The 288,358-nt window shown below is 41.3% G+C and overlaps 8 protein-coding genes and 1 long non-coding RNA gene across 13 annotated transcripts in view; 3 read left to right on the top strand and 6 right to left on the bottom strand.

Annotated features, from left to right (window-relative positions):
- Positions 1–9,633, top strand: part of nr1d4b (nuclear receptor subfamily 1, group D, member 4b) — a 9,700-nt gene extending 67 nt beyond the window's left edge. Inside the window, exons 1-8 of the mRNA XM_034083173.1 lie at positions 1–651; positions 5,105–5,413; positions 5,516–5,604; positions 5,725–5,869; positions 7,185–7,720; positions 7,829–8,014; positions 8,120–8,330; positions 8,425–9,633. The exon at positions 1–651 is cut by the window's left edge and continues 67 nt beyond it. Of these exons, the coding sequence (XP_033939064.1) occupies positions 633–651; positions 5,105–5,413; positions 5,516–5,604; positions 5,725–5,869; positions 7,185–7,720; positions 7,829–8,014; positions 8,120–8,330; positions 8,425–8,621 (1,692 nt within the window). The 5' untranslated portion in view covers positions 1–632 and the 3' untranslated portion in view covers positions 8,622–9,633. The remainder of the gene's footprint in view (positions 652–5,104; positions 5,414–5,515; positions 5,605–5,724; positions 5,870–7,184; positions 7,721–7,828; positions 8,015–8,119; positions 8,331–8,424) is intronic.
- Positions 9,634–21,748: 12,115 nt separating this feature from the next.
- On the bottom strand, positions 21,749–24,013 carry LOC117446113 (uncharacterized). Its single transcript, XM_034082112.2, has 6 exons — positions 23,932–24,013; positions 23,737–23,851; positions 23,515–23,604; positions 22,757–22,918; positions 22,034–22,213; positions 21,749–21,933 (listed from the first exon to the last, which is right to left on the bottom strand). The coding sequence occupies exons 1-6, from the start codon at positions 24,010–24,012 to the stop codon at positions 21,749–21,751; spliced, it is 813 nt and encodes a 270-aa protein (XP_033938003.1). The 5' UTR covers position 24,013.
- Positions 24,014–68,040: 44,027 nt separating this feature from the next.
- LOC117446344 (protein lifeguard 2-like) lies at positions 68,041–70,593 on the top strand. The gene is made up of 8 exons (XM_071203302.1): positions 68,041–69,113; positions 69,197–69,250; positions 69,349–69,399; positions 69,512–69,551; positions 69,737–69,862; positions 69,946–70,041; positions 70,228–70,281; positions 70,382–70,593. The coding sequence occupies exons 1-8, from the start codon at positions 69,064–69,066 to the stop codon at positions 70,529–70,531; spliced, it is 621 nt and encodes a 206-aa protein (XP_071059403.1). The 5' UTR covers positions 68,041–69,063; the 3' UTR covers positions 70,532–70,593.
- Positions 70,594–73,185: 2,592 nt separating this feature from the next.
- rbms2a (RNA binding motif, single stranded interacting protein 2a) lies at positions 73,186–98,965 on the bottom strand. Of its 2 annotated transcripts, none has more exons than XM_034082275.2 (14): positions 98,825–98,965; positions 90,180–90,331; positions 86,176–86,234; positions 84,510–84,601; positions 81,548–81,705; positions 81,350–81,429; positions 81,122–81,231; positions 80,897–80,940; positions 80,603–80,693; positions 80,022–80,072; positions 79,276–79,386; positions 79,085–79,165; positions 77,661–77,748; positions 73,186–76,900 (listed from the first exon to the last, which is right to left on the bottom strand). In XM_034082275.2, exons 1-13 carry the CDS (start codon positions 98,894–98,896, stop codon positions 77,668–77,670), a joined length of 1,182 nt encoding a protein of 393 aa, XP_033938166.1. In that variant the 5' UTR covers positions 98,897–98,965; the 3' UTR covers positions 73,186–76,900; positions 77,661–77,667. The 2 variants fall into 2 exon arrangements, with proteins under 2 accessions (XP_033938166.1, XP_033938164.1); XM_034082273.1 differs by having other exon boundaries at positions 90,180–90,334; positions 98,825–98,964.
- A 27,715-nt stretch (positions 98,966–126,680) lies between these two features.
- On the top strand, positions 126,681–246,263 carry LOC117446331 (low-density lipoprotein receptor-related protein 1-like). 2 transcript variants are annotated; one of them, XM_071203148.1, is made up of 90 exons: positions 126,681–127,257; positions 142,454–142,576; positions 165,200–165,337; positions 171,735–171,854; positions 172,383–172,511; positions 172,622–172,885; positions 179,852–180,014; positions 181,055–181,277; positions 184,674–184,863; positions 185,104–185,247; positions 192,715–192,951; positions 193,798–193,978; positions 196,286–196,508; positions 197,070–197,259; positions 197,391–197,516; positions 198,057–198,197; positions 199,564–199,689; positions 199,776–199,892; positions 199,997–200,077; positions 201,047–201,214; positions 202,366–202,548; positions 202,629–202,826; positions 202,950–203,195; positions 204,042–204,239; positions 213,638–213,842; positions 214,041–214,205; positions 214,321–214,565; positions 215,201–215,332; positions 216,222–216,449; positions 217,397–217,571; positions 219,586–219,680; positions 219,781–219,930; positions 220,112–220,252; positions 220,470–220,595; positions 220,702–220,833; positions 221,133–221,267; positions 221,541–221,670; positions 221,790–221,916; positions 222,166–222,317; positions 222,420–222,544; positions 222,731–223,105; positions 227,044–227,233; positions 227,349–227,553; positions 227,722–227,914; positions 229,173–229,298; positions 229,740–229,868; positions 229,959–230,078; positions 230,168–230,281; positions 230,389–230,538; positions 230,783–230,905; positions 231,002–231,118; positions 231,456–231,584; positions 231,713–231,835; positions 231,956–232,096; positions 232,433–232,620; positions 232,713–232,896; positions 232,980–233,065; positions 233,162–233,281; positions 233,396–233,583; positions 233,891–234,096; positions 234,189–234,377; positions 234,464–234,612; positions 234,939–235,032; positions 235,127–235,243; positions 235,341–235,460; positions 236,100–236,222; positions 236,556–236,681; positions 236,762–236,878; positions 237,561–237,667; positions 237,757–237,889; positions 237,992–238,114; positions 238,226–238,348; positions 238,496–238,636; positions 238,730–238,867; positions 238,994–239,113; positions 239,273–239,538; positions 239,628–239,809; positions 239,895–240,001; positions 240,993–241,112; positions 241,267–241,443; positions 241,561–241,701; positions 241,791–241,964; positions 242,118–242,279; positions 242,423–242,606; positions 242,721–242,828; positions 242,938–243,011; positions 243,109–243,202; positions 243,342–243,380; positions 244,143–244,287; positions 244,379–246,263. In XM_071203148.1, exons 1-90 carry the CDS (start codon positions 127,161–127,163, stop codon positions 244,517–244,519), a joined length of 13,710 nt encoding a protein of 4,569 aa, XP_071059249.1. In that variant the 5' UTR covers positions 126,681–127,160; the 3' UTR covers positions 244,520–246,263. The 2 variants fall into 2 exon arrangements, with proteins under 2 accessions (XP_071059249.1, XP_033938382.1); XM_034082491.2 differs by lacking the exon at positions 243,342–243,380.
- Positions 223,834–225,048, bottom strand: LOC117446332 (galanin receptor type 3-like). Its single transcript, XM_034082493.1, has one exon. It carries the CDS (start codon positions 224,894–224,896, stop codon positions 223,880–223,882), a length of 1,017 nt encoding a protein of 338 aa, XP_033938384.1. The 5' UTR covers positions 224,897–225,048; the 3' UTR covers positions 223,834–223,879.
- Positions 246,264–246,272: 9 nt separating the features above from the next.
- Positions 246,273–250,813, bottom strand: LOC117447065 (uncharacterized). Its single transcript, XR_004552190.2, has 4 exons — positions 250,706–250,813; positions 250,088–250,171; positions 249,406–249,613; positions 246,273–249,311 (listed from the first exon to the last, which is right to left on the bottom strand). It is a non-coding gene; the product is annotated as an uncharacterized lncRNA (long non-coding RNA).
- A 25,754-nt stretch (positions 250,814–276,567) lies between these two features.
- Positions 276,568–278,583, bottom strand: LOC117447230 (uncharacterized). The gene is made up of 2 exons (XM_034083910.1): positions 278,545–278,583; positions 276,568–278,002 (listed from the first exon to the last, which is right to left on the bottom strand). Exon 2 carries the CDS (start codon positions 277,994–277,996, stop codon positions 276,959–276,961), a length of 1,038 nt encoding a protein of 345 aa, XP_033939801.1. The 5' UTR covers positions 277,997–278,002; positions 278,545–278,583; the 3' UTR covers positions 276,568–276,958.
- Positions 278,584–283,710: 5,127 nt separating this feature from the next.
- The window catches only part of LOC117446714 (E3 ubiquitin-protein ligase DTX3L-like), a 4,795-nt gene continuing 147 nt past the window's right edge, over positions 283,711–288,358 (bottom strand). Inside the window, exons 1-9 of one of the 3 annotated variants that reach the window (XM_034083064.2) lie at positions 288,338–288,358; positions 287,981–288,043; positions 287,744–287,803; positions 287,344–287,412; positions 286,686–286,893; positions 286,434–286,588; positions 285,182–286,351; positions 284,866–285,083; positions 283,711–284,755 (exon numbers count right to left, since the gene is read on the bottom strand). The exon at positions 288,338–288,358 is cut by the window's right edge and continues 147 nt beyond it. In XM_034083064.2, coding sequence (XP_033938955.1) covers positions 284,686–284,755; positions 284,866–285,083; positions 285,182–286,351; positions 286,434–286,588; positions 286,686–286,893; positions 287,344–287,412; positions 287,744–287,803; positions 287,981–288,010 — 1,980 coding nt within the window. In that variant the 5' untranslated portion in view covers positions 288,011–288,043; positions 288,338–288,358 and the 3' untranslated portion in view covers positions 283,711–284,685. The other 2 variants (XM_034083063.2, XM_071203147.1) reach the window with 2 other exon arrangements.

Genomic DNA, 288,358 nt, shown 5'->3' with positions numbered 1-288,358 from the left:
CCCAATGTGCCGTGTCCACGCGGGGCTCTCGGCCAATGAAAAAGTGAGAAAGAGTAAAAAGGAGTGGGGGCACGAGGAGAGGAAGGGCGGGGGTGAGATGTTTTTAGAGAGCGTGACACACAGAGGGAGAGGGAGGGGAGAGACATCCCTGATACACACCGATTTACAGGCGGTTAGCGGGACACACAAAAAGAGAACAGGGAAAAAAGCTGGTCACATTTCTCAGGCACCTGAAAACGTGCGGGTTATTTTAGGTCTCGTGTTGCTTATTGATGAGTGGGGAGTGTTTAAACTACTTCCACTCTCTGTTCATGTTTTGGTGGTGACTGTACATGGCAAGCAGCTGAACGCGTTTGGATCTCTCATTTAGAAAAACACTTTACAGTAATATCTTAGCACAGCATCAAGGGGTGCACACAGAAAGCCTATCCGAGTGCTGTCTTTTGACCTCGGAAATCATTTGTAACAATTAGAGATTTGCTCTAATTTCTCTGAGCATTTGGATACATTCTTTATGAATTGGGCTCTTTTTACTCTTTCCTCTTTATCAACGAAAATTCCTCGGTAGCAACCAGAGGCATTAGACGACCACATTTAGCAGCACGGAATTGAACAACACCGACATAGGAAACATGGAACACAGTCCTGGTGGTAAGTAGCCTTGGCTCTTTTTTTTTTAAATATAATGTATCGTCTCTGTCTCCTGCATTACATGGAGAGATTATTCTAGACAAGCAGGCAATGGTGCATAATGGGAGCAGGTGCCTGTGCTCTTGTCTACATCCCATATTGGCTATTCCTAGATATCACATGTATTGGTTGATTCTAAAGATAATTTATAAACATGTTCAATGTTATATAATTATAAGACTACTTTGCTTTTTACCCTGTTCCACTGCATTTCATTTTTAAAACACTGTCTAATTAAGTTACTACAATTCATTAGTATATGATTTTTATTTTTGCAATGTATTTTTTGAACACAGCTGAAGCAGATTCGTTTTTTGTGCAGCTTTTGGGAATCTTGTTACAGTACAAGAATTGTATATGATTTGGTAAATATGGCAGGGTTTAAACTGTGTATTCTAACATAGGCTATGGCACGTTGCCAAGTGCTCCTGGGCTGCAGACAGTTGAGGGTTTTTTGAGTGCATGAGTTGAGCTCGGAGAGGGAAGTCCTCTCTCATCAATCTCTGGGACGGACTTCCGATTCCCTGCATGTAAACACACTCACGTGAACCGCGACCTAAATCGCCTTCTGACCGAGAACATGTTCTGCTCAGCCCATTTCCTCTGAACACGTTCATTCTCACGTTATTGGTTACACACTCACTTGGGGCCATTTCATTTAGACGGATTTTAAAGTATTGCATTTATGGGAAGTTTTTGAGTGAATCGATACTTTGTAGCAGTGTGTGACTCATTGCACTTGGCTGTTTATTATGTATTTGGCTGAACCTCAACTTCTTCCATAACACATTCAGTGGACTATGTAAAGGAGCAGTAACGCCCACTGAGTCAAACACTCGGTGCCTAATGTTTCACCCATGTACTGGCCCCTATTCGAAAACAGTTCCCAGTCAACATCAAGTCCTGCCAGGAACTGAATCATGATCTAAATGTAGCGCATGATGGAAACAAGCCCACGGATTTTAATACTTTCCCGTTAACTATGTGAATGCAGGCACACATCATTAAATACCCTATTAGAGCCTATGCAATGGGCATAACAACGGGAGATTAACGTATGTGCTAAATCCACTGCACTCCTGTTACATAACGGATGAAGACTGAACTAGAAATAACATGTCAAAATAATCTTTTAACGTTTTTAGGTCGACACCATTTGTACATTGTCAGAGTAAGCTATAACATGGCATGGGCTGCGAAAGAAAAAAGAAAACAAATATATAAATTATATAATAAGGTATGTATCTATGGTAACCAACATATTTACATTATAACGTCCTTGAACAGAGGCAGAGACTGGCTTGTCTTTACATCACTTCGCCCAGTGCACGCTGGGTAAAAACAGTCGTGACAATGATGGGAATCATGCGCCTGATTTTTTTTTTTTTAATACGCAGTTACCCCGCCTAGAGCTGACAGCACGTGCACACAGCCTCAGAATCCACGTGCTGCGCTCAGTTCCCAAGCACCCCCTCCCATCTCCTCCACGCGCATTGTGCTCGCGCTCAGTCTTCACGGGGATTCCTCTTCAATTGCTGATAGCTTGGTCAGTGGGTCAGAGGTTTAGCAGCTTTTTCTCTCGTCCTGGAGACTGCAACTAGTTTACAATGTTAACTAGTAATTATAGCGGACCATATTCAACTTGCTGTTTGGTACCTGAAAAGGGCATAACCATAGTTTTTCTAGAATTCTAACTTGGTTTTGGTTGACAACGCTAACTGTTCTTACAGTGTACACAACCTTAGATTTCAGTTATGTACATTTGCAACAGTAACACTTTTAATGCTTAATGCAGGGCATTAAAGTGTTAGTGTTAATCATTATGACCCCACTTTATTGTATTACGTGACATTCTGAAAAAAGCTATCACCATAGTCTTTCTATTTAACTGGTTGAAATTAAAGCATAGCCGGACCATTACGGTCTTTAATGATCAAACACAATGTTTTCATTATGCCAGAAATTCAATGGCTGGTAGCCTACCTATTTTTATATATATATATATATATATATATATATATAGTTATAACATCCCAATATTTAGAAGCATATGAATGCCATGGTGTCATTTATGCCAACCAGCACAATAAGCTTAATGTTGAGCACTGATACCAGCCCTGAAATCAGACTCCTTCGGGTTGTCAGCCTGACAGACGATCACACAGCTCGCTAATTCACATTAAAAGCCAAGCTTGATATGGGTGACGGATAGTATTTCTATCCAAGGATTGAATTTAACCCACTTCTTCTGGTCCATTATATGTTTGTTTACTATATCTACACGTGAAACTCTTCAAACTTTTGCCCCACATAACTCCTTAAAATTTAAACTAGAACAACATACAAGATAATTTGAGGTTCATGTGATAAAAGGAAATGTTGCCCTCTGTGCCAGAGAACCATCCTTCTTGAAAGTGTTTCATAAATGGACACATGACATGAGGCCAGTAGTTTCACGTGGAGTGGGGCTTACTGTCCATGTACATTTACAACTGTTCTCATGAAAGAGGACGGACTAGTTGGAAGTTAAGAGAGGGCATGTCCCCAAATAACATGATGTGTGCGTGCTGCCTTTACATTTAGCCTGCCATGGATGCATGCCTGCGGGGGTGGGAACACATGTGGAGTGAAAGGTCGGGCAGAAGGGAGGGGCGGTTTGTTTATTCTGTACTTCTCATGGCTCTGTGTATCCACAGGTCACATGTTGTAGCTTATGCCCGAGTACAGCAGGGAGGGTATTCCCAGAGCTTGTTAGGGCACTCAGCCGATTCTCAGAACTGCAGGTGATTCACACCACACGTCCATCAAGCTTAATCTTACTTACACAAACACACAAGAAAATGCATGTAACAGTCAGTCTAGTATTGCCACCACCCCACAGGAACTGGGGCTTAGAGTACCTTTCAGTCAGGGTTGACACGTGTGAGCATGCAGTGTAATTAAGGAGGCCAGACAGAAATGCAACACGTGTTTCTCAAGAAAACACATTAGACGTGGGAGGCTTTTTTCCCTATAAGGTTCAGTGTCCTTGAGACAAAATGTTCACAGAATGTCGCAGAAGCATTGATAAAAGCTATTACAAGCTGTGGTGTTTAGTGGCATAGTCCTTGACACACCAATGTGGAGCATGCCATTTCATCACCTTGAAACCCATTATGGTTAGCATACTTGTATGCTAAGATGTGTAGATAACTGACATAGTGATCTAATTGTGAATCAAAAGGTCAAACTCTGAAATAAACCCAAAGGAGGCCACCAAAATAAGCAGAAGTATACCACTTCTTTAAATCAGGATTATTATTTTTTTGCCATAAAATGGAGTCTGTCCTTTTTAGTTTTAAAAGTATTTTAAAATACTTATGTAAGCTTTTAAGCATCAGTGGGTTTTGCACTTTGCCCATCTTTTAACACCTTGGATATAAATGCAAAATATAACTCCCATCATAAATGAGTAAAGCCCTTAAGCAAATCATTTAATGGGTTAAAAGCAAAAACGTGACAGCATGTTCCTAGTGCCTCTGTGGAATGCAGTGTCTAAGGTAGCAGTGCTCTGCTCTGCTCCCCCCTGCGTCTAAAGCCACAGCACTGAAGTCCTTTCTCTTCCAAACGTGATCTGCGCTTGTTATTGTACTTCTGCTGCTGTTGTCTACACGGGACTGCGCAAAGAGCCTTGTGAGCCGGGCGGGAACTGTGTCAAGAGTCCATGTGAGCTCCCGGTCAGGTGGCTGGCGGATAGATGTGTCTGCATGCCCACAGCCATAGCGGGGAGGGGGGGAGGGAGGAGGAGGAGGCAGAAGGGGAGGAGGCTGGAAAATAAGGGAGGGATTGGAGGAGAGATTCGATGCTGTAAGCAAGCAGGCAGGGAGCTGGCTGGCTCGGGCTGCACGTGAGGGGCAGGCTCTCATCTTGCAGGGAAGAACATTCTGCACAACATGAGGGGGTGGGGGGCTGTCGAGGGGAATAGGGCATTTCTGACTCAATGTGACATCCCTGCACAAAGGCCTGTGTATGGCCTGTCTATGGCTCTCATTGTTAATGAATAGTGACTCAATTTCATATAATAATGCGCATTTATGGAGTTTCTTTTTCCAGATAGATTGATTACATTTGGTTTCCTGAAATATGTTTGGATAGGATAAAGGGTATTTTATGGCAAAAATGTAACTTCTGTAGAAAACAGATATTATCAGGCCATTCTGTTATGCATGGCTTAATAATCCATGAGTGGATGAATGTATTTATCTTGCCTAGTCATTTTTAGACATTCTCCAATGGGCTTCTAATTTGTCTGGATTACAGTTACACTGGATCAAAGTGTAGCATTGCTCTTCTCCCCAGCACTCCCTCTTCATTGTACATGTGAGCCAGATAAAGATCAGAGAACTGAATGTCCCCCCCCTCTCTGCTCCTCCAGGTGTTATCTTGTACGCTGGCTCCTCCGGCAGTGCCAGCCCGAGTCCTGGCAGCCCCTCCAGTGGATACCAGACCCAGTCGCCCTCATCCCACTCGCAGCCTTCCTCCCCAGAGACGGTCTCTTTCCAGGAGATTGGGCCCCTTAAGCAGCGAGAGGAACGAAGGGGAGGGACCCCTTCCCCGAAATTGGTCTTCCAGTTTCCAGAAGTAAACAACGCTCCAGTGGCCCAAGTATCAACAGTGTCGTCGGCAACCTTCAGCCATCCCACAGTGGCCAAAAGACCTTGTGGTTTCACTGGAACATTCACCAGTAAGTACCCACTCACGCCTGCCTCTTCTTGTTATGTCTACCTGCCTAGAATGTTTTTTAATTGTATTCCTTTCTCTGATGATAAATGTTTGCTTCTTTCAGAGACTGGAGGTATGGTGCTTCTGTGTAAGGTGTGTGGAGACATCGCATCTGGGTTCCATTATGGTGTGCATGCCTGTGAAGGCTGCAAGGTGAGACCGAAAAAAACGATACTATTATGTCATGTCTTTCCGTTCATTAAGTGTACATGGTGACATGTTGCCACACAATACTCTCTTCTAAAGCCTTGATTGTTTTTGTGCCTTCCCCAGGGTTTCTTCAGACGCAGCATTCAGCAGAATATCCACTACAAGATGTGTGTGAAGAATGAAAACTGTCTCATCATGCGCATGAACAGAAACCGGTGCCAGCACTGCCGCTTTAAGAAGTGTCTCTCCGTGGGCATGTCCAGAGATGGTGAGAGACGTGTTCATGTCCCTTTTTAAAGATTATATTAAGACATATGGCAACTGAAAATGAAATCATTTTGTATTTACTTAGTGCAGAGGGTTGCATGTATCTATGTTTGCAGTGTGACATGGAAAATCAGATATAGATAATTCGACTGTTAAAATAGTTTGTAAGGAAGTGTCACTCCCCATCATAGAATGTATTTTTTCCTTTCTCTCCTTTTGTCTTTTGTTCCCTCTGCCATCCTCTCTCCTTGCCCTGCTGTCTGATTTATGGCAGGAGGAGCGCTAGAGTCCCAGTAGTCATCTGTCATGCGGAAACTGTGACAAATATAGTTTATTTTGGGAAATGGGGACACAAAGTTACCGACATGTCACCAAAATGTACCGACTTCCTTTTCGTCAACACTGACGTTAACAAACAGTCATCTGGGACCTGATGTTATTCTGTCCTGTTAATCCTGAAAACCTGCAGCAATTGACTTTCAATTAAATAATATTACTTCAGTAAATTTGCTCTACTGCATAATTTCACCGCAGGACTCTGATCTCAGGGGGAATGGCTAAACTAGGAGATAATAAATCATGTTCTTTCTGGAGCAAACATTTTTAGCTGACCTAAAAAAGTGAGTGGAAAATCACCTGTATTATAACCGAAGGCAAACTTTATTTTTAAGAATCAGCATTTACATGTTTTAATTATCTACCGAAGCCCAAAATGAGAATGTTATAGACCTTCAAAGACATTTTTATGTAACACTTTTGATTTGGCAGCATAACTGTTTTTGAAAATACAATTTAGTGATCATCCGATTCTTTCCACCTCCAACCATTGGTCTCTTCACCTCTCATACCTGCAGCCCTTGTCTCTTTGACCTTTCCACTGTCATTTCTCTAATGACCCAATGACCTACTTTTACAGAAAAAGATAGAACAAATGCACAACTGGAAGATATAAACACAGAGAAAGAGAGAGGGGTGCTGGGGGATTTGGTGCAGCATGCAGCGCTCTATAAATAGGGATGTTAGTGTAGGTGAAGTATTGAAAAAGGGGGGAAGGGAGGATTGAAAAGGCTGGAGAGGAGGATGAGGCAGTCGGATGAGAGGACGGCTTAAGTATTCGTATTATGGTGAAACTGCTGTGACGGTTTCAGAATAATCGGAGACAGTAGAGAGGTTTTGGGATTATTAATCCACACAGAGATGGCCGCTTGAGGGTCATAAGTAGGATCCATATTTGAATTAAAAGTGGCTGTTTCTCTACATAGTTATAATTGTAATTGCCTGAGTATTAATATGTGCTTTCCTTCTATTCTCTTCAGCTGTGCGTTTTGGGCGTATTCCCAAGCGGGAGAAGCAGAGACTGTTGGATGAGATGCAGAGCTACATGAACAGCCTCAACGAATCCGCTTCCATGGAGATGGAGGTATCGCCTCCAACCGACGCCCCCTGCAGTCCCCAGACCCAGACGAGTGAAGAAGCGGCCTCCATATCTTACCTCAGAGATGAGAAACCAATCAAGATAGCTGCTGGCAACATTGGCACTTCCTCATTCCGAAACAATTCAGCGCAGAAGCCTTCCCTGTCGAACTCGGGGACTCAGACCCACCACACGGTCCACGGGGAGCAGGCCAGCTACCTCGTCCCAACAAGCTGCCCAGTCTCCTCCACCAACAGCGAAAACTCCACTATAGTCGACAACGCCAAGTACAACTTCTCTTCCAATCAGAATCAGTGCCCGGTCAGTGGTCGCCTATCATCTCAATCCTACTCAGCCAATCAGAACAGTTACTCAGCCGGTGATTTCCAGAAGCAAAGTGCCTGCCCCTGGAAACTAAGCGGAGGAGCCAAAGTGCTGGTGAGAATACTTTTTTCATCTGTTTATGTGAATATCATAGGTCACTTTAATGTCAATAGAAAGTCCATATTACTTATTTGTCCTCTCTTCTCTTTGTCTCTCCTGCAGGCATGTCCCCTTAATTCCTGTCCCGTGGCTCCGGCCAGTCGCTCCAGTCAGGAGGTGTGGGAGTCTTTCTCCCAGTGCTTCACCCCTGCTGTTAAAGAAGTGGTGGAGTTTGCAAAGAGCATCCCAGGCTTCCAGTCCCTCAGCCAGCATGATCAGGTCATGCTGCTCAAATCCGGCACTTTCCAGGTACATACAGCTAAATATAATGTTTTGTTTAGAGAATTTGTTTATTTTATTTTGCTATCCTTTGGAGTCTTTTTTTCGACTGACATTGTCTGGTTCCTCTCACAGGTTCTGATGGTGAGATTCAGCTCACTGTTTGACCCCAAGCAGAGGACGGTGACCTTCCTCAACGGGCAGACATACTCACTGGCTTCACTGAGGGCTCTGGGCATGGGCCCATTACTGGAAGCCATGTTTGATTTCAGCGAGAAGCTTGCATCTTTGGGTCTGGAGCCGGACGAGATGGCTCTTTTCATGGCTGTCGTGCTGGTTTCTGCCGGTAAGCTGGCACACTAATACTTGTAAACAAAGCACATACTGTAAGCACCTATTTCCTCGTGTCCAACCCCAATGCCCTCCCTCTCTTTCTGCAGATCGATCCGGCATAGTGGAGGTTGGAGCTCTGGAGCTGTTGCAGGAGAACCTAATAAAAGCTCTGCGCTCTCTCATCACCAGTCGCCGTCCAGATGATAGCACCCTCTTCCAAAAGTTGCTGCTGCGTCTGCCAGACCTGCGCACCCTGAACAACCACCACTCCGACAAGCTTCTAGCTTTCCGCATTGATCCTTGAACAAAAACAAACCGCTCAAACTTCCTGAGGTATCAGCTTTGGGGGGCCTCCCTGCTCCCCATGCCAGCCTGGCCTGCCACATACAGTACACTGGACTCTGCATGATGGCCAGTTGCTGTGCCAAGTCTCTCAACATAAGAGAGTGAAAATATCAGTGATGGATGAAGGCACGGCAGGAAGTGAAGGCTCCTGAACTCAAACTGATCCTTCCTCCTACCCAGGATTGCTAAAAAAAAAAATCTTACAACATGGCTTTATTCTTCCTTGGGTTCAACATCCAACCACAAAGTCATCACCTCTCCCTCGGGGGGGTTTGTGCTGAAGACCAAAAAGAAGAGAGTACTTGGTGTTCCCCACTCAACTTTGTCCTCCTATTCCAGCTCACAAAGCTACACGAGGGAAGCACAAACTCTTGCCAAGAGAAAAACTCCCATGTACATTCACTAACAATGATTTATTTCTGTACATTCATGCTACAATGTGTAAAGGGCACTTTACATACAGACCTCGTAGATCAATATATAACAATATATAGCAATAGAAAAGTTTAATACACAGGTGGGAGGAAGATTTGTGTCTGCCCTGTTGAAATGATATAAGCTATTTTCACAACATTTCACCATGTAAGGAATCTTTATAAAATCACCCATTTGTGATTGAGAATTGTATAACATTTTTAAGAAATGAGAATAAATTGCATTGTATTTGTATGCAGGTAATCATGGAGGGCTTATAGGTCATTTTATAGACCATGTCTGGTGGAATATACAGTATGTTTTCTTGTACATCTTGTATATAACCTTTATTCCTGTTCCATGTAGGTTTGCAAATATGTAAATGAAGTTAGCATTGGATTATTGTATGTATATCACACATAATAGATTGGAGTATAAACTTTTTATTTGAAGATATATATATCATTGAAATAAATGTATTATCAAGTGACTGCATCTCTTTGTGAATGTTTTACACCATACAGCAAAGTACCATTATTAAATATGATATAGCATTTTTTTCTTGTAGCTTGTCTTTTTTCCCTTACCTCTTTAATGTGAAGCTAACATCAGTATTACCACCGCGTACCTTAGAGCCGTAGCTTGGCAACAGAGGCAATCAGCCAATCACGCTCAAGGTCTGAGAGCCATTAGGGCTTTTTACAAACAAGAAACACCCCTTGAGCTTCCTGTGTGTGATAAGAGGTATGTAAGTGTTGCACTTCAACAAATAAAAGGTGATGTTCTTTGCCCTGAACACACTGTGACTTTTTTCAAAGCACACAAAGGCTACATTATTGTGTTGGAACATTTCATACACTGGGGGGACTCAATGTTCTGCAAAGTAATGAAAATACAGCAAAGATTAAACTTTTAAAAAGTGTTCAATTACAGGCAACTTATACAAGAGATACAAATAAAAATAACAAGGGAAGCTAGTAAGAATTAAAAGATAAAACAAGTAGCCATTGGAAAGGAGACTATATTTAAACCGATGTATTCTGTACAGTAATGTTTTGCTGAGGGTGATATGAGATGTTGGTATGCAAATGCTCAGGGTGCCAGACAGCTAATGGAGACGTCACCTCTTATATCACTAGTCCACTTCAAGGGCGGTGTGCACTGACGTAGACAGAGACAGCATGTTCCTGTTTGTGATTTATATAACCTTAAATCACTGATATTATAAAACAAATGCATGTACATGTTGTATGAAGGCAATTTAACTAAGATTAGTATTCCCCTTGACTATCATTCAGGAGTTCATGTGACTACTCATGAGACACATATCCAGCAGTACATTTATTTTAATTCAGGATCATAATATTAAATCTTCTCAGCATCAGGTGATTCGCTGGCAGTACAATTGTCTCTAAGCCTGTATCTCTCTCTGGGAGCCAAGAAATAAAAAATGAGCATCAGTCAGAAGCTGCCCTCGGCCATCTGCCCTACATTTATCCAACACAGCCAAACTTTTATCCCCAACGCTGCATCAGAGGGAGACAAAGCCCACAGTTACAGTCGCTGCTGGAGCTGTGACTCAACCAGTGGTCATATAATTTCTAAGAATCGTGCTTTAGGTCTTCATATGCCACCCAGTGGACAGGATGATAACAACAAGAGCACGTTTTTGTTATTTTATGACGAGACCCAGGGACCAGGAATAATGCTGGAACCAAAAGTCCCTTCTGTCAAAAATCAATTATATCACATATCATCACACAACCACTAAAGAGTCAGCATCTCTGTTATGTATCAAAGTGAAAGACTCAACGTTTCAAAGTTCATTCCAAGTTGTGGTAACATCTCCCATGATCCGGTTGGTTGCTGGTCTTGAGATTTTGATCATATCACGTGAGCAGATAGAGTTTTTCTGGAAATCATGGAATTGTAGATCTTCAAATTTCCATTTCTAAAGGAGCTCTATTGTCCGATTGCATAACCAATATAATCTGGACGAAATAAGTGAGGCTTCTGCGTTGTCACCAATCATCCTCTTTCTCTACTACCAGAATAAAAAGAGACATACAGTGTTCTGTATAGAGGTCTTATCCCAAAGAAGAAGTGTTTCAGTTATTATGCTGCATACTGTTGTGACTCTGGTTCCTTCCCGCAGCATACATTTGATTCTTGTCTGCTGGTGCCATCAAGTGGCTAAAAGAAGGAAGTGCATACAGATTTTGTTTTATTTAACATGTTGAATATACTGATGATGGGAACTGAAAAAGAATTTACCTATGCAATACAATTCATGTCATTCCAATTTTAAGTTTTGTTTTAATTCATCTTGTCGTCTTATTTTTAAGCAACAGTTTCATATAAAATGTTTTTATGTTGTCCTCTTTGTTTTCTCCTGCTTCTTAAAGGTGGGGTAGGTAAATGTCAGAAACCGGCTCGAGTGCACTACAATTTGAAAGTACACAGCCGAAAAGAATCCGCCCCTTCCTTCAGACTTCCTAAGAGAGCACCTCCTCCAACACACATGAACGCGCACATGACGTCAGCAGACTGGTGAAAGTAGCCGCCTGTTGCTGGCGAGCATGGATGTCTAAAGGCCCTGACACACCAAGCAGTCACCAGAGGACTAGCCGACGCTGAAGTCGGCTGTTGCCTGGCCGTGTTCTCCTGCGTTTTGGCCATGTGTCGCACGGGAACACACCGCACCGACTTCAGTGCATGAGTGGCAATAACTCTCCTTACCAGCAGGCGGCGGTAGTGTGTATTCGTCATTCAAAAGAGGCAACAACCGGAAGACAGAGAAGAAGAAGAGTATCTTTTCTCCGTAATATCATACAGAGCTGGCCTCTCCTGGATCAAGGTGATGAGCAGGTCTTCGTTTGCATCATTCCAGATCGCCATGATGAGATGAAAATGAATAGCAGTCTGTGTGTGCCTTCTTAAATCGTTTGTTTACGTCCCTCACTTCCGCTTCGCTTCTCATGCACTGATTTGCTAGCTGAACAGCCAATCAGAGTGATTATTTGGTCCGACTGCCAGACCCGATGCATGGCCGATTCAACATCGGGTCTGGCAGTCCAAATAAGGCGTGTCACGGTCGACGGTGCGGGACACACCAACCTGACTACGGCGCCGCGAATGCCCGACAGCCTCTGACGGCCTCTGAATCCCAAAATCGGGTTGGTGTGTCCAACCCAGTCTCACAAAAAAACGTATAATAGCTACGTTGGTCCACAACGTAGGACGTAGTAGTTCTACGAAAACGCCTCTGAAATCGTAAGATGCCTACGTTTTTTTTCACCATTCATTCCAATGGCTGGCTTCTATGTCACGTGATCTTCAAATTTCTCTCTGCAGAAAAAGAAACATGGCCGACCTCCGTTTTATTCTTGGTGTAAAATGCCTATTTTAAGGTTAGTTAGGTCATTAAAATGCGTTTTGATGTCATTTCATGCGAGAAATACGAGTTGTTATTTAAGATTATGTGTGTAGTGGGTGTACATGATCTTTAGTTTGCTAGTTATTACCAAGATTACTTCAGGAAATCGTGTCCATTCAACGTTTGCATTGTTACCAAGGTGGTTGCTAGTGACGCTGCTATCAGTGTATGCTCTGAAATTGTAATATTATAACGTCTTTGCCCTCATTTATTTATATTGCTGTTAGCGCACAACTCGAACGTAGCAGTTTAACAAAAATGCCTCAGGAAATTGTGTACATTTAACGTATTTTAAGTGTGGCCCGAGCGAGACCTTACGTGTATTGTTAGTGTTAGCATCTGGTGCTGGCTAGCTACGCTAACAGATAACGGATAAGGAACTGTACATCCATGTTCGTAATGCGCAGGTATTTGTTGTGTACTTAATGGCAACGCTACAGGCCTGGCATTTCCTGTGAACCCGGAAGTCATAATAGTGTAATATTCCACAATAGGAGTCGAAAACAGGCCTCAAGTTCTTAGGTTTAATAGCTACTTTGGTAGCATACAGGTTCAGAGGTCACAGGTTACAGGTCGCAGGTTTAACGTCACACAACAGGGTCAACGTCACACACTCTCCAGCCCTCCCCCCTCTGCTCCCCCCCAACCACAGGCCCGCACATCTATGCGGCCAGCATTACTGTGCAGCTCTGTGATTGGCAGAGAGACGGGCAGCGTCTATCGGTAGAAAACGGACCTTTGGAGTGCAAAGTGTGTGTATATATATATATATATATATATATATATATATATATATATAACAGTATCATTAAATAATGCTGTGTGTGTATAAATGAATGAATACATCTGTGTATATTTATGAATAAATACATGTGTGAGTACATGTACTCACACTTATATGTATATAAGTGTGTGTGTATATGAATAAATGTATATATAAAATAGTATCATTAAATAAATATATATATTATATATATATATAATAAATAATGCTGTCAGATAAATGAAGTAGCCTACACAGTAATAGTCAAGGTTATATTCAATATTTTGCACTTACACCAGCTGATAAGATATTTAAAACGTCTTTTGTTTGTCCTGAAAACGACATTTGAGAATACACACAGGCTAGTTATAGATGATAAAACACACGATGGACACTTGACACAGTGGCTTTTAGCAAAGCTCAAAAATAAAACGAGAGAGAGATGAGTTATTGTTATTACAATGTGACTTCACTATTATTTAACAACTCTTTGTATTGGGTTATTTTATTTGGGGTTAAGTACATTGTCAGAATAAGTGAGGAATGAATTTAACTTCTGTTAGACAGCCATATGCCATACATTTGTGCATACATTCACAGTAAATATGTATTCAGTATGATAGCTGTCTAACAGAAGTTAAATTCAATTCAAGTACATTGTCTCCCATTAATTAAATAATAAAGGGCACGTTAGCCCATCCCATGCAGTTTAAACATGGTATTTGCTTCTTCTTTTTTCTGCAACTGTTTGATGATGTTCCTTTAATAAAAAAAATACTATTTACCCATTTCAAGTTGTTTATTTATATATTTTGTTGATGTCCATCAAGTGGTTTTAAATTATTATTTCATTTTTATTTGAAGAAGAAATTATACAAGTATGAAAATGAAAAAACAATTTTACAATAAAAACAAAAGGCTTTGAGGTTTTTCAGTTGAATAACATAATTTTTTATTACAAAGTAACATTCAGCAAGTATATACAATAACGGTAGCAAAGGAAGGCATATAACCCAAAAAAACAATCAAAACAGATAAAATAGGGTCAAGCAGCACAACGGTTTTGACAACACGTGCAATTATCAGTCCTGCTGTTCCTCTGTTGTGGTATTGTCCTTCTCCACCCACTGTAGGGGCCACTTCTTCCCACTGTAATACATTGTAAAGATATCAGCCATGAACATAATTCAAAATATGGCAATATATGTTACACCTCTGTCAGATAAAAATGGTAATCAAATGCTTAGACTAATTAGTTATTGGTACATTTGCAGTGCAATTTAAAATACTACATACCACGTGGAACAAGGTTCCCACTCCACCAATTGCATTTGCTTCCCCTAAAAAATGATCGAAAATATTTGTACCATTTCAAGCAAAAATATGTAAGTTATGTTGCATTCAAATCCCAAAAGTGTGTCTGTAGCATGCTTTAGATGTACATTATATTAACTGACACAGTGACCTCTATTTATGATGAACAAACCTTTTGCCTTTTGGTTTTTACTAGTCTTCACTGGGTAGTACTGCTCTCCTCCCACGATCTTATGGCTGCATTCTGAAAGAGCAAAATAATGTATACTCGTTTTTTGACCTTATAGATGTTAATGTTACTTTTGCACAATTTGATCTGTAATTTATAAAATCACTTTCAGTTTGCTTTTATTCTCATAAATTATATTTCCACAATTATTTGAACATGTCAACTGTTTATATAAAACTGCAAAAACTTTACACAAAAGGACAATCATAACATATATTGTTTAAAATATATATATATTTGACTGTGGTGAGTCGTTCGTCCACCACCGTGAAACAAATGATGATTTAAAAAAAAAAATTGTTTCTTTATTGATAAATAGTTGTAAAACAAAAATGCCCTCAAAAGTATTTGTTTAGAAAAGACAACAGTTGACATTTTTAACACTTCTCTATACAGAGAAAATATACTAGAGCTAGTGTCTTTACTGTCTAATCCCAATTATAATTGAAGCTAAATAACCTTCAAAGTGTTGGGGGTTCTTCTTCTTGAGCTTCTTCCTTGGAGACACGTCTGTTGAGATGAAAGAAAAGCTTTTGTGAAGAGCTGTTATTATACTGTACACTTGATGTTACTGTTTAAAATATATCATTTAGTTTAAAACAGCACTGTTCATTTGGCTAATTGTCAAGACTTACCAGAAATGTTTCTTATTTTTAATATTCATATCATAACAGCAGTAAAAAGTCATCAATAATTCATTTCACCTGGCTCCAAAACAGCTAGTGTGCTACGCATGCTTGGCACCCCGATTTAAAGAGATACCGCTCATAGTTTTGCTTATTGTTGTTGGTGTAGATGGCCCTTAAGGGTTTATTTTTAACCTTTAGTAATGTTCACTTAGTTGTACAACTCCTTAGAAGTAGCTTCACTGTTATCATCAGGGTTAGGAAGTTACTAGAGAAAGATATATATATATAGGAACTAGTCATTTGTAACCTGTTACCTTTTAAAAGTGTCCAACACTGGTCATCATCTAACATCAACATGTTTAGAGCGCAGAGAAAATCTTGTTTCGCCCAAAATATAATAATAATATAATAGAGATTGAAGCTGAATATTTGCTTGGATAAAACATGTTGTGAAATGTTTTCTTGACTTCTGGGCTTTACAACACTGGAGTTAAAAGTGAATGGTTGAAACGAGTCAAAAAACGATACTACGCGGCCAACAGTGGAATTTTATTGTTTTAAAAGTATAATACTAATAATATTAGTGAAGCATCATTCTTATCTGATATTATGCAAAATAAACAAAAAAAGATATAAAAGCTGCATAGTATTCATATGATTTAGTATTGAAGTAACAACATTAAGAATGGGGTTTCAAAGCTTTCCTCTATTCTGTACAGGCCTAGTTATATTTTTAACCCCGCAGGGTTGCAGCTGAAAGACTAAGACTAGAACTGCCATAAAAGCCATGCTTTCTCAAATGGGGATATATAAATTATTTTATATTTATTTATTTAAATATATTAACATATCATATATCAACTTACATGTTACCAACACATTAAATTATCCAAATACACAAATGTTATTAGGTTATATCTACTTGTGCCCTTCATAGAGCAGTCCTATTAATTTAAACATTCACACAGTAAGGTTTTTTTTGTCAGCAGCAACTGTGCTGCTTTTAGTCTGGATTATGAGTTTAAATTCTTCATATTAACAATATTACAGTCTGATTTTCGGTTGTAAAATATGCCTCTCTGCTTACAGTTGACCTAGTATACCTGTCCATGTTTACCATATCATATGGGGCAAACACTTCCCCTTTATGTGAACCTGCTCATGGTGGGAAAAACCCTGGGTTATGTGACAATTTAGCTTGATTGCGGCTATTAAGGTTAGTGAAGTAAGGTAACGCAAAAATACCTAAAGTATGTGCATTTGCTTTGGAGTATTGTCCTCTGGATGTATTGCTATTTAAAATTGCCACTAAAACCTACCCTGTTTCTTTTTTGCTGCTGCAGTCCTTTTTGTTTGTGCTGCTGGAGTTGCAGGACCTGTAGAGGGTTGTATGGCAGGACTAGTAGGGAGCAGGACTGCATAAGTACTGCTGGAGGGTCGGTCTTCTGGACTGGATGAGGGAATGGTGGTAGGAGCACTTGTGGAGTGTTCCGCGTCCAGACTGGGTGAGGGGATGGTGGTAGGAGCACTTGTGGAGTGTTCCGCGTCCAGACTCGGTGAGGGTTGTGGGTTAGTCCAACCTCAATGACACAAAAAGACAAAACTATCAGAGTAATGTTGATTTGTTTTGCATTCAGCAGCTCAATTTCTACTTTGAATATATATGTATACAACATAGTAACACAATTGTTTCTGATGTCAGCTTCTTCTTAACTACACATTTATTTTACCTAGACTGTATAAACTATAATTAAATGAATTGTTGAATCATTAAGAATTGTTTGGCCATAAATTGTTCATGAGCATTTTAGAATAGACTGAGCTATATGGTAACATTTGAAATGACCACAAATATAATTGCTTACCATCTACTAACACCTCATATAAAGCCTTCATCCGGTGAAGGCATTTTGCAGCCTGGTCCGACAGATGCCATCTCGGATGTGCAACATTTGTCTTCCAGGTGGAAGGCTTTTTCCCTGGCTTTGAGAGAAACACCATGGCCCTATACCCAAGGGTGTTCAGTTTCTCAACCTAAAAAAAAAGATTTAAATGTAATACAGAAATATTATCAGACTTAATTTTGTAAACTACAATTACAGACATAAACACACACCAAAACAGATGCCTCATCAAGAACATGTGAGATGGTTTTGTTCTTTTTTGGTTTTTTAACCAATCGTCTTTTTTGGCCTCAAATTTTTGCAGTTTCTTGGCCAGTCGTTGCTTTCTCGGCTGCAGTGTTTTGCAGTACTTGCAGGTCTTGGTTGACACAGCAATGACTGCTTTGCAGCTGACGCAGGTTGTGTTTGTTGACCCTCTTGGCATCTTGAACCTGCAATAAAAACAAGCAAAAATATAAACAGCAAATTGACAAAGGAACTAAATAACTTTAATATGATCAAATTATCAATTTGTCATGTAGGCCTACCCTACTTCAATGTTTCAGTGACATTTCTGCCAGAATACTGGTGGTGGATTACAGGTGACTCTTTCATGGCTTCTGTTACCCACCTCTATAGTACACAATACCAGTATTAACCTGGTTAACCATGCAAAGTAGTATCGGAGAGAACCATCTTGCACCAAGTCTGTACAGGCAGGTCTAGAAGATCCATTCTTCTAGACCTGAATATGTACAGACAGGGGGTGGTTGTTTTGTTTTGTAGTGAAAGTTTACACTTATTTTGTTAAAATACCTATGACATATATATATAGTATGTATTTTTACTATTTCAAATGTTCACTGTAGATGTTCTTATGACTGACAAAAGAGGAATTAAGTATGGACAGTGTTCTTGGACAGACATCAATCGGTACCACATTAGTGTCAGCGCATACATCTTGTGCATGAGATGCAGACTAAATTAAAGACATTGCTTATACTCTGTTCTATTTGTATTGGCCTACTAGTAGGCCTACTAATCAACCGGTTTTCAAATATTGCTCAACTGTTTTCAAGTAATAATATATTTCAGCAATACATCAATACATAGTATCAATACTGACATCATTGTCTTTGGGGATTTAACCTTATCATTAGTAAAACAACAATCTATCTAAAAAATCTCTGGCCCTGTCACCCATATTTAATGCAGTTGTTAAATGCGCCGCTAACTAAAAATAAAATAAAACCCATACAAAAATAGTTTGATTAGCTGAGGGTATGTTTGAGAGTGACTGCTAGCTGCAACTGCCAAAATTAGGTACAATGGATGCTGCCACTTTCATTTTGAGCTATAAAATACAAAATAGCTCCGTAAACAAGTTTAAGGTAGGCCTATTACCGCACGTCCGCACCCTATAGCTTACAGTTTAAGATGCATGTTAATAAATAAGTGGCTGTTTTGCATAAACATCTTTGCGTTGTTTAACATAACGTTACCCGTTATAGGCAAACTAAAAAGTTGGTATATTTAGCTTTTTAATGCATAGAAATGTGTGCTCATTACCTACCGTTCAAACTGTCCAGCTTAATAATTGGTACCTCGGAAGCGCGCTAATTTCGCCCGCGCAGCATCGATGTTGACACCTCCCCCCTCTCAGAGGTCCAGCGGCTGAACTCTGTGTGACCCCGGGCAATTGACAGACAGACAGAATTGTATATGTTGTGTAACTATTTAATGGTGTTATCTTTATTGCTACCCCCTTCCCCATCAATGTATAGTGTTGGTCCATAGCGCAAATGCTCCAGAGATCTCGGAAATATGTTGGCACTAAACAATTAGTAAATAAACAAGTAAAGAATTGATGAATATTTCATATTCTCAGACACACACTCACAAGCGCACACACACACACACACACACACACACACACACACACACACACACACACACACACACACACACACACACACACACACACACACACACACACACACACACACACACACACACACACACACACACACACACACACACACACACACACACACACACACACACACACACACACACACACACACACACACACACACACACACACAGTGTTAGGCACTTGCCACCAACACTGAATACGTGACGTGGATCATAAATATATCAGCCATTAAACAATATCTTACATTTATTTTCACACAATACGTCTCATTACATTACATTTCATTTAGCTGACGCTTTTATCCAAAGCGACTTACAATTACCAATTACAGGGACATTCTCCCTGGAGTAACTGAGGGCTAAGTGCCTTACTCAAGGCTAATAGTTAATTAAAGACTGTATATAATGACTATTTTGCACATCCCATATATCCCACATATCATATAGGCCTACACAACTGTGGTGTAGTTCTGCACTGAATGAAAAACTTGGGACGCAGGTTCCTCAATAGTGCATTGCAAGACATCTATCAATATGTGTGCATACCTCCAGCAATGTTAACTATGTTGAAGCACTTATTTTAACTGATATTATACATAATGTATTGTACTCTTATAAGATGTATGTAGATATTTAATCTCCAGCCTTGTCAGGTATTGAACAATCAATAAATAAAGAACACAGAATTATTAAATATAAAACACAGAATTTGTGTGATTATACTAAATGATTTACAAATAAACACCACTGCATATTTAACTGTTACACATGCTGATGTAACGCAAATGTTTCCAACTTGGGATCAATAAAGTATATCTTATCTTAAGCTGATCGATGGCTACTGCCATATTTGCACAATGTGCCTCTGAACCTTGACAAGTGCATGTTTCAGGCTTATCAATTAATGTAATGTAATCAATTAACAACAGGGGTTACAGACATAAGACCAGGGCACAAGCAATTTTCACCCATGTATTAATTATATGTTTTAAATGTGAGTGTTTCCTTTCCCCTAAACCTCCAGGGATGTACACAGTTTAATACTGGCAACTTCTTATTATGGGAAATACGAAAACGTCTTTTAAAACTACAACTCCCAGTAGAGACGTGCCATATAGAGAACATGTTGCGAAACAGAATAGCCAGCATGTGTAGTTCTGGGGACGGGGTGGGGGAGGGGGGGACGCGGTGGACCCGTTCAAATCCAGTTTTGGACAGTCTGCCGTGGTTCCATCCCATTTCAAGTGCTGTTCGACGCTCGGCGTAACCCTCGGAGCACACTCTCCAATCACAGAGCTTGAGGACTATCACAGGGTTTGTCAAGCGAAGCGGAGAGAATACTTACTTCCCGGTGTAATATTCTCAAAAGCAAATGAGCTGCTCCGACCCTCGGTCCTGACGGACTCCAACTTGTGTTTATTAATCAAACAAATAAATAAACACAAGGATAATTATGTGTTGTTGAGTAAATGGAGAATTGCACAGGGGAAAATAACGTGTCGGCTATGCCACAATTTTAGATGCGGATTTTGTTAAACTAATACGTTTGCACTGTGGACCAACACTATACATTGACGGGGAAGGGGGTAGCAATAAAGAGAACACTATTTTACACAACAGAAATAATATCGATAGCAGCGTCCCTAGCAACCACCTTGGTAACAATGACAACGTTGTATAGAAGTAATCTTCGTAATAACTAGCAAACTAAAGATCATGTACATCCACTGCACACATAATCTGAAATAACAACTCATATTTCAAGGCGTTTTTGTAGATAATCACCACTCTGAAATGCACTAACTCTTCCCAAATACTGTGCAATTAACTGATGGACTACACAATATATTTACACTGACATGAATGTACTGGTATGTATGCTGTGTGTCTCTGTCATTGTCTCTCCCTGTGGGTGCCTGCATCTGTGTTATTGCACTTAAGGAACAGTTCTCAGTCATTTCATTACATTTTTGTATAAAGAGAAAGTCAATTCTTATTCCGTTTTTATTAAAATAAAAAATCTGTACAAAAGCAACCAATGACAGGTATGCACATTCTTGCAGCAATGACAACTGTATTCAAGTTTCACCAAGGCATTGTGAGACAGGTTCTTAGGGATTTTTATGATAGCAGATATGTAATTTTACAATGATGGCAAAAGCTTAACCGCTGATGTGAAATCAGTACAGAAACACATACCCTGATTGGTCTAAGGCAATGCATATATAATTTGGTAACCATCACAATACATATGGACGTGAACTGATAATTGTCAGTCACTGGAATTAGATTTACCAATTGGAGCTTCTGATGATGCAGGATGACAATCATTAGTTTATTTAGTCAGTCTGTAGAGGTGTAATTTATCTTGGTTAGTTTGTGAAAGGTCAGTGTGAACAGGACCAGAACTTTAACAAATGCATTTATCTTCCTTTGTTCCAAGGTGTTAAAGCAGCCTTATAGCTTGAAGTCATTCACTGCTGTCAAAGTTCTTCATCAGTAGAGGGCTGCTCTTCAGAGGAGTCATCCAAAGACACCGTTTGCTGTCCCAAAATGCATTGGTATGCAATACGTGCCATGGCCTGCTGCGCTTTCACTTTGTGGAGTTGTTTCTTTAGAACACAAAGTAGCCCCTCACGTCCTCTCTCCGTCAACGCCTCGGTACTGCCTGAGAATGTATGACATCAAATAAATAAATCATCAAATAAGCTAAATGTTATTGCCAGACCAAAACACGACCAACAACAATAATCATTTATTGTACTAACTTTGTCCAGTGATGCCTTCAGAAAGCTGGGAGGACAGGTGATCAATCTTTCCTGCCACGCTCCTCATGTACTCCCAGTGCTGTTTGACTTCATGAACCAGAATAACAGCTTCTTCTTTCAGTCTGGTCAGCAGCATTACCTTGTCGTAAACCTTTTTTTTCTGTACCATATCACCATGACCTGCAAAGTACGTCAAAGCATTATCAATTATCTTACATTGGAAATATTACAATTACAACTCCTGGTCCTCACTTTCAAAGCCCTCCACCATCTGCCCCCCGCCCCCCCCTACCTCTCTGACCCACTATAGAAAATAAATGTATTATTATTATTTAACATAAGCACAGAAATACATCATGCATATGTGCCAGATTTAGCCTGGCAGGTTTATGGCATTAAATATATATGCACAGACAAAAGCATTTTAAAAGATATAAAGTCTGCACATTTAATCATGAATTTCTAATATTTAGTTGTTACAATGATAATATGAATTATACCATAACCACTGTTTGCAATTTTGTTTTATTTTGTTGTCGTCCTACACACCAGTTTCCAATATTATAATTTGACTAATTGATTGATACTGGTTCAATCAACAGCTTAAGGCAAGTTTGAAGAACAACTTGAAAACATTGAAAAATGAAACTACCTAAATTATCTTGCAGAGTTTTCAAATGCACAAAATACACCAAATAAATGTATACACATGGTTTTGCTTACATTCCCATTTCCAGGAGTAGTTGTCCTCAGCCAAGAGCTCGTTAGGAGGAGGGAGTTTGTCCGCTTCCCCGGCAACAGCATTGTGTTCAGTGATGGCATCTTCCAAGGCTTTCTTCTCTTCGACAATCTTTTTTCGGAGTTTGTGTCTCCGCTTATTGCCACCTGCCAGAATTTGAACCAACATTTTGTTTTACTTTAATCTTAATTACACACCAACATGTTTCAATAGATCAGCTATTGTTTACCATCTATGAAATATTAGTGAATACATTTGTTTCCATATCTAGGCGTGCGTATACTTAGAACAGAGGGACAGAATTTATCATTTATTTATTCATTTTTATGGCATTTTACGCCTTTATCTGACAGTAAGAGAAAGGATATTTGGGAGGGAAAAATAGGGCAAGGGTTGCCAGCAAATGGTCCAGCCGGCTGAGAAATGATTGGAGATTCGCTCCTCAATGCATTTGCATAGAAGTGGTAACAGATGACCCCAATTAATCTATACCTTAGTTGTTTTTAAGCAGCAACTCCATTGTTTATAACATCAACGGGACTATACAAATTCACTATAGTCACTGGACATTTCTTTTTTATATGACAATAAAATAAACAATATTCCCATTGCTGTAGATCAGTCATTCATCCTATTCTCTGGAGACCTCCTTCCAATGATGGGTGTTACTAGCATCGAGGTACCCCTGATAGAAGAGGAGGGGCTGGTTTGCCTTAGGAGGCATAAGGCAATCAATTCTCACCAGACTGGCGATACAGCTGATATTTTCGCTGCTTGATGCTCAGATACAGTCCTTCAATGGTCTTCTGCAGGTCATTTTGAATGGGTGTTCCTTGTGAAGAGAAGTATAACAATTATTTCACATAAAACTCGAGTTAAACCCTTTCACGGCCATATAGCCTACAACAGAATAGAGAAAAATATGCTTTTTTTTATTGTGCAAGAAATTATTTTTTCACAGTACCTGTAGTCCACTGCTGAACATCAGATACCCACTGCTGTACTTGGTCGTCCTGTAGTGACAATTCAGCGGTGAGTTTCTCCAGATCCTCTGTTGCTTCTGTAATCTTTTGCACCGTCTGTCAAAACAAAGCAACAAAATGTTGACCAACATTTAAAAAAAAAAAGTTTTAAATTAACATATTTGTGTAGTCAGTACCTTCATGTATCTTTTAGCCAATGTTTGCTCAAGGTTTGCTGCCTTTCGCTTGTTCCAGCCACTTGCTTGGATTGTAAGCATATCCGTGCGAACTGAAGACAGAATTTATGTTAGGCCAGGAAACCAAAAATACAATAATTGAGTTTGCATGAAAAATACTTACCAGCTTTTGACATGTACTTCGAACATATGGCTACTCGAGAGAGGAAGCTGTTCACCTGTTCAACCTCCTCCCCTATTGTATTCCCTGCTCCTTTTTGATTCCGTCCTCCCCATCGCAACTGTAAACACATTTAGACGACGGTTACCATTTGGATAACAGAAAAATTAAGAAAATGAGTAATGTTGTCTTCTGCCAATTATTGTATTTACCTCACACAACCATGAATGTGCTTTGGCATGCATGATGGACAGAAATGGACGCATGTTCAAAAGGTTTTGCAGCTCTGGACAGTGGCTCGCAACCCTCTGCAGATATGGCCAGTATTTGCAGACCACATCAGAGCAAAAAAACTGTACATTCCGTGAAGAAAGCTGTTTCTGCAGATATAAAGGATATGCAAAAATGTCTCCACGGAACATATTCAATCCCTTAAGCAAGAATCCATGACGGCAGACAGCAACCTCCACGCCTTCCTCATCTAGTTTGCTGGCAGACTTGTTGGCAGTCTCTCGGGCAGCCGACCACTGACCGGAACCACATCTTCCTTTTGCAGGATTCTAAAACAGATGAAAGAATATAGAGACATATAGACAGGAGACTGGAAGTATGCTGAAGACATTGCCTACACAATGGGGACATCATATTAATACACAACAAAGGCGAGAAGCATGCTACAAGTGTTCATTACACTTACAAATGCATGTCTTAAAATATGGGGAATGTAAAATAACTTTACGTGTCTTGTTGTCCCATGGATGTAATCGACAAAGGATGACACTTCAGCATCCTTGGCTAAAAACACTCCGTCGAAAAATCCACAAGGTCTTAAAGAAGAAATGTTTTATTATTGTACAAAAGTACCATAAAAGGCACTCTAAAATTTCAAATCGAGAACATTCTACACACCCTGGTTGGCTCTTAAAGCGGTAGAGTTTACGGTTCCCATCGACTGCGACAGCCAACATAGAGGGTGTGCATGAAGGGCACTGAAAATGCTGCACCTGAGACAGCCTTTCGACCTCAAATTTGGCATAGGTCCATTCCAGAAAGGACTTCTGCAGTGTGTCGCCACATATCTTACCACTCTAAAAGCAAATAGAAAGGATTTTTTTTATTTTTATTAAAATCATACAAATATATTTTGAACTTACGCAACTACAATTTAAATTGTACAGTTACTTCCATCTTGTACTCACCCGACCGAAGAGCTTTGTACGATGTTCGAGCATGCTGACAAAAGCTTGCCGTGACATTCCAGGAGCAGTGATCTTGAGATCTTCGTAGGTAGTGAACAAATCCACTGCGTACAAGGTCTCAAAATTGACAGTGGCTGGCCAATAGCCACTTTCAACCAGATCACCCATGCCTATCGACCAAGTCTTTCCACAGGTGCAGTTTATTTGTGGAAGGAACAGATTGTATCGCCCTGAAATGTAAAGAGACAAATCATTACTATGATACAGTATCAACTACAAACATTTTTTGTTTCATACATTTCTTTGATTTAATTGGTGAGTTTAAATTAAGTGTGACAAAGAGCTAAAATGCATTTGAATCCCTGGCTCAAAAGCGGAATACATAACAGCAAAAAAAACAAATAGAAAAGTCTTGAAATGTTCTTACCATTAATTCCAATCAAAATGATTTCCTTTCCTGCGGAAACACTTGTTTGCCCAGTAGCACAATCGCAGCAGGGATGCATTATAGGTATGAAGCATTCTAGGAAAAAACAATTGAAATAGTCAATTAGATTCATAGGTCATTTATTATTAGCGTCTTTTGATCAAATACATCTTCCCCAGGAAGTTTTTTTGAACCTAATTTACTAATTGTAGTATATCATATAATATAATCGATATCATATAAAAGTTGTGTGTGATTTGTAGTTTAAAAAGTACCTCTTTCATGATATGAGAACTTTCCTCCCTCATCTTCCGTGATGTAGAGATGGCAAATCCGGATCATTTTATGGACTCGGAGTCTTCTGAGTCAATCATTGAAGAGATCCGGATCATACGAGTCATTCGAGTCATTTGAGTCATATGAGTCAGCATGACCAAGACCGTAGAAATCCTACCGGTGAAACCGAAAAGTTGTTGCATTTAACCAGCATATTAAACTAACGTTACATTAACCTCCGCTACACAGTGTCTTTTGCTTTAATAAAACATGTGTGTGTGTGTGCATTTTAAAAAATAAGTGTTTTGCATTATATGTATATAGTTATTTTAATATGTTCCTGTACTTAAGCTAATTTTGCACAATTGTGTTTTCATTTAATAATAATAATAATAATAATAATAATAATAATAATAATAATAATAATAGTATAATTACATTTTATATATTCTAACTGTTTTGCAATTTTCTATTATTTGTTTCTTTTTGTGTGCCATGTTCAAAATAAACGAGTTTCCAAGTAAGATCCTTATTGGAAATGCAGATATTATTACAGGAGACTGTTGCACAACATGACCATTTTGTTAGAAGTCTACACTGAAACTTAATTTAGAGCCGGAAAAATCGCGGGATCCGTGAATCCAGGTCAATGATCGAGAGAGACCAGTAGCCTACGAGGACTCAGAGCCGTAACATATAGCAGGCAGCAGATCCAGAGATCCAGCAGACTCGTCCCCATGCACGAATCTACAGCAGACTCAGCCCCTCCTCCGAGTCCCACGGCTCCCGCGAGTCCCACGGCTCCCGCGAGTCCCACGGCTCCCTCGACGAGTCGCAGCAGACTCAGAGATTTGCGGACTCACGGCTCACTCACGGCTCCCGCGAGTCCAACGACTCACGGCTCACGGGACTCTCGCGGGAGCCGGAGGAGGGGCTGAATTTGCTGTTGATTCGTGCATGGCGACGAGTCTGCTGGATCTCTGGATACAACAACGTTGTAATGTGATTGTACACGTTATAAAGAGAGTAAAGAGTGACGCAATTTATAGTTTTAATTGTTACGTCACATCAGGTGTAGGACTCAAAGGACTCGGGTTAATCGAGAGGGAGACTCGTCACGACCGGCTCATTACTAGGATCCGGGTTAATGATCCGGATGAATCATGACTCGCCCATCTCTACCGTGATGTGAGTGGATGGTGACAGTGGCCTTAAGAACCCTTCTACCATAGAAGATCTGTTGTGGAGTACACTCGATTGGTGTATGGCAACATCACAGGCAGTGCAGGAAAGAGGTCTTGGCAAACAATCTTGACATGTGACGACTGCAACCTTTTGTCGACAGCGTTGGCAAACCCCCTCTTTAGGTTTCTCAGAAGATAACATCTGATTAACCATAAAAGGCCTTAACAACGTCCACTTTTCCAAGGAGGATGCTTGTCGTTTCTTCCACTGTGAGGAGAGAGGTTCTTCACTCGGAAGTCCTAGAAGTTCTTGTACCTCTTGTATGAGGGAGTCTTAAAAATGAAGTAGAAAAAGTACATATATAAAGCAAGGGTCAATCTAGCTAACCACTACATGATAAGTGGGGAAACAATCATCATTAAGTGTAGGAAAAACATACCTAAGCTTTGGATGGTCCCAGTCTCGCTCTCTTGACCACTAGTAGACGGAGTACATACAAGATCTACACTTCTTGAAGCACCTGCAAAATTGTGATGATGCATTTAATAACTTCCTTGAAGAATATGTGATTGTATTGATCTACAATTAATTGATGTAAACAACAAACAAAACACAAACCAGTGGCCGAACTCCGCTTCCGTTTCATCATCATCATCATCATCATCATCATCATCATCACCATCATCATCATCACCATCATCATCATCATCATCATCATCATCATCATCATCATCATCATCATCATCATCATCATCATCATCATCATCATCATCATCATCATCATCATCTTTATTTAAAGAGACTCTTGGTCCATTATTACAAAACATACAACACTCAAATACAAACTAAAAAAAGGCAGCCATACCAATGTTTCCACAGAGGTGACTGGTATCGTACAGCACTGAGACACGGATTTGAAAGCAGCATAATGACAGAGTTATGAGAAACATTCAATCGACAGATGAATTTGTACATCAGACCTCTCAAAAGAGCATGGAACGTGTTGACTCGTGCATTACAGAACATTTCACTTGCACTGCACCACCTTGGTTTTCTAAGCAGTATACGCAAACAGTCATTATATGCAACCTGGAGCTTCCGGAGGCTCGCCTTCTTATACTTGACCCACAAGGGGGCAGTATAGAGAGGAGTGCAATACGCTCTAAAGAGGTTCACCTTAACCTCATCTGAACACCAAGAGAATTTTCTAGCCAACATGTTGGCTTGTATATATAAGTTTCTCTCCAGTTCGCCTCCTTTTTGGCATTGGTTGACCGTCATGGTCCTCTTCAAGCCAAACCATTGTCCTTGTTTGCGACCCTCCTGCTGATGGTTTACTTTGATCCTCCTTTAAAATCATTATCAGGACACAGAACATATTTCCTTAAAATGTCAATCACCACCTACACATTATGATAATCTGATAAAACTTCACTATCATTGCATCATACTGTAACGTTCCACAATAGGAGTCGGAAACAGGGCTCAACTTATTAGTTTTAATAACTCCTTTGATAGCATACATATATAGGTTCATCTGTCACAGGTTCTACATCACACAGTACTCCACTCCCTCACTCACACACCAGTAGGGTCAACGTCATTCACTCTCCAGCCCTCCCCCCTCTGCTCCCCCAACTACCACACCGGCCAGCATTACTGTGCAGCTCTGTGATTGGCAGATAGACGGGGGATGCTTGAGTGACACACACAGCACCCTATACCGTGGCCGTTTCTCAATATTGAGTAAACCTGCTGCAGAGCAACTATTTCAAGTATACTACGTCATCGAGTGGCGCCGAAGGACTGTTTAAATGCCCAGCATTCTGCGCCACTCTATGACGTAGTATACTTGAAATAGTGGCTCTGCAGTATAAACGGCCCGGGTCGCTACACTACCTTCAGTCAAAAAATATATAGAACTGTGCTTACATTATAGGCCATGCTATTTATAGCTAAAGAGTACGAACAATTATGGAAGAATGTCGAACGAAGCTAATGTTATCAGTGTTTCACACGTGCTAACCAATGCTAACGTTAGCTCTTCACTCGAGCGTTCACATTTCGGCGATACCTTGAAAATAAACTTACCACACAGTCATCCAAGAGCACATCAGCAAGAAATATGGCGTCATTTTCTTCCAGTGGATTCATTGTGCAAATCAGAATGTATATGACGACTTTCCAATTGAACTGCTAATGTCGCTTCTGAGACTTTCTGCCTATTTAAAGAACTTCCTAAAACAGGCTGAAACCGGTATTGTAGCATGCCCGTCTCTCTGCCAATCACAGAGCTGCACAGTAATGCTGGCCGCATAGATGTGCGGGCCTGTGGTTGGGGGGGAGCAGAGGGGGGAGGGCTGGAGAGTGTGTGACGTTGACCCTGTTGTGTGACGTTAAACCTGCGACCTGTAACCTGTGACCTCTGAACCTGTATGCTACCAAAGTAGCTATTAAACCTAAGAACTTGAGGCCTGTTTTCGACTCCTATTGTGGAATATTACACTATTATGACTTCCGGGTTCACAGGAAATGCCAGGCCTGTAGCGTTGCCATTAAGTACACAACAAATACCTGCGCATTACGAACATGGATGTACAGTTCCTTATCCGTTATTTGTTAGCGTAGCTAGCCAGCACCAGATGCTAACACTAACAATACACGTAAGGTCTCGCTCGGGCCACACTTAAAATACGTTAAATGTACACAATTTCCTGAGGCATTTTTGTTAAACTGCTACGTTCGAGTTGTGCGCTAACAGCAATATAAATAAATGAGGGCAAAGACGTTATAATATTACAATTTCAGAGCATACACTGATAGCAGCGTCACTAGCAACCACCTTGGTAACAATGCAAACGTTGAATGGACACGATTTCCTGAAGTAATCTTGGTAATAACTAGCAAACTAAAGATCATGTACACCCACTACACACATAATCTTAAATAACAACTCATATTTCTCGCATGAAATGACATCAAAACGCATTTTAATGACCTAACTAACCTTAAAATAGGCATTTTACACCAAGAATAAAACGGAGGTCGGCCATGTTTCTTTTTCTGCAGAGAGAAATTTGAAGATCACGTGACATAGAAGCCAGCCATTGGAATGAATGGTGAAAAAAAACGTAGGCATCTTACGATTTCAGAGGCGTTTTCGTAGAACTACTACGTCCTACGTTGTGGACCAACGTAGCTATTATACGTTTTTTTGTGAGACTGGGTTGGTGTGTCAGGGCCTTAATAAGAACTGGATACAGCGTGGGAGGCGGAGCCTCATTCATTCCTATGAGAGTTGCTCATTAGCGCATGATGATAAAATGGCCCAATTTTTGAGAGATTGGGTCCTTCTCACTTCGGTTAAATGGATTCCTTGCGTCCCTCACTTGCGTTGTTTCCCTGCGACTATTCCCTCCCACCAAGGAAGTATGGAGAGACGCAAGGAAACCACGAGAAGCAGGGAAATGAGTTTTAAGAGCAATGGGACGTCCTTTCCTCCGGGGCGTCACGTGAAGCGACGTCCGTTTGTGATGACGCCGCACAGCTGATCGTCTGACAGCAGCTCTGTCCCCGTTGTGTTCCCCGCCTCTGTTAGTACACATTTACTGACACAGACATTTGTATCATCTGTTGTAGACCCAAATACATTAAATCAAATAAGAACTCATTCTCAAAAAAGATAAACGCCATTCTTAAAATGTATAAACGAACAATAGTTAGATTAATATTGATTCAAGTGCACAATAGAAATAAAATAATTGAGAGAAGAAAAAGAGATATGTTATCAAAACCCAGTTAGATTAACATTCATTGGATTGCACACTTTGTTTGTTTGGATATGTAGCACATTAACATTTGAATAGCACTTAATGACTGACTGAATGGAAATGACAATAAATGAAAATGTAAAACGAAAAAAGCGATCATGAAAATGTTTCCAAAAAGTGAATAAAATGATTTTTGACCACTTTGTTGTTCAGATATATCCAGTACTCAAGTTGTAAAAAAAAATCAGGGGGGATGGTGGATTTTATCATATGGGGACATAATTTGTGCTGATAACCCGCCGAGGGTGGGAGACCAACCAGCATAAAGATAATTATTATACTCCTAAAACAACATGCATGTTATGGATGTTCAGATACTTCTTTCATTGCTCTTGACCAAGGCACCTCAGAATTAGAGTCGGTCCCCGGGCTGCCATGGCACCACTAACATTTAGGGTCAAATGCAGAGGACAATTAGTGCAAAATCTTTTTTTCACTTTAATTTAAAGGGGGGGAGGGGATACACAAATGTGGTTATAATGGAAGTCTATGGTACACATCTTGTAGGTTAACAGTCCCTCATTTATTATTCAGATGGACCAACTGATTATACTAATAATAAAGTCAAAATAGTTTTTAGAATATTGAATTATAGTGTATTTTTTCAAAAAAGCAGTTACTGGTATACGATCAAAACTGGTATCTAAAGGGTTACATTTGTAACGTAATTAATTAAATCATTATATAAATTAAACACTTCATGACAAATTAGAGGAAAAAAATTAGAAAAATATTGATCCGTCATCATTTTATTGCAGTTCAAATACAAATATTTTATGTTAACATTCCCAATGTTACTTTTTTTAACAGGGCATTAAGTGCAAATTGAAATTGTTTACAAAATATGAAAATATTAAAAGATAATACAAAATAGGACCAATGTTGTCAATGGCTGCCTAATCCACTCTCCCCCATCTCATAGAAGTTTCCAAAGATTTTCATAATCATGCTTTTTGGTCTCAATTTTTCTGGCTCTTGCTTTCGGATTGTTAGCTAAGCAATGGCTTTGAAGCCAAGTCTTGACATATACCTCTGGTCTGAAGTTCTGAACTTGTTCAGTGGAGGGCCAACACACTTGATGAAAAGCAAGGCTGACATGCTTTTTACCTCTAGGGAGCTTCTAGTTGTGGTTAAAATGTTCATCTGATGAAACCCACGTTCACACTCAGCTGTGGAGATGACCAGAGTGTTCACTGCTTGAAGGAGGGGTTTCAGCTCTTCTGGTGCTGGTGGTATCATTTCATCAACAGTTTTGAGTCTTACCAGCTAGCAAACACGAGAGAAAAACGTAGCTAAACTCCAAACTAAGTTGTTATTGCTGCTTAAGTCCATAGATTCCACCTTTGGTGACTAAAGTAATGAGTAATGATTAAGATTACTGACTCTTGACTTACCTGAAATGTTATTTTTAGTATTTTTAAATATGAAGTCCCTCAGATCGCGATGTCCTCCTGGTCGCTTGGCCATTGTGATGACTTTTACCTGCGCTTCTGGCATCGATCAAACAGGCGCATCACGGCGCTATGGCGCCCTCTAGGGCACTCGCATAGTATAGCGTCAGTGACTTGGTAAACATGTCATTGCTCCCTCGCCCACAGTATTTTACTCAAAATGCGCTAAATTAATGTTGAAATAGCAGTAATACCAGTGCCACGTTCATTGATAAAATTACATAAGGGATGGAAAGGGGGAATGGCAGTTTTAGAAGGGGGATGATTTTGACCGTTTTTATTTCAGGGGGGATGCCATCCCCCCTCATCCCCCCTCAACTCGAGTACTGGATATATCACATATTTGTAACTAAATGATACATTAATTGAAGCAAAACACGGTATAAACTGAGGCAACACACTCTCACTCCCTAAGCAACACACTCTCACTCCCTAAGCGTCCAATAGCGACGTTTGGTCAGTGTCCGTGGCGTCCAATTGTGACGCTCCTAGGCTCCTTCAGCGTCATAAAGGGACGCAAATAGCTTTCAACTGATTGCAATGTATTCCCATCTGCGTCGGGATTTGACGCTCATGGAAGCACGGCATTCGTTTATGTCGGCTGCCCTTAAAGGTAATGTGAGCGTCCATTCCCAGGAGTAAAGGATGGCAGAAGACACTACACTACCCAGAATCCCCAGCTATCGTTTGGACTACGCCATGTGCTCTGTTTGACAAACCCCGTGATAGTCCTCAAGCTCTGTGATTGGAGAGTGTGCTCCGAGGGTTAAACCGATTCTCGAACAGCACTTGAAATGGGATGGAACCACGGCAGACTGTCCAAAACTGGATTTGAACGGGTCCACCGCGTGCCCCCACCCCCACCCCGTCCCCAGAACTACACATGCTGGCTATTCTGTTTCGCAACATGTTCTCTATGGCACGTCTCTACTGGGAGTTGTAGTTTTAAAAGACGTTTTCGTATTTCCCATAATAAGAAGTTGCCAGTATTAAACTGTGTACATCCCTGGAGGTTTAGGGGACAGGAAACACTCACATTTAAAACATATAATTAATAAATGGGTGAAAATTGTTTGTGCCCATTATGGGCAGTATTAATATATATACCCACATGCCAGCTAAGGTCAGAAGAGCTTTATTTAACAGCTGGTCTTATGTTTGTGACCCCTGTGATAACATTACATTACATTAATTGATAAGCCTGAAACATGCACTTGTCAAGGTTCAGAGGCACATTTTGCAAATATGGCAGTAGCCATCGATCAGCTAAAGATATTTATTGATCCCAAGTTGGAACATTTGAATTTGAACAGTTAAATATGCAGTTGTGTTTATTTGAAAATCATTTAGTATAATCACACAAATTCTGTGTTTTATATTCAACAATTCTGTGTTCTTTATTTATTGATTGTTCAATACCTGACAAGGCCGGAGATGAAATATCTACATAGATCTTATAAGAGTATAATACATTATGTATAATATCAGTTAAAATAAGTGCTTCAACATAGTTAACATTGCTGGAGGTATGCACAAATATTGATAGATGTCTTGTAATGCACTGTTGAGGAACCTGCGACCCAAGTTTTTCATTCAGTGCAGAACTACACCACAGTTGTGTAGGCCTATATGATATGTCAATAAACCTTAGAAAATCTTGAAATCTTGAAATCTTGAAAGGGATGTGCAAAATAGTCATTACATACAGTCTTTAATTAACTATTAGTAGAGAATAACTAGTAATGAATATACTTTATAGGGATCCTATTAATATCTAATAATAAAAATAATGAAATTCAATAACATGCTTTAACCACTAGGTGTCCCTTTATATCAGCTGTGCACCTTTATGGTGTAAATACAGCCTATCTACTAATTGGATCAAATATAAAAGTCAGCCGAATTAGTGGTGATACTGCAAGGAGACGTATTGTGTGAAAAGAAATGTAAGATGTTGTTTAATGGCTGATATATTTATGATCCACGTCACGTTTTCAGTTCCTCATGTTTGTCTTCTCATCAGGGCTCTATAAATACAGAACTACGGCAGATATGTAATATGTAATGCAGCCGAACCGTGTATTACAATGCCGTTATGTGATGACTTTCAAAGAGAAAAGCAAGCACACTCGGAATAAAGTATTATTATTATTTTTAAAAAAATGTTTTCGGTCTGTTTCCGGTATTTGTTAATAACGATGTGCTGTGAGATGTGAGACTGGAATTGCACAGGGGGGAAATAACGTAGGCTATCTTTAGATGCGGATTTTGTTAAACTAATATGTTTAGGCTGTGGACCAACACTATACATTGACGGGGAAGGGGGTAGCAATAAAGATAACACCATTAAACAGTTACACAACATAACAGAAATAATATCGATAGCAGCGTCCCTAGCAACCACCTTGGTAACAATGAAAACGTCGCGATTTCCTGAAGTAATCTTCGTAATAACTAGCAAACTAAAGATCATGTACATCCACTGCACACATAATCTGAAATAACAACTCATATTTCTCGCATCAAATGACATCAAAACCCATTTTAATGGCCAAACTAACTTTAAAATAGGCATATTCCACCTAGAATAAAACGAAGTTCGGCCATGTTTTCTTTTTCTGCAGGGAGAAATTTGAAGATCATGTGACATAGATGCCAGCCATCGGAATGAATGGTGAAAAAAACGGGGTTTGTCAAACAGAGCACATGGTGTAGTCCAAACAATAGCTGGGGATTCTGGGTAGTGTAGTGTCTTCTGCCATCCTTTACTCAGAAAAAATATTTGTTTCTCCGAATCGAAGGGGAAAAATACAAAAGCATTGCACACAATTTAAACCAATCAATGTTGTGTAATTAACAAGGATAATCTGGTGTTTTTTAGTCGATGAGTAGTGCAGATATCACTGTAAAATCAATCGACAGTAAGAGGAATACTTACTTCCGGGTGTACAATTCTCCGTTATCCAATGGGAATGGACGCTCACATTGCCTTTAAGGGCAGCCGACATAAACGAATGCCGTGCTTCCATGAGCGTCAAATCCCGACGCAGATGGGAATACATTGCAATAAGTTGAAAGCTATTTGCGTCCCTTTATGACGCTGAAGGAGCCTAGGAGCGTCACAATTGGACGCCACGGACACTGACCAAACGTCGCTATTGGACGCTTAGGGAGTGAGAGTGTGTTGACTGAGGAGGGACTCCCGTGAGGTTCATGTGTTTTCTTCACTCCGCTGGGAAACTGCTCTCATGTCAAGAAGCATCAGATCAGTGCATGCGCTGCATCGTCCAATCAGTGAGCGATACACAGTAAGGGGGCGGGGCGAGTGTCTGAGGATTTCATCGAAGGATGGTCTGGTGGTTCCTCGATTATAGCTCCTCCATTATCGCTCCTCGCTCCTTGTTCCTCGCTCCTCTGGCAGAAATAAGGCCATTGGGACGCTACTCAAGATGGCGCAGACAAATCAACTTCCGGTGATACAGAGACCGAGGAGCGAGGAAATGAAAAATAAGAGAAGTGAGAAGGGCCCAGTGAAACGTCACAGATTACCCGGCATGCCTAAGAAGTACCCGTATATGCACTCATAGCGCATGCGCAACTTTAACCAAAATGCTCGTTCACATCAAGCACGTCAATTTGCGTACACGTAACAGCACCGCACGTTCGTGACAGCATGGTAATGATTTGTTATTATGATGGATTTGATATTAACGAGGCGGCAGTTAGCAGCTAGCGGCTAGCTAGTCATTATGATAATGTACACATCAATCGTTATGTACTTATATTACGCTGTAACAGGATTGATATCCAAGCAACAGAGCTTCATTTAGCATCAAAGACTTATTGCACTATATATACATATATACATATATATATATATATATATATATATATACAGTGCAATAAGCTTCTTAGTGCAATAATAAGCTACAGGGACGTTAACAGACCATCCAGGATTTGGGCCCGCCCATCCAGGATTTGGGCCCGCTGTTTTAATCAGGGCTGAATACAACATTTTAATTGTTTTATTATTATGTTCAGTGGCAGCGCCAGGGTATACTGGGGTAGGCTACAGCCATACCAAGAAATGGCTTAGCCCCACCATGAAAAATTATTTTAAAGTAAGCAAAATAAAGTCCGCCAACAACTCGCGCGGAGTAAATTGCACAGACAGCAGTAAATACCAAAGACTAGAAACGGTTTGAAAACTTTTGTCACGTAGTGATCATCTTTTCAATAGAACATCTTTGATAATGTCTTCTGGCCAATCAGAATCACGATAACGACGTGGTGTTGTTGCAGGAAGTCCCGACGGAGAATACTTTTGCTGTAGTACATCTCTATATACATCGATACAGCAGGGGTTGGGTTTTCAGCATGTCAACTATTTCACCTGTGGAGAAATTGCAGGATTGGCTCCAGGTCGCCCTTTTTATTTACTACAAGACAAATGTGCCTTTTTATTTCATACAGTTCAATTTGGATTGAGACAAGGAAATAATCTAAACCTCATGCGTTTCACTGTCAAGGGGAGCGTGTATGTAATTACATTGCAAATACTGACTTGAGCCCCACCACTGTATGGGTTAGCCCTACCATAGATTACCCAACAAAAATACTCTGGAGCCGCCACTGATTATGTGTATTGTTGTTATTTGTAGGGCTTTGTCCTAATATTTATTTTTGTTTTAAACTATGTTGAAAGATTAGTTTAATAGCATTTTTTTAAATTTTGCTATGAAATTCTGAATGAAATTCTGAATGAAAGGCTGCGCGCGAGACTGGTTTTTCGCTGGGTTGAGTCGTGTGGGTTTTTGAGTGAGATGCGTCACAGCAGCCTGTCAGTTTACTCTTGCAAGGTTAGTTTGGCTATTATCATTTATATTTATCTGCAACAATGGATATCAGGAAGTGGTTCATGAAAGGAATATGGCAACTCAGCGCCAGATGCAGGCACATTAGAGATCAGTTACATTACCAACGAGCTAGCAAGCCAGCCAGGGACAAGGGAGGCTGGCAATTATATTTTGAAGATAAATTGACTCTCAAGCCGGCTCTCTCACAAACTCCTGCTCTGTGCGCAAGCAGACCGCTGCACATGCTCTCTGCCTCGCTCAATCTCTCTCTCTCTCCATCCCTCAACCTCACTCCACCTCTCCACCCTGTGTGCGCTCAGGTTTGCCTGTGTGCTGCCCAAGTTGGCACAGCGTTACAAATGTGCCACAAAACCAACCAATGGATGTAGCCTTTAATAAGACCGTCAACAGCCTTATGGCAACCTAAACCCCCCCCCCCCCCCCCCTTGACAAATCTCGAGATTTCCCGGGAAATGTAAGTTTCGTGGTGGGCCCGCCCTGGTAAATCAAATGACCGCCCAGAGACGTATGTCTGCCGCCGGGTCTGGACGTTAATCTAAAGTTGGTAATATTAACTTTATTTAATACAACATTTACGGTACAAGATTTAATCATACAGCCCATGTAGTATAATATTTTACAAATGATGAATTACAGCAAACATATGCAATATATCCATTATTACAGCTCCGTGGGATGGCAGTAAGGCGATATGTATGAAGGTAGATATGGTGCAAAATGCGAGAGCGTGTAAAACCTGATGTGAGCACTTGCAGAAGAAAAATCTGAGTTTGTGTGCATACATTTACACTTGTATAAAATATCCACGTAACTGTGAACCAAATGTACACTTGTATAAAATATCCATGTAACTGTGAACCAAATTTACACTTGTAAAAAATATCCACGTAACTGTGAACCAAATGTACACTTGTAAAAAATATCCACGTAACTGTGAACCAAATTTGAAGTCACAGAAGAAAAAAAAGTGTTGTAGCTTGTAGAAAAAAATGAACTTAGTGATGAAATGTTCACTTGCAGAAAAATACATATTTTTAAAATATATTTTCCATTACAACTGCAACTTGGTTATTACAACCTCTCAAATCAGTCATTACAACTTGACGAATCTGCTCTGTGGCAGTATAAATCGACGAATCTGCGGTCTTGACTTTTGCTACACTTCTTGCGATAAATGTGTCGCAAAAGTAATTTTCACCTGTAGGTGTGGGGGGAGGGAGGGGGATTGGAGCGAAGGGGCGGAGCTATCAGAACGACGAGGCTTGGGTCAGTCACAGCCACAGTCAGGTCGAACCCGGATGACTGCGGGGCTAACGGTTCGCTAACGGTTCGTGTCTCTCCTTCTCTTAGCGACTGTAACTCCACAGTTGCCTACACTCTTTTCGGGTTTGCTAACGGTAGCTACTTTAGCTTGATAGCTAGCCATGGCTCTTTCCCCACCCTCGGGTGTTATTTCCTGCTCTTCCTGTCTCATGTTTGGTTACTTCCCGGCCTCCTTTACTGGTAAGGATACATGTGTTAAATGTAGTATAGTTGTTAGGTTGGAGGCGGGAATCATAGCCATAGAAGCCCGGCTCTGCATCTTAGAAAGTAACTCAGCTACAGTAAAGCCCATGTTAGCCAGTGCGGACCGGCCAAAGGTAGCTCCTATTAGCCGTCCCCCAGCAACTCCCGAGCAGCAGGGAGACTGGGTGACTGTTCAGAAGGGGCATAACGCGAAACCCGCAGGTCCCCACCAACCCGTTCACGTATCTAACAGATATTCCCCACTCAGCGAGACACCCGCTGAGAAGCCAACTCTGGTTATTGGTAGCTCTATTATGAGACACGTGAATTTAGAGACCGAAGCCTCCACAGTCACATGCATTCCGGGGGCCAGAGCGGGCGACGTTGAGGCGCATCTTAAACTGCTGGCTAAAAATAAACGTAAATACAGTAGGATTGTTATTCACGTCGGTGGTAATGATGTTTGTTTACGCCAATCAGAATGCACCAAACTTAATGTGGAGTCGGTGTGTAGTTATGCTAAAACAATGTCGGACACCGTAATCTTCTCCGGTCCCCTCCCCAATCTGATCAATGATGACATGTATCGCCGCATGTCATCATTTCAGCGCTGGTTGTCTTGGTGGTGCCCAGCAAACAATGTGGGCTTCGTAAATAATTGGACAGCCTTCTGGGGAAAACCTGGTCTGATTAAGAGAGACGGCATTCATCCTACTTTGGAAGGTGCAGATCTCATTTCGGCAAACATTTCAGGGCTTTGTGGACTTAATCCATGACAAACTGGAGTTGAGACCAGGAGGCGGAGTCGCAGTCTTACACGCTTCTCTGCGCTCTCTCCTAGGCAGTCATCCATAGGAATCCCGAACCCAATAAAATACCCAATATTAGCGGTGTGTGTGTCTGCCCAAGGACAATTTAAGGTAAAACCTAATAGAGGTGTCATACATAATAACCTAATAAAAGTAAATGTAACAACTACTACAGTGCAACAAAACAGGAAGATTAAATGTGGTCTCTTAAACATAAGATCTCTAGCATCTAAAGCAATATTGGTAAATGATTTAATATCAGATTATAATATTGATATATGCTGTCTCACTGAAACTTGGTTGAGACATGAAGAATATGTCAGCATAAATGAGGCCACTCCACTCAGCCATATCAACACTCATATTGCTCGAGGCACGGGCCGAGGAGGTGGAGTTGCAGCAATCTTTGAATCAAGTTTACTTATCAATACTAAACCAAAATTAAATTATACCTCCTTTGAAAGCCTCGTTTTTAGTCTTACGCATCCGATCTGGAAAACTTTGCAGCCAATCTTATTTGTTACAGTGTATCGTGCACCAGGTCCTTATTCAGAATTCTTATCAGAATTCTCTGAGTTTTTATCAACTTTGGTTCTTAAAACAGACAAAGTAATTATCGTAGGTGACCTTAATATTCATGTTGACGATGATAAAAATAGCCTTACTGTTGCATTTAACTCTATATTAGATTCTGTTGGTTTCTGTCAGAGTGTAAATAAACCAACCCACTGCTATAATCACACTCTCGACCTTGTTCTGACTTATGGTATTGAAATTGAGCAACTATTAGTCGAACCGCATAATCCTGCTTTATCCGACCATTTCTTAGTAACTTTTGATGTACTGTTACTAGATTACAAATCATTAGTCAAAAGCTCCTGCAGCAGAAACCTATCTGTTAGTGCTATAGCCACATTTAAGGAAGAGATTCCACCAATACTTAACTCGATAGCATGTCTGCATGTAGGGGAGGAAACTTATACAAAATGTACACCACCCCAAATTGATCATGTTGTTGATAGTGCTATAGATGCGCTGCGAATAAAATTAGACTCTGTTGCTCCTTTGAAAAAGAAGAAAATAAAACAACATAGATTAGCTCCATGGCATAATGCCGAAACCCGCAAAATAAAGCAAAAGTCGAGACAACTTGAAAGGATATGGCGTTCCCCTAAACTTGAAGAATCTCGTTTAATTTGGCATATTACTCTCAATGAATATAAGAAAGCACTGCGTAAAGCGAGTGCAGCCTACTACTCTTCATTAATAGATGAGAATAAGAATAATGCAAGATTTCTTTTCAGCACTGTAGCCAGGCTGACAGAGAGCCACAGCTCGATTGAGCCTTCTATTCCCATAGCACTCAGTAGTAATGATTGTATGTGCTTTTTTAACGATAAAATTGTTACTCTTAGAAACAAAATTAATGACCTCTTGCCTTTGACCAGTATAGTGTTATCAACAGCTCCCGGAAACGTAAGTTCTAATATTACACTAGATAGTAAACTAGAATGCTTTTCAGCCATAAACCTTGAACAATTAAATTCAATGATTCTCTCTTCTAAACCATCAACGTGCATGTTAGACCCAATTCCAACTAAGCTGTTGAAGGAAGTTTTTCCATTAATTAGCACTTCTTTATTAAATATTATGAATATGTCTTTATTATCAGGCTATGTTCCACAATCATTCAAAGTAGCAGTGATAAAACCGCTTCTTAAAAATCACAACCTCGATCCAGAGGTTTTAGCCAACTATAGACCTATTTCTAATCTTCTGTTCCTCTCAAAAATTCTTGAGAAAGCGGTCGCAAAACAGCTGTGTGATTACTTAAAAAACAATGATTTATCTGAAGATTTTCAGTCTGGCTTTAGAACACATCATTGCACAGAGACAGCTCTGGTTAAAGTCACAAATGACATTCTAATAGCCTCAGACATGGGACTTGTCTCTATTCTTGTTTTGCTCGATCTCAGTGCTGCATTTGATACTATCGACCATGATATCCTATTGCAAAGACTAGAGCACTTAGTTGGCATACAGGGAACTGCTTTAGGCTGGTTTAGGTCCTATCTATCTGAACGCTCTCAGTTTGTACGTGTTAACGATGAATCTTCCATGCAAACCAAAGTTAGCCATGGAGTGCCACAGGGCTCAGTGCTCGGACCTATTTTGTTCACATTATATATGCTTCCGTTAGGCAATATTATAAGGAATCATTCTGTAAACTTTCATTGTTATGCGGATGATACTCAACTATATTTATCAATCAAGCCTGATGAAATTAATCATCTAAATAAAATTCAAGACTGCCTTAAGGACTTAAAAACGTGGATGACCTTACATTTTTTGATGTTAAACACGACCAAAACTGAAGTTATTGTACTTGGCCCGAAGAATCTACGAAACAAATTGTCTAAAGATATACTAACTATGGATGGCATTCATTTGGCCTCCAGTGAGACTGTAAGGAATCTTGGTGTTATATTTGATCAGGATTTATCCTTTAACGCCCACATAAAATCAATTTCAAGGACCGCCTACTTCCATCTACGTAACATTGCAAAAATCAGGCATATCTTGCCTCAAAACGATGCAGAGAAACTAGTCCATGCATTTGTTACTTCTAGGCTGGATTATTGTGACTCTTTATTATCAGGGTGTACCAAGAAGTCAGTCAAGTCGCTTCAGCTGATTCAAAATGCTGCAGCTTGTGTACTAACTAGAGTTAGGAAAAGGGACCACATTACTCCTGTTCTGGCTGCCTTACACTGGCTCCCTATAGAACACAGGATAGAATTTAAAATTCTTCTTCTCGCCTACAAAGCTCTTAATGGGCAGGCGCCATCTTACCTTAAAGAACTCATTATACCCTACTGTCCTACTAGGGCATTGTCTTCCAAGAATGCAGGGTTGTTGGTTGTTCCTAGAATTTCTAAAAGTACAATGGGAGCCAGAGCCTTTTCTTATCAAGCTCCACATTTGTGGAATCAGCTTCCAGTTTGTGTTCGGGCGGCAGACACCCTATCCGTTTTTAAGAGTGCGCTTAAGACCTTCTTTTTTGATAAAGCTTATAGTTAGGGCTGATTAGATTCAGCCCCTAGTTTTGCTGATATAGGCTTAGTTTGTCGGGGGACATCTTACTTCTTCCTTCTCTATGTCTATACCTGTGTACTCTCATGTTCCGATTAACCCAGCTTCCCCAAATTTCTTTCTTTTTGGTGGCTATATACGCCGGGATCCGGAGTCATGGATGATCCTGCGGTCCTCTGTCCTGGATCGCGAGTCGTGGCTGTGGTCCTGGATCATCGGTCCTGGATGGATATCCTCGTGGATTCATCTTCCTATTATACACAAATGCATTTCCAAACATTTGGACTACCTATGTTGCAAATGTATTATCTTTTCAATTTACACACGGCATCTATTGCACGTCTGTCCGTCCTGGGAGAGGGATCCCTCCTCTGTTGCTCTCCCTGAGGTTTCTCCCATTTTTCCCTTTAAACTGTGGGTTTTCTTCGGAAGTTTTTCCTTGTACGATGTGAGGGTCTAAGGACAGAGGGTGTCGTATTGTCATACTGATATTCTGTACACACTGTGAAGACCACTGAGACAAATGTAACATTTGTGATATTGGGCTATATAAATAAACATTGATTGATTGATTGATGTCGCTACCGCTGACATGGCGCGTCAATCAACGGTAAGTTTTGCCCATTACTTGCCCAGTATTACTTTGAATATTATTATTGTGATTGAGGATTAAATCCGCTTTGAAGACCACCCTTTTATATCGTGCAGTTTAGCGGCAAAATAACGTCAGTTAGCCAGCTAACGCTAGCTTTGTTGAGTTTATGCTAGCTAAACAAGTAGTGGTTGTAGTCTACTGCAGTAATTCATATATTATAGCCTACTGCTTTGGCACTAACGGTTGATAACCGTTTATGAAAATAAAACCAATTGAACTGTACTGAAATAATGACAAGTTTTATAATTGTCTTGGGCTCCTGCTGTGTTTTCAAAGCCTTTGTAAATTATCCATGCTATTTTCTATTTAGCTAACGTCGAAGTAGTGTATGTGAAATCAACCTCACAATAAGATGTGTGTATATTACAATTATTAATGTCATATTTCAAGATGATTACTTAGATATTACAATATGGTTGGTTGAGCTGGAGTTCATTATTGAGCTTACACTTTAACGTCACAGTCATCTGAAGAACGAACCCAAACCTTGTTGTTTTTATTAATTGCATTACCAAATGGGTATCAAATAAACAGTAAGCATTGGTAACACAACTTCCAAAGTTACAGTAAAATAAAAAGGACCCTGACTCGGACAATACACAATCCAACATGTTCAATAAAAGAGAATCAGTTATATTGTTTGTACACATGGTACTTTACACATATATCTGTTTGTTTAAGGTGTCCAGGTGATGCAGACAGGCTGGACCAGAGAGTGAGAGACAGAACTGGACTCCTCACAGCAGTGAACTTCAGCACAGGTACAAATACTCTTTTTTTCATACTGTACAAAGAATCAAGAACAAATATTGGTTTAAATAAACGAAGTATTGACTTTAATACACTGATATACATTCCATTAAACAATACTAAATACTAGATCACCTACACATCAGTGAAGTTGAGGGTTTTTTCCATGCAAAAGGTTACATTTAGATGTTAACAAGCAATATGACTTTTTCAGCTTTCTAATTTAATGTATTGAAGGCAAAGCTATTTAACACATAGTGAGAACTGCTACTATTTATCTCTCGATATTGTCTGTAAAAAACGTGGTAAAAGTTATTCTTTCAGTGAGACAACAGAGCAAGCTTCTACAGTTCCACTACGTTTTGATAACAGTTCAATATTATTTTGATAATAACATATATTTCAATGTTGATGAATTTCATACTGTTCATTCATAATCTGATTACAATTTAAAAATAATTATATCAACAGCCCCTAAACACACCTCTTTCATAAATAACACACTTGTTCTGCAATAATGTTTTATGTTTCCTGTCATTTTTGTTAGGAAAGGACATGCCTGAAAGACACGACTCAGCATCTCCTCTTTCTCTGAGGGTCAAGAAGAACATCCAAGAGGAACATTAAAGGCTGATGTTATGAGATTTTAAGACCAGTACAGGACATTCACTAAGGAACTACTTTTATTGTGAAAACAAAGATCTGCACAACGAATATTTTTGTAGTCTAACAAATTCAATTTATTGAAATGTGAACCAAAAGTTAATCAAACATGTTTTAAATAAAAATCACATATGGACAGAAGGTGTAAACCTATTAAACAGAGGTTTCTCCCTGAAGTCTCTGCAGCTCTCTGGACACCAGGCTGTCTCAATCCGTCCACACTGAATATGAGAGGGGGGAAATGAAAATAATAAATGCTTTAGACAATAAGAAATATAAAGTTAACTGTTGAGTTACTCAGTTTTTTTAGATTATCAATACTATTACTGTATAACTAATATCTCAGGTTAAGAGGCACATTCAAATAAAGATTGGTCTTTAAATACATTTTGTCTTTTGAATTGTTTGTCTAAAGTCAAGGATCTAGAACTGGTACTCAGTTTTAATGATACAGTCTGGTTATTATGCTGTTTGGAGGAGGCCTCACAGGTAAGAGCACTAACTAGCTACCATCACATGTACCTTAGCTTGACTTAAATGTATTAAACGTATAATTAAGTGATATCAAAATATAAATAACTAATGTCATGCAAACATATTAATATTTGCTTGATTCCAGAGTTGAATTTAGCACAATTGCATACAAACGTGAAGGGATTTTAAGATTCTGAAGTCTTCGTTCTAAATAGAAAATAGCATGGATAATTTACAAAGGCTTTAAAAACACAGCAGGAGCCCAAGACAATTATAAAACTTGTCATTATTTCAGTACAGTTCAATTGGTTTTATTTTTCATAAACGGTTATCAACCGTTAGTGCCAAACCAGTAGGCTATACTATATTAATTACTTGTTTAGCTAGCATAAACCGCATAAACTCAACAAAGCTAGCGTTAGCTGGCTAACTGACGTTATTTTGCCGCTAAACTGCACGAAATAAAAAGGTTGTCTTCAAAGCGGATTTAATCCTCAATCACAATAATAATATTCAAAGTAATACTGGGCAAGTAATGGGCAACATTTACCGTTGATTGACGAGCCATGTCAGCTGTAGCGGCACGAACCGTTAGCGAACCATTAGCCCCGCAGTCATCCGGTTCGACCTGACTGTGGCTGTGACTGACCCAGAGCCATATAATAGAAGAGTTATGACATCTCCGTTCACTCCAATGGACCACTTTTTTACAGCAATGGCGGATCGTGGAGCCTCTCAATCGTTCCCCGGAAGTTAGTGCCAAGGCTAGCAGAGCAGTAGAGTTGCAGCATAATAGACCGTTCGTGACGGACTTTTAAAGGTAAGAAGAAGTTTAAAGATTTATATTGCGGATATTATCAGTACATCTGATTCAAATGAACATGTGTATTAAAGGATGTCAGTGGATTATCCCTAAATTAGTAGATTTAGGGAACGTTTACAGATAACAGATCAAGCTAGGATACCGAAGCAAATTAGCAACACACGTTGAACAGCCTTTCAATTGTAAATTCCGTTCTCTTAATGTCATTTCATCCAACGTTGTTGAATTATAGAAGAGGGTTTTCTAAACTGGATTGTATCCGGGGGTGGAGGGAGTTAAATATTAGATACATAAATATAACTTTGGTACGTGTAAGAGTGAGTGTTTTTAGCAGAACCATATTGTGTCCTTGTGATTATGTTGATTATTACCTGTCTGTATAATGTTGCAGCTCAGCTGATTTTGGATTGATGGCAAAGGGAGAGGGACTTAAGTGAGAGTGAAAACACAAGGTAAGTTTAATACTACTGTTTTATATAAGTAAGCATACTAAACATGTATTCTATCACTGTATTATATAAGTAATCTTGTTAGTAACCTACTGTATGGCAGGTGGAGGGGCAGTGATGTTACAGGTGGAGGAGCAAAACTGCAAGACTGCAAACTCACAAGACAGAGAAATCGAAGTTTGTTCTCCAGAGAAGAGGTTGATTTCACTTCAATTTTTTATTTCATATTTTCTAAAGATGTGGAAATGGCACAAAAAAAAAATTGAGAGCTGTAACCAAGACAACTGTAACACCATGAGTAGAGAGCCACCAAGGTTTTTCAAGTCCCTCTCTCGAGGCTTCTCAATACTCAAATTTCCCCTCCTCAACTCCTCGACTCCTCGGTCCTCCGGTAGTGACCCGGAAATTTCATTTCCGGGAACGGTGGAGGCGTGACGCACGGCCGGACTTATCTCAGCCAATGACAGCTCTGCATGCAACCCCTGGATATTATTTTAGAACCTGCTCTCATCGCAACGCGATGTTTACAGTGAGAACAGCTGTGAGGCCCGTGCAGAAAGCAGAGCAGTGTGTAAAATGTATATCACTCAGTATAACAGACCTACTCTCTTTATTTGCTTTAGTTTAGTAGATATCTACAAACAAAGAGTCGATATTTTTCTAAGAACATTTAGTGCTTCACATAATAAAATACACAACGGCTGTAGCCTGATTATGCTTTAGGAGCTGTAGGTGTGTGTGGTACAGTGTCGGTGCGTGTTGTACAGTGCGCAGATGCGGCGGACAGACAGGTCTCAGTTGGTTTGGTGTCCTCTGCTTACTTTTAATACTTGCAAACAGGGCCGGACTGGGACAATAAGTCAGGCCGGGAATTATACAGCCAGGCCACTAACAGTTTTTTGTGCCATTTTGCTGGATTTATTTGTCAATATTTACAGCGCTGCTGCCCGTAGTGATAGCCCTCTAAATCTACTTCCAAAAAATAAACATGGAGATGGGTTACTATTTAAACAAATGTGCAAATCTATTTAGGAACCTATTCATGTGAACATATTTTAAGTGGGAGTGGACCTCAAATCCTATAGGGGAGTCCGGGGGCATTTTCCCCCGGTAATTTTTTTTTTTAAATGTTGGACTTAAAGTTGGGGTAGGTCATTTTGGAGAAACCAGCTGGAGTGCATTAGAATTTGAAAATACACAACCGGAACAAATCTGCCACTTCCTCACAGAGCCCCTCCTCCAACACACACGAACGCTCACATGACCAATGAGGGCATGAGATAAGTGTGTGCACAGATGGAAGGCTGACAGGCAGGTAGGCCATCCAGTTACTTTAGCCGGGCCGGCTCAGATGATTGGTCGTGCTTTTTACAGCGCCACGGCTTCCACAGATGATATGTTTTAATGGATTTTTTGTCAAAGCACTTCAGATATTCATTGCTATCGAGATGTTAAGAGCATTCCATGGAATATAACAAAAAGTGTATCTTGAGCCGGTTTCTCAAACTTACCTACCCCACCTTTAAATGCATCAATCTGGTTTACTTTGAGGGGGAAATAAAGAGAGAGACTACACCCACATGAAACAGAACTGTATACATTTAAATAATCATAAAATCATAATAACATGGCCATAACCAATAACATACCATATCCAATATGATAAAACATTGAAACTTGTTTATTTATTTGTTTTTGGTTCATTTATAGTTGTGAGTGTGTCTGGGCTCCTGAACCAGCCTCACCTGTCTCCCTCCTCTCCCCCCTGCTCCTCTTTGAGGCAGCAGCAAAGACTAGTTTTAGCTCTCAACAAGTTTTTAAAGTTTATCTTACATTTTTTCACCTAGTTAACGTTTTTTTATTATTATTCATGCATATTTTACTAATCACTCTCCCTTCAAATGGAAATATGTGTTTACATGAATGGTGACCAAACCGTGAGACCCACTGAGAACTTAGTTAACTATCTAAACACTCAGCAGAGTCCTTTACCTCACCTGAGCTGTAGTTATCAGCCTCTCAGTCTGACAGGAGAGGACTCTCCTCCACCCTGTTGTTGAAACAGCTCCTTATATCCGTTAGCGCAGCTAGCTAGCACCAGATGCTAACAACAACAATAGCCTACACGTAACCGATGTGCGCGCTTTCTCTCTCTTGCTCACTTGCGCCACACATACACACCCTCCCGAGCTTGAATGACACACAGAGACCAATCGAGGGCATTAGTGTATGGTCTGTATGAAAGTGGCCATGTCGGCAGGCCACATCATGTAGACAGCCAGTCACCCTCTGTGAGGCAGAGTCAGACCCACATTTGCGCAGCGTTGCGTTCACAATACATACATAGCAAAAATCCTCAGGCCAGCAGGCCACAGGCCAGGCCATCGGGAAACCTCCCGGTGCTCCCGATGGCCAGTCCGGGCCTGCTTGCAAATACAACTTTTGGCCCGTAATTTCAATTCCCCATTTCAGCGACCAGAGAGAGGGGGGGATATATCCAGTCTCTGATTGAGTTACGTTATTATGAGAGTGCTCTCATACTTTAAATTGCATATATTTATATAAATATATTTGTGTGTGTGTGTCCGCATCTGTAGCCTGTTATTGTCTCATTATACCGCACTCTCAATGAATTCAAAGTAAATATGTGGGGGAACAATGTTCAGCTGATCTAACAGAGATTATAAAATATGACAAAACACTCGACAGCTGATGCAGCTGTTGCCACGTAATAATGAATGGACGTCGCTTTAATATGACCGCTCAGAGTCCCTCAGTGGCAGCCATGATAAGTGCCGTTCGAATTCTCTAGAATGATGACAATGATAGGAAAGGAGGTTTCAAACTTCCTTTATAACCTCCTTTAGCTTAGGAACCACTGGACCTCCCTACTGACAGGAGAGGAGAAAATGCTGCCCCACAATGCCTTGCAGCCGCAGCATTTGCCGTCACTCAACAGTCGGCCGTTCACGGAAAAAAACGATTATGACGGAGAAATTATATCATGAAAGTTACGGTGCTTATTAAGCATTTTAAAACATAGGTGGTAAGTTGCCAAAGTGCTTTGTTTTGAACGTTCATCAGTATTATAATCAAAGAGAGAAATATGAACGTTAGTTTTTACTGAAATGATCAAATAAAGTCAACATTTCAGTCTTTACTGAGCTGTGTGGAGTTTGTTCAACTTTTAAAAGATGTTTGAATGGTGATATACACAGTGATAGATGTTAAGAACTAACGTTTATAATAAATACATCTGTATTGATTTTAAGATCTTTAGTTCATACAATCATACGTATTGGGATCATTGGTATTAATGTGGACCGGAGGGAGAGGGTGACGAGCATAAGTTTCACTTTCCTTTTTTATTTCAATTCCAACTTTGGTCATGAAGAATATGTTTGTCTGTTGTCCACGTTCATAAAGCAAAGCAGCAGCATCAGAGCACGGTGCAGAGTCTCTAGATGAGTTTACAGTAGTCCCTCGTTCTTATTAAACATCCATGTTGTAGTCCGCTGTATAGAAAACTGTGGTTTCCATAGTTTCCCCACAGCAGCAGACGCACACAATGACGTCCGCTGGCGCATCATAAACACGTCGGATAGTGAAAGTGCATTCGGATTCTCTAACGGAGCGTCCACACTACAGCTCCAAAAATAGCTTGGAGCTGGGCGTGTCTGGAGCTTGGGGATTTTATTCAAGCAACACGACCAACAACCAATCACATGAATCTCCCGCCCCCGACATACAAAGCAAAAACCCCCAGGGATTTTATGCGAGCAATATATATATAAACTCCCCAAACAGGCGAAAACCTACCAGTTTCCCCCACTGTCTCTGCCACCTCCCTCCATGCCTGGCTCCTCCGGTTTGTATCCCGGTAGGTGAAGAGGGTCTGGTCATACAAAACCGGGTGATTCGCTACGGCGATAGTTAGTTTCTCCTCCGACTTTTTTTGAAATATAGAAATGAACGGCGGGATATCTCTCCCAGCTTAGACGCGGTTTGATTGACTACGAGTAGTAGTAACCATGTTCCTTTCCTCAAAAAAGTGACAGGTGGTGTGACAGGTCATACCTCTCCCTACTTATGCAAATGAGCTAAGTCCTTTGATGTCAGATTGGCGTGAAAGACCCCCCGGAGTGATTCATTTATTGCAGCAATTAAGATAGTTATAGGTATTTGACCCCTGACCCCAGAGTGGAGTAATTGCCCCAATTAGATTAGCCCCTGGCACCCCCTTTGTGTATAGGCTTTTTATTGTATCAATTAAGATAGCTAAAGTATTCGACCCCTGACCCTGAGAGTGGAGTAATTGCTCCGCAATTATATTACCCCCAGGCACCCCCCTTTTGTGTACAGGCCATTTTTTGCATCAATTAAGATAGCTAAGGTATTTGACCCCTGACCCTGAGAGTGGAGTAATTGCCAGCAATTATATTAGCCCCAGACACCCCCTCTGTTGTATAGGTATTTTTGATGTATTGAATAGATAGTCTCTTTGACCCCTCCCCCTCAGAGCCCTTTGTTGTCTAATCTAATTAGCTTTTGATGCCTGCCCTTGATGTGCAATTTCACAATGATGAAAGCATCTGTATAAATGACTGGGATAAGACCATATAGAGATATACTCAAAATAAATTTAAAAAAAGACAGACAATTCAACTTACCGAGTCAACCGTCTGAAGCGCCAGTCAAGAAGCAAATGCGGGCATAGGGGTGGGTGGGTTCAGAGTACAGCCTCTTTTCTGGTCATGTGTGTTGGAGGAGGGGCTCTGTAAGGAAGGTTGAAGGAACGAGCAGGATTTCTCCCCCGGTTTGACTGCAAAAGACTCTGACTTTTTCTCCAAGGGGATCCGCTTGAGTGTCAGTAAGTTTTCTTTAAGGTGTCATAAAGAGTGAGCTTTTGATTATCTATTCATGCGACGTTCACTGTTAGAATATAATGTAATACATGCCATAAAGAAGCCCGTAAGAAGAGCCTGAATGTTTTACTTTTCCCATAAAATGCAAAAACAGCAATAGTTAAGACTGTGGTCTAAACTTAAATACATCAGCAACATTTGGATGGATTGCCGTGACATTGTACAGACATTCATGGTTCTTCTATAAAAAGCCTTTGCGTGTTGTTATTTGGCTGAGGTCTAGTTTGGAAACCTATGTCTAATTTAGTGGTACGGTGCCCAGTATCATTATTATATATATATATATATATATATATATTCTTTATTTAACCATGTAAAAAAACTCATTGAGATTAAAATATCTTTTCCAAGAGTGACCTGGCCAAGAAGGGACAGCATGCACAAAGTTACAACATATAAAACACAGACATGAAAGGCAGACAAATACAGCTGTAAAACACAAATAAAATGGCACATTAGCCAGTCAATATGCGAAGTAAAACAAACTATTACAATCATTCAAAAACTGGCAACATTCAAAACGATTTCAGGATATACGAGCACTCACATCGACCAAAACTAAAAAAGTTGTACGCAGTGACTGACATTCTGTATGGGAGTTCACACCCGAGCTGCTGTGGGGGAACTGAGTATATTATGGCTCTCGGGGGATGGTGGGTTAAGAGACAGATGCTTAGTTTTTGGACTGCCTCAGGGGGTTAACGACATCTACTAAAAACAAAGTACTTCATTATCTACTTTTTTTCAGCTTTTATACACAAAAGTGCAGGAAAATTCAGAGGATGAAGAAGCAGAAAACAGCCATTATTCTTCACTCTTCTGTAAAACGGACAGTTTCAAGAAAGATGACACCGTGTTTATGCATGACATGCAAAATATATTGAAGCCCTATTTAAAAAAACAAGTTACAAGTATATTGTGTGAAAATATCTTTACACATAATCTGCCGAATGTCTGTAAAAAAAAGTCTTTAAATAAAAAAACTTGCCTTTTTAGAGTCAGAATCCTAACGAAATCTCATCAAACAGAGTACTTTATGTTAGTGGTCCTCTTTTATACACAAAAGTGTATCTTTTCAGTAACTTTACCAGAGAATTTAAGCATAAATCTGGCAAATGTTCAAAACAGCCTTGTTTTTCACTGAAATAGCCTCAAAATCACAAACAGCCATTAAGAGTCAGGGGGTTAACTTCATTATCTACTTTTTGCAGCTTTTATACACAAAAGTGCAGGGAAGGTAGGCAGATTTAGAACACTGGGATAATACCCATAAAGAATGTGTGTTTCTGCTCCATTTTCACTCCATGAAGCCTCCAGCTTGTACAGGGGCTCCGCCTCCACTCAACATAACATGTCCCGCCCTCCTCACCAGAACATTTAAAAGTAAGGGGGTGGAAATAGACGAAAATAAATACGCTCAAACTAGATAACAGGCCAGTCATTTCCAATCACCAAGGCACTTTTCAAAAAAGAAAAATGGCAAAGAGAAGCTTAGATATGGGTTTAATCAGCGAGACGCCTGTGACAACGTACAGCCATCAGTCCGGAGCGCCAATCAAGAAACGAATGCAATATATGTGCCGGGTTCAGACGCCTCCAGCCGAAGAACTTTATGAAGAATGGAATCTGAAAAATGGCGATGTTTGGGGTTATGTATTCAACTATATGGCGAATGAACTGCATTTCTACAATCTGAAGAATGGAGAAACGTACGGACCCCGCAGTGTTAAAGCGACACTGACCTCGACAGATTGGGCTGTGTTAACTCTGGTGTCTTCCAGAGATCTCCACGCAACCACGGTACCGGAAGAAGTAGTGCATCAAGAAACCATCGTGGAACCAGAGGTGTACAAGATATTTGCAAAGAAAAGCAAAGAAACACAGACAGCATGCGAGATCAAAGAAGAGATTTCACCGCCGCCCCTCAATGTGGAGGAAGAAAGAGTTATTTCCCCGCTGCCAGAAGTGAGAAGAGTCCTGACAAGCGCCGTCTGGGAAACTAAAAGCGGACCATCGGGGCGATGGTATTACCGTGCAAGTCATTTGGAGACGCTGGGGAAGGATCCCTCTGATGATTTTGTTTTGGAGATTTTTAATTCTACCTGCGGAGTATTTCAGACAGCAGTGCGGGTACCACTGACTGCTTGGCTGAAAATGATTGATGGAAAAGCTACAAAGCTTAAAGAACTTTTTAAACAGAGTCAGACATCGATGGACATTATACTGGTGAAAAAGAATCTCACCTTTACAGAGGACTCTGCCTCCCACTCAGCATAACAAGTCACACCCTCCTCATCAGATCATTTTAAACTAAGGACCCCTCAAGAAAGACATTGTGTATTCTACCTATGTAAAAAAGAATGTCGGGGTTGTCTCTGTATCAAGAAGATGTGTTTAAAAATGAATTTTGTGAAAAATACCAACTGTGTGAGAGACGTCATAAAGACACTCATTTTAACCACAGTGTTTGCTCTCTACAAATGTTTTAAGATTGTTACAAAATGTAAAAAATAAAAATAAAAGGTATGGAGACTAAATTAATTCAGGTGACTCTGGCTTTTATTAGGAAAACAAACATATAATACAAAGGGGTTAGGGGTTAAATGTAACCATCGTGGACTTAATAGTCTAACAAAATACTTTTATCTGAATACATTTGTTCTTTTTAAGCGCACTTTTTGAAATTATTTATTTATTATTTCAGTGGAACAATCCAGTTTTTGTTAACATCAACGCTTTCTTCTCTTTTTCTTGTGTTACTAAGATACTTTTAGACACACTTTGGCGTATGCAACACTTGTTCAGATAAACAAGGTTTTTTCTTTTCTGATAAACTTACATTTTTAGTTATTTTATGTTACCAAGATACTTTGAGATACACCCTGATGTACGCAACTATACTTTTCTGACTTTTTTCTGTAGAATCGTGACAAAACTATTACTTGTTCTTAAATGATGACCTATTGCTGGAGATGAGATGAAAAAGCTACAACGCTTAAAGAACTTTTTTCTAAAAACTCTCAATTCTATAATTGACTACCCCCACTCAACGCAATAAGCCCTACCCTCCACTCAGCAAATCATCTAAAATGAAGGACCTCGCTAAGACGACCGTTGTAAACTAGCCATGGAGCAGAGAAAAGACTCCCCCCGCGAGTTGCAGCCAGGAACAGAGTCCACCAGCAACACCACCATGGGGGAAACCCGAATCTTGCAATACTACTGCTGCTGATTTTGCTCCTTGGGCCAAAACGTCTCTGTTTATGGACACAGTGAAAGCGGTGTTGGTTGATATTGTGGAGAGGGTGATACATCGGTACAGAGAAGAAATATGCAACGGGTGCCGAGTCAGTCACCCCGGCCAGAGGCAACACGATTTTCTGAATGACATGTCCGATTTTTACTTCAGAAACAATTACAACGCGTTAATGAAAAGACTCTGGCTCACCTACTTCATTACTGAGATCGACCAGACTCTTAATGATAAAGACATTTTCACGGATGATTGGAGGATCCAAGGCGCTTCGGAGGCTTTTCTTCACAATCTCAAAAATTGCAGACGCCTCAAGGAGAGACTTGAAAAGATCCATGCCGAGTTGGATGGAGAAGAAGAAGACTAACAACCAGCAGTTGGATGGAGAAGCCAGGGACTTGTTCGATACAGTGACTTTTTTCTTTAAGTAAAATAAAAATGGGAAACTACTTTGCAAAACGCTCTGTATATATTGATCATAATGTAGTCCTTACCCGTTTAATAAGTGTGATGATGGGGACGATTGAAAACAGAAAGAGTAGTGACCCCTGTGTAAAAAGAATGGCTGAAGTTTGTAAACTAGAAGACATTTTGGATATCGTTCGTTCTGGCAGTACTATTCCGGGTCATTGGGAAACGATTGTAAACGAAACATTTAAAGTGGTCCTGGAATCTTCATTTTCCGAAACATTCTGTAACATTATCTCAGAAATGAAACAAACATCAAAAGTGTATCATGTGCTCTCATTGTATGCTCTGTTTGTAGATGTAATGCATCTTTGCGTCGAAAACAGCATACACGTGAATATTTTGACTGAAGTGAAAAAACTCCATCACGATATCTCCAGTAATATGGGGAATTCTATGCTGGAGACTGTCCTGGGGATGCTACAATCAGTATAACTATTGATTTTGTGTGTGAAAAAAATAAAAAAAGTGTTTTTTTTACATCTAAAAACTGTTGTCATCATTATAGCAAGGGGAGCGTGTCTGATACATGTGTATTACAGTCCTTCTTGTTGTGTTTTTCAGTGTTTTCTGTGTGTCTGTACACACAAAGCACACTTCATTATCTACTTTTCAGCTTTTTTAAAAAGAAAAGTGTATCTTTCGGTAACTTTACCAGAGAATGTAAGCATAAATCTGTCAAATGTTCAAAACAGCCTTGTTTCAATGAAATACCCTCAAAATGACAAACTGCCATTAAGAGTCAGAATCTTAACGAAATCTCCTCAAACAGAGTACTTTCTACAGATGAAGCCTCCCACTCAACGCAATATGTCCCACCCACTCAGCAAATCATATAAAACTAAGGACGACCGTTAAAAACTAGCCATGGATCTGAGAAAAACCAAGTCTGATGTAGCCTGCCCTTATTATCACCAGGATAATGGATACGGGCTTAATGACTGGATGTTACAAAGTAGGGGAGAGGATGTCCCCGAAGAAGAGCTCTCCTCTATATATTATCCATGTAAGGTCTTTAGGACAAAAGAGGACCATGATAACATGACATATGAAGAATATCTTTCTTTAAAAGATGGTATTATAGATAACCTTTATAGAAACAGTATATCTCATACCACTCGCCAAGATCGCAAACGACAATTAGCAGAAAAGAATAGAAAAAGTAAAGAAAAACGAAGAAAAAGAAAAAGCAACATGAAAAGGAGAAGAAAAATTAAAAGCAAACGCAGAATGCGAATGAAAAGAAAAGGGACCATAGGACGGAAAACTAAAAAGACAAAAAGAAGGAAGGTGAAAAGAAAAAGAAACAAAGTGAAGACATTTAAACTAGAGGATGGTGTTGTAGAGCCATTACCGGATCATAATAATCTTATAGATCATCTCCCGCTAACCGACTGCTGCGAATGTGTTGAACAAATACCAAAAGCAATGTCAAAAAACAGAGCATACAATGAAAGCACATGATACACTATAAATGTTTAGTTTACAATACTATTACTATATATGAAAGCAAAAAAATAAAACACATTTTCATTGTGTAATGGTTGTTTAATTGAAAAAACACATTTTCATAGAAAACATATTACATTTTACCAAGTTAATGTCGTAGTGCCTACAAGGTAATAGACTTAACGATTTGCACTGCTGCTTCTCTCCGCGTTTCATTGACAGTGATCGGTTTGTCGTTCAATTCACACAGCCCAAGTAGATATTTAGGGGTCTCTTGGAAGTATACGAAAGCATCTTTTATATCAGATAAATGCATTAACATCACATGCAAATTCTCTATCCTTTCACCCGCAACGATTATAATCTGCTTTGCTTCTTCTTCGGTTTCTCCATTATTAGCTCTGAATGTAATCCTTTCTGGGACTTATTGTGCTTCTTGTGGTCTGTTGAATACCTGGCGTAGGATTTGTTTAGCTGTAAGGACAGGTACCATATAATTGTCTTCAAAAGCTTTGTCTATGTCGTCACACGTTTTGGCGTGTGCTTCGCTGTAATGACAACCGACACTAGAATAGAGATCCTCCAACAGTCTTTTAATACATATTCTGGCACTGTCGCCAATTTGGGCAATTCCACAGTATCGCGCTTTTTCTCTCATTATACTGAAGCAAAGTTCTGCCATTGCTTTTGGTATTTGTTCAACACATTCGCAGCAGTCGGTTAGCGGGAGATGATCTATAAGATTATTATGATCCGGTAATGGCTCTACAACACCTTCCTCTAGTTTAAATTTGTTCACTTTGTTTCTTTTTCTTTTCACCTTCCTTCTTTTTGTCTTTTTAGTTTTCCGTCCTATGGTCCCTTTTCTTTTCATTCGCATTCTGCGTTTGCTTTTAATTTTTCTTCTCCTTTTCATGTTGCTTTTTCTTTTTCTTCGTTTTTCTTTACTTTTTCTATTCTTTTCTGCTAATTGTCGTTTGCGATCTTGGCGAGTGGTATGAGATATACTGTTTCTATAAAGGTTATCTATAATACCATCTTTTAAAGAAAGATATTCTTCATATGTCATGTTATCATGGTCCTCTTTTGTCCTAAAGACCTTACATGGATAATATATAGAGGAGAGCTCTTCTTCGGGGACATCCTCTCCCCTACTTTGTAACATCCAGTCATTAAGCCCGTATCCATTATCCTGGTGATAATAAGGGCAGGCTACATCAGACTTGGTTTTTCTCAGATCCATGGCTAGTTTTTAACGGTCGTCCTTAGTTTTATATGATTTGCTGAGTGGGTGGGACATATTGCGTTGAGTGGGAGGCTTCATCTGTAGAAAGTACTCTGTTTGAGGAGATTTCGTTAAGATTCTGACTCTTAATGGCAGTTTGTCATTTTGAGGGTATTTCATTGAAACAAGGCTGTTTTGAACATTTGACAGATTTATGCTTAAATTCTCTGGTAAAATTACCGAAAGATACACTTTTCTTTTTAAAAAAGCTGAAAAGTAGATAATGAAGTGTGCTTTGTGTGTACAGACACACAAAAAACACTGAAAAACACAACAAGAAGGACTGTAATACACATGTATCAGACACGCTCCCCTTGCTATAATGATGACAACAGTTTTTAGATGTAAAAAACACTTTTTTTTATTTTTTTCACACACAAAATCAATAGTTATACTGATTGTAGCATCCCCAGGACAGTCTCCAGCATAGAATTGCCCATATTACTGGAGATGTCGTGATGGAGTTTTTTCACTTCAGTCAAAATATTCACGTGTATGCTGTTTTCGACACACAGATGCATTACATCTACAAACAGAGCATACAATGAGAGCACATGATACACTTTTGATGTTTGTTTCATTTCTGAGATAATGTTACAGAATGTTTCGGAAAATGAAGATTCCAGGACCACTTTAAATGTTTCGTTTACAATCGTTTCCCAATGACCCGGAATAGTACTGCCAGAACGAACGATATCCAAAATGTCTTCTAGTTTACAAACTTCAGCCATTCTTTTTACACAGGGGTCACTACTCTTTCTGTTTTCAATCATCCCCATCATCACACTTATTAAACGGGTAAGGACTACATTATGATCAATATATACGTTTTGGCCCAAGGAGCAAAATCAGCAGCAGTAGTATTGCAAGATTCGGGTTTCCCCCATGGTGGTGTTGCTGGTGGACTCTGTTCCTGGCTGCAACTCGCGGGGGGAGTCTTGGCTTTTCTCTGCTCCATGGCTAGTTTACAACGGTCGTCTTAGCGAGGTCCTTCATTTTAGATGATTTGCTGAGTGGAGGGTAGGGCTTATTGCGTTGAGTGGGGGTAGTCAATTATAGAATTGAGAGTTTTTAGAAAAAAGTTCTTTAAGCGTTGTAGCTTTTTCATCTCATCTCCAGCAATAGGTCATCATTTAAGAACAAGTAATAGTTTTGTCACGATTCTACAGAAAAAAGTCAGAAAAGTATAGTTGCGTACATCAGGGTGTATCTCAAAGTATCTTGGTAACATAAAATAACTAAAAATGTAAGTTTATCAGAAAAGAAAAAACCTTGTTTATCTGAACAAGTGTTGCATACGCCAAAGTGTGTCTAAAAGTATCTTAGTAACACAAGAAAAAGAGAAGAAAGCGTTGATGTTAACAAAAACTGGATTGTTCCACTGAAATAATAAATAAATAATTTCAAAAAGTGCGCTTAAAAAGAACAAATGTATTCAGATAAAAGTATTTTGTTAGACTATTAAGTCCACGATGGTTACATTTAACCCCTAACCCCTTTGTATTATATGTTTGTTTTCCTAATAAAAGCCAGAGTCACCTGAATTAATTTAGTCTCCATACCTTTTATTTTTATTTTTTACATTTTGTAACAATCTTAAAACATTTGTAGAGAGCAAACACTGTGGTTAAAATGAGTGTCTTTATGACGTCTCTCACACAGTTGGTATTCTTCACAAAATTCATTTTTAAACACATCTTCTTGATACAGAGACAACCCCGACATTCTTTTTTACATAGGTAGAATACACAATGTCTTTCTTGAGGGGTCCTTAGTTTAAAATGATCTGATGAGGAGGGTGTGACTTGTTATGTTGAGTGGGAGGCAGAGTCCTCTGTAAAGGTGAGATTCTTTTTCACCAGTATAATGTCCATCGATGTCTGACTCTGTTTAAAAAGTTCTTTAAGCTTTGTAGCTTTTCCATCAATCATTTTCAGCCAAGCAGTCAGTGGTACCCGCACTGCTGTCTGAAATACTCCGCAGGTAGAATTAAAAATCTCCAAAACAAAATCATCAGAGGGATCCTTCCCCAGCGTCTCCAAATGACTTGCACGGTAATACCATCGCCCCGATGGTCCGCTTTTAGTTTCCCAGACGGCGCTTGTCAGGACTCTTCTCACTTCTGGCAGCGGGGAAATAACTCTTTCTTCCTCCACATTGAGGGGCGGCGGTGAAATCTCTTCTTTGATCTCGCATGCTGTCTGTGTTTCTTTGCTTTTCTTTGCAAATATCTTGTACACCTCTGGTTCCACGATGGTTTCTTGATGCACTACTTCTTCCGGTACCGTGGTTGCGTGGAGATCTCTGGAAGACACCAGAGTTAACACAGCCCAATCTGTCGAGGTCAGTGTCGCTTTAACACTGCGGGGTCCGTACGTTTCTCCATTCTTCAGATTGTAGAAATGCAGTTCATTCGCCATATAGTTGAATACATAACCCCAAACATCGCCATTTTTCAGATTCCATTCTTCATAAAGTTCTTCGCCTGGAGGCGTCTGAACCCGGCACATATATTGCATTCGTTTCTTGATTGGCGCTCCGGACTGATGGCTGTACGTTGTCACAGGCGTCTCGCTGATTAAACCCATATCTAAGCTTCTCTTTGCCATTTTTCTTTTTTGAAAAGTGCCTTGGTGATTGGAAATGACTGGCCTGTTATCTAGTTTGAGCATATTTATTTTCGTCTATTTCCACCCCCTTACTTTTAAATGTTCTGGTGAGGAGGGCGGGACATGTTATGTTGAGTGGAGGCGGAGCCCCTGTACAAGCTGGAGGCTTCATGGAGTGAAAATGGAGCAGAAACACACATTCTTTATGGGTATTATCCCAGTGTTCTAAATCTGCCTACCTTCCCTGCACTTTTGTGTATAAAAGCTGCAAAAAGTAGATAATGAAGTTAACCCCCTGACTCTTAATGGCTGTTTGTGATTTTGAGGCTATTTCAGTGAAAAACAAGGCTGTTTTGAACATTTGCCAGATTTATGCTTAAATTCTCTGGTAAAGTTACTGAAAAGATACACTTTTGTGTATAAAAGAGGACCACTAACATAAAGTACTCTGTTTGATGAGATTTCGTTAGGATTCTGACTCTAAAAAGGCAAGTTTTTTTATTTAAAGACTTTTTTTTACAGACATTCGGCAGATTATGTGTAAAGATATTTTCACACAATATACTTGTAACTTGTTTTTTTAAATAGGGCTTCAATATATTTTGCATGTCATGCATAAACACGGTGTCATCTTTCTTGAAACTGTCCGTTTTACAGAAGAGTGAAGAATAATGGCTGTTTTCTGCTTCTTCATCCTCTGAATTTTCCTGCACTTTTGTGTATAAAAGCTGAAAAAAAGTAGATAATGAAGTACTTTGTTTTTAGTAGATGTCGTTAACCCCCCGAGGCAGTCCAAAAACTAAGCGTCTGTCTCTTAACCCACCATCCCCCGAGAGCCATAATATACTCAGTTCCCCCACAGCAGCTCGGGTGTGAACTCCCATACAGAATACAACTTTTTTAGTTTTGGTCGATGTGAGTGCTCGTATATCCTGAAATTGTTTTAAATGTTGCCAGTTTTTGAATGATTGTAATAGTTTGTTTTACTTCGCATATTGACTGGCTAATGTGCCATTTTATTTGTGTTTTACAGCTGTATTTGTCATGTCTGTGTTTTATATGTTGTAACTTTGTGCATGCTGTCCCTTCTTGGCCAGGTCACTCTTGGAAAAGATATTTTAATCTCAATGAGTTTTTTTACCTGGTTAAATAAAGAATATATATATATATATATATATAATAATGATACTGGGCACCGTACCACTAAATTAGACATAGGTTTCCAAACTAGACCTCGGCCAAATAACAACACGCAAAGGCTTTTTATAGAAGAACCATGAATGTCTGTACAATGTCACGGCAATCCATCCAAATGTTGCTGATGTATTTAAGTTTAGACCACAGTCTTAACTATTGCTGTTTTTGCATTTTATGGGAAAAGTAAAACATTCAGGCTCTTCTTACGGGCTTCTTTATGGCATGTATTACATTATATTCTAACAGTGAACGTCGCATGAATAGATAATCAAAAGCTCACTCTTTATGACACCTTAAGGAAAACTTACTGACACTCAAGCGGATCCCCTTGGAGAAAAAGTCAGAGTCTTTTGCAGTCAAACCGGGGGAGAAATCCTGCTCGTTCCTTCAACCTTCCTTACAGAGCCCCTCCTCCAACACACGTGACCAGAAAAGAGGCTGTACTCTGAACCCACCCACCCCTATGCCCGCATTCGCTTCTTGACTGGCGCTTCAGACGGTTGACTCGGTAAGTTGAATTGTCTGTCTTTTTTTTTATTTATTTTGAGTATATCTCTATATGGTCTTATCCCAGTCATTTATACAGATGCTTTCATCATTTTGAAATTGCACATCAAGGGCAGGCATCAAAAGCTAATTAGATTAGACAACAAAGGGCTCTGAGGGGGAGGGGTCAAAGAGACTATCTATTCAATACATCAAAAATACCTATACAACAGAGGGGGTGTCTGGGGCTAATATAATTGCTGGCAATTACTCCACTCTCAGGGTCAGGGGTCAAATACCTTAGCTATCTTAATTGATGCAATAAATGGCCTGTAAACAAAAGGGGGGTGCCTGGGGGTAATATAATTGAGGGGCAATTACTCCACTCTCAGGGTCAGGGGTCAAATACCTTAGCTATCTTAATTGATGCAATAAAATGGCCTGTACACAAAAGGGGGGTGCCTGGGGGTAATATAATTGAGGGGCAATTACTCCACTCTCAGGGTCAGGGGTCAAATACCTTAGCTATCTTAATTGATGCAATAAATGGCCTGTACACAAAAGGGGGGTGCCTGGGGGTAATATAATTGCGGGGCAATTACTCCACTCTCAGGGTCAGGGGTCAAATACCTTAGCTATCTTAATTGATGCAATCAATGGCCTGTACACAAAAGGGGGGTGCCTGGGGGTAATATAATTGCGGGGCAATTACTCCACTCTCAGGGTCAGGGGTCGAATACCTTAGCTATCTTAATTGATACAATAAAAAGCCTATACACAAAGGGGGTGCCAGGGGCTAATCTAATTGGGGCAATTACTCCACTCTGGGGTCAGGGGTCAAATACCTATAACTATCTTAATTGCTGCAATAAATGAATCACTCCGGGGGGTCTTTCACGCCAATCTGACATCAAAGGACTTAGCTCATTTGCATAAGTAGGGAGAGGTATGACCTGTCACACCACCTGTCACTTTTTTGAGGAAAGGAACATGGTTACTACTGCTACGGCTTCAGCTGTCAGATTTTGGGAAACGGGATTTGATTGGCTGGCGCTGGCTACTCCGGCGTCTCAGGCGACAGAAGTTGAACATTGTTCAACTTCTGTCGCCTGAGACGCCTCGCTCTGCTACCCACAATTCAGTTCGGCGAAAAAGCGCGGCTACGTGACGTCACCCCATTGAAAGTGAATGGGCAGAGTGGAGCAGATTAGAGCTTTCGACGCTGTAGTGTAGACGGGCCGTAAGTACCGCAGTCTCTTCTCCTAAGTCCTTTTTAATTCTCCTATCCACTATCCCTTAACCCCGTAACGTTTCACTCAGAGGTCAAGGAATAGACGATAGGGTTAGAACTTAGGAGCTGATTTTTAAACTATCCGACTGCAGCCGAGTTCTCATTTCTTTAAACGTCTGCTGCTTCCCCTCCTCTCTCCTCGGTTCCCCTCCTCGGTCCTCCGCTCGCATCTCCTGTGGGCGGGACTAAGTCTCGAGGAGGGGAGTCGAGGAGGGGAGTCGAGGAGGGGACATTTAAGAATTGAGAAGCCTCTTTTTACTCCATTTTGCCAACCCAAACTTCCAGGTACATGACGGGACACCTTGCTTGTTTTTGTTGTTTGCGCTCCTCTGGCTGGGTGCTGGCAGGTGGAGGGCAGTGATCCCTTCCCTTCTTCCCTCAATCTTTGAGACTAATGTAAGTAGAAGACATGGCACTGTACATTTTCGAACATTTAAAATATTATACCACTTAAAAATAAGAAATATTACTTTTGTTACTAAGTGTTCATACTTATTATACCTGTGTCACCTTTCACACTATTGCTGTGATCATGAGCTATGGGCTTTGTAGATACAGGGGCCCTTCTCTTTTTGACCACAGGGCGATGCACGAAGATGGTGGTTATAGCCTCTGCTCTCAGCCTAGTCTTGCCCTTTGTTGTCTTGACAAACGAGTGACTTGAGGTTACTTCACACACAGAACAACTCAGTTTTGTCTGCCCACATACATACTCCATAGTGGTTGAATAGACAGTATTAGGAAACACTTTATACTTACTGGACATGTTATACTCATTACATACTGTATATAAAATATGACCAAGAATGTGAGACAACTTTATAGAAATTCATATCACATCTGTTACTGATGCCATTTGTCATACTTTGTTAAACTCACAAATAATAAAGTTCCATAACTTCAGTTGGGAACAGAGAGCACACCTTATCTCCCCAAGGCAATTTCCCATCCAATAGGTGTGGTATACAGGTGTGTATAACCCTTTCTCCTGTCTGTTACTCCCTCTTTCAGCACAAGAACCAGAGGGGGATTCAATGGAGCCTGAATACCTGCACTGAGACCCTCACCCTGCACCCTGAGTCTCAACTCTGTGTTTTTCAAGCCTTTCCCTGTTTTTTTTTGTATTAAACAAAAACATTAAGCTTTCCCAATGGTGTGGTTTTCGTTTTGTGAAAAAGTGCAAATGCAGTGTTTGTATATAAATCACATGTTTTTTTGCTGTTGGTCGTGAAATTGCTCCTGCTTCCTCCGCTCTGTGTCAGTGGGGAAGCCGTACATTCGTACTCCTTTCTCTGAGCGATTGGAGCATCCCCAGGCAGCACAGCAACATGCTGCTGCTGCTGCTGCTGCTGCTGCTGCTGCTGCTGCTGCTGCTGCTGCTGCTGCTGCTGCTGCTGCTAGTCCTTTGATAGTCACCTGTCGGTCTCATGTCCTTTCTGAAAGCCATAAAGATGACATTAGTCATTTAGATAACTTGTGTCCTCAATTACCAGGGGATTACTGAAACTACCATGAATTTAAGAAAATGGTAGAAATTAATCTAATCTGAATTTTAAAGCATTACTTTAGATCCCCTCCCTCTAAATATATCAATAAACATTAGAAAGTGATGCTCCTGAATACCATACAAGTTTAAGAAGATAATATTGGTTTTAAAGAATTCAAAGCTATAAATAAACAACAACAGGCTCTTTAACCAAGGCACTGTTAGTAACATGTAAACTAGTTGTTCACACTAATCCTGATATTATCACTTAATATTAGCAAATTCTATTTATTTTCTATCACTAAGTTCATTTTTCTTCTACAAGCTACAACACTTTTTTTTTTCTTCTGTGACTTCAAATTTGGTTCACAGTTACATGGATATTTTATACAAGTGTACATTTGGTTCACAGTTACGTGGATATTTTATACAAGTGTACATTTGGTTCACAGTTACGTGGATATTTTATACAAGTGTACATTTGGTTCACAGTTACGTGGATATTTTATACAAGTGTACATTTGGTTCACAGTTACGTGGATATTTTATACAAGTGTACATTTGGTTCACAGTTACGTGGATATTTTATACAAGTGTAAATGTATGGACACAAGCTCAGATTTTTTTTCTGCAAGTGCTCACATCAGGTTTTACACGCTCTCGCATTTTGCACCATATCTACCTTCATAATATGGGTCCGTTGTTATTGTGCATCCATGGGTAAAGGTACAACTCATGTAGTGCTGAACACGTAACATGAACGTGACGGGTGGCGTGGTCCCTGGGTTAGATACGCGTTCATAATGCAGAGGGAAATAACTCTCAGAATAACGTTATTAGCACATTATTACAACTTGAGGAACGAATGTTTTTAATAAGGGCTATAAAAGTGTTCATACTGGGTAGTTTATTTAGTTTAAAAAAATTATCCAACGATTTACAGACCGCTCTTTCCCCATGTAAGTCAATGGGAAAAAGTGTTTCCGGGCCTGGCAACCAAACGGAAGTGTAGTACCGCCGTTTGGCCACCACGAATATTTTCATCTGAGTCCGGCGCACTTCCAGGGGGCTTGCCCAGCGAGTCATTGAAGTACTGCTGCAATGCACGCCCAATGACGGCCCGCCCAATGAGGGCACGAGATACATTTGTGCGTGCACGAGATGGAAGGCTGACAGACAGGGCGGCAATCGTCGTGCGTTTTACAGTATTACGGGTTCCACAGATGAAATTCTTTTATGGATTTTTTGTCAAAGCACTTAAGATATCCATTGCTATCGGGATGTTAAGAGCATTCCATGGAATATAACAAAAAGTGTATCTCGAGCCGGTTTCTGAAATGTACCTCTGAAGTGGATAGAAAAGTGGATAGAAACAGTGGATTTATGTTTGTGTTTTGAAGAATCTTTTGCTCTAGAATAAAGAAAATACATCTAGCTAAATATCATATATTACTGTAACTTTATTGAGTAAATCAAATTAACAACTGGCTGTTGATGGAAGGGGAATCATTAAATGTGATCTGTGATTTTTCTAATCTGTGTTCTTTAATTATATTCCTCACAGAAATACAAATAATTTTGAAGTATCACATTTCTTCAGATCCACGCTGGTGTTGTTTCTAATTGTCTTCTTTGCAAAGCATAAAGTGATGAAACAATACTTTTTAAAGCAGGTCAAAGATGAGTGATTTATGAGGTTATGTGTTTGCTCCATAATGTTCTTAACTCCAAATCTCATGAGGTGGCTGTTACAAAACCAGTGTCTTACACAAAGACATTATATCATGCAGTCACTTAACAATATCACTTTTGCTTAAAATGAATTAGTTCAAAAAAACACAAAAAAAACAGACAGCATAAACTCGGTTTAGTGAAGATATTCCTAATGTACACTATGGCTGGAGCATCTTGTCACTACTCTGGAGATGGAGAGGATTACATATATTGGGAGCGATCAGGGGAACATATATAGTTGAAGTCATCTGGGGATCTTTCATTAATTGGATCAAATACCAAACTGAATCTGATACTATTTACAGTTTTAAAAAGACAATAGTGTTTATCAATATATTATCAATTAAGCATACTAATTCCACTCTTTAAAAAATCTATAACATATTATTATATATTATTATCCGACAGTATGAATTTGCATAATGCTGATTATGAAATATGCCCTATGTCGGTGGTTTTATTGTTTCCCTCTTCAGTGCAGGAACATGTTGTGTAATGCATGTGTGATTCAGATGTGTAAATCCTCTGAGTCTGTCTGGCATGATGATCAACTGTCCAGAAACACTGCTGACAAGGTTTGTGACAGCACTGAGAAACGTAAACAACACCCCTCTTTGGCAACTGCGATGGTATGGTCTGGTTTCCTCTCAGTGTTTTGGGACTACCTGGACGTTTCTAGAGCGACGTCATCAGGCCGAAGATAGGGGTGGAGTGGGATCAGGGTTAGAGAGAGATTAACCACATGCAGCCACATAAAGCTCCAGTGTAATCCGCACACTGGAGATAAATCAGAGCTACTCCACACAACAGTCTCGCCGTGTTTAGGACCACACAAACCACACAACACACGACAAGAGGAGCTGTATTTTCATATTTTGGATTAAAGAAAGAACAATATATTACCTGTGAAGTCTGAACATCTGGTGCAAAAAAGGAAAACATAATGAAGGAGGGAAAGGTATGTTTTGTATTACTCTCCAGCTTTATAGTTTTAATACAGCTTCGTAAAGCATTGCGTAAAGATTAATGTAAAACATAATCATATTTTAATGCAAATCTGTATAATTTCTTTAAGCTGCCAAATAAGGTAAGATGATAAGATAAGATAATTCTTACTTAATTTATCCCAATTTGGGAAATGTTTGCGTTGCGGCAGCATAAAAAGACAAGGCATTGCACATTACAGAAATTAAAAGACTAGAAATAAACAATTAAAAATGTAAACATCTCAAATAGAAATAAAATAGCATTAAAAAAGTAGAAAATATACATGTTGAAATACACATTTACAGTAAACAAAACAAAACAAAATATAAACCAGAATATTATATATACATGAAGTGTGTAAGGAATGGAAATAAACTTAAATACACCAATTAGTGACTGAAATAGAGTACACATATGTCTATGCTGGTTACTAAAAGATGGAGGCCCATCTCATCCATCCTAATCCTTTCACCCAAACATGGTGGCTGTTTTGTTGACAAACCTGTGATGGAAAAGTTTTTGGCAGACACCTTTAAAAGTAAAATCTATTATGTGATAGACCTTCATACAGTTTAAGAACGTGAAAGCAACATTAGGATTGTGCCAGTTTGTGGTTGAGAGCCAATATATTTTCCAAAAACTGTTAATAGAATGTTATGTACTTTAAACACAGCTGTGCTTTTTATGCAACAGACTTACAATTGTTATGACAAACTGTAATTCTATCCCAGCAGGTGGGTGAGGAGGACGTTGAGCCGCCCAGTTATCAGGAGGTGACTGCAGGTAAAAGCTCTCTTTATGGACTGTGGAATAATGGACTATTCCATTATTTACAAATCAACAAACACGATTATAAAGGAACATGATGTCTTCAAGCTCTACCTAGACTGAGTACACACAGTAAATGCTGGTTTTAGTGAAAGTATTTTTCTTGTACTACTTTTGTGTTTTATTTGGAATCTCTATTTTTTTAATATAACAATATTACACTTCTAACTCATCTAAGTGCTTAAAAATGAAGTTAGTAGAAGTCAAACCTGCCTCCCTATGATAACTCCATTTGTTTGAATAATGCTGCAGTATAATTTTAAAACACCATGTGTGATACAACCTCAGTTTTTACAAACATAATTTCTCACATTTCCTCCTTGCCCGTTTCTTCAGGCTACAATGAGATGGAGGCCCAGTTCACCTGGGACGACAAGACCATCAGGAGGACCTTCATCAGGAAGGTATTGATTTATAAAAGAAGTGAAAGCAGAATAACATTTATCATGACGACTATTCCTTTGCTTTGACACGTTGCATTTCTTCCTCAAGGTCTACGCCATCCTCATGGTTCAGCTGTTTGTGACGGTGGCCATTGTCAGTCTATTCTCATTTTGGTAAATACTTTTAGGACATGTATTTGTTTTTAAACAATTTTATAAAAACATAAATGAAAGCCATTGAAATCATGTGTCTACAGCGCACCTGTGAGGTATTTCATCCAGACTCATCCCGGCTTGTACATGGCGTCCTAGTAAGTGAAAACACATAATCGCTGAATTTATAGTCACCGTTTTGATGACTTATTTACTGTTTTGTAACACCATATACAATTTTTTTGTTTGTTGACAGTCTCGTGTTTTTTGCCACCTACATTGCACTGTCCTGCTGTGGAGACCTGAGGTAACCTTTCTTTGCATTTAAAGTGTCAACACAATTATATTTGAAGGTGCTACTGTGTGTGCATTTTGTGACTTAACATTGACAAAGTGAATTCTCTTTTTCACTATCACAGGAGGCAGTTTCCTTGGAATATCATTTTGCTAGTTCTCTTTGTGAGTATTCTTCATCATGAAAACATAATTTAATATTACTCCCATGCTCAACATAACCCTTAATTGTTGTGATACGTTTTGCTTTTACCTTCAGACTTTGAGCATGGCCAGCATGATGGGATTTATGTCGAGGTAAATACATATTGTGATTTAGCTGTGTGTAGAAGTTGATTTCAACTCATCAGAGCATTTCTATAATAAAAGACTCCTTCTCTTCCTGCAGCTTTTACAACACTAAATCAGTGGTTCTGTGTATGGGAATCACATCTCTGGTGTGTCTCTCCGTCACCATGTTCAGCTTCCAGACCAAGGTGAGAAAGAACTGCTCAAACCATAAGGTGATTTTAAATAACCAACAAGAAAAATGAATCCATCACGTTTTTCTTTCTTCTAGATTGACGTCACCTCCTACCATGGCGTCCTGTTTTCTCTGTGCATAGTCATGCTTCTCTGTTCCATCACCCTTTCCATTGTCATACCTTTTGGATATGTAAGTTCCAGCGCACCTTCCAAAAAAAAGAGTCTAAAATAGCTGTGATTACTGATGACTAACCCCAGTCACAGGTAAATCCTGCTGGCTGTATTTGTTTGTGCTTTTACAAGAAAGGCTTAGCCTCACAGATAAACAGATTAGCATCCTGCTGCTTTGTAAAGCTTTTTTTACCTTGCTCCACAGGTTCCCTGGTTACATGCCTTGTATGCTGTTGGTGGAGCCATCCTCTTTACTTTGGTGAGAAGCAGATCATGAAAACTTCGAAATTGTCAAGCTGAAGTTTTCTTTTAAAACAATATATTCACTATCCTTCTTCTCCATCTCTTTTCTCTCACAGTTCCTGGCATTTGACACACAGTTGCTGCTGGGGAACAAGCGCTACTCTATAAGTCCAGAGGAATATGTTTTCGCCACCCTCAGCCTCTACCTGGACATCATCTACATGTTCAGCTTCCTGCTACAGATCTTTGGAGGAGGCCACAGGTGAAGCAGTTCTCCTCCCTTACATAATGTAATCTTTCCATCAGCTCAACAACCATTTATAACTCTCCTCAAGAAAATGACATCAGGGCTTTATGGTTTAATGAGGACACAATCCTCCTGCTGGTTTTGTGGCTATGCCCAGACGGCCTGGTACCTCACTGTACTCTGATCTGCATTTGTTATTGCTCTACTGAGACCCCACCACCCCACAGTGAATGTTAAAGGTCAGCTATTGTGCAAAATCCACTTTTTCATGTCTTGTATACATCAACATGTGTCCCCTCTGTGTAAGGACATTCTGAAAGTTTCAGGAAAAAAGATTCTCTCACGTTTTGTCCTGATCCATTTATATAAAAACCTGTCTGAAAATGAGCTGATCAGATTTTGGCCACTTTATGATGTCATAACGTTGTTTTGGCTTGTGTAACCATTAGCCAATCACCAACCAAGGTAACCCCCCCCCCCACCTTATCACCTGAATCTCCTCCTCGAGCACCATTAGCCGCGTTCACACTGCGGTACTTTTCCCACAAAGGTTCATGCGAACTTAGTTCATGCGAACTCTTTAGTTCGCATGAACTAAGTACAGATCGCGTTCACACCGGAAAAAGTCCCTGGGGGTGGATTAGGCAAATGAAGCCGCTGACGTCACTTCTTCTTCTTCTGCTTTGGGTTTACTGGCAGGCCGCAAACCACTTCACGGCGTATACTGCCGCCCAAAGTCCCCGGCCGGAAGTCCCCGGAGTTGGGGACTGGCTTCAGTAGAAGCTGCTGGGAGTCCCAACAGCTTCTACTGAAGCCTTCCGAGTAAATCGCCAGAACGCCGACACCTCCTCATCTCCACCGCTCCCATGTTTTATTTTGTGTTGCCATAAGTTAGTCTCTCTGCGTTTCTGCGCTGGGCTAATGCTAATAATGCTAATGCGAGGATAATAAAATGGCGGCTTCACAAAACTATTTGGGAGTTTTACGGGGCGTGGTTTGCAATCCGCCCAGCCAATCAGGAATATAGCTCTTTTCTCAAAAAAGACAAAAGAGACAAAAGAGCCGGTACTAAAAGTAGTTCATGCGAACCTTTTTACCCGCTCGAAAGGGACTTTCGAGCGGGTAAAAAGGTTCGCATGAACTACTTTTAGTACCGGCTCTTTTGTGAACGCGATCATGAACTAAGTTCGCATGAACCTTTGTGGGAAAAGTACCGCAGTGTGAACGCGGCTATGGTGTTTTTTTTTTAACCAAATCTCTCTCAGAGGGGCGTGGGGAGTGGCTCCTTATTTTCATCTAAAGTGACAGAGAATCAGCACTTTTGAAACGGGGCTGAAACAGAGAGGATTATGGGATGCTACAATGCACAATCTGGTATTTGGAGCCAAACACTGCAGAGAAATGTTTTGTATATATCTGAGAACTATAATAAAGTAATGAAAAACAGTATAATAGGGGACCTTTAAAGCAGTCATTAGGCTCATATGAGGACAGCACCGTAGAGTCAAGTAAGATCAGTTTGGATGTTCATTCATCAATAAGTGAAAAACAGAGATTAAAAAACTGCACCTTTAGATTACAAGTTACAATATTTTTTATACTTACTTTTAATGCACATTTCCAGAGATGAAAGGTACTACTGTAATGTATTTTCAGCTTATGTTGAGCATGGATTTTCATTTTTGGGGCAAATACTGTTTGAGCAAATCTTACTGGATTTAAAAACGGTGTGTTTGTAGCATCACACATACATTAACAACAAACTCTAGCTATTAGAGATCAGTTGCAATGTGTATTGTAACTTAAATGTGGCCTTTGGGGTGTGGTAGAACATAATTTAATGTAAACAATTTGAAGATCGGAACATGAGCATTAGGATTATCTAACTGTATAAAAAACATGGCATGTTAAAACTATTTTTGTAAGAAGACTGAGTTATGTCTGTCTATGATTCTGACATTATTCTAATAAAGTGACACATGAAAATATGTTTGTCTTATATGTGTAAGAGAGTTTACAATGTGGATTATTATGTTTTACTATCTAAGAATTTTCAATCATATAAGAAGCCACGTTAGTTGTGTGCCTGTGTGTTAGCCCTGTAATGGACTGGTGACCACTATTGCATGCTGGGATATGGTTAGTAAGGTTGTAGATTTGGTTTTAGAAAATAAATGTCAATACTATTTCCTTCATTTTTTACATTTATATCAATCTAGCACAACACATTATTAAAGTATCCATTTTGATTGATGGTTGCTTTTTACAAATGACTACATTTAAATTATTTTAAAACATTAAACATTGTCTTTTTAGAAGTACTTTGTTGATACAACCGTCACACCCGTATTGGATATTATATTGACTTAGCATCTTCTAGCACTGTTTTTGACTGTCTTGTCCTTTAAACCCATTTGCAGGGTTTTTTCCAGGATTTTAAATGTGAGAAACTTCCCAGTCAAGATTACACTTTTGTACTACAATCCTCCACAACCTGCAACAAGTCAACAAGTCAACTTTGACCTTTTGAGCAGCAGAAACAGATACAGATGTGTTGTGATGACACAGGCCACCACAGTGATTGATAGAACAAAAGCAACAGCAGCAGAGGCTAGTGACCATTACCATTTCCAGTTACCATTAGAACTATAATCAAAAACACAGTTCAGCCAATCATTGAAACAAGGCTTTTATTAAAAAAAAGAAAAAAATGACATATGCAAATTCAAAGAGAAAACCAAGAAGAAGGAAAATCTTATCTCAATCAATAAAAAAACACACAAGTTACAGACAATTTAGCAACTCTGGCACAGGAAGACAACAGTAGCCAAGTGGCTTTGCAAAATAACCAAATATCAAAACCTCTTTCCTCTTAACAAAACTGTACAAAATGAGTTCTTGTATAAATAAGAAAACTGTTCACAAGCAAGTGGAAAATAAACCCGTCGGATTTTCAAAATGTCTGGGATTCAAACTAATTTGGTTCATACAATGTGGAGCGACACATTGTTGTTATTATTATCTTAAAAAATGTAACCGTAAGACAACGATTATATGTTTTAATAATGTAAAAATAAAACTATTTTAAAAATGCCTATTTGCAAAACAAAATAATTTAATTTAGATTCATCAAGTTTAAAATGAAACAAAAAAGGCTTACTGAAATTAAAAAGTGACATTTTGAAAATCCAGACTGGGCAACATCTAACGACCTGTTTGGAAATCCTGTTTTAGCAGCAAAACATTTTGAAGCTATGAAATAAGCCATCAAATCTACATTAGGATGGACGAAAACAACATTTTCAAATTGTTGTGGACTTAAAGTATTAAGTGCAAGGAGATTTAGCTATAATCGTGTGTCGTTGAAGTATCCCAACATTTTAAATGTAACTTACATTTGCATCATTTGTATGATCTAAATTATTTTTGGAAACTTCCTGTTATATTATCACTGCTGAAGTTTAAAAAAAGATATTAAAATAAACACTGCTTTGTAACAGGTGGTCATTTCATAGTTTCAAAATCCTGTTTTTTTAAAGTGATGGCTAATATATGGAGTATTATTTCTCTGAACATATAAACAATATCCATGACATTTTCCTTCATGAGCACTGAATCTGAAAAAGCTTGCTAGTCACTGTGTTATCTGGACAGGTTATAAATCATTTAAAAAAATCACACAAGGAAAAACAAACAAAATGTGTGCAGAGGAAGTATAAGGGGTAAAAGACTATTTACAATATTAGCTCTCGTGTCTGAAAACACAATCGTAAAAGCCCTGGCTTCCTGCTGGGTGTCTGCAGAGGCCCATAAAGTGTGTAATGAGTCTGTTTACAGGCACACCAATGCTCCATGGCGTATACTAACGGGAAACTCTGCTTAGTTTACACGTCAACAAAACCAGATCATTTATGTTTATTTTAAAACACACAGTCGTGGCAAACCAAGTCCTCACACAGTCGTGGCAAACCAAGTCCTCACACAGTCGTGGCAAACCAAGTCCTCACACAGTCGTGGCAAACCAAGTCCTCACACAGTCGTGGCAAACCAAGTCCTCACACAGTCGTGGCAAACCAAGTCCTCACACAACCTCAAACTGTGGACATAATGTGGAATATTGTGTGAACTGTTATTCACCTGTTTTTGTGATCTTTCTCTGTGTGAATCTGTCGGAAGCAGACATCTTTGTCTACGAAAGGGAGCAGTTTACCTCTGACAGAGAGCTACAAGATGGGTGGCAACAACATCTTTGGTTGCGGAAATCAACAACACACAGCAAAAAGTTGAAAAAAATGTAAAAAGTTAGAAACAGATTCATCAAACTGCGATGTGGAGAAAGACTTTTGCACATAGCATTTATGGATTGCGGAAGAGCAGGAAGACAAGCTCCTCAAAACCCTTCAGTTAACACGACCGCCGTGACAACCGACTCACAACACGGCATTTCAAACAAGCCTGTTGCCATGTCTGCAGTATATACAACTTAGTGTCCATCCTACGAGAGATTAGGCAATTTGTTCAGAGGAAACATTAAGGCTTAGCTAAAAATTGTTTTTGCAGAATTTTGGATCACTCATTCAGACTTGCTGTCTCACTAAAGGCTGTAATAAATGGCACTTCCATGGTCTAGTGAGCAGTCCTTTGTAAAACCATTAGTTCTATTATCTACATATCTACAGTTTTAGATGTCTGCATAAATTAAACATATTTGGATGCACTGTGTTGAAATGAGCTCCTCCTTCAGCCGCAACACAGCATTTTGGATCAGCACTAACTGAAGTCATGGTTTGGTATAACTCTCCACTCTGGAAGCCTTTTTAATAAACAGACCTGACACAATATGAGGACAGACGACACAAGGTGAGGAACGGAAATTTGTGTGAAAACAAGAACAAGCGAAAACTTAATGTGCACAAGAAAACACCATCAATCCCTACGCAGAGAGACAAATCTACTCTGTAAAAAGCTACAAATCTACAGCTAAAATCTAAACTACGTCAAAGATAAATTCATAAAAATAAGGCAAATTAGCTCAAAAAGGTTTTCAAGTGACAGACAAAAGAAAAACAGAAACATTTAATTTTCTACAAACTAAAAGAATCACTGACAGAGAATCAAACTCAGGTGACAACAGCAGCATTGAAAAAAAAGACTTACAGCTCTCTTTCCTTTCAAACTAATTACTCTCAGGGATCGTGTTAGTCCTCTATTTGATTTCCCTCATTGCTTTATCATATCTTTATCTTTACTTATTAACTGCATTGTTCTTTGTACACATCGTCTTTCAGTAATCTAACTGCTCAGATTTAAAGCATTTTCACTTCCCTCCATAACAGAGGATGAATTTAATGATACCTGAAGGTTTGCCACAGCAAAACCGCTTAAAACCACTTCTCATGGACACGCATGTAACATGGAGTTACATTAAAACAGGGAGACTAACAGCTGTCATTGTGATGGTGCAAACAGGACTAAATTAAAAACCATCTGAGCATCAAAACTACTAAAACAAATGTACTGGCCAAATACTAGAGTTCATCATAAATGCGATGAACTCAGTTGCATCACATCTTTATAGATTACAGTATTAAATAATGTATTTTCTTTAAATGTATGTTTCAATGATGTAAAAACTCTGAAAAATAGAACTTTAATTAAAATATAAATATAAATAATTGATTGTCTTTTGTTCACTCTAGGAAGAATGTAAAATGATAATTTGAATAAACTATAAACATTGTATTTATCGTCTGTGCGTGAATGGAAATCTCTGCAGCAGTTACAGGAAGAAGTAGCTTTAAACGGTTCGCATCCCCACGGTTACAACTCGACACATCAGACCAGCAAAAGTGTTTTGTACGTTTCTAAATCTGTACAAAGTGTCGCCCCCGCTGCTTCAAATAGAACATCAAACAACAGACATCAGGAAATAAAAATAAAAGTTTGCATATTTTACAAAAAAAAAAAACACATAGTGATTCAACTCTTCCTCGAATCACCCAGAAACATCCAGAATGCTTTTTTTTAAAAATAAGAATTTGTTATATTACGTGCACAAAAATAATGCTCTGTGTCTTTTCCTCCTCTCTTTTTTCTTAAACTTCTTATGTTCCTTTTTTCAGTTATCAAAATAGATCATAGCTTCTGTGATGAAGATTCCCACCTTTGGTTGATCGACTCTTGAGGATGTGAGCAGGAAAGTCCAATGATGTAAGTGTTGTCCTTTTCCTTTCAAATAAAAAAAAATTACAGACACACACACACACACACACACACACACGTTCCTTTTGTTATCCATGTTCAAGTCCGGGTGCTTAATGATGGTACGGAGCACCGTTATCTTTCAGCTGAATCCCGCCTGGTGGATTCCTCTGGTGCTTTCACCCTGCTGGGAGCGGGAACACACACAATTTAGGATTAATGCCCTGTACCTCAACCTCTGTTCAGCTCACAACACATCTGTACAGTTGACTTTTATACACACACAGTAAGAATTTCATAACAACAAATCATTCTTTGAAAAAGTAATATGCCTGGACTGTGCAGTAATACACATACATGCACCATGTCAAAATATGAGTATGTAAAATGTGTGTAAGTAACAAAATATTGTACTTGGTCTTTTACAATAAAGCAGCCATGAAGATGAAGCCACCAGCTAGTTAGCTTAGCTTAGCATTAAGGCTAGAAAAAGGCTGAGAGCGATCAGCCTGGCTCGGACCAAAAGTAAAGAAATCTTGGTAAAGTGGCAAATAAGCGAAAACCAATTCTCCACTTTAATGATTTGAAACAAGTGTGCCTTTATGTGCTATAGCACACACACACACACACACACACACACACACACACACACACACACACACACACACACACACACACACACACACACACACACACACACACACACACACACACACACACACACACACACACACACACACACACACACACACACACACACACACACACACACACACACACACACACACACACACACACACACACACACACACACACACACACACACACACACACACACACACACACACATTATTTTGCATGAATATGACTTTGCAGGTGACACATTTCTTAAAATAGGTCACCTGCAAAGGTACATTTGTGTTATTTGCGAGGCAAAGCAGTCGTACCTTAGCTTCACTTGGTGTGTTGGTACGAGTAGTTTGTGTGTTCTGCAGGATTCTCCAAGGCAACCTGTTGCTGTTGACCCCCATTCTCCTTTAAAAGAGAGGAGAGGTTATTCAAAGAGAGAACTGATTGATCATTTCAATGCGTTTTTTGTTTTTAAATCAAAGAAGCGCAAAGACAAACTGTATTTCCCCCGCTGCCCTCCCCACCGAATAAAATACATAACACATATTTGAGTGAATTAACCAAAAGTAAAACATGTCAAATGTGTTGGAAGTGCGAACTGCAGGACGTATTTACTAAAAGGCATGTTTCATATTTGTCTTGTGGTACAATTTAAGGAGTGGCTGAGGTAAATCTTACTTTAAACCTGTAACTTTACTCCACTCCCACTTCATCTCATCCATCCAATCACAGCCTGAGTTCCTTCTCTCATTCATAAACCTGTCTTCCCAACTATCTCTGAGCTCCACCTCCAACAAATGACTCAAGTCTCCCGCAGGCTGAGCCGCCTCCTGCAGCGCACTCAGTCAGGAGCCTGCTGCTCTCACTTACGAGTGGCAAAGGCTCTTCTGGTTGAGTACCGGAGGAGGTCATACAGTCCTATTGTTCAGCAGCAATATTTTACATCACAGGACAAAAGTTCATTGGGAAGATATCAGTAAATATTCAAATATGTTTGCAGTGAGAAATTCTCTATAATACTAATATTTAGAAAGAAAAAGTTTAAAATACAATGTATTTATATTGAAATGTTCACTAAGACTTACTTAGACTTCTATTACAGTAAGGACATACGCTAACTCAAAACATTTAAAAGATATTGAGTCTTTTACTCTTCAACTAGCTTATCATTAAATAATTGTTTGATCATGTATTGAAAATAAACGATTGGATGGATAGTGAGTCCAGTTCATAAACTTAACAACCAACCAGTTCATTCGTAATCTGTATTTTAAAAGAAGTCTGTCCTATCAAGTTTTGCGACAACATTGAATTACTTTAACTTGTCCTGTGTTTCTGTTTCATCTTACAAAATATGACTTAAACGAATACTGTTTTAAAACACTTCACTTTCTGGCATCGGAGAATTGTAAAATGTCTGATGCAACAGAGTTTTCCGTTTTATTATTAGGATGCTTAGGAATCATTAAAGCCAAGCCATCACTTGTTGTAAAATACCACACACACCTTCAGGGCACATGGCCACTCTCCAGATCAGTGCATCTGTCAGTTGGCAGTTTTAATAGACACCTCTTCTTTGATTCATCTCTCACCAACTCTGCCACTCCTTAAAAGTCAAACTCAAATGACCTGCCACGCTACAAGTTTTAGTAAATACGTCCCCATCACAGTTTTAATAGATAGTCCTCCCCTTCATGTAAATACAAAATGTAAGCAGCTGAGGTTGAGACTTGCTTCATACCTCCACTTGGCCACTGGAGGGAGGCACTTGGGTGTACTGGGGGATGTAGGTCCCCTGCATAGATGTGTTGGCCGGAATATACTGTAGGGAAGGCAAAGGGGAAAACAAGTAGTCATTCATCTTGTAATTATCAGGACAGTTATCTATGGGCACATGAGCATAGTGTGTGTGAGTGTGTGATTGGTACTGACTGTGCCCGTGCTGCCCATGGACATGTGGCTTAGCTGCTGAGCGAGAGGTCCCATCATGGACGTGGGCTGGATGGACATGGCGTGCTCCATGGTTGGGGTAAGAACTGTACCCTGTGGATGCATAGAGACACACTTTACAACTGGAATTATAGTCTAAAGCACTAGAACTAATGTAGAGTGTTTTAAATCAATCACTAGTTAACTAAACACACACAACTATGTCGGGAGCTACAGTTAAGCCATACTGTAGGTACAAATGAGCATGTCAAGACTTGGCTACAATAATAATAATAATAAACTTTATTTGCATAGCACCTTTCATGCACAAAGCAGCCCAAAGTGCTTTACAGAACAAGAAGAAAACATAACAACAATATTACAATAAATACAGAACAAGATAAAACATCTACAGTGATCTTAATGAAATTCCCTTGAATTGCTGACAATAAATGAAAATAGGGTCAAATAAAACCATTTAAAAAATACAAACAAATACAGTAAAACATGGACAATATGATACCAGTGAGAATGGAACGTTAACACAAATTAAAAGCCATATTACCATATATTCCTTTTAAACATTTCAAGGGATATACAAACAATGCATCTCAGACTGGCTCGAAGGCATCCCAACTTCTCAAATGTTTCTTGGATACATTTACAATATTTCCCCCCAAAATACATGCAGTAGCTAACGTAAATAGTGTATATGAGGGGAGGAGATAATGTGAAGGAGGGATACTCACAGCTGGCTGCATGAGGTATGACTGATGGTGCATCCAGGACGGGCTGTGTACCTACAGATCAGGAAACACGTCATGAAATTCATTTGTAATATGTTACGGTTGCTTCCTTTAGTGCCCTTATTGCAAAACTCTGCAGAGACAGGTCACGATAATCTCAAGAAACATGATCAGTACTGTGAGCTGTTGTGCTCCCTGGGTGTCCATTAACTGACATCATGTGGACATAATGAGGAGTTTGGCACAGGAAAAGCCACAGAAAATAAGATGTTGGCATTAAAGGGGAACAACGCCCAGTTTCAAAATGCCTGTTATTTTGATGGCTTAAAACAGCTCAAAACTAGTCACAACATTGGACCATTTCCTAACGCACTTTCCTAATATGATCAAGTACAACGTCTGCAACTAGACAACAATTATGTATGACATTTAGAGAACCAACTAAATTGCTTTTGTTCACAAAATATGATTGCAATTTCCTATGCCATGAAAACAACCTTTTGGAAATCTTTACTTAGGTAGTGTTCTCCATTTAGGCCCATTTGAGTCAGCATTTGAATTATAAACACAATGAAATGCCCCACCTGGTAGGATGAGACAGGCGAATGCATGTAGGGTGAGAGGGAGGTCTGGGCGATCATTCGGTTGGGAGCCAGACTGTAGGGTGAGTAGAAGCTGTCGAACACACGGAGCAAAAAGAAAACATGAAGACAGCCACACCATGTCAACCATCTGCAGAATGTTTCTAACAGCATTAACAGCATGTCTGAGTCCCTGCAATGGCCAGCAGAGGGCAGCACTTCACTACGGCTCGAGCACAACTCTTATTTTCCTGCAGGGTTGGGACTGTTTTCAGTCAGTCCATGCACACCACCCACCCATTTTGTAAGGCTGTGGGGTCATACGCAAGCGTCATTCCTCCCTGGGAAAACAATACAAAGGATTCATAAACAGTGAGGTCATGCAAACACCAATGCAGCCTGTAGTAAAAACAGTCCCGTAGCAAGGATTGAGAGGGATGCGTTTGCTTTAATTTCCAACTTGAAACAACAACATATGAACACAGAAAGTTCCCTTTAAGAATCGTGATTTTAAAATCTCACCGTATCTCCATCTCTAGCCCAGGGCCTTCCATTGTGGAGGTACTTCCCCTGGTTCTGCCTCTTCTTCTGACCCCCGTCGGCAAACTTACATAATAAGGGCTCTGTGGGCACTGAGAAACAGATCAGACAAAAAGAGTTGTTTCAATGATCACAGCGAGGAACACAGAGCTCTGGCACCAACAACAACAATATCAGGTTCCTGTAATACTACAATAACATTCCACGCACCAGGCACTCCTGGGGGCGTCTTGATGAATTTGCCGTTGAAATGCTGAATTATGGCCTCGCACTTCTCCGTGGACTCCATTCTGAAATACAGTCAAAGTCAAATGTAATCCTTCTTTTGGAGCGCTGTTTGTTCGCATTGGACACTTTGTTGGGTTCGAATCATTACAAGCCACCGTGAAGTATTGTTTCATATCGAACCTAGCAAATCCCACACCGCGGCTGGTCCCGTTAGCATCTCGGAGAATGCGTGTGGAAATGACCTGGCCAAAGGACTTGAGCATGCTCTCCAGCTCCTGCTCATCCATGGACACTGGCAGGTTGGAGATGTAGAGGTTGGTGGGGTCCTGCTCTTGTTGCTGCACAGGAAGTGGACATAAAAATCAGTTTGCAGACAGATCTGTTCTGGACCTGAGGGGGGATGTGATTACTTTTGTTTACTTCAACACATGTTGGTGCAGAAGCTGCAGACATCTGAAATGTGTCTTTGGTAATACCAACTTCACTTCTCTGCTTTCGGGTGTCTTTTTAAAGGGTTAAGATTTATTCAAACATTAAACTTTTGAAAATCTGAACAGATGAAAAATGTCTTGTCAATATTAATATCTTTTTCACACTTTATAAATGCCTGTGTAGGCAGTACTGTGACGTGTCTTTCTAGCAACACCTGTCATCACTCTTGCCACATTAACACATATCAAGCATACTTTTGTTAAGGGACCTGATACGAATAAAATGTTTTAAAGCAATTAGTACTAATAGACTGACACCCTGAATAATTTGTCACCAATGTGTGACAATTACTTAACTAACTCTCTGGTTTTAAAAAATCTACATGCTAAAAAAACATTTTTAGTAGCATATTTAGGGATGTCGCCTGATGAAGAGATCTGCATAACTGCAAGTAAAGAGATCTGATTCAGTGTCTCATTCTGGGCCAGTAGCTTGAGAGTGAATCCCTGTGTGAGTGTGCAGAAGCAGACAGGAAGCCAGGCATGAAGTTAAGGACTTCAGAGAGCAACAGGAGTCTGGCAACCGGGAGAAAAGAGGCCGGGCTAAAAAGAGGGGAAAGGGAAACAGAGAGTGAAGGAGCAGGAGAGAGAAGAGAGAGGTTGGAAGAAATTAGGAGCTTAAACGGCTGATATTTCTGTACCGAAGGAGGGAGGGAACTGGCATGATAGGAAGTAGTTGGGAATCTTGAGTAATGAAAAAGGAGGACAGAAATTAGTAAAAAAAGGAGAATAGGATAAATGAGTGCCTGCTGATTCACAGGCTCTTCTCTTCAATCAAAATGTATTTTATCGCTATCATTTTCCATTTTGTCCTCTCTTCCCAACACTCTTCAAGATGGCTCTGCAAACCAGTTTTTCACTTCGGCATAAAGGAAACTGTCTGATGCAAACACCTATCTCAGATACAGATTGACTGCCTTTATAAGAAGCCTCTGTTCTCAGCCCTGAGCCACCTGGCCAAGAGATCACCTATGTTTTTGTGATTGTCAATCTGGGTGCGGCAATATGGCCGTTATGTAACAGAGTGGCCCACAGCAGGAGGTCTATGGTCAGATGAACCTAATGGAGTTTTTAGTTATAAAAGACTCTCATTGTTATCCTTTATTTTATCTTGGCTAATACAAATGACATCCCAGTTTCACATTCACACACATATCCACCCTGTCGTAGATATGCACATTTCCTGTTGGACCCAGCCCAGGCACATGTGAAAAAGATTTGCTAAAGCGTCACAGTGCATTTTTTTCGTTCCAGGCTCAAGGTCTGCTGAGGTGTGTCTCTGTATTTGCCTGCTTGTGTGTCGAGCAGCGCATGCGAGCTGACGTCTGAGTTTGAACAAGGAGGTGCAGGGAAGTAAGAACGGATCTATTTTTAACCCTGCCATGATTCTCCTGATTCAGACGGCTCCTCTGGGCCCTCGGCTGCGGTGGCTCGATCGGGGACTGAACACACTCTGAGGATCGCCAGTGCTAGGTGTGGCTCATTCTGTTTGTGAACAACACTTTGCAGCACCATGGTGAAGGTGCAAACAGGTGGAACCTCACTTTGACACTGAACTGATGTTAGACTAATGCTTCTTTTTGTCTGACTTGGGGATAGCCCAGTGACTCCAAAAGCAGCTTGGTATATTTAGGATGTTATAGTAGTTATCAACACCTCTGACTGAGCACATGTTGTCTGTGCGAGTTGAGTCTTGGTGTCGAGTCGCACTTGCTGGGTATTGAGATACGCAGGATTGTGTGGCACTTTTAAAGAGGAGGTTTTCAGAGAACTTAGACCCCGGGTTTAGTTGCAGTAGACTGGTTGAGGTCAGCTGGCAGCGTGGATCTGTTACAGTTTTCCAGAGATCCTGGTGTTACATTGCAGTGGGTCTGTTTGGGTGCAGGACATGGGTAGGGGGGCGGGGACACTAGGGTGGAGTGTATTAAGTGCTGGTGTCAGCCCCAGGCCTGGGCCCAGACCATGGACAATGCCAGCTCATTGTGCCTGTCCCATTGACAGTGGGTGTAGTGGCACCCTCCCCTGGGCTCCCTCAATGGGGAGTCTGAGAGCCAAAGGGATCAGCTTAATGGGCCGACAAGAGTAGCTTTGACTGCAGACACTTGGACAAAGAGCTCAGAACAAGCGCTACAACAGGAGCAGGTTAGCAACATACACAAGCACAGAGAGAAGGGTGTGTGGAGAAGCAAGGTGGTGAGGAAAGAGGAGAAAGAATGCCATGAAAGCACAGACAGAAGAATTGACAAGCGAAGAGTGGTGGATTAACAAAAACACTCCAAAAAGTCTCAAATCTAGTCTACAGTAAAACAGATTATATGGTTCTTGTAATTGCCAATTACTGGCACAGGTTCATCCAACAGAGTGTAACAAAACACACGCCTCCCAATAAACCAGAGTTCAGCTTGCACCTTTGCCAACAGGACAATCAGGACATAAGCTTTTACATGATAGAGAAATGAACAGGACCAGATTTGACTCTTGGTGGTCGAAGTTAAGCAGGTGGCTCTTTAGGGGTTACTATATTTTAAGTAAAGGCAAGATTGGATCATAATATTAAAGGACAAGTTCAACCCAACGGTGATAGGAGGATTTGAGGGTGAAAGAAGTGGTGCCTGTGTAAGGATGATGATCGAGAGCTTGACAATTCTTACTTTGGCCATCTGAGCCTGGACCCCACTGGACTTCAGAGCAGTGACAGCTTTCTGTGCGGCTGCTGGACTGTCAAAGTCCACAAAGCCATATCCTGTAAAAAGGACAATTACATATTAGAGATACTGTAATGTTATGTGTTTTAGAGTTATGTGTTTTCTTGCTGAGAGTACATCAATTCCACTCTCCTATCTGTTCATATAAAATTAAACATGTTAGCTTAGAAGGGGGGAAAAAAGCTAGCCTGGCAAAATATTTGTGATGTTTTGTAGATTAGACAAACATTAGAAGTGAATATTTTCAGAGGTACTGATGGTTAGTATTGTCAGAGCTAGGCTAGCTGTTAAACCTTGTGCCGAGTCTGCTGAAATCCTCCTTTTTACTAACCAACAACATAAGCAATTCTACGGAGCCCTGGAGGGTTCATTGAGAGAAAAATAAATAAAACGTGGCCACGTTTTATTTAAATTGAGGGATTCCTGTGCGTGACTCACAGAATCTGCTGCTGCCCACAGCTGTTTTAGAGAAGGAAAACATCCTTCACTTTATGAAATCTCTGTGGCACCAGTGGCCTGTACTACGAAGCAGGATTTGCTATTTACACTATTCATTCATGAAGTATGACGCTGCGCTGTCAGCACGCGTCTCCATGTTTGTGATTGGTCAAATGTTGGTAACCCCGTCCCTTTCACGTGAACGCGCTCTCAGCCGGACAGAGAAACCCTGGTTGATTTGCTGAGTTGATAACCAGCTTCGTAGGACCGCTTAGCGACATCGCGTTTGTTAGGGTTAGTTAAGCCGGGTAAGTCAAACATATCCAGGGTCTGTTGAACTGGCTTCGTCGTACAGGGCACTGGAGGCAGTAACGTGTAACCCAGTAGAATCTGAGAAGAGCAGCACCAGCTGCAAAGAGGTGCCTTTTACTGTTTACTTCACTGCGTTGCCCTTCATTAGAACCGCTGAATAGAGATCGAGGCTGCTACGTTCAACCACACACACCTCTACACACATCGAACTACCAGAGTATTCCCCCTCGTTTTATGAAGGAGATGTCCTGTCACCGAGGCGCATGATGTGTGTGTGTGTGTGTGTGTGTGTGTGTGTGTGTGTGTGTGTGTGTGTGTGTGTGTGTGTGTGTGTGTGTGTGTGTGTGTGTGTGTGTGTGTGTGTGTGTGTGTGTGTGTGTGTGTGTGTGTGTGTGTTTGTGCTCAGCTCCGCTCCGTGTGTGTGTGTTTGGTGTGTTTGTGTGTGTCCGACACCCCCGACATTTGTTTTCAAATGACCACGAACAGTAATTTACACAAATCTGGTTCTCCATAGTTATATGTGTATTCCCAAGTGAAAGAAATTCGTTTAATCTTAATCTCGATGTGCTATACTCCTGCCGGAACGAACGATACTATCATAAACAAATGCCCACACACACACACGCTTTATTAACTCGTGCGCACGCTTTAGTAACTCGTGCGCACGCTTTATTAACTCGTGCGCACGCTTTAGTAACTCGTGCGCACGCTTTATTAACTCGTGCGCACGCTTTAGTAACTCGTGCGCACGCTTAAACGAGAAAGTAAAACGTGGCCACGTTTTATTTATTTTTCTCTCTATGAACCCTCCAGGGCTCCGTACAATTCGGGAAAAAGTCATTAAAAAAACAGATGTACTAACCTTTACATTTGTTGGTGGTTTTATCCAAGATTGCCTTGGTCGACACAATCTTGCCATACCTGCCAGGACAAGAAAAAAGGGTCAATGCATCATGAGGTGACTACAGGGCAACAAAAGGGATCTGCTTCTACGTCTGCATACCACTGCTGCACCACTTTCTCAGGCTGCCTGACTACAGGTGTAAACATGAACTCATACTCTTTCATGCCATCAAGTGTGTCTTCTTAAGTCAATTCTAAGTGTCACAGAACACTTTGTTCACCTCCACCCTTTTTGTCTTTGTCTGCTGTTGACGGCTTTACAGTTACTCTGTTCCCTGGAGTTGTTCTCAACAGGAGACAGCACCCTAGGGCCAAAAACAACTTGTTCCAAGCCTGTTATTACCACTCACACCTCCACACACATTAACACACTAACACACACTTCTCTACTAAATACAGCTCTGCTCTCCAGTATTTTTGGCTCAAATTAAGCTTCAAAGTGTTGTCACCAGCAATGCCCAACTAACGCAAAGAGAAATATCGCCTTTGAGGAAACCTGCTGGAAGCTTCCAATAAACACAACATATTCCAATAAACACAACATAAATCAAATTGTGTAAGAAACACAAGTTCTAACATGTCATTTAAGTTCACAGTTATCAATAGAAAACACTTTGCTCAGCCTATTCTGTAGGAGAGAGCAAGAGGAGAAGCAATGAATGCATTGATGCAGTATCATCAAACATTCATGCTATTCAAATCCCCTTAAAACAGAAAATGATAAGTGTTGTTGTGGGAGATGTGGAGGATAAAGAGACGCAGTGTTTTAAGACTGTGCATCAGCATTACAGTATAATAGACCTGCCCCTGTCTGGTGAATTTAGCCAGTGAGTTGCTCTGTTTGGGCGACATGGCGTCTGAGTGGAATGCACACTGTAACCTGATGCTTCACCCCTCCGGTTCGCCTTCCTTCCACCACATCCCTCTCCCTCGCTCTGTTTTTCCACCCCCACATCGCAGCACCGCACCGCTGGGTCCTACACTCCTGACTCCTTCATTGGACATTAGCCCACAAGAAGCAGACCTGAACACACTGTCACTGCAGGGACCTAGCTAAACAAAATCAAGGCTTCAACTTGTTTTTTATTATTAATAAATCTGCATATGTTCTCGATTACTCAATTACTAGTTTGGTCTATGAAATGTCAGATAACGCTGATAAATGTCTATTTTGTCTCAACCAAGATTACGTCTGTAAAAGTCTTGTTTTGTCAGTCCAGAACTCAAAGATATTCACTTTAATTAAGAGAGAAAAAGCAGGAAAGTCAATATTTGAGAGCCTGAAAACAGCATAGGGTGTGTGTATTCATTACATTACCTTCAGCATAGAGACATTATAAAGGACTCGTCCTCACTGTAGAAATTAATAATTCATCATTCACTGCCACATAGCCAGATGACCTTCACATAGGTTGTGTGCATAGCAGAGTGGTCATCATTACGTGTATATACACTGAAGCTTCATATCATCTAACACATTAAAGTTCAACTTATTGTAACCTTTAAATGTTTCATATCTTTGAGTTTTTCAAACACCAATGTAGAAACAGGCATGCAATGTACTGAATACCATTTTTCAAAAACTGTAAGAAAAAAGGCCAAAGCTGAAACTGACATGTCAAAAAAGTCCTCTTCATTATTATAAGGTATCTGTTCAGGGACACTAACATCATAACTTAACAGGGTTAATTATCATGTTTTCTTTCACTTGTATTAAGATTGAGAACACACTATTTTGAAAGATACACACACACAGATCCCTTCGAGACAGATTTGAAATCATGAAAATGTGTGAATATAAAAAACAAATAACAAAAACACAGGGAACATATGGGTTTCTTGTTAATGATATACACATAAATATGCCGGGCAAATCTTAACATTTTGTGGAATACATCATTATTACATTTTTGGCTTTTTAAAAAAATGCAAACATATACAAATAAATGGTTTGATAAAACATTTATTGTTAAAGACCAAAGTAGAGGTGAAATAAATAATAACTATCAAACATAAGTTCATAAATGCTGGCTCAGGTTGAAGCTCATACTGAGATTGAAAAACACCGAAGTCCTATTGATCGGTTTGAGATGTCATTAGAAGCGTTACATCAAACGTTTCATGCTTTCCCAACGGAGACCGCAGCAGAGTTCAAAGGTCTGAAAGCAGTGACGGTGTGACCCTTACCTCGGCCCTGTGCAGCAGAACAGCAGCCCAGTACACTGCGGAGGCCACAGGGACTTAAAAGACAGCTCTGACCCATATAGGGCTGTCTGAGGTTCTTTCCCAGCAGGCCATGCTACTCTTTTCTCCCTCATTTAAGTTTCCCCCTTCAGAGGAAGCCCTCCCACCCACACCTAAAGCCTCTGTCAACTTCTCTAACAGCCCCACAATGACTTCTCTGTCAGTCCCTGCCTTTGCTCTCCGGTGCCTGTTTCACCTGCAGACCGCAGATTCCACATTTTCTTTGATTGTTCAAGCTTTGACAATATGCGTGTACTCAAATATGAACAAGATTATAAACACATGAGCTGTGTAAATGTGCACTGTGGATTTGATGTTTCCAAGGTACCTTATGTAGGATCAGAGTGGTTACACTGGGGAGCGACACACACATATTACTGTGTTGTTAGTAATGTCAGGTAAGGTTCTATTCGCTAAGGCCAGAGCTTGTTCAGGGAGGCGTGTTGTTACTGTGAACGAGCCGGGGAGATGACGGATGCATGGCTAAGGTTCACAAATCACTTGTGTGCCATACAGCGTAGCCATGACCCGCAGCAGCGCAAACCAGTTAGGTTGCTTTATTACTGGGTTTGATCAGTGTGTGTGTGTGTGTTGGTGTGTGTGGGGCCTACATCCTATAGAGGCTAGACTTTTTTTTAAGGGTCTGTAAGTCTTGGTTCACTGCAGTGGAGGCAATTTATCCTCACACAGAGTGGAAGGTTAGATCAGGACATGAGGAGGCAACATGCCGAACCTCTCTGTGGCCCCTTCTCTGGTTCTTAACCCCCATCCTCTGCTTTTCTCAACCCTCTGTATTCTTCCTCAATTTTCTTGTGTTTCCTATGATTGTCAAGATTTAATCAAAGTGACTTGAGTTGTGGTAATTCAGTATCCTTATTCCTGAAACCACTTCCTTCCTTCCTTCCTGCCTTAACAGTTCCGTTTTATGAACATTAAATGATGGCCTTAAAACGTTTTAATTTCATGCGTCCGACAGATGAAAAGCATAGCTGCAGAAAGCACAGATTCTATCTGCTAATGAGGGGTTAGGTTTTTTAACTCTTTCTCTCATGTTACATCATAACTATCTAAAGAAAACTTGTTCCAGATATGGTGGGCTGGAATGTACTACCAGCTATAGTGAGACTATAGTTTCATTCAATATTAAGGGATAACAACTTGAGGCCAATACCTTTGCCTATACGATCTGTCAACATTAAACAACCCATCTGTGACATTCAAGACAAATGGCTCTACATGGTAGTAGATGGTACACTGTATCACAAACAAGTACATGCTACATCCTTACATCACTCATCAAAAGCTCAAATATAACTAAGGTTTTTCATGCAACGATATACCTTTCTTAATTCTAATTAAGAAATCTTTAAAAAGTATTAATCTTGTAATATTATAACGTTAGCCTATACCTGCGCAACGTACATATTATTAAGATGTTGGTACATGATCATTTGAAGTTGATATTACATTGAGCACTTATTTTGATGAGATATTGCACCAAAGAAATAGGTTGACAATTTGAGAAATAAGTTGGCATAATGTTGTGTGATGAAAAGATGTGCAACGTTACTCTGTGCAAAAACAAAAAGGCGTATTATTTGTCTTCCGATATGGAATTCTTGAGTTTCCGCATTAAACATGTCTGTGTGATATTGGATATTTTTCAATTTCAATATTCTCAGTCCAACTGAAAAAAAAAGCAGTGTGAATATCACTCACGGTTGGCAGAGCTTGACCAGGTCTTGGTCTGTGGTCCCAGGATGGAGGCCGCGGATATACAGGTTAGTTTTACTCAGCTGTTCCCCCCCGATGCTGTTGCTGCTACTGTTGGGACTGGGGGGCGCCATTTGGTGGCCGGAAGACACATAGGTCTGCTGCAACAAGAAAGAAACAGATTTAGTGGACTGTGCATCAACACACAGACGAGGACATACTTCGTATTCTTAAACACCAGCAAACTTTGAACCAGCAAAGCGATGTTCGTTATTATTTCATGTGTGAAAAACTCCAAGAAGCGTTTAGAGATGATGAGAGATAGAGGGTGATCCTGCATGAGAGGGATCATTTTGTGAAAAATGATATCATACAGCCCTCATGTCAACACTCACTAATAGTGCTTTCTGAGGGGAATGCGGGGCCTCTTGGCTGCTTACTCCATATAGGGAAAAGGGGCCTCTTACGCTTTCTCCATGTTGAGTAACTTCTTCTTTACTTTTGGAACCACAAAAATATATCAAAACCAAAGCTCTTAAGATCTAAAGCTAACATTTAGTCAGTCTGATGACGCAGAATCAAATAATCAACCTGATAGGAACTGTTTTTTTACTTCAGCGCCTTGTCTTTTTTTGCTTCTACTTATGGACGCAGGTATTTCTAAATAAATTGCTGCCATCTGTTCAAGTTTGCATTCAATCGCCCAAAGCTTGACGCGCACAAGGTTTAAAAGTGTCCTGACAATTCCCTCCAAACAAGACCCTGAGCAGCAAGATGCAAAATCAGGGTTCAGTTCAGTCCACATTACAAGGCCCATGAATCATAACAGAACATGGGAGAATTCAAAGAGATGAGTAGCGCACCAGGAACTGTGACCATCTGACTGATCCGTAATCTACTTCATCCAATACTACACCTCATTTTAATTTCTGATGTTGGTTTGTTTCGTTTCATCAGTGAGTCTATGAGGACTTGCCAGTGAGTAAACTATAGCGGTTAACTAGAAGATGAGTCAACACTAGGAACATGAAAGGCAGTTGCGCAACAACCACCTCTCACTCGGGGATGTGTCTCTCCTTGGGGAAATCAAACAAAAGATTGTGCAACCATGCAGAGGAGTATTTTTTATATTTGGATAAATGCGGTTTCCTTATCACTTTCAAAGAAAATACCTCTCTTTCCAGGAATAGAACTACTGGCAGTTTCCCAAAAATAAAACAGAGGCCATAAATACACTTGAGTACAGACCAGGCTCGCCAGAACTTGCAAATGTCTTTTTTTCTGCAGGATAATCAGATTAATCTCAACGGCCAAATGTTATTATTCAGTGTGAAGGTATAAGCACATATATGCTTTCTGACTGAGCTCAGCCCCATCAGGGTGGAGCGACTATCTTTTAGAGAGCGACTTGACGAGGCGCCAGGAGGACAATGGGTTAATTTCAGAGTAGAGGAGAGGGTCACTGATCAGACTTGTGGTGTTTAGGAAAAGCCCAGCAGGAAGTCCCGGTCACACCAGGACCACCAGCAACGTCAGCCAACCCCGCTAATTAGACGCCATCCATAAGGCATGGAGCCCCTCTGACCTCTGTTTTGCCAGCAGCAGATTCAACAAAAGGCTAATGTCTCCAAAGATAATTCTCTCTTCCTCTACGGCTTAAGAAACCCATACAGTTTGCATATGTTTTTTCTTGTGTCAGGTAAGGTGAGGACACAACCTCCTCAAAGGGAAACAAAGAAAAAAGGTGTGTGTCCTTTCCTTTCTTCTCTTTCATTCTAGGGATATGTACACATGTCAACCTGTAAACACGCACAGACAGATCTGGACATCAAACTCAATGCACTTTCAGTTACAGTTTATTTAAAGTTTATTTTTGTCATCTTAGAAACCAGAATGATTTTCTTCATTGTCCACCTAAATATATTTTTGAAGTTTAACCTCATAATTCTGATAGTTATTTTTAAGATTATTAATGTATATATTGTGTAAATAATTCAGTCATTCCTAGACCATTTGTGTAGTGAAATTTGATATTGTAAAATCACTAATAAATAGGTTTAATTAGATTTGGTATTTTTGTGTTATTTGCTGAAATCAAACCAGGGATGTAGTAGTTAGGGTATCAGGGATATCTCAAAGATGAGATGCATACAATCTTTGTGTTCTCGTTCTTAAAATGAGAAAGATCCATATGAAAATGTTATGCTTAATTCAAAGATTCAAATTCAAAACTCAACAACTCAAGCCTCAAATTAAAGTCTTCTTGACAGTGAGTAGAGTCGCATTATGTTGTACAAATGTTTCTTTTGTTTTGTCAATTGTCTAACCCTGTACGTTGAATAATAAATAAAGCACCATCCATTTACGAAAAAAATATGTTTAATTTCCTTTCAGACCAGAACATTCTGAGGGCCAATGTGAAACACTGCACAACCTGCCGGAAGAGTTGATCTATTTTGTCACAGTGTAGTTTGTGATGAATACGTTTTCGGAGGCAGCTAATTTGTGAATGAAAGAGCAGGACAGCGGAGACCTGTAATCTCCTTCACACACTCTTTACCCGAGTGCCAAGAACCAATCAAGCTCCAGACTGTACCAGGAGCACGCCATTGCAACAGAACCCCTTAAATCACCAGGCTGCAACCACACACATGCATTCATGCGAGGCACTCACACCTGTGGGTACACAATGATACCCCTTTAACGTGCTTGATTGTACAAATGTTTAACAGCTTGAGTCAAATGTTTCATTTATGGTCTTTAAAATGCTCAGCAAGCATAACCATAAACACCTCAAACTGAACCAATCAAATTTAAAGTACAACAGTTTAACGTCCTTTTGTACCCAACTGGTTGCTGATTAGATTTCAGGCTTTTCTGTACAAAACCTATGCAGAAACACTTCTAAAAAAATAAAGAATAGTTAATCAGTAGGTGCTGAGTTAAGATGCAACAATAATTGATTGATTGAAGATTGTTTGTAACTACTTTGATAATTGTTTAATAGTTAAAGTAATATTTCCATGCAAAAATATCAGATAATGCCTCAAATATGGAGATTTTCTGGTCATTACTGTTTAAATTCAATTAAATAGCTTCGGGTTTTGAGAAACTAATTTGCAGATTATTCAATAAAACGTTAAATTGCTCAAGCACTAATTCAAACGTTTGCTCCAATTTAACAGATGAGTAGATCCTTAATAAAACTTCATTACAATCTGATTATTCCAATAATTCTATATTTGATTGGCAGTTGATTGATGGCTTTCTTATCCTTATAAATATCCCATGCATCACATTAAAGTATTACTGCTGATGTGACCATTTCTCCTCGATGGTGTACATCCAAATTCACAACAAAAGGCTAAAATAAAAAATGTGCTGGATATTTTTAGAACAAAACTTAAGATAAAAACCAAGAACACTTCTATAAATAATAACATTTCCTCTACCTTGATGTAAACTTAAATCAAGAAGCTGTCAGGAAGTGTCTTTCTCAAATACTTCTTGTCGTTGGTGATGGCTTACTTTAATCTCTTAATAGATCAAAAAAAATCACATTTTAATTTTATGTTTACTTTAAACGCTCACTACTGTATCTCTCTTTAGATTTCCAGGCCTCTTTTTAGTTTCACTCCACCTCTGTTTTTATTGCCGTCTCTCCCTGTGGGGGCTTCTCCAGTCGACCCCAGTTTGACCCATGGATTTCCTGGCTGTTGGGGGGTCTGCCCGCCCTCCCATGTCCTGGCTGCCTGTCTTCTCTTGAGGCAGGAAAGAGCAATGGCTGTCTGACCAGCTGACCGACTTCCATGCTAATGCACAGATGTATAGCCTGTCTGCATGTGGGCGCAGCTTCTGGCTTGTATAGAGTTACGCTGCTGAGCTGCTGCTCTATTCCAGCTCCACTTTACTACTGACAAGGAAAATGAGTCATGGGGAAAATAATGTAATACTCAAAAGGTTCGCCTTTAAAGCATCGACAAATATTTGTTAAGATATTTGATTCTAAACAGAATCCTGTCCTTTTTGCCTACTACTAGATATCAAATAAAAAATGGAAAATAGCCTCTTTATAATAGAAGGTCAGGTGATTACTGTGACTAGTAAAGTAGTAAGCTGCTATATGGTGGCAGACAGGAAATCCTCTGTATCTGCTCCTGATGTTATCACACACGGACATTTGAATGAGGAGCTCTGCATTCCAACCAGGTGACAGCGACACTAAACTCACGTCCGGACTCGTTCCGGGGTCCTCCTTCCTGTCTGTCTGTCTCCAACCTTCCCCTACCTTTTGTCTTTTCTTTTCTTTTACACCTATTCAATTTCAAATAGTCTGTCTCTTAATGTTGTTGCTCCTCACACCTTGATGCACATGCACAGTGCATGCATGGCTTTTAAGCCAGGTCAGGTGAAGAAAGCCGGAGAGCTTGGAAACAGATACAGACAAACACTGGCCCTCAGCTCAGCTAGAGATCTAACAAAATGTGAGGCACTCTGGTATCAGATTTCTGACAGCTGTGCTTTCTCCAAGGACTCTGTCTCCCTACCTGTTCACCTTGGCGGGGCTTGCTGTTGGCAGTGAAGCTGGTGACCGATCCAGAACATCTGACACATTAAACAAAGAGATAGATAAACATATAACTGGCCGACGGCCATAAGGACAAAGGTGACTGTACGGAAGAGTTCAGTGAGGACAGAGTCACTGCAGCAGAACAGCTGGTTTATTTAATAAAATGAAACCATGTAGACAAACATTATAAATGTATGTGATATATTTGTGTTGTTCACTGAAAACAGTCTTCAGTGCCTTTTAAACACAGCAACTGGCACGTGAGGAAATGTAACTGAAATAATCTTGTTATTTCAGCCTGACAAATACAGGATTTTTGAGACATTACTCCCTCGTACTCCCTAGTATAATATTTATAACCGAGTGAGTCAATACAGGGGTGGATAGTATTTATTTTACTATCAAATGCCAGTGAGTTCAAATGCTAAATGTATTATAATGAATGCAGTTGTTTGTCCATTGAATACCATCAATGTATAATTCCCATATCCAGTGACAATTACAAAAGGTAAAACCCATGCTTCTAGATTGATTTACTACCTCCCAGACATCGGTTGGTTTCAGTTCATGTCGGGCTGATGGGGAAATCTACATGCTCATGCTTGAACAATGTTTGACATACTCTGGGTACAGTTGTCAATCACAGTGTTTTAGTTTGTTCTTCTGTCTCTGGTCAAAAAACTTGACATCTGACATTTGGCATGATTGGTGACTTTTGGGATTAGACATTGGTTTAGTACAATTCTCCAATAGGCACTATCCTGCAATAAAAGCTAGTACAGAAGTACAGGTGCAAGCACAAAGGGTCATTGCTGAAAGGATGTGAACTTGGTGAATCCTTTAATGGAAAAGGTTGCTGTCAAGTGGCCAAATGAGTCTCATTGTTTAGACATACCATAAATAATACAGGAATACAAATAAAAGAAAAAAAGGGGGAAAATATGAAAAAGAAAACACTGGCACTCACTTCACTTCTACATAGCTGTATAAAACAATGAAATATTATTCAAAAGCCTTCCATTTAAGTCTTTATTTATTATTTATTTGCAGGTTGCTGGTTTAGTTATTTACTCTCGACTGCTAAGAGCAGAGTTTAAGTGTTGCCTGCTATAAATAAATCATGTGATTGATTAAAACAGTTATCTGTCAATGTTGTCATGGTTTGATTCACCAAGCAGACAAGTAAACCTGATCAAGTTTTAAAACAGAAACTATTAAGATAAGATATTATCAGCAGCAATGATCCGGGCTAACCTCAGCTAACCTTAATCACTGTGCCTTTATATCCTGCACTTACCTTTGAGGGTTATTCAATTTCAAAGGACTTTTTTCCAGGACATCTAGTATTTCTTTGCAATGTCTTTGGTGATTTGATTTTAGCTGCTAACGAACCATATTCTCTGTGACAAACCTCCAGTAACTATGTTAACTCTGATCAAGGCATTTATAAGAGTAATTTTCCCCTACTAATTACCATATGATTATATATAAGGAGGTTTCAATCAATCTATCCTAAATGTTCTATGTGTATATTAATTTAAATGTGTGAGCTTTGAAACAAGCATCTTTTGGTGAAAAAGCCTCGTTTTAAATTCAATACATTATTCTGCTGACACATAGAGCAGTCAAAGTTGTCAAAGAGTAATGTTACAAAGGTTAAGAATACTCAGCATTGGTCAAATTAAGAAACACTGCTGACGCATGAAAGCTTGTGGAATTTGAAAGTGAAAGGGTGAAATGACTGATTTTACTTCTGCTATTCTGCCATGTCTGAATGGTCTTTTTAACGAAACACTTGAGTCCCTGTGACAATGTAATGCTCCAGTTGTATGAGTGTGTGTTAAACTCATACAACTGTTAAAATCACAGCAGTGTGTTGAGATTGAAAAAGACTCCTGCCAACATGAGAACAAAAATCGGATTGACAAGTAAAAAAAACAAGCTATTCGATGGGCCCCTGAGAGACGCAGGATACCTTAAGAAGCGACAAGCCGCCTCCTGTTATTTTTCCATCCAGGAAGCTTTACACGGAAACCGACCAAATTTGATTCGGGACACATTAATTCTATTTATTTGAGGGAGGAAATGAGGCGCTGAGTCAGGGGAGGAGAGGCTGGCTTAAAGCACAACAGAAACCAAATGCCTCTTAATCGTCAGGCTCAGTACGGAGAGAGCTTTTCTCACCGTGTTTATTTTGTGATCAGGCTTTTATTTTGTGTATTCATACAGCTCAGGTATGGCAGAATGTGAGCAAGAGATAAAAATAACGAGGAGGGAATGTTAGGAATAACAACACAGATACTTGACCTCTCTCTGAACTGAGGTCCACTAAAACAACTGGAGAAGAAAACTGTACTTCTTCTTAGATTCTTTATTTAATAAATGTGTATATATTTGTTGTCATGCTTCATTTGTATGGAGTGAAAGTAACATATGTATAGTAAGGAAAAGGGTGTAAATATAAAGATCATATGAATGTAATACATTTCAATTATGTATGGTGTAGCCCTGTGATAGGCAACACACAGATAAAGTGTTGTTAAAATGTTTCTATGATGATATATTGATCAATAAAATAAAAACAACTTCCCCAATGCTGCATTATACAGAGCCAGGTTAACATTTTCCAACCTTTTCCAGTTTTTGAGCTGAGCTAATTTGCTAATTTGTGTCATTCTCACTTATCTTTCAGTTACATAAAACAATAAGTGAACCCAGGCTAATTAGGGATTTGACTTAATGTTATTTTCAATTCAAATGAATCTTCTTATACGTAAAACCGAGAGTAATGTGAATGGTTACCTTAACAATTACCAATTCATTTATAGAATAGTATACATCCAACCTTGTAACGATGAAGTACTGCATATAAATGTGTGTTCAGTAAAAAATTGTGAGTTTTAAAAATAAATTATAAATGCTGTCTGTGAGTGTCTAAAACAAACAATTCTGACAATGCTTCCTCAGCAGACACTAGTGTAGACATCCTATGTGGGAGGGATAAGCAGCCAGACGGTGCCCAAGATCACAGAGAGACAAATCTTAAAAATACATTTTCCAAATACCATTTTGGGTTCAGGATCACTCAGTCACAAAGTCTGTAAAGAGTGGCCAGAGCAGAAGAACTAGAAATGCTACTGTGAAATCACAACATCATGTCTCATATAATGAAAAAGCTTTAACAATCACTTCAAAGCCAACATATAGTCCATAGGGAGAAGACACATAAAACATGCAACCATACATGCAAGGGGCTTCAGGAGTAACATAAACATGATCTGCCATCAGCAATCAGAAATATTTATTCCACTTTTAGGGAAGATATCTTAATTGTAATTACTAAAAATTATGCATTGCATTATTATTACACAATGCATTATTGTGCGTTAAATCTTGCTTAGAGAATGACTCACTTACATATTATTACAAAAGTGACAATGTCAACAACGACGAGCGCGCGATTCATAATTCTGGGAATGTTCATCATCGTCTGGTGGGATTTTTCAAGGGGTGGGGCCATATTCCGTTTTCAGATGGGAAACAAGAAAAAAAACAAAAAACTATGCAAACTTACGAGGCAGCGAAACAATGAAGACCTGATTTAATACTAGATATGAGTGTCCGGAGAAAGAGGCATACTTCATTTTCTACCATGTTACCCTCAGCCTGCCTCTCACCCTACCCCCACTTCCACAAACACATCCAGGCACAGACGCGCTATCCCAACACGGTACAGTTACCCATAAAAGTTGCTCTCCACCATTGACTTTTTTCAAATGAGTGAGCAGAGTCGTATCGACATCCTCAGTGTACTACACACGCACAAATACTACGAAATAAAACACCAGGCGTCCAACATGACAGGACACAGCCGTAGCTTATTCTCCCACCTTCACAGACCTCGGCTGCTCCACAAGCTGTTTTCTCACTCCACCAAGTCTGAAGTTAAATTCAGTACGTTTCGCTTTTCAAGGACACAGCAGCTCACTGTCACAAGCCCTTTTCTGTCGCTACAGACGCGGGCTTGTTACCTAGCAGGGCGAACAAGCCGAAAATAAGGAAAAAGAACAAAAGCGTTTACCTTTTTGCTGTTTCTGCTGTTATAGCCGTTGTATGGGTTGATTCCTGCCCTTGGCGGTACGGAGAGCAGCATTTTTCTCGGCGCTATGTCCGGAGCGGCGAGCACAGCCCAGGCTGCCAGCTGACGTCAGCAGCTGGGGAAGTGAGAGGCTGGAGTCCCGCTGCTTGACTGCAAGTGGTGCTGCTGCTGCGGCGGCAGGACAAGGGCCCCCACTGCTGGCCCCTGGGCTACTTTTAGGGGCCCTTCACATGGCTACAGGGGGTCCCACAAGAGAAGAGGGGATTAGCTCGACTTCATTCACCGCCCACTGTTATTTCTCTCACCGGGGACAATGTGGAAGAATTACTAGTAGGCTAAACAAAGATTCTCAAAACTATGATTCCGAAGACAATTAAAGCTTGAAAAATCGGGTTAAGGTGTGCGATGTTTTTGTCTCGGTGTCTGAAATTATACTTGAAATCACATGACAGATATTCATTTATTCTTTGTGTAGTCTGAATAACCAACAATCTTAATGAATCTTAATTATTTGCATTCATATATCACAACATAAATCTTACACTACACCCAATATCCTATATGATGTGCATTACAATATATTATAACAATATCATAAACATATTATTGCTCAATAGCAGGCTAACCAACGTTAGATAAAGACAGGAGTTAGTGGACTTTGTTTTTTTGTAGGCTATCAAAAACAGCTGAGCTTTTAAAGAAATACTTGACAAAGTAAAATCAAACTGTAGCCTACATTTGTCCTAAAGCCAAGAAAGTGTACGCAGAAGCATTATTGATGCTTCATGCTGTACAATTTCATGTTTTCCCTTGACATATTTCATGCCTTCTCTTCAATAATATTGATTTAGTGCATAGCGCTTTAAATGCTGATGACAGCATTCAGACTTATCTGTAAAAAGGCCATATTATCACAACTTCACACACACGGTACTAAACCTAAACACTTGCCACAGGAGTGTGAATGAGCGGTGTCCTGAAGTTACCTTTCCCATGGCTGCCTTGGAGAAACCAGCTCGAGTGCGCTAGAATTAGAAAATACACAGCCGGAAGAAATCTGCTACTTCCTTCAGACTTCCTCACAGAGCCCCTCCTCCAACACACACGAACGCGCACATGAGGGCACGAGATAAGTTTGTGCACAGATGGAAGGCTGACAGGCAGGTAGTCCATCCAGTTATTTTAGCCGGCCCGGCTAAAATGATTGGTCGTGCTTTTTACAGTACCACGGCTTCCTGAGATGACAATTTTGTATGGATTTTTTGTCAAAGCGCTTAAGATATTCATTGCTATCGGGATGTTAAGAGCATTCCATGAAATATAACAAAAAGTGTATCTGGAGCCGGTTTCTCAAACTTACCTACCCCACCTTTAAAGGGGCTAATTTGCAAATGTTCCAGTTAATGGGGAGCGAGCTAGTTCAGGCAGTCGACTCGAGCTCCAATGATACATTAACACGTGACGCACCTCGTCCCTCTTACAACCAACCAAACACATTCTCCTAAACATGCCGCTCTATTTAAGCTGCCAGGTCTTCCTGCCTCTGACTCGCTATGCTGCTGCTGCCACTGCTGCGTTCGTGCCCTGCAGCTGCTGCGTTTACATTGCTACTGCTGCTGTGTTTCATATTGCTGCTGCTCGCCTGCCCCACCACCACCCCAGCTTCCATCCCAGCATCCACCTGTAGGCTCGGGGGATATCTAATCATCACTCAATGTTCTTTGTAAATCGGTGATGAGGCCCGAGCCTAGACGCCAAACTCAAACTATATGCTGCTTCTAATAAACATATTAAGAAACACGTGAGTTGTCTGACTGAAATATTTCTATGATGACATGTTTACATGCTTTAATGTTCAAAAACTGCTTATTTTACCGGTTGCTGATTGGCTAATGGTTACACAAGCCAGAAAATCGGTATGACATCATAAAGTGGCCAAAATCGGATCAGCTCATTTTCAGACAGGTTTTTATATAAATGGATCAGGACAAAAAATGAGAGAATCTTTTTTCCTGAAACTTTCAGAATGTCTTTACACAGAGGGGACACATGTTGATGTATGAAAGACATGAAAAAGTGGATTTTGCACAATAGCTGACCTTTAAAAGGAATATAATACATAAGAACATTCTCCAATTTAAGGCCTTAGGACCCCTTTTATTTTATTGAACCTTCGACAATAATATATGTCTGATAACACAAGACTGGCAATGTTTATATAACAATCATCTGCGTCCTCTCGAGATTGGAGTCATTTTTCTTTGCATTTCTTCTTCAATCAAAAGAAGTGTGGATCTATGGATTCTGCTAGTCAGTGTGCTGCAGGCGTCATTGCTGCCAGAAGAAGAAAAAAAAGAGAGGGCATACACACCGGATGTTTCTAATGAATGTCACTGAGGAAGCACTTCCATAGTGGACAAATCTGTTTAGTATTATACCTACTCCATCCTTGAAATGTGTTGACATTGGCATACAGGCCAAAAAACAACATAACATAAATAATGACAAGAAACATAATTTGTGTTTCAAAAAAGGTTATATATCACAATATTTGTTATCATAAAACTCAGCATATATGCCACAAAAGGTTTCTTAACGCAATAATATTGTTTTGTCACTTAATAATATTGTATTGTGGGGCCAGTTATAACCCTCCCCTATTTCAAAATACTTATTTTGGATTGTAAATAGAACAATGCTGAAGTATTTAATTGTACTTTGTACTACATGTCCAAACCAAAGGTCCAAACTCGAAGCTTTTCTCAGATTTTCCTCATGGTACACAGAAGCAGCCGATGATCAAAAGTTAGAATCATACGTTCAGTTTTTGGTGCCCTACATCTAAATCAACCTGCTGGTGATCCTGCTGCTTTCCTCCCATGTAACCCATTCATTCTTCCATTAACATGATGTGATGCATTATGCAGCACCACACTGATGCTTAGCAGCTTCACACAAGACATATTGAATCTGAGTCAAGTCAAAACTCTTGAGGGTGTAGTCAGAGGCAACACTCGGCTATAAGCATAGCCTATTATAGAGATTATTTCTTGAAAATTGCCTAAAATAGAAACATCTGCACGATCCAGGGATGTGGACTGGACTCCTGCTGTTGGTCCAGTGCATCTGGTGCCCACACTAAAAGCGTCCTGCAGTTCCCTCTGAAGGTCACAGACGAAGGCTGTTAAACAGCAGACACACACACACACACGGTACTAAACCTAAACACTTGCCACAGGAGTGTGAATGAGCGGTGTCCTGAAGTTACCTTTCCCATGGCTGCCTTGTCAGTGATTGGCTTATTATCAACTTCTGCTATATTTAAATGCCTTTTCACTCTCTCCTGTTGCTAGTGATTGCCTAGGAGATGTTTCCCAACACAGATGGCAGCTGAAACCTGATGCCTAAAATGTAGATGCATTCAAAATAATCAGCACTAAACTAGAAAGCAGTGAGTATTAATTACACTACAAATAATTTCTGCTACTCCTTATATGTCAGGGACGCCTGAATTATGTGAGTGATATGCTCTATCAATGCACCGTGGATTTCTCACGATGATAAAAGGTCATTTCATGGTGTATGCAAAAACCCCTGCAAGAAAAAGCGTGAATCATATTTTCAGTGAACAGTCTAGACTCACCCTCTGTTTCTGAAATATTAAAATGATGGAGCTGAGCTGGGCAACCTTGCCAACACTCAAAGTTTGCCTGTGCGTTTTATTTGTTTCTCTAAACAGATGCAGACAAACATTTTATAATGCAGATGATAAATTCATCCTTGAAAAAGACATCAAACAGAAACGTCAAAGCCAACCAAACATCATTTGGGAAAAGTTATATTTAAATAAATGCAAACTATAATTCAGGGTAAAGGTTCACAAAATAATGAACATCTCCAAAATCATCCTTAATCCATTAATTAGCTTTCATATATCATCTAAACCTTTGCAGAATAAGTCAAATGTGCACTTCCCTGCTCAGTCTCACTACATTTTCCTCTTTCACAGACTGCCCACTCCCCATCGAGCACTGCATGTCTTCATGGACCGTAAAATGTAAAATACAGCGGTGTGAACAGCATTCACATGAATTAGCGCTGTTAGCAATTTGAATTAGTTTGTGTGTCATTCAGTCCAGCTGCCTGTCTGTGGGCTGTTCCTCTGCAGGGACACACCAGTAACATTGTTGCACTCAGCAGAACCCCAGTCTGGCACAAGCAGCCACTTTGACGACATGAACAGTGTTTGGACGTCAACAGGCTCGTTGCTAAGTGACCCAGCCCCCTCCATCCCAAGTGTTCTGGCCTGTGCATCCACACTTATTACCTCTGTATGTGTGTGTGTGTGTGTGTGTGTGTGTGTGTGTGTGTGTGTGTGTGTGTGTGTGTGTGTGTGTGTGTGTGTGTGTGTGTGTGTGTGTGTGTGTGTGTGTGTGTGTGTGTGTGTGTGTGTGTGTGTGTGTGTGTGTGTGTGTGTGTGTGGTGTGTGTGTGTGTGTGTGTGTGTGTGTGTGTGTGTGTGTGTGTGTGTGTGTGTGTGTGTGTGTGTGTGTGTGTGTGTGTGTGTTTTATTGTATTTGTATCGGTTATAGATTCAAACTTAGAAGAAATTGACTTTCGTTTTTGGTGAAGCAAAAATAGAAAACACATTTTAAGAAGATACTAAGTTGTAAGAGAAAGTACAAAATATGATACTCCACAGATTATTTCTTTATAAATATCATCACTGTAGGACACAAACTCACTGAGTTAGCAGCCAGAACAGAGAAGAAAAAAAAACAACAGTTTTCAAAACCATAACAATAATTATGTCTTACCGTTGCTGTTTTGTGATCAAAGCTCGTGTTCAAGGGAATAGAAACGCTGCTTAAGGTTAATCCAATGTCTCTTAGTCACTTTAGAATTGTTCCTGATAATCTATCATTACATTCATGGCAGCAGAGTAGGTATAAAGTTTCGCAGTCCCGAGCTAATGCTGTCTCACGTGCTGTTTACGCAAACCTCTCTCTACTTGACGTAAGTGTTTAGCGGGACTTACTAACTGTCACTCGATTCTATTGGCTCTAACGGTTCAGAAAAGGTGTCAATCACCCAAATCGACCAATGGGTTCCAAAGATATGATCCTGCGTAGTATAAACTACGCCTGCTCCGGCTCCATTATGCATTACGCAGCAAGACCGCGGCACGCAGCGACGATAGCAGGTAACAGGTAACAGAGCACATTTCAAGGATGTTGATTTCTTTGCTTTTAGATCTTGTTCTTGTGTATCCTCTTTCCATTTTAGCAAATAATGGCAGCCAGAAGGGAGAGCTTCACCACCGAGCAGGTGCTAGAGATGCTAGCTGACGATAGCGGGGCTATGATCATACCAGATGACTCTTCGTCGGATGATGAAGATCTCCTCCAGCCAGACCTGGATCCGGACAGTAGTGACTCGGATGTTGAACTTCCACCACGGGAAAGGTATGTAATCTCTCTGTTTTTATATATTACTTATGTGTTTGGTGGAACTGCGTCACAGTGCTAGCTTAGCCAAGAAGCTACAGGAATGAATAGCCAAAATGCTAAATAGTGTTACTTGTCTTTTTGGAGTTACATTTTCTAAATGAATGGCCAGTGAATGAATATACATGTGTTTACTTATCAACATATGAGTGGACAAATATGCTTTATGCTAATGTTCATTATCATTTGAACAATGACAAATATTCTCATGAATATTAAACACAACAACCTCGGAACATTACACATATTCGCCTCAATTCAACCTGGAACCTCTCATTCAATAATATTGTGTGTGTGTGTGTGTGTGTGTGTGTGTGTGTGTGTGTGTGTGTGTGTGTGTGTGTGTGTGTGTGTGTGTGTGTGTGTGTGTGTGTGTGTGTGTGTGTGTGTGTGTGTGTGTGTGTGTGTGTGTGTGTGTGTGTGTGTTTATTGTATTGTATCGGTTATAGATTCAAACTTAGAAGAAATTGACTTTCGTTTTTGGTGAAGCAAAAATAGAAAACACATTTTAAGAAGATACTAAGTTGTAAGAGAAAGTACAAAATATGATACTCCACAGATTATTTCTTTATAAATATCATCACTGTAGGACACAAACTCACTGAGTTAGCAGCCAGAACAGAGAAGAAAAAAAACAACAGTTTTCAAAACCATAACAATAATTATGTCTTACCGTTGCTGTTTTGTGATCAAAGCTCGTGTTCAAGGGAATAGAAACGCTGCTTAAGGTTAATCCAATGTCTCTTAGTCACTTTAGAATTGTTCCTGATAATCTATCATTACATTCATGGCAGCAGAGTAGGTATAAAGTTTCGCAGTCCCGAGCTAATGCTGTCTCACGTGCTGTTTACGCAAACCTCTCTCTACTTGACGTAAGTGTTTAGCGGGACTTACTAACTGTCACTCGATTCTATTGGCTCTAACGGTTCAGAAAAGGTGTCAATCACCCTAATCGACCAATGGGTTCCAAAGATATGATCCTGCGTAGTATAAACTACGCCTGCTCCGGCTCCATTATGCATTACGCAGCAAGACCGCGGCACGCAGCGACGATAGCAGGTAACAGGTAACAGAGCACATTTCAAGGATGTTGATTTCTTTGCTTTTAGATCTTGTTCTTGTGTATCCTCTTTCCATTTTAGCAAATAATGGCAGCCAGAAGGGAGAGCTTCACCACCGAGCAGGTGCTAGAGATGCTAGCTGACGATAGCGGGGCTATGATCATACCAGATGACTCTTCGTCGGATGATGAAGATCTCCTCCAGCCAGACCTGGATCCGGACAGTAGTGACTCGGATGTTGAACTTCCACCACGGGAAAGGTATGTAATCTCTCTGTTTTTATATATTACTTATGTGTTTGGTGGAACTGCGTCACAGTGCTAGCTTAGCCAAGAAGCTACAGAAATGAATAGCCAAAATGCTAAATAGTGTTACTTGTCTTTTTGGAGTTACATTTTCTAAATGAATGGCCAGTGAATGAATATACATGTGTTTACTTATCAACATATGAGTGGACAAATATGCTTTATGCTAATGTTCATTATCATTTGAACAATGACAAATATTCTCATGAATATTAAACACAACAACCTCGGAACATTACACATATTCGCCTCAATTCAACCTGGAACCTCTCATTCAATAATATTGTGTGTGTGTGTGTGTGTGTGTGTGTGTGTGTGTGTGTGTGTGTGTGTGTGTGTGTGTGTGTGTGTGTGTGTGTGTGTGTGTGTGTGTGTGTGTGTGTGTGTGTGTGTGTGTGTGTGTGTGTGTGTGTGTGTGTGTGTGTGTGTGTGTGTGTGTGTGTGTGTGTGTGTGTGTGTGTGTGTGTGTGTGTGTGTGTGTGTGTGGGATCGTTGGAGCTATGTGCAACTCAAGGCATATGCTCGAACGGGAGCTGCCTGGACGCTGCAATCATGTTGCGCACTATCCGTGCTGAGTGTGCTGACTTCTCGTACAATGACCCACTGTCTGGCTACCTGCATAAAGTCAACTGCTCGGCACAGTTGTGGCGAAATATCACTCCTCTGTTTTAATTTAAACAGCTCCTTATATCCGTTAGCGCAGCTAGCTAGCACCAGATGCTAACAACAACAATGCACGTAAGGTCTCTCTCTCGCTCGCTCGGGCCACACATACACACAATAGCCAGTCGGTGCCTGCCGGTGAGCGTGGAAGTGTGGTCTGCCACAAGCGGGCGGCAGGAGCGGGGCTGTCAGCATCAGCTTGTAGATGGTATTTTAAACTCGATGCGCTCTGAAACTACGGGGCGGCCGAGGAAAAAAAATACACATGCGTTAATCGCGTTAAAATAATTAGTGGCGTTAATTTTTTTTTGCGTTAACGTGTTATTAACGCGTTAACTTGACAGCCGTAATATAAACCTTTTAGAAGTTAAGTTATAGTCATTTGTTCTGGGAATGTCATTTCAGGCTCGGGGTTTAACAGGGGACAAAAGCACATGCTGAGGAAATACCACCCTTCCACTTTTCGCCTGCATTAACAACACACACACACACACACACACACACACACACACACACACACACACACACACACACACACACACACACACACACACACACACACACACACACACACACACACAATGCAGTGGGGGTGAACCTCTGTCATCAAAGTGGGCTGTTGTTTGGGGAGGAAGGTGTGTGTGTGTGTGTGTGTGTGTGTGTGTGTGTGTGTGTGTGTGTGTGTGTGTGTGTGTGTGTGTGTGTGTGTGTGTGTGTGTGTGTGTGTGTGTGTGTGTGTGTGTGTGTGTGTGTGTGTGTGTGTGTGTGTGTGTGTGTGTGTGTGTGTGTGTGTGTGTGTGTGTGTGTGTGTGTGTGTGTGTGTGTGTGTAGAAAAGAGTATATGAATGGTGTGCAAGGGTTCAGTGAGTTCATGTGTGAGTGAGGGGCTCGGCCAGTGTGGGGTTCAAGGTCAGAATTGCTAACAGGGGGGGAAGAACAGCAAACAGTGGTTGAACCTAAGGGAGTCAGCGAAAAAGAGGACAAAGGGAAATGTTCAGTTTTAAACTTTACATTTGGATAAATGATATATAGCGCATACTTGTTTGGGGTGAAAGTGAAACCTAAAACCCAGGGGATCTGGACTCCTTCAGAAACTGGTCCAATCTAGATTACAAACAGAAACAAACTTTATTTTTGTATGTTTATCTGTGTTATCATTACACAGAAACAATCTATAAGGTTCACATAATTCATCCGGCAGCAGAAGTTTTGGTTTGCAGAGCTCGAGTGGTTAGTGTCAGAAATAATGACGTGAATTTCAAGATAAACAAGTTGTCAGGGTAATAAGCATATAGTAAGTAAACAAACTTAAAATACCACATATCGCACTCATAAAAGAAGCATAACATTTACTCTTGCGCTTGTATTACTAACTAACTAAATGCGCTCCATATGTTCACTTGTAATTGAGCTTCTGCCCTAGATGGAAACCAGCACAATATTTGAGCTCTATTTATATCCTGTTGTAGTAAATAAGAAACAATAAAAGAACACATGCACACACAAACAGATGGATGTATTTATTTGCTTCACGTGAGAGAAGTTACTTTACTCGTTTGCTGAACAGACCACACACACTCACACACCCTTACACACTCAGACAATCAGTCAGGCATTCCCTGTGGTTGGAATGTGTTTTTGAGGGAGAGTGTGAAAGAAAAGGAAGTTTTGGTGAGAAAGGCGTAAGAGGAAAAGACTACGTGCACATAGATGATTCCTTCTTGTATTTTTGTGGGTGAATGTTAATACATGTGTAGGACCATAATGTCTATCCCACGTCTTCTTTACATTGAGGTTCACTCCAAACTAAACAAAAGAGGTTTGGGGGCAAACACAATCATTGGACGCCTGACTGCAATACCCTCACCCTATTTTTATTTATACTCGCCATAGGCTACCAAATTAAGACTGAACCTAAAGAGCCTACCTTTATAAAGTTGATATATTTAGTTGAACTGAATAATCTCTTTATAAATTCATTCTGTTAAGGTTCCTCTTCAAAAACTAATATTCATGGAGTGTCTGTGAAACTAGACAATGCAGAATTGTATGAATTCATCACAAAGTAATTGTGTAATTGTATACAAGGCACAACTATCCTGGCTGTAACGCCTTATCTGGCACAAAGATGCAAATATTTCAACATCTGCAGAACCTGATTGTAAAACAATTTTTAACCCAGTTTTTGTTTTTGTAAATGACTTCTCAAGCATCTCTTGAGTGGGCTATTTACTCTATGTTCCAGCTGGAAGTAATCTGAGCAACAGATTTGAGTGTAAAGAGGCAGAAAGCAGGCCTGGTGATGGAGTGGGAGGGAAGAAGGGGACGAGGGCAGGGGGAAGGGGAGAGAGAGCTGAGCGGATGGGGGAAGGGCTGTTTGTGCATGCCTCAAATTCCTTAGGTGTTATCAGCATTGCCCGCTCCATAATTGTTCCTTTCGAGGAGGAAACTAAATACAGAGACTGTACAAGATTGTAAAGCTTCCTCTATGTCAGGAAACCTAAAAGGGGGCAGCAAGATATTCGAACCCTGATACAGCAATTTTTTACTTTACTCTTTTTCGCATCATTGTTGTGGGAAATCATAGTTGGAAATATGTTTAAAAAAATACTTTTATTATAACTGTATTTGGTGATATAACTGACATCATATTTACTTTAAATTTAAAAAGTCTCTCTAAGTAAAAGCTATTATTTCGATTTACAACTTCTTATGGCTGGACATGAACTTGCAAAAACGTACCTGCATCTTTTAATTGTTAGAAATTCACTTTTACTTTCCTGATCTTCCTACTTGCAAAGTGATGATTTAAATCATTTTCGATTTTAGACTTCTTCTTGTGTGTCATTTAAAGCAACAGTAAAGGGTTACTGACATCTGTAATGTGTCAAGGCACCCCAGACATTTTGATAATGCAATTTTCTCAAACAGCGTTAAAGAGGCATGCATGGGCAGGATTAGCGTGTGTGTGTGTGTGTGTGTGTGTGTGTGTGTGTGTGTGTGTGTGTGTGTGTGTGTGTGTGTGTGTGTGTGTGTGTGTGTGTGTGTGTGTGTGTGTCAGAATAAGCGGATGAATAGAGAGGAATGATAAAGTAATTACTTGGAATGTCATTTTTTTTTTGCCATTACAAAATGGCTGCAGTGAGTACCTCACACCGTTTTCCTACTGAATGGAGACACTGCATTACTGACACACACACACACACACACACACACACACACACACACACACACACACACACACACACACACACACACACACACACACACACACACACACACACACACACACACACACACACACAGGATGTGATTCTGGGAACTTTGATTGATGAGGTAATTCATCTGGCTCTGAATCAAGGGAGGGGAGGACGAGAGCACAGAGGAAGGGAGGGAGAAAGGGAGTGTGGAAGATGAGTGATGATGGAGGTCCAAATCATGAGGCAGTTTAGAGATTTATGACTGTAGGGAGATATGAGTGTATGTGTGTGTAAATGAGTGTGAGTTTTATCTGAAGATATATATTTAAAACAGATCATTAAACTATCCATACTTGGTAAATGTGTTTATTAGAAATGACTGTATGTGAACAGTAACGCAGTGTGAGAACCATCACTGACCTGTTTCCACTATCTGAGCTTCAACCTCCATCAGATGCAGAAACTGGGCGGAGGTGCATCATGGGCCGTAGCTGTGGATGAAAGAATGACGCATTAAATACTTGCTACAGTCAAGACACAAACCAGATGAATGGTGTTTTCACTTACTCCGATAATAAAATTGCCCTGGAAAGGAACAGTGATATTTATATCCGGTGACTAATCACCAGCAGTTTTCCAAATAATTAAAATTATGAGCTAAAAATCAGTTTGAGATTTTTAAACGATTTAGAGATGCTTTGCTGAAGCATAAAGTTGCCACTTGCTTTAATAAATCTTGTTTTGCAAGATATTGAGAACTACCAACATGTTGCAACTAATATCAAGGTTTAATCTTTAAATAGAAATGTTCTTTTGTTCACCTTTCAAATTGTATCTCGCTATTCGGTGTGTTTATTTATTATGTTACTATAATTTGAAGGGTCTTTAGCGATAAATGAGGCAAAGTAATCTGACTCTAATGACTAGTCTGGCAATCGAGACAGTAATCCTGACAAAGACAATTCATTTGGCCCAGAGAAGGGTGTCTAAATCCTTCAAAACTACAGCGTAACACATGAGTCATTCAACAGACAGAGTATGACGTTACAACACGAGGCTGCAGAGGCACAGATCAATACACCGGAGTTTCAGATGGAAGAGACATTTGCTCAGAGATGGATGCGGAGAGGCATTAATGATGCGCACAATGTCAGAACAATGAAAGATGCATAGAGTATCAGTGAGTCACTTTCTAATGACTGCACGGTCAAATATAAGCAGAAGCCATTAGAAATCCTCTCTCTCCTTGTTATGTCTGCAACAATACTTATGCTTCATTTCAGCTTTCATTGGGAAGAGGTTATGTGCAGAAATGAAAGAAGATATTGTCATAGACAGAAGACATTGCATATAAGGGATAACATTCTTACAAATGAAGAAAACATAATTACTAATTGGTTATATATTGTTTTGAATAGTAACTGAGTTCTGACCTTTGGAAACAAGATTACATGTAAATTGATTCTTGCAAAGGTTGTGGACGGATGTGTTTCACCTGTGCAATGCTTCCATCTGCTGGCAGTTCGTGTCAAACACTACACCATGCCTGATTTGACACGAATCATTTCCTTTTTTTCAATGATCTGAATTTGGCGGAACAGAGCATTATATTATAATTAATCCGTCTGTTAACAGGTATCTGTTCTATGTCTGGATACAGTCTACATATAGATTTCAGTCAGAGGTTCCCATAATATTTTGCCTCCAATTTGTTCCAAACCCTGTCGCAGCTTCTTTCACTTGATTTATAATCCACTCGATAGCCCTGTAAAATTGACATTTCTAAGATCTCATTTTACAGTTTATTAGTTTTACTCACGGTTGGGATGACTTGTGCTGCTCGTGCGGTCAATACAACACAAATAAAGTTGCACATTACGCAAAGGAAAAAGTTTCTATAAGATTCAAAACAAATTAAAACGAAAAAAGGCACAACTCAAATAAAAAAGAGAAGCAAGACTGTTTCTATCAGATGATAAACGTTAGAATTGGACGGTTGGGAACTGTGTCTCGTCGGTGTCTTCAACACACATTTCCCTGATATGTCTAGGCTCGGCGCCGTGGGAATTGTAGTCTTATATCTGCTATTGACTACAAAGGTCAACTAGGTGGCAGTATTATTTTGACCTTTACAGTAACTTCATAATGTGAAGTATTTTCTACTTGTGACTCTTTCACACCGTGAAACCTCAGATTTGTTTCATTTGATTATTTGTTCATGTGAAAAGGTAAAAGATGAACTGTATTTGACCAGCAAGGAGATTTCTATATATTATTGTAAACTGTAACAGATCCTGTGACACCTTCTAATTTGAATTATTAATTGTGCAACCTGTTGTGTGGGTTCCCAGTCAGATGGATAGACACTGATCTTTATTTAACTTCTTCCCCTATTTTCACCATCTCTAATGCCTCTCTTCTTTTCAGTCTGGCCAAAATAACCATGCAAATTCTCCAATTTGTGTGTGTGTGTGTGTGTGTGTGTGTGTGTGTGTGTGTGTGTGTGTGTGTGTGTGTGTGTGTGTGTGTGTGTGTGTGTGTGTGTGTGTGTGTGTGTGTGTGTGTGTGTGTGTGTGTGTGTGTGTGTGTGTGTGTGTGTGTGTGTGTGTGTGTGTGTGTGTGTGTGTGTGTGTGTGTGTGTGTGTGTGTGTGTGTGTGTGTGTGTGTGTGTGTGTGTTTAACAATGTCTTAGAAGTAAAGGACAACCACTGGGTTCCTTTTGTGCATTTGCTTAATCATTGTTTCTGTGGCCTCCCCTTTCTTCCACAGAATGTCTGTTTCTAGTTAAGCATTTAAAAAACTCTTTTTTGGACTTTAACTCAACATTTGACAGGTCAAGAATAAAAGATGTTTGACTGTTTCTATGTAAGCCATACAAAAAAAAACTAAATTCAGCACGTCAAGATTTTCCAATCATTTCAGTGAGGATAAAACATTTAGAAATAAATTAATTGGATTAACACAGAACAAAGCTTAAAGTGTCTTCTCTGTTCCAGCCTCATTTCAGAAAATGAAAAGCACTTTCTCTTTGTGCTGTCTGCAAATTAATGGTGGGTCCTTAAATCAAGACAAGAGTGTTGCGATTATACTGACAAGTGGCAATGACATTCTCTTTCTGTGAACAGCTCTGAAAAGTGTTTTTCTGGATGGTGTAATCACAACTGGTATTCCTCCTTTTTTACTGTAAATGCATCTCCTTTCCTTCCTCACAAGCCAAAATGTACCTCTAATTTGGCCTGTGTGTCTGAAAAGAATACTGAAGACAACAAGTTACACAGAGGGGAGAAGTAACTAAGTACATTTACTCAAGTACTGTACTTAAGTACAATCTTGAGATACTTATGCTTTATTTGCATATTTCCCTGTTGTGCTACTTCTTACTTCTACTCCACCCATTCAGTAAATGGTGTTCTTTTACTCCACTACATGTATTGTTTACCTTTAGTTACTTTACATATGTGGATGAATGATGTGAAATATACTCAACACTCCAATGAGATTTTAGTTACACCTGGAGTAAATTCACAAGCCAGCCTGCAGTGTACAAAGTAATTAAAACTAGCTGCACCTTTACCAGCTTTGATAACACTTTAATGCATCAACAATTATAATCAAAACATATAATTGGCCAATTGGATATGGGCCAATCTGCATAATGAGTACTTTTACTTTTGGTACTTTAAGTATATTTAGATTCTAATACTTTTGTACAGTACATTTACTTAAGTAACCTTTTAAATGCAGGACTTTTACTTGTAACTGAGTATTCCAACACTACTTTACTTTTACACAAGATCAGAGTACTTCTCCCTCCTCTGAAGTTACCTTGGTGCTATGTTATATAAAGGCTTCCTTTTTTACACAAAGAAGCTATTCTTCTTTGAAATGTAATACTGGCAGTGCAGACCCACTAGGTGTCAGTGCCGTGCAGCGTTAATCAGAAAGCTCCAGGTGGCTGATGGCCATGTTTAAAGTACAGCACTTGGTATAGGGATATTTAATAAAAGTGCTTTCTGTATATGTGTTGCAGTATGAGTCTTCAATAGATAAACATGTTTTACTTAAACATATTAAACATGTATATGATTTAGCTATACTATGTTTCCTAAACATATTTCAAACTGAAATGGCAAGTCTAAAAGTAGACTGGAATGAACAACTGATCAGGCAAATGAAAAGCTGTGAACAACTGGACTCATTCATTCAGTTATGTGAGCTGATTACAAGTCAAACTGGAATCACTAATGATATGATTTCAGACCTGACATGAACAATATAATAGTCTTTCTACTTTACCTTGACACTATTGCATTGTGAATTAACATGATGATTCGAGCATTACATTACTTTATACTCTCCCAAAGCCCAGGGTGTAATAATCGTTGCAGGACCAACAACTTATTTAGAAAGTTTAGAGGTGAAGATGTACACACTTAAAAATGACAAAAAAACAATAGAATCCGATGCAATGGGCATATTATATAATATATGCAAATATAAAAATGGTTTGTTTATGTTTATGGAACAGCCCTGTTTTATAACATGTTACAAATAATTCAACATGAGGATAATGGTCTGCCGTTTGTGATAAAAACTACAAGAATGAGACACTCTGGCCTTTTCTTTCAAGCTGCTGGCCAACACTTTCATTATTGTGTTAAAAGGTCTCTTAGTACATTATGTTACTTATATTCAAGAGAAATATGATCACACTTTGACCTAATGTGTAAACAAAAAAGTGCTTTTGGCTTTAACTCACATCCCAAACGTATACTTATGGATAACATATACTTTGTACAGGATAAATGTAAGTGAGGGTGAGTTTATGATAATATCATTAAGGCCCTAAAGTGTCTGCAGACTCCTGCCAGGAATCTTGACAGTGTGCTGCAGCAATGATGGTAATAGATTTGAAAAGATAATGTGGAAAAGCTTCTCTGTTTTTACAACCATACAGATTTCTGGAAATGTCTTTTGGGAGAATTTTCAATGTGGTTTTGAAGGCTAGATAAAAGTCAAGTCAGCACTCGGCCCAAAATAAATGTGAGGGTTGCCTTTGTGGTAGTATCACTGTCTTGATGAAAAGTCAAAAGGGTCATTGCTGTCAATTGTTGCGTACACTTTTGCTGGCTTCTTCTTCCATAGGGATGTGATGGAGAAAATATGCTGGTGATGACAATTTGTCATGGTGGCTGAATTTGTCTTTATTAGTCATTCCTTATGCTGGTTGTCATTTTATATCTTATCAATTGTCTGTTAATTCATCTGGCGTAAGGCCAAATGGACATGTCAATGGGGATCCGTGTGGTAACTACAAATGTACATTCTATAATTTCATTTTTTTAAAGTGTTTTTAGATTGCTTTAAAAAAAAGGAAGATATTTTCCTATTTCTTAGTTTTTGTCAGATTACTCCCTAGGGAGAATGTCTTTAATTATTCAGGATTGATCTCAATCAAAAGGTTTTACTTAGTCAAGTCTTATACCATTTATTTTTCCATATGCTGTTGTTTGTAGATGTATTGTGTTATTCATATATCATCTATTAAATGTATGTATTTTAAGATAATTGTTTTTTAAGAACATATGTATTGACCACTCTGATGAATAGCTCATTTGATTACTTGTTTTTTTCATTTGTGCAAAGTGCTTTCATTATTCTCCCTTTTAGTGTCTAATTAAATACTGATTAGAGTTGCTTAGATGGTCTATAACAATTAGCAAAGATCAGGAGGGGAGAAGCAATCATCATTAATTATTATTATTAGGCCTAAATTGTTGTTGTTTTGGTTACAATAATACATGCAGGCCAACCATCATCAACATACAAAGTTGTAAACACTTGCTCGTTGGAATAACAGACAATGAATAATAAATAAATATATATACAAAGGACAATCATGGCTACGCACTAAATTATTGAGTGTGGGGGTGAGACAGGACCCAGAGCATTGTTGCAGATTACAGCAGAGTGTGATTTGATGGAGGTGGATGGTGGGGTGTCGGGTGCTCCAGAGGGGAGGGCCAGCCGACGTCACTCACCCGCTGACTGACTGAGCTCCAGGCTTCAGGCTCAATCTGCGGCCAGCAGCAGAGGTGGTGGGGAGGAGAGGAGAGGAACATTTGATCCAATACTTTATTCCTCCTGTGGCTTCTTTCACTGGGGCAGGAAGAACAAAAGACGGACAGCTGCATGATCAGAGGCGCCAGCTCTCCCTCATCTCGACTGTGAGTCGGGCTAGCTTGATGCTCCGTTCAGCCTGCTAGCCTTTGTGGCAGGGCTGTCCATGAATCCGAGGAGCCCCTAAAGAACCCGGGCTGGGAGAAGCCTCGGCTTTTTTTTTTTTTTTGCCTTGACAGTCTGCAAAAAACATTCTCCGAGTGGGCAGACAGCAGCATCCCTGTCAGCTCCAGTGCGCACCCAGAAAGAGGCTTCCCAGTGAGGAGCATCTTCGCCTGGGCACGGTTTCACGTCGTCGCCTGTCTGCAACCTCCAGTTTGACAGGACCAAGAGGCGATTGATGACTAATAATCTTTCAAGATAGGCAACAATGTTGTGCACCGTGGCCAACATGTGGGCAACAGGATTGCTTTTCTTGGGATTGTTGCACAGTTTGGAAGTATTCTCTCCGGCAAGGGCAATTGATGGTAAGCAGAGCTGATTTAAGGGTTACCACAGTCTTGCAAAAAAATGCTAAAACCAATAAGTATATAAGTGTGTGCATGATTATTATCACTGCATGTATTGTGTTTGTGTCTGCGTGTGAGACTAGTAGACTGTGCCCTGAAGGAATGAGTGGAGCAACGTGGAGGGAGATGAAACCGAGGAGAGACAATTAAAGCGATCTTTTGTTTCTGTCTCCCAGTGCCACATGTGAATATTGCCATGTCACAGGAGCGATCGCACATCTCCTCCTGTCCTCCTCTAGATACAGGCGCTCTCACACACATTTTACACTGACATTCAGTCATGGCAATGGTAGCATAGGCCCAGTACCTGCTTAAACCACTTGTTTACTGATCAATGCGTGCATGCTTTTGAAAAACGAGCAAACAGATGGATTCGTTTTAAGTGACAGAGAGGTAAAACTTGGTGTCATGTCTTTGGAAATGTCAATGGCTTCTGTGGAGCTGTAATGTATGTATCTTTGCTTCAGGCAGTTCACCAGATCTTAGGCTACTGAGTGTAGTGTTGATGTGATGACAGCAGTGTATATTCCCCAATCAAACAACATTTATTTTACTACAATGGGGAATTAAGAATATCTTTGTTTGCTTTCTTAATGCGTGAAGGAGACTTTCTTAGAACAATATACCCGTCTATGTGGAACATACATAACCATCACAGTAAGTTTTCCACTGTATGATCAGATGTTGCCAGCATGAGTAGCATTGCATTACTGATGTGTATCTGTGTGGTTCAGGATATCACCTGCACAGGATAAGATCTTCTGAATGCTAACAGTCATGTTGTGATCTGCAGGCAGACATTGAGCAGCTTAAAAACAGCTCCCCCATACTTCCCTGTGAACACACACCTTCACAGACTGGAACAACTTCTGGAAACTATTAAGCCTCAGTCCCACTCACGCGCTCCTCTGTTTAAGTAAGAAAGGAAAAGGGCGTTATCAAAGGGGAGTTAGAGCAGACAGATTTGTTCAATTCTTTGCAGGTGAAAAGGGAATGTGGGTTTATTTTCTTTGCAGAGGTATAATGCTTTTCATTCACCATGGGAATGTTTAACCTGTGAATGATTGCTAAGAACATTTTCAGGATACTTTAACTGCAAGAAAAGGAGCACCAGTGGCTGTTAAGATAATCAGGGTTCTATATTTGACATTTCATTAAATCCAGTTGGACTTTAACATGCCTGGCTGACACTAGCTGCATTTTGTGAGATTCATCATCAAGCCATAAAGGCTTCCCTCTGCCTTTGAAGTCATCTCATTGCACTTGGCAATCTAGTGCTCTGAGGTTCTTAGGGAGCAAAATACACATAAATTACCACCTCGAAGATAGACTTGGATAGCCTGCAATCACCTGCAGTTTCTTCCTGCTGCTCGGTCTACAGCAACAGCTGAGAAAAGATGCCTTAAAACAAACACTTTCTGCCTTGACGCACTGTTATTGTTTCAGTGGAATTTTCCTTCCTTCTCAGTCCTTATGCCTTGATTCGATGAGTCAGCCTTGTGCAGTATACCAGAGGAGATCGCCAAACCTTAGCTTTACGTGTAAACCAAGTGGGATGCAGAGGCTGCTGTGCTATCAAGGAAACATATTGAAGTTTGTTTTAGTCAGTCAGACTGCTATTGAGATTTACTGAATTATCCAGATCTTTACGGGTTTCTTGTAACTCTAACACTTTTTGAAGCCAACCTCACCAGACCTTAGCCAACACGTCATTTGTTGTAAGCTAGACTCCCTTTCAAGCAAAGATAAATTGCTTTTTAAACCTCTTTGATTGCCTCTTAATTTTCAACGCCCTTTGAACCACATATGTTACTAGTAAAGTTATTTTTTCAGTCTTGCCTGGAACTCGTCTTTTTCCATTTTCTAGACCACTAAAGATGTTCTCTCACTGTCTCTGTACTGTAGCCATAGCAAATGCCCTAGGCCACCAACAAACCATGAGTTTAATTGCGTCTAAACTGCTCTTTGTTTCCCAGAGGAGACCACGAACAGTCTCAGATTGTTTAGAAGGCATTGCTAATTGGGGGCCTAGTAGAAAAGGCCCTAATGAAAGAATTCACATCGTTTCACTGCAAAAAGAGATCACTGGTCCTCACAAATGGACAGTGCAGTCCCCCAAGGCTAAAACAATGGATAAATGGTTTTCGCTGTCACTAAGGACAGCTGAAATTCCAACTTAAATCATTTAAATAGTTTTAGAAAACCATTTAAATATGTGTTGAAGTTAGGCATCTGTATCTGAAATGACTGGTTCCTCATTTTTTCCCCTCCCTTAAATGTTATTCATTTAGTAGCACAGGCTCCTTTCTTTTTCTTTAACTTTTCCCCTGTGGACTTATCTGCTGTAACATTTGGTGTAGGCCTTAAAACTGGAACATTTGGCTATCACGGGGTGCCATGACATCCACATGGCCAAAAGGTTACCATTTTATGGTTTTATTTACCGCCGAGGGTAATATGGAAAAGGGAGTACATTTGTTAGGTCTTCGTCACTGTTGACCTTAACTCACACAAGCAACATTCAGGAGCTACAGTATAAATACATGGTTTTGGATCGTTGCGTAAATATTAGAGTGTTGGTTGCTGCCTAAATACCACTGCATAACTGAGCAGATATAAAATCCAGTACTTTGGTCAGCAGCTTTTCCTGAGGAAAACAACTCACAGGCGAAGTAAAGTTCAGTCACATTATTACCCCGGTTTATGTGGGTGAACAGTAATATGAAATTCTGTTCTGCCTAAAGCCAAGATTTCCAACTGGCACATAATTGATACAACTGCTTCACAACTGATGTGAAATCTTAGTGCCCTTAAGGTACTCATTTGTCATGCTCACAGAAAGTTGATCCGCGGCACTGATAACAGCTCCTTTTAATGGTATTTAAGGAAACCTAATTTGAGGCTTAAATAAAGAGTATGACAGTTTGTAAATGATGTGTATTTACTTTCTAGCCAAGATATAAATAAGAGGATCAATACCACTCTCCTCTGTCTTTTTAGTATGTATCCTTCCAACAGCCAGTTAGCATACTGAGCATAAAGACCGAAAAGACTAGAAACAGCAACCCTGAAGGTATCGAAATGCAAGCAGAGGAGAGTCTGGGAAGTCACTGCTCTTGGCCACGGACTAGTCCCAAACTCAACTCCTTGTAAACCATGGCCCACCCACAGCCAATCAGCGCGTCATAGCCCAGAAGGAAGTACCACAAACTGCAGTTCATCTAGTGGCCGACAGGGGATGGATGCAGAAAGGAGCAATTTCCATAGACCCCCATTTTAAAATGCCCAATTTTACAGCAGAAATAAACATGTTTCTACCCTGAATCCAATCAAACTTATTCTGGATATAGTTAGATTCCACCTCCATGACAATGGAATAGGGAGTGCATTTTTTTACCTTGAGTAAATTAGTAAGTAAAGTAAGTTTTGCCGTGAGCGAAGTCTGCAGTGAAGCGTGTACACATTTGCTGAATATGAAAACACTTCCAGTGTGTGCCCACTGTGCAACTGTCAAGGATAAAAAACCTATGGCCGCCGAGCCAGTCATATGGAAGTCAGTTTTACACACATTCTTAGGCCGCCGTGCCTATTGTTTTGTTTTCACCTGCTAGTTTATGCTTATGTTCAATTAGTGCATTCAAAAAATATTAAAATCATAATGAAGTTTCCGCTCAGACCCCACGCTTAATAAGTCTCCCCCTGGCCCACCTACATTTCTCCAGTCCCACCCACACAATAATTCCTGGCTACGCCACTGGTAAGGTTACCCCGTTTCCAGTTTATATTTAAGCTAAGCTAGCTGTTACCAGGCTCCAGCTTCAGACTGAACAACCTGATGTGAGTGGTATTGATCTTCTCTTTGGACTTCAAGCAAGAACTCAAATAAGCTTATTTGGAAAAATGTTGGACTATCTTTTAACTGAAAGTGGGAAGATGAAGAGAAATAAAAGAGCTTCATACAAAAGACACTTTTTGCCTGAAAACGCAGCAAGTCTTTAGAAACGGACATCTTATCCCCTAAGTGGAAGAGTAACTGCGGCCAGTCTTGTCAGAGCAGCGCTTTGACCTACTTCAAAATAGTGACCCACTGATTTGAGATACATCTAGATCAGGGATGGGCAAATGGCGGCCCACCTCCTCTTTTTGCGGCCCTCAGATTAATTTCTAAACAACGTAATTATTAAAAAAAAAATATATATTGTTTTACTTGTAGTACTGATACCGTCCACTAGACTCCTAGTTACGTCGCGAGCTGCGTAGATGATTTCAAATACCGCGAAATAATCTGTGACGCATTTGTGTGTATTGTGTTTGTTTCCCGGGGAAACCCTCACAAGAAACACCGGCTGTTGTTATTCCTGCTCTGACGTTAAGTTGCCTCTTGTAATTATGCCTTTACAAGCTTAACAGTTGTTTTTATCATCTGAATTTGACGAAACAAGTTTAATATTCTTAAAACCAAGACTTTGTTTATTTGAAATCAGATGAAAACAAACTGTCACGGACCCTGCCGTGTTATCGATTACTACGCTTTTCATTCATAATTTCAGTGGGAGGGAGGGGGAGTGGTGCTGAGGAACAGCAGAGTGCGGGCTGACAGGTGTCTGTGTTGACATTCCCCTTATTGTGGAATAAGGGGAATGCAGAGACTGGCTACAAGTGTTTTAGGTTCAAGTTAGACAACTAATGTCTGGGTTAGTGTTCATGACTTCATGTGTATGTCATCTAATGGTTAATCTCAATACACACACATTTTCCGTGCTTTCCAATAGTTTAAAAATAGTTTTATTCCACTGTTTAATAACCTGTTCAATACAAACATGCCACTTGTAAAAATGAAATAACATTTCTGTGGATGTTCCCATTTGTTGGGGATGTTCCCTGAAAGATTGTAAAATGTCAATGAAGATGTCAGACTTAGTATATTTGTTAATAATTACATACAACACATGGAATTTGTGTGTGTGTTCCAAGTGAATCTGCGGCCCCCTGGTGGCCAGTACATCAATGATGTGGCCCCCACCACCATCAAAGTTGCCCATCCCTGATCTAGATGGAGCTATTTAAGGATCAGAGATAGAACACAGTCTCAGAAACCACTCTGGAAAGATATGATCATAAACTTGCCTGGGGATATATTATCACAAACGTGTTTTCACTATACAATAAAGCCAGAAGCTTTTGACATCACAGACATCGGTTATCGGTTTTTAGCTCTTTTGGTACATTATGATATCCAACCTGCAAGATTAATGAAGGTTTACCATTAATTAACACCAAGAAAGAGATTCCATTTTGCTTTTTTTTTTGGAGACCCTGTGAATAGATTATAAAAAACAATTGTTATGATATTGAACATAGAAAAAAGGGGGAAGACAATTATCTCATCATTGTATTTTTTTGGCCAACTTGGTGCAACAGGAACCAGATGTGTATTCTACATAGACATATTACCACCTTTTAAGTTGATATGGCATAATTGTTAGCAAACAGTTGTTATAAACAAACCCGGCAGATATGGAGAAATATAAGCATTCTTTTAGAGTCATGTGGATGGCCAAGTAGCGCTGTCATCCGTTATCAATATAAAACTATTGATGATAGCCGTCTTAAACACTGAGGAAAAGTGTTGTCCATCAGCTGCTTTAGTTAACCTCGTAAACCCAAAGCGAAGTAATTCGTCACATTTTATAATTGTAGCTCACTTTACAGTCGCTTTATGTGAAAAGAGGCCAGGCAGTGCCAGGGTCAGGTCGGTGACTTGTTTACGCCAACAGCATACTGTACATGGGCATACATTGCTCCACTGTGTCAGTCTGAAAGGACTGTTGTTTTTTGGTGTGCAAGTCACTTTGTCAATTATTGTTGCTCCATAAGATTAAGCCTATCTATTCCAATCGTAAATGCAAGCGTCATATTACTTTGCAGACATTGCTGAGTCTCAATTCAAGCTCCAGATACAAGTTGTCATTTTTCGTTCATAGAATTGTTCAAATCTTGGTTCCTCCACCAGATCGAATGGAGTCTATTTTCAGCATCAGCCCACACAACAAATACATCCATTCACAGCCATTTAAGCCTCTGCTACAGGAATTTCTTCTCTGACTTCAATTGTTTTTTGGGACAAAAGTGTGACAGAGCAGACTCACACCTATCGTAGATAAATTGTCAATTCACTCCCTGTAGAAAGAAAATGTTCCCAACAAACGGATCTCCTTTTTCTCTGCCGTACCTGATAAAGTACAGTATGTAACCTTCACAAATGCATTCTCTTTAGGAGTCCAACAACTGAGAAGAGAAGCAAGACTGTTTCTATCAGATGATAAACGTTAGAATTGGACGGTTGGGAACTGTGTCTCGTCGGTGTCTTCAACACACATTTCCCTGATATGTCTAGGCTCGGCGCCGTGGGAATTGTAGTCTTATATCTGCTATTGACTACAAAGGTCAACTAGGTGGCAGTATTATTTTGACCTTTACAGTAACTTCATAATGTGAAGTATTTTCTACTTGTGACTCTTTCACACCGTGAAACCTCAGATTTGTTTCATTTGATTATTTGTTCATGTGAAAAGGTAAAAGATGAACTGTATTTGACCAGCAAGGAGATTTCTATATATTATTGTAAACTGTAACAGATCCTGTGACACCTTCTAATTTGAATTATTAATTGTGCAACCTGTTGTGTGGGTTCCCAGTCAGATGGATAGACACTCTTTATTTAACTTCTTCCCCTATTTTCACCATCTCTAATGCCTCTCTTCTTTTCAGTCTGGCCAAAATAACCATGCAAATTCTCCAATTTGTGTGTGTGTGTGTGTGTGTGTGTGTGTGTGTGTGTGGTGTGTGTGTGTGTGTGTGTGTGTGTGTGTGTGTGGTGTGTTGTGTGTGTGTGTGTGTGTGTGTGTTGTGTGGGTGTGTGTGTGTGTGTGTGTGTGTGTGTGTGTGTGTGTGTGTGTGTGTGTGTGTGTGTGTGTGTGTGTGTGTGGGTGTGTGTGTGTGTGTGTGTGTGTGTGTGTGTGTGTTTAACAATGTCTTAGAAGTAAAGGACAACCACTGGGTTCCTTTTGTGCATTTGCTTAATCATTGTTTCTGTGGCCTCCCCTTTCTTCCACAGAATGTCTGTTTCTAGTTAAGCATTTAAAAAACTCTTTTTTGGACTTTAACTCAACATTTGACAGGTCAAGAATAAAAGATGTTTGACGGGTTCTATGTAGCCATACAAAAAAAAACTAAATTCAGCACGTCAAGATTTTCCAATCATTTCAGTGAGGATAAAACATTTAGAAATAAATTAATTGGATTAACACAGAACAAAGCTTAAAGTGTCTTCTCTGTTCCAGCCTCATTTCAGAAAATGAAAAGCACTTTCTCTTTGTGCTGTCTGCAAATTAATGGTGGGTCCTTAAATCAAGACAAGAGTGTTGCGATATACTGACAAGTGGCAATGACATTCTCTTTCTGTGAACAGCTCTGAAAAGTGTTTTTCTGGATGGTGTAATCACAACTGGTATTCCTCCTTTTTTACTGTAAATGCATCTCCTTTCCTTCCTCACAAGCCAAAATGTACCTCTAATTTGGCCTGTGTGTCTGAAAAGAATACTGAAGACAACAAGTTACACAGAGGGGAGAAGTAACTAAGTACATTTACTCAAGTACTGTACTTAAGTACAATCTTGAGATACTTATGCTTTATTTGCATATTTCCCTGTTGTGCTACTTCTTACTTCTACTCCACCCATTCAGTAAATGGTGTTCTTTTACTCCACTACATGTATTGTTTACCTTTAGTTACTTTACATATGTGGATGAATGATGTGAAATATACTCAACACTCCAATGAGATTTTAGTTACACCTGGAGTAAATTCACAAGCCAGCCTGCAGTGTACAAAGTAATTAAAACTAGCTGCACCTTTACCAGCTTTGATAACACTTTAATGCATCAACAATTATAATCAAAACATATAATTGGCCAATTGGATATGGGCCAATCTGCATAATGAGTACTTTTACTTTTGGTACTTTAAGTATATTTAGATTCTAATACTTTTGTACAGTACATTTACTTAAGTAACCTTTTAAATGCAGGACTTTTACTTGTAACTGAGTATTCCAACACTACTTTACTTTTACACAAGATCAGAGTACTTCTCCCTCCTCTGAAGTTACCTTGGTGCTATGTTATATAAAGGCTTCCTTTTTTACACAAAGAAGCTATTCTTCTTTGAAATGTAATACTGGCAGTGCAGACCCACTAGGTGTCAGTGCCGTGCAGCGTTAATCAGAAAGCTCCAGGTGGCTGATGGCCATGTTTAAAGTACAGCACTTGGTATAGGGATATTAATAAAAGTGCTTTCTGTATATGTGTTGCAGTATGAGTCTTCAATAGATAAACATGTTTTACTTAAACATATTAAACATGTATATGATTTAGCTATACTATGTTTCCTAAACATATTTCAAACTGAAATGGCAAGTCTAAAAGTAGACTGGAATGAACAACTGATCAGGCAAATGAAAAGCTGTGAACAACTGGACTCATTCATTCAGTTATGTGAGCTGATTACAAGTCAAACTGGAATCACTAATGATATGATTTCAGACCTGACATGAACAATATAATAGTCTTTCTACTTTACCTTGACACTATTGCATTGTGAATTAACATGATGATTCGAGCATTACATTACTTTATACTCTCCCAAAGCCCAGGGTGTAATAATCGTTGCAGGACCAACAACTTATTTAGAAAGTTTAGAGGTGAAGATGTACACACTTAAAAATGACAAAAAAACAATAGAATCCGATGCAATGGGCATATTATATATATATGCAAATATAAAAATGGTTTGTTTATGTTTATGGAACAGCCCTGTTTTATAACATGTTACAAATAATTCAACATGAGGATAATGGTCTGCCGTTTGTGATAAAAACTACAAGAATGAGACACTCTGGCCTTTTCTTTCAAGCTGCTGGCCAACACTTTCATTATTGTGTTAAAAGGTCTCTTAGTACATTATGTTACTTATATTCAAGAGAAATATGATCACACTTTGACCTAATGTGTAAACAAAAAAGTGCTTTTGGCTTTAACTCACATCCCAACGTATACTTATGGATAACATATACTTTGTACAGGATAAATGTAAGTGAGGGTGAGTTTATGATAATATCATTAAGGCCCTAAAGTGTCTGCAGACTCCTGCCAGGAATCTTGACAGTGTGCTGCAGCAATGATGGTAATAGATTTGAAAAGATAATGTGGAAAAGCTTCTCTGTTTTTACAACCATACAGATTTCTGGAAATGTCTTTTGGGAGAATTTTCAATGTGGTTTTGAAGGCTAGATAAAAGTCAAGTCAGCACTCGGCCCAAAATAAATGTGAGGGTTGCCTTTGTGGTAGTATCACTGTCTTGATGAAAAGTCAAAAGGGTCATTGCTGTCAATTGTTGCGTACACTTTTGCTGGCTTCTTCTTCCATAGGGATGTGATGGAGAAAATATGCTGGTGATGACAATTTGTCATGGTGGCTGAATTTGTCTTTATTAGTCATTCCTTATGCTGGTTTGTCATTTTATATCTTATCAATTGTCTGTTAATTCATCTGGCGTAAGGCCAAATGGACATGTCAATGGGGATCCGTGTGGTAACTACAAATGTACATTCTATAATTTCATTTTTTTAAAGTGTTTTTAGATTGCTTTAAAAAAAAGGAAGATATTTTCCTATTTCTTAGTTTTTGTCAGATTACTCCCTAGGGAGAATGTCTTTAATTATTCAGGATTGATCTCAATCAAAAGGTTTTACTTAGTCAAGTCTTATACCATTTATTTTTCCATATGCTGTTGTTTGTAGATGTATTGTGTTATTCATATATCATCTATTAAAATGTATGTATTTAAGATAATTGTTTTTTAAGAACATATGTATTGACCACTCTGATGAATAGCTCATTTGATTACTTGTTTTTTTCATTTGTGCAAAGTGCTTTCATTATTCTCCCTTTTTAGTGTCTAATTAAATACTGATTAGAGTTGCTTAGATGGTCTATAACAATTAGCAAAGATCAGGAGGGGAGAAGCAATCATCATTAATTATTATTATTAGGCCTAAATTGTTGTTGTTTTGGTTACAATAATACATGCAGGCCAACCATCATCAACATACAAAGTTGTAAACACTTGCTCGTTGGAATAACAGACAATGAATAATAAATAAATATATATACAAAGGACAATCATGGCTACGCACTAAATTATTGAGTGTGGGGGTGAGACAGGACCCAGAGCATTGTTGCAGATTACAGCAGAGTGTGATTTGATGGAGGTGGATGGTGGGGTGTCGGGTGCTCCAGAGGGGAGGGCCAGCCGACGTCACTCACCCGCTGACTGACTGAGCTCCAGGCTTCAGGCTCAATCTGCGGCCAGCAGCAGAGGTGGTGGGGAGGAGAGGAGAGGAACATTTGATCCAATACTTTATTCCTCCTGTGGCTTCTTTCACTGGGGCAGGAAGAACAAAAGACGGACAGCTGCATGATCAGAGGCGCCAGCTCTCCCTCATCTCGACTGTGAGTCGGGCTAGCTTGATGCTCCGTTCAGCCTGCTAGCCTTTGTGGCAGGGCTGTCCATGAATCCGAGGAGCCCCTAAAGAACCCGGGCTGGGAGAAGCCTCGGCTTTTTTTTTTTTTTGCCTTGACAGTCTGCAAAAAACATTCTCCGAGTGGGCAGACAGCAGCATCCCTGTCAGCTCCAGTGCGCACCCAGAAAGAGGCTTCCCAGTGAGGAGCATCTTCGCCTGGGCACGGTTTCACGTCGTCGCCTGTCTGCAACCTCCAGTTTGACAGGACCAAGAGGCGATTGATGACTAATAATCTTTCAAGATAGGCAACAATGTTGTGCACCGTGGCCAACATGTGGGCAACAGGATTGCTTTTCTTGGGATTGTTGCACAGTTTGGAAGTATTCTCTCCGGCAAGGGCAATTGATGGTAAGCAGAGCTGATTTAAGGGTTACCACAGTCTTGCAAAAAATGCTAAAACCAATAAGTATATAAGTGTGTGCATGATTATTATCACTGCATGTATTGTGTTTGTGTCTGCGTGTGAGACTAGTAGACTGTGCCCTGAAGGAATGAGTGGAGCAACGTGGAGGGAGATGAAACCGAGGAGAGACAATTAAAGCGATCTTTTGTTTCTGTCTCCCAGTGCCACATGTGAATATTGCCATGTCACAGGAGCGATCGCACATCTCCTCCTGTCCTCCTCTAGATACAGGCGCTCTCACACACATTTTACACTGACATTCAGTCATGGCAATGGTAGCATAGGCCCCAGTACCTGCTTAAACCACTTGTTTACTGATCAATGCGTGCATGCTTTTGAAAAACGAGCAAACAGATGGATTCGTTTTAAGTGACAGAGAGGTAAAACTTGGTGTCATGTCTTTGGAAATGTCAATGGCTTCTGTGGAGCTGTAATGTATGTATCTTTGCTTCAGGCAGTTCACCAGATCTTAGGCTACTGAGTGTAGTGTTGATGTGATGACAGCAGTGTATATTCCCCAATCAAACAACATTTATTTTACTACAATGGGGAATTAAAGAATATCTTTGTTTGCTTTCTTAATGCGTGAAGGAGACTTTCTTAGAACAATATACCCGTCTATGTGGAACATACATAACCATCACAGTAAGTTTTCCACTGTATGATCAGATGTTGCCAGCATGAGTAGCATTGCATTACTGATGTGTATCTGTGTGGTTCAGGATATCACCTGCACAGGATAAGATCTTCTGAATGCTAACAGTCATGTTGTGATCTGCAGGCAGACATTGAGCAGCTTAAAAACAGCTCCCCCATACTTCCCTGTGAACACACACCTTCACAGACTGGAACAACTTCTGGAAACTATTAAGCCTCAGTCCCACTCACGCGCTCCTCTGTTTAAGTAAGAAAGGAAAAGGGCGTTATCAAAGGGGAGTTAGAGCAGACAGATTTGTTCAATTCTTTGCAGGTGAAAAGGGAATGTGGGTTTATTTTCTTTGCAGAGGTATAATGCTTTTCATTCACCATGGGAATGTTTAACCTGTGAATGATTGCTAAGAACATTTTCAGGATACTTTAACTGCAAGAAAAGGAGCACCAGTGGCTGTTAAGATAATCAGGGTTCTATATTTGACATTTCATTAAATCCAGTTGGACTTTAACATGCCTGGCTGACACTAGCTGCATTTTGTGAGATTCATCATCAAGCCATAAAGGCTTCCCTCTGCCTTTGAAGTCATCTCATTGCACTTGGCAATCTAGTGCTCTGAGGTTCTTAGGGAGCAAAATACACATAAATTACCACCTCGAAGATAGACTTGGATAGCCTGCAATCACCTGCAGTTTCTTCCTGCTGCTCGGTCTACAGCAACAGCTGAGAAAAGATGCCTTAAAACAAACACTTTCTGCCTTGACGCACTGTTATTGTTTCAGTGGAATTTTCCTTCCTTCTCAGTCCTTATGCCTTGATTCGATGAGTCAGCCTTGTGCAGTATACCAGAGGAGATCGCCAAACCTTAGCTTTACGTGTAAACCAAGTGGGATGCAGAGGCTGCTGTGCTATCAAGGAAACATATTGAAGTTTGTTTTAGTCAGTCAGACTGCTATTGAGATTTACTGAATTATCCAGATCTTTACGGGTTTCTTGTAACTCTAACACTTTTTGAAGCCAACCTCACCAGACCTTAGCCAACACGTCATTTGTTGTAAGCTAGACTCCCTTTCAAGCAAAGATAAATTGCTTTTTAAACCTCTTTGATTGCCTCTTTAATTTTCAACGCCCTTTGAACCACATATGTTACTAGTAAAGTTATTTTTTCAGTCTTGCCTGGAACTCGTCTTTTTCCATTTTCTAGACCACTAAAGATGTTCTCTCACTGTCTCTGTACTGTAGCCATAGCAAATGCCCTAGGCCACCAACAAACCATGAGTTTAATTGCGTCTAAACTGCTCTTTGTTTCCCAGAGGAGACCACGAACAGTCTCAGATTGTTTAGAAGGCATTGCTAATTGGGGGCCTAGTAGAAAAGGCCCTAATGAAAGAATTCACATCGTTTCACTGCAAAAAGAGATCACTGGTCCTCACAAATGGACAGTGCAGTCCCCCAAAGGCTAAAACAATGGATAAATGGTTTTCGCTGTCACTAAGGACAGCTGAAATTCCAACTTAAATCATTTAAATAGTTTTAGAAAACCATTTAAATATGTGTTGAAGTTAGGCATCTGTATCTGAAATGACTGGTTCCTCATTTTTTCCCCTCCCTTAAATGTTATTCATTTAGTAGCACAGGCTCCTTTCTTTTTCTTTAACTTTTCCCCTGTGGACTTATCTGCTGTAACATTTGGTGTAGGCCTTAAAACTGGAACATTTGGCTATCACGGGGTGCCATGACATCCACATGGCCAAAAGGTTACCATTTTATGGTTTTATTTACCGCCGAGGGTAATATGGAAAAGGGAGTACATTTGTTAGGTCTTCGTCACTGTTGACCTTAACTCACACAAGCAACATTCAGGAGCTACAGTATAAATACATGGTTTTGGATCGTTGCGTAAATATTAGAGTGTTGGTTGCTGCCTAAATACCACTGCATAACTGAGCAGATATAAAATCCAGTACTTTGGTCAGCAGCTTTTCCTGAGGAAAAACAACTCACAGGCGAAGTAAAGTTCAGTCACATTATTACCCCGGTTTATGTGGGTGAACAGTAATAATGAAATTCTGTTCTGCTAAAGCCAAAGATTTCCAACTGGCACATAATTGATACAACTGCTTCACAACTGATGTGAAATCTTAGTGCCCTTAAGGTACTCATTTGTCATGCTCACAGAAAGTTGATCCGCGGCACTGATAACAGCTCCTTTTAATGGTATTTAAGGAAACCTAATTTGAGGCTTAAATAAAGAGTATGACAGTTTGTAAATGATGTGTATTTACTTTCTAGCCAAGATATAAATAAGAGGATCAATACCACTCTCCTCTGTCTTTTTAGTATGTATCCTTCCAACAGCCAGTTAGCATACTGAGCATAAAGACCGAAAAGACTAGAAACAGCAACCCTGAAGGTATCGAAATGCAAGCAGAGGAGAGTCTGGGAAGTCACTGCTCTTGGCCACGGACTAGTCCCAAACTCAACTCCTTGTAAACCATGGGCCCACCCACAGCCAATCAGCGCGTCATAGCCCAGAAGGAAGTACCACAAACTGCAGTTCATCTAGTGGCCGACAGGGGATGGATGCAGAAAGGAGCAATTTCCATAGACCCCCATTTTAAAATGCCCAATTTTACAGCAGAAATAAACATGTTTCTACCCTGAATCCAATCAAACTTATTCTGGATATAGTTAGATTCCACCTCCATGACAATGGAATAGGGAGTGCATTTTTTTACCTTGAGTAAATTAGTAAGTAAAGTAAGTTTTGCCGTGAGCGAAGTCTGCAGTGAAGCGTGTACACATTTGCTGAATATGAAAACACTTCCAGTGTGTGCCCACTGTGCAACTGTCAAGGATAAAAAACCTATGGCCGCCGAGCCAGTCATATGGAAGTCAGTTTTACACACATTCTTAGGCCGCCGTGCCTATGTTTTTGTTTTCACTGCTAGTTTATGCTTATGTTCAATTAGTGCATTCAAAAAATATTAAAATCATTAATGAAGTTTCAGCTCAGACCCCACGCTTAATAAGTCTCCCCCTGGCCCACCTACATTTCTCCAGGCCCACCCACACAATAATTCCTGGCTACGCCACTGGTAAGGTTACCCCGTTTCCAGTTTATATGTTAAGCTAAGCTAGCTGTTACCAGGCTCCAGCTTCAGACTGAACAACCTGATGTGAGTGGTATTGATCTTCTCTTTGGACTTCAAGCAAGAACTCAAATAAGCTTATTTGGAAAAATGTTGGACTATCTTTTAACTGAAAGTGGGAAGATGAAGAGAAATAAAAGAGCTTCATACAAAAGACACTTTTTGCCTGAAAACGCAGCAAGTCTTTAGAAACGGACATCTTATCCCCTAAGTGGAAGAGTAACTGCGGCCAGTCTTGTCAGAGCAGCGCTTTGACCTACTTCAAAATAGTGACCCACTGATTTGAGATACATCTAGATCAGGGATGGGCAAATGGCGGCCCACCTCCTCTTTTTGCGGCCCTCAGATTAATTTCTAAACAACGTAATTATTAAAAAAAAATATATATATATTGTTTTACTTGTAGTACTGATACCGTCCACTAGACTCCTAGTTACGTCGCGAGCTGCGTAGATGATTTCAAATACCGCGAAATAATCTGTGACGCATTTGTGTGTATTGTGTTTGTTTCCCGGGGAAACCCTCACAAGAAACACCGGCTGTTGTTATTCCTGCTCTGACGTTAAGTTGCCTCTTGTAATTATGCCTTTACAAGCTTAACAGTTGTTTTTATCATCTGAATTTGACGAAACAAGTTTAATATTCTTAAAACCAAGACTTTGTTTATTTGAAATCAGATGAAAACAAACTGTCACGGACCCTGCCGTGTTATCGATTACTACGCTTTTCATTCATAATTTCAGTGGGAGGGAGGGGGAGTGGTGCTGAGGAACAGCAGAGTGCGGGCTGACAGGTGTCTGTGTTGACATTCCCCTTATTGTGGAATAAGGGGAATGCAGAGACTGGCTACAAGTGTTTTAGGTTCAAGTTAGACAACTAATGTCTGGGTTAGTGTTCATGACTTCATGTGTATGTCATCTAATGGTTAATCTCAATACACACACATTTTCCGTGCTTTCCAATAGTTTAAAAATAGTTTTATTCCACTGTTTAATAACCTGTTCAATACAAACATGCCACTTGTAAAAATGAAATAACATTTCTGTGGATGTTCCCATTTGTTGGGGATGTTCCCTGAAAGATTGTAAAATGTCAATGAAGATGTCAGACTTAGTATATTTGTTAATAATTACATACAACACATGGAATTTGTGTGTGTGTGTTCCAAGTGAATCTGCGGCCCCCTGGTGGCCAGTACATCAATGATGTGGCCCCCACCACCATCAAAGTTGCCCATCCCTGATCTAGATGGAGCTATTTAAGGATCAGAGATAGAACACAGTCTCAGAAACCACTCTGGAAAGATATGATCATAAACTTGCCTGGGGATATATTATCACAAACGTGTTTTCACTATACAATAAAGCCAGAAGCTTTTGACATCACAGACATCGGTTATCGGTTTTTAGCTCTTTTGGTACATTATGATATCCAACCTGCAAGATTAATGAAGGTTTACCATTAATTAACACCAAGAAAGAGATTCCATTTTGCTTTTTTTTTTGGAGACCCTGTGAATAGATTATAAAAAACAATTGTTATGATATTGAACATAGAAAAAAGGGGGGAAGACAATTATCTCATCATTGTATTTTTTTGGCCAACTTGGTGCAACAGGAACCAGATGTGTATTCTACATAGACATATTACCACCTTTTAAGTTGATATGGCATAATTGTTAGCAAACAGTTGTTATAAACAAACCCGGCAGATATGGAGAAATATAAGCATTCTTTTAGAGTCATGTGGATGGCCAAGTAGCGCTGTCATCCGTTATCAATATAAAACTATTGATGATAGCCGTCTTAAACACTGAGGAAAAGTGTTGTCCATCAGCTGCTTTAGTTAACCTCGTAAACCCAAAGCGAAGTAATTCGTCACATTTTATAATTGTAGCTCACTTTACAGTCGCTTTATGTGAAAAGAGGCCAGGCAGTGCCAGGGTCAGGTCGGTGACTTGTTTACGCCAACAGCATACTGTACATGGGCATACATTGCTCCACTGTGTCAGTCTGAAAGGACTGTTGTTTTTTGGTGTGCAAGTCACTTTGTCAATTATTGTTGCTCCATAAGATTAAGCCTATCTATTCCAATCGTAAATGCAAGCGTCATATTACTTTGCAGACATTGCTGAGTCTCAATTCAAGCTCCAGATACAAGTTGTCATTTTTCGTTCATAGAATTGTTCAAATCTTGGTTCCTCCACCAGATCGAATGGAGTCTATTTTCAGCATCAGCCCACACAACAAATACATCCATTCACAGCCATTTAAGCCTCTGCTACAGGAATTTCTTCTCTGACTTCAATTGTTTTTTGGGACAAAAGTGTGACAGAGCAGACTCACACCTATCGTAGATAAATTGTCAATTCACTCCCTGTAGAAAGAAAATGTTCCCAACAAACGGATCTCCTTTTTCTCTGCCGTACCTGATAAAGTACAGTATGTAACCTTCACAAATGCATTCTCTTTAGGAGTCCAACAACTGAGATTTTCATTGGTTACACATACAATTTTATTTTTTAACCCACACATATTTATCCACACATGCTAAGCATCAAAGTCACTATTCATGCAACCGTGATTTAGATTTATTCCCAAACTTCTAATCCCAAACACAAAGTACCCAACCATAACTTTAGCATAAGCCTAATTGTAACACTAATCCCTCAAGCAGGCATTCACCCTTCACTTAGTGGCAGAAATCTCCTCACTTGGCCCCACAATCATTATTTCTGCCTTCCGCCTGAGCAAAAACCGCGAGGGTCGGAGATGTTTTTGGTCAACATTTTAGGGTAATATGGCATCCATTAAATGTCCACAAAGGTCATTTTCTTTAATATGAAAACATCATCACATTTACTGTACTGTGGAGGATTTCCCGCATTCAACTGCATGTGTGTAGTGTGTCCTCTCCTCTGTTCTTCTGGGAAGACAATTGGCAGGTTTGCTCTACTGTTTTTAGCCAATACACCAATTCGTAAACAAGAGCACATCCTTTATTTGTAGTTTGGAGATGTTGAGGTACTACGAACATGGGGAATGTTTGGATCTGATTTCCTAACTAACTAACATCGCTGAAATGTCTTGAAGTAACACATATGTTAAACATATTTATTCGGAGATCATTCTGAGATGAGGAGATGAATACCACTCTTATAGCTTAGCCTAGCACAACAACTGGAAACAGGGGGATTCATTTAGCCTGGCTACATCAATGGTGACAACATCTTCCTGCCAGCACCTCCAAAGATTATTCATTTGGTTTTGTCTTTTTCAATCCATACTAAGAAAATGGGTGTATAAAGAGGACAAGTCAGTGTTTTATGGAGGGTCATGGGCCTGACTATTCCTTTCTGGTTGCCTAGCAACTGCTCAGAACATTTACAGCACATTATTCTGCAGGAAACGAAGAGTTGTAGTTTTTACTCCGATTTCTGTACTGTACAAACAAACACGTTATGATTGGTTGATGATATAGCTTCAGAGCCTTTGTTTTAGGCAGATTATGTTAACCTTCCCCATAGCCATGCTAGCTGTTTCCAATTATGCTTCCAGCTTTTTGAGCTATTTGAAATTTAAACCTCCAAAAAAAGTTGAGGGGCTCAAAATGTGAAATATGTGTATCATTATTTATAGGATCAGTTATTCCGATTTACTATGCTTCTTAGCAAATGTCTTGTTCTAGTTTTTCATATCACAAATTCATGGAGATTGTCAGCTGTAGGTGTCATTAGCACTCAGGTTACTTCAGCACATGCATAGTGAATGTGAGAGAACCTTCTAGAAAATCTCGTCTCGCTCCTTGGAAGCTCATGCGTCACACTGAGACTTGAAACTTGTACCGGCCTTATGAAAAGGCACTAAAGAATTTCATATAATCTTCTGTAATATGTTTCCCTCGGCAGCATACTAAGTAGGCTTAATTGTCATTTCCCTGTGCCGCCACGTACAGCGTGTGCTTTTGCGGTGGTGTGGCAAAGGGATTTGTCTAAACTGACTAACTTGACATTAGCGGATCACACCTTGTGATTTTTTTTTGTTCTTCCCCATCTGCTGCTGCTGAAATCGATTAAATCCTTCTGTGGAAGTGAAGGAGGTCTTCGCCGTCTCCCCCTCAGCCCCCACACTGACTCTAGTAGGCCTACAAATGGCAGTCTTGGTTGAGACACGGGGAAATCTCAGCCAGACATCCAAATGGTTCTTAATTAAGTTCACATTTGATTACTCTGCTCGGCTTTATTGGTTCTGCCTCTCACTTTGACCGTGTTTGTGCTCAAACCGGCAGAAGACAAACAGTTGCAGGGAGGAGTCGGACGGTGTTGTACGGCACGAAAGGAGCCCCATTTAACTTGGCAACTTTCACCCGACATGAGCAGCACATTCCTGATGTTAATTCTCCTTAGCTCTAAGTGCATGCTTAACACACACTTAGGTAGACTTGCAAAAACGCAATCTGTCTAAGAGACTCACAAACACACATTATATCACAATGCTTTGATTAGACATTCAGCCACAGCAGCAACACATGCAGGCGGAACCATCCTGGTGCTGTCTAAATATTGATATAATAATGGTAAATATAAACATAAATGCACTTCGACGTCCATTTTGTGTGGTAATTCTGTCCAAATTCTGTCTAAGCTTTTGTTAATTTGTTCACCACTGGCTAGACTTCCATAGTTCCTCCAAACCCTGCAGGAAAGGTTTATTTAGAAAGGCACAGCTGGGGCCTCTTTTTCTCTGTTTTGTAACATGACAAATTGGAAAACTTTTTTCCCTCCCTTTTCCTTACTTCTTCCTTGTTTCTTCCTTACTCTCTTCCATTACAAAGTCCTGACGCGTTTGTGCCTGGGCTGTGGAGGAGGATAAGGAAGTGGCAGGCCGCAGGCAGAGAGGCCAATATAGACACTTACCTCCTTTTTGGCCCTTAACAGAACCCCCTCAGGTCAGCCCAAAGTTCAGAGAAATAGACCCCTGCTCCTCTTGCTTTCTGCTCAGTCAGTCTCTTTCTATATGTCTTCCTTTTCGGCTTTTTTGAAACGGTTTGATGTCTTATTAACGGCCAGACTTGGTCTTGTGTCATCTAAATCTAAAAAGAAAGTTTTTCATGGCTGTGGTCCCGCAGCACACAAAATATTAAAATGATAATTTATAACTATTATAAAAGTTATTCTTTATGGTCTGAGTTGTTTATCATTCACTTCCTGCAACATATCTGATGTTTTAATCTTTCGCATTCTCTTATGATCATTTAGCAGTAAATGTTAAACTGGTCATGTTGCATTTGTTTCCAATCTGTGATACTCTGAAAAAACAAAGTGCGTAGAAAAGCTTGGCCCAGTGAGCGTCAATGTCAAGATTGATTACACACAATTCGGGTTGTTTATCTTGACCTCATATGAACCTCCCTTTCCTAAACAGCTGCAAAGATAGTGAAGCGTTATCATATCAAACAGTGAAAAGTATTTGGGATAGCAGGAGCATCTTCTCCCGAGTACACACTATCTTTGGTAGACTAATTGTTTTCTCCCAGAAAAAACATTGCAAACGTCTCTGTAATATGTAAAGAAACAACAACACACCAACGTTGAACTTTTTCTGAGACCTGCCAGCTTTATTATTCTAATTCAGATGCATCAGTGAACGATCACCTCATTCATGTAATATAGGAAAGCAGCTGCATGTAAAATAATTAACTTTATCTACATGAAAATATTTCTGTGCCTATGTTGTATTTCTCCACTTCCCTTCGTCCACTCCCATTCTTATCAATCTCTAACAGTCATACTGACATATTCAAGGTATGCATGTGATTAACTTCATTTCAAGCATGTTTGTTATCTCACAGTGCTAGGTAGAGTCCAGGGTTATAACATGAGACTTAACAAAGGTAACAGATCTTTCATAGTGCACACACTACAAAAGAGTATTGAATTCTCTTTTTTAACTATAGCAGCTCGGCTATATTGATGGCAATGTCTGTCTGTTAGTGTGTTGCCTTATCCTCCACGTTTGGTACATGGTTTGGTTATCTTACTTCTCCTTTAGCAGATCGATGAGGCTGACATTTGTGTCATGAAGTAAAATGTCTATATATAACTAGTGTGAGCTATTCCTCTCAGGAGGGCTTGTAAAAGCTTAGGCTATTCCCTGAATTTGTATTTAGTACCACCATCAGGTCATATTTTAGGTTGTCCAATACCTGCAAATCAAATCATATTAGCCTCAGCTGTACTCTTGCAAATGTTAGCATTCTAACCTGCTAAACTAAAATGAGGTCAGAGCACTGGAAAAGTAAAACAGCAGCCCTGGAGCTAGTGCAGATTGTCTTGCTCAAGGGCACTTAGCTGTCCAGTTAAGGGGGCAATACATTACATGGCCGGCACTAAAGAATGGACTCCACACTGCTCAAGCTCCCTTTCAGCACCACTGTTGACAGCCCTTAGGTCCGCCTTCACCTCCACCTCTGGTGAGTGGTGCATGATGAGGCGGCAGTCTCACTGTTTTCAGGAGCTTTGTAGTGCCCTGGTTGATCTCAGAGGGCAGTCCTCCAACTTATTTATAGCACCACTGTGGGTGTCGGAGGAAATGGGGCTATGGCTGGGGGTTAGGCTTGTCTTTGCCTAAGACGAGGACTCTTCCTCCCAAGAGTGAACTCTTCCTGGAGGACCATCAGACAGCGACGGGGGCAGAGGGAAGTGGATTGTAATACGGCCCAAATGGCGATGACCCAAAGCATTTTCCCTCAGCCTCTGCTTTGGTAAACACACAGGCAGCTCATTGATAGCATGTGTGACATTCCTCCATCTCATCTTAGTATCCCAGCCCAGCTCAGTCTGTTTTCAGACCACTAGGTCTGCCTCCAGCTGTGAGAGCCCGCCCCCCCTTTGACTCAGACTCAGATCCTTACCTCTCTCTTTGCTCTCATAACTACAGCTTGTTCTCTTATGACATCCTGTTTCATATCCATCTGTATATCGTCTTTTTTTTCATTTCAAAACTTAAAACTCACTATTTATGCAATATTTCCATACCACCTACCCAAACCAATTATATTCATCAGGTAAACAAAAGATAGTAGACCAAAAAGGAGCTGGATTAATATACGGTTGCTAATGTGTATATATAGCATTACTTCCACTTAAATGTTGTATTTTTATGACCATCGAGTTTCAATTATTGGATCTGTGTTAACTTTAATTCTGATTAACAAATTTCCTTTGATCCTTTATAAAATACATATTAATTAAGTCTAAAATGGCAGTAGTCTTCTAATCCAGCAAAAATTACATTTGTACTATCTATTGATCTCTTTTTAATTCAGTCACCGGCGACCTTATAGCTAGTGGCTATATTCTGTGTTTGAGTGTGGCCACGACCACAGAATATCAATACAATGAAATGTAAAAAGGAATTCATACAAAAGTATGTTTATACAAACATCATTATTGTGTGCATTCAGTGTATGTAGTTGAGCTGATCTCGACACAGTGTAGGGCAGTTTTCAGTTTTTTAGCAGTTTATGTTTGTAAAACTGCGCTGGCCTTTGTCTACACACCCTTTTCTGCTTTCTAACCATCTAGCGGAGCAGTAACCTTTATCGCTGCTCGCCTTCACCCTCAGCTAACTAACCTCCTGACCTACTTCCTGGGATCTGTTTCTGTCACCAGCATCTTGTGGTTGCGTCGGATGTGATCTCGTCCCACAGCCATTAGTGGAAGCCGGGTTAACAGCAAGTGGAGTTAAATTTGTCTAATAAACAATAACAGACGCACTGCAACTAGCTGCCTGATATGGCTGTGTTGACACCTCTAAACAAATAAACAAGCACAAAATAAAAGGGATGAGGAGCATAAAGGAAACGCTTTAACGCAAGCCTGGATGTATTTCATGAATAATTCAAACCCTTGTAAGTTCTGAGAGAGAAAAGGTTTCACCCATTTATTAAGTATATGTTTTACATTTGATAACACCAATGTGTTTAATACTGGCAACTTCTAATTGTGGGAAAAACGAAAACGTTCAGTAGAGACGTCCCATAGAACATTTTGCGAAACACAATAGTGTAGTGTGTAGTTCTGGGGGGGCGTTCGATTCCAGTTTTGGAGTCTGGCGTGGTTTCGTTCCATTTCAAACAGCTGTTTGACGCTCGGCGTAAACCTTGGCGCACTGCCACTCCAACATCCAATCCCAGACCTTGAAGAGTAATCACGGGGACTGTAGTCCTAAACGATAGCTGGGGATTATGGGTAGTGTAGTGTATTCGGCCATCCTAAACTCAGAAATGTTGACAATCGCAATGATGCTCGAACTGTCCCTTATAGGCCTACGTCTGTTTCCGGTTATTTTTATTTTGAAATTCAGTTCCTGACTAACGCCAAAAAAGACTGAGATTATGGAATTAAACCAATAAATAAAAGCAAGGATAATTGTGTGTTATTGGTGAGTAAATAACAGTGTGTTATTTTGAAAAGAATAACAAATTAGAAGGAAAAAAAGATTTTAAAAATACGAGGCTCTGAGCCCCGTGTATTTTCCTCACAGACGGCAACACTAAAGGTCTAAAATAAAGACCTAAATAAATATTTGGGATGTTCTTGCCTTTAGATTCTCCCAATAAGTCCAAGTACAGAGGGTGACTCTGTTGTGAAAAAACACATTTCCACCCAAAAAACGTTAGCAACCATGTGTACACATTCATGAAGTAATCTTTGTCATAACTAGCAAACTAAACATCATGTACATGTACTGCACAAATAATCAGAAATAAAAACTCATTACTCTCATAAAATGACATCAAAACGCATTTTAATGGCCAAATGAACCTTAAAATAGGCATTATGAAGGTCTATGGGACGCCCTGCCCGTAGAAGCCTGACGGGCAAGGGGTACCCTGTACGTAATATAGCGACGGGGAGGGGCCCTGACCGTCCGTCAATATATGACGGGATGGGAGTGAGAACGTGTTGCACACACACACACACACACACACACACACACACACACACACACACACACACACACACACACACACACACACACACACACACACACACACACACACACACACACACACACACACACACACACACACACACACACACACACACACACACACACACACACACACACACACACACACACACACACACACCATGTATACATCACTTCAGGGGACATTACATTGACTTACATGCATTTCCTGGAGACTTATCCTAACCTTAACCAACACATCCCTTAACCTTACCCTAATCCTAACCAAGTCTTCACCCTAAAATGAATGATTCCCCTCATGGAGACCTCCATTTTGTCCCCATAAGGGAGGCGAGTCCCCACACGTGACTATGTAAACAGATTTAGGTCCCCACAAGTATAGTAATGCTAGACCACACACACACACACACACACACACACACACACACACACACACACACACACACACACACACACACACACACACACACACACACACACACACACACACACACACACACACACACACACACACACACACACACACACACACACACACACACACACACACACACACACACACACACAGTGTCTGTGAATGTGTACAGCAATATGTCAGGTTGAATTCATGGTATTTAGGTTGAGCTCCATTTCAAGATCCCCTTCACTGCTGGAGTCGGAGGCATCATAACATCACCGTTTCCAATTGGTGCTTTATATTCTGAGCAAAGCAGATGAAAAGGTATCTGTGCAGGGTTGATGTTGACATCCAGTCACCACACTTGATGTTATACATGGTGGCTCAAACAAATGAAAGGGCAATGCGTATAAAAGGACTTTTCAGAGAGAAAGAGGAGCCAAGATAATTCAAAACATCAGTTTAATCAAAGCCAGGTGGTAAATATTTAACATTTTAAAATCAGCTGAATTGTTTCTTTGAGTGATGATGTTTTAGTGTGATTGCCAACTTTGCTGCATTATAAGCCATTCTGCCAACAGTTTGATGACAAGTTATGTCTTTTTACCACCAATGGAAGATATTGTCAGTGCATACAATTCAAGATAAGTAAAGGGGTGGCTGTGGCTCAGTGGGTTGAGTGCTGGACTTCGAATCAGGGGATAACAAGTTCGAGTCCCACTGCAGTCAGCATGTCGTGTGTCCCTGGGCAAGACACTTCACCCCAAATTGCTCCTGTGGGGATTGAATGTATGTAAGTCGCTTTGGATAAAAGTGTCTAACAAATGACATGTAATGTAATATCTTAGCCCCTTAATAATAAGTGAGAGGCTGTTCTTAGTTCAAGTTTAAACAGTATGACTTGAATGTGTCATAAACCAAAATAAATTCCCATTGTGTGTATCTGTAAAGGCATTTGTTGGCACCTTAGACATTACGTTCTATTTCTTTTGCTGATGAATAATTAAGAAATGTATGTAATGACTGATTTTATTCCCTTAACGTACACGGAACTTGTCCAACACCGAAAATAATAAAACTGATTTAGAACTGAACAAGAGCTTGTTAAACATAGCTAATTATTTTGTACAAAGTAATAGAGGGCCTGAAAGTAGAAGTCTTGTTTATGAAACCAGGATATTATGAATAGCACAATCCAAGAAGTAAATTCATTCATTCTTGTTTTCGGATTGAAAACCCTGTAAGAAAGACTGCTTCAAAATGAGGTCAGCTCTTACATGTTCAAAAAGAGTTTGTAAAATTCCAGATACTGATATATAACCTTTTTTATGTTTTAGTTGCATACTCATATAGTGTACCCCACTGCCTTTCATGTTTCCCTATGTATTTCCCACTCAGCAGCACAGCAGTTGTTGAATCAACTCAGAGCTTCCCCTGAATGCCCCCGGGTGACTCAGCTTAGTTGCTTATGTGTGTTGTCAAAGTGTTTATGTGATGTTCTGAGAAGACTTGAATTATTGTGGGTTTGAATACAGTCCCCAATTTGGCCGTGGCAGGAGTGGGATGCTTTTTCTTGCTTTGGAAGGTTGGATTGAAGGGGAAATGGACGATAGGAGAGCAACCCACAGAACAAGATGTTCTTTGACATCCTCAGACATGTTGCATCACTGCTTTTTGCCTGGGAACACTGACCTGGATATTTATGAGCAGCAAGTTTACCAAAGCCTGCTTGAATGTGTGTTTGGGTTTTGTGCATCCATTCTCTAACCCCTCCGCCAAGTAGCATCTTTCCAGCACCTAATTAGGACCAGAGAGGGCCCCTATTGACTCTGAACAACAGACCCGCTTGCTAATGAGACCTCGGAAATAAAGATCACTGACACAAAAAGAGCTTCATTCAGGAATCTTTTAATTAATTCACTTTTTCCTTTGTCTTTTTTTCAGCTCCAAAGACTTGCAGCACGAAGCAGTTTGTGTGCAAGGACGGGGTGACGTGTATCTCTAAAGGCTGGCGCTGCGACAGAGAGAAGGACTGCCCCGACGGCTCTGATGAGGAGCCTGATGTTTGTGAGTCTGGAAAAATACAGAGTTTAAAAAATCCTATATATAATATCAATAAGGAAATGCTTTACCGCTCATGAAGATCTCTATATGTGTATTATGTAATGTAATGCACCCCCTGCCAAGTTGGTTCTAACTGCGGCCCATGGCCGGTTTTTTAATTGTCCCGCAGCAAATTTTAAAAGTATAATGGAATATGAACCATGAAACTTGTGCTTGTCTTATATTGGACTTCTTAAATATGTAAAAATAGAGCTCTGAAAAAAATTATGAAACCACTGCAGCCTTATCAGTTTCTCTGGTTTTACTAGTTATAAGTAGAGTAAAATTAGCCTTTTTAAATTGTATTCTTTATTCTACTGACCAAATGTTTCCATATTGGAATTCAACAGACACTGTAATGGAATGGCTGCCATACATGTAGAGATTGCGATTTCTTTTTTTTTGGAGTGGTCTCTTCATTTTTTTAGAGCTGTATATTGCACAGTATAGTATTCATGTGTTAATATAAGCCCACTTTAAAAATAAATTCAGTCAATTAAAGTTGAGAATATTTTCAAACTAATCTTAGTTGATAAAAAAAGTCCAATTACTTATTTACATAACAAGCTTGAAATATACCCATCATATTTCTTCTTATGGAGGCTAAGGTGAGGCTTCTGTTTTAAGGAATGAGTTGCCAACACTTACGGTAACACAATAAATGAAACCCTATGGAGAGATGATGTAGGCTGTTTTTTCTTCTTAAAGCATATTCAAGTATTAAGCATAATTGACCTACATTTGATTGATTTTGCTAACTTATAACTTCCTTTATGTGGTAACATAACTCTACTGCGTGGCCCAGCCCTACGTATGTTTTTCTGTATGTGGCCCTCAGTGAAAAGAGTTTGGACCCCCCTGGTTGAGGACACTGTTTTCACATCATGAAGTATTTCTTTTTGTCCATTCAAGTGTATTAACTGTGTGGAAGTGGGTGTAGAAAAACACCCTTTATGTTTGCCATGATCCTATTTATCTAACATTTTCAACCTATCTGTACAGGAGATGTTCTTTTGGAAATTGTGTGAAATATGTAGATTGGTTCGACATGAATACTGTTCAACAGAGGCAGTCTCCAATTGTTAAAAAACCCTCTGAAATGGATCTTAAACCTGCTATGCTGCCCTTCAAAAGAAATGTTTGTAACAGCAAAGGTATGCTAATTTGTCACTGTAGCATTTGATACCTTCAGATACATTTGAAAAGTTGTCGTCGAACAGAGTGAGATTGTTGGCCTATTTGATTTATTTGGCTAAAGGTAGCCAAGCTGGAGAAAGTAATGTGATGTTTTATCAGCGAGTGAGGGAGGCCATTCTGCCTTTAAGCAGTCCTGTCGTGCCCAATTAGGAGATTTACAAAGTTTGTCTTTTTTTGGTGGATGGGATTTCCTTTTGCATTCAGAGCCAGAGGATGCAGTCATCAGACAAACCAAAAGTAATGCTCAAAAAAGACAGCCGTCGTTTCAAAGTCTTCATTAGGAGTGGAGATGCTTTGAGGCTGAATCCCTGGGGGGGGGAATGAAAGCAGCAGTGTCCTTTTGGTCAGCCTCTCAGCCTGAAACGCCTGTAGATTTCTAAGAGGACAGAGGGCTTTCGGTGAGAGGGGGGACAGTGTGTGAGTGTGTGTGCGCATGTTGCTTTTTTGAGTGGCGTTTGGCCTGGGAGAGAGTGAGTGAGGCCAGGCCAGAGTGCTGTAGCTGCAGTCTAGACGCAGAGACTGTATGAGCGCAGGTCTGGAAGTCATTAGAGACTCGCCCAGAGCAATGGAGAAACCTTCTGTTTTTCACAACCTGCTCTTTTCCCCCCTTCTCATCTGCGGACCAGCCTCCTTCAGTGTCTCTATCTGGGACAGAAACAACAGTGACTCCATCCTATGTCTCTAGCTTATGCCAAACTCTCTCAAAAACAACAGTTATTGGATCTATGCTGCAGAAGGACCCAAGTTTTCGCAGTGTCATGGTGGAAAAAAGTGATTCAGAGAGACAAAATAATTGCTCATTCTCATCTTAACCCTTCTTAGGTCTTTTGTCTAAGGTCATATTGGTGGCAAGAACAAGTGCATCATTGTGGTTGAAATAAACACTTTTATCTGCTACTTTAAGTACAATTCTTTTTAGAGAAAATATAAGGTTAAATAGTCTGTCAGGGGGCTTTTTGGAGTTGTGTCTTTTTGTTGGTGATGTTCTGTAGTTTTCTTTTTGTCAAATAACAACATATGAAGATCAAAACCATCACAAAATGTATCCTGAGCTGTATTACCAAGGACAGGAAATCTGATTTAATGTATTCCACAGAGGTTCGGACTTCTTAGGTTGTAACAAGAAAGTACATCAATGAGCCACAGAGTTGAAGTGGGTGACATATTTGTTGTTACGAGAAACATGGGCTCTGTTTGTTTGTGTCATTCCCACATACCCCTTAAATAGTTGCTAATGCACCACATCTGTGATTGTCTGAGTTCCCAACAAATGCCTTATCTACTCCTGTTTGAGTAACACTTTTTGAAGTATATAAAGATTTACTCTTAAATGTACCCACAACATCCATCATTAATTCAATGTTGTCACATGTTTGGTGCGTCCCAGATGTTAGGTGTCGAAGCTGTGCAGCAGAATGAATATCAGCCCAGTTGAATACTGTAAGGCTGATTAACAATTTGTCGCTCGTTAGATGTTTATAGTGTATAGAACAAATAGAAGTTGTCACAAGATTTGAAAATGAAATGTCATGTTTTATGAGCATGTATTCCAAACTGTATGTTCACCATGTACACTGAGTAGCATTTATGGTTTAATTGTTGTGATAAATGTGTTCTTTGTTAAGGTGCTTTTGCAGATGCTTCTCGATGAAAAGATGCACGAGAGAGGTTTATGTATTCACTCATGTGGATGGGCTTCACAGTGGCCTTTGTTAGTGTGTTGGCTATTGCCAGTGAAGTCAGCCGCTGTCCAGTGCAGCTGCCCTGCTGTGTAACCCCCACAATGCTGTTCTTTGTACCCCGGGGTGCTGGGTCAGACTGGCATAGAGGGATACCGAAAGAGTAAAACAAAAACAAAATGGTTGTCTGAGCATATGACCTTTTTATACAGAGCTTTGATCTGCTCCCCCAATCAGTGAACAACTGAAAGACATGCAACGATGATAAATGTGAATGTTGTTTGTCTGGATAGCCTTCAGGTAAGGAGGAGACTCGCGTAGAGCTATCATATTCTCAGGTTGTAGACTTAATTGGGCTCCTAAAATATTCCCACGTGCAGTGAGTGTGCCCTGGAAACACAGGAAGTGTGTAACGCTGAAATGACGTCCCCGGCCCCTGGCCTGTAATAAGGGCAGTATTACAGACAGTTCACACCCAGGCTGCAATTAGCTCTTTAGGAAAAGGAGCACTTTTGTAACAGCCACTTTCAGAATGGAAAACACAATAGTTCATGATGTAATGTGCGTCTCACTGACTCATAACAAATAAATGAAAGACTGTCTTGAAAATAAATGAAATATTTTATTTATTTGCTAAGAATCTAGACCACAATAAGGGGGTTATTGTTTGGTGTTTATTTGATACATTTTGTCATTTACAAAGCAGTTTACCCAAGTGTTATATAATATTGTTCAGATTTGGATGTGGAGGAAATCTCTTTGATCCTGCTACTGTCTCCTAAAAGCAGCCACCACCCGGTCCAGATAGCCATCAACATGTCAAGGGAAACAGCGTTTGCTCAACATGAAAGAGTCTGTCGCCTTGCAGCACCGTGTTCCTACCTGCAGCAGGTGTGAGACAATCTGCTCTCCTCTACACACATACCAACAATTAATTCCTCTCATGCACACAATAAAGCAAACCTTTACCTTTCTAAAATAAGTTCAAAGATGCTTCACATTGTGTTCTTAAAATGGTGCTCCCCACTAGTCACTAAGCACACGTTGTCTTTTAGCCCAGAATGTTTCAAGTCAATTCAAAAACCTCCAACCTAAAAATATATTTATTTTTTATTCTTGAGGGCAAGCTGTGAACTGACATATTATCGCATAGGGACACCTTGCTTCAAAACAGTTGCCTATTTACATTCAGCAGACGCAGGGAAACATTTACATGGTGTTGGTGTTTTGTTTCACATTATCTCCCGTGTTAGCTCTGCTAACGTACCATCAACACCCGAGGGAAGTATTTGGCTCACTAGCAGCTAGCTTATAGCTTTGACATGTTTTTTTTTTAAAAACTGCTATCTGTCACGACTAGAAACTACTGAAGCAGATAAACTGCAATGTGATGATCATTATTCAAACAATGACCTTAAAAATGCTAAAATGCTCCATCGAGTTGCAGTTGCAGGGGATAAATCGGTTGGTTTATCCATTCGAGGAACACTTTGACATTTCACATAATTATTTGTTTCCATTGTATAACTTTGGTTTATTAGATTATTGAGGTCACCCCAGATATTACAGTGCACAACACTTAATTGATGTATAATTAAGATGATTTACTACTCATCCTACAAATCCAAAGCCCCCTTATTATCTAATTTCAAATATTTGTAAGATCTTTTGTCACTTATGATGACTTCATCTTACAAAGATAGGAGTAGATTACAATAATGATGTTTACATGTTCATGCTTGCTGAAGATTAAAAAAAGGCCCACAACTAGTGACTACACACAGAGCTAGTGCAACAGTAACAGCAAAGACATGTAGAGAAACTGCATGAATAATATATATAAACATGCTCTATTTAAGGGTGCGGTGAGCCGGAAGTGATCCACAGGCTACCAGTTGGCCATTTTTAGATGAGGACTTGAGGCTTGGGCAGCAGAGTGGGCAAAGCTGGCCCCTCGAAGAAGGACAAGAAAAGCGTGTCAGGGGTTTTAAATGTTATAAAGACCATTATGTAATCTCAGTAGGGCTCTCTGAAGAAGGAGGTGGGGCAGGACAGAGGCCCCCATTAGGGAGGGGTAGGGGGACAGAGAGCAAACATGAGACAAGAAGAGAGATAGCGGGGCGTTTATAATGCAGGAGAATTAGAGCCATACATTAATAACCTGATACTCGAAGGTATGGACTCACAGATGCTCAATGCTTTGCCTCGTGGCTGTTCTATCTGTACCCAAAACTACCTTGTGTCTGATTAGTAGCGGTAATACCTGACTACATCCTGTATATGAAATGACCTTATTGAACATACAGCTTGGCTCCTGCTTTGGTTTGTTTAACTTCGGTCCCTTCGGGTTTTTTGGCTCTTACAGTGACGATTACTCTGATCCTTCTTTCCACCCCCTTGGGTCTTTCCTGTCATTTGCATAGATGTTTTTCCACGCGATAATTAGCCGTCTGTCCTTTGAATTAGTTTCGTAATGCTCAACGCAACAAATGAAAATGACTGTCTGGAAAAGGCTTGGTGCTTAATATGGGATGATTCAAGTATTTTGCTTAAGAACTCTAAGCCAAAAACAGACCAAATGCATTTCAAATATTCAGTCATTTCGGGGCAGCAGTATGGCCCTCAGTGCTCTTTGCAAGAAAGCCTTGCACAATACTAATAGTTTTAAGTTAATCTTAGGTCCACTGTGAAGAAATAAGAGTCCTTTAAATCTCAGAAGTAGAGTCGCTACGTAAGAACCTTATTCTCTGGGCAGTAGATCTATTTTTATTCTTTCCTCTCCTGTGTTTGGGAGAGAAAAAAGGGAAAGATTTGAACTTTTATTATCTGTCCTTTTATACATAAGCTTAAGTGAATGCGTGCAGAGGGAATGACATAACTTCTCAAAGTTTCACCATTGATTTGCTTTGTGTGTATTTGCTTACTTTTACTCTTTCATATCCGATTCCGATAGAGGTTCAGTCTACTTCTTTGGATGGGGTGTGTTGTAGTGTTGTCCTGCCTGAATTGCAATTTACTTTGCCAATAAAACTGTTTGCCTAGTCGTTTCTGTGCCCTGAGGAGCAGTGGTGTTTGGAGAAGGCTTAGTTTGTTGTGCTTTCTGGATTTATCCTTCCTGCTTTGCTTGTCACTCTGCCAGTCCCCCCTCCCATGATGGAATTCAAATGTGGAGTTGATATCTTGTAAGGAAAGCGGTAAGGAGACACAGCCAGACACTAAAGATCCATCCATCAAGTGCAGGGTGCAGAGAGGGCACACTGTCTGCCAACAGCTTGGAAGACGGGGTGGTTATAACAATAATTGCAATATAAAAACATTGTTAAACTGAAATATGCGATTGCCTCGACATAGGAAATTCATGTAGCTGAAAATAAACTCGCTTTAGTATTAGTCAGGCAGTCACAGGTACAGTTAGAGTGGCAGATAATGTGTTGTTTTTCACCTGCAGAGTGAAGTGTTTATCGGAGAGCTGTCAGAAATAAACAGTGGTATTATTGCACAAAGCAGTCTGTGGCTAGCTGTTGCTGCGCTTTTTCTGCCCATGATTTCTTTGACAAGCCTGTGTCTGATTCCTCCCTCAGTCTGAAGCTCTGGTGTTGTTGCGTCTTGTTTTTCTGTGCCGTGTCCTAAATGTTTGGAGTTTTGTTTCCTTGGCAGGGCAGAGGAAGGAGGGAGGTTAAGGGGTGCCTCGGGGCTGCTTGGTCTAGATCACGGTGCTCCGTCCAAGAATGTGTCATGAGGGCCAAGAGCATCACAGGGCGGGCCATCCGGTTTGTGGGGACACGGCTACTAGTGGCCAGAGAAACCTAGTATTAGTATGTCGCCATGAGCTGCTAGCAGTAAACTGGTGCAACACTATTTATTCATGAGCGATATTTATGGATCAATCAACATGTTAAATTATTCAGCTTTATCGGGACGGTTGATGTCCATGAAGAGTAGCCCAATTATATTTTAATAACTTGCTTATTAGAAGGGTATCTAGGCCCTATGTGTGTTTTTTTCATTGTTTCACAAGCTGAAGTGTTTGTAGTATGTATAAGAAACTCAAGGCTGCCTTGTTGCTCACAACAGTTGGCCTCATTCTGGCCCACATAAAGTTCTTTTTATGTTTTTAGCACTGGCACTGCTTATTATTTGTTTGTGTGTTTGTTATTGGTTGAATAAGCATTGTGTTGAATAGCATACCAAGGGGAAGCATGAGCTAGTGAATGGAAAATCCCCAAAGCCTAACAAGCTTTGGGCTCGGGGACAGTCTGATCCAGACCCAGATCCGGACTCCTTCTCAGTCGGCTGGGCTTCTTTTCTACCACTGGAGACCAAACACAGATTGTGAGACAATTTCTAAGTAAAATAATTCTACAAGCCTGTTACTTGAAGGTCTGCAATAAACAGATTATTCTTTATCATCGATTAGTCTGCTTTTTCTCAATTGGTCCAAAAACCTTTCTGGTATACAACATTGTCAGAAAATTGAGTAAAACCCTGTCATTTAAAGTCCAAAGTGATGTCTCTTTAAGGTGGGGTCTTGTTTCGTCAGTCCCAAACAAATGTTAGTTATTGTAATGATACAAAACGTAGAAGAGCAGGAAATCCATATTTGAAAGGCTGTAAACAGCATTTTCTGGATTATTGGATTAGTTGAATAATCGATTCTAATTCTAATAACTTGTAAAAGGAGAAACTGAAGATTATTGGCAGTCTTATCAAGATAAATGTGTTAAAATATGTATCCAAAAACAGCACATATTTGTGAAGTGCCAGCTCCGCTTTCACCACTGTGTCTCCATGGTCATTGCCACCGTCCCCCCCCACAGTTCAGATCAAGCGTAGCACGTGACGCTGCTTACAGCACTGCGGCTCAGCTTTGTCGGGGGTCACAGCCGATTTGTGTGATCCAAACAATAGCCTTAGTTTTCTACACCCCCCTACTTCTTCACCACCCTCTATGACCTCCCTAGCACTGGAAAAGTGCATGTGATCTACCTCTATGTGTAGCGGCTTAAGTACTCCACTCGTGCAAGGTGTCTAAACTCCAGCATGTGGCACTCTTGTTTTGGTAGATGCTTAAAGAAAAAAGGCTTCGTTATGACTTTGTGACTTGGAAAAGTATCACATGTTAATATTGCTTCTATTCTGGTATTGCAATCCACTTTTTAACAAGGCTAAAGGTGTTAGCTTCTGAGACACATTTGTTGACCTATGGAGGAAGTGAAATCAGTAATGGTATCTGCTTACGACTCTGTGACGTCTGTGGCAGTGAGGTGAAGCCTTGGAACAATCTCCAGCTCTCCATAGGAACATAATTGTCAAATCTCCAGCCTTGGTTTTCCCCCTCTGGCCCTGTCACAAGGATAGTCTGTATGGGTCGATGATGGGAACACCAGGATATTTTTCCTTTTCCTTGGGTGCCTTAATTGAGCTACAGAACATAGTAGTTGAAGCGGTACTAGCCAGCCTGTGTAGATTTTTTACTAAACTATTAAACGGAGCAAACAGAAACTTCTCAAAGAAAAAAGTTTGGGCCTGTTAACCTGGCTCACTCGCAGCAGAGGAATGTTGAATAATAGACCCTGTTTAATTCAAATTAGCAATGCCTTTTCCACCGTGGCCTCGCCGACCGCTGCCAGCTCGCCCAAGAATGAAGCCTTATGGGGCTCTGTCCACTTCCTGTGTATGAGGTGCTCCCCTCGGTCCTCACGGTCTACTTTCTCTTTTGTAATCATTATTCCTCACTTTGTTGGTTTTCCACTCACTGCTCTCCCATTTAAACACTTACTGTAAATGGGTCAACAGATGTTGAAGAAGAAAAATGGTAAAAAGCAGGAGAGTGGGTGAAGTGTTTGACTTTGCACATACACTGAGCCCTAAAGAGGAGTGATCCGTTTCAAATAGTGCATCGTAAAAATTGAAAATTAAAGGAAAAGAGAAGTTCATGCATCTTTGTTGAATTGTTGTTAAATAATCAGTTGGACAATAAAAGAAAGAATTGTATCAATAAGCGTTTAGACCATCAGAGAAACCAGAAGTTCTTTTTTGTACATTTCGGTTTGGTCATTAATTAAACACATGAGAAACAATCTGTTCATTAACAAGATTTAGAAAGAACTGTAAGAAGATTATAGGACCTAGATAACTGCATGATTTTTGATTGAATTATTATGCAAAAATACAGACACTCTCTCTGAAGGGAATATAGTTCCTCCGTCTTCTCACAGCCCATGGACAAAGTTGTTGGCAACACATGGACTTGTTAGACTTGAGAAACAGAATTCTTTCTCGTTGGGAAAATAAAACACTGGTCAGAGAGTCCATCCATCCATCCATCCATCCATCTTCTCCCGCTTATCCGTGGTCGGGTCGCGGGGGTAGCAGTTCCAGCAGAGAGCCCCAAACTTTCTTTTCCCTGGCGACATCAACCAGCTCTGACTGGGGGATCCCAAGGCGCTCCCAGGCCAGCGAAGAGATATAATCCCTCCACCTGGTCCTAGGTCTACCCCTTGGTCTCTTCCCAGCTGGACGTGCCTGGAACACCTCCCTAGGGAGGCGCCCAGGTGGCATCCTAACTAGGTGCCCGAACCACCTCAACTGGCTTCTTTCGACGCGAAGGAGGAGCGGCTCAACTCCGAGTCCCTCCCTGATGACCGAACTTCTCACCTTATCTCTAAGGGAGACACCAGCCACCCGGCGGAGGAAACCCATCTCGGCCGCTTGTATCCGCGATCTCGTTCTTTCGGTCATGACCCATCCTTCATGACCATAGGTGAGGGTAGGAACGAAAATGGCCCGGTAGACAGAGAGCTTTGCCTTCTGACTCAGCTCCCTTTTCGTCACAACGGTGCGGTAAAGCGACTGCAGTACCGCTCCCGCTGCTCCGATTCTCCGGCCCATCTCACGCTCCATTGTTCCCTCACTCGAGAACAAGACCCCGAGATACTTGAACTCCTTCACTTGGGGTAAGGACTCATTCCCTACTTGGAGTGGACAGTCCATCGGTTTCCTGCTGAGAACCATGGCCTCAGATTTGGAGGTGCTGATCCTCATCCCAGCCGCTTCACACTCGGTTGCGAACCGATCCAGTGAGTGCTGAAGGTCGCAGACCGATGAAGCCATCAGAACCACATCATCTGCAAAAAGCAGTGGTGCAATCCTTACTCCACCGAACTGCAGACCCCCCCCCCCACGACTACGCCTCGAAATCCGATCCATGTATATTACAAACAGGATTGGTGACAAAGCGCAGCCCTGGCGGAGGCCAACCCTCACCGGAAATGGGTCCGACTTACTGCCGAGGACCCGGACACAGCTCTCGCTTTGGGAGTACAGAGATTGGATGGCCCTGAGTAGAGACCCCCTCACCCCATACTCCCGCAGCACCTCCCACAGTACCTCCCTGGGAACCCGGTCATACGCCTTCTCCAAGTCTACAAAACACATGTAGACCGGATAAGCGTACTCCCAGGCCCCCTCCAGGATCCTTGCGAGAGTAAAAAGCTGATCCGTCGTTCCACGACCAGGACGGAATCCACATTGTTCCTCCTCAATCTGAGGTTCGACAATCGGCCTGACCCTCCTTTCAAGTACCTTGGAGTAAACTTTCCCGGGGAGGCTGAGTAGTGTGATGCCTCTGTAATTGGCACACACCCTCTGATCCCCCTTTTTGAAAAGGGGGACCACCACCCCGGTCTGCCACTCCTTCGGTACTGTTTCCGACTTCCACGCAACGTTGATGAGACGTGTCAACCATGACAGTCCCTCAACACCCAGAGCCTTCAGCATTTCCGGGCGGATCTCATCCACCCCCGGAGCTTTGCCACTGTGGAGTTGTTTAACGACCTCAGTGACCTCCCACCGGGAGATTGGTGTTGATCCCCCGTCATACTCCAGCTCTGCCTCTAACATAGAGGGCGGAGTTGTCGGGTTCAGGAGTTCCTCAAAGTGTTCCTTCCAACGCCCTAACACTCCATCAGTTGAGGTCAACAACGTCCCATCCTTACTGTACACAGCTTGGATGGTTCCCTGCTTCCCCCTCCTGAGGTGTCGGACAGTTTTCCAGAACAACTTTGGTGCCGCCCGAAAGTCCTTCTCCATGTCTTCTCCAAACTTCTCCCACACCCGCTGCTTTGCCTCGGCCACGGATGAGGCTGCTGCCCTTCGGGCCTGTCGGTACCTTGCAACTGCCTCGGGAGTCCCCCGGGATAACAAATCCCTGAAGGCCTCCTTCTTCAGTCGGACGGCTCCCCTGACCACCGGCGTCCACCAGGAGGTTCGAGGGTTACCGCCCCTTGAGGCACCTAGGACCTTGAGACCACAGCTCCCCACCGCGGCTTCGGCAATAGAGGCTTTGAACACCGACCACTCTGGTTCAATGTCCCCAACCTCCACAGGAATGCCCGAAAAGCTCCGCCGGAGGTGTGAGTTGAAGGCCTCCTGAACTTGGGCCTCCTCCAGACGTTCCCAGTTCACCCGAACTACACGTTTGGGCTTACCAGGTCTATCCAGAGGCTTCCCCCGCCACTCGACCCAACTCACCACCAGATGGTGATCAGTTGACAACTCCGCCCCTCTCTTTACCCGAGTGTCCAAAACATACGGCCTCAGGTCCGATGATACGATAACGAAATCGATCATGGACCTTCTGCCTAGGGTGCTCTGGTACCACGTACACTTATGAGCATCCTTATGTTCGAACATGGTGTTTGTTATGGCCAATCCATGACTAGCACAGAAGTCCAGTAACAAACCACCACTCCGGTTCAGATCAGGGGGGCCGTTCCTCCCAATCACGCCCCTCCAAGTGTCTCCATCATTGCCCACATGTGCGTTGAAGTCTCCCAGCAAGACTAAGGAGTCCCCTTCAGGAGCCCCATACAGGACTCTTTCCAGGGTCTCCAAGAAGGCCGAATACTCTGAACTGCTGTTGGGTGCATAAGCACACACAACAGTCAGAGTTTTCCCCCCCATAACCCGCAGGCGTAGGGAGGCGACCCTCTCGTCCACTGGGGTAAACTCCAACAACGAAGCACCTAACCGGGGACTTGTGAGTATCCCCACACCCGCCCGGCGCCTCACACCTTGAGCAACTCCGGAGAAGAATAGAGTCCAACCCCTATCCAGAAGTAAGGTTCCAGAGCTGACGCTGTGCGTAGAGGTGAGCCCAACCAGATCCAACTGGTACCGCTCCACCTCCCGCACAAGCTCCGGCTCCTTCCCCCCCAGAGAGGTGACGTTCCACGTCCCCAAAGCCAGCTTCTGCCGCCCGGGTCTGGTCCGTCGAGACCCTCCGCTTTCACTGCCACCCTTCTGGCAGCGCACCCGACCCCATCGATGTTTCCCGTAGGTGGTGGGCCCGCGGGACGGAGAAGCGGAGGTGTTGCCCACGTTGCCTTTTCGGGCTGGGCCCGGCCGGGCTCCGTGGCAAGCCCGGCCACCAGACGCTCGCCGACGAGTCCTCCTTCTGGGCCTGGCTCCAGAAGGGGACCCCGGGCTTCCTCCGGGCCGGGTATCCTCACTTCCTGTGTCGTCTTTCATGAGGTCTTTTGAACCAATCTTAGTCTGGCCCCTTGCCTGAGACCAATTTGCCATGGGAGACCCTACCAGGAACACAAGGTTCCAGACAACACAGCCCCCAGGTTCATCAGGGCACACAAACCTCTCTACCACGGTAAGGTGCTGGTTCTTCAGAGAGGCCAGAGAGTCACAAGGCAAAAACACCATCCAAGAAAAAGAGTTCAGTAAAAAGAAAGGTCATTAAGTAGAAAAGCCTTGGCTGCTTGTCTAGTTGTTTTTGCAGAACATACAACTCTACATCAAGTTAAGCTGCATATATTTAGTGAAGGGGGCAGCTTTGGCCAAACTCATGCACTCCAGACGAATATGTTTTCTTTCCTAGGGAACCCATAATCCTCTTTTAGCACATGCTCCTATAACAGGCCTGCATGTCACTTTACTGCCAGTGTGCTTATTGTTGGTGTGTTGCCTCTGGGATGGATGTGTGTACAGTGTAAATGTAGTGATGGTAGTCATTTGGCCAGTTCCATCTGGGATAATGGTGTGTTTCTAGTTCCTGCTAGTTTTCTCTCGTGGCCATCTCTTGCTGCCACAATGGTTCTTTGAATGTCTGCCTTGTGGTTGAGTCTGCTAAGTTGGCAGGAGGAGAAAACGAATGTAAATACATGATGGATGAGAAGGGTAAGGCTGAAGTGTTGGGAAACATAGTAAAGGAACAAGACAGCTAGCTTATGGCAAAAATAGATTCTTGAACAAAGAACTTGGTCTGAGACACGGAGATTAAGTTGCCTTTGTAATGTTCTTTCAGAGTAGGTTTATGAAAACATATTAGTTTCAAAAACATGCTTGCAGAAATGGTAAAAGAGAAGCTCACAACGTGTTTCCTAACTTGAACAAAGTTTTCTCTTTTGTCCCAACATTATGAAACAGGGCTCTGATTAATTTCTGCAAGTGTGCAATCAGTGTAATTGCTCAAACATTTTTCTGAGTCACACAGATCCTGACATCATTTGTGCATTTAGTCACTAATTGAAGGACTTAATTCATTTGATATGGCCCTCAAGGTTCATCTGTGGATCATGAAGGGCTTTGAGACCTTCAGCATCTTTGATTGTCACATGGTGTCCGGTGTTGTTCCATAATGTTTGACAATAGTTGAGGATTGTTCTTGTTCTTATGACAGAACAAAGGTGGCAGATTTATTTTGAATGCGGGTGAGCATGAGGGATCTTTGGAAGATCTGTTCTTTGTGCAATCATAGCCTGATTGCTGTGAAACATCCCCAGACATGAAGGAACAGATGGATAGATGGGCACTCAATGAGGGATAGATGGTTTGGAAACATTTCTGTGTTGCTCCAGTTTGACAAATACAATGTCAGTTAGACACACACGTCCGCTCTCCTTTAGAAAATCTGTCATCCAGTGGCAGCAAGAAAGGGCAGTGTTTTATAAAGATTGATTTGAAAGCGTTTCTGCTTTACTGAACAGTTTATAGTTGAGACAAAATTGATGAAAGTGATAAAGGAAGAGGGCATATGACAAAGATCCCAGAGTTAGATCAATCTTACTGCTTGGTGTGTCAGGGCCTTAAACCTGACACACCAAGCAGTCACCAGAGGACTTGCCGACGCCGGCGGTTGCGTCGCCGTGTCCTCCTGCGTCTTGGCCATGTGTCGCACGGGAACACACCGCAAAGACTTCAGTGCATGAGTGGCAATAACTCTCCTTACCAGCAGGCGGCGGTAGTGTGTATTCGTCATTCAAAAGAGGCAACAACCGAAAGACAGAGAAGAAGAACAGACTGCATGATATAAACAAACAGCAAATAGCGTGTGCGTTCCATTTACCTATCGTCCATCGAAAACATGTTTCGTGCGGCAATGGAGCTATCAGCCATAAGAGGGGTTAACGATAAGAAACAATAACAATGTGCCTACATAACTGTCAGTTGCAGCCCTAGCATTAGTATTGGTTATAGTAACAGCTACAACATTACAATACTTCTAGGCAGATTGAGGAGGATAATGGGAGAATGAACAGAGGGGCAGAAACATCCATCTGAATAATAATAATAATAACTTTATTTGTATTGCACCTTTCATACAGGGGATTGCAGTTCAAAGTGCTTTACATCAGTAAGAAATAAGATATAAAATCAGTGTAAAATAAGCAGCAAGAGCAAAGCATAAAGTGGGATAAAATAATGCAGATATATATATATATATATATATATAGTAATCCCAACAGGCCACCTTGTTTATGGTTTGATTCAGTTTTACATTACATTTATTTGATAACTTCAGTTAACTTTGAAGATTCCGAACACTATAAAATATAATCAAGACTTATTTTATCATGTATTATAGTAGAAAGTAGAAATATTTTGAGTAGTTTTTAGTAGAAATCTCCCTTACAATAAAGGCAGTATAGTATGCCCGTGTGCAGTGATGTACCTGAACGCGTTCAATGAACGATCGTTCATGAACGCGTTCATATTTTGGGCGAACGTGAACTGAACGTACTGTATTTCCGCTAGATGAACGTAATTGAGAACGCGTTCATTCTCAGCGATGTATAACGGCGTTCAAAAGTGCGTTCATTCTCAGCACTGTATTATAACGGCGTTCAAAAGTGTGCCAGATTTCATATGCCTTTCAGCCGAAAACCCAGTTAAAACACACCGTAAACAGGCTTCAAAATAATGCGGAAAACCACCCAATCTGGCAACAGCAAGCTGCCTGTGACGCGTACGCGCCTGTCACCCCTGGCTGTCGCACTAAAATATAAATATACTAAATATATCAGACTCCTCACAACAAACAATGTGGAACCGCGGAACCGGCGAGCATTGAATGAATGAATGAATTAGTATGGACGAAGCCGAGAGCAGCTGCAGCAGCACTCGCTCAGAGTGAGACTCTACGGCAGGGGTGGGGAACCTCCGGCCGTATACGGCCCGCGAGACAATTTGGAGGTAATTTATAAACACACGCAAAAAATTAAAAAAATCTAGACCGCAAAAAAATTAAACGAGCGAGTGCCTGTTTTTCCTGGCCAAGGTCAGGGTCCTTGAACACAACACGAGCCTAACGTGTCATCACGTGGTATATGTCTCGACTGACAGGGGTGCAGTTCTGACGGAGAGCACCAGAACGCCACTCAAGCACTTCAGAAATTGCAGTACCGATAAATCCATACACATGCCGCAGTTTCTGCGTGTCTGTGTCTTTAGTTGAAAGCCCAGTGGCGATCTGCTCATCTGTCATACTGATCAGACAGTCAATAACTGTGTTGTTATCATTAGCATCTGGTTAGCTAGCTATGCTAACGAATATAAGAAGCTTTTTCTACAAACAGTGAGGTAAAGGCACATCTTTATATGATCATTATAGTTATAAAAAAAATAAGAGAATAAAGTAAACAGGTATAAAATACTATATGACAATTATTAATAAAGAAGAATACAGTTTGAAAGGGTAGTGATTTGTCAAATATCCATACATTAAAAGAAAATCTGCTTACAGTTGTGTTTGGGTGTTGAGAGATGTGTCCATATATCTCCTAATGTTGCTCTCAAAGTGCAACAAATCTTCCCAGGGGAGCATGCCCCCCGGACCCCTCTAGAGGAGGTTAAGTCCCCCCCACTTAAATCATGTTCACATGGATAGGAAACTAAATACATTTGCACACATCTTGTGTCCATAAATTATCTTTCTGTTTTGGTGGTCACGCCACACCCTGCACGTGCATGCATACGCGAGTCATGGTGAGATATCTGGATTAAGAGGTTGCTTTTTCTTTGCACAGAATGAAATGAATGAGCTGTGATTTTAGTTTTTTTAAGCAGAGGTCAATAACTTGTACGGCCCTCTGAGGATATTGTAAAAATTGAAATGGCCCATTAACATCGTACAGGAGACAAATAATAGCTCGCAGCAACGTTATTGAAAAAATAACTATGAACTATAAATTAGTTCATTTTTGAAACCATGAACTTTAGTTCAACATTTTGAATTATGAACTATGAACTGAACTAGTTCATTTTAAAATGTGTGAACTGTGAACTGAACTAGTTCATGTAGAAAGTGAACTTTCCCAACACTGCCCGTGTGTCATCTCCAATAAATGGCTTCAACCATCTTTTAAACTCAGGGTTCGATTCCCACTCCTTTCTGTACTTTTGTGAATACAGTTTAGACTGTGACATGATGACCTACGTGGATGTTTAGCTTGTCACAGAGAGGCACACACACAGTGGACGAGGTGATTAAGTGCCTGAAGCTGTCTCGACGCGGGAGAGTGTGGCTGTCTCCTCTCTGCTCTGACTGCAGCTGAGCTGCTGCGGGAGGCAACTGTGAGTCTGCGCGCCTGTCAGTACTATGGGAGGGCTGAGGGGCTCACAGCAGCTCGTTGACTGCAGAACAATACGTGAGTCTCCAAACACCAGAAAAGTCCCTAATAACACCATTACAAGTCGTTAGATGAGTCGTTAGTCGCTTTTGACAAAAATAAGTAGCCGGAGGGTTTGGAAAGCCGCCGAATTTAACGACAAAGTCGCCAAGTTGGCAACACTGGTCTGTAGCCTCATCCCAATACCCCTCCTCAAAACACTTCAGTCTGCTCGCGTGTATCCCATGTATATAAATGGACGTAGGGTCCGTGACGTCACCCATAGGATTCTGCAGTTGCCGTGAAGCCCTTAGTAGACGGAGTCGGCCACTAACGGCTCAACAGTGACGTCAGAGTTCAACTCCCGCCTTCTCCAGCCTGCTCCAAATAAGGGCAAAGAGGCGGAGCCGAGGCGGGACCTGCTGCCACCCAGCTGGAAGTTTCAGAGCTAGCTGAAGCTACCAAGCTAAGCTAACATGCTCCCCATCTGCACACTGCCGTCGCATTTTACGTTTCTAAGGTAAGCGGCCATGAAACTATTCAGCAAAACTATAAATAATAATTTAAGTTATTGAGTTTTTAGCATAATACTTCAGAATCTTAAAACCCCTTAACGTTTGTATGCAATTGTGCTAAATTCAACTCTGGAATCAAGCAAATATTAATATGTTTGCATGACATTAGTTATTTATATTTTGATATCACTTAACCATACGTTTAATACATTTAAGTCAAGCTAAGGTACATGTGATGTTAGCTAGTTAGTGCTCTTACCTGTGATGCCTCCTCCAAACAGCATAATAACCAGACTGTATCATTAAAACTAAGTACCAGTTCTAGATCCTTGACTTTAGACAAACAATTCAAAAGACAACATGTATTTAAAGACCAATCTTTATTTGAAGGTGCCTCTTAACCTGAGATATTAGTTATACAGTAATAGTATTGACAATCTAAAAAAACTGAGCAACTCAACAGTCAACTTTATGTTTCTTATTGTCTAAAGCATTTATTATTTTCATTTTCCCCCTCTCATATTCAGTGTGGACGGATTGAGACAGCGTGGTGTCCAGAGAGCTGCAGAGACTTCAGGGAGAAACCTCTGTGATGGACGTCCTGTCTGTTGGTTTGGAGAGGACTGAGGGTCTTTCCTCTGCGAGGAGGACCAGGCCTGATGGAGGAGCCCATGCTGGGCATAGCTGATACCAACTGCACAGGCCTAGTCTGTCACTTTATTTGACTAAATGTGTTTATTTATACATTTAATAGGTTTACACCTTCTGTCCATATTTGCTTTTTATTTAAAACATTTGATTAACTTTTGGTTCACATTTCAATAAACTGTATTTGTATTTGCTCTCCTTTTGTCCATTATTCTTACTGAACATGTTAGATTACACATTCACATCTGACTGAAGATTGGCCCCATTTATTTGTGACGTTGCAAACTCTGCGGTACAAGGCACAGGTGATGTGAAGCTCATAAAGCGAGGCAAATAGAAATAATCAGCTGATGGAGTGTAGATGTGGAAATAGCTGCATTCGATCAGCTGACTGTTTTTACAATAAAAGTTGTTTATAGTGAATGTCCTGTACTGGTCTTAACATCTCATAGCATCAGCCTTTAATGATCCTCTTGCAGGGTATATGCAGGAATCCTGAAGTCAAATGTAATACCTTTAAGACCTTTTTTAAGACCCTTTCCATACATTTTAAGACCTCATCGCAACTTTGAGTTCTAACCGGTTACATTGGCGACACTTTATCTCACATTTACTATTGATTGTAAGATAGCACAACTAAACAGAGTGCAGACAGAATACTGAAGCCTCCTCTTCACATGAACTTCAACCTCTCTGGTTAATGCAGCATGCTGCTTTGTTGCTTCTGTGCTCTTTCATTCCAGTAGAACCATCAGAAACCAGTAGAAACCAGTATTTGACCAATAAACAAAACAATTGACAAAACTTTGAAATATGAAATATTAAACTTCATGAGCTTCAGCGGGGTAATGCCATATAGGAGCTCCCTCACAATTACCCAGGGGTTAAATTGGGCTGGGGCTGTCCGGGGCCAAGCCCGGCACATAGGACGATGCTCTGACGTCATCACCCTCACACATTTGTCATATGTTTACAAAAAACAATATATATGTTAAGACTTTTCTCGTTCTTAATATAGACTATATTTAGGGTAGATATGTGTTGACCTTACTTTAAAATAGCAGATCTCTGTGACCGGATATAGTTTGGCTTAGACCCCGGCCCCACGAGGGGCCTCATACAGAAAAACGTAAATGCAAAAAAGTCTTCCGTTCACACGCATTAGATTCATTAACGTGTCCATTCACACTAGACCGCTGGAAATGCTGGAAACGCTGTAGTACATATGCCAGGCCTGTAAGTGGCGCTGCTGCCGCCACAAAATACACCAAAAGCAGCGAAGAAGACCCCGGAGCATGGTTGTCATGGTCGCCCTTCTGTTTATTCTCCGCGGTGGACGCTGGACGGCGTGTTCTCCTGCTGTATATCTCTCAGGTAGTCCACCAGCAGATAACCCCCCCCCCCCCCCCACAGAGCGGAGCAAGGCAACGCAACTTAAAATAAGAAGCAGCATTTTATGGCACGCTATGCATGGGGCCGCCTTGAGGGGGTTTCCCGACATGTTGTTTCAGTAAATTAAAGGGTGTTTCATGTTGTCGTTGCTGTGGACCTTCTTAATACCTTGGAAAATGCCGTTTAATATTTTTTAATACTTTTTAATAGCCTTAATTTTCGCTAAATTGATTTATCAACTTTTAATACTTTTTAAGACCCCGCGGACACCCTGTCTTGGATGTTCTTCTTGACCCTCAGAGAAGGAGAACATGTCGTGTCTTTCAGGCATGTCCTTTCCTAACAAAAATGACAGGAAACATAAAACATATTATTGCAGAACAGGTGTGTTATTTATGAAAGCGGTGTGTTTGTATGTTTAGGGGCTGTAGATATCATTATTTTGTAATTGTAATGTTTTTTTTTTTATTTAAACAATGAGCTACAAAGACAATCAGATTATGAATGAACAGTATGAAATTCATCAACATTGAAATATATGTTATTATCAAAATAATATTTAACTGTTATCAAAACGTAGTGCAACTGTAGAAGCTTGCTCTGTTGTCTCACTGAAAGAATCACTTTTACCACGTTTTTTACAGACAATATTGAGAGATAAATCTTTGCCTTCAATTAAATTAGAGAGCTGACAAAGTCATATTGCTAAATGTAACTTTTTGCATGGAAAAACCCCTCAACTTAACTGATGTGTAGGTGATCTAGTATTTAGTATTGTTTATTGGAATGTATATCAGTCTATTCAAGTCAATACTTCATTCATTTAAACCAATATCTTTCTTGATTCTTTGTACAGTAAGAAAAAAAGAGTCTTTGTACCTGAGCTGAAGTTCACTGCTGTGAGGAGTCCAGTTCTGTCTCTCACTCTCTGGTCCAGCCTGTCTGCATCACCTGGACATCTTAAACAAACAGATATATATGTAAAGTACCATGTGTACAAACAATATAACTGATTCTCTTCTGTTGGACATGTTGGATTGTGTATTGTGTATTGTCCGAGTCAGGGTCCTTTTTATTTTACTGTAACTTTGGAAGTTGTGTTACCAATGCTTACTGTTTATTTGATACCCATTTGGTAATGCAATTAATAAAAACAACAAGGTTTGGGTTCGTTCTTCAGATGACTGTGACGTTAACGTGTAAGCTCGATAATGAACTCCAGCTCAACCAACCATATTGTAATATCTAAGTAATCATCTTGAAATATGACATTAATAATTGTAATATACACACATCTTATTGTGAGGTTGATTTCACATACACTACTTCGACATTAACTTGTCTACATACTTGAGCATAACCAATTTAAATTAACCTTACATGCATCCAGTTCTACCTACATAATAAAATATCTCTAAGTTACAAGGATGTAACCTTATTTTATCAACCTCAAACAGAAGCCGTTTGTTCAACAGTATTATCCCACTTAACACTTGTCTATTTCGTTTTAACCTTTATATATACAGTCTATGATTTTAACTTGGAGGGTACGATTACAATCGTTAGCACCGATGTAGCTACCACTAGCTTACATACTAACCCAAGCCTTACCATTCATTACGTAGCTGATTAAAATCATTAACACATAAATAAAGCACTCGAATTTCACTTACCGCATTCATGCACCGTCTGTTTTAACCGCACAGTCACAATAGTCCGATATATAAGCATGAAGAACAAACAACCACGGCCGGCTTCAAGTTGTGTTTCCTGGATGAGCTGAGCAGGCAGAGTCCCAGTAGCTTCACGGAGCAGCTAGCAGAGAGACAAGAAGCTAACAGCGGCAGGCACTTGACAGAGCCGTCACTCAACGTGACCACGCCCTAATTTATGCACACACTTTAAGACCTAATATAACTAAAAGGGTCGCGTTAGAAAACAATTCACTCTCAGATCCATAATCATGAAGGTGGAATCTAACTATATCGATAATAAAATGTATGGAGCCAGGGAGAGAAATTTTTTTTTTTCTGCTGTAAAGTTGGGCATTTTAACATGGGGGTCTATGGAAATTGCTCCTTTCTGCAGCCATCGCCTATCGGCCAATATATGAACTGCAGTGTGTGACACTTCCGTATTGGCTTCACGGCTCTACCCGACAGTTTGCCGCTTGGTGTATCCTCACTTTCTCTCCTCCCGCACCCCTCCTCTCTCACCCCTCCTCGACTCCTCCGTGTGCATTTTAGCTATTGGGACGTCCTTCAACATGGCGTGTCTTGATCGATTTCCGGGTCAAGTCCCGGAGGAGGGGAAGTGAGGAGTCGAGGAGGGGTATTGGGATGAGGCTTGTGTGTGACTTCTTAAATCGTTTGTTTACGTCCCTCACTTCCGTTTTGCTTCTGATTCGCTAGCTGAACAGCCAATCAGAGTGATTGCTTGGTCCGACTGCCTAACCCGATGCATGGCCGAGTCAACATGTTGAATCGGCCATGCATCGGGTCAGGCAGTCCAAATAAGGCGTGTCACGGCAGACGGTGCGGGACACACCAACCTGACTACGGCGCCGGCCGCGAATGCCTGACAGCCTCTGACGGCCTCTGACTCCCAACATCGGGTTGGTGTGTCAGGGCCTTTAGGAAATGCATGTACTGCTGTACTAAGATAAGGCGGTGCAGAGTAATAGTGGTGTTTTTGCATGACATTGCCCCTGTGTCTCGGCCTGATGAGAATGCTTCTTATTAAAAATAATAAGTATTTTGGCTTTAGTTGATAGAGGGATATTAAATTACACATTCAATATACGAATCAAAAGGTAATATTGCAACTGAGAAGCACAATATTTTGGTTACATTAATGGTTTGATTGAACCCTAAATGTTGTCACCATTACAGTGTATCTTGGTGTTTTGGTTGATTTAATATATTTAGGTCTAAACCTTCTGCAGGAATTACATGCAGGCCTGTGTATGTTTTTATGTTGGATTATCTTATTATTTATGTTGTCTCTAATTCGAGGGAATTGGAGACAATAACAGAACCAATGTTCAACCAGACATTTTAAAGGTTAAACATTAAAATATACACAACTATATACATATATTGTCTCAGATGTACTGTTTTTGTAGAGTTGCTGAGGGTTTCATGACCTGGAACTAGGCTGAATTTTGATATAGAGTAGCAAAAAAAAGACTACAATCAATTACAAACGATTATTTTCCTGCTTTTCAGTAAATGAAAATTGTATGTGTTTCCTCAGGTCCGCACAGTACCGTATCGCGGTGCCCCCCTAATGAGTTCCAGTGTGGCGGGACGGAGCTATGCATCCACATGAGCAAACTGTGCAACGGGGCTTCAGACTGTACTGATGGCTGGGACGAGGGACCACACTGCAGAGGTATACCACTGTCTCTCACACACACATGCTTTTTGGTGTATGCAACGTGGAGTGCAGATAAATAACAGAATTCTTGTGGTAATGCGTCCTGACTGTGTTAAAGAATGGGGAGTAGGGAGTGCGATTTCATTTCTATTTGTCGACTATCTTATCTTTCGTTCTCAAAATACTCACAGAAAGTCACAGTAACAGATTGATTTGCCATAGTAATGAGAATATAGTGTCTTTTTTGTTGCGTTTCTCTATGCCAAGTAGACAAAACCAATTTATTTTGACATCTTGAGAATGGCATTATTTCCTCTTTTACCGCCGTAAATTAAGGAGGTTGTCATTTGGAAACCTAAAACTGGGAAGTAGTTTGAGTCTTAAAAATGTCAGGTCCTTTTAAAGTTTACAGGAATGTGACGAAAAGTAGACGACGCTGAGTAATCTAATGATAACGCTTGATTGTGCAAAAGACCAACATATTTCTACTGTATTGATGGATTTTTAGGATATGACAAAGGTATAAAGGGAACTGATGACTTCCTCATCTAGGGTCCAAAGCGAAGTAGAGGAACATGCATCATTACTGCTCAATCACTAATCTATAGCCATAGCCAAAATGTCTCAACTGCAACCTTTACAAAATTCAAAAACTAAGAATCTGAACCAAATATGAAATAGTTATTTTATCCAAGGCACCTCCAAGGTTTTGACAGGCCCAGTGTGCAGAATGAAATATCTAGCCTCATTAAATTTTCCTCCGCTCTTTTCTCAAAAATAAATAAATAAGTCATCTCCACTCTACACCTTCGGTCAAGAAATTATAAATTATTAATAAAAGAAACATGGAAAGAGGCTCCGGGAAGGGCATTACATTTTCATGCACTTTCAGGCTGGCTGTGCTTTGAGGTAAAAGAGTGTGTGTGTGTGTGTGTGTGTGTGTGTGTGTGTGTGTGTGTGTGTGTGTGTGTGTGTGTGTGTGTGTGTGTGTGTGTGTGTGTGTGTGTGTGTGTGTGTGTGTGTGTGTGTGTGTGTGTGTGTGTGTGTGTGTGTGTGTGTGTGTGTGTGTGTGTGTGTGTGTGTGTGTGTGTGTGTGTGTGTGTGTGTGTGTGTGTGTGTGCGCGCACGCGCACGTGCGTGTTCACTACAGATATGTCTAATGGGTTTTTTCTTCTTTCTGGGGACAAAATGGCTGCTTATTTCTTGGTTTAACTTTAGGTTCATCTGTTGGAGGTTGCTGTGTATATTTGTGTCGTTTTCATAAATATCTCTCGTTGATATATTTTTATTTTCTTAGGGGTTAATGTGTTCGATTCAGGTGTCATCCTTGATATCAAATCAAATCAAGTTTTATTTATATAGCACATTTATAAACGATTTTTGGTCGAGCCAAAGTGCTGTACATATAATAAAAATAGCCTACAGTAGAAACACTTTACAGCAAATACAACAGCAGAGATTGTTCAGAATATCAGTATGAGAAAAACGACACCCTCTGTCCTTAGACCCTCACATCGTACAAGGAAAAACTTCCAGAGAAAACCCCCAGTTTAAAGGGAAAATGGGAGAAACCTCAGGGAGAGCAACAGAGGAGGGATCCCTCTCCCAGGACGGACAGACGTGCAATAGATGCCGTGTGTAAATTGAAAAGATAATACATTTGCAACATAGGTAGTCCAAATGTTTGGAAATGCATGTGTGTATAATAGGAAGATGAATCCACAAGGATATCCATCCAGGACCTATGATCCAGGACCACAGCCACAACTCAAGATCCAGCGCTCGCGATCCAGGACACAGGACCGCAGGATCATCCATGACTCCGGATCCCAGCGTATATAGACACCAAAAAGAAAGACATTTGGGGAGGCTGGGTTAATCGGAACATGAGAGTACACAGGTACAGACAGAGAGAAGGAAGAAGTAAGATGTCCCCCGACAAACTAAGCCTATATCAGCAAAACTAGGGGCTGAATCTAATCAGCCCTAACTATAAGCTTTATCAAAAAGGAAGGTCTTAAGCGCACTCTTAAAAACGGATAGGGTGTCTGCCGCCCGAACACAAACTGGAAGCTGATTCCACAAATGTGGAGCTTGATAAGAAAAGGCTCTGGCTCCCATTGTACTTTTAGATACTCTAGGAACAACCAACAACCCTGCATTCTTGGAACGCAATGCCCTAGTAGGACAGTAGGGTATAATGAGTTCTTTAAGGTAAGATGGCGCCTGCCCATTAAGGGCTTTGTAGGGGAGAAGAAGAATTTTAAATTCTATCCTGTGTTCTATAGGGAGCCAGTGTAAGGCAGCCAGAACAGGAGTAATGTGGTCCCTTCTCCTAATTCTGGTTAGTACACAAGCTGCAGCATTTTGAATCAGCTGAAGCGACTTGACTGACTTCTTTGTACATCCTGATAATAAAGAGTTACAATAATCCAGCCTAGAAGTAACAAATGCATGGACTAGTTTCTCTGCATAGTTTTGAGGCAGATGGAAGTAGGCAGTCCTTGAAATTGATTTGATGTACCCGTTAAAGGATAAATCCTGATCAAATATAACACCAAGATTCCTTACAGTCTCACTGGAGGCCAAATTAATGCCATCCATAGTTAGTAGATCTTTAGATAATTTGTTTCGTAGATTCTTCACTGCTACTTTGAATGATTGTGGAACATAGCCTGATAATAAAGACATATTCATAATATTTAATAAAGAAGTGCTAATTAATGGAAAAACTTCCTTCAACTGCTTAGTTGTAATTGGGTCTAACATGCACGTTGATGGTTTAGAAGAGAGAATCATTGAATTTAATTGTTCAAGGTTTATGGCTGAAAAGCATTCTAGTTTACTATCTAGTGTAATATTAGAACTTACGTTTCCAGGAGCTGTTGATAACACTATACTGGTCAAAGGCAAGAGGTCATTAATTTTGTTTCTAAGAGTAACAATTTTATCGTTAAAAAAGCACATAAAATCATTACTACTTGAAGATGAATCCACGAGGATGTCAGCTACAATCCTGAGGAAGCCATCAGGGAAGCAGCATGACGAGACCCAAGGCAGGACCGCAGAGACAGGTTCAGCCACGACCCGAAGTCCACGACTTAATCCAGAACTCAGGATAGAGGATCCAGGACACAGGATTACAGCAAGAGGATCAGCCTCGACTCCGGATCCCGGCGTAGATATAGATACAAAACAAGAAAAAAGATTTGGCTGGGTTAATCGGAACAAGAGAATACACAGACAGAGAGGGAAAAGGTCATTGGATAAAAGTTATTCTTGATAACCCTCTAGAAAGATCTCATGAACTTCCCCACTCAATCTATCAAGACCCGAGCAGTTCTCTTAGATATAGGATAAGAAACAGAGATAGGGAGCACAACAACCTATCTCTTCGTCAGATGCACTCCCCCGCTTATCTAAGCGACTCTGTACCCCGTTACCCTCTACAAGGCCATAGACCAGCAGAGGGAAAATGGGGGGTGGGTAAGGGTAAGGGTTTTTAAGAATACACCGCAAGGGTCTAAAGGGAAAAAATATGAAATATAAGGTACTATATTTTAAGTAATCCTATCTACTATTCCTATATTCGAATAATGTATAAACTATTTTAAAAATACTTTATGAAATCCTATGTTATGTTATAAATATTAAAATAAAGAACTAAATGAATAAATAACTAAATAAATAAATGAATAAATAAATAATTAAACAAAAGTCAGAGAGAAAAGGTGAGTTTTAAGTGTTGATTTAAAAAAAAAAAACATACTGTATGAGTGGTTTGCACTCTCAACCAAATATAGAAGTGTTCTTTGGTTAAATATTTGGTGGTATGTGTCACAGTTGGTTGTTTACATTGTTGCCCATGTTGGTTTTATAAACACATCTTGGTTGTTCGATGCTTGGACTTGTTTTGGAAAATTCCCGGCATGTCTGTAATTTGAACTGTGGTTGTCCCAGCAAGCCTCTGGAGAGCAGCAGGAAGAGTTGTGTGTGTGTGTGTCTGTAATATTCAATGCATTGTATTGAGATAGCAGGAGGCCACTGGTAATATGGAGTAACTCATCTGGTGTTTATTATCATGCAGAGAAGATTCAAAATGAGGAGTAATTGCTGAAAATGCAGGGAGAGAAATCTGCTGATTTGCATGGTTTAGCTTCTCTTGCTCAGCAGTTTGAAGCTGTTCATGTTTACCTTGGTTATTGATTTGGAAAATGCATGTAGCGCCACAATGCAAGAGGCACAGTACAGTAATGCACCAAACCCATGGGCTTTTTTTCTTTAATCTTGAAAGTGTGGTGAGATTCTTGATCCCTCCTCTCGCTCTCCGGAGGTGTTATGCTAGTGTGAATTGTCTGCCAGTGTTTTCTGGGCAAAGTGAATCACTGATAGATCTCAGCCTGGTTTGACAGGACTGTGTGTGTTTGACTATGACTCACTGTCTCTTGATGTATATCTCCCAGGATGTGCAGTGCACTGCTAGAAACTCAGTTGAGATTCCATTATGTGTCGGTCAGCTGACTGGAAGGTGTGATAGTTGCATGTTTGTGCCCTTCTATATTTGATGTGTGTGTCACCTTGGAGATGGTCTGGGCTGGTGGGGAGGTATTGATCGTGATGGCAGGGCTCAAGTATTTGTAGATTTCTGTTGCATCTCTGGCTTTCTATGTACAGGTTTTACATCTTATAATTGTTTTACTAAGAGTAATTATCAACCTTAACCTAAACATGAAAGTGAAAAGTGGATTTTGTTGTTAAATGAGAATCAAATATCTTTGCAATATGATGACATTTAGCAAATGCAAATGTACAACTGAGTCATGCCCCACTTTAATATCAGTTACCAATTGGTACAGCAGTAAGCACTACAGTGGTAAATGTTGCTTTTGTTATTCCTTGAGATGAGCTGAAGTCGACCAGTAGTTCTTATTATGAAAAACACATTTAGGGGAAATGGTTTCTAGAAAGTAAAACGTTGTTGATGAGTGTGATGATGCATTAGCTTGATTGTTCACATTACCAGCACTTGATGTTGTCCTTTTGTCTTTCTGCTACTTATGTACTGAGCTGAGTGTTGCATCCGATCCACTTGCCGGCTTAAATGTGTCTTTTAATTCTCAATGTATTCCTCTCATCTGTGACGTTCAGGTTTAATGGATGTTTTTATGTTTTCAGGGACAGATGAAGATACACTTATATGAGAGGCAGTCCTTGTATGAAACGCTGACATGAACAGTGGTCACACTTCTTCATTTAACCACACTGTAGATAACATCCCTTAGCCAATTGTAATACTGATGAGCTGATGGGAAACTGAGCTGAATGAGTGTTTTGTTCTTATTATATGTGCCTTATTGTCAGGAGGAGGGCCCGAGTCATAACGCAGTTCACAATTAAGCCAGTCACATCAAGTGTTTATGCACTTCAGCACCCTGCTGAGCTGTTAATATTCCCCACAAATACCTCATTCACACCAACGGTGTTTCAGGGCCGGTTCGGAGCTGGAGCTTGAAAAGCACCGGGTTTCCCTCTTCACACCGCAGCGGAGCAGCCTCTTAGCTCCGGAATCCGGTTCGTTTCAAGCACCAAAAAATTGTCCGGCCAGAGCAAAAGCACCGCATACGTCACGCTTACGTCGAGGCGGGGGCAGGGGCGGGATCAACTCCTGAACAACAACAAAAAGCCGGCGTTGTATCCAGTTTGTACACAACGATGGAGAAACTTAACAAGCAGCAGTGGTCCACTGAAAGACCAGCTACCTACTGGGAATCTGGTCTTCCGAAGAGGTACAGAGGAAGCTGGAGCACAATCGGCCATTGTTGTTGTTGTTGGTGTCAGCTGTGAGGGGTTTCCGCGCGGTTTGGCTTTATGAAGCATGCACGCAAACGGTTACGTCATGACGCAAACAATGACGCAATGACGCAGCACCAGTCGGACTCTGGGCAATGTGAAAAGAGCCGGAGCTAAACCGAAGAACCGGTTCTGAACCTGAAAAGCTCTAGCACGGAGCTTGAACTGGAGTTGCGTTGGTGTGAATGAGGTAACAGTGTAAAACAGCAGCTTCAGCAGCACCTTCTCCTGTCACCTCCAGGCACGTCTGTCTGGGTCCTCTGATAAACAGTACCTGGCAAGATGAATGAAACGAGTTATGAGAGTATAATGGGTTTAGTGGTATGTTAAATGGATTATTACAGAATTATGCACAAATCCACCTCCTTTTAGAATGACTGATGCAGTGTTCTCAGCCTAATGACAATGTCAGTAACGGCAAAGAAACATGAATCAACAACTTAAGTCTTAAGTCGCTTCTTTACACAATGTAATGTTGTCTTCCTGTTTTACCACGCACATTACTCCAAAAGCTCACTCCTGTCTTCTGTCCTCCCTCCCTCCCTCCTTTGTCTCCCCTCAGTGTTTGTGTCCAACTGTTCGCTCCAGGGTTGTCAGGAGAGCTGTGCGGTGACTCCATCAGGCCCTGCTTGTTTTTGTAAAAGTGGTTTTGAGATCAGCCCGGATGGAAAGACATGCAAAGGTGAGTTCCTCTAAGCAACTGTCTGTGATACCTGCTGTTGAGCATGTGGCTCAAGTGTCAGGAAAAATAGTAGAGCTTTGAAATCATTTTTGTCCTCCCCAAAATGTCAGAAGGACAGAAATGACGTGATGACTATGTTGCATCGGCAAAAAACATACATTTACGTGCTTGCCTTAAGAAGTTCTCTTACAGTCCAAAGCTGCTCCAGTGTTTACTCAGCTTTTGGAGGAGCTGAATCAAATGGAGAACACGCAGTGGGTAGTTCAAGGCCCCTTGGAGTGCCGAGCATTTACCAGAAAAACATTCGTATCTAAGCAGCCATTGGGATTATAGAGGAGTCACACAATGAGCAACTCTTGGTAACCTGACTGGTGTAATGGTTGTTTTGTCCAACACGCCATCTTAAATGAATCACGCACTAAGTCCGGCAGACTACAACTGAGCGGTAAACACAGGATTGTTTTTGTACTAATTTCTCACCTTGAATTTATTTGCTAATCCTAATAAGACTATGTTTCTGTGATTCAGATTTTGACGAGTGCAGTGTGTATGGGACCTGCAGTCAGTCCTGTACCAACACTGAAGGCTCCTACGCCTGCTCCTGTGTGGAGGGGTACTTGTCCCAGCCAGACAACCGCTCATGCAAAGCCAAGAATGGTAAGTAATAGCAGCAGGACTGAATGTAATCTCGTTTTTACTGAGACTGTGTGGATGTTCTGTTCATGTTCCTCCTGTTAAACATTAGTTATGTTCATGTCACGCTACAGTACCAGTAGACCGGCTGCCTGTCCTGCTGATTGCCAACTCCCAGAACATCCAAGCCACCTCCCTGAGCGGCACCACGGTCCACAGCCTGCTGTCCACCAGCACCAAACAAACCACAGCCATGGACTTCATCTACGCCCAGGAGAGTGTCTGCTGGATCCACGTAGGAGACGCCCCCTCCTCCACACACCTCAAATGTGCCAAGATCCCCAATCTGAAGAGCTTCACAGAGGAGAGAGTGATCAACATCTCCCTCAGCCTGCACCGTGAGTACATTAGCAGCAAAAAGCCCCTTCCCCCTGGTACATTTACAAAGCACAGCATGATCTGCACAGGCCGGAGTACACACAGTGAAGTTATTCACACATAACATACCGTATAATACAACCTCAGAAAAAGTTTCCACACAATGGCAGAAGGAAAGGTTTGTCCATTTGTGTGTATTGTGATTTTTTTTAATATTTCGGAGGCGACATATAAGGTGAATGTTCACTGCGGCTTCTGTGGCAATAACTGATGAAACAGTGAACACCACCTGTGGCTGCTGGCCATCTGTCAGACTTCTCATACATTTTTGCAGATACATTTTCTAGTTTTTGTAGTGTGCTCACAGTGTAAAAATACAGACCTGCTCTACTCTACAAAAAATATGTTTGGAAATACAATTCACAAACCGTGTCTCGTTCCAAGGAGATCCTGCTTGGATCCTGTATGAAAAGCAATCACAAATGTTTTCTCTTGCTTCATATAGAATGGATGAAGAATATATGTGTGAAGAATTTTAGACAGAAAGTTTGATTCCGTTTTTCATGCAGATCAGGCTAAAATAAAGCACTTACTTATTAGCACAGTAGATGCGTAAAAAACTGAAATACAGAAAAAAATAGAACTGCAGACATCCACATCGCCAACGGCTCCTCAAGCAAGTGGACCTTGAAACTATTGAAGAATCAAACTAAGAGTTTGTTTTCTCACACACAAAAACAAACACACCAAGCCTCAATGTTGTTTTTGGTCTTGTTCCTATCTGGAAATGAATGCAATTAGAATCAGTTGCCTGTAACGATTATCTGAAGGATCTGAACATTACATCATCCTGATTCACCTTTGGCCTTCGATACTCTCAATAGAAAAGCCTTACCTTCGGCTAAACTTGCCTTGGCTGACCCTCACCTTGAATTATTTTTGTTTTTCTGGTTAACATTATTTTCAGATGGCGTTTTGGCTGGGCCTCTAAATCTGAATGATTCAAATGTGTTTGACTTACTTACTAAGTCAAATATAAACAGGTGGAGAAAAGATTTCTAGAAATGTGGCCAAAACTGAAGTGATGAGCATCAATTCCTTCATGATTATGCACAGTCTGTGAGTCAGAGATATTGTGGCAGCTTATTTATATTTAAAACAGCTGTGTTTTTCCATGGCTTGAGTTTCATTTCAGGAAGAGTCTTGCGTAATTCAGACTTGTGTACGTGCTTGCTCCACAGTGTACACAACCTACGGGTCAAAAGCCTTCACACACACCCGCTTCTCTTCACTCCGGTTGTCACTTTTTTCCCTTCAGTTCCAAGCTGTGTTTTCAGGCAGCTGGTCTTCACTGCAAATCAGTGGGAAATTAGCCACAAAAACAATACATGTATTCACACAAAGCCAGCAGGAATTTGTCATTGTCTCTATGTATTATTTTAGAGAGTTGGTAGACAGATGTGCATTGTCATACTTTTTCAGCAAACAATATTCAAAGGACTGATTTGTGCTCGCAAGCATGCATTGTGACCGATCACTTCCACTTGCTATGCGGCAGATCGCCTCCGTTCACTTCCCTTTTCCATGGGACTAAAGAATGTATTAACATGACAGAAATGACTTTCTCAGCACAGGCCATCATAGAAAGCGAAAAGGCCAAATCATGACAGGCGGGCGGCTCTGTCCTCCACATGCTGGCTCAGCGCGGTGTGGCTGTCATCTGGAAATATATTCATTTCAAACCAGAGGATATCAGGCAAGCTCCGAACCATGATAATTATGCATGAGACATTTCGACTTCCCTCATCTCAATAAGAGGAAGATAAAACCTGATGCGCCTCTCGTCGCCTTGCTAACCCCACATCGGTTCTTAGCACAATATAAAGGCTATTGCTCCCAAAAAAAAAGACATAACACCTTCCTCAAAATAACAGAAACAGTGCCACCCTGATATGAAGATTTCCTATTAGACACATGTATTTGTGCTTAATAATTGTGATCAGAATTACTGAAAGACTAGGAACCACATGTGTTTCTATAACCATGCAGCTCTAACCATAACCTCAGCTCACATTGGATCGGACATTAAGGGCCAGAAGAATGTCCCGGAAATTCCAGCAGCTTCAGCTGGGTTGTCTCCCGGCGCAAATACACACTGCAGCGCTCGTGCACACACATCCCTATACACACATGTGGAGCACGGACAGGAAGTGCATTACTGATGATGAAGGATAACGGGTGAATTGCTGAAATCAGGAAGCAATGAAAGGGGCACTGCAAATACAGAGTCACAATATTAGTAGATATTGTAGATCTGAAACGACAAATTGATTAGTCGACCAACAGAAAAAATAACTATTAAAAAAAAACGATGAATGGTCAAAGCAATTTTTGCATGCATCAATGACAAAGAAACAGCCTCTTCAATATGGAGATGTCCTGCTTTTCTCTTCTTATATCATATTAAACTGAATCCCTTGGGTTTTGGACTGACACAAATAACATCACTTTGATACTTGAGTAACTGGGATGGACATTTTCAATTGTTTTTGTTTACATTTTATAATAAATAAGGTTTATCAAGAAAATAATCAGCATGTAAAATAATAATTGTTTATTGCAGCAGAGATGCTTTTTGAAGGACTTGTATTGTTAATAGGACCATTTATATGGCATAGATAGGTGTTGGATATGAAACAAAAACATATACATCTTTATGTTTATGATGACAAATGATGTCAGGAATATGTAAATCTGACTGCAGATTCTTAGCGTCAGCACAAACAAATACAATGGCAAAGGGGAGATTTTTGTTCTAGTCCATAATCTGGAGGGACTGGCTTGACAGCGGAGTTGTTCTTTTGGACAGCCTGCTGGCGCGTGAGAGTGACAGAAAAGGAGGAGAAGGTTTATGTTTACAGTCAACATGGCAGAGGCCAGCAGTAACCAATGGCAGGGGTGAACATACAGGAAATGATGCGCATGTGGTTGGAGTGACTCATGACCTCAGTATTCCACAGATGAGTTGTCCAGATGTGTCTTTCTCCACCCGCTCTCACACTGTCCCTCTTTCTTAGGTCCCACTTTCCTCTTCCAAATATCATGATACACACATACACTGAATCCTATCCTATATTTGACAGTGTTGTTATCATTATACCAGTCACTATATCACACAGATAAAATGTTGAGGGGTTACTAAAGTCATTGCAATTCATCGTGATGGTAACGTGGACAAATAAAATGGCAATCCATTCGATAGGTTCAAGTCTTCTGTCAGAGCTATGGCTAAAGAACAGGCTCAATTGGATTTTATTCAACACAATACATTTAAACGTGTGTTGAGGGAATCTGGCACATAAAGCGTTTAATTTGCGTTTCCTCACAACGTTTCCTCTTCATTTTCTATTACATTAATCATGTTCTGTATTAACTGTGTATTGTATTATTTGGCAAACAGCCTTAAAAGATACTGCATCAGGCATAGTTAGAAATGGGTGCTTGGAGCTCTTCCAGTGTGAAACTTGGAAATAGAGAACGAGATAGATTAAGCGGCAGTAGTACTGTACATGCTGATGCTCCACACTATGCACAGTAGGGCTGATCCCATAGCTGTCACTAAGCCTTCCTGCCCTGCTTGTACTGTGAGAGCTACAGTACCTGCTCCCTCTGCACAGTGAGCTACAGAGCGCTGCTTAGCACAGCTACTGGCCTGAAATCTCCTTAAGAGGTCATGTGCTGGTAAAAGGCAAGCCAGTCAGCACATTTTCAAATCTTCTCTCCATTCCTCCATTCAACACTTTGCTCAGACTCAAACAGCTCTCTCTCTCTCTCTCTCTCTCTCTCTCTCTCTCTCTCTCTCTCTCTCTCTCTCTCTCTCTCTCTCTCTCTCTCTCTCTCTCTCCCTCCCTCCCTGTTCGTCTGGATCTTAACAGCCCCACCATTCCTTGTTGTTGTTTTCTTGACATTTTCCCCCTGCATTTGTGGTTCTGGTGTGATGTCCGATCGCCAGATGCTCGAGGGAGTGTTTTGGAGCTAGTGCGTGAGGTTGACGAGGGGAGGTGGGGGTTGGGGTGTATGAGCAGTCGGTGGTAGAGCTTCGATCACAGTTTTAAAAGTGACAGTTCAGAGGTTCCATCTTTAAAAGTAATTCCACTGAAATAACAGTTATGACCCCACGTGTTAGCAGCGCAGTATAAGCAAATATCGCCTGTGAAGATGTATAACCCCTCTGTACTCATACAGCTATTGGAATACAACTCCTTTTCGCAATACACTTCAAATACATATAAATATAATGCATAATACATCTAGACAGCCACCCTGCTCTTGTTTTTCTTAGACCAACAGGGATGAACAAGGAAATGCGTGCAAAACAAGTTGTTTGGAGAGAGAGTAGGGAAAAAATGATGAAGGCGACCTGTTTCAATTATACTGTGTTGTTTTTTTATAGCATGGGTTGAGACAAACAGAGCTGCAGTTAATGAATCCAGACTGTTTTCCCACCTCTGGGGAACAGACAAAGGGGAGGGATGGGGGGATGATGCGTTGAAGAGGAGGAGGAAGAGGCCAATGGGAGGAGATTGAAAAGTTATAGCTCGAACCATTTCTGTTGAGTAGAGATGGAGGGAAAGGAGAGTGGGGGGTGTCAGACTGCAGGGAATGGACATTCAGTGAACTTTTCTAATATCTCCCCTTTTCTTTGCCCTTTTGATTACCCATTGCTTAATCAGTGTGTTGTGGGGCAGCTGGAAGCGTTTGAACAGAGAACTCTGTGTTAAAAATTAAGAGTACCTTTGGGAATACGGTCCCTGATTCCCATAAACCCCAGAAATGCTGCTGCACAATGGCCAAGTTTCCTTAGTGGAAATCAGATCTGTCTCTCTCCCTCAGTTTCTTCTCCTCTTCTTCTCTTTTCTCACTTTTTTTTTACCTCTCTTCTGTCCATCTGCATTTTTTCTTTTATCCGTTTTCCACTTTTACTCCAACCCCAAAATATTTTAAAGTGTTTCATTTCCCTACCTTTTCTAGCCAGGCTCTTAAGAAAAATGTTTCATGGAGGGCTCGTCTGGAATTACAGTGAGATTTAATTGTCAAGGGCTGGTATTTCCTTCACTGTGCACACTTTTAATTCACCTTCATGGCAAGGAATCTGCCTTGTCATTTCCTCCCTCTCAAGCGTGTTGGAAATCGATCCTCCGGGTTCCCCTAAATCATCAAAGTGACCTTGCCACCCTAAGAAAACATACCACCATATTAGACCTCCAGCGTTGCTGAGCGCTGCATGACCACGGACTCCTGCAGCACGACTTTAGCCCTACATCTGAGGTGTGTGTGTGTGTGTGTGTGTGTGTGTGTGTGTGTGTGTGTGTGTGTGTGTGTGTGTGTGTGTGTGTGTGTGTGTGTGTGAGGTGTGTGTGTGTGTGTGTGTGTGTGTGTGTGTGTGTGTGTGTGTGTGTGTGTGTGTGTGTGTGTGTGTGTGTGTGTGTGTGTGTGTGTGTGTGTGTGTGTGTGTGTGTGTGTGTGTGTGTGTGTGTGTGTGTGTGTGTGTGTGTGTGTGTGTGTGTGTGTGTGTGTGTGTGCGCGTATATTTCTGTGTATATTTCTGTGGAGAGCAGAGCTTGTGGCAGCTGTGAAAATACATATCCTGTGGTTGGTGAAGCCCTCCTCCCCGCTCTTTCTCTAACTCTCTTCAGTCATGCAGACATACCGTTTTTTATCATCATTTTTCAATATTTAAAGGTACAGTACCTATAGTGGTACTACAGTAAGTGCTGCAAGGAGTATTCAGATGCTTTGTTTTCCCTGAAGCGGTACAACCACGAAAATACTCAGTTACAAGGAAATTTTTTCATCTTCAAAATACAAGCTAAAGCAGCTATGATTCTTATTTTTATATTAAAGGTCCCATGTCATGGCCATTTATACTGATCATAATTCCATTGTTGAGGTCGACTAGAATAGATTAACATTGTTCAATGTTCCAAAATCACATTGGTTTTCTCATACAGCATCTCTGTATAGTATGTGTATTCACTCTCTGTCCGAAACGGCATGTTGGAGCTCTATATCAGCTGTAACTCTATATCAGCTGTAACTGTTAGCCAACAATCACTTATCAACTAAAAAGGAAAAAAAACAATCATTGCAGGTTTTATTATCAAAAGTTGACCCATGTCACTGTTGTGTTATTATATAAAGGTGGATCATTATTACTCATGCATTGTGTTAGCATCATTTTAATTCTCCTTTACTTTAACAATGGCTTTCTTTCTCTGATCCCGGCCTGGACTCAGTTAGACTGAGCTGGTGTTTGAGGGGAGGAAGGAAGAGGAGGGAGTGAGGGAACTAGGGAGAGTCGTATTTTAGTGTCTAATGTTATTCTTTTTCACAATTTCTCTGCTCTCTCAGAGCCTCCCCATGTGGTCCTGCACCACATTCAGGACAGTTTGGATAAATGTTCCATTCAATGAGGGTGTGGTGCTAGTGCACGCGTCTAGGTGTTTGATTTACATCCTCGGGTGGGACACTTGTCTACCCCCTGAGCTGAGCTTCAGGAAAATAAACTCAGCGGAAACCGCACGTCTGCCAACATCACGCCCCTCGTAGCAACAAACAGCCTGTCTCATGTTCTGTTTGTCTGAGGGGCTTCGAGTGACAGACACATTACCTAGACACTTGCTAATTGGAGTTGGCTTACATCTCATTCGAGAAAACTGCACCGTGTCTAAACCGGAAAATCTGTGCTTGAGTGTTGAGAAAGAAAGAGGGAGCTGAAGAGCTAGCTGCCATACAGCATTGCTAACTAATGTACTTAATCACATGACTATGAGTCAAACATCTTACCCATCAGTAAAAGTATGTACAAAAACATAAAACGCTCAAGATCTACCTGACAAAATGAATTCAAAACCACTGTGTTAGCCTCCCCCTGCACCTCTTGTATCTTACCCCCTCCTCACCCCTTGGCTCTTTCTTCTCTACAGATGTGGAGCAGATGGCCATCGACTGGCTCACCGGAAACTTCTACTTTGTTGATGACGTGGACGACAGGATCTTCGTGTGTGACAAGGATGGGCAGACATGTGTCACCCTCCTGGACCAGGAGCTGTACAACCCCAAAGGCATCGCCCTGGACCCCACCATGGGGTTGGTTTGATATCTTGCTTTTTGCCTTATGCATAAACACACTGCATGGAACTGGAGTCAGATGCGGTCATGTGTTGCTGTTACCCAACTTTAAACAAGTAGAAATGGGAAAGAGGGGGGCTAGTAATTGAGTGCAGATGTTCTGTTTCACTGTGATACAATGAGTGCAAAGGTTTTGAATGTAAAAGCATGTTTTTGTTACAGCTCTTTTGTTTATGGCCAAACCTTCCAGAAAATGAATAGCACTATTGTGAGAATGTTTGTGTATACGTGCTTCTAGCCATCAGCATATTTTTCGCCCCACGCAATTTCCTCTGCCGTAATTGGGTTTTTGAGTAACAAGGTCATGGAGATTCACTGTAGCTGCTTTTTTTGTTTATGTTATGGTCTGCAGAGTCATTTGGGGAGGGGGGGGAACTAAACCCAGACTGTTATACATAACTATATTATAAGCTATATTTAGCCACAAAAAAGTGAAAATTAATAAAAAACTGCATAATTATATTTCCTTCATCTTCCAGGTACTGGTTGTTGTTTTTGTTGTTACTCTACTAGGACAGGATATTGAGCTTTTTGTTGTTGTTTGCTAACACATTTACAGGGACAGTGAGCATTAACTTTAGATAAGTCACTTGTTTTGCTTTTACTTTAATAACTAAAGATTCAACAAATGTTTTATGTTTGGTTCTACAGTGGAAATGTGTCCCTTCTTAATGTTGCCAGCCTATTAAATTACTATTATTCAGAGGTTTTCTACAACCTAAAGTGCAAAACTTTAGTATAAAGAGTTTATATCTGGTATTAATTTAAAAAATGACTTGAACAATTCATCTTGCCTGCTGCAAACCATTACGGATGCTTCCTACCTTTCTCTTTTCACCATTCTAAAACTAGATTATTATTGTCTCCCTGTAATGAAAATTAAGGTAGTCAATTAAATATAACAAAGCCAGATGGGCGTAAAATGAAAAGAAAATTCAGATACAGTCAATCTATTTATCCATCTGTTCTAAATCAAGTGTGATCCTTTGTTTCCACAGGAAGGTGTTCTTCACAGACTACGGTCAGATCCCTAAGGTGGAGCGCTGCGACATGGATGGCCAGAACCGAACAAAGCTGGTGGACAGTAAGATAGTTTTCCCCCACGGCATCACGCTGGATCTGGTCAGCAGGCTGGTGTACTGGGCTGATGCCTACCTGGATTACATTGAAGTGGTGGACTATGAAGGCAAGAACCGGCACACCATCATCCAAGGCCTGCTGGTGAGAAAAGCTGCACACCCCCCCCCCCCACCTCCCATTATCATCAATTTAACAGGAAGATAATCTCTTAAATTAGCCGTCAATGGATGCAATTCAAAATAACTTAAGTGTGCTTTAGAGTTCCCTCTATATCTATAATGCCCCTTATGTTTCTCCTGTGTACTCCTGTAATGTTTTCTCGCCCAGTGAGTTACGGGCAGAGAGAAGACGGTAGACATTTGCCTTTTTATTAAAGCAGCTGATTAATAGTGTTTAATGCTCAGGCTGTTGATGTGGCAGCACTGATGAAACACAGCGCCTCTTAAACCTGTTACCATGGCTTTTACCGTGATATGTGGAGAAGTAATGGCTTTCATCTACTCATTGAGCCTAAGGGCAAAGACAAACTCACATGCACACAAACGCACACGCACACACGCACAAAACTACCATATCTTGCTCTGTGTGTATTTGCACCTTCGATAGGTCATTAGTACATGCACATCCTTCAGACAAAGGTTAAAGTTAGTGTGTTATTGATGGTGTTGCATTTCGGCTGTTTTATCAAGAGTGTGTCTGTTTGTTGCGGCCTGACATGCTCTGTTAAGGTGCATAGGAAACCTTTTAAAAGGGGACCTATCATGCAAAATGCACTTTTCGATGTCTTTTATACATATGTGTCCCTGTAAGCCGTAAGGGAACTCACAAAGTGTCAGAAAACAAAACCCTCTCTCTTTTCCTCCGTACCCAAATCTCTAAAAACGGGGGTACAACGGAGCTGATCCAGATTTGCGTCCGATATGACTTAATATCCAAAATGTGGACCCACGGCACTATCAGAAATGTTGCTATCAGAAACAATGCCCGACGTGTTTTGGACGTAATATGGTCTTTCTTTACATTAGCAAGCATCGCTAACACTCAGAGCTAACCTGTACTGGAGAGAGCATGTGTAAGAAAGCAGGAAATAAAAAAAGGAACTCTCCTTGTGGTAAACCCGCAAGAGAAAAAGCATTTGAGCTCCAGACTGTTTCAGAAATAGTCCTTGATGTGGTTTGGAACATGATATGGCGTTTAATCACGGCAGCATTTAGCTGTATCTCGTAGAATTCTGAGCAGGCATTAGCTCCCCCTCCTCTATTTTTTGTTTGTTTTCAAGCTAAGGACCCAGAACCTGCAGTTCTCTAACAGGGCTGAAATAGAGGGATATGAGGGATGTCTAAAAATGCATGATCTGTTTGGTATTTTGAGCAAAACATATCATAGACATGTTTTTTTTGTAATAATAATTGTTCTCATTACAAGCATTGGTCTGGTTTGTCTTGACTGGATATGTGAGTAAAGGTGACGCAGTAAACAATCCTGTTTTCTTACAGTCTGATGCTAACTGTTTCCCATCAGCAGAGCCTTTCAGCCTACAATAACAACCATTTTTGTCTTTCTCACCCTCTATGGCCCAGTTCGCTCCACACACAAAACAAGATAGACCACAAGGCCATCTCAGGTTTTATGCTGCTGGCGCGGCCTGTTGCAACATTGGGTCAACGGGTTCTGTCTGTTGTGAGCTGTGGAAGCTTTTCTGGTTCTTCTCACTCACTGCTGCTAAACACTTTATCCTTTTTTTAATACCACAGGGAAAATTATAGTTTCTGAACCAAAGGCAGGCAGGTGGCTGTTAGAAATGTGTATCATAACACCTCAAAAAGATCCCTCGACATCACATATTTAGACTAAAACTAACCATGGAAACAACACCTCTTCTTCATGCTACATTACAAGTTAACATTCACTTGTAAACTAACCAAGGGAAAAATTACTGAAAAAAATCTTTAAAACATAGAGGATAATTAAAAAGAAAAAGAGCCCATCTTGTTTGTGTGCTAAGTTGCCATGGTAGAAGCACAATAATAGACTCTGTGGTTTCCAAATATAGAAATTAATGGATTCACACAAGTAAAATGCGACTGACTACACTTTGAATTGTGATAATTATTTTTCATGTATTCGGGCACATCATCATGTATTATTGCTTGCGAACAGGGAAATAGTGAAAGAATCTTTGGCAGACTTAACTTTTGTCTAGAGTGTTGGCTAAACCCAAAAAAAGATGTTTTTATTATAATCGAAGCATGTCAAACTCTTATATACAACCAGGGTTGGGTTGTAACGGAATACATGTAACGGCGTTACGTAATCAGAATACAAAATCAAGTAACTGTATTCAGCTCGCGTTACATTTGAAAAACGAGTAATCTGATTACAGTTACTTTCGTAAACCTGAAGTGAATACATTTTGGATTACTTATTGGAATTATTGGTGGAAAGATTTCCTCTCAACATTTAATATTCAAGTAGGTACAGCCGAATCATCACAGCGCACAAAACCTATTACCGTTGCAGATGGACCAAAAAAGCGTTTGAAAAAAAATCGCGGGTCCGCTCGCTCAGTGAAACAATAACAACGAAACATGGAGGAACAAAAGTCTGCGTTTAAATCGCGTGTGTGTATATGTGTGTGTGGTTAAAACACATCAGCCTGTGGTCGCTCTTTAGTCTTTAGCCTTATGATTATTTCTGAAGGTATACACAGTGAAGGCGGCGTGCTCGTCTTCTCAGAGGCTGAGTTAACCCTCCCGCTGCCTCCTGGCGCTGCAGAGATGTCATGAAGTGAAGGAGGTTTTCCTTATAAAACAGCTGTGGGCAGCAAATACTGTGAGAGTCACAGACATGAATTCATAGATCAAGGCAGACTGGTGCACACACTCTCCTGTTTTGCCAATCCGGTGCTTAAACAAATATAGCTCTACACCCCTGGCCGAAATGTCCTTAAAATGAAGTCCGAGTTCGACATTTTAATTCATGTCCTGCCAACACTGGCAGGACAGAAGGCGACACGCCCGTTCTAAGCCGTGTCCCTCACTCCTCACATCCCAAGCTGCATCCCCAACAAGTGTATTATGTTGTTACATCGTTTCAGATGTGATGTTTCAGTTGTGCTCTTGATAAGCCATTAAAACAGTAAAAACACGTTCAGTTTCCTTTTGCTTTTTTGTGTCTCCTGTTCACCAAAACATACCCATCTGTGATGGAAAAAGAAAGTAATCCAAAAGTAATCTAAAAGTAATCTGATTACGTTACTTTTTAAAGACACGTAACTGTAACTGTATTCGGATTACTTTCAGAGCCATGTAATCAGTAATCAGTAACTGATTACATTTACAAAGTACCCCTCCCAACCCTGTATACAACATAGCTATCTTATTGTCTTCAAGGGTAGCTGTGACTGTGTGAAAGTTAGTAAAAGTTCATTTTAGGGAAAAGTTATGGAATAAATCAGTTAGAAAAATCTAATCAAATTTTTTGGACTGACTTTAATATCCTCTGTTTTACTCTCTCCCTTACCATCCCTTCCTTAAGATCGAGCACCTGTATGGGCTGACTGTGTTTGAGAACTACCTGTATGCCACCAACTCAGACACTGCTAACATGCAGCCTAAGACCAGTGTGATCAGAGTGAACCGCTTCAACAGCACAGACTACCAAGTAGTGACCAGAGTGGACAAGGGAGGGGCGCTGCACGTCTACCACCAGAGACGCCAGCCTCCAGGTACACCACACACACACGCACACACACACACACACACACACACACACACACACACACACACACACACACACACACACACACACACACACACACACACACACACACACACACACACACACACACACACACACACACACACACACACACACACAATCATACATTTTAATATCTTGTGCAATTCTGAGTACTTTATAACGCTTCTGGATTTCTGACTTTATCTTTGATCTACTTTGTGTCCAGTACGTAGCCATGCATGTGAGGTGGACCAGTTTGGGAAGGCGGGAGGCTGCTCGGACATCTGTCTGCTGGGGAACGGCCACAAGAACCGAACCTGCCGCTGTCGCTCCGGATTCAGCCTGGGCAGTGATGGGAAGTCCTGCAAAAGTGAGTTGGACAGTGATTAAATAATTAATAAGTTTGATTTTTGCTTGTGTTACAGAGGGTCGAAACCTTTGAGAAAGGATTAGAAGTAGCTAAAGTTATTTGAAAAAAGTAAAAAATGAATTATTTTTTGTAAAACATATTTTGATATTAATTGAGTAGTCTGTTACACAACTGAAATATAAATAGTAAGCTAAAATGGCGCTAATGGCTAAACTGTTCAACTAGTTGGCTAAAAGTAAGCAGATATACTAGCCGTGTCTCAATTCAGGGGCTGCACCCGTTGTTAATTGGTGTCCCAATTTAAAAAAAAAGACGAGAGTCCTCCGAATGCGGCCCACGAATGCAGCCTACTTTTCCCCAATTTGAAGGATACATCTGATGTACACTCCGCGGCCTAGCATATCCCACGGTGCAATGGCGATACGGTCTCCCCAGCAGAGTGGATTTAAAAGCAGCATCAAGCGGAGGAATCACTAATAAATGTGAGTATTGGGTTTTAACTTACTTTAAATTAACTAATGTCACACACGTCAAACCCAAGTGGCATTAAAACGTACATGTTCGTTAAATAATACGGATACATATGTGACGCTAATTAGCTAGCTGGACGTACTGCACTGTTGTTTACACTTGTTTTTAATTCAATTCAGAAGTTTACTAAAGTCATACAGAGATCTTGGCTCTGTTATAGATACGTTATACTTTATATTACATAAATAGACCAAAGTGAAAACATTTAGACCTGTATAGCCTACAGTACGGTGGGATTTATAAAATGCTACCCTGACGTGTAGCTGCTGTTAGCTTTATTTATTTCTCTGACATGTTTTACTGTTTATTAAACTTTGCGACAACATTACAACCTTTGTATTCAGCTCTGCTTTGAGGTAGGGCTAAAAAGGAGCCTATTTTAAATATTTCCACCAGATTTCTTTTATTTAGGTTAAAGTTTATTTAATTTATCCTAATCCCATAATAATAAGACAATCAAAAATAGACAGCATCCTTTAGCTTGATGTTAGTTTGTGCTGTCTAAGGGATGCAAGCTGTGACTATCACTTCATCTCTTTAGTTTTTTAAAAACCTAAACAGTACATAATTTTTAAATGATCCTTTAAGGATTGTTTGTCTGAAATGCTTAGTTACATGTTGCAATAATAGTTTTGCAACCCTGTGTTTAATATGATTAATTCACTTTTTTCTCTTGTTTTTCTCTGTAATTAGGACAATTCTGGAGAAATGGATCTGCTCAGGACCCCTAATCTGAAGGGTGCACAGCCATCCACCTCCCTGTGGTGCATCAGGAACATCCTCCACCCAGACCTCTGCTTACTGCCATCCTACAGACTTGTGATTTAGTTTCAGAATTTGATTTTGCATGTGTCCTTTCTTTTAATATACGATTATAGCTTGAGTCTGTCTGATTCCCCAAACAGCTGCTTCTACTTGCTGCACATATAATACAAATAAACAACTCAATAAACACACTTCTGCGGATATTTGTGTTGCTGCTGGTGATGTTAAAGTACATGACTGATTTCCTCTGTCTCAATGATGAAAGTTATAATAATAGAAGACATGAAGCTGCAGAGAGAGGATGGATATATTCTTACCTCTACTTTGTGATAAGATGAAAATACAATATTAAATTAAAATAGTAATTGTTAAACATATTGTTTATTTCATTTACTGAGGTTTTAACCATTATTTACAACATGTGTACATAAGCAGTGGAATAATAGGGTATCTCCAAGTCATTAAACTGTCTTCAGTTTAATTTTATTAATACAAAAAATAGGTCATAGCAAATGTTTAATTGTGTATTTCAGCAGAGCGGGGGGGGGGGTCACGGTGCTGCTGGACCTGGAGGTCCTGACCTGGTGTCAGTGGGACATCATCTGGGCTGGTTTAGGGGAAGAAGGAGAATATAAACTGTTATAATCACAGCTATTAAGATTAGAACACTAATATTGTTAACAATCAATCGATACAACATGCTGTTGTTCACTTAAAAAAACATATTGTTTTATTAGTGTAACGTCCGAGGTGTTAAGGCTTCAAAAATACTTTTGTGTAACAAGAACTCAGGAACTTTAGTAATTTTGTATCCGTTTATTATTGTCGAGACACACACACGCTCTCCTTCACAACTTCAGGACAGACTGCGCATGCTCAAAACACATGACCTCTCAACCCAATGCTTACATGCGTCCCCCCTTACTGAAAGAAATGTCCCCATTTCCACACACATGGTGAGAACACAACAAAACATAAAAAAAAACAATACAACAACGAAAAACCCAAAAAACATAACAAAATTACACAATACCCTGCAGAACAATACATGTACGCATGATGTACATTTAAAAAAAACTAAAAACCTTTGAATAAAAACAATAACAAACAAAACACATCCACAGCCCAAATAAGACATCAAACTTGGTATGACATAACCTATTCCCCTGTCCTGCACACTTGAAACATGAACGAAAAACACAATTATGCAGCATAGAATACACAGGAGAAAAGAAGCACACAAGCATGTAAACACCAGTCATTCAGCCCATAACAAAGTCCATAAAGCGGACAGGAGGCCGCGCTAACACCGCGAGACACCGTCAGTGCATCTTGTTCGAGCTCAGGGGAATCACCAGCCCCAGAACCCGGCCCAAGATCACACTTTCCCCATCGAAAAACCTCAAGCGTCCAGAGCTCTGTGGGGAGACTGCATCCTGCAACGGAAGAGGCTGAGAAAGGTTTAAGAAAGACCTTGATGGTCCCCCCAAGGGAAAGGCTACCAGCAGGTTGTATTGCCGTAGCCTGTCATAATGGACAGTTTGGAGAGAGGCTTCATCCCCAAACGGGCTACTTAGTTGGTACGTGACCCCCACTTCATCACCCCTATCCATTCGCCTCTGCACCAGATAAGGCCCCTTCCAGTGGGGAGACAGCTTACGCCGGCTCTCAGTGGGATTATTTAACCACACCAAATCCCCGACTTCATACGGGACGTGCCTCACTCTGGCGTCATAGTACGACTTCTGTTTGCTGCTTGCAGCAAAATTGTTATCCCTTGTCTGATCAAACCAGCAATGTCTTCCCGGGGACCCTGCTCCAGATCATCCCGCTTTGAACCCAGTAAAACATCCACAGGAGTCCTGGCCTCCCTGCCATGCGTTAGAAAATTCGGCGTGAAGCCTGTGCTGGAATGTACACTGGTATTGTACGCAAACGCGACCTGTGACAGAAAAGAGTCCCACTCCCCCTCACATGGTAGAAGAGATTTCACCAACTGATCGATAAGTGTCCTATTAAACCTCTCTACCATGCCATCAGCCTTTGGATTGTAAGGCGTGGTCTGCGTCTTCTTCACACCTAACCTGCTGCACAAATGCCTCACAACATCTGATTCAAACTGTCTGCCCATATCAGTGTGCAGAGTTTCCATTACCCCATGCTCCAAGATGTAGTTCTGGAAGAGACACTCCGCGACCGTGAGGGCTTTTTGATCGGGGATGGCATACAGATTTACAAATGTTGTGAAATAGTCTTCAACAACCAACACATACCGGTTGCCTTTTGATGTGACCGGCAACTCCAGTATGTCATCCGCCACACGCTGAAAAGGTCTAACTGCTTGCGAAGTTCTCATGGGGGCATGGTATTTAGGCACCGGGGACTTCCTTCTCTGACAGGCATAACATTGGTCACACCATGATCGAATGTCACTGTGCATAGAGGGCCAATAGCACACACTTCTTGCACGTGCAAAAACGCGTTCATATACGCCAAGTGAGCAGTCAGTGGAGCACCATGCAAGTGTCCCAGGACCTCTGGAACTAAGACCGCAGGAACAACAACTTGAGTAGACTGCCCTGCCTCAGACAGCCAAACAACTCTACATAAAAGTCCCTCCACAAAAGTCAGCCGGGGAAACTCATGCCAAAGTCTCTTCACACCCCGACTAGCATCTTTTAACCTCCATCTAGGGGGCCGTTGGCCATGCTCCAGGCAGCCAGGCCAAAACTTGTCCGATGTCTGCATCCTTTTGCTGGAGCTTCCTAATCATGTCATCATGTGACAAAAGTGAAGATTAGGGTCTGGTCCACTGAAGACCCTGAGTCAGGAGAAGGAGGGCCTTAAATTGGTCCCTGGGCTTGGGCCGTGGCAGGAGTCCCCACAGCACACACATCACTAGGACCACTGTCCCCAGCGCTAGGGAGAATTGTACTCAAGGGAGCGGATGTGGCATCGAGACTGCCTGAGTTCTCCAAAGCTTCCGGGGTGGCAGGCCTGCGTGAAAGGGCATCTGCATTTGTGTGTTTGGCCCCACTCTCGTATGGGTCCAGCTCCAGAGCCCAACGGCTACGACGCCCCGTCCTGTCATTTTCAACCTGAAGTCGTCGCAGACCCAACAAAGGTTGGTGATCTGTGATAATTGTGAAGGGGAGTGCCTGAAATTACGCACTGCCCACACTATCGCCCACAGCTCCCTGTTGTAGGTAGACCAACGCTGTTCAGCTGCTGTGAGGGAGCGACTAGCGTAGGCCACCACTCTCTCAAGGCCATCCACTTCTTGTGACAGCACAGCCCCCACAGCAATCTGCGAAGCATCTGTACACAGCACGAAGCTCTTGGTGAAGTCCGGGTGACACATGATGGGTTTGGCACAAAGACCATCCCGCAAAAACTCAAATGCCCCCTGGCAATACGCCGTCCACTGAAAAGGGACATCCTTTCCCGTCAGATGGTTGAGGGGGGCAGCACGCTGGGCAAAATTCCTCACAAACCTCCTATAATAAGAGCAGAGACCCAGAAAAGCACGCACCTCTGTAGCGGACCGTGGAACTGGCCAAGTCTTCACCTTATCTGTGTTACGGGGGTCAGGACGAAGCCCCCCGGCGGAGATGACGTGACCAAGGAATACCACATGATCACGGGCAAGATGGCACTTCCTGACGTTCAATCTAAGCCCAGCTGCCCCAATCCGAATGAAGACCTCCTCCAAAGCAGACATGTGGGCCTCAAACGAACTAATGTGAATTAGTATATCGTCAAGATACACCATGCACCATGGCAGCCCCCTTAACACCAGCTCCATAACCCTCTGGAAGGTAGTGGGTGCATTGGTTAGACCCATAGGCATGGAGTTGAACTGGTATAGGCCCTGGCCAGTGGTGAATGCTGTCTTTTTGCGGTCCTCCTCAGCCACTTCCACCTGCCAGTAACCGTCAGAAAAATCCAAGGTGCTGAACCAGGAGGCCCCCGCCAATGCGTCCAATGTGTCATCCACCCGTGGCAGTGGATGAGCTGTTTGATCAGGCCGGTGTTCCCAGTTCTGCCCTTCCCAGAGGCGAACACCCCTTGGTGTTTCCCCATCAAGGCATGCAGCTGCAGTCTCTGTTCAGCAGACAACGGGAATCCAGCCACATCCGGCAGAGGGGTAGCCCCCTGCTGAGAGGGGAAAACCTCAGAGGGGGTGAGTAGCTCACAGTCCTTAACATGGTGGAACACACCTAAATGGGAGCCGGGGTGCAGCTTTAACTCCTTCTCTGTCGGGTTGAGCAGCCTTGCCACAGTGCATCCATTCTTCACAGGTGCAACTGTACGTGCAACCACAAGTCCCACATTATCACGCACCTCAGGCTCCAGGTAGCCTAAGAAAGAGTCAATGGGCAGACCGGCAGTACGGGGAATATCCACATTAACTGGGACAATCATTTCACTGAAAGGGGGAATAATAGCATCAATAGACATAGAGATGTTACAACATTCTGGTATGAAATCTGTGGCATGCATGAGAGGAATATCACCATCCCACCGCTGCCACCAATGTAACGTCCGAGGTGTTAAGGCTTCAAAGATACTTTTGTGTAACAAGAACTCAGGAACTTTAGTACTTTTTGGAGCGTCACAGACAGCGCCTCCGTTTATTATTGTCGAGTCACACACATGCTCTCCTTCACAACTTCAGGACAGACTGCGCATGCTCAAAACACATGACCTCTCAACCCAATGCTTACATTAGTACAGAAAAATTAAGACTTATTTTAAATAAGAAATAATATGATTAAATTACATCAGCTATATATAATGTACTTGTTTACTTACTAATGTAACATTACTGGGGGCTAAAGGAACAGTTTAATCTTATTTACCTGACCATGGTCCTCTTTATTTCATCGCCGTCTGTGATCTCCAAAAAATGGTTAAAGTAAAAAAGTAAAAGTAAAGTTTCTGGATCCTTTTCAGCTGAGTTAGCTTGTAAGCTAATTTCCTAGCAGGCTACTGGAGCAGCGCAACCGAACAGCGCGTATCACGTTACGTAAATACGAAGCGCTCCGTAGGCTAGACCGTCTCATTTCGTAGGCCGCTCGGTCCAGCCTACCCGGTCTACGTGGGCTGGGTCCTCCGTGGACCGCGTAGGCTGGGTCCTCCGAAGAATGTAGCCCCTGAATTGAGACACGACCAGTTGCCTAAAATAAGCCTTATGGATCAATTATAACAATGACAACTAAAAGTGATGGCTAGTCAGTTGTTATAGTTGTCCTGATTTGAATTTTTTTTGAATAGTTCCTTGACATCCAGCTTATGCTACTTCAAGTAGGAGATTTAGCCTAAAACACTACCAAACAAGCAGCAACATTGAATGTTCCGTATGAAAATGTTATTTTAAAAATATCTTCTTTTGTATAATTTTAAGTATTAAATAATATCCCATTTCAATACATCTAAGCGTGAATTATTTGGACCTAATGGGTTTTGTCAATGAGGGGCTGCATACATTCAGTAGGGCTGTGGAGGCAAGTCTTATAAAAAAGGCTTGGGAGCCACTGCACTGAAGCACACTGCAGATTCAGCACAAACGTGTGCATGCTCCCAGCGTCACTGTAAGTATAAACTCTGGAGCTCAATAGACCTAAAGCCAAGGGCAGCCAAGGTTAGTTTAGGGATGCAGCTCTCCCCTGGGGTACAGACTGAGAGAGAGCTGTGAACAAAGTAGCTGAGCAGAACATAACTTAGGCTGTCTCTTAAGCTCTGCACTGACCTCCCCATGAAGCTGTGTTAGCCTGATTCAGCTTGTTCAGAGAAGTGTTTTAATATTCTGCCAACCAATAATAGCATTATATTGATCCGCCTCCTCACAATACACTGTCCTTGAAAATGACACAATTCATTTAAGTAGAGGCAACTCCTCCTCTCTTCTCCCTGCTTCTCAATTGAAAATCACTTAATTTTAATTTAAGGCTTTTGCTGATCTTGTCTTTAATGAACTTCCTTAATCAATACACATTATTTGTAAAGGAAAAAGAGTCCTGAGTCAGCATGGTTTGCGTCTTTGTTAACAGAATGCTTTAGGTATTGAAAGGCTGAGAGGAGTTTAATGTTAACTGCTTCTGCTGAGTAGTGTACATTTACAGGTTGAAGCTACTTTTTCTTACCTTTTGTTTTCTTGTTTTGCTGCAGAACCTGAGCATGAGCTCTTCCTGGTCTACGGCAAAGGTCGCCCAGGGGTTATCCGGGGCATGGACATGAATGCCAAGGTGCCAGACGAATACATGATCCCCATCGAGAATCTGATGAACCCGAGAGCTCTGGACTTCCACGCTCAGAGCGAGTTCATCTACTTTGCGGACGCCACCAGCTACATCATCGGGCGACAGAAAATTGATGGAACAGAAAGGGATACTATTGTGAAAGAAGGTACAGTAATGACGGTTCATTTGAGAACAGGACTAACAGGACAGCTTTTATGTGCGCAGCTCCACTTGCTTGGAACAATCTTCAGCAAGAATTGAAACTGAGCAATCTCATTCCTCTGCATGTTTTTAAAGCTAGGGTAAATGAAATGCTTGCCGATACAATGGGCACTTGTAAATGTCTATAACTATGTATCCTGTAAATATAATGTATAATGTCCTTTATTGTTTTATGTTTCATGTGGAACCTATATGCTGCAGGTCTCCCTTGAAAAAGAGATCTATGATCTCAATGGGACCAATCTGGTTAAATAAAGGTTTGAAATGAAATGAAAATGAAAATAAAGATTAATATGAGTTTCAAGTTGAGCAATGAAAGAACATTTGGTTTGTTTATGTGTTGAAATGTTGGTTGTAATGAATCTTTGGATCTAGTCAATTGCATTGATTCTCAAGGTTACGCTAGTTACAAATGCACAACACATTCAAGGTAAAGGTATGGGTTTGGCCCATGTTAAGGCTTTTAAAGCAGGGCCACAGTACAAAGGTTTACAACAAGTGATAAACAACCATAGACTTTTTCACAAGCCTTCAATCTTTCAAACAAAAATATATTTAATTTATCTAGCCTTTATTTCTCCACATAATCCCATTGAAAAGAAATGGGTAGCTTTCCATTGTTTAAAAGTCTACAACAAGCTGTATGCATCAGCAGGCATTGAGGTTCAAATCTAAAAGCATAACACTATAAATCTTGTGATTTACGCTTATAAAAATACATTTTTAGCCAATAATGTGTTATGTGTGTTGTTACAAAAGGCCTCTCACCAGCAGCACATGTTTGTTTCAGGAATCCACACCGTAGAGGGCATAGCTGTGGACTGGATGGCGGACAACCTGTACTGGACCGATGACGGGCCGAAGAAAACCATCAGTGTGGCTCGGCTGGAAAAGGCTTCACAGACACGCAAAACTCTCATTGAGGGGAAAATGACTCACCCTCGCGCCATTGTAGTTGATCCACTGCACGGGTAAGGAGAGAAAGAGATGGAGGGAGGAATTGAATTGTATTTTTGATCCAGAGAAAATGGATACATTTCCTGTAAAAATGAGAGTTGAGATGTCGAGGCACAGCAGAGGTTTAGTCAGCAGTTCAAATAACGCTGACTCTAAGCTGGCTGTTTAATGGATTATGATGCATGCATGTCGTGTGTGCTTCTTTGTGGTCAGGCAACATACGGTAAGCGATAATGATAGGAGGTCATTTCTTATGGTCAGCTTTCCGAAATAATTACAGATGGTCTATCACTCAGCAAACTCGTATCCAGAGGTGGAAGAAGTCTTCAGCTCTTGTACTTAAGTAAAAGTATTAGTGTGTAGGAATACTCTGTAAGTAAAAGTCCTGCAATCAAAAGGTTACTCAATTAAATGTAAAAAAGTATTGGCATCAAAATATACTTAAAGTACCAAACGTAAAAGTACTCATTTAGCAAATTGACTCATTTCAGAATAATATATAATATATTTTGATTATAATGATTGATGCATGAAAGTGTTCTCAAAGCTGGTAAAGGTGCAGCTAGTTTTAATTACTTTGTATACTGCAGAGTAGCTTGTGTATTTACTCCAGGTGTAACTAAAGACTTATTCTAGTGTTGATTATATTTCACATCATTAATCCAAATCTGTAAAGTAACTAAAGGTATTCAATAAATGTAGTGGAGTTAAAGTACACGAGTTACCTCTGAATTGTAGTGGAGTTAAAGTACACGAGTTACTTCTGAATTGTAGTGGAGTTAAAGTACACGAGTTACCTCTGAATTGTAGTGGAGTTAAAGTACACGAGTTACCTCTGAATTGTAGTGGAGTTAAGTAGCATAAAATGGAAATACTCAAGTAAAGAACAAGTACCTCAGAATGTTACTTAAAGTGGACCTATCATGCTATATTTGAAACATATATTGTAGGGCCATACCTATATAAAACATGTCTGTGAAGTTTTCTTTTCAAAATACCAAACAGATCATGCATTTTAGCCATGCCTCATTTCACTCTATTTGCTCTTTTCCAGCCCTGTTTTTGCAAGGGCTGATTCTGCTTATGTGGCAGACTACAGCGCCACTTACAGGCCTGGCATATGTACTACTGCGTCTCCAGAGCTTTCGAGCAGTCTCTCATTCCCCTGATAGGTGGAGAGTTGCCCATATAGGCGGAGCACCCCTTTTCTGACGTCAGAAAAATTCAAATAATAATCAGCCCCATTGCAGCCCCGTTTTTAGAGATTTGGGTATGGAGGAAAAGAGTGAGGGTTGTGTTTTCTGACACACCGGGGGCACATATTCATGTATAAAAGACGTACAAAAGTGCATTTTGCATGATAGGTCCCCTTTAAGTACAGTACTTGAGTAAATCTGCTTAGTTACTTCCCACCTCACTTATCCCTCGTATATGAGCTGTTTAACGCTTCTAATAATCACTGCTTGCACCCATTTACCCTTCTTTCTTCAGTTCTTGTTTTCTTCACATTTTCCAGCAGAGAGCATTTTTTCCTCTTCATCCCATCTGTTTTGTTGACCAATATCCCTCCACAAGACATATCGTCCCTAATGATTTCACTTATCACACGCTACTTAATAAGACAGATGGAGCCTTTTGTGCATTACTTGGTAGATTTCCTCCACAAGCTTATTAACACACACCCAAATCTCCCTCGCACTTTTTCAAATAGCTCTTAATCTTGCTGTGGATGTTTCTTATTGCTATGACCTATTGGGCTCTCTCTTGAGAAGCACACACTCAAACAAACACACACACTCTTTGGATAACTAGTGACAGGGTGATGTGTGTCCACACACTTCCCAGGGGAAAGGCTCTCGTCTCAACTAATGCCTGTAATCAATCAGGCTCAGAGAGAGAAGGGAGGATAAGGAGACATTTGCAGAAAGGACAGATACAGACAGAAGGGAATATGACAACTTAATGCTAATGTCAGTCATATTTCAGCCAAGGGGGGGGGGTTGTGTTTACTTTAGCATGATGGGGTAGACAGCCAGCAGACTGGCTAAGCGTGGAGCACTAAAGGCAAGTGGCAGGTATTAAAGTACTTTGGAGGAAACTTTGTTTTCCTGTGGGCAGATATACTGCTAAACACTGCAGAAACACCTTTCTCACTGCTCTCATGAGTGTTGTGCGCTATAGGGCAGCTACATAAAATATCAATGACTCCATTATTGCCACATATTTTCCAAGGAGCCCAACCAAATACAATGTTTTTTTCTGTTGTGCAATCACATTTGTGTTGGTACTTGTCCCACAAATGTTCCCTTGTTCTTTTTCAGGTGGATGTACTGGACGGACTGGGAGGAGGACCCTAAGGAGAGCAAGCGTGGGAAAATTGAGCGGGCTTGGATGGACGGCTCGAACCGAAACGTGTTCCTGACCAGCAAAACGGTGCTGTGGCCCAACGGCCTCAGCCTGGACATCCCGCAGGGCATCCTCTACTGGGTGGACGCCTACTACGACCGCATTGAGATGGTGTACCTCAACAGCACAGAGCGCAAGGTCAGCACACGCTCACCATCAACAGGATTATTTTATTGCAGTGTGGTTCACGGGAATGAAGGCAGGGGATTATTCTGACAGGGTATGACAAGCGGTAAGCGAGCTATTAGGGAGTGAGTCTTAGAGCCATGGGAGACTGGGTGGTCCATCACAATGCAGCTCACAGTCCAAGGGCTTACTGGTCACTCCTTGTGGCTATATTGATGATATTTTGCTTCCAGTAGTCTGTGTGTTGGTTATATTTTGGTTTTATGGTGTTGTTTTTGGAATTCACATGTATAATATTATGGTTAACATCGAATGAATGAAATAGATAATTACTTACAGACTCTGAATACCACTGAAAAGGGTATTTTAGGGCCACATAGCAGATTTTTTTTTTGACACCTTTATTTAAAGGTTTGTCGTATGATTAACTAAAATGTTAACTGCTAGGAATCAAAGAAGGTAAATCATATCACATATTGTCACAACAAATTAATAGAAGCTGTAATCCTGGACACAGCTTGCTGTTTTTTTAAAGCATTCTTTACTATCGTGTTGCTTTTCACACATTACCAGACGGTGTATGAAGGTCAGGAGCTGAACCACGCCTTTGGTCTTTGCCACTATAAACACTTCCTGTTCTGGAACGAGTATCGAAGTGGCAGCATTTTCAAGTTGGACACCACCACTAGCACGGTCACTCTTCTGCGAAACGAGAGGCCACCGATCTTTGAAATCCTCATGTTTGACGCCCAGCAGCAGCAAGGTAGCATCACAAATACAATATTCTTCTATCCATCCATGTTAATCCAGACACTATGATTGTCAAAATACACGATCACGCATAATTAATGTTAATTTGTGTTCCCATAAAAAATAATGTTTGTTTACCTGAAGGCTCCAATGCGTGTCGTGTAAACAACGGCGGCTGCAGCAGTCTGTGTCTCGCTACACCAGAAAACAGGCAGTGTGCCTGTGCAGAAGACCAGATACTAGACCCAGCTGACAACACCAGCTGCAAGGGTAGGTCCACCAATGCTTTGTATCTGATGTGAGACTGAAGGGTATTTGATAAAAAAAACTAAAACAAATGCAGACAACAACAGGAGCACTGGCATGACTTAATGCAGTCCAATATACACCCTTCATTATTATTTTTTAAATTTGCAACGTTTTCCTGGTATTTTGCCCATGCCAGAGTCGATTAAATACAAATCCAGTCCAATAACAAACCGAAAATAAAATAAACTGCTCCGACCCAGTCTTAATAAAACTCAAAGATTAAACATGCATGTAATGCTGCACTTGATATGTGACTGTTATTTGTCTGCCCCACTTTCTTCTTGTTTTTTATTCCATCACCAGTCAGCTCAGCGTCAGTCTACTACTATATGTGAGGTGCATTTAGACACATGGCTTTTTTGATTTCCTTTTAATTGCTATTTTCCCGAAACCCATCTGTTTTTTTAATCCAAAACTGTATTTCGCTATTTTTCATGTCCTCAATTTCCTCCTTTTTAAAACACCTTTCATTCCTCCTTTCCTCTACCTCTCCTTTCACAGCCAACCCGTCTTACGTGCCTCCTCCCCAGTGCCAGTTTGGGGAGTTTGCTTGTAAGAACAACCGCTGCATCCAGGAGCGCTGGAAGTGTGACGGAGACAATGACTGTCTGGACAACAGCGACGAAGCTCCGGAGCTGTGCCGTACGTTTCCACACACACACACACACACACACACACACACACACACACACACACACACACACACACACACACACACACACACACACACACACACACTTACTCAGACCATATATAACATCGTTTTGGAGTGAGATGACCTTGGGCAATAGTTGTTGGATCTTCTTCTTCTTTCGTATAACGTTATATGTCCAACTCGGTGTCGTGTAGCCATGCCCGCATCTCTGGTCCTAGGTCGAAGAGGCTGGCTTCCGAGGGTGGTCCATATAAGGGGCAGATGGTGATTATATGGACAGCGGTCTGCTCAGGGTCACCGCACTCGCATGCCGCACTGTCCGCCAAGCCCCACGTCTTCATCGTGGTTTTAAAGCGACCGACCCCAGTTCGTAGACGGTTTAGAGTGGTCCACTGCCGGCGCGGTAGGTCGTCTCCTCCAATGGTGCCATCTCCTGGGTCCCAGATGTAACGGTGGATTCGGGAGGGCCCGGCTGACACCCACTCCTGCTTCCAAGCTGCTGCCAACCATGCATCTCTGGAGATGTCCTCAGAGGTGGAGTTGAGCATCTCTTGAGCTGCTATGTTGTAGGGGTGGCGGGACTTGAGTCTGTTTGGAGGTGCTGGAGTTATTGTGGTGTGGTGCAGGATGTGCCAGTCATACTTTTGTGCCTTCCTGGCCAGGGCGAGGGTGGCAGCCTCCCGTCGGAGGCCGGCCGGTGCTATTCCCGCAAGGACTGGCAAGAGGGACACAGGGGTAGGCTTTAAGCATCCAGTTATTATTCTGAGGGAGGTATTGATAGCCACGTCGACCTTTTTCGCATGAGGGCTTCTGCTCCAGACTGGGGCGCAGTATTCCGCTGCAGAGAAGACCAGGGCTTGAGTGGATATTCGCAGCGTCTTAGCGGAGGCTCCCCAGGTTGTTCCAGCGAGGCGGCGGATCAGCGCGACCCTGGATGTCACCTTGGCCTTGACTTCTTCCAGGTGTTTATTTAGTTGTTGGATGCCAAAATGAAATGAAGGAGCAGTCTGTGAAATAGTGATTGTGTTTATATGTGCTAATGGGTGTATATGTCAGTGCATAATATGCGTGGTGTGTGTGTTTGTGCAAGGAGGAATGTAGCTATGTCTGTGGGTCTGGTAAAGCTCTCTGTCCGTCTGTCTGTCTGTCTGTCTGGTGGTTACAGTGCAGACATGTTAACGTCCCAGACAAAACAAAAGCACTTCCAAAACAGCTAGACTTTTTGCTCTCTCTTTCAACCTTTGGCACCTCACGTCCCTCCATCTTTCCATTCCCTCCTACACTTCTTCCCACATGGCTTCTCATTTTTCTCTGTTTCCTCTAACCCTTCAATGCTTTCTTTCTTCTCTGCAGACCAGCACACCTGCCCCACAGACAGATTTAAGTGCAAGAACAACCGCTGCATCCCTCTGCGCTGGCTTTGTGACGGGGACAACGACTGTGGGAACGATGAGGATGAATCCAACACCACCTGCGCTGGTACACAAACAAATATACACCCTGTACCAAAATCTGACTTTTTTGACTTTCACATGGGACATTACATCAACCTTTTTGTCTTTTAGCACGTACCTGCCCACCAAATCAGTACTCGTGTGCCAGTGGGCGCTGCATCCCTATTTCTTGGACATGTGACCTGGACGATGACTGCGGTGATCGGTCAGATGAGCCTGCTTCCTGTGGTTGGTCTACTTCTGTGGTTTGGTCTTTAACTGTAGGGTGACATAAATCTGTTATTATAGGTCAGTTTAATAATAAGTGTCTAAACTCTAGTTTTTTTTCACAGCCTACCCCACATGTTTCCCCCTCACCCAGTTTACCTGCAACAACGGACGTTGCATCAACGTGAACTGGCGCTGTGATAATGGTCAGTTCTTTTTTCTCTCCTCTTCTCCTTCCATGTGAACATTTACAGTTGCAACTCCTCGCTTTCCTTCATCACGCGTTTGCTGAGCATGTTTTTCCACCACCGTAAAATTGGCAAATGTTTGTCTACGTTTGCTTGTTTTTACGTTTATTGTTTCTCCAGTCTTTTGTTGTTCTGTGTTGTTGGTTTTGTTGTTCCGTGTTGTGCCGTTCGCCCACTCTGCTATCTTACATTGGTTCTGTCTTTCAGAAAAGGATTGTGGGGACGGCTCTGATGAGTTGAATTGTCCAAACCTCACCGGTTAGTGCATAGATCAACATGCACCACCACAGCCATGATGCAAGCCTAGAAATTGGCTAGAACTGGTCAAGCTGGCCATTAGTTAGGCTGCTTGTCTGCTAATTGAACATGGCCACATGCTGAGGCCAATACTGCTGCTAGTAATTTACTGTAGGCTTCAGCACATAATATGTTTTGAACCTAAGTTTAATTTTATATATTGCAGTGCAGTATTCAGTCAACCGATTACCCAGGGAAAGTGTAGCCAAATTAATTTAACTCATTTTATTTGGTGTAGATTTAAAGGAATGGCAGGTTTAATTATCAGAAATATCATAATCTTTTCACATAATAGATTATCTTTCCCTGATTACCATGGAAATAACTGCTATTAAAAGTATGCAAGGTTATGCATCAGGTGACTTATTATGGTTAAAAATGCTTTGCTGCCAGCTCAATGTATCAGCATTTGGTACATTCCCTCATGGTGCATGGTCTGATCTATGCAGTTTCTGTCATTATTCAATCTCTCATATTCTATTTCATTTGTTTTCCATTGTTTTCATTGTCACTGTTTTAAATGTGAAAGAAAAAAATCTATTACTTTTTGCATATTTATATATTTTTCCCTGTGAGGCAGTGGGCGCCTCATATTACGAGAGTTGGTGTTTGACTGTGATTGTTTTTCAGATAACGACTGCGGGGACAACAGCGACGAGGCGGGCTGTAGTCACTCCTGCTCCAGCGCTCAGTTCAAGTGTAACAGCGGCCGCTGCATCCCAGATTACTGGACCTGTGACGGAGATAATGACTGCGGGGACTACAGTGACGAGACACACGCTAACTGCACCAACCAGGGTCAGTGTTACAACCTGTTGGTTAGGGGGGACAGCGAGGAAACTCTTCACTGTTGTATTTAAGAAATACAAAATTAAGATTTATTTGATATTTGTACAAATCAGACCACCATGCTCAAACTTAATCTCAAAACTGAAGTGTTTTGATATCAAGTTGACTCATACACATTTTTGTGAGTTATCTACAAAATCACGTAACACTTATATGCATTTCTTCAGTCATGTCTTTTAGCCAACATCTGCTCTCAATTGGTTGGTTTTCACTTCCTGTGTTGGTTTCTACAGAACCCCGAATGGGGGGATGCTTTACCCTGTAGTTAAGACAACAAAACCACTTAGATGTTTGTGAAATCTATTAACACCAACTGGTATGGTTTTATGCTACATTCATCCAGACTGAATCTCAGTGGTAATTATTTGTATTAAGATCATTATATTATAAATATAATCATGAGATAGACAGATGGCCTGATCGCATTTCATACCAGCTTTTACTCAAATGTATGTGAGCCAATTTCTCATGATCCTAACCTGTTTGCATCTGATTGCTCTTGTTGCTCTTCATTTTTATTCAAGAAAACATGCCCCCTACTCACCAAGCAGAACTTTTATAAAATAGCCAATATTAAAAAGTAAAGCTAATATCTAAAGCCACTTTTCACAAACAAATAGCCAATGGTCCCTATATTTAATAGTACTTTTGGAACACAGCTGATAGGCACTTAATCATAGTATTTACACTTTATTCAGTCGTTGTATAAATCTCTGGTGCACACTGGCCCAGTCTAAAGGGTACCACCACGGCATTAAAAAACTCTCTCACTAGCCACTTAGCAAGTGATATAATAACTGTTAAGATACTAATAAATATTCATTGTTATGCTGTTAAGATCAACATTGAAACAATAACAAAAATGATTCATCGGTAGCTAGTGTTCATGACTAAAACAATGACCCGCTTGAATCTGCTTAGTCTTTCCCGTTGCTAAGACGTGTTGCCATCCAGATATCCAACAGACAGCTCATTAGTTTTGTTTGTTTGTTTGTTTCTGCATTGTCTCTGCTCCAGGCTATGTATCCTGATTTGATTAATACAGCCAAGGGTTGAAGACAATAATATTTCAAAGCTTTATGACATCTTCCTCTCCACAGCCACGCGTCCCCCTGGAGGTTGTCATACAGATGAGTTTCAGTGTCGGATGGACGGCCTGTGCATCCCGCTGCGATGGCGCTGCGACGGGGACACCGACTGCATGGACCTGAGCGACGAGAAGAACTGTGAGGGCGTCACACACATGTGCGACCCAGCTGTCAAGTTTGGCTGTAGGGACTCTGGTAAGAAGACCATAGTTTAAATACAATTCAAGAAAAGTTTGTTAAATCTTTTTTTAAGTAAGCCTGCCTTCTGCCCGTAGCACGCTGTATCAGCAAAGCCTGGGTGTGCGACGGCGACAGCGACTGTGAGGACAACTCCGACGAGGACAACTGTGAGGCGCTGGTGTGTAAGCTCTCTCATCATGTGTGTGCCAATGACTCCACCATCTGCCTGCCTGCAGAGAAACTTTGCGATGGCACTGATGACTGCCCAGATGGCTCCGATGAGAAACTCTGCGGTAAGAGACAACAGGAACCAGGCTGCGTTTCATTACAGGGAATGCCATAACAGCAAGTCAAACTTCTGCATCTTAAATTATGTATTAAGAGGTTTAATAACAGTTCTATCTTTTGTCTCACAGACCTGTGTTCACTGGACAATGGTGACTGCAGCCATAACTGCACAGTGGCCCCTGGCGAGGGGGTGATCTGTTCCTGTCCCCTGGGCATGGAGTTGGGGGTCGACAACAAGACCTGTCAAATCCAGAGCTTCTGCGCCAAACACCTTAAGTGCAGTCAACGCTGCGAACAGGAAAAGTTCAGTGTGAAATGTTCTTGTTACGAAGGCTGGGAACTGGAGCCTGACATGGAGAACTGCAAGAGCACGGGTAAGAGACAGAGGAAAAAGGGGGAGATGGAGGGAAGGGTCAGGGGAAGGCAAGAGACATCAGGGAAGAATTTTTTAACATCTGATTGATGGTAAAGGTACAGTAGAAAGGGAAGCTAGAGAAGTGACTGCGCTCTGGGCTTTGTCAGGCTTTAAGAGTTCAGAATCAGGAAGTGTGGTTAGGGTTTGGGATAAACCAAAGGAGAGGCTGCCTAAGCAGGAAGCTGTGGCTAGAGAAGTCTCTCTATGCCAAAATGTGATACTCATTCGGACAATAGACAGAACACTGGAGACGGAAAAGGAGAAGTATTACATTGCTGTTCTCAGGAGTCTATCACTAAAAAACATAAAAAAGACCTCGGCATTGGATTTTAGCTGTCATTATTATTTAATGAAAAAAACGAATATAAAATTGTAAAAAATGAAGTGAACAGATACTTATTTAGCAGGGCAAGACGTGCTCAGTCACAGTTAATCAGCTTTGAATTTTATCATCCACATAAACACCTCCCTGCAGCAACTAGCCAATGAGGAATTATGAATTTGTGATTGTCCAGGTCTTAGAGACTAGGCCCCGGCACCCTGTCATTCATCTGGCTGCCTGTTAGGTGCAGATAACCCCTGTCTTATTTACACTGCGTTTTAATTACCCAGGATTAGAGCCACTTTAAACTCAGCCATTGGACACACACCGCAGTGGAACATGGCTGCAATGTTTTCCATGCTGTGAAGCAGAACCGAATGAGTAACAATCAAAGATAACCAAGCAGAAGCGTTTAACCCTTTAACAGCTGCTTAGTTCTTCTTTTAAAGACACCCAACAATGTTTTTCTGTCAATCTTCACAGATCCTTTCAAACCCTTTATCATTTTCTCAAACCGCCATGAGATCCGCCGCATTGATTTGAATAAAGGAGAGTTCAGTGTGTTGGTACCGGGCCTGAGGAACACCATTGCCCTGGACTTCCATATCAGTGAGAGCGCCCTCTATTGGACGGATGTGGTGGAGGACAAGATCTATCGCGGGAAGCTGTCCGAGAATGGAGGTGAGAATGTTTAACACAATCAATGTGGTTTAAAAGAGTTATGGTATCATCTACTGTAGGATTGAATATACAGTCTTTACAGATGATGGATGTTTCGTAAAATTATGGTCCACCTATTGATTTCTTCCAGAACTTTCCCACACGTTCTTCATCAGCGGATAGGGTTAATCTACATTTTCATTTATGCATATCAGGGAATTTTCATTACATTTGAGGTCAGATAAAGTAAAGACAGACTTTGGATTATTAAGTGTCAAGAACAATTTTATTACATTGGGTTTTATTAAAGTCATAGCATTTTAATCGGTATATGGTATTGCACACTGGGGAAATGTATTGTAGTTATGTTAAAGGAGACCTATCATGCAAAATGCACCTTTGTACATCTTTTATACATGAATATGTGTTCCCGGTGTGTCAGGGAACTCACCAAGTATCAAGCACGAGTAAAAATAGGACTCAAGAGCACAACCAGGCAATAAGGTCTTTAGTCAAGCGTTTAATCCAAAAGGTAAAAAAAGAAAAAGAAAAGGCAATGATCAAAATATGTACTGACTTTAAGTTGGCGGAAAACTACTAGAGAAGCAACAAAAAAACAACCAACTAGGTTGGTACAAATGCTAAGCAGCTAGAACAATAGCTTACGTCAGAAGAGAAACATGGAGCACCTTCTGCTATACAGACAAGACGAACTGGCACTGACCAAGGAAACAGCACAGACTAAATACACAGGTGAGGAGTGATCATTAGGGACAGCTGAGGCTCATTGAGACCAGGCAGGTGATTAACAGGGAGCGAAAATACACAGGTGAGGGAGTGAGGCGATCAGCCAGGGCCAGGATGTGACAGTACCCCCCCCTCAACGACCGGCACCGGACGCTCCAGGCTCGTTTGGATGATGCCTGTGGAAATCCCGGATGAGGTCTGGGTCGACAATGTTCTTTGAAGATACCCATTCCCTCTCCTCAAGACCATAGCCCTCCCAATCCAACAGATACTGGCGTCCATGACCCCGCCGGCGAGCCGCCAAGAGCCGCTTGACAGAATAAACTGGCCCTCCATCGATGAACCGGGGGGGCGATGGGGGTCTGGAGGCAGGAACCAGAGGGCTCTCTTTGACCGGCTTGATCCGAGCCACATGGAACGTTGGGTGTGACCTCATGGACCTGGGAAGCTTGAGTCTCACAGCAACAGGATTAATAATCTTTGAGACAGGGAAGGGACCAACAAAGCGAGGCGCCAACTTACGGGACTCGAAGAGGAAGATCCTGAGTGGAGAGCCATACTCTCTGGCCGACACGATAGGTGGGAGCAGGGATCCGTCGGCGGTCTGCTGCCCTCTTGTACGGAGCAGACGTCCTAAGCAGCACTTGTCTAGCCCCAGTCCAGATGCGACGGCACCTCCAAATCAGTGCCAAGGCAGAAGGAACCCTGACCTCTCCCTCCAGGGGCGGAAACAGGGGGCGGTTGGTAGCCATAAGCACACTGAAATGGGGAAAGACCAGTAGAAGAGCAAGGCAATGTGTTGTGCGCATACTCAACCCAGATAAGATTCTTACTCCAAGTAGTGGGGTTCTGAGAGACGAGACATTGCAGACCGGTCTCTAACTCCTGGTTGAGCCGCTCGGTCTGTCCGTTGGACTGAGGGTGATGGCCGGAGGAGAGGCTAACGGTGGCACCCAGGAGAGCGCAGAACTCCTTCCAAAACTTGGAGACGAACTGGGGACCCCGATCCGACACAACATCTTTAGGGAAGCCATGTAACCGGAAAACATTGGACAGGACAACCTCTGCCGTTTCCTTGGCAGAGGGTAACTTGGGCAGAGGAACAAAATGCACCAACTTTGAGAATCTGTCGACAATGGTCAAAATGGTTGTGTTACCTTGGGACAGGGGAAGACCCGTTACAAAGTCCAGAGAGACGTCCGACCAAGGGCGAGTAGGTACAGGAAGGGGACGTAGGAGACCAGGGGAAGGCCGACGAGAAACTTTGTTCCGAGCACACACCGGGCAGGCAGCAACATACTCACCCACTTCACTCTCCATCTTGGGCCACCAGAAGCGTTGCTTGACCACAAACATGGTCCGTTTGATCACCGGATAGCAGGAGAGAGGGGACGCATGAGCCCAGTGGATGACCTGAGAGCGAAGAGGAGAGGGCACAAACAACCTGTTCTGAGGGCAACCATTCGGCCCTGGGTTACCAACATTTGCTTCTCTGACCCTCTCCTCAATAGCCTAGGTAACAGCACCCACCATACATGAGGGAGGCAGGATGGTAGCAGGGGAAGAATGGTCAGAGCCCGTATCAAAGAGACGGGAGAGAGTATCAGGCTTAGTGTTTTTAGAACCAGGACGATAAGACAGTGAAAAGTTGAACCGATTTAAAAAAAAAAAAAAAAGCCCACCTGGCTTGACGAGGGTTGAGTCTCTTCGCTGTGCGCAGGTACTCCAGGTTCTTGTGATCGGTCCACACAATAAATGGCACTTCAGCTCCCTCTAACCAGTGACGCCACTCCTCCAGTGCCACCTTAACAGCAAACAGCTCTCGATTCCCCACATCGTAATTCCTCTCAGCAGGAGAAAGCTTCCGGGAGAGAAAAGCACATGGGTGAACCTTGTTGTCCTCTCTGGAGCGCTGGGAGAGCACAGCACCAACCCCCTGAAGCGTCCACCTCCACCACAAACTGCAGACGTGGGTCCGGGAGGGTCAGTATAGGGGCCGTGGTGAAGGCCTTCTTGAGCCTCTGAAAGGCTTGGTCCGACTGAGAGATCCACTGAAACCTTGTGTTTGGGGAAGTTAGTGCATGCAATGGAGCAGCAACAGTGCTAAAGTTTCTTATGAATCGCCTATAGAAGTTGGCGAACCCTAAAAAACGCTGCACTTGCTTGCGGTTTGCAGGCACAGGCCATTCAGAGACATCATTAACCTTAGCCGGATCCATCAAAATATTGCCCACTGACACAATAAAGCCCAAAAATGAAACAGTGGAAACATCAAACTCACACTTCTCGGCCTTGACAAAGAGGTGGTAGTCCAGGAGACGCTGTAGGACACGGCGTACATGATCTCTGTGGGTCGTTTTGTCAGGGGAGAAGATGAGGATGTCATCCAGGTACACGAAAACGAAGATGTTAAGCATGTCTCGAAGTACATCATTGATCAAAGTCTGAAAAACAGCTGGGTCATTTGTGAGGCCAAAGTGGGGTGTTAAAAGCAGTTTTCCATTCATCCCCCTCCCTTATTCTCACCAGATGATAAGCATTTCTAAGATCTAACTTGGTAAAGATCTTAGCACCTTGTAACTGGTCGAAAGCTGATGACATAAGAGGAAGGGGATACCTGTTCTTGATGGTAATGTCGTTCAAACCTCGATAGTCAATGCAGGGGCGAAGTGACTTGTCTTTCTTTGCCACAAAGAAAAATCCGGCTCCAGCGGGAGAGGAAGAAGGTCTAATTAATACAGCGGAAAGTGAAGACTCCACATATTCCTTCATCGCCCGTGTCTCTGGAGCAGATAGGGAATAAAGACGACCCCTGGGTGGTGAAGAGCCTGGTAACAAGTCTATAGCACAATCGTACACACGTTGAGGGGGCAGCGAGGTGGCTCTGGCCTTGTTAAAAACCTCCTTACGGTCATGGTAACACTGAGGGACCTTGGAAATGTCAGGGTAATCAGGATCTGACATGTCTTGAATTTCAGAGACAGCTGGAGGAGCAGTCAGGGAACATTTGGACGGAAAACAGGTACTTAAACATCCCTTACACCAGGGGTGCCCAACCTTTTTTTAACCGAGAGCTACTTTTAAAGTTGCCAGTCTGCCGAGATCTACCAGTCCAAATAGAGAGGCGTAGCCATTACTGACAGCCTACTACCAGGAAAATACACACTTCTAATTGTATAAAACTGACCTTTGTACGATTAATACTTCATAAAATACTGAAGATCCTTTATCTTACCTCTTTCTAATCTACACACATACACGTATTTAACAGAAGTTGCAAAACAGTGTTGTTGATACAGAGTTGGACTGTATTCACACGTCACATACTACAGTGGGTGATGTTTTCAAGAAGCATTGAACAGTGCTGCCACATATGACACAGGGAAAAACTCTGAACCCTTTCTTTGCCATTATATAAAAACAGTGTTGCTACAAAAGTATAAATTAGGCTTACTAATAAGACAACTCAGATCTGAAGCTACTCAGGAATCTGCTGCCAAAGTGCAATAAGAGACAACATTAATAGAATCAAACCCTTTTTTTTGTTGCATTTTAGTAGATTATAAAAAGAAATGCCTTTTACAATAGGATGCAAGCAACACTAGTTTCTTAACCTGAATTGATAATAGACTATAATCAATTTAAGTTTGCATTCTTATACCATTTTGTACAATAATTATAATGAATAAGTTCAAACAAACTCAAACTTACAGCTGATTAATAACGATATCTAACTTGAGTTGTTATCATATCAAAAACCTGTTGAAATGCAACTGTTATTTTTATTACGCATCGGCAGCCTCCAGGAATGCTTCTTTCACAACTTCGCAGTCTTTGAAAGACTTCATGTGTTTCGCAAGAACGTGACTGACACGATAAGATGCTCTGGTAGCAGCCTTGCTCTTGTTGTTGGGCCTGGTGGACTGCTGTGCATTTAGCTGTCCTCTCAGGCCCCTCCCCTTTTGGAGCGTGGGGCGGGAGGGAATTCCGTCTCGTAGCGTTTGTGCACTGTTTTGAAATGCCGCTCCTAAATTACCCTTCTTCGATAAAGCCTCGCTTGCATTGCAGATGAGACAGATGGACTTTGAATTGGAATAGATACAAAAATAATCATCCTCCCACTCGGAGTGAAAATTATATATGTGTTGCTTCTTGTGTGTGTGCGGACTGTCACTCCTGGTGTTGACACGGACTAGTGCACTGCCCACCAGCCACGCCCCGACCCATGGGGTCAAGCCGGCCAATCACAAAGCTTTGATGCGTTCAAGTGCATTATTCTGGCACAGGAAGATTATGTTATAGGACATTAACGATAAAACAGAATATTGTTGTTCTATTTTTAGACACATCTCGCGATCGACTGGGAATCTCCCCGCGATCGACCGGTCGATCGCGATCGACTGGTTGGGCACCCCTGCCTTACACCAAGCAATAATCTTGCCAGTGGACCAGTCTATGTGGGGGTTGTGTAGGGTAAGCCAGGGGTACCCCAAAATTATTGGGTGTTCCGGGGACCGAAAAACATGAAAGACGAGAAGCTCAGTGTGACCGTCCTGGAAACTTAGCTGAAGAGGTTGGGTGTGGTGAGTTACCCTACAGAGAAGACGGCCATCCAAGGCACTTGCTTCCATTGGTCTTGGAAGGGGAAAGGTCTCAAGGTTCAGCTTCTTAGCCAACTCAAAGTCTATAAAACTGGCATCTGAGCCAGAGTCTACCAAAACAGGATGCCTAAGAACCACAGAAGACGAAGACAGTGTGACATTTGGGAGACAACGTGAGGGACTAACATTAAGTGTAGTGCGGCTCACCAGTGCCCTCTTCTTTACTGGCGAGCCAGATCTTTTAGTAGGCGACAGTTGGCGACTGAGTGTCCCCGTTCACCACAGTAGAAGGACCTGCCCTCCCGCAGTCGGCGCTGTCGCTCCTCGGGAGTCAGCTTGGTCCTGCCGAGCTGCATGGGCTCCTCCGGAACAGCAGGGGGCGACAGAGGCCCAGTAGACGGAAGCCAGGGCCTGGGGTGATTCCATGAGGACGAAGAGCTGGGCGAAGACTGCCTCTTGTGGGAGAAATAGGGAATCGCAGTGTCTCTCTCTCGCTCCCTCTCCATCAGTCGCTTATCAATCTTAATAGTCAATGAAATTAGGGAGTCCAAATCAGCTGGAAGCTCAAGGGGAGCTAACTGATCCTTTAATGTGCCGGACAATCCATAAAGGAAAGCATCAAACAATGCCGATTGGTTCCAGTCACTGTCCGCTGCCAGGGTACGGAACTTTATAGCATAGTCAGAAACCCTCTGCTTACCCTGGCGCAATCCAACGAGTACTCTGGCTGCCTCCCGCCCTGGTGGGATGTGCTGGAAGATCTTGGTGAAGGTCTCAGAGAAGAGATCGAGGGAGTCACAAACGGGAGACCTTCTCACCCACTCTGCCGTTGCCCAAGCCTCAGCTCGGCCAGAAATGTGGGAGACAATGTATGCCACCCTTGAGCGCTCAGATGGGTAGCATGCAGCCTGGAGTTCAAAGTGGAGGCCGCACTGAGCCAGGAAAGCCCGACAATCACCGGAATCCCCAGAAAACCGCTCTGGTCGGGAGAGGTGAGGGGACAGGGTCAGAGTTGGAGACTGGACTGGAGTAGGATCCACTGGGAAAAGAGGCAATGGGGGAGCTGGAGGACTTGGCTGGAATAATAGTTTTTGGATATTTTCGACCAAATAACAGACTTGCCCACCAAAAGACGACAAAACAGACTCCTGTCTCTCGGCCATCAACTTTAATTCCTGGCGAAGCCCGGTAAGTTCCTGCTCTTGGTGGTAAATCCTGCTCCCTTGACTCTGAAGAGCAGTCCGCACAGAATCCTGGTCATCTGAGTCCATGCTGGCCAGTTCGTACTATCAAGCACAAGTACGGGCACGAGCAAAAATAGGACTCAAGAGCACAACCAGGCAATAAGGTCTTTAGTCAAGCGTTTAATCCAAAAGGTAAAAATAAAAAAATGTACTGACTTGAAGTAACGAAAACCAACCAACTAAGTTGGCGGAAAACTACTAGAGAAGCAACAACAACAAAAAACAACGAGGTTGGTACAAATGCTAAGCAGCTAGAACAATAGCTTACGTCAGAAGAGAAACATGGAGCACCTTCTGCTATACAGACGAGACGAACTGGCACTGACCAAGGAAACAGCACAGACTAAATACACAGGTGAGGAGTGATCATTAGGGACAGCTGAGGCTCATTGAGACCAGGCAGGTGATTAACAGGGAGTGAAAATACACAGGTGAGGGAGTGAGGCGATCAGCCAGGGCCAGGATGTGACACCAAGGTTGCAGTCGAATAGTCCATTTAGCTTAGGAACCTTCCTAAAGGAGTGAAATGACCCGGAAGTCCCTCAGTGGCAGCCATGATAAGTGCCGTTCGAATTCTCTAGAATGATGAGAATGATAGGAAAGGAGGTTTCAAACTTCCTTTATAACCTCCTTTAGCTTAGGAACCACTGGACCTCCCTAACCGACAGGAGAAGCGAAAATGCTGCCCCACAATGCCTTGCAGCCGCAGCGTTTGCCGTCACTCAACAGTCGGCCGTTCACGGAAACAACCGATTATGACCGAGAAATGATATCATGAAAGTTACGGTGCTTATTAAGCATTTTAAAACATAGGTGGTAAGTTGCCAAAGTGCTTTGTTTTGAACGTTCATCAGTATTATAATCAAAAAGAGAAATATGAACGTTAGTTTTTACTGAAATTATCAAATAAAGTCAACATTTCACAGTCTTTACTGAGCTGTGTGGAGTTTGTTCAACTTTTAAAAGATGTTTGAATGGTGATATACACAGAGATAGATGTTAAGGACTAACGTTTATAATAAATACATTTGTATTGATTTTAAGATATTTTCATACGTATTGGGATCATTGGTATTAATGTGGACCGGAGGGAGAGGGGGACGAGCATAAGTTTCACTTTCCTTTTTTATTTCAATTCCAACTTTGGTGATGAAGAATATGTTTCTCTGTTGTCCACGTTCATAAAGCAAAGCAGCAGCATCAGAGCACGGTGCAGAGTCTCTAGATGAGTTCACAGTAGTCCCTCGTTCTTATTAAACATCCATGTTGTAGTCCGCTGTATAGAAAACTGTAGTTTCCATAGTTTCCCCACAGCAGCAGACGCACATTCATGACGTCCGCTGGCGCATCATAAACACGTCGGATAGTGAAAGTGCAGTCGGATTCTCTAAAGCACCGCAGTCTCTTCTCCTAAGTCCTTTTGAATTCTCCTGTCCACTATCCCTTAACCCCGTGACGTTTCACTCAGAGGTCAAGGAATAGACGATAGGGTTAGAACTTAGGACCTGATCTTTGGGCTATTCGACTGCAGCCCAAGTGTCAGAAAACACAACCCTCTCTCTTTTCCTCCATACCCAAATCTCTAAAAACGGGGCTTTAACAGATCTGATACAGATTTGAAAATAGTCTGACGTCAGTGATGAGGAACTCCGCCTATATGGCCAACTCTCCACCAATCAGGGGAATGAGAGGTTGCCGTGGCATGGTAACATGAAGCTCGTAACTCGGCCCCCTCCTTTGCAGGGGGGCGTGGTCAGCTGCAGCGCATGCAAAGACAGGGTGGAGGAGAGCAAAATAGAGCGAAATGAGGCATGGCTAAAATGCATGATCTGTTTGGTATTTTGAAAAAAAAAACGTATACATATACCTTATATAGGTATGGCCCTACAATATATTATTCAAATATAGCATGATAGGTCTCCTTTAAGGTCAAAACGTTATACTTATTTGACATGTCAGTGATAGCTATTATGTTGTATCTAAAATGTTTGTGGCACTGCCTAGCGAGCAAGAACAGACACTTTTGGTGCTAAGCAGAAATCAGGTGTCTTTTTAGAAAGGCCAGACAAGTCGATCATGATCACTGTGGATAACATCTTATAATCACCTCAGCAGTGGTAATAATATTAATACAATCATGTGTACAAGTCTACAGTTCGGTTTTGTTGATATATGAATTTGTCTGTGCACATGGCTGTTGCTTGCAAGGTTTACTAAGCGCAAACAATGGGCTACATTCAGTGAGCGTGTGTTTTCATTGCTACAGTACACACAGGATAATGACTCATCAAATAATTAGATGTCCCTCTGATTAGAGCCCAGTGAAGAATGAAAGGGATAGAAAGAGGTTGTGTCTCTTTAGCCCTGCAAGACACCACATATTTACACCCCCTGCTGAGCCACTACTGTAAACATATGTGTTTCCATTGAATCCTTCTGACATGTCTTTTCTCATGAACAAAGCATCCAAGCCTTCGGAGCCTTTATCGGTCTATATTGAAATACTGTGTGAATTAATTAGGACCTCAAACGCCCCGGAGAAATGTTTATTTTAATCAGTAGTACAATGGACACGGTTACATCAGATTTCTCTACAAATATGGATTATATGAGAAGACACTGCTTGTTCTTTCTTTTCCACCATGTTAGATAGTAAGGGCTATACATTTAAAAACAAACAAAGGTTAGGACTTTTGTCGAAATGTTCAGGGTTAAAGACACAATCAAGTATATATTTCCACTGTATAAAAAGGGAAGAAGGTGATAACACATCTTCAAGTCAACTAACTCTAAGAGAACCATTGATCATTTGTATCTCTCCTTGCAGCTTTAACCAGCTTTGATGTGGTGATTCAGTATGGCCTGGCTACCCCTGAGGGCTTGGCAGTGGACTGGATAGCAGGAAACATTTACTGGGTGGAAAGCAACCTGGATCAGATTGAGGTGGCCAAGTTGGACGGCACCATGAGGACCACGCTGCTGGCCGGGGAGGTGGAGCACCCTCGAGCCATTGCCCTGGATCCCCGGGACGGGTATAATTACTGTACCTTCTGCCAATATCAAAGAATGCACATATACAATACAAGATAATAGTAATTACTTTTGGTAGCTGGGAGCTGTTTAGCAGTCATACCCAAGTTGTGCTATATACAGATCTGATTCCTGAACATACTGTATGTTAATGATTCAATAACTGCATGAACATGTTGCGGCATGCATGACATTTGCAGGATCCTGTTCTGGACAGACTGGGATGCCAGCTTGCCCAGGATTGAAGCTGCATCCATGAGTGGAGAAGGGAGGAAGACCATCCATAAGGAAACTGGCAATGGAGGCTGGCCAAATGGGCTCACTGTAGATTATCTAGAGCGCCGCATCTTCTGGATTGATGCCAGGTCATTACAAAAAGCCCAGACATGAACACAATCACATTCAGAAAACACCTTTACTTGCACATGCTGTATCTTTCAGTCGCACACAGGCATTAATTGCAATGTGTGCTATACACAGGTCTGATGCCATTTATTCAGCCAAGTATGATGGTTCCGGACTGATCGAGGTTCTGAGGGGACATGAGTATCTGTCACATCCCTTCGCCGTCACTATGTATGGAGGGGAGGTTTACTGGACAGACTGGAGGACCAACACACTGGCAAAGGCAAACAAGTGGACAGGAGGCAACGTCACTGTGGTCCAGAGAACCAACACACAACCTTTTGACCTTCAGGTCTACCATCCATCCAGACAGCCGCAGGGTGAGAAACACACACATAAGCCTGCACATACTGTAGAAATACAGCTTGAAATAAAGATAATATCATATATTATTAGAAACAACTGATATATAACTACCAAATTCCTAATGAGAGTTACAACTCAATATTGTACTTGTTAGTGAGTATAGTGAGTTTTTTTTTTTAATAATGTAATAATAATACATTTTTTATTTATTTTTTATTTTTATTATAACAGTATCGTAGGAAAATAAGAGAAACACAAAAACGTACCAAAAAAAAGTTAGTTCCCACTTGACAGTTAACAGAAAGAAACGAAACAAAAAAACAACAACACCAAAACATCACATGTACAAGGAAAAGCGCAACACCCTCATCTGAGTCCTACTGGAGTCGTGGGGGAAAGTGGCGCATGATAAAAATAAAATAATAATAAGAAGAAGGACAGACATCACAAATATTTACCAGTGCAGTACCAGAGTACATAAACTTATTCACATTCCGCTTCAAATAGTCCCATTTTTCTTAATTTATACAAGTTCTTTAACTGAAAAATACCTACACAATTGAGATCATTCTGTTGAGAATACCACAGTTTTACCCCAACCACCGAAATACACATTTGCTTTAAAGTAGTCCTTGCTACTTCTCCCCAGCTCCTAACCCATGTGCGGCTAAAGACGGCAAGGATCCCTGCTCTCATCTATGTCTCATCAACTACAACCAGACATTCTCGTGTGCCTGCCCTCACCTCATGAAGCTGGGCCCTGACAGACGCACTTGCTATGGTAATTGTGAACACGCATACAAAAATGCAGTTACTGTAGAAAACATACTCTTTGATCCCCCTTTGAGCTAGCAGACAATGTACTCCTCTGCTTGTCTTGGCAAGTTTATTTATATTTGTGTGTGTGCGCATATGAGAGAGAGAGAGAGAGAGAGAGAGAGAGAGAGAGAGAGAGAGAGAGAGAGAGAGAGAGAGAGAGAGAGAGAGAGAGAGAGAGAGAGAGAGAGAGAGAGAGAGAGAGAGCATTTAACAAGACTTTTTTTCACTTTGAGGTGCTATTTGCTGTGACAGCTTTGAATGCATTGAAGTGTCTGTCCATGAAAAGTGAGAGCGTGTTGGAGTTTAGTATTCAGGGCAGCACTTTCTATTATCTTCAGGGGTAATGGAACGGAGAGCCCCATTCTGTCTGATTCAGGCATCAGCCACAACCCTCCACATCCACCAGCTAGTCTGGCCTGGCCGATACAGCCTAACACTGTCATTACTCCCCCCCCTCTCTCTGTCTCTTTCCCTCCCTCCCTGTCTATCATTTAAGCTGCACACAGTTAAGTGATGATAGGACCGTTGAGACCAATGCAATTCTAGCGTCTCTGCACTGATTGAATTCACTCCCGCTGTCATGGCTGTGCTATTGAGTTAGCCAGCAAGACAGACACAATCATTAGAGTTGAAGATGCAATTGGATTAACTGTTTGTTCAAGGGGCAGGAATAATGTGCAGGAGCAGCGATCCATGCTGCAACCAACTATCCCTACAACTCTAGCATTAGCGTGCACTCATGCATTTTACTTTGAACTTAAAGCTGCATTTAACTCCTGATTACCCCCATTGAATACTGAATATTTGGGGAGTTACTGAAGGATGCATGTCAACATGTTCCCTCCTTACAGAGTCTCGTCAGTTCCTGCTGTACGCTCGCCAGATTGAGATCAGAGGGGTGGATATCGACAACCCCTACTACAACTACATCATCTCCTTCACTGTGCCTGATATCGACAACGTGACTGTGGTGGACTATGATGCTCTGGAGCATCGTATTTACTGGTCAGATGTTCGCACCCAGACCATCAAGAGAGCTTTCATCAACGGCACCGGAGTTGAGACCGTGATCTCTGCTGGTACGGAGGAGGCAACACAATGTCATTTACACCTGGCTCTCTTCAACAATAAAGCCTGGACTTTTTGATATCTATCTATTTCTTATTTTAATATTAGATCTAGCTATTATCATTTTGGCAGTTTTCTTTTATTTATTCAGATGTAGCAAATATACATTTCCCAGATTCAGAAACCGGCTCAATATACACTTTTTGTTATATTCCATGGAATGCTCTTAACATCCCGATAGCAATGAATATCTGAAGTGCTTTGACAAAAAATCCATAAAAAAAAGTCATCTGTGGAAGCCGTAGTACTGTAAAAAGCACGACCAATCATTTTAGCCGGCCCGGCTAAAGTAACTGGATGGCCTACCTGCCTGTCAGCCTTCCATCGGGGCACAAACTTATCTCGTGCCCTCATTGGTCATGTGCGCGTTCCTGTGTGTTGGAGGAGGGGCTCTGTAAGGAAGGGGCAGATTTTCTCCGGCGGTGTATTTTCAAATTCTAGCGCACTCGAGCTGGTTTCTCCAAAATGACCTATCCCACCTTTAATTTGGAAAAATAATACATATATTTTATTTAAATATATATATTATTTTTTTGCTGTTGTGCTCTTCTAGCTAGGTTTTCAAAGAGACAATAGACACTGTTGTTGAACGCTCGCTATACCCTTCTTTATTTAGAATTAGCTCAGCAAGTGTAAAGTGTCTACTGTGCAGACAAAGACTTAAGAGGGTGTATTTTTATGATATCCATTGGTGTAACAATCACATGTATATTTAACAGCCTTTTACACAGCTAATGATTTTCAACCAGTTCCCTGGAAAGATACAAATAAATAGCTGAAGAGTTAGCGTTAATGAGATAGCGACTGTGGCTACAGATGATAATATTGTAATCAATTAGAGGATAAAATCAGTGTTGGCACATTATAAATGGCTGTGTGTGTTATTTAATTTCTTTAGATCTGCCCAACGTTCACGGCCTGGCAGTGGACTGGGTTTCCAGAAACCTGTTCTGGACCAGTTATGATGCCAATAAGAAACAGATTAATGTTGCCAGACTGGACGGCTCCTTCAAAAATGCTGTCATCCAGGGCCTGGACAAACCTCACTGTCTTGTGCTGCATCCAATACTGGGGTTGGTCACCTACACACACACACACACACACACACACACACACACACACACACACACACACACACACACACACACACACACACACACACACACACACACACACACACACACACACACACACTTATGCTGTCACACTGAGTCGAAATGAAGCTTTCAGAAATTGTTCTCAGACACCCTCTTGATTTTACCTTTAACCTTCACCACATACACACAGAAGTGTGTGTGCACACAGTCACACACACTAAGCATGTCTGGTTGTCAGGCTCCACTCTGTTTGCCGTCAGCAGTGACAGGCAGAGTAGTTTTGTGTAGATGTTCGCTGACCTCTGACTGTTTCTTCACTCAGGAAGTGGTTCCAATGTTCTCCCCTCATGTCATCTTTCTCCTCTGTCGCTTTCTTTCTCCATCTAGCTCCATTTCTATTTTTAAAAACATAGCTTCTGCACTCAGAAAGACTTTCTGTGAATTATTTACTGCTGGTGACTCTGTCGCTTTCTGTCTCTATTTCTGTTCCAGTGTTTATCTTAAATTCGGTCCCCCTCCTGCCTTGTTTAGCAAATGTCCATTTTCCCCTCCTGCTCCCCCCTTGAAACCTCATCCCCCTCCACTCCCCACACATAACCTGGCCTCGGCCCCTCCTCTTACCGGCAGAGCAGAGGCAGACCATCTGTATTTATATATTTAGTTGTGTCCCGCAGGAATATGTGTGCTTCTGAGCATTTGAGCTGGATGAAGAAAGGATATTTTCTTAAGAAATGTCTCTGCCTTCTTGTGTTTTTTTGTGTACTCCTTCCTCTCGTTCAAAGACCTAGCCTACTTAAGCGGAGGAATGTTTCCGATCTGAGCATTGTTGGCACGGGGGAAAATGAGAAGCAGATGCTGGATCCATATGCTGGGGCTGTGTCCTCGTTTCTGCACATAAACACACGGCCTAGAATACGTCCAGGAGAGGGTGGGGGCGAAGAGTCAGGGAGGGACAAACTCAAACTTGCATGTGTGTGTGCGCAAATAAACATGAGAATCTGGGTGTTTAAATGCTGCAGAAACTTTATTTAAAGGCATCTTAGCAAACAAATGAAGGGTGTGGTGGATGTGGTGGGATTTAACAGGAAGTGGGTGATGAGGCAGAGGACAGATACTATTTAAACATAGATTACACACAGTCTAAACACAGTGACACACAATCACATTGTTCTGTATACTGTGAGTGTATACACAAAATAAAAGTTCTCATTCGAGTGTGCGGGGCAGTGATAGGACGACAAGTCAGATGTGATTTTATTTTAGCTGCTCAATCAATTGCTGTAAAAAATATTTTTAGTTGGGTTTTGAGCCCAGCTAAATTGCAGCTTTACAAAAGTTCACTATCTGTTGAACTTGATTTGGACTTAAGTTGAAAACAACACATCTTTTTTTTAAGTCATTCATATAAAAGTCACAAATGGTTTGTTTGTGATTTTAAGACCAGATGCTCCACAGTACAGTTTTGGTTCTATAAAACACAACACATTGTGTAAGATCCAACATACAACCTCAAAACTGAAAACCAGAGCCACACACGTTCAAAACTAAAATAAATAATTTATAAAAAACATCACATTATGGTAGGAATATAAGAATCTAACTTGCTGTAATTCATTCCAATAAAAAGGTGGAAAGTTGCTGAATCCGGTCCTGCCAAGTGTCAGTGTGTACATATGGAATATCTAAAGTTAAGACATGTGTGGAATGTGGGCTGTAAAAATATATTTACTTTATATTTTTAAATGGGGGAAAAAGAGGTGAAGTGGCTATGCTTCAGTGCGACAGGAAGTTCATGTCAACATATTGATTCCCTTAAATATTTGTTCAATAACAAAGCACTTGACCTTGTGCCATACACTGAGCACTGTGGATTGTATTGTGTGGCTTGTCAGTGTCATTATGTGGTCTTTTGATAATGTTTAGTCAATGAGCTAAAGAATGATATGCTGAAAATAAATCTTTAAAAAAAGCTCTCTATGGCCTCTTTCAGGAAACTATACTGGACAGATGGGGACAACATCAGCATAGCCAACACAGACGGCAGCAACCACAGCCTCCTCTTCACCAGCCAGAAAGGCCCTGTCGGTGAGGGCCATGATCAACCTCTTTGTGGGACTGCATGACAGACAGTGCGCCCTAGTGACGGGGCAAGCCATTACACATCAGCTCTGTCTTTGTTTTTCAGGCCTCTCTATTGACTTTGACACTGAGCAGCTGTACTGGATCAGCTCAGGAAACAGCACCATCAACCGCTGCAAACTGGACGGCTCTGGCCTGGAAATACTTGAGGGGGTGAAGGGCAAGCTGACCAAGGCTACTGCTCTTGCCATCATGGGTAAGCTTCCAGAACATACTAATTGTAGCCATAGATACTGTAGGAATAGCTTAGCAGTGACACAAGATAACAAGACTGTGTTGCAAGTGTATTTGTGTGCCTTTTAAAATATGGCTTCCCATAGTTAGGTGTGCTTCTCATGAAGAGTGTTGAGCATCCTGTTTTCTGTTGCATCCTTTAGGAGACAAGTTGTGGTGGGCCGACCAAGGAACTGACCAGATAGGAACCTGCGACAAGAAGGACGGCGGAACCTGGAAAATCCTGAGGAACAGCACGTCTCCCATGATGCACATGAAAATCTACAATGAAACTGTGCAGAAAGGTACAGGGAAAGAACTGCCACTCTTTTCTGAACCTTTGCATACATCTTTTTGTTAAAGAGTTAGAAAACTGTTTTTAAATCCAGGGTAAAAAGCATCTCATTGAAGTGTTGTTCTGCTTTTTGCATGTGGCCTGTTTATCTATGCCAAAGCACATCATGTCTCTAACTCCTCTTTGATTTGTTTTGTGTTTTTGTTCTCATGCTTTTGTGTTCCCAGGCAGCAATCTCTGCAGTAATAACAATGGAGACTGTTCCCAGCTGTGTCTCCCCACCTCCCCGACCACCAGAGCCTGCATGTGCACTGCAGGATACAGCCTGCGCACAGGGCAACAGTCTTGTGAGGGTACGTCACATTCATACACATGAATTTTTTCTTCTTTCGCCCAAATTTGGAAGTGATAGATGTCTGATGCAACTTCAAAACAATGAATTGTATTTGTCTGCTGTAGGTGTTGGCTCTTTCCTGCTGTACTCTGTGCATGAAGGCATACGTGGTATTCCTTTGGACCCGTCTGACAAGTCTGATGCCCTGGTACCGGTGTCGGGCACATCGCTTGCTGTGGGCATAGATTTCCATGCTGGTAAGACTTTTTTATAACATGTGTGTTTTTACTCAAACGCTTGATACAAATGAATTACCCCAGCATTTAAGCTGCTCCATGTATAACATCAACATAGACAAATATCAAGACACAATACATGAAAAACATTTAACGTAACAGCACAATCACTGAGAGAAAACATGCTCAAAGACCCTTTAGCGTGCACTTGATCTGGGATTTAGCTTTGCTGTGAGAATTGACTGATGCACAAAGGAGTGCTTCAGTCTGGCTTTATTGAGTATAGGATACGTTATGTAATGTTTGACCTGTTTCCACAGACAATGACACAATCTACTGGGTGGACATGGGCCTGAGCACCATTAGCAGGGCCAAGAGAGACCAGACCTGGAGAGAGGATGTGGTCACCAACGGCATCGGCAGGGTGGAGGGCATCGCTGTGGACTGGATAGCAGGTGAGGGACATACATTCTGAATCACACATACATACTGATAAATTGTGTTTCATTTTGCTGTCAGTGTTTCCATCATCCTTGCTTTTATGTTACCACCCAGTAGGAAGGGAGATTAATTTAACTGAGAAAACAAGAAAAGCCAAAATAAATAGAGAAACACCTGAACTGTAAAAAACTATTTTATTTCTAAGGTCAATAACAGTAACTTCTGAAGTGTCAGAAAGGAGTTCAAATAAGGTCAAAGGATCATTGTTTCTCCTCCATCCTCTACAGGAAACATCTACTGGACGGACCAAGGCTTTGATGTGATAGAGGTGGCCAGACTGAATGGCTCTTTCCGCTATGTGGTGATCTCCCAGGGCCTGGACAAGCCTCGTGCCATCACTGTCCACCCTGCGAAAGGGTGAGAGGAAACAACACTCCAATTAGCACTGTAGCTGTCTGTAGCTTCTGCTTCTCTAATCTCTCTCATTATTGATTACTGAGGAAGCTGTGCTTTGCTGTGTTTGTGTGTGTGTCTAGCTACCTGTTCTGGACAGAGTGGGGCCAGTACCCTCGTATTGAGCGGTCTCGTCTGGATGGCACGCAGAGGGCTGTTCTGGTCAACTCCAGTATCAGCTGGCCCAACGGCATCTCCGTTGACTATGAGGTGCAGTTTAACAGACCCATTCTTATATCACTATGTTACAGCGCAGACTAAGGCTGTCCCGCCGAAATAAATTCTAGTTGGCTTACACACAATTGTTTCCTTTAGTTAATCAGTTGTTTTAATCAAAAGATCAACATGAAACACAGTAAATATAATAAAAAAACGTAATATTGAGAGTGCAGCCCGAGTGCAGACAGCGGGCCCTGCATCCCAACATCACTGTAACCATTATCATCCGTGTGCATGTAGGAGAGTCTGCTGTACTGGTGTGATGCCAGGACGGACAAGATTGAACGCATTAACCTGGAGACGGGAGAGAACAGGGAAGTTGTGCTGGGCAACAACAACATGGACATGTTTTCTGTGTCTGTGTTTGAAAACTACATATACTGGAGTGACAGGTCAGATATTACACCCTCATTTGGATGTTATTTGCGAGCAATATTAGTCTTTAGTTTTAACATTTAAAAAAATGCTTAATTTCTGCTACTTTTTTGAACCAGGACACATGCTAATGGCTCCATAAAGAGGGGCAACAAGGACAACGCCACAGACTCTGTGTCTCTGAGGACTGGTATTGGAGTACAGCTCAAAGACATCAAAGTGTTCAACAGGGCCAGGCAGCAGGGTAAGCACTGATTTGAAAACATTGTCTGCTTTACAAGTGAAGAAATGAAACATTATAATATTTTTAATATTGTAATTAACTACCTCACTTCAATGTAATTTAAAATGTTTTCTATGACTGATTTTCAAGTTTGAGAAATGTAATTGTAGTTGATGATTATTTAAAAGATCTCATGTCTGTTTACAGGAACAAACGTGTGCAAAGATAAAAATGGCGGGTGCCAGCAGCTTTGTCTTTTCCGCGGCAACGGACAGCGGACCTGTGCCTGCGCTCATGGCATGCTGGCTGAAGATGGCTGCAGCTGCCGGGACTATGACGGCTACCTGCTTTACTCAGAGCGCACCATACTGAAGAGTGTCCACCTATCGGATGAAAACAACCTAAATGCACCCATTAAACCGTTTGAGGACCCGGAGCACATGAAGAATGTCATAGCACTTACGTTTGATTACAGAGGAGGTGGAGGAAAAGGAGCTAACCGTATATTCTTTAGTGACATCCACTTTGGCAACATCCAGCAGATCAGTGATGATGGATCTGACCGCAAGACTGTGGTAGAAAGTGAGTATTCACACATCTAACATTTGTGTAAACCTTTTTTTTTATCTTTTAAAAATAAACCTCCACTTAACTTTTATCCCATTTTATCTATATTTGAATCCCCCTCCCAAAGTTGACATTGTCCTGTCCTTTGGTTATACATTTTGTGTTGAATGTCAAAGAACCTTAGCTGTAAACATCAGACCCCCCACTGAGAACATCTTGTGGAAAAGAAAACGGCTGGAGCCCAAAATAGCCCCAGTGATCTAAACACAACCGGGAAGCTTTTCTTCTGAAGTTGTAGCCAAACTAGAAAACAAAATGAAAGCTTTGGGAACAAAGTGTAGCATAAACACTGTACAGATAGACCTTCATTCACCTTATCTCAGAAAAAAAACACCCATGTGCGCAGTTAATGTTTTACTGAAGTGTCTTTACTTTAAACCGTTTTACAAGGAATGCGTGATTCAGGATTGTGTCCCTGTAGAGCGGCCCCTCCCAGGGCTACCGGTTAGATTTCCTTGTTGTTGTTATTTGGTATTGCTATTTTGCCATTCAAGTATACTTTCCTCTGAGAGTATGATTGTGTCCATTCTTTTCATTTAGGCAAGGCAAGGCAAGTTTATTTATATAGCACTTTTCAACACAAGGCAATTCAAAGTGCTTTACAAAAAAAAAAGATGTTTAAAAATGTAGGTTTTTTTTAAAAAAGCAACTCCGTTTGTAATTACTGTTTACAGTTATTCCCGGTTGTGAGGACTTTCCCAGTGTTTGTGTGTTAGCTGTTCAGTTTTGTCAGGCAGCAGCCATAGTCACAGAAACATTGGCCCTTTGTCCTCCCCTCTTGAACAGCCTCAGTAAGTCTTTTCTGAATTTTTGGGACATCAGTACATACAGGATGGGGTTCATCACTGTAGAGGAGGTAGCCATGAGGCGGGAAAATACAGTGAAGGGGCCATTACGTGGAGAGGCACCAGTGGCCCCTGAGCTTTTATCCGCCAATAAGGCCAGCGTCAGGCCATATGACGGCAGCCAGCACAGGGTGAAGGCCAGTACCAGCATGGCCGACGTCTGAGTCACTCTGCTCTGGTAGCGCTCTACTTGAGGGGCCCTTCCTGCATGCTGCATCCCCCACAGAAATATGAAGATGCTGCCGTAAGCCACCGCGATGGTAACCAGTGGAAGCAAGAAGGCCACGAGGAAGTGAAACAATCCATAGATCAGCTGGTCTTTGTGGGTCTGGAAAGCAAAGCAAGCGAGGCCATCAGGTGTTCGACGTGGGGTCCCCACAGAGCGAAATACCAGCTGGGGGGTGGCCAGGCAGCACGCCAGCACCCAGAGGAGCGCAGCTGCTATAGACACCCTGCATGGGGAGAGGAGGCTGAAGGCTCTGGCAGGCCGCACCACAGTCAGATAGCGAGACACAGCCAGCAGGGCCAGTGTGAAGGCGCTGGCTGAGGAGCAGGCAGAGCCAAGGAAGCCCGTCAGACGACACATAAAGTCTCCAAACGGCCATTGCTGCATGGCTACAGCAGCAGTGTGGAAGGGAAGCATGGAGAGCAGGAGCAGGTCTGCTGCGCTCAGAGCCAGCAGGAGGGCGTCAGTTCCGGTTCCTGTCATGGAGCTTTGAGGGGGCCGTGCTCCCATCCCACTTCTCCGCCTTCCACACAAGATCACTATCACCAATGTGTGACCGCTAACTCCCAGCAGCAGAATAAGTACATCTAATATCGGGACCAGGACCCGCTCCACATTCCCCAGCGAGGTGTCACTGCTGTTCCCGAGCAGATCCTCTGAACCCGTAGAGTTCATCCTGTCTTCAGTTATGGAGACGTCTTTCAGTCATACTGCCACTGTTGTCCCTTGGTTGGGTTGAATATTATCAAGCAGGTCATAAAACTACAGATAATACGTGTGGGAATGATGAATCATGCGATGAGCCAATAACAGTTTACTTAATAACAGCGTATTGCTTTCCCAACGACTTCTTCAAATGTTCATGGTAAAAATTAACCAATACAAGTACTGAAGGTGGATGTAATATATATATATATATATATATATATATATAAATACATACATACACAAACTACATTGATTTATGTCCCTAACGTTATGAAAATGAAACTCCTTTTAAAATACATTCAGCAAATGTCAGTTTGTTAAAGCTGCTTCCATTGTGCTGTGTGTGAACCAGGCTACTCCAGTCCTCGCAATCAGCCCCACCTATGATTGGCCGGGGGCGGTAAAGTGAGTGAAATAAACTCAGTCAGACCCCTCCATTAAAGTCAAGAAACTCCTGATTTCTTAGCTGTTCCTCTCTTGTTACGAGCATCCAAGTGTTGAGAGCTTGCCGGCATCAGTTCTGTGATTTCCTGTCACCTCAGAGCAGTCGGCTACTCCACATGACATCTCAATTAGGCCTGGGCTCAGCGATCCACAATCAGCCGCAATCCTGCCTCCGTGGAGCAGATCTCCTGAGAAAGACAACTTTAGCGGAGAAGCAAACATGAGGCGACAGTCAGGCAGGATGAAGCAGAGTAGGCAGCAGGTGAACTATGGACTGATTATCAGAGCAGGCCAGAGATAGGCTGGCCTGGCTCTCTGGGGGAGGGCCTAACGGGGCCAGACATTGTTTCCCAGGGTCCACTGTGTTTGTTCATTTTCTGAAAGAATCTATACATTTTCTCCAAGTGTGCCTTCACACACATATATAAGGAAAACACACACGTATGGTACATAAACAGGGTGACAGTGATTTAGTGTTTGCATTCAGACATCTGGGTAATTATTGACTGCAGGTCAGCAAACACTGAAGTGCTATCATACCTACTGCAGATAACTGCAATAAAGAACTATCAGTCAGTTTAACCAGCTGAGCTCAAGAGCTGTAAATTCAGCTCATCTGTTTTATCGTCAACAACAAGCGAACATGTACAGGGACGCAGATAGGCTCGGGTCAACAATGTGGAGATAAACAGAGCTCGAAAGCAAGAATTTGAGTAGAGAGTGCTGTCGACTAGAGATTTACAATTCATTAACAGCACAGAGGAAAGAGGAAATAAGGGCGAATGGATTTCATGTTGCTCCTCATCGATTTGAGGGGAATTGATTTATGACCATTGGAAGCAGAAGGCGGTTGTTTTTGCCTAGCGTGCCTTCGCTTGGCTCTCCTCTTCCTTTGCCTCATTCACAGGCTCATAGCATGAGCCAGTCAAATGTTGATTCATGTTAGCCGCGTTGCGCTGGAGATGTTGAGGTGTAGTGTTAAGTGTCCCACCTGGTGGTGAACCGCGCTGAAAGAGAGTGGTCATACCCAGCCCTGCAAAGGCCCGCTCTTATCATTAGTCCCGTCCAATGGCAGTAACAAGAAGGCTGCTAATAACAATTATTTATCCTCGGAGTTTTCTGATTTGTCTTTTCAAGTGTATACTTTTCTCAAACACACTTTACCAGTGGACCAGCTGCTGTCTGTCTGCCTCTGCATAACTTTGTTGATGTGTAATTATATCTTGGCTGACTGTTGCCTGTCCTCTGGCCTGTGTGCAGGCAAGGAGCTCTGAACCTCTTACTCAATTCAAGGCTGTGGGGCAGAAACGAGGACTTGTTATTTCTCATCTGTTGATGAGGTAGTGCGATGGAAAGTAATACGCTAGACGGCAACTGTTATTGTGACCTTTTTAGTGAGCTATTTGCTGGATAAAAGCCTCAAATCACACTGTGTTCTTGGTCATTAATACCAAGCTGTCATGTCCATAGCCCTGACTCTGTGCTGTCCCTCAGCAGTCTGCCAACACTGAACTGCTGCCAGACAGTCCACATTTGGCCTTTTAACATAGAACGCGCTTCTTTTCCTTTCCCTCTTTTCTCTTCTGCCTTCTCCCTCTTTGTGGTTCTTTTTCTTCTTTCTTCTCCACACTACTCTCTGTATTCATCTCTATTGCTTGATTATTTTTCAGATATTGGCTCTGTGGAGGGCTTGGCGTATCACAGGGGTTGGGATATGCTGTACTGGACCAGCTACACTACCTCAACCATCACCCGGCACACCGTGGACCAGAGCAGCTGGGGTGCCGTTGAGAGGCACAGCGTGGTCACCATGTCAGGCGATGACCACCCGAGAGCCTTTGTCCTTGATGAGTGTCAGAGGTTAGAGAGATTACATTAACTCACATCACACCTCCTTGCAATAAAAACGATTCCTTAAGTAAGTCCAAAAGTGAACATGAACACTACTGATAGTTTTGTTATCTCTCTCCTGCAGCCTCATGTTTTGGACCAACTGGAATGAGCAGTCTCCCAGTATCATGCGTGCCACACTGTCCGGTTCCAATGTCCTTGTGATCATTGGGAATGACATACGAACCCCTAACGGCCTGGCCATAGACCACCGCGCTGAAAAACTGTATTTCTCCGATGCCACACTAGACAAAATAGAGCGCTGCGAGTATGACGGCACTCGCCGCTATGTGAGTGACATACACAGTAAAACACTTTGTAATTATATGAGGCTGTGCAAAGGAAAGCTTTCTCTACAGTAGGATTGTATTTTGGGGTTGTTTATACTTTCAGGTTTGTTACAAGGCTTTCCTTTCCTGAATGTATAATGTGAGGTGATGGCTGCATGACCCCTGCAGGTGGTGTTGAAGAATGAGCCGGTGCATCCGTTCGGCCTGGCTGTGTACGGTGACTACATCTTCTGGACGGACTGGGTGAGGAGGGCCGTGCTCCGGGCTGACAAATACACAGGAGGAGACATGAAGGTGCTGCGTGCCGACATACCTCAGCAGCCAATGGGCATCGTCGCTGTGGCCAACAACACCAACAGCTGTAAGTGTTTACACAGTGCGGGATTCAGCGGTTTGTGTGTGTGTCATTAATAATATAAACTGTGGAGTGAAGGTGTGACAGATTGATTGAAGTACATATTGTGAAGGACTGGGTGTTAAGATTGAAAGCCTACTGTATGTGCACATTTTGAAAAGAATGACTATTTAATTAATTAATTAAAATACCCAAAGGTACTTCCTTGCATTGGTACAAAAATAAAAGTCCATCATAAAAAATATTAATAAAGATGATTTAAAAAAGTTTCAATCCAACAATTAACGAAACAAACACACATTTCAATCTTTAGCAAAAGCTCTGTTAGTTGACATTAAGTTCATGCCATCTCATTTTGCATTAACATGCAACTAAACATGTTTAAAGAGAGTGTATAAACACCAATTGTTTACATCATGATAAATCAAGATACCATTTATTGTTAGAATTTAGGTAATATCTTAAAATTGCATTCCAGCACAGATTATTATTCCTATCACGGTTATTATGTCATGACAAATTCATCTAAAAAACTAAAAAGTTGAATTTAGGCATTTTTTATGAAGCGAATGTTGTACTTTGAACAAACGCACATACTAACAAATAAAAAAGATGTATTTCTACTCACAGAAAGATGTTAATAATGTGACAGAAATAATCTAGTAGTAACTGCAACAGATGTAGATGAAGCGCGCGCTGAATTGCAGTTTTTAACTCAAATCCAAACTTATCCTTCCCATCTTGTTCTACGTCTGCTATTGTCTGTATCCCTATACATCAATGCAGCCCTGTATTGTTTTTCTTCTCCCTCAAGTTGCCTCATTCAGTAAACTCTCACGCTCCAATGCCCACGGCGACCATACAAGCGGAGAGCCTGTGGTAATAGCTGCAAATCCCATTTAGATTGAGTCACATTGAATTATACATTCAGGGGAGGCAGAGCCATCGCCACATTCATGCAGGCCGATCTGTCTGATGATGTGGATGCACATGTGGGGGGGGGGAGGATGGATGGGGCAAAGTTTAGCCTACACACTGTGTGTGTGTGTGTGTGTGTGTGTGTGTGTGTGTGTGTGTGTGTGTGTGTGTGTGTGTGTGTGTGTGTGTGTGTGTGTGTGTGTGTGTGTGTGTGTGTGTGTGTGTGTGTGTGTGTGTGTGTGTGTGTGTGTGTGTGTGTGTGTGTGTGTGTGTGTGTGTGTGTGTGTGTGTGTGCGCGCAGGTTTGTGTGGTTAACGTTCCCTTTACTTTCATCATCTCTGCATAGGTGAATTTTCTATGTGCCGTGTTAACAACGGAGGATGCCAAGACTTGTGTTTGCTGACCTCTGAGGGAAGAGTCAACTGCAGTTGCCGTGGTGACAGGAAGCTTTTGGAAGACAACACCTGCATAGGTAATGAACTAAAAGTTTAGCTTAGGATGCCAGAGCAATGGTGCCATATAAAGTTATAACCTTATTATAGTTATTACAGTTTAGTCAATAGTTATTTTACTTTTCAAAACAATTGAATGATGATCATGATTGTTTACTAAGTATTAGGATGCTATATTCAATGTTATTATATCATTAGTTTGTGTTAATGATTAGTTTGTGTCATTAAGTTTGTGTTAATGCTGACAAAATAATTTGTGAAGCTTTAAGAAATTGTTAGCAAAACATTTAAAACACAACATTTATACATATATCAAGTATTTACCCTTGTTTTTTTTTAACTAACTATCATTTTGATATTTATTAATGATTCTTATGATAGAGTGTTGCATACCATTTATTTATATTGTGCATGTTCACATGATCAAATACAAAGTACATGTTTCTGTTTATTTCTCACAGCCCTTAACACTACATGTAACAACCTTGATGAGTTTGAGTGTGGAAATGGAGATTGTATTAACTACACGCTGACTTGTGATGGCATGGCCCACTGCAAAGACAAGTCTGATGAGAAACAGTCCTACTGTGGTAAGTGGAAGCTTTCTCTTAGTCAAAACATTTTCAACTATATTTGTGTTGTTGACATTTGTAATGTATCATTGCGTGTCTGGTTCTCAGCCAACCGGGTGTGCAAGAAGGGTTACAGACGCTGTGTAAACAGCCGCTGTGTGGGGCACAGCTCCTGGTGCAACGGGCAGGACGACTGCGGGGACAATTCTGACGAAGTCTTCTGTAACGGTGAGTCCAGTCTCCAGATTAAAGGAGTTCTTACGGTCAAATTACATTTTCAATTTATAAACATTGTCTCATGTTTTTGTGTTTGTCAGCCACACTGTGCACAGTCGATCAAGTTCAGTGCAGAAGTGGAAGCTGCATCTCCAACTCCAGCAAGTGTAACCAGAAAGTGGACTGTCAAGATGCCAGTGATGAGATGAACTGCAGTAAGTCAAAATAATCCGATTCATTCAGTAAAGTAAATGTTGTATAAAATGGCTAACACTTTCTACTTGCCTACAGTAAAAAAATATTGCTGCTGTTTTTTTTCAAGCTGCTACGGACTGCTCCAGCTACTTCCATCTTGGAGTGAAGGGAGTGACATTTCAGAAATGCGAGTTCACCACACTGTGCTATTCCTCTTCATGGATGTGTGACGGAGCTAATGACTGTGGAGACTTCTCAGATGAAAGGAATTGCCCAGGTATTCTACTTGCATATTTTCAACAAAAAAAATCCACAGATGGATCAGAGCGAGATATCCATTTTGGATTGTTCCAAGTGGAACACAAACAGCACATGTTTTCATCCATTAAATTGTAGTTCGGGAGAACGTTCTCCTTAAAAATCGTTGCAGTGTTCAAATGTGTTTCCTGTTTTTCTTCTCATTCTGGCTCCAATCCTAATATATTTTCTCCTCTGACTTGCCAATTCTCTGTCACTGGTAGGGAGCAAGAAAACCAAGTGTCCAACGCATTTCTTCACATGTCCTAGTGGACGTTGTATCCCTTTGAGCTGGACCTGCGATAAGGAGAATGACTGTGAGAACGGTGCAGACGAGGCTAACTGTGGTAAGTTTAGATACCAGAGCCCCAAACAAGCTAAATTGCAACAGACTGTTTTGGCACTTGTATTTAGTTCTTTATACATTCTTTCTGGACCTCTAGATAAGTTCTGCTCAGCCACTCAGTTTGAGTGTGGGAACCATCGCTGCATTCCCAACCGCTGGGTGTGTGATGGAGCCGACGACTGTGGAGACAGCAGTGACGAGGACAGCAAGTGCAGTGAGTGTTGGACACAAATCATTAATGAATATATATACAAGAAACATTAACATTAATATATTAAGCACACAAGGTATATTGACATCAGTGGGTTCTGTGGAAAAAATACAGTTGAACATGCATAACATTATTAGACTATTATTGTGATAATATTTAGATTTGAGCTTAAATTCATCTGGTGACTACTGCACAATAATCAAGTGTAATATGGACTAAAATATTAGCATGTAGGCAACACATTTTAGGTTTTCGTCATAGCTTAAAAACAAATGTTATTTGGGATTATACAGTTTTCACGAAACAAAATCTCATTTTAAATAATCTATTTCCATCCCAGAAACCAAAACCTGCAGTCCTGAGGCGTTCCAATGTCCTGGATCACACATGTGTATCCCTCAGCGTTGGAAGTGTGACGGAGACAAAGACTGTCCTGATGGGGCTGACGAGAGCGTGAAAGCCGGATGTGGTGAGTGCAGGCTGGGGTTGGATTTGGTCAAAATAAGAACTCATAGAGGCAAAGAAAGACATACATCTGTACTGCACATGGAGGGGTGCATTTACCTCATTCACTCACCAAATATGTATATGTCTCAGTGTTCAACGACACGTGCAGCAGCAACGAGTTCATGTGCCAGAACCGACAGTGTATCCCCAAGCACTTTGTGTGCGACCATGACAACGACTGCAGCGATGGCTCAGATGAGTCCCAGGAGTGTGGTGAGTGAAACCATGACCTCTTATTCCTGATGGGCAGATTTTAAAAACCCTCTGCTCCTCCTCCTCCTCCTCCTCCCTTTTAACAATGGGTTCAACCCTCTGTGCTTTTTTTTGCTGCAGAATATCCGACATGTAGACCCAGCGAGTTCCGCTGTGCCAACGGACGCTGCCTCATCCAGAGTTCATGGGAGTGTGACGGAGACTTTGACTGCCATGACCACTCTGATGAAGCCCCCAAGAACCCACACTGCAACGGCCCAGGTTAATTTCACACACGCACTCCAGAAGAAATTGTTCTTTAATTTACATTATTTTATATCTATTAGATTAATCAGGACGTTAATAAACACCTGTGTGATATGGACAATGTGGACAAGCAACATGAAAGCATTAACAGCAGATCAAAAGTAAAGTAAGAAACCATGGATAAGGCCCATCCATCATAAGAACATGTTATTGCACATACAATACAAAAAAACATATTTGGCTATTTCAAAGCACTCTCAAGAGCTGTGACTAAATGTTGAGAATCTGAAATGATAGTAGCTGCTGGTTCACATTTTGTTTCTGATTTCCTATCTTTCTTACCTTTCACAGAGAAGAAATGCAACGACACTGCATACGCTTGCAACAATGGGAACTGTATCAATGAGACATTGCTCTGTGACCATAAGGACGACTGTGGCGATGGCTCCGATGAGCTGAACTGTTTCGTTAACGAGTGCCTGAACAGCAAACTGAGCGGCTGCTCCCAGCTCTGTGAAGACCTTAAAATAGGCTTTAAGGTAACAGGCAAACACTGAGCAAATCTGACTTTAGCTCTCCACTAACAGCATGCTCTGTTGCTTTACCTGCTTTGCTCTTTGCCCCCTCACAGTGTCGATGCCATCCTGGCTTCCGTCTGAAAGATGACGGGAAGACTTGTGTCGACATCGATGAGTGCACAACCACCTATCCCTGCACGCAGCGCTGCATCAACACACACGGCAGCTTCCACTGTCTGTGTGTGGAGGGTTTCCAGCTTAGCCCTGAAAACCCCACCATATGCAAATCCACCTCTGGTAAGAAACAAGACAAGTTTAATAACATTCAGGAAGCGTTTTGGATCAATCTAATCGCATATGATGTCTCCCCCTCCCTGCAGAGGAAGAACCCTTCCTGATATTTGCCAACCGCTACTATCTGAGGAGGCTCAATTTAGACGGCTCCAACTACACACTTCTCAAACAGGTGAGACTTTCAGATAAAGCTTATGGAGGGCTTAGAAATCCTGCAGACGGGGGTTTATCTCTGGCCCAGACTGATGCAGCTCCTGTGCTTTGACAGGGCTTGAACAATGCTGTGGCTCTGGATTTCGACGTTCGCGAGGAGAGGATTTATTGGACAGATGTGACCACCCAGGGCAGCATGATCCGGCGCATGCACATCAACGGCAGTGACGTACAGGTCAGTGTGGAGAACGGACATAATGGCAGCATATAAAAAGGAATTCATTCATTTTGCATGACTGTGCTGTAAAAACCAAGGAAAATGAATCAAGAATCCGTGCTCATTTGTCAGGTCCTTCATCGCACATCGCTAAGTAACCCAGACGGTCTGGCAGTGGATTGGGTCGGGGGAAACCTGTACTGGTGTGATAAGGGACGGGACACAATTGAGGTGTCAAAGCTGAACGGAGCGTACCGGACAGTTCTGGTCAACAGCGGCCTGAGAGAGCCCCGCGCTGTGGCTGTGGACGTGCGCTATGGGTAAGAGCGAGACAACTTTAAAAGATCTGGGTCAAAAAGCAGCAGCAAAGATTTCTGTGAGCAGGGAATATGTATTTCATTGGTGCACTTAACTATCACAATCAATTAATGTACTCCTGAGTTAACCAACTTAATCAGTTGTTAGCGACAGTACATGTATATTATGTATATTTAAACACTTGTGCGATTTTGCAAGTGGTTTGAAATTCAATGTTTTAGTTAACAAACATGAGATGTCTGGAACGTGGTGTTAAATTCTGATTTGTAATGACCAATATCCTAAACTAATTCAGAGTATCCCTGACAGGTACCTGTACTGGTCAGACTGGGGAGACACACCCCACATAGGAAGGATCGGGATGGATGGCTCCAACAGGAGTGCCATTATAGAGGATAAGATCACATGGCCCAATGGCCTCACACTGGACTTTATTAATGACCGCATCTACTGGGCTGATGCTCGGGAGGACTACATCGCATTTGCCAGTCTGGATGGGTCCAACAGACACACAGGTAACACACACATAAACTAATTTAAAGTGTGTTGGTGTCATATTAAAGTTGTTGTTACTAACGTACTTGTCTTTCTACCTTTGCTTCTGTAGTTCTAGTTCAGGATATTCCCCACATCTTTGCTATGACTCTTTTTGAGGAGTACATCTACTGGACAGACTGGGAGACAAAGTCCATCAACAGATGTCATAAAACTCTGGGAATCAACAAGACCGTCCTGATCAGCACCTTACACAGACCGATGGACGTCCACATTTACCACCCGTACCGCCAGCCTGAAGGTAAAACCAAGTTGCTCGTCATTCACAACAACATGTAAATCTTAATCTATGTCTTGTCTGATGAATCTACGTTGCTTGTTCTTTAGTGGTCGGCCACCCCTGCCAAGATAACAACGGAGGCTGCAGTAACCTGTGTCTGATCTCACCTGGAGGGGGCTACAAGTGTGCCTGCCCCACCAACTTTTACCTAGCAGCCGATGGCAAACAGTGCTTGTCTAACTGCACCGCAAGTCAGGTAAGCTAGCTTTACCGGCACACATGTAAATATATTTAATATGTATATATGACCACATTTTATTAATTTCTTATTTTAAAAGTTACTGAACTGTATATCATTTCTGTGCTGTCCTGTTTTTCAATCTTACCCTGTTGCTGTTTAAACAACTGAATTTCCCCACGGGGATTAATAAAGGACCATCTTGTCTTATCTTAGCTAGAGGCTATTGGTTTAACCGGTATTAACTCATTATTCACTTTTTTTATACTGATTTCTTTACAGTACATTTTTTCCAACATAAATAACTTGAAAACCATTTTCTTTTCCTTTTCTGTCCCTTCAAGTTTGTTTGCAAAAATGACAAGTGCATTCCCTTCTGGTGGAAGTGTGACACTGAGGATGACTGCGGGGACCGCTCAGACGAGCCTGCAGACTGCCGTGAGTGATGATTCCAGTATGACTACAATGATAGCGGTGGTTGTTGCAGTTTTGTTTGGTCTGCTTAATAATATGCTATGTTTTCTGCCCATAGCTGAGTTTAAGTGCCGACCGGGCCAGTTCCAGTGTGGGACGGGCATCTGCACCAACCCGGCCTACATCTGTGACGGGGACAATGACTGCCAAGATAACTCTGATGAGGCCAATTGCGGTACACACCTTCATAAACTTACATAATATAATTGTTTTACTTGTGTTTAACTATAATAACCCATATCATTTTGGGTTTGTTGTCTCTCTCTTTCCAGACATCCATGTGTGCCTGCCAAGTCAGTTTAAATGTACCCACCCCAGTCGCTGCATCCCGGGCATCTTCCGGTGCAACGGACAGGACAACTGTGGAGAGGGAGAGGATGAGAAGGACTGTGGTGAGTCTCATTGTCCTTTTACTTCCCTTTGGCCTCTGTTATTTGTATTCTTTTGCCAGGCTGGTGGGAATGCCTGCCAATCGTGATTTTGGTCCAGTGTGTCTGTTTGTCAGTTTATCCATAATGGTCCAAAAAGTGATCTATAGAAATGGAAGCTTAAACATAACATTGTCCCCGCTGTAGGAAATCTACTTTTTATAGTCACCTCTTTGACTTTTTGTCTTTTGCCTACATAGGCCACAGTTATACATACTGTATCTCAACATTCTAATGAGCAGATAAATAGCTGAACACTGAAATTGCTGAACACATCCATTTTGACCTTTCCTTTAGCAATACCCTTAGGCCAAATGATGTTGCATAATGTAATTGCCATGACATTTTCTGAGCACATTCATCCTCCACAGAGGGAGATGACATGAAGTGTTCTGCCAAGCCATCCTGGTCAAAATTAAAATTGTAACAGCTTTAACTGCAAGGCTGCAAGAAGAATAGAAAAATAACCGTGTTATTATGTAACACACATGGCAGCCTCACGGGGCCACTTGCAGAACTAGCATTGCAGTCATTTGTATTTGGAAAATGTGTGTTGAGGTAGCAGTTTCTCTGTATTTAAGGGAGTTTCTATTTGTTGTGCAGCGGAAGTGACGTGTGCCCCCAACCAGTTCCAGTGTGCCATCACCAAGCGCTGTATCCCACGGGTGTGGGTGTGTGACAGGGACAACGACTGCGTGGACGGATCTGATGAGCCCGCCAACTGCAGTAAGCCGCCACTCGTATTCTATTCTCTTCTCTTCACAGCAAGAACACGGTCTTCTAATACTTCCTGACTGATAATATTGATTGGAGGCTCTTGATTTCAGAAAACAATTCAAATATAGAGAATATTTCAGGTGCTATTTGAGTTTAAAATAAGAAACCACAGCCACAAAGATTATTTAGAGATTCATTATTAAGTTAGCCATTATTGAAGCTTAAGAATAACATTTCATCTATTTGTTATCTGTTAATTCTGTAACAGAAACAGAGGGACTAAGCCTTTATTCCCATGTCTAGTGTCACCGTGTCTAATCCATTAAACCATTTCTATTGCAGCTCAGATGACATGTGGTGTGGATGAGTTCCGCTGTAAGGACTCGGGGCGCTGCATCCCGGCCCGCTGGAAGTGTGACGGAGAGGATGACTGTGGAGACGCCTCGGATGAACCCAAAGAAGAGTGTGGTAAGGACAGGGTGAACGATGGGGGAAGGAAGTCAGTTACAGGGCCATGCTCGTACTAATCATGTCTGTTTGGTGCTCAGATGAGCGTACATGTGAGCCATACCAGTTCCGCTGTAAAAACAACCGCTGTGTGCCTGGCCGGTGGCAATGCGACTACGACAACGACTGTGGGGACAACTCTGATGAAGACAAGTGTGGTAGGTTCCCCTCTGTATTTTACTTTGCTCCTCACTCACATAGCCACAACCACAGTTCATCACAGTCTGCATGAAAGCAATTATTTATAACATGATATCAGATGCAATGAGTTTTAGTTAGCAATGTATCACCTTTCACTGTGTGTGTGTCTGTTATAATTACTCGACTACACGCATGGTTGAGACTTTGATTTCCATTTTTGCATTAATAAGTTCTGTGGCCATTTGCACACCTCACGTCATTTCATGTCTATTTTGCATTTCACACTGGCCTGTTGATGTGAGCCAGAGGTAGGTGTTTTCACAGTTTCAGCTCAACCATACACAATCTTAGCTACCCAGTCTTTCGTGTGCCCCCCCCCCCCAGCCTGTCTTTCGTTCTGTGATCCTTTTCCTTCCTTTTCAATCCCTACTGCTCCTCTAGCTCTTCCACAACATACCGCGTAGAGAATGTTGCGCCATCCCCACCTGCACCCCATGAGTTATTACTGTCATATGAATTATCAGCCTTATAATATTCATGTACGTCAGACTCTCGACAGAGCCTCCTTTTCGGCTTTTTCCCTCCTTTCTCTTCCTCTTTTTCCTTCCCTAACGCCTCTCTTTGCTACTCGCCTTTCCTCTCCATTCCTGCTCAATCATTCACTCTCTGTCTTCTAAGCTGCTTTCTCTCTATCCTCAGTGCCTCGTAAGTGTTCGGAAAGCGAGTTCTCATGCACAAATGGCCGCTGCATTGCCGGCCGCTGGAAGTGTGATGGAGACCACGACTGTGCTGACGGTTCAGATGAGGTATCCCTCAACCATATTACTCCTTTATTCTGCTTTGAACATCGACACACCAAAGGCACTTACAAGAATCATGCTTTGGTTTGTTACAGAATGGCTGTGATGTGAAGTGTGACAGTGATCAGTTCCAGTGCAAAAACGGCCATTGCATAGCCATCCGCTGGCGCTGCGATGCTGATGTTGACTGTTTGGATGGCAGCGATGAGGAGAAATGTGACACTGGAGGTAAGGAAGACACTTGCTGTATCTCCTGGATGCTTGTGTGTCAGCAGCGGATGTTCTGTGTTATTCATTCCTCGGTCCTGTTCTCTCACCGCCGTGTTTCAGTGGGTCGACACTGCCCCCTGGACGAGTTCCAGTGCAACAACACCCTTTGTAAACCCCTGGGCTGGAAGTGTGACGGCGAGGACGACTGTGGAGACAACTCGGATGAGAATCCAGAGGAGTGTGGTAATAATCTCTGTTCACAGTCAACAGTGTTCTTAAACAAATGACCCGGTTGATACCCTTCCTCAAAGCAATCCCTCTCTTTCTTAATGTTTTTCCCCTTCTGTCCCTTAGTTAAATTCCAGTGCCCGCCCAGAAGGCAGTTCCGCTGTCATAATGATCGCGTGTGTCTACCTTTATCAAAACGCTGTGATACTGTCAACAACTGTGGGGACAACAGCGATGAAGTCAACTGCCGTGAGTTTGTTTATTCTTTTCTATGTCATGTTTTAAAGAGACTATAAACTGTAAAGTGAAATAAACAACTCAGGAAAGCATTGTATGCTAACTGCTCTGTGATTATATATCCTTTATTGGGATCTAACCTCTCTGTCACTCCTCCAGCATCGACTCCTTCCAGACCAGTGTGTCAGAAAGACGAGTTCCAGTGCTCTAGTGGTCTCTGCATCAGCTCTGTCCTGCGCTGCAACTACTTCAATGACTGCGAGGACTACGGTTCTGATGAAATCAACTGCAATAAGAAAGGTGTGTTGTGTCTCAGTATAAATGTCTTAATAAAGTGGTGGTTGTCCTTCTTGTCTTGTCTTATACCACCTGTTCCTGTTCCTGTGCCTGCAGACACGGTGCTGAATGACTGCCGCAGTAACAGGACAGTGTGTGGAGATGGAGATGAAGCTCATTGCGTGGTGAACGGCACCGACTCTTTCTGCTCCTGCAAACCAGGCTTCCAGTCCATTGGACGTAACCGCTGTGAAGGTACAGTTTTCCTTCACATACTCTACGTGTTTCAAATATGTATGTGTTATCACATGTTGCGGTGGCAATGTGCTCTTAAAACGACTTGTTGTAATGTGCTTCATGTGGCCTTGGGGCGTTTCACAGATAAGAACGAGTGCAAGCAGTTTGGTGTGTGTTCCCACATATGCAACAACACTAAGGGTTCCCACAAGTGTATCTGCCACAAACACTTTGCCAGAATCAATGACACCTGCAAGGCTGATGGTGAGTGCTTCCCCCTCTAATAGACACTTCGTCTTCCAAGTTGATGTACTATATACCATAAAACCCTGAATTCCAGTGCTTTTTCTCGCATCTCTTCAATCTACTACAATATCTGTTGGTTATTTTCCCGGCCTGACATGACTTTTTGTGCATTCCCAGCTCCGAGACAAGTGCTCTACATCGCTGACGACAGCGAGATCCGCAGCCTGGACCCTTCCATGCCAAACTGGCGCTATGAGCAGGTCTTCCAGGGCGATGCCAACGTGCGCATTGATGCCATGGACCTGCATGTCAAGTCAAACTGCATTTACTGGACAAACTGGCACACAGGGCGGATTTCCTCCTATGATTTGCCTTCTTCCTCCTCCTCCCCAAATAGCAACCGTAACCGACGCCAAAGTGAGTCGAGGGTCACAAACGTGGAGGTGAGTGTGTACAGTATTTATGTGCTTGAACCTAGGTGTGTGTCCAACGATGGAGGTTCTGAGTACTGTTTCTGTGTGTCGGTGGTCAGATCCCGGATCTGAAGATGCCCCGTGGCATTGCTGTGGACTGGGTGGCAGGGAACTTATACTGGACTGACTCTGGCAGAGACGTCATCGAGGTGGCCCAGATAAGTGGAGGACGCCACCGCAAAACGCTCATCTCCGGCATGATCGATGAGCCTTACGCCATTGTGGTCGACCCCCAGAGAGGGTGAGCGGATAACGAGAATGCAAAAGCAAAAGTATTTAATAGATAACAGCACTAATAAATTGAGCTTTCACATTTCTTTCATTAGGAAAATGTACTGGGCCGACTGGGGGAATCATCCCAAGATTGAAACGGCGGCAATGGACGGAACAATGAGGGAGACGCTGGTGGAAGAAAACATCCAGTGGCCAACTGGTAAAACATGCAAACACACATTCTCCACTCGAGGTTACAAATGTGATTTAGTGCGTTCAATTAAAAGTTGTAGCTCCTTTACACTACTCATATAATTGATCATTTAAAAATGATAAAATAAAACAATGAATATAAAAATATTTGTATACATACCTACAGAGACTTTGGTTTATAGTGGGAATGCAGGCAGTGCAAACGGCAGTGCTCTGTGTGGAAAACCAGCTTAACTGAAATGTATTTTAATGGTGGGTGCGGAGGATGAATTATCTAATGCAGTGTTTCTCAAACTTTTTCATACCAAGGACACACTCGCGGACCACCTAACTCCACAAATATCTAAAAACACATCGTTTTTTACAAATCGCCTGAAAATGGTACAAACAAGTGGCCACATGTGTGATGAAGGTGTTTATCTGGGCTATATCATGCAATCGAAAGTGAAACTTAAACTCGCTGCATTGCGGAGATATTCCCGCGAGAGTGCGGAAAACTTAAATTAATTAATTAATTTCAAATGTGACCAATATACTCACGGACCACTAGGGGGCGCTCACGGACCACCAGTGGTCCGCGGACCACACTTTGAGAAGCACTGATCTAATGGTAAATGGTAAATGGACTGTACTTATATAGCGCTTTATCCAGTCTTTACGACCCCTCAAAGCGCTTTTACATACTACATGTCATTCACCCATTCACACCCATTCATACAGAGCAGTACCACTTGCTCTAGGACCTAACATTCACACACCGTTGGCCATCGGGAGCAACTCAGGGTTAAGTATCTTGCCCAAGGATACATCGACATGTTGGCTGCACGGGCTGGGATCGAACACACAACCTTCTGGTGGAAAGACGACCACACTCCCTCGCAGCCACAGTCGCCCTCATCTAATGTATACTATTTAGTTTTATACTAAATGCAAAGTGTACATATGTTTCAATTCTAATCTTTCTGTTTTTTATTATACTACTCTCTCTTATCTTAAAGGTCTAGCGGTGGACTACTTCAACGAACGTCTGTTCTGGGCTGATGCTAAACTCTCGTTGATCTGCAGTGTGAGGCTGAATGGCAGCGATGTGGTTGTGGCTGTGAACGGCAATAAGAACAGTTGAGTGGCACATTCTGTAATCCATACCAATTGTGTTTTTGTATCCATGTGTCAGTTGCATTTTCCATTTGGGATGAAAATGCAAGAATGGACATTTTAGCAGGTATGCTGTCTGTGAATCTTCCATAACATGTCTCCTCTGTTCCTTCACAGTGCTCCATCACCCCTTCAGCATCGATATCTTTGAGGACTACATCTATGGCGTCACCTACAGCAACAACTACGTCTTCAGAGTGAATAAGTTTGGCAAAGGCCCCATTGAGAACCTGACAACTGGAATGAACCACGCCACAGATATAGCTTTGTACCACCGCTACAAGCAACCTGAGGGTGAGTGGAAAAAGACACAACCCTTTACATCAGCAACTCTCAATAAAAGACAGAGAAGACAGGAGGACTAAAGCAGTTAGTAAGTTGTTTAATACAGATGTTCTCTCTTTTTGGCAGTGCCTAATCCCTGCGACAGGAAGAAATGTGAATGGCTGTGTCTGTTGAGCCCCAGCGGACCAGTCTGCATCTGTCCCAACGGACGCACGCTGGACAACGGCACATGTGTGGAGCTGCCCACTCCCACCCTGTCTCCTATCTGTAAGTAAACACACACTCCCAAATACAAACGTATACACACACTGGGATCTGAACTCATTCTGTATGACTGAAAAACATCACCCATGCAGCTCCTCCCAGTGGCCCCTGCTTGGTCCAGTGTCTGAACGGTGGCAGCTGTACCCTGAATGCCCACAAGCAGCCCAAATGTCGCTGCCAGCCTAACTATGGAGGAGAAAGATGTGAGATAGACCAGTGCAGCGACTTCTGCAAGAATGGAGGCACATGCACACCTTCCCCAACAGGTAAGATATTGACATTGCAATCTGGTTTTGCCATATTATGTTATCTATTTTTTTTTTGTGCATCGTAAATAAAAATAATATAGGCTAAAATAGGGCTTTGTAGGTGTTATGTCTCTGTTGGCACGGTAGTGTAACAATACTTTGCTTCCTCAGGTTCTCCTACCTGTCGGTGCCTGAAAGGCTTTACAGGGCCAAACTGTAACCTGCACACCTGTAGGGATTACTGCAACAATGGAGGCAACTGTACAGTTAGTGCCGGAAACCAGCCGACCTGCAGCTGCCCAACTGACTTCCTGGGTGACCAGTGCCAGTACAGTGAGTGCTCCTACTATCTAGCAGACATGCAAGTTTAACAATGTTCAAATACTTTTGATGCAAATGGAGTCGCTCTAATGGATTATCATGTGGCTGCTTGGCATTGCACTTACATGTTTGCGTGTGTGTGTGTGTGTGAGCAGGAAGCTGTGAGGGCCACTGCCTGAACAAAGGCACATGTCTTCAGAGTGAAAGTGGCTCCAAACTGTGCCGCTGTCTGCCTCAGTACAGTGGCAGCACATGTGAGGTGGACAGGTGTCACTATTGTCGCGACGGTGATTGTATCCCCAGCAACGGGTTTACATCTACAGGAGACTTCACGTGCCGGTAATACACATTCTCTACTCAACACAAACAGACACGCACACAAACAAACCTACATGTGCAAAGCTGTCTAGTTCTTCTTCATTGCTACTCACAATGTGTGTCTGTCTTCTTCAGCTGCACAGATGGAAGAGTCCAGCCCAGCTGTTACACATGTGATACAAATGAGTACTGTGCTAATGGACAGTGCTCTATAAACACCATCACACGCCTACCAGAGTGCAGGTGAGGAGCGGCGTTTTCACTCATAAATGTCATTAATTGATTGTGAAAATATCCAATGTATGATTGCATGCATGCATATCTCACTTTGAGTGTGTGTTTGTGTGTGTAGATGTTCACCTGGGTGGGCGGGGCATCGCTGTGAGTCCATATCCAGCAGTGACAGTTCCTCAGGTTCAGGTGGACGTACGTATACACTCCCTTGACATCATTAATATAATTTCACGGAATGAGATAACATCCTCAATGCACGGTTCTTATGTTTGTTTGTTTGTGTTTGTAGGCACAGCCTCCATAGTGATACCCGTGCTGCTGCTGTTGCTACTGGTTCTGCTGGCTGCAGGAACGTTGTTCTGGTATAGAAGAAGGATGAGAGGGTGAGTAACGTTTTCATTCAAAAGAAGAGACAGTAGAAACCTCTTTTTGCCTTTAAATTATCTCGTTCTTCCTTTCTCTCCCTTCTTTGGTCTGCCCTCTCCCTCTCCTCTCTGTAATGGCATCTCCTCTGCTCCTCAGGTCTAGTCGGCTCAGCAAAACCGGCTCCAGACGCTTGCGGTAACGGTTGCCAGGGTTTCACTTTCCTTCCATTTCCTCATTCAGTTCTGCTGCATCCTGAAGCTCTCTCTCTCTCTCTCTGCCTCTCTTGTACTCATACATCTTGGTTTGCTGTGCAGTGTCTGGTCCTGTGGTAGATGTTGTGCCATTCTCTCAGATGTGAATGGGAGCTGTAGTTCATCCCTCTCCTACAGTATCTCCTTTTGAATGCCCTCTTCAGACTGGCTCAATGTCAGATCTATTGAAAAGATGCATTGAATAGATCTGTCCATGCACTAGCCAGTGCTGTAGATCTGTCATACTGTTGTCCATCATATTTTGCCATATTGTACTTACTGTACTGTGCTGTGGTTTGTATTGTGGTTTTGTCTCTCATATTGAGAGCTGGACAGTGTGTCAGCATTCTATAAAGCTCGGATTGGAAAATGTGAATCTAGCATGTACTTACAGTTAGAGACCAAAGATAATGCCGGTATTCGTAGCATACTTTGGGGGATCTATTGTGGTCCTAAAAATAGTGTGTACATAAACAATCCTGTATCCAGGTCCTCTGAGTCTGGATCTGTCATGGGCTACATGAATGCTGAGTTTGTGTCGGCGCCTGTGCTGTGGCTTAGTTCCCTCAGCCTGGATGGTGGTGGGAGTCATGTGATGCCTCGTCCCTCCCCTTATTATGTGGCTGTTCCCCCGCTTGCACTGTTAAGGCTTTAAAAACCTTCAATAAGAAAAGATATATGACTGTGCTTTTAATATTTTGCGTAGGGCTAAGGGCTTCCAGCACCAAAGGATGACAAACGGAGCAATGAATGTTGAAATTGGAAACCCCGCCTATAAGATCTACGAGGGCGAGCCAGAAGACGATGCTGGGGAGCTGCTAGACGCAGACTTCACGCTGGACCCAGACAAGGTAGAGAGAAATACCACACACATGTATTTATATGCATATGTTGTAGTCTCTATTTATAATATCTAATGCATGATGTTTTGCCTTTTTCCAGCCCACCAACTTCACAAACCCAGTATATGCCACTCTGTACATGGGAGCACACAACAGCCGCAACTCTCTGGCCAGCACAGACGAGAAGAAGGAGTTGCTATCACGTGGAGATGAGGAGCCCCTTGTGGACCCCCTGACATAAACTGTCCATTGGCCTGGATCACGCTATTCCAAACAAACCCTTCTTCTTACCTTTTAAAGAAAAACAAAACAAAACAAAAAAATCGATAAAAAGTGTGAGAGAAAATTGACAAAAAGTGTGAACACTGTATACAATGTACAAAAATGAAGGACTACTTTTGTATGTGATTGCAGTATTATATTTTGTTCTTTTGAGATTCCTCTGGTCAAAAATGAATAACATTTTCTATGAGAGATTTTTAATTTACACTTTGTCCCTTACCCTTTACCTAAATAGCCACTACCTCTGTGCAAAATGAAATGGAAACAAGAAAATCAAAAGAAAAGATGCTATCATTGGAGCAATTTTAATTTTTTATTTTTGTATGAATTGTATAGAAAAGAAAAAACATTGTTCCATGTCACCAGTGCCAACTGTTTGTTGTTTGTGTTGACTTTGAGTGGGAAAGGCAAAACTCAAAGTTCTCTACATCGGTACATATGTTGTCTTGCTAGAGTTTTTTAGCAAGATTGTGTGAGACAGATTTGTGATCGCACCGTTTGTGTATAGCACATGTCAAATGTCAATACCAGATGGCAACTACAGTGTTTCCACATATTTTCTTCTCTGAGAACAATGTCCATGAAATGATTGTGTTCTTCCTTGCACAGAATCCATATGCTACGGTATAGCGTATACTGTTGGCTTTAAGATGTAAAACAGTTAGTTTTTATCACATTTTATGACAGCTGGAGCTCATGTGTTGCTCTAGCGCGAGATCGAGAGGCGTTTGGTGTGTGCTTATGGAGATGGACAGTGAGGAAGTTGGTAATGGTTTGAACATTCCAGACAACGGTGGGTGGAGATTACAGATGTAAAGGGGTGGTATGAATGAAGGCCTTCTTGGGTGGGCAGTTTGCTGTGCTTATGACAGGGGGGCCTTAGCAGAAACAAGACTGATGGACTGTGTCATTTCTGCACCATTTAGTTGTGTCACAAGGCTCTTCCTTTAAAAGGAAAGGGAGTCTGCAATTATGGTAAAATCGAGATGGGTCTTGTTTGTCTTTTTATTTCTCCAGTCCATTTTTTCTTTGGTGTAAAGACTAGATGACATCAATCTGGCTAGTTGATTTATCTTTTTACCTTTAGAGGATCAAGGTCTGTAGGTTCACAGCTTTTGTAATGACTCAGTTTTAAGTGCATTGTGTTCATTTGGTCTTTCTAATCTCTCACTCCTCTGTGCCCGGCTGCTGCTAATGCTACCATTCTGGTCTCTCTGACACGTCCTTACGCTCAGCCTGTCTCAAAATGCTGCTTTCTGTCAGAGATGTGTCAGCCATATCTTTATGCATGTGGAAATTAACATCAATCTTTAATGTAACTACAATAACAACCTTTTACTTTGCTTACCTGTCAGCAAGCGATATGTTATGCTGTTGTATATGTTTTGCCTTTAATAGAGAGAAGTACAATCATTTTACCTAAAGAACATTTTTGCAAAATCATACATGCATTTTCAGAATGTTTTTGATTAGTCCTTGTTTGTTTTTTTAATGAGAAATGACACATAGCTTTTATAGTACACAATGCATGGAGGCTCAGACTTTCTTCTGGAAAGAGAATAATGTTTAATTTTTGTTGGAGTACTTTACAAACTAAATAACAGATATTGTTATAAATAAAAGTTAAAAAATTGTACAGAAAACAAGCAATTGGGTTTTTGTTTTCACAACATACTGATATATTAAAGAATGCTTTGATGAGACAGTGTGGGTTGGTTTAATCATTTATTTGGGAAATTGTAAATTAATGATATGTACTGTAGACAGTTTGATTTATATATGCCAATGTCATTCTTATACTAGTTAAGGTAATAATTAGGTTTTTATTCTTGGGACATTATTATTTTCCATCTACATGCTGCCACTAGGGCATATCATACAAAAACACAATATTGTATATCACTGCTATGCTGATGATGCACAAATGATGTACTGCAGTGATAGAAGAAATAAAGTGCTGGATGGCTCATAACCTTCTCCAGTTAAATGACAGAAATCAGAAGTACTAATTTCTGGCCATCCTAAACCAACCCGTCTCCGCTAATTCATCTCAGCTCCCTCTCCTCAAAGATAAAACCTGCAATTACAAAAGTTATTCAATCATGTTTTTATTAGTTACGTATCATTTAAAAAAAAATGCAGTCCTTCATATCCCGGTCTGATTTGGAGACAGTCATCCACGATAGTATCTGTTCTCGTCTCGATTACTGTTAGGCCAAAAATCTATATCTTGACTTAGACTTGTGCGAAATGCAAGACTTTTACAAATACCAAAAGGCTAGATCAAATCACCCTGTTTATCTCTCTTCACTGGCTACCTGCCTGTTTAAGAATTACTTGAGTATCTGAGGCTGGCAGAATCAGTGATATAGTTTAAATCACTTCTTAAAACTCACCTTTTTATTTAAGCTTTTAACTAATGATGACACCACTCGTTTTATTCGACATCCATGTTCGAATTGTTTTTCCAAAAATGTAGGATATCCTTCATCAAAGAAAGTTATACTATATATGTGAAGATGATACATATTGATAAACTATAAACTCAAAGCAACCCTTACTGATAATTAAAAGAATAACAAGAGAAGAAAAGCCAACCCAGTCTCACAAAAAAACGTGTAATAACTACGTTGGTCCACAACGTAGGACGTAGTATTTCTACAAAAACGCCTCTGAAATTGTAAGATCCCTACGTTTTTTTTTTCACCATTCATTCCAATGGCTATGTCACGTGATCTTCAAATTTCTCCCTGCATAAAAAAAAACATGACCGAACTTCGTTTTATTCTCGGTGTAAAATGCCTATTTTAAAGTTAGTTTGGCCATTAAAATGCGTTTTGATGTCATTTGATGCGAGAAATATGAGTTGTTGATCTTTAGTTTGCTAGTTATTACCTACAGTCTATGGTTATTACGAAGATTACTTCAGGAAATTGTGTCTACAACGTTTTCATTGTCACCAAGGTGGTTGCTAGGGATGCTGCTATTAATGATTGTTCAATACCTGACAAGGCCGGAGATGAACAACTTTGGTCGCAGGTTCCTCAACAGTGCATTACAAGACTATCAATATGTGTGTACCTCCACCATTAAACTGTCGTATTCTGCACATTTCTTATACTATTTACATACATCTTATATAAGAGTATAATACATATGTATAATATCAGTTAAAATAAGTGCTTCAACATAGTTAACATTGCTGGAGGTATACACAAAGTTTTTCATTCATTGCATAACTACACCGTTTGTGTATATGATATGTCAATAAACCTTAGAAAATCTTGAAAGGGATGTGCAAAATAGTCATTATATACAGTCTTTAATGAACTATTAGTAGAGAATAACGAGTAATGAATATACTTTATATGGATCCTATTAATATCTAATAATAAAAATAATGAAATTCAATAACATGCTTTAACCACTAGGTGTCCCTTTATATCAGCTGTGCACCTTTATGGTGTAAATACAGCCTATCTACCAATTGGATCAAATATAAAAGTCAGCCGAATTAGTGTTGATACTGCAAGGAGACGTATTGTGTGAAAAGAAATGTAAGATGTTGTTTAATGGCTGATATATCTATGATCCACGTCACGTTTTCAGTGTTGGTGGCAGTTCCTCATGTTTGTCTAGAAGTCTTCTCATCAGGGCTCTATAAATAGAGAACTACGGCAGATATGTAATATGTAATGCAGCCGAACCGTGTATTACAATGCCGTTATGTGATGACTTTCAAAGAGAAAAGCAAGCACACTCGGAATAAAGTGTTTTCGGTCTGTTTCCGGTATTTGTTAATGACGATGTGATGTGAGATGTGAGACTGGAATTGCACAGGGGAAAATAACATATCTATGCCACAATTTTAGATGCGGATTTTGTTAAACTAATATGTTTGCGCTGTGGACCAACACTATACATTGACGGGGAAGGGGGTAGCAATAAAGATTACACCATTAAACTGTTACACAACATAACAGAAATAATATCGATAGCAGCGTCCCTAGCAACCACCTTGGTAACAATGAAAACGTTGTATCGACACAATTTCCTGAAGTAATCTTCGTAATAACTAGCAAACTAAAGATCATGTACATCCACTGCACACATAATCTGAAATAACAACTCATATTTCTCGCATCAAATGACATCAAAACGCATTTTAATGGCCAAACTAACTTTAAAATAGGCATTTTACACCGAGAATAAAACGAAGTTCGGCCATGTTTTTTTTTCTGCAGGGAGAAATTTGAAGATCACGTGACATAGACGCCAGCCATTGGAATGAATGGTGAAAAAAAACATAGGGATCTTACAATTTCAGAGGCGTTTTTGTAGAAATACTACGTCCTACGTTGTGGACCAACGTAGTTATTACACGTTTTTGTATGAGACTGGGTTGGAAAAGCCGGCATGCAATACAACAGTAAGAGCATTAAAGTAATGATTGTTTTACATAATTATTATTTTAGTGAGAAAATAACTCTCCTCCGTAACTTCGCATTGGAAGACTTCACTCGATGCCTTTAGCCTTCAGCTCCTCTCTGACTCTCAATGCATTTCATTCAGACTGATTAACTACACAGTACATACTACATCTAGTGAAGGAGGAAGGTTCGTTCATGGTTGTTGTGTCTCAAGCTGTGGCGGTGTCAGAGTAACAGACAGTATTGTGACTGTGTTCCCATCTTTCCCCTGCAGTGCTTGTCCACTAAGTTTCTGAACCTCACTCGCAGGAATGGGTTTGCCTTTGAAATGAAGAGAAGACGAGAACATTGCATTAGAAAATACAAAATGTGAGTAATATAGGTCTGATGTAACAGTCAAATATACTCGTACTACCTGAAGCTGGTGTAAGACGTATCTCAACTCTACCATCTTCTGAGACTTTTAAAACTTTGCAATCTGCATTGAGGTTGTTGGTGTTGGACCAAGTCTGCAGAACTTTCTGCAGGTTGTGCTGACATTTCTGCAGTGGAACATCTTCTAACCACTTAAACGAGAGAATGGCTTGAACGCCATCTTTGTCCCGTGATGAAGCCATGAGAGCCTAAGAAACATGTTAAAGTTCATGTCACCATATTATAAAGCAAGATCACACAAAATCCTTCATGCTATTGAACATTATAAATAATGAAAAATAATGTTGTCATACTTTGGTTTTGCAAGTTTTCTATTGTATGTTATCTATAATATGATATTAGAAGTAATGTTTCAATGCCACTTGCGACAGCAGGAAACAAACATAGAGAGGCTGAGTCCATGTGACCCAGAGCAACCAACCCATTGCGATCAAACAAATGTCTTTTTCAAACCATTACCCAAATATAAAACGAATGTGTATTAAAACAAAATTCATTACTTTGTACGTTTCATGGCACCTACAGCCACTCTTTCCACACTCCACTCCATTATTAAAAATCAAACATAGCACAAGGCTGGATAAAGTTATGTGTAAATGACTTTGTAAAAACAGAGACACACACACACACACACACACACACACACACACACACACACACACCTTAGTGGACGTATCAGTTGTTGTTGTTGTTGTTGTTGTTGAGAGGGAAGTCTGCTGGATATAACTCCCGTCACTGTATTCAACCTACACATTTAAAAAAAAAAAGTAAATTTGGAAACAATTCCTTTGAAACAAAAACAAGATTAAGCAGAAAACAGTATTTTCAAATAATCACGCTTTAATAGTAGCTATACTGAATTCTCTCAACAGCTGTCTTTCATACTGGTTTTTATTGTTCAACAAGTGCATTCACGTCCATGTCCTCTGGTTCATTTGTTTGTCTTCTCCCGTTGCTTCTCCCTTAATACAGAGCAGATCTGCCTCTCATAGATTTCAGCACTTTATCTGCATACTTCCATAGAAGATTTGTATTCGTTGTATTTTCATGAAAACATGCCAATTGTCATGTTAACATCATGTTTACACGAATATCTAGACTCCACTTTCAGTTACGACCTTTATACAGTCTAACTTTCTTAGGGCTATCATTTGGCCTTACATTTATGATTTTCCGTATTTCCTACATACGTTATGTTATGTTATGTCACGGACATTATGTCTACTTTTTGAACATACAAATAACACGTTAAACACAAATATATGACACATAAGACGTACCTTGACCTGGTACGTTAAACGCTGCTTCTTCTTCTTCCTGATAAATGAAAGTGAAAGTAGTGCAGCTTCGCGAGACACATGACGTAACAGTTGCGACCTTTTATTTTTACCAATGTTTCTCCATAAACAAATCACACTTTATGAACTGTCTCCGTTTTGTATGTGTTGTGTACGGATCCCCGGGATGGCCGTTAGGGGGAGGGACATCGAAAATGATAAAGGATTTGTCTTGCTTTTCGTAGCTCCATAGTTTTTACATAGATGTGTCCTACCCTGTAGTTTTTTACTAAAATACACAATGGTACATTTCTTCTGAAGACGCACAAATCCAGAAAATGTCATCTCGTCTTTTTTTAACTTTTTTTGTAATGAAAAAGTATCTCTCATGACACTTTTCTTAACCTGTTATGCCCCGAGCCTGTTTTCCAGGCTAACTACACTTCTAAAAGGGGGAAATTAATAGTCTTTTTTCTCAAAGTAATGATACCTGTGAGTTGGATGTAGAAAAGTCAGAATCAATATAGATGTTTTTTATTTTAAAGAAAATTCAGATTGAACATAGTGTCCGTCCAAAAAAATATGTTTTACTTATAGTGAAAACCACCCTTAGATGATGGGTTAGTACAGTGGTTCTCAAACTTTTTTCAATAATACCCCCTTTGAAAAAGAAATTCAGCCAAGCAGCGCACAAAATATTTGTTAGGGAGAGGTACAGTACAGCCTTGCACCATCAGTCTGATTTATTAAAACAACAACATTGTAACTCAGAAACACTTAAATGCTACATTTCAAACGTTTACAATCCATCACTAAATTCATGGTAAACCAATTTTAACATCATGCAATAACACTAAGACGACATTAGTTGCATTGAACTAATCTTTTTAATAAGTTGTACTTACAATTTAGTGAGAAACATGGGCTTATGCTTCACTGAGGATCTTTGTCATTCTCAGTGACAGGGAAGCAAACTGCAGTTATTACACTTCGCGTTTTGAAATAGGCCTATGTAACTCTGTTAATATAAAACCCACACTGCTCAAACTTTGTTACTTTTCCTAAATTTGGTATATTTATTTATTTATTTTGGGGCGTGCAGAATGAAGAGAAAAGCGTTTTATGAGCATGGGATTTTATTTTGACCCCTCAACATATGCATAATGCTGCGCTATACTTTGCGGCCACACCGTTGCCAAGCAACGCTTATTGTTTAGTTCCTTTGATAAGAAAGCAGGTAGTCATATAATTAACTAGAATTGTCTAAATCTGATAGATTTTGACACAAACGCGAGTGAAGTATAACCAGACGCGAGAGAGAGATCAGAGATCAGAGAGCAGATCAGCTGCTGCTGACGGAGAACACGCAGCTCTGCATTATCACAGCTCCCCCGCTGTGACGGACCGTTGAGCGGAGCAAAATACACTAACCTTAGACCCAGAGTTCGAGTTATAAACTGAGCTCTATGGGGTCTTTGAAACTAACACTATCTTAAAAAATGTGCAAATGTATTTCGGAACCTATCCATGTGAACATATTTTTTTTATTTTGGAGTTAAATGCATCAATCTGGTGTATTTGAGGGGGAAATAAAGAGACATATGAAACAGATGCCACATCATAGACAGACAGTGCAAACCCACATTTGCACAGCGTTGCGTTCACAATACCCTACATTAAAAAAAAAAAAAAGATCGCCAGGCCATCGGGAAACCTCCCGGTCCTCCCGATGGCCAGTCCGGGCCTGCCAGCAGCCCTCTACTTGCTACAAACTTAAATATGAAAAGGTTCAACTACGCACACACACATCATCTCGGCTTGCGCAGCACGCTCACAGGCATAGATTGTGCAATAATGTATTGCGTATCTTGGAGGTGCAGTGAAGGCATATTGTTATTCAAGAGATGTGTTGTTCTTTTGGAAAACATGTTTTTCTTTTAGCCTAGTTACCTCGTTAGCGTAAATAAAACTCATTACATTGACACATGCATTATTTGTGATTAAAAATAATGGTTGTTGGTAATGTATTAGCGACCCCCGCAGATGTATGATTTCACTGCGTCCGTGGGAGCTCAGACCCCTCCTTATGGGAACTCAGCTCCCATTGGCTCCAAAAATAGCTTGGAGCTAGGCGTGTCTGGAGCTTGGGGATTTTATTCAAGCAACACGACCAACAACCAATCACATGAATCTCCCGCCCCCGACATACAAAGCAAAAACCCCCGGGGATTTTATGCGAGCAATATATATATAAACTCCCCAAACAGGCGAAAACCTACCAGTTTCCCCCACTGTCTCTGCCACCTCCCTCCATGCCTGGTTCCTCCGGTTTGTATCCCGGTAGGTGAAGAGGGTCTGGTCATACAAAACCGGGTGATTCGCTACGGCGATAATTAGTTTCTCCTCCAACTTTTTTTGAAATATAGAAATGAACGGCGGGATATCTCTCCCAGCTTAGACGCGGTTTGATTGGCTACGGCTTCAGCTGTCAGATTTTGGGAAACGGGATTTGATTGGCTGGCGCTGGCTACTCCGGCGTCTCAGGCGTCTCAGGCGACCAGAAGTTGAACAATGTTCAACTTCTGGGCTGCAGTCGGATAGTTTAAAAATCAGCTCCTAAGTTCTAACCCTATCGTCTATTCCTTGACCTCTGAGTGAAACGTCACGGGGTTAAGGGATAGTGGATAGGAGAATTCAAAAGGACTTAGGAGAAGAGACTGCGGTACTTTAGAAAATCCGAATGCACTTTCACTATCCGACGTGTTTATGATGCGCCAGCGGACGTCATTGTGTGCGTCTGCTGCTGTGGGGAAACCATGGAAACCACAGTTTTCTATACAGCGGACTACAACATGGATGTTTAATAAGAACGAGGGACTACTGTGAACTCATCTAGAGACTCTGCACCGTGCTCTGATGCTGCTGCTTTGCTTTATGAACGGGGACAACAGAGAAACATATTCTTCATGACCAAAGTTGGAATTGAAATACAAAAGGAAAGTGAAACTTCTGCTCGTCCCCCTCTCCCTCCGGTCCACATTAATACACATGATCCCAATAGGCCTACGTATGATTGTATGAACTAAAGATCTTAAAATCAATACAAATGTATTTATTATAAACGTTAGTCCTTAACATATATCACTGTGTATATCACCATTCAAACATCTTTTAAAAGTTGAACAAACCCCACACAGCTCAGTAAAGACTGAAATGTTGACTTTATTTGATAACTTCAGTGAAAACTAACGTTCATATTTCTCTTTTTGATTATAATACTGATGAACGTTCAAAACAAAGCACTTTGGCAACTTACCACCTACGTTTTAAAATGCTTAATACGCACCGTAACTTTCATGATATCATTTCTCGGTCATAATCGGTTGTTTCCGTGAACGGCCGACTGTTGAGTGACGGCAAATGCTGCGGCTGCAAGGCATTGTGGGGCAGCATTTTCGCTTCTCCTGTCGGTTAGGGAGGTCCAGTGGTTCCTAAGCTAAAGGAGGTTATAAAGGAAGTTTGAAACCTCCTTTCCTATCATTCTCATCATTCTAGAGAATTCGAACAGCACTTATCATGGCTGCCACTGAGGGACTTCCGGGTCATTTCACTCCTTTAGGAAGGTTCCTAAGCTAAATGGACTATTCGACTTCAGCCCTGGTCGCCTGAGACGCCTCGCTCTGCTACCCACAATTCAGTTCGGCGAAAAGGCGCGGCTACGTGACGTCACCCCATTGAAAGTGAATGGGCAGAGTGGAGCAGATTGGAGCTTTCGACGCTGTCGAGTCGACAGCGTTGAAAGCTCCAATCTGCCCATTCACTTTCAATGGGGTGACGTCATGTAGCATGTAGCTTTTTCGCCGAACTGAATTGTGGGTAGCAGAGCGGTCCGTCTCAGGCGACAGAAGTTGAACAATGTTCAACTTCTGTCGCCTGAGACGCCGGAGTAGCCAGCGCCAGCCAATCAAATCCCGTTTCCCAAAATCTGACAGCTGAAGCCGTAGCCAATCAAACCGCGTCTAAGCTGGGAGAGATATCCCGCCGTTCATTTCTATATTTCAAAAAAAGTCGGAGGAGAAACTAACTATCGCCGTAGCGAATCACCCGGTTTTGTATGACCAGACCCTCTTCACCTACCGGGATACAAACCGGAGGAACCAGGCATGGAGGGAGGTGGCAGAGACAGTGGGTGAAACTGGTAGGTTTTCGCCTGTTTGGGGAGTTTATATATATATTGCTCCCATACAATCCCCGGGGTTTTTTGCTTTGTATGTCGGGGGCGGGAGATTCATGTGATTGGTTGTTGGCCGTGTTGCTTGAATAAAATCCCCAAGCTCCAGACACGCTCAGCTCCAAGCTATTTTTGAAGCTGTAGTGTGGACGCTCCGTGACACACTTAGCTTTTATCTACTCTGGAACTAGCTAAATTATAAATCAACCTGATCTCCTGATGATTATTTATGAATACAAATAAAATAAAAGAAGCCTCCCGTGAGTTACTACAAGCTATAAAGTAGATTTTAAAAACGTTTTATAGAATAAAAGCTCACTGCTGGACGTTGTAGAAATGCGTGTGTGCACCACGACAAAGCAAACTCATTCACTTTAGATTGGGGTTGTTTGCATGGTGCAGACCCCTAAATGTAGCAAAGTTCGTGACTCCAGTCGTGGTGGAGTCACGCATTCTGGTGAGATCAAATCAAGTTTTATTTATATAGCACATTTGTAAACGATTTTTGGTCGAGCCAAAGTGCTGTACATATAATAAAAATAGCCTATAGAGAGACACTTTACAGCAAATACAACAGCACAGATTGTTCAGAATATCAGTATGAGAAAAAACGACACCCTCTATCCTTAGACCCTCACATCGTACAAGGAAAAACTTCCAGAGAAAACCCACAGTTTAAGGGGAAAAAAATGGAGAAACCTCAGGGAGAGCAACAGAGGAAGGATCCCTCTCCCAGGACGGACAGACGTGCAATAGATGCCGTGTGTAAAATCAGGTTGTTATAAATATATTTATTCTTTACTGTTGGGTGACTTAATACAGGTTCAGCGAGCTGCAAGAGACTGATACTGACGGGCTGTCAGGAGAGGGAGAGGAAAAGAGAAATGTTTATTATCCAGAATTACTGTAAACTTTTGAATAAAGTAGTTAATCTACTATTAGTTTGTTTAAAGTTTTTTTTTTTTTTTCATTAAAATAAAAAAAAATCTCACGTACCCCCTGCAGTACTCCAACGTACCCCTAGGGGTCCGCGTACCCCCATTTAAGAACCACTGGGTTAGTAGACTAAAAGCTTTAGGAATCCAAAGTACAACATATAATAAGTACCCTGTATCAAGATTGATGCAAAACAAGTGACGATATTTTTAAAGAGGTTTAGCAAAAGAAACTCCACCTCTGGGGTCATTTGGGTGGAAATGGGCGTATTTGCCGTTTCTCTGGAAGCCATTGGTCGATTTTGATGATTGACATCTCTTTTGAACCGTTAGAGCCGTTAGAATTTCCACATACACACCAACGTTACCATTGAGAAGTGGGGGCTATGCACACGCAGTTTGCCCAAAGCGAAACCTATCTTACGATTAATCAGACAACAACAGAGGTAAGACATATTGCCGTGTTGGCTACCTAATGCTACGTCGTGTGATGTCTGTTTCTGTTTCTCATGTCGCGAGTTTTGATCATGGAGTGATGATACAGATAGGCTACCTATCGAATCAGTGTAATCTCACGATGCTAATCGATGAGTTGGATGTGCATTTACGATAAGTAATAAGGGTTTTATACCATGAGTTCTGTGCTAACGGCATTAGCATTTTTTCGCTCAGGGCTAATTCAGAGGCTCAGCGTTAGTCTTGTGTTTTTTTTGTGCTAAAAATGGGTCATATCATCAGTTAAATCAGGAGAGACGTGATGTATGAGTACATGTTTATTATCGGGACACATGATATGCGGCAGAGATGGAGTACTCGAGTCCTGGACTCGGACTCGAGTCGGACTTGAGTGCCGATTTTCGGGACTCGTGACTTGACTCGGACTCGCGCACTGATTGACGCGACTCGGACTTGGACTCGTGAATTCTCGCACAGGATGACTCGGACTCGTGAATTCCCCCCCCCCACGATGACTCGGACTCGACTCGTACATTGACGCTCCGACTTGGACTCGGACTCAAGCACATTTTCTCTGGAGTCTGATGTCCTCTATCCTGTATGGCGAGTTCACGTACTGGGCCCCGCTATTCCAGTCTAGAGATGTCTACAGACACACCCCGCATCGTGCTGTATGCTTTCACACATTCTGCTTCCACATTGGAAAAGAGCAAAATGCTCGTTATGTGGAAACAATATAGAAGAGAAGGCTCGTAACACATTACTCTAAGGATCGAGTTCAGACATATAGGCTGTCTTGAACACTATCATCAGAGTAACGTGATCTAATCATTAAATAAAGATTCAGCCGATAACACGAAAGCACATGGCTACTTAACATGCATAATGACATCATTTTGCATGCTAAGTAGCCATGTGCTTTCTGGGGCTAAATCTTTATCGGTAAACTGATTTAACCCGTAAAAGTTCCTTCAAAATAAGAGTCCCAATCTTATTACTATCAAAATAAAAGTGCAAAACGAAAACTTTACCATAGGAAAATATTGGCATACAAATATAATCACTTCTCTAAAAGGTAACTCATTTTAAATATAGTTTATTTATATATAATAATAATATGAATATTAGAAATAAGCTTTATATTTGTATAGCACCTATTACAAGAATTGTAGCCAAACTCGCTTCACAGCAGTTCAATAGACAGGATAACAGCAATGTAGAGGAGCAGCTACATTTCAAAACATATATCCACGAAGATTAATACATGAAGACTTGTGACTCGGACTTGACTTGGACTCTTCTTAAGTGACTCGGACTTGGACTCGGACTCGAACACAGGTAATGATGACTCGGACTCGACTTGGACACTCCTTGGGTGACTCGGACTTGGACTCGGACTCGACTACGACTCTCCCTTGGTGACTCGGACTTGTACTCGGACTCGAAGAGTGGTGACTCGAGGGTGACTTGGACTCGTGAATTGGTGACTTGACTACAACACTGATATGCGGGAATAGTGATTGACGTATTACAACAAGTAACTGTAATGATGTTTTGGCGATTAGGCCCCGGGTTTCAGGATGATCATTCAGGAGGGAAATAACCGCTCTGATGAACCCCCCGGGGTCTAGACACTGGTGGTGGTGATAGTAGTTCATCCAATCTGAAGGGAGAAGGTTTCAGCTTGGCCCTGTATTAGGAGACAGGAGGCGAAGGGGTGGAGGAGGGTTGTGCGTTGACGCCTGAAATGACAACTGACAGGGAGGGGAGAGCAGATTTAAGGGTTTAGCAGGTGCGATGATTGGCTAGCCGGGGCGTGGCGCCCCTGATCGCTTATTGAGATAACGTGTGACACCTGATGATATTGTCTTCCTGATTGAACTTACGCTGAGCTACATTTCAATCAAGAGAGACGTGATGTATGAGTACATGTTTATTATTTATTAACATGACGCAGACCCACTGGCCGCAACCTGCATTCGCAGGGTTAAACCTAACGCGGACCCGTGTCCGCAACCTGCACCCGCAGGGTTAAACCTAACGAGGACCTGTATCCGCAACCTGCACCCGCAGGGTTAAACATAACGCGGACCCATGTCCGCAACCTGCACTTGCAGGATTAGCGTACGCAGACCCGGAGTCATAGCCTGACAGTTACGAGAACAGTTGACACATATACATGCTGACGTGTTACCACCACCAGTTATAGGCATAATTACCATTTTTTGTGTTTGAGGGACCTTTGGATAGCCAGCACGGCACTGATGTCCGGGCGGATGTAGGATGTGAAGGCAGAGGAGGACCATCGTCCGAGTTGTTGCAGGGATGAGGATGAGACGCCTTGATTAGCAGCGGAGGTAGCTGCGCCTATCCGAACGAATGCCCCGAGATAATTGGGGTGATAAGCCGGATCTAATGAGAACTGCTTAAGTAATGTGATGGAGGGACGCTAGTGTTAGATCCAGAGAGTGTGATAATAAATGTGTAAGCGATAGTGGAATCTGAGCGGCCGCTATGCGGATGATCTCATGCAGATATTCCCCCCCAAAACGGAGGATGTGCAATGCACGTCTTTAAGGGACGGGGAAACCACGTCCAGAACGGGAGATGATGGCGTACCGTAGATTATCCACATGCAAAGTACGGTTGCCCGGTGAGGAAGAGCAATTGTCGTTGGAGATGTTTGCTGGATACGCCTTGACGTTTATGTGGATGCACGCAGTTTGGTTAGAGGAACATTAATACCATGAGCTTGATGTGATGCCTAGGCACTCCAGGTGTGTGACTGGGCCTATAGTTCCTCATGATTAGGCACGCTGTGCTCCTGGAGGAGTCTCTTCTTGTTTCTTCTTCTCTTTTCCCAGTTGAGTGGAGTTATAGGTTAGTAATGTTGTATTTGAACACTAGATGGCGTAAAGCAACGCATGAGGGGATTTCCCTGGGCAGTGGGTGATTGAACTGGGGAGAGACACTATTAATATTATTTACCCGAATAGCCGGTGCACGCGTAGTTTCTTTAGTGCTGAAAATATGTTGTTGTCGCAGATCCAGCCGTTGGTGCACCGAAAAACGGAATATTCTAGTGGAGAAAAAGAAAAACGATCATTAAGTCAATAAATCGTTCAATTAATATTGGGAGTGAATTCCTAATTTATTTAGTATCTGGTCGTGTCATAAACAGGAATGTGCAGCGACTTGTATGAAGGTAGATATGGTGCAAAATGTGAGAGCGTGTAAAACCTGATGTGAGCACTTGCAGAAAAAAAATCTGAGTTTGTGTGCTTACATTTACACTTGTATAAACTTTCCACGTAACTGTGAACCAAATGTACACTTGTATAAACTTTCCACGTAACTGTGAACCAAATGTACACTTGTATAAAATATCCACATAACTGTGAACCAAATGTACACTTGTAAAAAATATCCACGTAACTGTGAACCAAATTTGAAGTCACAGAAGAAAAAAAAGTGTTGTAGCTTGTAGAAAAAAAATGAACTTAGAGATGAAATGTTCACTTGCAGAAAAATACACATTTTTTAAATATATTTTCCATTACAACTGCAACTTTATTTATTACAACCTCTCAAATCAGTCATTACAACTTGACGAATCTGCTCTGTGGCAGTATAAATCGACGAATCTGCGGTCTTGACTTTTGCTACACTTCTTGCGATAAATGTGTCGCAAAAGTAATTTTCACCTGTAGATGTGGGGGGAGGGAGGGGGGTTGGAGCGAAGGGGGGGAGCTATCAGAACAACGAGGCTTGGGTCAGTCACAGTCAGGTCGAACCGGATGACTGCGGGGCTAACTGTTCGCTAACGGTTCGTGTCACTACCAGTCCGCTGACCTGGCGCGTCAATCAACGGTAAGTTTTGCCCATTACTACTTTGAATATTATTATTGTGATTGAGGATTAAATCCGCTTTGAAGACCACCGTTTTATATCGTGCAGTTTAGCGGCGAAATAATGTCAGTCAGCCAGCTAACGCTAGCTTTGTTGAGTTTATGCTAGCTAAACAAGTAGTGGTTGTAGTCTATACAGCAGTAATTCATATATTATAGCCTACTGCTTTGGCACTAACGGTTGATAACCGTTTATGAAAATAAAACCAATTGAACTGTACTGAAATAATGACAAGTTTTATAATTGTCTTGGGCTCCTGCTGTGTTTTTAAAGCCTTTGTAAATTATCCATGCTATTTTCTATTTAGTTAACGTCGAAGTAGTGTATGTGAAATCAACTTCACAATAAGATGTGTGTATATTACAATTATTAATGTCATATTTCAAGATGATTACTTAGATATTACAATATGGTTGGTTGAGCTGGAGTTCATTATTGAGCTTACACGTTAACGTCACAGTCATCTGAAGAACGAACCCAAACCTTGTTGTTTTTATTAATTATATTACAAATTGATATCAAATAAACAGTAAGCATTGGTAACACAATTTCCAAAGTTACTTAAAAAAAAAAGGACCCTGACTCGGACAATACACAATCCAACATGTTCAACAGAAGAGAATCAGTTATATTGTTTGTACACATGGTACTTTACATATATATATATATATATATATATATATATCTGTTTGTTTAAAGTGTCCAGGTGATGCAGACAGGCTGGACCAGAGAGTGAGAGACAAAACTGGACTCCTCACAGCAGTGAACTTCAGCACAGGTACTAAGACTCTTTTTTCATACTGTACAAAGAATCAAGAAAGATATTGGTTTAAATGAATGAAGTATTGACTTGAATACACCGATATACATTCCATTAAACAATACTAAATACTAGATCACCTACACATCAGTTCAGTTGAGGGTTTTTTCCATGCAAAAGTCACATTTAGATGTTAACAAGCAATATGACTTTGTCAGCTTTCTAATTTAATGTATTGAAGGCAAAGATATTTAACACATAGTGAGAACTGCTACTATTTATCTCTCAATATTGTCTGGTAAAAGTCATTCTTTCAGTGAGACAACAGAGCAAGCTTCTACAGTTGCACTACGTTTTGATAACAGTTCAATATTATTTTGATAATAACATATTTCAATGTTGATGAACTTCATACTGTTCATTCATAATCTGATTACAATTAAAAAATAATTATATCAACAGCCCCATAACACACAAACACACCTCTTTCATAAATAACACACTTGTTCTGCAATAATGTTTTATGTTTCCTGTAATTTTTGTTAGGAAAGGACATGCCTGAAAGACACGACATCTTCTCCTTCTCTGAGGGTCAAGAAGAACATCCAAGAGGAACATTAAAAACTGATGTTATGAGATGTTAAGACCAGTCCAGGACATTCACTAAGAAACTACTTTTATTGTGAAAACAAAGATCTGCACACCGAATATTTTTGTAGTCTATCAGGACCATCATTTGTTTGACGCTGCCTGCACCTCAGAGAAGGGGTGATTATAGTCAGGCTTATAAAGTGTGGCAAAAAACATAGTCAGCTGATCGAATGCACCTATTGTTAGGAGATATGAATGTTAATTAGGCCGCATTTCCAAATCTCCTCGCGTCCCTACACGAGCCATTATCTTACAGGAAGGAAACCCAGAACCTACAAGTAACCGTTTAACAATAATCCACTTTAATAGTAATATACAATGCAATACAATCAAGTACAATCAATACAGTACAAATTACATACAGTTCTGTGGGATCCCACATTTACCTGATACTCACGTGAGCCAGCCAGCCAGCCAGCCAGCCAGCCAGTCAGAGAAGAAAGAGACCGAACACAGCGGGGTTTCTGTCTATATCCCTCGCTGACCCAAGGAGGAGTTATCTGCGCCTCCCTTCCAGACCAGTGATTGGCTGCCCAAATTATCATCAACACCCCACATCTTAAGTCCCCAATCCCAGTGGCTCAGCTTCCTTATCACAGGGATCTGAGATGACTGTATGTCAACTCCACACCTTCCCCCTCTTCCTTTGTCCTCACAAAACCAAATGTTCCCAGGCTCCAAACACAGTTCACAGTTTTCTCACCCAAATCATTTTCCCTTTTTAAGCATCTTGATAGTTTACTAACCTGAATACATACAAATATTTCTTTACAATTCCCTCTTTTGCACTCTTAAAAAAGAGAGTGCAATTTACACAAGGCACTTGCAAAAAACTGCATCCTTGTCTGCTGAGTCTCCATACTTTTTATTCTCAGTGTCCACAGTGAAGGGCACTCCATCCAGGCTCTCGTTGCAGATGACGCAGCGGAAGCAACCGGGGCGGTAAGACTTCCCCAGGGCCTGCATGTCCATGATTAGATGTCCACCTGCGTTGCACTTGTCTGCAGACTGCTGGAACCCAGAGTACAGAAAGTCCTCTTCACAGAAAACCCTTCCTGCGTCATAGTAGAACGCCTTCCCTCTCAGCCTTCGACTACAGGCGCTGCAGGTGAAGCAGCTGTCATGGTAGAGGCTGCCCATAGCTTGGCAGGCCTGGCTGGCTCCATACACCGTCTTGTTGCACTTAACCCACACTCCTGTTTCAGCGGAGAGTGGAGTCCCCTGTGCCATCCTGTCTTGCCGTGTCTTTGTCCCCTTTGATCCGCTGCCGGCGGCGAGATGTCTTCCTTCTCCTCCGGCTAGCTGATGGCGGCTTCCGAGTCGATGCTGAATAGATGTCCTCCCGATCTTCCTTCTCCGGTCCGATGATGATGCCTCCCAGTCGACCTCCATGATGAGAGCCCGATCCGTCCTGATGTCGTCTAGGGTCCTCGCAGGTGTTTTCCCCCGCCGCACACTGGCTCCGCACAGTGGTACCAGTTGTCCCCCTTTCCTTGTAGGCGGACGGCACGGGATGTCCTCTGGGTCACTCGGTCGGGGCCGGAGAGCCTGGGGTTGACAGTCAGCCTCCTGCGTCTCGGGTCCCTCTTTCGGCGTCCGCAACCTGTGTGGAGAAATCTGATACAAATCCCTCAAGCCTACGCTCCGGGCTCTGGGGCCCTCGGCTGTTTAACCCACCAGTGCGTGGCAACTTGGAGCCTGTTGGTGGGGTGTCTTAAAACAACAGACGTGTGTGCACAGGTTTTCTAAATTAATTGTGCTGCTTCAGAATCTTGGACTGTGCCCACTAAATAAGAACCCCAACATCTTTAGGTAAATTAAAATAACATATTTCAATAGCTCTGAATTTCTGACAAGCATCTGTATTTATTTTTAAATGAAATCCCTGAGATCCCATTAAAAATCTAAAAATATGATTTGAACTGTTAATGTTTCTGGTAAAGAAACACACTAATCTTATGGATTCAAAAACAACCAAAATCACAATGCTAACAAAGTGAATGGCTTCCTGGTGATACTGCTTCTACCCGTCAGTGCTTAGATATTATCCCACTGAAAAAATGAATACAGAATTTCCACCAATTGTCATCAAATGTCTTTCTAAATGTAGATGAAATGTATATCCCCATAATGACCTAAACAATCAAGTCTATGGCTTTTACTTCTTTACCAGACTAGTTACATGATGTTGTCCAAATTACATTGTGTCTCATTACATTACTATGTTTTAGCTTAACTGTAAATATGTTCTTTCTACATTTCAAACCTCCGTTACTTTAATACCTGTTGAAACATTAGTTGACACATTACTCACCGGTCAGCCTCTCCAGTATTCCATTCTGGACTTACATCTCTCTGGCAGCCCCTTGGCCACGGATTCTCTATCTGTGTTACCTGCTATAACTCAATCAATATTAGAGACATGTCAACATTCACCAAACAGCCTCTTATCCCCAAATATGGAACAGGTCAATTCTAAAACTGTCAATCAATGGTCAGATTGAACAATGGAGTTGGGCAGCCGGTTCCTTTCAGTCCCTAAATGAAAAATGTACATTGTAAAGTTTACACTCCCCCTTTTTTACACATTCTCTCATGTGTAAACAAAAACCTGTATGGGAAGAAAACCTTCAGGTCATAATGGATTATAAGACAATACCAAACATTTTTCCCAGTAAACACTTGAGAGTGTTTCTCTCCATCATTCAGTCCTAAAAGAAACAGAATTCCAAATTTCCTAGTTTGAGTTTCACATTCTGCAAACAGCCACCTCCTGTGGGAGTGAAACATCATCAACCAGATTAGATACGGTTTCCCCTTTTGTGCAATGTTAGGAAAGCTCTCATTTCACACATTATTATCACACAAAAATAATGTGTTAGTCCAAAACATGCTTGATTAGTCATCGTTTCAAATCACGCAGTTGCACTGATCAGGTGCAGACATACACTCACTCACACTCACACTGTCAGGTTGTAAAGTCAGGTTTGGTCAGGTTCACCGCAGAGTCAGTCATTGACAGTGCCTTCCCAAGTTACCCTGTCGGTCAGTTGGTCTCAGTCTTTTTGGCCATGTGTTGTGCTCTGCAGAGACTTTGATGTTCCAGCACAGGCCAGCATCCTCCGTCTATACAAATCTGTATATATGGAGCACCATCATTTATTAATTCACAATTACAACTATAATGTTCAAGATATCTCCAACCCCTCCTTGCTGTTTCCCACATTCCCTGAAAAGTGTCTAGCCAAAAAAATGTCACTTCCTTATTGTACTATTACTGCAATTCATTTACACCTAATTAGTATTAAAATGACTAATAGATCTATTTCAGAAACATGTGTACCTCACTATCTTGTGTCAAAACATTACTAGGATCTGTAAAGCTCTGCTATTTATTCCATAACTCATTCTATCAATTTATTTTCAATTCTGGTGCACTTAAAGAACAATGTTACCCTCTTTCACAGTGCGTGGAACTCTGGGTGTCTGAACATGAAACCAGTACCTCAAATTGAAATACTATATTTTGTTTAGAACCAGCTTTCCCTTCAACATGACCTATATAAATAAATATTTATCTGATCTTATAGAGCTGTTACTAAAACTCTCCCTTTGAACTGATCAATACTGTAACAAATTAAAACACTACCAAATTCACACACGAATAAAAAATCCAGTGCATACTTCCTTCATGCCCCCCCCCCCTTTTTTTTGTATCAGTGTGTATTAGACTGATTTTTCACTTCCCTTTAATAATTCCCCTCTTTTCCGCTATTTTTATTTACCAATTGACTAATTTATGGTCCATACATCTTCTTATCTTCACTTATTTATCAAGTCAATTCAAGTTCTTTACAATACATTAGTAGATACCTTGTGGAGTCTTCACGATAACTAATCCCCTCTAGGATATGAAATCCATTCATCTTCAAGCAGATACTATGTCCTTATTTATGTTTTGTTCACGATAACAATGGTATAACAACCACATGTCATCAATTCTGGTCCACCTAAAAACCAATGTTAAACTCTTTAGCAGTGTGTGGAACCCTGGATGTCCGAACATGCAACCAGATTATCAAGGATTTAAAAACAGAAGTCATTTCATATTTTCTATGGTAATAACTATGCTACAATGGTGAAATCAATTATTTAGATTGGAATACTATATCTGGCTTGGCACCAGCTCTCCCTTTAACATTATCCATACAGATAAAGATTTGTCTTATAGAGTGGTTCCTAAAACTATCCCACTACTTTATTCACACGTGAATAAAAAATGTCAAAGAATATTTTGTTAACCTGACGAAAAGATTGAAGAGTATGGTTGTACTCTGAACCCTCAGTGTGTTCTCATTTTACCCTAATAGTCTACTGCTATTTTTATTTTAATAAATCTTTCTGTCTTTACGTATTTATGCTTTAAATGTGCGTTTTGTGAATAAGTGTGTTTATGTGTAAACTCACTCATTCCCGTTTTCCTTTTCTCCTCCTCTGGTTTTCTCAAGCCGTGACCCCGGCCTCCTCACTTCTAATCGACCATGCCAACTCCTCTGATTCTGTGTTCTCTTCAGTCCATCAGCTGTAACTTCATCCGCTGTCAGCCATTGGCCCAGTTACCTCTGCATGCCCCATCTTGCACTGCTTTGCATTTTATCCCCTCCTTTACAGTCTCTCTGCTGTTTTTATGGGGGGCAGATTCTGCTCTCATCTCCCACACTTTGCTCTTGTGCTCAGCTTGGAACTTCATGGTCCTGTCTGAGGGACTGATGAGCGTAGATTTCTGCCCGTCAGCATGCTGTCTGGTTCTGGATGCCACAGGTGGAGATAGTTCTGGCTGCAGTCTTGTTGTTGTCGTTTCAGCTCTGGTTCTCTGTCTGTTCGATGGAGAAGGAGGAGTTTCCTGTTGGGTTAGGTCTTTTGTCTGCTTGGAGGGTCGGGATCGAAGCCTTTTCTAACTCAGAGGGGGAGTCCAGGTCTCGGGACGCATTACCTATACAAAATCTAGCACACTGAGGTTAAATAAATCCAACCCTTTCCACTCTGACTCTTTGTAATCATACTATCTGTCTTAATTGTTAAATGCCATCTAAACAACCTAATTGATGTCTACAAATGATATTACAAAAACTCACTCTAAAAATTGTTTCATCCATTGCTACATATGTACCCAACATAACTCTTTCAGGAAAACATTTTCTCCTATACATTGAAAAACGTACATGTTTCCAGCATCACATATTCCACACACCACGAAAGAACATCTACATATTTTCTCCAATATTTTAAGCTAGTTTCTATAACAAGATTATCATGTGTGACATAATAATCAGATGTCTTGTTTGCTAACCAAGAATATTAAACTTTAAAATGTCTTTTGGCCAGTTGAAGTCCTGCTTACTTCATCCTTAAACTCTACTTTAATTTGAAACCAAAAAAGGTCTTCCTTCTCCACCATGATCCTATCTCTATATCAAAGTCCAGACAAACTGATGATTTATCTTTATAAACCATGAGGAATGACTCATAAAACACTATTCTCCCTTACTTCAGTTCTAAATCAAATGAGCCAGACAGGAAACCCCCTTTAACCACTTGCTTATCCTATTATTTTGATCAAAGTGGTGTTACAAGCAGGTTAGATCTGTAATGAATTAAAATCAATATTTAAAGACGCAATATAAGTTAAATATATTGTTAAGGTAATTACTGTTTTATTGTGAAGGCATCTCTGGCGAACAGCGGCCTTTGGCTTTTATTTTGAAAGGCCGTTCCGGAACAGCCGTGTTCCTAGAAACACGGCAAGCTGACAATCGTTCTAATGCATTAACTATAGTCGTGAAAGAGACAAGGAGGGGGAAGGCGTGTGGAAGCAAGCAATGAACTGAAAATGCCACCAATCCTGTTTTAACGTGATGGCGAACATTGAAAACCGAAGCGGGCATAAGCTAGTACTTTTTGTTTTATTCATAACCTAAAAATACAATTGTGATGAATAGCTTGCTTTTGTATCATTACATTTACCAACATAAAACAAGGTCTGTACTAATCAACAATGACAACCCACAGACAGCTCATTTAGTTAAATATACGCAATATATTGACTTCGCTTTTATTTATCTGACTTAATTAACGTGCTTCCCCCCCTTTCAGCCACTAGATGGCAGCAGCAGAGCACAAATGAGCTTCACTCTTCTGACTCAATGTCTGATATCCATAGACAATGCTCATACAGGTTATTTAGGTAAAAATCACACAGATTTATTCCCCTTACATTTTGTCCGGCTTGATAACGTGCTTCATATGTCGTCACGCAGGACTCTCTGCCTACCTTGCGATCAACGTTATGTTTACGTCAGCCTTTCAAATTAATTTTTACAGACAAGGGAAACGGGAGCCGGTCTCGTCACAATGTAGGTGACGTTAGCGCTCTCTCCCAAGGATTTAACAGATAAAAGTCCGCTGACACTTTCGCTTATTTGGTCTTGGACTCTTATTTTACCCCCAGTTATAAACGGCGGACCGATCAGAAATATCGATCATCCAGGTTTCGCCGTGTGGGACTCACACCGCACATCCCACGAACTGCACCGCTCCTACGCCACTTCAGGACTAAACTACCTGAAGATCCACGCTAAACTGCTCTAATTTCTCGTTACGCAGGACTCTCTATACCTGGCGATCAACGTTCACGTGTTATATATAACTTTCCTAACATGGTAAAAAAGATGCATTGTATACTCCATTCAAACTTCAAAAACACTCTGAAACGCCTACAGACAATCCCACAGGGCCCTGCTATTGTCCGAGGCATCTAAAAGTGCTTGTTCCCGACCAGGTGTGGTCCTCTGAATCCTTCCACAGCTCATGTTTATTCAGTGTCGAGTCACCATTTGTTAGGAGATATGAATGTTAATTAGGCCGCATTTCCAAATCTCCTCGCGTCCCTACACGAGCCATTATCTTACAGGAAGGAAACCCAGAACCTACAAGTAACCGTTTAACAATAATCCACTTTAATGGTAATATACAATGCAATACAATCAAGTACAATCAATACAGTACAAATTACATACAGTTCTGTGGGATCCCACATTTACCTGATACTCACGTGAGCCAGCCAGCCAGCCAGTCAGAGAAGAAAGAGACCGAACACAGCGGGGTTTCTGTCTATATCCCTCGCTGACCCAAGGAGGAGTTATCTGCGCCTCCCTTCCAGACCAGTGATTGGCTGCCCAAATTATCATCAACACCCCACATCTTAAGTCCCCAATCCCAGTGGCTCAGCTTCCTTATCACAGGGATCTGAGATGACTGTATGTCAACTCCACACCTTCCCCCTCTTCCTTTGTCCTCACAAAACCAAATGTTCCCAGGCTCCAAACACAGTTCACAGTTTTCTCACCCAAATCATTTTCCCTTTTTAAGCATCTTGATAGTTTACTAACCTGAATACATACAAATATTTCTTTACACTATTTCCACATCTACACTCCATCAGCTGATTATTTCTATTTGCCTCACTTTATGAGCTTCACATGACCTGTGCCTTGTACCGCAGAGTTTGCAACGTCACAAATAAATGGGGCCAATCTTCAGTCAGATGTGAATCTGTGTAATCTAACATTTTCAGTAAGAATAATGGACAAAAGGAGTGCAAATACAATTTATTGAAATGTGAACCAAAAGTTAATCAAATGTTTTAAATAAAAAGCACATATGGACAGAAGGTGTAAACCTATTAAATGTATAAGTAAACACATTTAGTCAAATAAAGTGACAGACTAGGCCTGTGCAGTTGGTATCAGCTATGCCCAGCATGGGCTCCTCCATCAGGCCTGGTCCTCCTCGCTGAGGAAAGACCCTCGGTCCTCTCCAAACCAACAGACAGGACGTCCATCACACGGAGGTTTCTCCCTGAAGTCTCTGCAGCCCTCTGGACACCACGCTGTCTCAATCCGTCCACACTGAATATGAGAGGGGGGAAATGAAAATAATAAATGCTTTAGACAATAAGAAATATAAAGTTAACTGTTGAGTTACTCAGTTTTTTTAGATTGTCAATAATATTACTGTATAACTAATATCTCAGGTTAAGAGGCACCTTCAAATAAAGATTGGTCTTTAAATACATGTTGTTTTTTTGAATTGTTTGTCTAAAGTCAAGGATCTAGAACTGGTACTTAGTTTTAATGATACAGTCTGGTTATTATGCTGTTTGGAGGAGGCCTCACAGGTAAGAGCACTAACTAGCTACCATCACATGTACAGTACCTTAGATTGACTTAAATGTATTAAACGTATAGTTCAGTGATGGCAAAATATAAATAACTAATGTCATGCAAACATATTAATATTTGCTTGATTCCAGAGTTGAATTTAGCACAATTGCATAGAAACGTTAAGGGATTTTAAGATTCGGAAGTCTTCGTTCTAAATAGAAAATAGCATGGATAATTTACAAAGGCTTTAAAAACACAGCAGGAGCCCAAGACAATTATAAAACGTGTCATCATTTCAGTACAGTTCAATTGGTTTTATTTTCATAAACGGTTATCAACCGTTAGTGCCAAAGCAGTAGGCTATAATATATGAATTACTGCTGTATAGACTACAACCACTACTTGTTTAGCTAGCATAAACTCAACAAAGCTAGCGTTAGCTGGCTGACTGACGTTATTTCGCCGCTAAACTGTACGATATAAAACGGTGGTCTTCAAAGCGGATTTAATCCTCAATCACAATAATAATATTCAAAGTAATACTGGGCAAGTAATGGGCACAATTTACCGTTGATGGATGCGCCATGTCAGCGGACTGGTAGCGACACGAACCGTTAGCCCCGCAGTCTCCAGTCACCCTAGCCTCGTCGTTCTGATAGCTCCGCCCCTTCGCTCCAACCCCCCTCCCTCCCCCCCACATCTACAGGTGAAAATTACTTTTGCGACACATTTATCGCAAGAAGTGTAGCAAAAGTCAAGACCGCAGATTCGTCGATGTATACTGCAACAGAGCAGATTCGTCAAGTTGTAATGACTGATTTGAGAGGTTGTAATAAATAAAGTTGCAGTTGTAATGGAAAATATATTTAAAAAATATGTATTTTTCTGCAAGTGAACATTTCATCTCTAAGTTCATTTTTTTTCTACAAGCTACAAAACTTTTTCTTCTTCTGTGACTTCAAATTTGGTTCACAGTTACGTGGATATTTTATACAATTGTAAATTTGGTTCACAGTTACGTGGATATTTTATACAAGTGTACATTTAATTCACAGTTACGTGGATATTTTATACAAGTGTACATTTGGTTCACAGTTATGTGAATATTGTATACAATGTAAATGTAAGCACACAAGCTAAGATTTTTTTTGTGCAAGTGCTCACATCAGGTTTTACACGCTCTCACATTTTGCACCATATCTACCTTCATATGTGAGGTCCGTGCAGAAAGCAGAGCAGTGTGTATAATATATATCACTCAGTATAACAGGCCTACTTTCTTTCTTTACTTTAGTTTAGTAGATATCTACAAACAAAGAGTCGATATTTTTCTAAAACAATTTGGTGCTTCACAATAAAATACACAACGGCTGTAGCCTGTTTAAGGAGCTGTATGTACGTGTGTGTGGTAGTGTGTGCGTAGATGCAGCGGACAGACAGGTCTCAGTTGGTTTGGTGTCCTCTGCTTACTTTTAATACTTGTAAATACAACTTTTGGCCCGTAATTTATTTTCCTCATTGTAGCGACCAGAGGAGGGGGGGAGATATATCCAGTCTCTGATAGTGTTACATTATTATGAGAGTGCTCTGTTTGATTCTGAAATTTTATATATTTATATAAATATACATATATGTGTGTGTGTGCGTGTCCGCATCTGTAGCCTGTTATGGTCTCATTATACCGCACTGTGAATGAATCAAAGTAAATATATATAAGTCATCATGAACACATCTGTCCATCAGACAGAGGGCTGCTGTGCCTTCTGTCATCATTAATGGACGTCTCTTTAAAATGACCGCTCAGAGGAGAGGAGTTCTCCTTTCTCTAACCGCCTGCTGCTTCCCCTCCTCTCTCCTCGGTTCCCCTCCTCGGCTCCTCCGCTCGCATCTCCTGTGGGCGGGACAAAGTATCGAGGATAGGAGTCGAGGAGGGGAGTTAGAGAAATGAGAAAGGGCCCATCTCATTTTGTAGGCCGCTCGGTCCAGCCTACCCGGTCTACGTGGGCTGGGTCCTCCGTGGACCGCGTAGGCTGCGTACTCCGAAGGGTGCAGCCCCTGAATTGAGACAGGGCTACAGTCTATGGTTTTGCCTTTAATTATATGGCAGGATGAGCATAAAGAAAAGCTAAGTGGCTGCTTCCTGGCCACAGATTGGGAAGTATTCTACAAGGACAATGACACCGATACCATCGCTGAGACCAGGGGCGTCGCCTGGACTGCAGATACAGGGCCAAGGCAAGTGAGACATCACTGCTTTCCATCCAGCATGTTTGGCCAGCAAAAGAGATAATTTCAACCGCAAACAGCAAGTGATGAGGGGTTATTATTTCCTCCTTCCATCCCTTTTTTCTGTTTAATCTGATTACTAACAACTTCTAATAATTTGACATCGTTTATGATTTAATTGGAAAATGAATTGTTTTTAAATAATAAACCTGTTTATGATTCTGATTCTTTGATTTATTTTTGACATATGGGTGTTGAGAGATGTATCCATATCTCTTGATGTTGCTCTCAAAGTGCACAAGATTGATGCTTTTAACTTCAGTATTTAAAAAAAATCTTCCTGGGGGACCCCAAAGGAGGTGAGTTCCCGCCAAAATAGCACTTTATCCCTTCTTATGTAACTCCGGTGTAGTGTCCCCTCGGCAACAGATCACTCAGACCTGGTGATTACTTTCCTGCATTTCAATGGACAGCATATAAAAAGGACACGTGAGCTGCATTGCTTAAGAGATCCTCTCATGCTATCTCTTTTACAAAATAAGTGTCCAGTCAACAACAAAACATCAGTGATCGTATAGTGGTAGTATATTTTTCACAAGCAGTGCGAAACATTAAACTTATACAAACTGGTGTACAAAACTCACATACCTGCATTGATCTCCTGGAGCGTCTCTACTCTTTCTTCTCCACATCTCTTGTCCACCATCAGAGATTGCAAACATTTCAGAAACAGCTAGAGGTAGGGGACAAACAACTTGTTCGCTGGGCATGTCAAAAACCTCCTGCTTTGATCAAGCCTTTAGGAAGCCTTTCAGCCCCTCTAGCAAAGGGACTGGAAAGCAAGCTTTGAACATGCAGTACCATCTATATGCTGTCATGTTCCAGACACTGCTCTCAACCACTCAGGGCCTGCACAAATACCTGCAGAAAGAAACAATTGACTTGGTGCAGGCAGTAGATTACAAAACAGCAGTTGAGAACACACTGAAAAATTACCAAAGTAACGAGAAAGTACATGAGGTCTATGACAAGACCAAGGCCCTGTGCAATGATCTTGATATTCCCGAAACTGTGACGCAGAGGAAGAAGCGTAGAAACATCATCTTTGTAGTCAAAGCATCATGTGGAGCAATGTGAAACATTACACATAAATAAACTGGTGTACAAAACTCACATACCTGCATTTCAATGGACAGCATAAAAGGACACGTGAGCTGGGTTCTGGTGCTCAGATTAGCTATTGATGATCACGTTGATAAATCATATAAAACAAATAGCCAATCACACAGAAAACATGTTGCTGTGACTGTGAGCATTAAACTAAACAAACAGTACGTTATTGTCCTTATAAAATAAAAACATACATTTTGTCCACCGACATAATACAGGCACCTTACCCTCAAGAGATCCTCACGTGCTTTGAGAATCTCCCACAATCCATTGCCGTAACAAAGCTAATGCAGGCACACGTTTGTGACACCAGATGGCGCAATTGTGTATGTGCGTGTGGGGAGTCTTGCAGTAGAACATTTGACTGTAGCGCCGCTGTTACCGTTTAACTGGTTACACCGGGGAAGTCGTTACGTTAACGGTAGGAATGGGGCGTGTACTTTGAGGAGCCATTGTCGAATAGCCAGGAAATACACATTTCGATCGCTTCTTTTGTTGTTTACATTTATCTTTTGGTATATTTGGCTCCATAGGAACACTTTGATGCACATTCAGTATCAGTGTGTGAGGTTGTGGTTGCGATGCCGATATCCGGACGCGTACAGCGAGGACTACAAAATGACAATGAGGTGACTGGGGATGTCTGTTCAAAACATTGCAAACGTGAATAAATCATTTCAAATATGTATTTGTCTCCGACTGTCATTTGTACATCGTTGTTAATGTGATGTTTAGTAGCTTTGATAGCTGTCCATACCTCCAGACAGCCTAAAAGTAAGACACAAGTTGTTTACTCACAGCCCGAATGCAGCATCGAGATCCGTGGCCAGCTGTGATCCTCTCGATTAACTTGCGACAGGACTTCTGTAGCTATTCTCCAGCGAGCAAGGTTTTTATTAAATACCTCCATCCCTCTCGTCACAACACGACTCTGTGCAGAAAAAAACAACATAAATGAAAATAACCTTGCTGGATAGTTTAGAATGAAACAAACAAACTATCTTCCATGGCTGATACTGATGTCACAGTGACGGGTAAACCACAGACTACATTATTTTATATATGTATATATATATATATATATATACATATATATATATATACATGCTATATATATTTATATTTATTTCTATCCTACATTGTCTAGGCTATATAAACTGGCGGAAGTGTCACAACTTTCTTGGTTTGTGATTATAGAGAGAGAGAGAGATAGCGACAGAGAGATAGAGAGCGAAAGAGACATAGATCGAGATACTGTAGAGATAGACATAGAGAAAGATCGGCTGTGCGTAAGTGAGTTGTGTGTGTGTGTGTGTGTGTGTGTGTGTGTGTGTGTGTGTGTGTGTGTGTGTGTGTGTGTGTGTGTGTGTGTGTGTGTGTGTGTGTGTGTGTGTGTGTGTGTGTGTGTGTGTGTGTGTGTGTGTGTGCGTGTGTGTGTGGGAGAGAATAGCTGTAGGGCTAACCAAGAGGGGATGGATTCAGGAGTTGTTAAACAACTGATGGATTTTATGATCCACGATATTTATGCTGATGGCTTGGAAAAAAGAAAATTGTTGACAATTATCCTTTATTATCTTGTATGAATATATCTGGTATATTGCTCATTTTCCATAAAAGAAAAACATTTATTTGAGTTTTATCTATCTCTATCTGTCTCGCTATCTATCTCTGTCGCTATTTCTCTCTCTCTATAATCACAAACCAAGAAAGTTGTGACACTTCCGCCAGTTTATATAGCCTAGACAATGTAGGATAGAAATAAATAAATATAAATATATATATATAATATATATATATATAGCATGTATATATATATATATATGTATATACATATATAAAATAACAATTTCATTATATGGATTCAACGTGTGCCCCCCCCGCTAGACTAGTCTGTGGTTTACCCGTCACTGTGACATCAGTATCAGCCATGGAAGATAGTTTGTTCTTTTCATTCTAAACTATCCAGCAAGGTTATTTTCATTTATGTTGTTTTTTTCTGCACAGTGTAGAGTCGTGTTGTGACGAGAGGGATGGAGGTATTTAATAAAAACCTTGCTCGCTGGAGAATAGCTACAGAAGTCCTGTCACAAGTTAATCGAGAGGATCACAGGCCACGGATCTCGATGCTGCATTCGGGCTGTGAGTAAACAACTTGTGTCTTACTTTCAGGCTGTCTGGAGGTATGGACAGCTATCAAAGCTACTAAACATCACATTAACAACGATGTACAAATAACAGTCGGAGACAAATACATATTTGAAATGATTTATTCACGTTTGCAATGTTTTGAACAGACATCCCCAGTCACCTCATTGTCATTTTGTAGTCCTCGCTGTACGCGTCCGGATATCGGCATCGCAACCACAGTTTGCTAGTTATGACTCACACACTGATACTGAATGTGCATCAAAGTGTTCCTATGGAGCCAAATATACCAAAAGATAAATGTAAACAACAAAAGAAGCGATCGAAATGTGTATCTCCTCAAAGTACACGCCCCATTCCTACCGTTAACGTAACGTAACGACTTCCCCGGTGTAACCAGTTAAACGGTAACACCGCCACTGTGGGCTAAGCCCCGAATGTGTCCAGGTCCAGGCGACGCCCCTGGCTGAGACCGTCACAGACTACATTCATTTTTGTGTCGATACTCTTGTGCCAAAAAAGACCATTAGGATATATCCAAACAATAATGTTACCTTTTTTTACTAACGGTATCTCGGCACCGAAACCGTAGTTTCGAATACACACCGGTGGTTTCTGACTTGGCTCGTTGTCAGCCGGTAACCAGCTGCCCAGACATTTCGAGGGGAAAAACGATTGAAACGGGGCGTTCGGGTGCCGTGTGAATAACCTCCGTTTATTCACGTTCTTCACAGTAAATCAGGCTATATTGACACTGTATTGCATAGGGTGAATTGCCCTAATGTGGGACATTTTTTGCATCTAAGACTTCGGGAATATATTGCGATATGAAGCCAATAGAATAAATCAACACCAAGTACCATTCTGAAGTCCCCAGGATGTGTCCTAATCAAACCAAAAGAGAAAATGCAGATATTACACTCATGAAAGAAATGGTAGACATATCAGTACTCTTAGTGCCAAGTTGTCTCAGACAATCTGCTTTTCCTAATGTGGGACTGTTATGTGCAAAATGTGGGACACTGACATTTTGAAAAGCCTCAGTCACCTTAATTGATGTAATAAAAACATCTCAGGTCAGTAACACTCAGAGCTAAATGTGCAATACCATGTTCAGCTATTTTACTATTTATAATATTATTGTTGTTACAACATTTAGGCTTATAGGTGTGGATGTCACATGGAGAATCAAACATCATCAAACAATAGATTCTTATAGTTTTCAAAAATCATTGAAATGTATTTCACAGGGAAATAAAAAATTGCTCATAACATGCTGCTGTTGATTACAAAGTTACAATTTTATTAAAATCATTTAAGTATATTTCATGGGGAACACATACAATTGTATTTGAAGGCAAAAATATCAACATTGAGGCAACACATAAACCTGCATAAAAAAATTGCTTATAACATGCTGCTGTTAATTACAAAGTTAAAATTGTATCATCATCGGATTCAAATGTATTTCACAGGGAACACATACACCTTTAACATGTATATTTGAAGGCAACACAAACATGAACCTGCCTAAAACAATTGCTTACAACATTACATGTCTGGAAACAAGCAGTCCTTGCATGTCAAGGAGCCATCATCGTCCAAGACCCCGTTATCCTCTGCACAGCTTTCATGGAACCACTGGAAACAGACTGCACACGAAAGCCATTCCTCTGTGGACTTGGGGTCCTTTCTGTCCCCATATGAATACTGGCAGATTGCACACGCTTCTTGGATCACTTGTGCAGTTTTCTTCTCCTTAGGTTTTAGCTTTTTCTCCTTTTTCTTTCCCCCTTTCTCTTTGAGGAAAGCAAAATGGCTGTCGCTAGTCAAACTATAGGAAGGAGGTTTGGCCCTCTGGCGGCTGGTGGTTGGGCGTTCTCTTACTGGAAGTGTACCAGTGACCTCAAAACAGGGTGCCCCAACTTCTGCAACCACCCTGGTGGACAGGAAGTGATCCTGGAGCCCTGTTTCATCACAATTCCAGATGTGGCCTGGGACATTTTTCAACCCCAGGGTCTCAATCGTGTCCTTATATTTTTCAAACCACTTATTCACAACAGTGGGGTTGAACCCTGCTGCTCTTGCGGCTGAGAGCGCCTCTGGTTTGCGCATGCTCAGTTTGGGGTTTCGCCTCAGAAACCCCTGAAACCATCTATAGCCAGCCTTTTTTGTAATTTGACTGAAGCCTTTTATTCCTTTTTTTTCGGCAAACTGAAAGGCCAGTGTTCGAATGTCGTCCAACCTCAGAGGGAATCCGCGTTTTCCCAGGGTTGCTATCATCTCCTCCAGTTCTGCTTCATCCTTCTCAGGAAGGAATGGCTTTCTTCCAATCATATGATTAAAGTGACCATTGCCTTTTACCCTGCGCTGGAGAGTGGATTTGGGAACAGACCAGGCCCTGGCCAACAGCCTCAGCTGAGGAACCCCACCATCCTCAATGATCTGTTGATATTCTTCTATGGCTCCCCTCATCCTGTCCTGCCTCCACTGATTCAGTTTCCTTCCCTGACTTTCCTTTCCTCCATTATTCTTTGCCTTTTTCTGTGTCTGCGATTCTCTCCCTGTCTTATTTTTCTCCTTTGCCATTGTGATCTAAAATGCATTCAATGAATCATTAATATGCATAGAATAAAACGTGTGTTGGAAGGATTTATTAAATTACTATGAATATTTGGGCTTAAATACATTGCCATCTTCTAAACTCAGACATGTATCCCTAACATTATCCCTGACTTTGTCATACCATTTTAACAGAGATGCAGCCAACCCCAATTATTTAATATAATTTGCCTTCACCTTAAATATCTAAAATAATGCATTAGAAGACTAAAACCCTGTAAATAACAATTGCTCTTGGACAATCCATGCCCCTCCACACATTTTGGCCCAAGTGAAGAACCGTCCCACATTAGGCAAATCATACTGTCCCACTTTGCAAAACACGTTTCCTAAAGTGGGACGATGGCAGATTTGATTGAAATAAAAAATATAGAGTATATTTACACCATATTATAATATATTCTGATGAACAAACATATCATAAACACATCCTGATAAAAAAATTGCAAGATTGTTTTATTTAAACGACATTTAAAACCTTAACATTACATTTGTCAAAACACTATGTCACTTACTTTTTGGCGGTCTTCACACAGGGTACTTCCTGTTGAAGGTTGCTCCACCCTCATCTGTGATTGGACATTTGAGAAGTCATGTGATTTTGATCACATGACATCACAGCTTGTGTTTACCCATAGTTTCCGTGACTCTCATTTGTTTGCGGAAGACCTACACCCATTTGAGCTTAGGTGTCCCACATTAGAGCATGTCCCACATTAGGGCAACTCACCCTACATACAGACTAGATACTATTCCTTTTCTGACCACTTTCTCTATCGTCTCTCCATAACTCCGCACTTTGCCTTGGCCATCACGTCTTTACACACACACAGACTCCAAAATCCACAACCCCTTGCGGCTGCTTCTCTTAAAGTGACAGGCCAAGCCTGTAACACTACCCCCACTCTGGATGATGATAAAACAACCTTTAACATCACTTCAGCATATAAACATTATAAAAGGAAAGCATGAAACATTAATGGCAACACATTCCCCACAGTAATAATATAATAATAATCCCCATTTCCCCATACTAGATTAATGTTCATGGTCTTTAGCTCAGCTTTTAATACTATTCTTCCCCAAATTATGTTAAAAAAGCTCAAACAGATGGATGTGAACCCTTACTTAATCAGATGGTATCACTCCTTCCTAACTGAAAGACAGCAGCAGGTGAAACTCGACCCTCTCTGACACACAGGTCATAAGCACAGGGGCACCACAAGGCTGCGTTAGCTCTCCTCTTCTCGTCACACTTTACACAAATGAGTGTAGGAGTCAGCACACACACAACCACATCATAAAGATTTCTGATGACACAGCCATACTTAGTCTACTGACCAGAGACTCAGACATTTCTATGTATAAACTTGAGATTGAAGAGGTCGTGAAGTGGTGTGAGGCGCTCAACCTGGTGTTAAATGTTAAAAAAACAAAGGAAATGATCTTTGACCCCAAGTCAGTAGGTGATCACAGCCCCGTCCTTATCAACAGGGAGGGAGTTGAGCAGGTTACAAGTTTTAAATATTTAGGGATTTATTTTGATGCTCAGTTAGGCTGGGCCCATCAGGTGGATCAGGTATGCTCAAAGATAAGCCAGCGCCTGCATTTTCTGCGTCGGCTCAGGGTTCATGGAGTGGATAAATGCATCATGTTAATGTTCTACAGGGCAGCAATTGAGTCTATTACTCGTTATGGCATCACAACATGGTTTGGTAACTTGTCAGTTAAATCTAAAGCACAACTCCAGAGCTTGATAAAAAGGGCTGGAAAAATAATTGGCATGCTTCCACCATCCTCTCTTCAGGAGATATTTGAGGAGATGGTGAGAAAACAAGGCCGTAAAATCACATGCGACCCCAAACACATCCTTGTATAGAGAGTTTGAGTTGCTGCCCTCGGCAGAAGGTATAGATTACCAAACTGTAAATTGAACAGGTATAAGTTTTCCATTATTCCGCTGTCAATCAAGCTGCTGAACAGTCAGAAACAATTGTGATTATGCTGTGTTAGGAGTTGTTGGGAGGTGCAATGTTTACAGTGTAGTTTGTGCAATCAAGAAGATAGGGGAAGTGCATTATGTGTAAATAGGTATGGATACAATAGGGATATGTGCAATTTGACGGACACTATGCATAGGTGCAATAGGGAAAGTGCAATATTGATTTGTGTATGAATACAATAGGGAAAGTGCAATTTGATTATGTATGTGCAATAGGGAAAGTGCTGTACCTGTATGTTTCTTGTTTGTTTGTTTGCCATGTGATATGTGATCTCTGTTCTGTATCTATGACTGATTGACCTGAATGTTTTATGTGTATTATCTCGATGCCTAAGACACATTTCTCCTAAGGGAGACAATAAAGCTCTATCTTATCTTATCTGAATTGAGAGAGAAGTACAATCATTTTACCTAAAGAACATTTTTGCAAAATCATACATGCATTTTCAGAATGTTTTTGATTAGTCCTTGTTTTTTTAATGAGAAATGACACATAGCTTTTATAGTACACAATGCATGGAGGCTCAGACTTTCTTCTGGAAAGAGAATAATGTTTAATTTTGGTTGGAGTACTTTACAAACTAAATAACAGATATTGTTATAAATAAAAGTAAAACAATTGTACAGAAAACAAGCAATTGGGTTTTGTGTTTTTGTTTCATAACACTTTCATACACTTCATCTCTGGCTATGCCTCCCTGCAGTCTCTGAATTTCCTTGCTCTCACTGAGACCTGGATTACTCCATCCAACACATCCACCCCAGCAGCTCTCTCCACAGCATATTCCTTCTCCCATACACCCAGACCCACTGGCAGAGGAGGTGGCACTGGTCTCCTGCTCTCTCCCAAATGGAGCTTTTCCCTCTTCAAGCTACCTAACTTCACTCCTTCCACCTTTGAATTCCATGCCGTCACAGTAACCCATCCTATACAACTAACCATTGTTGTTCTCTACCGTCCACCAGGCGCCTTGGGGGACTTCTTGGAGGAATTAGATAATCTCCTCTCACACATCCCTGAAACTGGCCCTCCCGCTGTACTTCTCGGAGACTTCAACCTCCAGACGGGGAAGATAGACGAACTAACATCTCTGTTAACCACCTTTGCTTTCTCACTGTCTCCGCTCCACCGACTCATAAAGCTGGCAATGTCCTTGATCTCATATTCTCAAGGAACTGCACTACTTCTAACCTCTCTGTAAACCCGCTCCACACCTCCGATCACTTCTTCATTTCATTCTCTTTACCCCTTTCCAAACATAACAAACTAATCTCTTCGCATCCTGCACTTGTCCGCCGTAACCTCCGTTCCCTCTCCCCCTCTACCTTTGCCTCCTCGGTGCTCTCAGCCCTCCCTTCCTCCGACTCGTTCCAACTCCTGCCTCCAAACTCTGCTGCAGAAACTCTCCTCTCTACTCTCTCATCCTCTCTGGACTCTCTCTGTCCTCTCACATCTCGGCAGGCTCGTCAGTCCCCTCCTGCTCCCTGGCTAAATGACGCACTGCGTGCTAATAGAACCGTCCTTAGGGCAGCAGAGCGGAAATGGTGGAAATCCAAACACCGTGACGACCTCCTAATCTATCAGGCTCTCCTCTCCTCTTTCTCTGCTTCGATCTCTCAGGCAAAAAGCACTTTCTTTCAAGATAAGATCCAATCTTCCTATTCCAATCCTAAAAAACTATTTTCCATCTTCTCCACCCTCTTGGACCCCCCCAAAGCCCCTTCCCCCTCCTCCCTTCTGTCAAGCGACTTTGTTAACCACTTTGAAAAAAAGGTTGACGATATTCGCTCTTCTTTTTCTGACTCACCTCTACTCACCGCCGGATCACCTGAGCCACCTTCAACCGGCACACTAACCTCCTTTTCCCCTCTCTCTCCAAGTGAGGTTCTTACCCTCATTACCTCTGCCCGCCCTACCACCTGTCCTCTGGACCCTATCCCTTCAAACCTCCTTCAGACTATCGCTCCTGATATTCTACCGTTTCTCACCCATTTCATCAACACTTCTCTAACTTCTGGTCACTTTCCAAACAGTCTCAAGGAGGCAAGAGTAAACCCTCTCCTAAAGAAACCCTCTCTCAACCCGTCTGACGTTATAAACTACAGGCCTGTCTCTCTCCTCCCGTTCCTGTCTAAAACACTTGAACGCGCTGTCTTTAAACAACTCTCCTGTTATCTCCATCAGAACAACCTTCTGGATCCACACCAGTCTGGTTTCAAGGCAGGTCACTCCACAGAAACTGCCCTCGTTGCTGTCACTGAGGAACTGCACACTGCTAAAGCAGCCTCCCTCTCCTCTGTCCTCATCCTGTTGGACCTGTCTGCTGCATTCGACACGGTGAACCATCAGATCCTCCTTCGCACTCTCCAAGAACTTGGAGTATCAGGCTCTGCACTTTCCCTCCTCACCTCATACCTCAAAGACCGCACCTACAGGGTTACTTGGAGAGGGTCTGAGTCCGACCCTTCTCAATTAACTACAGGGGTCCCTCAGGGCTCTGTTCTTGGTCCTCTCCTCTTCTCCCTGTACACAAACTCGCTCGGATCTGTCATTAGCCCGCATGGTTTTTCATACCACTGCTACGCTGACGACACCCAATTAATTCTGTCCTTTCCCCGCTCAGAGACCCAGGTCGTCGCACGCATCTCTGCTTGTCTAGCTGACATCTCTCAGTGGATGTCTGCTCATCACCTCAAGCTCAACCTTGACAAGACTGAACTGCTTTTCCTTCCGGGAAAAGATTGTCCCTCTCTTGACCTAACTATCAACATCGGCCCCTCTGTTGTTTCCCCGACTCAGACTGCAAGGAATCTGGGTGTGATCCTAGATAACAAACTGTCCTTCACTGCAAACATCGCTGCTACAACCCGCTGCTGCAGATACACGCTTTACAACATCAGGAGGATACGTCCCCAGCTGACCCAGAAAGCCACGCATGTTCTGGTCCAGGCTCTCGTCACCTCACGCCTAGACTACTGCAACTCCCTCCTGGCTGGTCTACCTGCATGTGCCATCCGACCTCTGCAGCTCATTCAGAATGCAGCGGCTCGTCTGGTCTTCAACCTTCCAAAATGTTCCCACACCACGCCGCTCCTCCGCTCCCTTCACTGGCTTCCGGTAACTGCTAGAATTCACTTCAAGACACTGGTACTTGCGTACCATGCTGCAAATGGATCTGGCCCTTCCTACATCCAGGACATGGTTAAACCGTACACCCCAGCACGTGCTCTACATCAGCCAAACGGCTCGCTGCACCCTCGCTGCGAGGGGGACCCAAGTTCCCATCAGCAAAAACACGTGGATTTGCTATCCTGGCTCCAAAATGGTGGAATGAGCTCCCCATTGAAATCAGGACCGCAGAAAGCTTACACACCTTCCGGCGCAGACTGAAAACTCATCTCTTTCGACTCCACTTCGAGCGATAGAATGACTAACAAAGAACTGCTAACAAAGCACTTATATACTAATAAAGGACTGGCTTATCTAAAGCCAGTTGAGTAGCACTTGAAACGATTGGCTCTTTGAAACCTGATGTTCTTATATGATTCTGTTTTCTTCAAGGTTGTGTCTTCCTGGTCGAATGTACGTAAGTCGCTTTGGATAAAAGCGTCAGCTAAATGCAATGTAATGTAATAACATACTGATATATTAAAGAATGCTTTGATGAGACAGTGTGGGTTGGTTTAATCATTTATTTGGGAAATTGTAAATTAATTATTGTAGACAGTTTGATTTATATATGCCAATGTCATTTTTATACTGGTTAAGGTAATAATAAGGTTTTATTCTTGGGACATTATTATTTTCCATCTACATGCTGCCACTAGGGCATATCATACAAAAACACAATATTGTATATCACTGCTATGCTGATGATGCACAAATGATGTACTGCAGTGATAGAAGAAATAAAGTGCTGGATGGCTCATAACCTTCTCCAGTTAAATGACAGAAATCAGAAGTACTAATTTCTGGCCATCCTAAACCAACCCGTCTCCGCTAATTCATCTCAGCTCCCTCTCCTCAAAGATAAAACCTGCAATTACAAAAGTTATTCAATCATGTTTTTATTAGTTACGTATCATTTAAAAAAAAATGCAGTCCTTCATATCCCGGTCTGATTTGGAGACAGTCATCCACGATAGTATCTGTTCTCGTCTCGATTACTGTTAGGCCAAAAATCTATATCTTGACTTAGACTTGTGCGAAATGCAAGACTTTTACAAATACCAAAAGGCTAGATCAAATCACCCTGTTTATCTCTCTTCACTGGCTACCTGCCTGTTTAAGAATTAATTGAGTATCTGAGGCTGGCAGAATCAGTGATATTGTTTAAATCACTTCTTAAAACTCACCTTTTTATTCAAGCTTTTAACTAATGATGACACCACTAGTTTTATTCGACATCCATGTTCGAATTGTTTTTCCAAAAATGTAGGATATCCTTCATCAAAGAAAGTTATACTATATATTTGAAGATGACACATATTGATAAACTATAAACTCAAAGCAACCCTTACTGATAATTAAAAGAATAACAAGAGAAGAAAAGCCAGCATGCAACACAACAGTAAGAGCATTAAAGTAATGATTGTTTTACATAATTATTATTTTAGTGAGAAAATAACTCTCAATAACTTCGTATGGAAGTCTTCACTCGATGCCTTTAGCCTTCAGCTCCTCTCTGACTCTGTCCAGGTAGTGAGGGTCAGGATACCCAAAACTGAGGAAACAACAAAAGAACGATTAATATATTACATTTATGACTTTTCAGTAGACTTAACACCAAAAACAGTATATATTATAAAGAACTAAGAGATTTGGTTGCTGTACTTGTGTGGTCCTCCAAAAGTGTTTGTCTTGTGGTGAATGTCGTTCCAGGTCACCACGTCCTCCATCCCAGATGTTCTGGACGTCCCAACTGTGAAAATTAGCTTCTGCTTAAACGCTCTCTCCAACAGGTGCAGCACTTCTCTGCCCTCTTTGTTGTTTGGCAAGTAGGCTGTTCTTTTACAAGAAGAAAGGTACTTTCCAGGATTTGGATGCTTTGCCTGCAAAACGAGTGAAATGCAACAAACCAAGTCAGAAATAAACGCAATCGTTACATCATTGACACAATGTATCCACATATATAAATTAATACATTTACCGTCTGTTTTCCATCTGGAATAATATAGTTGATGATGATAGTGCCGCAGCCTCGGAATCCATTGAGATGGTTGGTGCTCTTCTCCGTTGTCATTTCTCCATCGGGCTGGTCTCCCTCCATCATCCCAAATACATCTTTGCAAAGAGGACAGATGGGTCCCATGGACGCTTTTGACATTTCCAGGCAAGCCTCACAAAACTCATGCTTACATTTAAGCTGTTTTTTATTTTGAAATGTATCCAAGCATATAGAACAGGTGTCATCTTGATTATCTCCTGCAGTTGCTCCCCCTCCTCTGGGTGCTTCAGTGTAGTTTCCGGATGTTCCATTCCACACAGTTCCTCCCTCTGATGGACCAGCATTGCTCAGGTTTTCTGGTGAACCTCTAAACCCAGTGGCACCAGCGAGATGGCTGAAGCTCAGTGGTGATGTGGCAATCTTCTGATAGAGATTAAGAAGAGCTCTTATAGCGTGGCTCTCCATTGACGCATTTTCTCCAGCTCTTTTGTAGCAAACTTTGACTTCAACTTTGCCCTGACTGATGCCGGATTCTTTAAAATCAACACCAAACTTAGTTTTGATCTTAGCTACATGCTTTACGTAGGAGGTAGTCATCAGCTTCCAGTAGTTCTCCTCCATGGTTAGCCCAGCATTGACCAGAGGGTCTTTGATGCTCATGCCAATGTTCTGTGATGTGTCTTGAGACACCTCTCCAGACTCTACAACAGAAGTGCTGATATTTAACATTTTCTGTGTTGACTTTCTGAAGGTATCTTGACTTTGTCTTGGCCCCCATGAGATCATTTCTTCAGGCGTTAGAGTGAGCAAAAGCTTGCTCCCAATCCTCTTAGTTATCATCACTTCCTTCAACCCTTCTGGATCTACATGCTTGAGAGGAATATGTGAGGCTTCTAAATCGCTTGAGTACTTCTGGACGAGGCTTGTAAACTCAGAGAGAGCTTTTTCTGGGCTTCCATCTTTCGTCGCTTCAAATGTAATTTTTACATCTGCTGTGATTTGAACACCATTCTCTTTCTCTATACGTTCCATTTCCTTCTTGTAGATGTGGCTCACATACCAGTAAGGGCCCACTGAGAGAGAGCATGCCACTTCTTCTTTCTTCTCTTCTTCTGTCGAAACTGAACTGCTCTGCTCCTCCGGTGGCACATCCTGAATAACATACAATGTTTCCGTGTCAACATTTTTATTTTCAATGCATTTCATTCAGACTGATTAACTACACAGTACATACTACATCCTGTGAAGGAGGAAGGTTCGTTGATGGTTGTTGTGTCTCAAGCTGTGGCGGTGTCAGAGTAACAGACAGTATTCTGACTGTTTTCCCATCTTTCCCCTGCAGTGCTTGTCCACTAAGTTTCTGAACCTCACTCGCAGGAATGGGTTTGCCTTTGAAATGAAGAGAAGACGAGAACATTGCATTAGAAAATACAAAATGTGAGTAATATAGGTCTGATGTAACAGTCAAAATATATACTCGTACTACCTGAAGCCGGTGTAAGACGTATCTCAACTCTACCATCTTCTGAGACTTTTAAAACTTTGCAATCTGCATTGAGGTTGTTGGTGTTGGACCAAGTCTGCAGAACTTTCTGCAGGTTGTGCTGACATTTCTGCAGTGGAACAACTTCTAACCACTTAAATGAGAGAATGGCTTGAACGCCATCTTTGTCCCGTGATGAAGCCATGAGAGCCTAAGAAACATGTTAAAGTTCATGTCACCATATTATAAAGCAAGATCACAAAAAATCCTTCATGCTATTGAACATTATAAATAGTGAAAAATAATGTTGTCATACTTTGTTTTTGCAAGTTTTCTATATGACACAAATGTAATAATATGATATCAGAAGTGATGTTTCAATGCCACTCTTTCCACACCCTTATTAAAAACCAAACATGGCACAAGACTGGATAAAGTTATTTGTAAATGAATATGTGTGTGTGTGTGTGCACACACACACACACACACACACACACACACACACACACACACACACACACACACACACACACACACACACACACACACACCACACACACACACACACACACACACACACACACACACACACACACACAACACACACACACACACACACACACACACACACACACACACACACACACACACACACACACACCTTAGTGGACGTATCAGTTGTTGTTGAGGGGGAAGTCTGCTGGATATAACTCCCGTCACTGTATTCAACCTACACATTTAAAAAAAAAAAAGTACATTTGGAAACGATTCCTTTGAAACAAAAACAAGATTAAGCAGAAAACAGTATTTTCAAATAATCACGTTTTAATAGTAGCTACTGAATTCTCTCAACAGCTGTCTTTCATACTGGGTTTTATTGTTCAACATCAGTGCATTCACGTCCATGTCCTCTGGTTCATTGTTTGACATTTTGACCGTCTTCTCCCTTAATACAGAGCAAATCTGTCTCTCATAGATTTCAGCACTTTATCTGCACACACACACACACACACACACACACACACACACACACACACACACACACACACACACACACACACCTTAGTGGACGTATCAGTAGGTGTTGGGCTTGGAGTTGGCTGGAAATTATTCTCGTCAACCTACACATTAAAAAAAAAAGTCAATTTCGGAAACGATACTTTGAAACAAAAACAAGATTAAGCAGAATACAGTATTTTCAAATAATCATATTATAATAGCACTGAATTATCTCAACAGCTGTCTTTCATACTGGTTTATTGTTCAACATTAGTTGCAGACTGATGCAGTGTACTCACGTCCATGTCCTCTGGTTCATTGTTTGCCATTTTGACCGTCTTCTCCCTTAATACAGAGCAAATCTGTCTCTCATAGATTACAGCACTTTATCTGCATACTTCCGTAGAATATCGGTATTTGTTTTTTAATCAAAACAATCATTAATCATGTTAACATGATGTTTAAACGACAATCGCTAGACTCCACTTTCGGTTACGACTTACGCGACACGCTAAGGCTAACTTTAAAGGGCTATCATGTCGTCTTACATTTTCCGTACTTCCTACAAAACACTACGTTATCTCACGGACATTATGTCTTCTTTTTTAACATAAAAATAACATGTTAAACACAAATATATGACGCATAAGACGTACCTTGACCTGGCTCTACACGTT

Source organism: Pseudochaenichthys georgianus, chromosome 5 (genome assembly GCF_902827115.2).
Source record: "Pseudochaenichthys georgianus chromosome 5, fPseGeo1.2, whole genome shotgun sequence".
Taxonomy (NCBI): Eukaryota; Metazoa; Chordata; class Actinopteri; order Perciformes; family Channichthyidae; genus Pseudochaenichthys; species Pseudochaenichthys georgianus.
This window is presented reverse-complemented; position numbering and strand designations above follow the sequence as displayed.

Bases quoted from the DNA above. Each gene is read 5' to 3' on its own strand.
- LOC117446113 (XM_034082112.2), bottom strand. From the start codon at position 24,012: ATGCTTACAATCCAAGCAAGTGGCTGGAACAAGCGAAAGGCAGCAAAC. The intron at 23,852-23,931 runs GTACTGACTACA...TTGTTTTGACAG, and splicing joins TGGCTAAAAGATACATGAAG to ACGGTGCAAAAGATTACAGA. The intron at 22,214-22,756 runs GTAAGCAAAACC...CGTACTTTGCAG, and splicing joins CTACTCCTGGAAATGGGAAT to GTCATGGTGATATGGTACAG.
- LOC117446344 (XM_071203302.1), top strand. From the start codon at position 69,064: ATGGTTCAGCTGTTTGTGACGGTGGCCATTGTCAGTCTATTCTCATTT. The intron at 69,400-69,511 runs GTAACCTTTCTT...TCACTATCACAG, and splicing joins TCCTGCTGTGGAGACCTGAG to GAGGCAGTTTCCTTGGAATA. The intron at 69,552-69,736 runs GTGAGTATTCTT...TCAACTCATCAG, and splicing joins TCATTTTGCTAGTTCTCTTT to AGCATTTCTATAATAAAAGA.
- rbms2a (XM_034082273.1), bottom strand. From the start codon at position 98,896: ATGCTGCTCTCCGTACCGCCAAGGGCAGGAATCAACCCATACAACGGC. The intron at 81,706-84,509 runs GTAAGAATTGTC...CTTCCTGTGCAG, and splicing joins TCCAGGCTCAGATGGCCAAA to CAACAAGAGCAGGACCCCAC. The intron at 80,073-80,602 runs GTGGGGCATTTC...CCTGATCTGTAG, and splicing joins CGCCTGTCTCATCCTACCAG to GTACACAGCCCGTCCTGGAT.
- LOC117446331 (XM_071203148.1), top strand. From the start codon at position 127,161: ATGTTGTGCACCGTGGCCAACATGTGGGCAACAGGATTGCTTTTCTTG. The intron at 172,886-179,851 runs GTGAGTACATTA...TCTTCTCTACAG, and splicing joins CATCTCCCTCAGCCTGCACC to ATGTGGAGCAGATGGCCATC. The intron at 233,282-233,395 runs GTCAGTGTGGAG...CTCATTTGTCAG, and splicing joins TCAACGGCAGTGACGTACAG to GTCCTTCATCGCACATCGCT.
- LOC117446332 (XM_034082493.1), bottom strand. From the start codon at position 224,896: ATGAACTCTACGGGTTCAGAGGATCTGCTCGGGAACAGCAGTGACACC.
- LOC117447230 (XM_034083910.1), bottom strand. From the start codon at position 277,996: ATGGCAAAGGAGAAAAATAAGACAGGGAGAGAATCGCAGACACAGAAA.